Here is a 228,674-nt window from a genome sequence, read left to right as displayed (position 1 = left end):
TCTCCCTGCCCTGAGGGAAGCTCTAGTTTGTTCCACTTCTCTTAGGGAGCATAGTTCATGCACATTTTCTACTTCATGTCTTGCAACAGCAGGCAAACCAACTCCTGCTGAGTTTCTGCAGAAGGTGACATTGATCTGCAACACAAGCATTTGAATCTTTAGCTCTGCTAACTGGTGTTCTGAGTGTACATGAGAGGGAGTTCATTCAGTATGTCTGAAACAAAATTTGCTCAATGGCCTCTGAGAAGAGAAAAATGAAGCTTTTATAGCGTGATGAATTAAAACAGTCTATAATCTTGATTTATAATCAAGAAGTCCAACTATGAAAATGATTGTTAGTCAGAGTTAACCCTCAGTAGCCTTCAAGAGCGCACACTCCATGTGAATGATCCAGCACCTCTTACTAAAATAACCAACTTTCAGGAGTACATGGATGAGTAAACAGAAGCAATAAAAATGCACAGGAGAAAGCCAGGAGTGTCAACACGTGGGTTGTCTACCTTGAAACAGTTTCTTTCCATTCGGTTAACAGGTTATGGCCTTCAGACATGAGATTAAAATAGCGAATCCACTCCTGGCTATTAACTTCAACACTGATACATACTTAACTTCAAATTCACTTGTTTATTTTCCCTCAGTAACTTAACCCAATTAGCAATTTCTGTTATAATCATAAAGCTTGTACTTCATATTCCATCAAATATCCACTACAGTGAACTCTGAAGTCAAAGCCACAGTTCATCCCCACTAACTTTAAAGCTCATAATCCTCCACCAAACTAGCCAGTAAGGATAGTGATGTGCTGATTCTGCCCAGTGGACTCTTGTCTTTTTCTACTGCTTCACAGCAGTGGTACTTCAATTACAAGCACATTCTTGTGGGCTGATAGGATCTCACTGTTAGGTCAGAACAGGTTCCTACAATTCAGGAACCAAATAATGTACTTGGGCAGTAACACAAATGAACTGCCACAGCAGCACTGGAGCCAATGCTTCCCAATTCATCCATCCATCTTCAGCTGAAACTGAGCTTCAGGGGTGAAATAAGGCCAAACCAAAGTAAAGAGTGAAATGGAATCTGTCCAACAATAAGCCAGGTGTCAGGCATACGATTCACAGAGCCTGACCAAGGACAAAACGGTCATTTTCTGTTAGCTACAGTGGGATGTTGGGAATTCTGAGCAGATGTTAATAGGATGAATAAGTATGAGTTGCACAGCCTCAGAATGATAATGCCTCTGAATACCAAAAGCATATTGATCTCCTGAAGTGCATAGTCAGAACACCTAATGGCTCTAGAGAGAGCAGGGAAATACTTCAGGGAGAAGGGGGGGAACAGAGAAAAAGAGAAGATGCTTTAGACTGAAGAGTTTTATCAGTTAAAAAAGCCTTCAGGCACACAGGGAATGTTAAAATGCTCCTGCATAAACAGACATACAGTGAGAGATGCCAAGAATGCACACTTTGTGAATAAGAAAGGGAGAATTAATTTACAGAACTTGTATAATTATAACAGGTCTGAAACACTTCTAGGTAGAAGAATGAGAAAGAACTTAGAGGAAAACAGATCCTTAATGCACTGTCCTGGTGGATCAGAACTGTGGGAAAAGAAGAGCTAATACCCCAGTGACAGCAGAGAAGGCAGACACTGTTCTAAAGAAATTCAAATGGAAATTCTTTTTATTTTAATGACCTCAGCTGTTATTAGTAATGCAGATTAGGTCTTTGTTCTAAAAGGAAATCTCATTTCTAACCTGCAGTGTCTTTTTCAAGTGTGAGACATTCGAAAACTTTTTAAACAAGGGCTGTGTAACTGGGAAATTAAATTCATTCTCTTTGCTTTGACATCTATTTAGTTCAGCACTATATCCACCATCAAAAGCAAGATGTTATCCTCCGCTCTGCACTAGATGGCCAGCGGTCCCATGGCATACACTCTGCTCCAGTACTGATCCAGTGCTGTCACCATCTCTTTGAAGGTGGATGAGACTCCAGAACAAGAAGACTGCAAATTATCAGCTTGTTCAGAGGTGGGTTTGTCTTTTATGAGCTAATCATAAAATCAGACTAAACTACACTAACGGAAAGATCCTTGCAAAATTCACTCTCAGCAGCACATCATAGTTCTACGAACTCTGGTCAATAGTATTATATATCCTCTGAACCACTAAGGACATTAAGAAAACACAGAGAAGAGATGAGAAAAGATTCCAGTTGTCCTGAGCTTCCTACTCTCTGACCACAAAACCACACTCTCGCATCAAATGGGGAATGAAACTCAAGGGACATTTTAATCCTACACCCCTGCTCTAATTAATAATCCTACTTTATCAATATTTGATGGAGCTGTTATTGTGTCTCCTCTGACCATTACACTTTTCATATAATGCTCTGAATTACGCTGCTCTGTAGCAATGTACTCCTTCCAAGGTAATACAGATGGAAAACACAGCACCTCCTCTCCTAATGCAGTGCCTTTCCAGAAGACCCTATTTCAGGACTAATGGAGGAGATTGGCAATTTATTCAGAAAGATATATCGACTCAGCCCTAAATGACCTTTATCCCACCATCTGACCACTATGTCACCATCATCTGGAGAAGAAAATACATACATATCCTGAAAACCAAACAAAAAACCACAGATAACATAGAGCACAACACAGTATGTTAGAGATTGGAAGGGGCCTCAAAAGATCATCTAGTCCAATAATAGTCATTGTGTACACCGGCACAGAGAGTCACACTTAATAAGGTACAAAAGCAATTATGACAAGAAAAGCTTACAATTTTTTGCAATCTGAAGTGCTAAGGAGGATGATGTAGACTACTCCAGGGTAAACATAACAGAACCTTCACTGATGTCATACAAACTCCCGTGGATGAGTAGGTGATTAGGTATGCTGTTGTGGTTGCATTCCCACAGGGTTAAGAGGTTACTGCTGCTACCCAGTTACTCATCAGCACAGCTCCATGCGACTGTACTCCCCCTCTGCTCTGCACGTGTAACTGCAAATGCAGTTACTCCCACAACAGATGTTGTTAACATGATCAAGAATATTAACTCAGCAATTGCAAGTGCTTAAACCAATGTGGATTACTACGGTAAAAAGGCAGCTCAAGAACAATTACATGCAGCTACATGAAAAGTAAAACATTCCACAATCCACATTAGACTCTTTAAGGATTCTCTTTGGAAAACACACTCAAAATTCTCCATCAGTGCAGAATCATTAAGATTAGTCTCTGCTGCTGAAGAACTGAGACACAGGGAAAGGCAGTACAAATTCATGGATAGAGAAAGGGCTTTTGCTGTACATTCCTCAGTCTCTCAGTTTCTGAATACTGCAGCTTTCCTCTGCAAGGGATCTTGTTTAAAACAAACAGGAAAAGTATAAGTAAAACAAACATTTAAGAGAAAAATAACCAGATGACAGAAGAGAAACACTCAGCCTGGGCATTTTCTCTACAGGACAACTGTTCTCAAAGCAGAGGTAGGGGCTGAAGCATGGCAGTACACAGGGAGCCTTATACTTCCTTGTCAGATTGCATATTTTCCCAATTCCAGGCCTTTACTGCATTATACACCGCTGGTATCATAACACTTCAGTATCAATTAATGGAGAATGACAGTGAGGGAGCAGAGAAGCAGATGAATTCATCCCTGTTCAAAAGAAAATAGTACTTAAGAGTCATCCCCAACTTTCAGACACTAAATATTAACCACAGAAGCGTGGGACTCTTCTTCCTTAGCTCCCCAGTAGTGAAGGGGGGTGAAAGGGAAGAAGGAAGTGGGGATGAATGAAAAAGAACACAGTCAAAAGCAGATCTGGGACTCAATAGATGCACAATTTATTTGTGCGTGGGAGGAGGCCAAGCCAGTTCCTTCTTTCAGAGGGCAGAAACCTGTAAATTTCAGCACCTAGAAGGCCCTGAACCTCCAAGCCCAGCCAGGATTTCCCGTGCTCCCATTCTGCAGGGAGCCCAGTGGAGACAGAATTTCTGTGGAGAGCAAGGGAAAGGGTTGGACTGCATAGAAATCACAAAGAGGCTTCTGCAGCTTTAGCTTGTGGGACATAAAGCAGAGATATTAAAATGGGAAGATTAAAAGAAAAGTAACAAGTTCTGAGGTATTCATGGGACAACCAGCAGCAGTCAAAGTGCCAGAGGAAGCCAGAGAGATTGGTAATTACTATGCATCTTCCACACTTCCCATCTGACTCAAAGCCCAGTGAAGTAATTAAAGACAGCCAGCAATTACAGTAGCTTCGGTTCAGGCCCACAGAGAGCAAGCTGCGAGGAAGCTCAGTGCTTCATTTCAACAGATTGTGATGACCCTGAGACTGCCAAAGGTCAGAAGAACTTTGGAGAAAGGGAGTACGTTCTGAGTAACATCTGTCCAGTGAGTTAAAAACACTAGGTGATGCAAGCTTTGAGGGAACTTTTGTGTCATCTGTTCTGTCTTTAGAAAGAAGAAAAGATGTGGTAGCATTTTATTTTTCACAGCAACGATTCAAGCACAGAACAGCAAACAGATGGAGGTGTCATAAGCAGTGTGAAAAAGAAAAACAGGAATAAAGTGAGAGTCCCTCTGCAGGAGATTATCACACTGTGAAATTCTGTTCGCAATGACCTGTCACAAAAATGCCTCAATTACTACAGGTTGGGATAAGCAGGGGTTTTGAACCTCAGAGACTGGTTATCCACACCATAAAGCAAGGCAGGTCATGGAACAGGACAGGCTGACGACTGCACACGGTGTAACAGCAGAGTGATGATTTGGTGTTGGAACCAACCCTGGGATGATGCTGTTTACAGGAGTATTCATGCAGATTCTGAGTAATGGAGCTCTTGAGAGGTATCAAGTGACAGAGTAATGCTTCTGGTTGTTTGTTTCCACTCACAAATGTGTGTGGGGAGAGAAGGAAGCACAGAAGAGAGAACATCCCATAAGTGGAAGGAATTAAATGCTATCAACTTATAATGGAAAAGGCTTAATGCAGACTATCAAAGACTAAATATCCCCACCACAAAACATGCTGGCCAGGCTTAAACGAGCAGTAAGGATTCTGAGGGACACACAGTTTTATCTATAAAAGGAAGGTTTGGAGACGTTAGTTTAGTCCTTTTGCCAGGAGGTGCTGTATTAAAATTGCTGTATACAGTAACTTGTTCAACTAAAGAGGCTCTTTCTGCCATGAACTGTAAAAGGACTTTAGTTTTCAATTCTTTTCTGAAGGATGTTGCAGATACTGATTTCCACCTCATGCTCAACAGATCCTACGTTTTCTTCACAGTCTTGGTGCTCAGAGCAGAGAAGCAGCATTTTCCAGAGTGCTTTCCTGAATTTCTAAACCGATGTTTCTTAACACCATGTTCTCTGGACAGATTTCCCAATACATCTCCATCCCATAACCCAAGCGCCATAACAAACCAAAGGATTTGGCAATACTGAATTGCTCAAACAAATCCAAGACATCTTTCTGTTCATAGGTCTCCCTGAGGGCCCTGAGTGGGTTGCAATAGCAGACAGTTGCTCTAAATAGCTTGTACCCAAACACTCTGCTTGATGGTGATTAAATACATAAAACACATCCAACGTTTGAAACAAAGGCCCAGGGCACCTAAGAAACACTTCCACACAGAGCACACTATAGCACTGGAAATACTATCATGTGACCCACCCACAAACTAGTGCTCTAAAGAAATCCAGAACAGAAAGGAATAGTGAGAAAGTTCAAGATGTAAGACTATTTTTTTGCCTTTTCATTTTTATTCCATGTCTTTGTTGCAGACTTGTATGAGAAAACAGCTGCTACACACACTCATTTGCTACACAGATACTATTCCTAGGAAGTGCACAAGTCTAGACAATTCAAGGCAGAGGTTTTTATCATTACTGTGAGATCTGTATGCTTCAAAAGGAAATCAATTTAAGGGTTTTTTTCCCTTTGAAAAGGCTGTGCTTTCCAAAGGATATTACTTGGCCTTTGTTACATACTTATACTTTTTCCTAATATAACACTAATCCTGACCATCAGTTGGTACTGATCAGCATTTTGGTTGTGGCTCTCAATAGCTTCTGATTGCTCAGACCATGGTCTCCACTGTTCCAACAAACTAGAACAAAAGGCGAAGCAAAAGCACAGACAAGGCAAACACTGTCTCTGCCGCACCAAGTGATTTAAATATATGAAAGTAAGTGTGGCTTTATAGTCCTTTAATTATGTATTGCATCTGAATTATGTATGGCACAAAAGGCATACAGGAATTCTGGTGGAAAGAAGCAGCATTGTGCAATAGTATTTCCTCACTCAGCATAAGATATGAATGTGCCCTACAAGAAGTTTGCTCCAGTTTAATGGAATCATGTAATTCCCAGAGAATCTGCACACCCATTCTCACTGCAAGAAGCTCTCTCATGTGCTTAAGAAATTCCCTGTAGCACACTCAGAAGAATACATTTACATGCTGGTGAGCAGAAACTTTCTCCTATATCCTGCTGTGCTCTTATTTGGCCCAAATATTGCTCAAGAACAACATAATGCAGAGGTACTTTAAACCTGTAAGACCTGACTGAATGTGAAGTGTTTAAATACAGAATATACAGCATGTCTTTCAGATCAGTCAGTGGTTGCGGGATGTATGGCAATTATCTAATCAGTAATTTTACTGTTCTCTTGAAAAGTATGACTGGCATTGCTACTCTAATGCTCTACTTACCCCTCCACCATTTTTGTGAGGGACAGGAATGAATCAACTCTTACAACATCATATAATCTAGCTGTAAGGTAACTTGGAAACAGACAACCTTTTTGCATTGTCACACTAGGGACTGCACACACAGTGGTGACAACACCTACATTACCCATCATAGCAAGTTCTTCCATTGCTACCTACAGTGGATCTATAATGAATGTGTACGTATACAAATGACCCATTAGTATAGCAACTCCCATGTTCTATCCTTAATTCCACCCTCTTATTTCCATTTGCTTTTGTTTTCTATGTTCTTCATTTTAAACACATAGTTGTGTATTATATAGAAATAAAGACAGACTTTTTAGAGAATTGGAAGTAGATAAATGATTAATCCTCCAAGACAGTTTTATACGTTGGTCTGTCCTTATCCATTTCAACAGAGAGACATCAACAACAAACATTCTTCCACCTTCCTCCTCTTTAGATTTGGTCTGTACCCTACACTGGGCAAAATACTAAGTACTGCTCCCCAGAGTTAAGTTTCAAGCATAAAACGTAGCTGTCAACTTCAGCTACAGTCACACATTCAGGCTGACGTCTGTTTTGTGCTGGGAAAACTTCTGAAACTCCAGGTCTAATTTTGCATAAAGAACATTTGTGCTTTTGTCTTTCCCTCAGGCACAATGACCTTCCCTTGCACAGGGCCAGTGCTGGCTGCTGATCAGCAGTGCCGCTTTGCTGCCAAACCTCCACCGGATGGGGCCAAGGATAGGCAGTGAAATCTAACTGCCACTTGGTGGCAGAGGTTAGATACCATAATTACATCTCTGGTTCCCAAGAATGCATCGTGCATGCTCATTCTCTGCCCAAGGTGACTCTCAAGATTATTTCTTGCCTCCTAATTAATTACTATACATATTTATAGATGAATTAAAGATTCAAACTTAAATATTTATTCAATTAATCACTTTGAGTTCTAGTAGAATAAACAATATCAAATCAATTCATTAGCCCAGGGGTTTATGACAATTTAACACATTCATTTTCTGTTCCCTCTCTGTAGTATCATGTCTCACAGAAGAGTTAAAATATCAAACACCAGCAGCTCTCTTTCTAAAAGAAAAGCCTAAGTAGTTCTGAACCATCAAACTGTTTGCTTCAACTCACAATGAATAGAAAATGGATTTGCTGCAATAATCAAATTAGGCTGCTTCTACACCCCTTTTCCAAAGACATCCTTCCTGATCTTTAAGTCTCTAGCTGATAATACAACTACTATTGAGAGCAACTATAAACACAGCATATGCTACTTACTGCAATTTGGTTCACAACATGAATAAACAATATTCTACAATCCAACACTTCGGAATGTCTGCTTCATGAGACCTTGCTTAACATTCCACTTCTGAGGAAGCTGCATATTTTATTCCCTAAAAATGCTGCAGTGGCTATGATCCTATATATTACATTCTATGTATTTTTAGATCACACAAGTCTCAGCAGGTCAACCAAATCCCTCTTCCAGTCTCTGCCACACCATTCATGAAACCCCTTATAATGCAGCACAGCTTAATTCTGCCCTCGGTATTCCAGTCTTGCATTCATGCAGTTTGGACCACTTCCTTTATTCAAACCCTGCAGACTCTTCTGTGTTTCACATATTTAAGCTTTGCTAACTCATCTTTTTATTTACAGTTCTCACATGGTTTTGCTTGAGTAGACACATGCAACATGCTACATAGTTTTAAAAAAGAATGTAAATGTTCTTAGAATGGCTCAACTGGAACAGTGCATCAGCAGCATGTGGCCCTGGAGCAGGGGCCGTGCTCATTGTGCCGCTACCTGCTGAGCACAGCCGCCGGCATTCAGAGCACTGTACAAACAGCATTACTGTAACAATGACAAAGACAGTCAGCCCTACTTGCATGGGGTTTAATGAGCGACACAGACCATGGCATTTGGATACTGACAGCTTAGGTTTGTTTGTTGTTGTGGTTTTATAACCCCAAATTTCCATCACCTTCCAAATGATAGTGCCTGAATTAATCAGAGGCAGCTCTGAGAAAGTAGCATGGATGATTTCAAGCCCTTCTGTAGAACACACACATGGATGCCTTTCAAAACCAGCATGACAAGTCTTCCGCAAAGAAAGAAATTTGAGACGATCAGAAATCATTTTGCCTTTACAGAAGCTGAACTGCAATTGGAATGCTGACGCCCTGTTATAATAGAGACAGTAGCAGTACTACAAAGAGAAAATGGAACAATGTTCAGGATAGGGCGTAACTCTCAAACTGAAGGAAGAGGTCACCATGGACAAACTTCTGGTACCAGTTCCTTCCAAGTTTCAAACTTCTGCAGAAACAAACCAGAAGATCTAACAAGCAAAAATATTTGTGAATTAAAAAAAACCCAAACAAAACAACTCATGTGAGGTATTTCTACTCTTCCCCTTTAAATCTTCCACTCAACACTGTTTCTGTGGCTGCCAATTCCGTGACCTTGCTGGAAGTGACCAAGCCAGAGATCAATTAGTGAGTACAGAATAGAGAAGCAGCACTGACTGCATCCTGCCTGGCCCCTGGGAAGAGCAGCTGTGCTTCAGGGTACAAGCAGCATAACCCTGGAAGATCGTTATCCAGTGGGAGTGCTGATATGCAGGTTGATTACTAACTGCAAGATGCACAATGCAGAACTGAAAGGAAACAAGAAAATCTCCTTTTTCCTTTGACTTCCACACTTAAAATTTTCCAGTAGTTTAAAACCACTTTAATTTTGCACATAATGAATCCTTATTACACTAAATCTACAACAAATACACCATACTGGCTTCAAACATTTAAATTATCAATTTCAGTACTAATTTCATTAGTACTCTTCCTACTTACATGCCCCACAGGAAACCATCCTTTAAAAATATTGTATATTCTTCACATATCCCAGTTAATCACTTATCAAAGTTGGGGAAAGTCTGCCTGTAAAGATGAATTTGGAATACGCAAAATAAATCAAAAGTAACCTTTTCTGACTCTCAGCAACAAATCAAATTAGCCACTTGCCTCTTGTCAAGGAAGGAGGACCTGCCTGCAAGTCACCAGGATCATCCCATCACTTGGTCTCAGTAAAATTTCACAGCACCTTATTAGAGACTTGACAGATGTCATGTAGCACTATGAGGAAAAGCTGATTGATGACATAAACCACAGAACTCCTTGGGACATGGAGCAGGAAAAAACATATATATTTATTTTAAATATGAGCATTTTAAATGCTATCCTGAAAAAGTTAGCAGGAAACATACTGCATGATGATGATCACATGTTACTTCTCTATGCTGCAACACTTCTGTATGTGCTAAATTTCACAGTCTTGTTATCTTTCTCCTTGACTACACCAGCACTCCAATAGAAAGCCAAGGACAGTGACTCAGGCCTCTGTGGTTCCTAGCAAAGGGCCCCAACTGCTGAATGCCTTCAGAACATAATTTGGGGGCTTTACACTAAAAAGATTCAACTGCTGACTGACAAATAGCCGTATTCTCAGTACTGCATGAATTCCAGCTCTTTGGTATTTAAATCAGAACATAAATATTTCACATAGAACTTAGTCTAAAATAAGCCACCTGCCTGGTTACTACAATGTTACAAGAGTCTGTCTGCTTGCCTTAATTTGCAGGCAACTATAATGCTATTTGTGTGATATACTATTCCGTAAGGCCTCCCAGAAGAAACCCGAGAGATCAATAGTCCTTAAATAAGTAATTAGAAGAGCTGAAGTCATTTGGGTCATGAAATAGCAAGGGGGATAAATAAAAAGTCACAGCTCCATGAACACCTGCATTTAATAGAATTTTTACATTTATTTGTTGAGATAAATGATAGGCTGCACACCAAAGCATAAGAAGCAGAACTGCTGCATAGCATCTATAATAGGACGCAAAACAGGATGCTGCACACCTGAATTACAATTATTTGGCAAGTTAATTAAAAAATAAATAATACACAAGATACATCAACAGTCTTCAACTTGCCAGTGCTTATGCAAGCAAACTCAGATCAAAATTTGAAGGGAACCTTCTAATCTAAGACATGAAACAAACATTCCATGTAACGAGGCATTTCCACCCTCATAGACACGTTACACTAAACATGAGAGAATGTATGTAACATATACTCTCTAGAAAATACAGCTACATTTCCACATCTGTGTAGGCACCTGCTTCCTTAAAATGGATTATCAGAATAAAGTTTGGTACCTTTCTTACTGTATTTGGTTGAAAGACTCTTTTAAGAGACAGCTACTTACAGACTCATGAAACTACTGACCTAATCTGACCATTTTGGACTCGCATGTGGAAAGTAAAGCCTGGAAGATTCTTTCCTGGTATACGGGCATCACAAGGATATCTATTCCACCAAACAGATCGCTGTCCAGGAGACCACCTTTACAGACTGGGCTCAATTTTCCCTTAAAAGGGAAATCTGATATACTTCAAAATTGATAGTCAGCATTGCAGTTCACATACCTCATATGACACAGACATCCAACTCTTTCACAGAGTTTCAGCAGTACACACAACTCATATACTAGTCACAGCTTTCTGAAATCTCCAGCCACTAAATAGCCTACATTTAGATAATAGCTTGGCATATCAAAGTTTATGAAATTTTGGGGTATATGCCTAATGTCTAGAATACTACCCGTATCTGTTGCAGATGTTTTTGCAATTTATCACTCCATATGACAAAACTATTTAGTTAAGCAGCAGCACGATGGGTACACAGAGTACAGAGTCTCAAATTCTGAAAGGTTACTCCTTGTTTATGCAATGCAAAGAACACAGCACATTAGCACAGAAGAAACAAAGCAGATTTCAGAAAGCAAGCCTTGTGCTATGATTCTGGTTAGAGGGACGTGTCAACACCTATTTGTCAGATCCAACTTTCAGTGTACTGGATGGTATCTCTTTGCTCTAGAAGTTGTCTAGAGAGAAACAGGCATCAGAATCACAAACTGCTCTGAACACATGTTGAAATACTGGATTAGGGTACCAATGTATTCAGGAAAAACATCAGCTTCAGCAAAGTCAGTATTTGATCCCAAGGGTACAGCTTGTGAACATTTTCCAAATACTACTGAATTCTGCCCATGAGCTCACAAAAATTTTCATGAAATTATAAAACTGCTTCATTATAAGCAAAATTCTACCCATAGCAACATTTTTAGACCACAGTTTGACACAGTTTATTTCTCTCCAACAATTATTATTATTCCTAAGAGCTCTCCACTTAGTTTTTAATTATTATGACTATACTGCCAAGCTGCACTCACACACATACTCTGATTCAGCCATTGCTTCCATCGGAAAAATACAGATCACATAAGACAAAAACAGATATGGGAAGGTGAAAACATGCAGTTAAAAAGCAAAAAACCCCACAACTCAACACCAAAACCACTGAAAACAAAAACTTTTTGTACCAGAAACAGATTGAAAACAGAAAGAAAATTAGCATTTAGGAATGAAAAGGCCTATTCACTGTTGATGGGAAATACAACACCCGCAGAGATGGAAGCTAGGTTTATTTTTGATAGCAGCATAAACATTAAAGATAAGCCAAAAGCATTTAGAAAATATGGGTGCAGTACAAAGGCTCATGTGATGAGAGATATTTTGCTTTTAATCTTGACCTGGAAAACCTCTTGTATGACAGAGCCTCTTTTCAGTGGAGACACAGTCCTGCCTAGTTACTCTGCCTATTAGTGATAAAAAGGCCACCCAAGTTGTTTCTACTTCGGAATGATGACAGGTTTTCAATCCTAAACTTCAAAGGAAAAAAAACCTAACGTATTTAGATAAAGACCTGCACTAAACTCCTGTCTTCCCTTATCTGCTCCAATCACACTCCCTCCTAAAACAGTAACCCTTACAACTGTATTACCTTTTTTCTAGAAAGGACATACATATTTCCCCAAATATTTATCCACTTGCCACTGACTGATATGAAAATACTCGTATTGATAGGCAATAAACAAGCATCACATCCTACCCACACAATGCAAAAACCAGCTAATTGCCAGACTGGTTCACTATGCCTATGATCCCATCAACCACAACCCTTGTGAGTGTTAAGTGATCACAGTAACAAATCTTAAACATGCATCAGAAAATATTAAGATTGAAAACTGTGGACAACTCTGTGAAGTTCAGTCCTGCTTTGGACGTCTGTTCATATAGGCTGGGCTTCTCTAGGGAGGAAAGTTGCAGACCAACACTCAATTTTTGGAACTTGATGTCATTAAGTGAAATGAGAAACCTGCTGGACACTGCCAATCCCACATGCTCAGCTACAACCTGACTGTAGAATCTTCCTTCTGTCACCTTTCCTAGCACAGACCATACAGGGAGAGATGCCCCGTAACCAGCTGCAGTCCCTCATTCCTATGTGCACAACAGGTAAAAGCACTTTCATTCACAAGAAAGAAAAATGTTAAAGCCCAGATGATACATCAACACCCTATTTCCCAAAGGAGAGAGACCTTAAGAATCAGGAGATCTCAGCTGACTATTTAGGGCACCACCTTTATTAGAATTTTTAATTAAATGCTTATTGAAGGTTGGCAATATTTTTTTCCAGGCCTTCCTATTGCATAAGGGATGCTCTGTTGGGTCAGTTCAATGTTCCTGTGCAGTCTGGCATTGTGTGTCTCAAAACAGCAACAGAAGAAACCACTTTAAGAAAGCCCATGAGCCTGGTCCCTTCCCATAGTCTGTTCTGTTTTTCCCCACAGTCCACAACTGCTGTATTACTGATGTTAGCAGGTATGAAGTCAGTAACTACCACTTGTCTCACTTCCTTTTGTTCAGGGACTGCCATCACACCATCAACAAGTTTGTTAAATTACATCAACCTGCAGAAACACTTTGAGAGAGGAATTAAATCTACTTTTTTCCCCTTCATGCTGACAGAGTGCCCTCTCCTGTATCAGTACTGAGCAGTATGGGAGCAGTCCTTTGGAAGAGTTCATTTTCTTTTACCATTTGAGCAATGCAATCCATGCTTCGAAAAAGAAAACCAAAACCAAACATTAAATTAACCACAACATTTTCACTTCTCAGGAAACACTCCTGGGACCCATGCAACAATGAAATAAAGAAAGCATGTCTGCACATGCACACTCACATTTTAAAGACAACTGTTTACTGCAATGAGTTTTGTCATGGCCACTGTGGAAGTTTTAATTATACATTCAGCAGTTGCCAGATGGGTTGAGAATACAACAAGCGGACTGCAGACAGCACAGTCTACAAAACAATTCAGCTGTTAGAACGGCCAAGGCTACCTACACTACACTGTGTCCTGAGAAGCACCCATCAAAACAGAATTAAAGCACTTCTGTTGACAAATGGTTCAGAAAGCTGCTGATCTGCAGGTTCACAATAGACAACTCCACTTGGGCTGGTTCTAGCCAAACAAAGTAAGGAAGAGATGCAGTGAGAGGGTCATACAAACGGGACTGCAATGCCGAGCACCGGTACAGTGTATAGCAATTCAGTAAGGAACACTCTGTACAATGACACTTAGGAAAGCTAGGACACATCAAACAAAAAAGTGAAAACAGAAGCTTAACAAGTAGAGCAGCACATATTGAGATGTGCATTTTTTTTTTAACCTAGACCTTTGCTGGCTTTAATAATTGATATAAAGTAGCAAATGACTCACTAATTGCACTTCAAATTGTAACTCAACCTGGAATCAATCACACATAGCATAACTTCTGTTCTTATTTGAAGCTAAATCTACCACAGTCCATGCAGTAGCCTCTCTAATAATTGCATTAGTCATAATCTGAAAGTATTTCCCACTTACTTGGTTCCAATTTTGCTTGCTTTTCAAGCTGATTCTCAACCCTATCGCTAAAAAGATCTCTGAAATGTTACCCCACAGAGCCTGCTGTGGGACTTGAAGAGCACTGTGGTACATTTCATGGTGTGATTCCTCCTCTTTCAGGGTCTAATTTTGCTCCAGTACCATTTTATCTCCTTTGCTCCAGCTCAAAGTCAAACAACTAGCATTCAGGATTGCACCAGATATTAGCAAGTACTCCATAAAACTCCTAGCAATGGGTTAGATACACAAAGACCTGCCAGGTTTATGTATGTCATCTTTTGTTCTGCAGCACAGAATCCAGGTTTTTAAGTACCCTCCACACTGGATAGTCATCTGCTTGAGTCTCTCCCTTTTATGCCTGAGATACACTTTTCAAAAAAATGAATACAGATCTTGCAAGCATTTTCCAGAATAAAATTGTTTGCTGCATCATGCCACAGATTAACCATCTAATAGCTGTGGGGCAAACAAAAATGAAGACACAATGAAATGAAGTGAAGCAATAAAAACTGGGATCAAGTATACACAAAGCAAGGTAAATTCTGACACCTAGGAACAACACGGGATGCTCGAGAAACATCGAGATGGCGTTTCAGAACTACCACATGTTAACTCAGTTTATCACCTTCTGCAAGATTCTCACTATAAAACAGACATGTTAGAGCCCACATTAAAGTAAACCTCAACAGCATGGCGGAAAGGTTTAAGTTACATCAGTCCCAGCATAAGCAGGTGTATGGAGAGTTGTTTGGTTAAGACTCAGCCATGCTTTCTGAAGACCAAGACGCACACACAGTTACACCTAGCAGACTGCTCTACTGATACCATCTTGTGTTACTTTTCCCCACTGTGAATCTTCTGCCCACATCCTGAAGTGAAACAGATTCAATTAAAATCCGCCAGGTTTTCACCACTGATTTCCCTTTCCATACCCCAAAACTGCTGCCAGCAACTCAGTACTCAGATATTTAGCCTTTGGTTTTAATGCAGATTTGCACAAATACTTTTATTGACTCTAGATTTTAACAATTCCAGAGTCACCCTGTAAAGACAGGAGATTTTTTTAAGAGAAGGTTACCGCTTCTGAATGCAGTGTTAACCTGCTGAGCATCTGTTTCTGCACTGACCCTTTAACTTTCATCTTCCACTATGTTGTTGGGGTTTTTTAATGCAGAAGCCAGATGACATCCTAACTTTCTATTTTGTCTTCTGTATAATTTGGTATTTTACCTCCTTTTCTATTTATTTCTCTCCACACAAGCAAATACAGCAAGACAGAAAAGTGGCTCTGGACACTGTTTTATGTTGCATGGAATTGTTTCCAACTTCATTTTTGCCATTAGAGATGAGCTGCTCTTTCGAACTTCAAGATTTTCTTCAAAATTCTTTACATTTGCAAGCCATCTCCTTAGCTTATCACCCTTTCTAAATCCAAGCCTCCTGGGTGGAAAGTATTCAAAGACTGCCCAACTTCAAAGCACACAAACGGCCACATTGAATGCATGATTAGTCCCACTAAAATTAAAGTTAAGCACATGCAATTATTTGGGTTTATAGATTAAAAAGATGTAAAATCAAACAAGTTCCTTTCCCAATTCTCCAATTTTTTGTTATTTTTAAGTTCTTGTGAAGATTGAGACCGACTTCATGTGTAAAGATAGCTTTTCCTATGAAGATTTTTAAATACCTGCCTCATACAGAGTTATTTTTGTCCAAAGTCTGTCCTCAGACATCTTTGCACAAATCCCATTAACTTTAGTACATGTCTAAAGGCAGAATTTGAAACGTGTAAAGAACTGGGTCACTGGACAATGTTAAGTCTCAAACGGAGATTTCTTTTCCAAGTTATAAGAAGAGAAAAATACCCCTTCCCTCAGGTACTATGCAAACATTCCCCTTTGTGTGTAAGCAATAGCGAACACTTGAAATTTGATAGGTTACATTTCATCCTTGCTCACTTAGGACTTTTCCCCTTACTACAGCTAATAGCCATTTAGTCCTTAACATAGTAGTTGTAGCTGATGCGAGATCATCCAAGTACACCATCTCATGGGTCTGCCTCACTGCACATTTCAGTGCCTTGTTCACTCTCAGCTTAAAGCAGTAGCCAGCAACAACTTTTGGTGAAGGTCTCTTTTTCTGGTTCTCAGGAAAACTGCTTTCACATGCTGGTCACACACACTAGCTCTTGCCTTGCCTCTATTTTGTATTTAATACTGGTAATAACATTTCCTTATCACATTTATAAAATACAATTTAACCAGGTATGTGATCTACAAGGAGGAAATAAGTTCAGGTACAGGTGGGTTTGTTTGGTATTTTCACTAACTAATTCTACAGTTATTGTGTCAGTAAACATCAGTGAAATAATAGTCTAAAAGGCTTCGGTCATCACGACTGTTCTCTGCATTAACACTTCAGATCTGTGTATACTGTTCTCATATAATTGGGTTTATTACATTATATACACTTGTTCCAGCATAAAGCCTGCATAGTACTTAAAATCAGACCATCCTAACCTAATGTGACCAGTCAGGAGATACAAAGGGACAAGCCAACATGCAGCATTCAGAAGTTACTTGTGAGTTCCCTTTCCACAATCACTCTTCCCAGAAAGTTTAGATTTGCTGGAATCAAAAAACCAAAACTAAAGTCCAAGTTACACGCTAACAACATAGACTTTCTAGTATTTCTAGCGATAACATCACCCTTTAGATGTCCTTCTGCTCATGACTATGAGGACAGCCCACCACAATGAGCACAAGGCTTGAAATTCTAATCCAGACTATGCTACTTGTTTGTGTGTGACCTCCAGCCAAGTGTTTCACTGAACTTACTCTCTGCACCTCCAATGCCCTTAGCTCGGGAAAGCCGGTAACGTTCAAGAATACATGACAATGTCTTCAATATCTCTATGACAAGGTCTGCAGGAAACATTATTTCCATCAGAGTCACAGATTAAAATAAAATTCTTTCCATGCCAGTATTTTGTCCCAAGAAAGAGCATAATCATTGTTAATTATTTTAACTTTCATCAAGGTAACTCTAATTCCATGTTGCTGTTGGCACAGTTCAACTCTCCACCTCTCACTGAGTATACTTAGAGACACAAATTAAATTTCCTCCCTTTTTATTCCATGAAGCCTAAAGACAGATGTTAACTTTTTTCCAAACCTCAGATGTTCTTTTCCTTGTTAAATTTATATCCTTGTACTGCAGAGCCAAAGCTCTCCCAATCCCCTGTATTCTAAATTAATCCATCAATCCCCTTTCCTCTCTGTTTTTGCCCTTGGCAAATCATTAGCCCAAGGGAGAACTCAACGGAAAAATTCCAAATTTCACTCAGACCACAGCTGAAAAATATCTTTCTTCTGCCTCTGCAAGGGCTGCACTGAGATGCTATCCCTGGCCGATTTTTCTCTCCTTACTACATCTCCAGCTTCACTGCGCAGCCACTACTCTTCACAGCTGTCCCTTCCCATCCCACTATCTCCTCCAGCTGCCTCCCTCTGGGCTCTATTTGTACCCTTTGCTGTAAAAAGTTTCAAAGAAAAATGTTCTCCCATTAAGTCCTTGGACAAGTCTTTGATTTTCTAACTATTACCTTCTCACCCCTTCTTAAGGTCTGCGCTAGTATTTTAAGGGCGCACACAAGATGCAGCTAAACTCATTTGCTTTGAAATCTCTCGATTCCAGACATGAAAGCAGTAACAGCCTCCTCAGATTTGTTTCTCCCTTCAATCCTTAACCACCATGAGATAAAAGTTTGTTACGAAAGTAGAGCTATGCCCGACTGTTCAAAAGTAAGGGGACACTTTAGCCAGAGGCTTGCAAAGAAGTATACAAAATATAAGTTCAATTTGAATAAGCTGGACCTCTCACTACATATAAAGTTATTAACGCACATGTGTTTTCTACTTCCATCTAATGCTGCAAATCACTCTTTTGAATGAAAGTTATTGTTTCACTTAAGTCCTGCAAATCTCCTGATCCTACCGCCCTTTCCCAAAGTTCCCTCATAGGCTGTTTCAGCACAGCATGTTGTGTACTGCTTGCTTTGGCAAAGAACCGTCCAGTCAACAGCCTTTCATCTTTACAGCCTATATAAAATTATTTCTGAAAAGCGTAAAAAAGTGATATTAAATGATTGCCATGGATTTATACGTTGAAAGGCACTTAACCAAGAAAACCTGGCAGACATTTTGAAGCACTCATGCAAAGATACCAGTCACTTGAATGCTGATGCAAAACCACAAAGGTTCTATGGAACACACATCCAAAGCCAGAAAAACCCACCAGGTTCAACCCACCCTTCTCATACCTAAAGGTTTTGGCTCGCTAGCACTTCTCTGAAGAGTCTAGTGAACAACAAGACCTGAAGTTCACTTCACCGCAGTGCCCATCTGCTCTAGAACAGCCACATGTCTGGGACTAGGAACAATTAACACAACTGAAAGCTAACTGGAACCCTTTTGTCTTCCTTTCTAGAAGATGGAGAACACTGAAAACTGTATTCCTTGTGCAGCCCAACCCACCTAAACACACCACAAAGCTGCCTCGATTTTAATGTCCTCAGCCAACCACTGAGGATTCCATGCGGAGAACAGCTACTCACATGGAAACGCTACTCGTCAGCTCAATTTAGGAGGCTGCCCTCTTTCCATACCGCTTCAGATTGTGCAATGGGATATAAAAACCATCAGGGACGTACGCTGCCTGGGTAGTGGGTGCTCGGGCCTCGCCTCACCTCAGCCTTGCCCCATCTCTCCGCCGGGCCCGGGATTGCACCCCAGGCCCAGTCCCGCTCCTTCGGCCGGCGGGGACGGGTCTGCCTCTGGTGAGCGTTTGCACTCACGGCCCTGGATGCCTGCCAGAGGGACTGGGTGTGGGTGAAAGCACACGAACAGCGTCCGTCGACGTGCCGCGGGGCGGCGGCGGCTCCTCCCCACAAACACACACCTGCTTCCCGCCGCGCCGGCAGGCCCAGCCGCCCCTCAGCCCTACCGCGCCGCTTACGCACTCGGCGCCCGACACGCTAGCACCTACGACTTTTGCGCAACGGGAGCCCTCTCAGGTGCAGCGCCCGCGTTGACGACATTACGGAAAATTCGTAAGAAACACCGACCTCTGTGAGGGGCTTTACGCAAGTGACGTTCCTAGCAGCAAGCCCGGCCGCTCCTAACCCGCGTAGCAGCGGGAGCTCTCTGAACTGCCGCGAGTCCTCGACCGCGAGCGGCGGGTGGGATTACGCAGTTAACGTAAGGAGTAGCGGCCCCAGGTAGGAAACCGGACGGGATGAGCCAAGCAGCCTTACGTCAATTCCGCAAGGCTGCGCTGGCCTGCCGCGAGGAGGGAGGAAACGGTCGGTTCCGCGCCGCTACGGAATTGGCGCGGCGGGCAGGCATCCACCCTACGCAGTTGGCGTAAGGCTCTCTCTCAGGTGCAGGGAGGGGGCGGGCCCACGTTGCCCGGCAGCCCCAGCCTATGGGGGCGCGGGGCGCTGTCACGTGCCCGAGCCCCGCTCGCCGCTGCGGAGCCGGAGGAGCCAGGACGGGGCCGCGGAGCCGGGACGGGGCCGCGCCGGAGGAAGCGCCGGAGCCGGCGGCGGGCGGGGTGAGGCGGGCGAGCGGCGGGGTGAGGAGCGGGGAAGGGCTCGGTGCGGCGTCCCCGAGGGGAGGCGGTCGCCGCTCCTCCCACTGCACCGGGCACTGCGGGCAGGAGGCAAGGGCAGGACACGGGGGGGAGGGGAGGCGCTGCCTGAGGGGCGGCGCGCGGTGGCGGTTGCGGGGGTCTCGGTGCCCGGAGGGGCCGCGCAGCCCCGGGGGTGGGGGGTGTGAGGAGATGGGGGGCTCGGTGCGCGCGTGCGGCCACCGCCCGCCCTTCCGCCGGCTGCGCGGCGCGTACCTGGGCGCGGGGGGCGGAGCCGCGGGCGGTCGGTGCCGCGAGGCGGGGGCCGGGTACCGAGACTGACCCCGGTGCGCGCTGATGGGGGGGGGTTCAGCTCCGTCTCTGACAGCCCGCGGTCCCCCCTCGCCGTGGCCGGGTGCTGCGAGGGGGCACGAAGTTCGCGGGAGGAGCCGTAGCCCCGGTACCTGTGCGGGGTCCCTGGTGCTGCGGGGAGGACTGGCTGTGGCTTGGTCCCGGTTGTCTCCTTCATCGTGAGTTTGCGTTGCGCTGGGGTTTGTTAATCGTTAACCCACTGGTTTTTGTGGAGGTGAGAACTTGAGTAACCGTGGAGTCACAGGCAGGCTGCTGAGAAGAGCGAAACACAAGGTTTGAATCAAAGCAAAAATATGCATTATCTAGCTAAACGTCTTATTATTTATTTAGGAGGCTCTGAAAATGGTGCCATGTGGTTTACAGAAAGTAGAAAGAAGATGTCCTGCTCCAAGCAGCTCACACAGAACACAGCAGTACAGAAACTTATCAAATGGGGGGTCCTGGATGTGTCTGAATTGGGTTTTTTCTTTAGCTGTTTGTTAATGTTTTCAACAAGTTTTATCATACTTTGTCCTGAAAACTTAGGAATTCTAAATGTTGTTAAAGTAAAGGAAAACCTATGTAGGCAGTGGAAGGTGTTCTGCTTGTGGCAGGGGAGTTGGAACCAGATGGTATTTAAGGTCCCTTCCAACCCAGACTATCCTGTGATTCTGTGCTTGCTGTCAGGAACATAAGGTATTTCAAAATCTCCAGCTCCAAAAAACGTTTGTGCAACTTAAACTAAAATAGCTGGGCTATTGAAATGAAAATAGCTAGGAAGTTGAACTTCAATTAAAATAGCTGGGCTATTGAACTTAAATTAAAATAGCTGTGTGTTCTAGTGAGCATCCGAAACCTGGCCTTCTAGGGTAAAGACAGAAAATTAAGATGAATTCCTTCATTCATGGAAGGAATGGAGGAGCAGGGATTGCTCGCAGAACATGCTCTTGTTAAAAATATGGTATCCATTTTTTGAGAGACCCAAAGGAAGCAACAGTGGAGGCAGAGAGAACCTGATGTTTGCAGGAAGGAAGGAAAGAGGATGGAATGGTGCTGTCTGTACTTGAGGGGAGGCCTTGAAAACCAGGCTTTTGGACCAGGAAAGGAGGAAGGCTGGAGAGTGTCTCTCTATAGAGGTTGTATTGCTGTATTCCTTCGTTTGCACAAGGTCATTTCTCGTGGTCTCTGAAAAGCAAAAGTGTTTTCCAAGAATTTCAATGTTCCACCTCCTAGATGGGCCATCCAACATTTGTAAAAGCTGGGTTGTAGTTATTTCCTGCCAGTGTAGGGAGGAAGAAGAAATCTGTGTCAGCAGCTGGCAGCTGGCTGTAGCTTCTACTAAATTCCTGGTCATTTTTAGGGAGTTGGACTTGCCTCTGGAAGTTCTTGGCATGTGTCATTTTCTTCTCTCTGGAATTTTCCAGTTATTTTCCTCCGCTTCATGTTGGTATAGAATGGAAGGAGAGGATGGGGAAAAGAGTGGGTAAGGATTGCTAATAGTTGGGGTTTAATGTTTTCTGTTTCTCAGAATGCTGGCATTGACAGTGCGAGTCTGGTGCTGCTTTGGCATTTCTAGTAGAATCCTTAGTCCTTGCTAATTCTCCTACTCCTGTTTTTATAAAGGGGTTTTATTTGCAAAGGTTGTTCATCCAAACTGATCATTGTTACTGAGCTGCTGATAATATTGTTGGCTCTCCACAAAAAAGGTTCTGATCAGGTGCCAGTTCTTGCTGCGGGTGGTTGACAGGCTAAATGCAAGGTAGAAATCTAGGACTTAATTTCTCTCTAGAAACACGTGTGGAGAGCTGGGGGGAGCCCCAGCTGTGACCTGCTGTGAATGTTGCTGAAGAAGTGACCAAATTCAGCTTCACTGTTTGTCCTGGAAGAAGGAATTTCAGACACAGTTGATTTCATACAAAATGAGTTGTTCGGAAGCAAATGAGAAGAAAGAGTAAGCACAAGAAGTAGTTTAAACTCTGGTGGATATGCAGATTTTGGTGACCCTTGTTTCTGACTTGAAAGCAGGTTTTTTTCCATGGGTAACATGATGCTTAAGGTTGCAGAGATCTCCTTTTGAAGCCCCTCAGTGAGTGTTCATCAAAGGCCTGTGGGTGGACTGAGATACTATTTTTTTTTCTGTTTGAACTGTGAAATCCTGTTTGGAAATTAAGGAAAAGGAATCCAAGTCACTTCACGTTGTGAAAAACCTCACTGTAGAATGGTAAAAGCTGCGCTTTTTTCCACGTTGCTTTGGAAGCAGTTGAACTTTGTAACTTGGCATGTAAATAGAGCTCTTTGAAGAGCACATCCATGGCTGGAAAGAGGAGAGAGGGAAATGCCTGGCTGGTTAACAAGCTTTTGAGTGTGTAAAAAGCCACTGTGAGTGTGTTTGTTGAAGTGTCTGTTAAAACATACAAGAAGTTTGCAGAGCCCTGCTCTGGGTTGTGGTGATGTACATACACCTAGAAGTGACCAACGTGTCCAAGTGTAAATATGGAGTTAAAAAAAGGTGGCAGTTTGTGTGTTTCTACAGCCTGGGCTGGGGAGAGCACTGGGGCAGTTGAGAGGAAGGTACCTGGGAACGTGTCAGTCATCTGAGTAAGAATGCAGAGGTTCAATCTGTACCTGACCAGTCTCAGTTTCAGTTCTTGGTGAGTTAGGATTCATGGTACATCTGGAAATGCCAACGGAGGACTTCAGCACAGCATTTTGATTTGTGTAGCTCACTTTGTATCGAGGTTGGGGGAGGGAAGACTTTTCTGTTCTGACAACATATCCACGAGGAGCACTTGGCTGATGTGGTGTCCTGGATTTGCTATAAACTGAGCACTATTGGCAAGTAAAGATGGCTTTGCCGCTGTATAGGCTGCAGTGCTGAAATCTAAAGGAAAATTCCTGTTTAAAGCAGCATGAAAACCAGTTACAGATTCAAATAGCAGAAAAATACAAGTCTCAAACACGTCTGTAGAAATCCCAGTTTGAATACATTGATTGTCCTTGCAGCATGATTTGAGAAATAGAAACTTTGTACTTCTTATTTAGGGGAACAGAAGCCTTGAGCTGATATTTTGTCTTAGAAGTGATAATTGATACAAGCTACAAGCCCAGAGACAATATTTTTTCAGTTGTGCTTCTGCATTTCTTGGCACTTGTGTAGTTTTTCCTTCTTATGTGCAAGCCTTTCACTGAGCAATGATGACAGAAAGCAGTGGCACATACACTGTGTCAGCTCACAGAGGGATAGTGTTTCTAGTTAGCTTTGCTGAAAACCTTAATTCATGTCCTTTTAAGAAAAAAAGCATGCAGAGGGGTCTTAGGAATGGTATGAGTGGGTTAGCATCAACTTCTTGTGCTTTGGCTTTTTGGGCTTTATTTTGTAGCTAAATTAGCTTATGTTTCTGGTCCTCTCACTCTAAGCACCACAGGTTGGAAGAGGACAGAGAAATCTTGGACCCTGTTCCATGCTGGTCTGTTGTCTTCATACTTTTGCTCCTCAATGCATATACTGACCTTTCTGTTAATTCCCTGTGTGGTATCGGAATGTGGACAAGGTGCTAGGTATAGGAGAAGTGTAAGAAAAGATTCAAGGTATGTCATCAGTTCTGCTGTTACCAAAAGGTATGTGAAGCATGGTACTGGGCTCCTCTCTCCCTCTTTCTCTGCTGCTAAAACCAGGAATGCTGGGACTAACACACTGTGTGGATTTTCCATGCAGCTGTGTGGGGTTGCTGTATTGCTGGGCCCCAGCACCTTTGCTGATGGGCTTTTCAAGTAATGGAGGCCATAGATTATTAAACCCTGTGTCTGTTGTTTTACTTCATTGATTTTTCTGTAACTATACAGAATTTTATAGCTTTTGGAGTAAAATATTTTCATAACATGCTGATAAATTAAAGGTGCAAATGGATTCTTGGCTATGAGGGGGCTGAGGCACTGGCACAAGGTGCCCAGAGAAGCTATGGTTGCCCCATCCTTGGCAGTGTTCAAGGCCAGGTTGGATGAGGCTTGGAGCAAGCTGCTCTAGTGGAAGGTGTCCCTGCCCGTGGCAGGGGTTGTAACTGGATGAGCTTTAAGGTCCCTTCTATGATTCTATGATGTGAAAGAGGAATAATCCTATGAAATCCACCTGCTAACTCATTTTAGGGGATCTCTTTGATTGTGGAAACTCAAGTGGTCCTACTACATGGGTTGCTTTGCATTAGTTCTCTTATGTTGTGGTTTGGCACACTATTTAAGAGCCTCAAGATGCTACTCGTCATTGACTTAACAAAATGTAAATTATATGCTATTTTACTAGGGCCTAATTTATCTGTCCTAAGGTTTGTGTACCAATAGCACTAAGCCCTTCTAACAATAATGTTTCTCTTTCATGTAATGTCTACATAAGGGAATTAAATTACTCTTAATTGCATGCTTAAAAATAAAGTAAGATTGGGGTGTGTCTGGCTATCACAGCAAATTAAATTGTGCTGCTGCTTGTTGGTTTTGTGCATTTACTCTAAATTAACTTTATTGAAAAATTAAATGTTTGAATATTGGTTGGGAGGAACGCTCTTACTAGCAGGTAACCATGAGATATCCCAGAACGAAGAAATCTTGGAAAACAGAACTGATTAACATTTTCAGACCTTAAACTTTGATGTGGTTAGTGCTGGAGAAGTGAAATGATGATTGAAGCAGAACTTGTCATTTGGCTTGACAGTAAATGAACTCAGTGTTGAGAAATTGATGCTGCATCTTAGAAATTGTCCCTTAGTAGGAACAGAAAAGAACATCTCGGTTTTAGAGGCCTTTACTTTGCTATTTCCTCTGATTCTTGGGAGGGGAGGCACTTTCACTAAACACATTTCTTGTTTGACTTGTAATACTGCAAATTCAAGTGCTAGCAGAGTGATTTAAGTATGAAGCCCTAAAGCATCTTTAGTATTGCAGGTATGATGTTACATGTGGATATTCGACTGATTATGACCCTAAACAAAATCTGCCCCTATCCTAGTTCTCAGCTGGCAGTTCCTGCCTTCCTGGAAAAGCACCAACAGGCTGCAGGTGTGGGTGATGCCCAGGCACATGAGCTCTTTGAAGCTGGTTTGGAACAAGTGTTGTGTGTTTTTAGCAATGAGCTTCGGCAAAAAAGCCACGGTAGAGGCTGAGGAGACTCGAGGCTTGAGAGCAGCATCTTTCTGGGCATGCAGTACTGCTGATTTGCTCCAGGAAGATTTTGCCACAAAACGGTTTATCCTGGTGCCAATGATACTGTGAAATTGATAGACCTTTTTTTATTCTAGATTTTAAAGAGTTCTGTAACAGTGGATTGTGGTAAGTCACGGTCAATATTGGAGGGGAGGCATAAGAAAATCATTACTTGTTGCAGGGTATTGAGTGGCTTTGTTTGTTGTTATGGTGTAGCAGCCAAAGCCTTGTTAGTGAGATCCTGTTTAACCCTTTCCATAAACATGCTTTCTCTCTTGAATGTCCTATTTGCTATTTAAAGAGAGTGCACAAAATTCAGTTGGAAACAAGCCACAGGCTGCACCCAGCTGAATTTAGTTGCTATTGCTGAACTAGGTGATGACCTTAAAATTACTAGTGGTACACACCTGGATAAAGAAGGTATCTAAGTTAAATGGTCTTTTTGCAGCCTGCTTAGCAGAACATGGATTGGCTGTAGTAGACATATCACCTGGAGTCTGGGTTAAAGCCCACAGTTAAGACTGTACAAATCAGAGCATTTAAAAAACAAATTACAGGTTGTATTAAAAAAAGGGCATTTGAGTTCTCTGTCCTGTGGGAGGCAGCTGGCAAGAGAGAAGCCAGTGCTGTGCTTCTGTTACAGTATGTAGCATGATCATAAAGGGTCCAATGGTGTAACCTGCTGGAGATAAGGTGAATGGGATTGGGTTGTGGATGCTTTTGTTAACCATAGAAACAAATAACCTATTGTTAGTCAGCACTTTCAGATCCACTGATATTTAGTGGATTTTGGAGCTGGATTTAAATAGCAGCTGTTTATGTGGTGGTAATTACCCTGTCCAAGCCTGGTTGTGGTGCGCTGGTGTAGCTCGGAGCTGGTGGGGAGTGGTAGTAGCAGTAAGCACAGCCAGCACAGCTGGTTTTTCCAGCTATGCTGCAAGATGTTCTGATAGGTGTGTGGCTGATGCTGCATCTGGGTGAGGACATCAGTTTTCCTGTGTGAAGACAAGAAGAAAAATTAGTCATTTATTCTGATTTTTTGATACTTCTGTGCTGAAGGGGCAGCTCTTTGCTCTTTTTCTGTGGTTATGGGGTGCTGTTGTCTGCTCTCTGGCCCTCTGTGTGCTTAGTACTTTTCCCCTGATCTACTTTGCTTGATTTCAGTATGTATAATGCAACAATTTTTTGAGTATTTTGCTTTCATGGAAGGGGCAGCTGTAGATGTACAGCTCTAGGTGTGATGTTGGGGAGTGAAGTACTGGAGAACACATACAGCCACTGGAAAGCTGGGGGCTGTGGAATGATGGGACAAGTAGGGAGCATATTGCTCCAAGTAAGATAGGTGGAACGAAGTCCTGTAGAGAACAATATGGAAGACTACAAAGTGTTTGTAGAGAAAATTGAGGATTGGAAGGTACCCATACAAATTTGGGAAGTGTTTAGCCCCATAGTATCATATACTACGGTAGTTGTGCACCCCAGAGCCAAGCCTGGACTGACTTTAGATTAGTGAGAAATTTCAAGTTGGATTGTACTTTACTGTAGAGATGGATTCCTGAATCTGACTGCCTAATTTTGTTCTTTGTTTCTGTTTATATACAGACATGAAAGTTGTGCCTAGGTAGGGGTCTTTTAATGAGCAATACTTCAGATGGATGGTAGTTATAACTCCTCACCCTGAAACAAGGAGAAAGAAAAGCTTCAGTTCTTGGCTTCTGTAGTTCCTTTCCTGAACAATAAGTACACTGAGAACTGGAGTTCCTCCCCCTGTAGGTAACCTCGACAGAAATCCTACCCGGGAACTTATTCGGAGCTGGGTATCTGCTGGAATTATTTTGTAAATGCATACAGTATAGGGACTTAGATTGGATTTCTACTCCTCTTCCACTGCCAATCCTAATCTCTTTCCCTTCACTCTGATAGCTGGTTTAACTCAGCAGAAGATGAGAGGAAGACATAAATGCCCAAGAACTGATTTCTCCCCATCTCTGCTTTGAGGAACGCCTTTTCCATGTCATAGATTCTTAGTGACTGTCATCTTTCCAGAGAGCTCAAAGTATTTGATAAGCAGCTATTCAAGTGTCCTAATGTTTCATGATCTCTTGATCTGATGTCTAGATAATTGGATTTAACAAATAGATTAGGACTTCTTTGGTTACCCGGTCACGCTGCCCAAGTCTTAAGTTATACTGCGACTTAATTTGTTTCTTTAAATTAATCAGCTGTGCCATTTGGATGACCTTAAAGAGTGTATCACTGGGCTTCGAATGCAGCGCTTATGCATGGCAACTGGGGATGTTATGTCACAGTCAAGCCCAGAATAATTGTGAGCATTCCTTCTAAAACTGGAAACTAGTAAAAAGCCCAGTGGGGGATGTCTTCAATACCAGGCACAGGGTAACACTGCGATCCAGTGGAAAAGGTCTAGTGATTAAACTGAAAGTATTGATTAGGGGAGCATTTGACCTCTCTTCAGACTCTACCACTGATTTACCCCAAAATTCCATTTCTTTCTGTCCAATTTTTCACCTATGAAGGCCTGAAATGCTTTTCTCTGTTACAAGAACTGTTATTTTGAAACCAGTAATAAATGTATTCTGGTAAATATGGTGACAAGTGTTCTAGAAAAGCCAGAAAGAAAGGCAAATACTGGGAAAGTGGGGGGAGAGACAAAGCTGGTAACTTCTCCGCTTCTGGTGGGTGAGGGTGAAATTGGTGACTGCCAAAAATATGAGCTCAGACAAGTAGCTTGTTCTGCTCTGAGCCCACATCTGTACACACCTCCTCATCTCTACAGATGGCCAGGAGGCTGAAGAGAGAACACAGTTGTCTAAATTTGTGTAAGAGAAAAGAATCATGACTCCCACCTATGAGGTGAACAAGAACCTCCTGTAACTGGGGTATTTTTGGCAATTTAGAGAATTTGACTGAATTTTCGGTCTTAGCAAATGATGTGAGACTTGGCACTCTAGTTGTGAAATAAATACATATCTATATTTTTAATGTTACTTTGTATTAGAAGATGGTTGGCTGGAACTGCACTCTTTATTCCTTCAAAGCTGGCCTGCTAAGGAATGAATTTGATGTAGAAGTCTCCTTTGCATGCTTATGCTTTACCAACTTACACGATACTTTTCCACTTCAGATTTCATACTATTCCACGGTTTAGAAAAAACAGCTGTCACTGTCTCAGTAGTGATGGTACTGTTGGAATCAGTTGTGATAAAAGGCATAAAAATAAAATCACAATATTTGTGTCTTTGTGTCTTTTCTACTAACATTCCGTGTGGGAATAAGATTGTCTTTTGCAGGTTGATTATTTCCAGGCAGTCTGCTTTATCTTTCAGTCTTTTTCCTCTTTGTTAGCTCATGAGATAAAGGATATTGTCTAAAGCAGGTAGCTGGGAGTCAGCATTATATAAGTAGTGAACTCTTGACCAGCAATCTTTTTTTGTGGATGTGACCTCATGTAATAAACCATAATAAGAGCAGTTTACAAAGTACATATTTGACAGATCTCTGATTAACCCCTGTTCTTTGCACACTGGGGTTGAATACTGAATGTTCCTGAGTTGGTACTGTGTATATTTGCTTCCCTCTAGACCGAACACTGAAGAACCCGAAACTGGAGACTTCCTGACCCTTTTAAAAACAAACGAGCAGTGTTGTTTAACTTCTTGCTATGGGTCAGGAGCCTGAGCTTCATGCCAAGTTTCAGTGTGAAACGAAGTATGACTGCAGAGCTAAGGAAAAGCTCTTGGAAAGAGCGCTTATATGGGACTACAGATAAAGCTGCAACTGTTGAGGCACCGTGACTTATAAAAGCAGATTCTGAAAAGGGAAATGGGATGTGGCTGCTCCAAACATTCTTCAGTAAGTTCCCATTCTTAGTTGAAGAACTTACCAGTGCATAGGTGCAATGTTTTGTGTTCTTTAATGGAACACAATCCTTAATGGATTCTGTGTTAGTATTAAAATAATCGCATTACAGATGGATCTGCTTTTTCTGTGTAGTTGGGTGGTAGCATGCTTCTGGTTTGGCTCCTGTTGAGATGCTTCCAAGTGTGCTTTTAGTAATGCAACATGAGCACAGTGTCACTGTCATAACAGCATTCCACCCTCAGTGAGAACTTGCAGCAGCACCATACAAAGATGCAGTTGGCCTCTCCTTTACAGGAGAGGTCATCCTTCCAGCACCATGTCTACAAAACTTCTGATGGCTGTGTCAAGTTCCATGACATTTTGGAGGGGAAAAGTGTGCTGAAAGAATATTATGGCTAAAGAGGATTCAGAAGAGTTTGCAGAAAACAGGCAAATACAGAGCTGAGCTAAGCTGACTGGGATCAATTAATTGCCCAGTGAGGTAGAGGGACTCCAGCTGAAACTGTCAAATGTTCCTTCAGCATTTGGAGTATCTATTTACTGATGCTTCTGCAGTTACTGCAGGGTTTGAATATCATTGTACTGGTGCTTCTGCAGTTGCTGTAGAAAGTGTTGGCTCAGGCTATCTCCTTGCAATTCTCCTTCAGAGGAAGAACTGCTCAAGGAGAGCTTGTCTGGGTATGAGACTCAGTGGCATGTTTGTTTTCTTTCATAGTGTGATCTGTAATCTTGAATATAAATCCCTTGGCTAGCTTCTTTTGCTAGTAAATGTCTAATCTTTATGTGCTCCTTGCAGTATTGGAGTTCTCTTGTGCCAGAAGAACAGAGACTTGCTTTCTGTGTGCACTGGGCACTACTGATTTGCAGTAGTCAGCTGGTTTTCTTGCCAGTTTTAGCAGGTGCACCTTGTCTCAATGAGTTCTCTTTACCCTCATCACACAGTACAGTAGCAAGTCTCATGCTCAATATACAAAAGATTGACTTCTGGCTGAGAGTGCAAGGATTTGCTGTACTTCCCCTCACTTGCCTTTGCCTTGCTCCATTTCCATTATCTGTGCTCCTCTTGTGTTGCAGTTGGACTAGATGATCATTGTAGGTCCCTTCAGCTGAAAGTACTCTATTCTAACAAGGCCTGGAATATCTCCTGTTTGCTGTACAGGAGACAAAACTGCTTGCCTGGACATCCAAATACCCAGGATGCATGAAGCCCAAGGGAAGCAGTATGTGTTTGCTAAGAGAAGATTGGGTTAGAAGTAGGAAAAAGTAGCATCAAAAGAGGTAAAAAGTGGCCTTTTGGCAGAGTTGGGCTTGTTGGAGGGATCATCCTATTGAAGTACAGAGTCTGTAGTCTCCTTGATGTCAGATCAAAGTAGCCATCCTGAATGAACTCACAGAAATGATAAACTGCAATTAGATGGCTGAAGCTTAGTGTGAGGCAGATTGAAGAGATACTGTTTGAGGTGCGTGACTGGGGTACAGGCAGGGGAAGTGATGACACATATGTACTCCTGCTCATCCAGGAGTTACCAGTTCATTTTCTGATTTGTAAGAGATGCTGTCCATCCTCTTGGATTGTTTTAGGGTGGTTTAGATAGCTGCCTAGCATCTAGTGTGAAGACTGGGGTTTATGGGTTGACTTTTGTTCAAGAGAGAGAAGAATGAAAACCCCTATCCTCCATAGCTTGCTCCTGTGCTGTGTAGAGCAAGTGGCAAAGAAACACCAAGTGGCAAAGACAACTACCTTTGGTTTCTAATTCAAACCCAAAAAATATGCTACAATTTAGTGTCCAGAGTGAGCTGCTTGATGGTAAGGAGTAGGCTGCTTTATAGAGTGGGGCTGCAAAGCTTCCCCTTATCTTGCAGAATGGTTCAGGTCCTTTGCTGGTGTCCTGAAATGCTCTTATTTTCCTGGCTTCAATTCTTTGAGAGAACAGACTCTGTGTGTGTCCTGCTGCCTAGCAAAAGAGGGACTCCATTGTCCTCTTTGGAAAAAGACACATAAGGATCCTGAGTCCATGTCAGTTTGACTGACAAAAGAGTTGAGTGCTCAGAAAAATTTGATGCCTGAAAATAGGACACATTCTGAATTAGATTCCTGAGTCTCATCACACCATATTCAGATACTGAATTGCTAATTTGAATCTCATGAATCTACAGGTAATTGTTGTTAAGCATTTGCTATGACAGTTTGCCAGGCTGACCTGTGGAGGAGTACTGTTGTCCTGTGAGGGAGAGACTGAATAGCAGAAGCAGGCAGCAGTGCAGTGCCTGTTCAAATTAAATAATCCTAAGGGTGGAAAGCTAGAAAGGAGGGAAGAGGGCATGCTTCACGCTTAGTGTGTACAGTAAATGAAAAATGAACTACTTTTCCAAGTCCTACCACTCCTTGACTATGGCACTGGGCAAGTCTCTTAAGTTATTGGGCAACAGGGTCTCTTCTAAATGCAGACAGCATAACGTTTACTGCTATTACAGCAATTGGAGAATTAATGTTTATGAAGTGTTGTGGAATTCTTCTGCATGTAGCTATGGTCTTATATCTTTTTGCTAATAAAAGCACTTTGAAGCTTGATACTGCAATCAAAATGGAAGAGACTGAGTAATGTATTTAGTCTCTGCTGTTTAGTCCAGCCTGAAGATTGCTATCTCCCGCAGGTCAGCAATGGAACCCTGGGTAGTACTGTCTGCTTATTGGTATACAGTGAAGTAGTTTCCCAGATTTCTCTGCTCTGTAACCTCTGAGCTGGTTCATTCAAGTTGTTGTTCGTGGTATTGCAAAAACCTGTGATCTCTTGAGTAGCTGCAGAGACAACGCTAGTGAACTTGGAGGGACTGCCAGTTGCTTCCACAGAACAGCCTGGTGACACCTGCATGTATTGGTGAGTAGCTGGTTGCAGGATTGAAGAGTGGGATCAGAGAGTCTAGAAATATATTCTCCCCATGGTAAATGGAAAAAAATTACCACAACCACTTTGAATTAATACAGTTATGTAAGTGGTGGTATTAAGCAAACTATACTTATTCTCCAGTGGAGATAACCGATTCCTCTATTAGCTTTTAATTTTCATGGCGGTATTCCAAGGGGAAAAAAACACTACTTAAGTTTTGTTCTTAGCCCAGAGATAAATGGAATGTCTCTGTCACTTGTCTGAAACCATGTGTTGAAAGGCATGATATTTTTTCCTAACAGTTTTGCAGAGTAATAGGGCAGAATATGATTTGGATTGCAGAAGACACATGCTGGGTCAGTTTAGAGTCTGCCAAGTTCTAATTTGCAATTTCTAGAAAATTTAGAACAGAAACATCTGAGTGCCTGCAGAAATCATCATTCTAAATTTAACTTCTGGATTTTGTCTTGGTAAAGCATGAAACTCTCTGGTAGGATTTGCCCACTGAATTTTAGGGACAGTTTTTTTTGTGTTGAGGGTTCTGCACTGGTGGCTCTGAAGTTCTTTCCCTAGTCCTTCAAAGTGTGAGTTCTAAATGCTTTAGAGCAAGATGCTAAGTGAGAAGTGTTAGCCAGGTTTAATTACTTCCTTTTTGTTCCTCTCAAACCAAGCAAAAAGCCTTTGGAAGAATGTTCTTTCACCTTGGTGGTGTTTTCTTTAATGTATTTCTGCAGTTAATTAATGATGAACTAACTTGTCAAGTTAGTTCTGACTGGCCTCTGAACACTGTGGTGCAGCAAGCGTAGGAGCTGGCAAATATCACTGACAAGCCCGAAACAGAGACTTTTGTCTCACAGCAGAGGAGCCATGCAGAGAGAATAGAAGAACTTGTAAAACAGCAGAAGCAAGTGCTTTCAGTGCACAAAGCAACACATCTTGGTACTTATTTTAAGATATTTTTTCTCATTAACACAGAAGTTTCATGGTTTAGAGTTGAATTTTGTTTGAATTGTGGAATAAACCTGATTGACAGCATTATAATCTGACAGTCTTTTACCACTAAAAGTATACGCTTTGAAAAACACGCAGGTTTTTTGTGCTACAAGACCAGAGGTCAATGTTCTCATTCTCTTTGCTGTGGCAGCCTATAATAATGATGTGACATGGACCCATATTTACATACGTGGCCTAAGTAGGCAATAAAAATGTCAAGACTCTAATCTAGTTTCCTCATAAGTTCTCACTGAGGGATGAAAGGTTTTACGTCCTATTGCCCAGTTTAGGAGAACACCATCCGTTCATATAGCAGTTGGCTTTAATTCAGGTTTTGATCCTGCCCTCTGCCTCTTGCACTGTGCACTCTCCTATCCTGACAGGTTTTAGTTTTCCAAATGCACCTTCTTTTGATGGGATTTATTTTATTTTTCCATGATGCTTTTAGGAACAGCAGGTTTCCTGTTATCAGGGGAACTGAAGTGGCTAGACACAAAATGCAGTTAATGGCCCAAAATAAACTAACTTAGATTGTTTTTCTCTAGTCTTTCCCCTGATAGTAATTTCAAGTGTTACTTTTAGCAACTGTAGTGTATGAAGGGAGCTTTGGGGAGAAGGAATTTTGTTGTTGTAAATCAATCTCCCTGCAAAGCTCAGAGCACTTTGAATGCTGCTATTGATTGCACAGTCTGTTTGTTTCCCTCAGACTACACCGGGTATGCACCCTCTTTTACACTGGAGTTGAGCAGTTTGCTGTGTGCTTGTGGCAAGCATGTGGCCTCCAAGACACTGATGTTCATTACAGCCTTGTATTTTGCTGTTCAGAGATGTGTTGCTTAATGCTGACAGGGAGAACAAGGTACAATGTTCATTACCTGATCTAAAGAAAACGGTGTTGAGTGGCAAAAACTGAAGAGCCTTCTATTAAGAGATGAAGAAGCATCTTTCACACTGCTTTGAGTGAAGTGGCACACTAGAGATGACATTGTTATCTGTGAAGAGAAATGAAACTTAATTCAGAGCCCTGTATGAAATGTGAAGAAAAGAGTCATGTCTGTTCTTAAAAATGACCCCCAGGTGAGATTGGCGGATTTGTGCTGTTGGCTTCTTGTTTCCACCAGGTTTTATTTGGAATTCAAAAGATAAAAAACCCAATTGAATGTAACTTCTCAAGTTCAAGATCAATTACTTAAACAGTTGTGTTCTCTAAAGACATTGGAGAATACAGTGCTACAGGCACCTCAACATAATTTTGCTAATCTTTTTCTATTTCAATATCATATTAAAAATAAGCAAACAAAAAAGGTTGTGGAGTTCATTACTTGTCTCAGGAAGTTCCTAAGGATGAGACACAGATATAACCTACACTGAGGAATTAACTTTGCAGCTGAGCTTGTGGTCTTCGAACAGCACTGCCACCTTCAAACACCACCATGATGGCCCCTGCTAGAGTTAGCTTTATTTTATACTTGTATACAGCTCCGCTGTGCTAACTGGGGAGAAGAATAATAGATGAGTTCTGCATCTGAAGTTGGCAGATCTGACAGCACATGTTTGCAGCATAGATCTGCTGAGGCAAGAAGATGCTGGATTAAGCCAATTCAAAATATTTCAAGAGTCTTCTGGTATTCCAGGAAAATGGGATTTTTAAAGTATTAGGTTTTGTAGATCTCTCAATGTGTTTGTGGCTCTTATTCTTCCTCTTGGCCAAGCCAGGGCTTCCTACTACAAAATCTTGTTCAAGACATGAATAGCGGACTTAAATCACTGATGCCAGACTAAGACACTGGTGTGGTGGTGTGTCTTACTTTCCTAAGGATATTGTTGCTAGCTTTCATGCCTAGATAAACTAATTCAAATCTTTTGGTAGGGTTATCGTGCATGTCAAGTAAATAATTGTGTTCTGAGGCTGAAAATTGATGGCAGCCAGGGTACTGTTCCCTGGAGAGATATTCCCTTTGCTTTCTGTTGTACGGGTTCTTGAACTATATTTGAAATCAAACTTGGTAGCTCCTGCCTGGCAGATAGGATTTCTGTCATTCTTCCCACTCGAAATGTTTCCATTACTAACACCGATTCATTGCCGTTCAATACTGGGTTTATGGAACATGTGCTTTTTAAAAACAATTCTACTAAAAATCCTCCTTTCCCCTCTCTTTTGTATGAATGACTTACAAAGTCAGTTCCAAGTCAGTTCATTCATTAAGCTGCAGGTTTGGTTTCACTGTAGCTGAGGGCCGTGGTGAGGCCCTGCAGGTGAGAATGAGGACCCGAGTGGTGCAGCAGCCAAGATGCTGCTCCTCTGGGCTGCTGAGACTGTACAGGTCAGATCTGCAGCATTGCGAAGGAAGGGTGTTTTAAGGGAGGAAGGTTTGGTTTCTGAAACAGCCCAAGACCATAATTACAGATTTAGTTTCAGAGGCTTCTGTGGCATTACATGTTGTCACATTGGGCTTCAGGCTTCCCTGGAAATAATAATCTGGGACACAGGAGAATGAGAGAAACAAACAGAAAATAAGAGGGTTGGACGGATGAGAGGAAAAAACCTTAAAGAAGCTTAAAGTAACCCAGGACCTTTGACAAGATGTTCTTTGACAAAAAAAGCCAATTAAGCAGTAAAAATTAAAGTGGATTTGTTCAGTAGTCAAAGTGGAACTAAAACATGGTGTAAGTCTGGTGATGGAGGAGGTGTACTGGCTGAGAGCACACGAGCTCTTTGCACAGTGCTTGCAGAGCGTAGTGCTCTTCTCTTCCAAATCCTTTGAAATTATCTCCCTTTAATTAAAAAAAAACCAAAAAGGCACTGAAGCAGCAAGAGTGGCAGAGGAGAAAATGCATTTAAGTGCAGAGTTATGAATGTTTAAACTGGCAGTGGAAGGCAGATGTGCACAGTAGCCGGTGTGGATTTGCAATATTGAAAATGCCAGCTTCTTTACATATTGACATGGGAAGAAACTCGAGGGGAGAAAATGTTGCTTAAATTTCAGCATTAAGGCTTGCTGAAGCTTTAGTCAGAAGGACAGCATTTGTTCTTAAAAGCTTCTTAATACTTTGAAATGGAAACTTGATGTAAACAATAGAAAAACATGAATCTCAATTATTCATACTGTGTTACTTATAAGAAAAAATTACTAATTTTGTTTTATTTACAACGCAAGTTTAGGATCCACATTGCTTTCCTCTTTCATCTTACTAATTACCAAGATACGATTTAGCTTGGGATGCAGAACAGGGGACAACTAGTTTTGCTGTTGCCTCATGGAATTAATGAAAAGTGCAAACTGCCAATACCAGTTTTACTTTAGGTCAGTTTGTTCTCCAGTCTCTCTCTCATTTATTACCACCATAGTGAGGGAATGCCATGATTTTTAGCCTTTTCCATGTGTGTGCCTTTGGCCTCTCACAGTTCTGTAGAAGATGGATTCTTCTTGATGGAAGAGTGACATCTTGCTGGCCTTTTCCACATCCTGGTTGTGTGTGTCAAAGGTAGGTAGCTGGTAGGCTGCAGCTCAGGTCAACCTACAGTCTACGGGATATGAATCATAGCAGGGAAGAAACTGGGGCACTGCAGCTATTTCAGTTAAGCAGACGGGTGCTGTGGAAGGAATGTATCCCTGTTCTTAATCCCTTAAACATTGTGGCTGTTTCCCACTATGGTTCTGGAGCAAAGAAAGCCTTGCAGATAAGGAAGTGGACACAAATGACATGGAAAGTATCTAGCAGCTTGAAGGTTTATAAAGCTGTACTGTTGGGATGTGAGTGCAGGACAGGGCTTGTGTGGTGAGAAGCCCAGCATGGCACTGAACTGCTTTGTGTGGTTCTTTTGGAGAACGTGATGTGAGTCACAGATCCAGAATTTTGCTTAAACCAGGTCTGTCTCTGAACGAATGACATTGCAGATGGTGTCATTTCAGTGTAATGTTATGCTTTTTATTAATTTAATTAGTTCTTCAACTGTAGATGAATGTAGTCTGTTAGGAACTTCAGATGATCTTGAGTGTGGATGTCAGATTACAGCTGCTTCACAAATGGGTGTGTGCTGTGAAGTAGCAGCAGGTTTGCACTGTCCAGTTTAGCCAGAAGAGCAGGAATGCCTATGTTAGGATGACAGAAGTCAGTTTAACATTTCACAGAGAATCCACTGGTGGTTTCCGCCTTGTCCCAGATGAATACTTTGCTATTAATTATTTATGTATTATCTAATCTGTGATTATTTTTTTTTAAGACACCTGCCAAGTGCTCCCTTTAACAACTTAGTTTCTGTAGTGCTCGCTTTTACAGGCAATTCAGTTTTGGCTGTTTCTGACTGGTTGAGCAGGAAACTATTAATGTTCATGTGTCAATTTATAATTTAAAACCAGCCACTTTTTAAACCTTTTTTTTTTTCTTTACACTTGTTCTGTCTCTGCTCAGTCTTGCATCCTGACCCATTCCAAGGTTTCATTAGAGACTCTCAGCACTAGCTGGGACTGGTCGTCTGGGCATTGTACAGTTGTTGGGGGACATGAGGCTACATAAAAGTCTGGAGGGAGATAGATATAAGAAATACCTTGAGGACTGTAACTGGTGTGCTGCTCCGAAGAGCACTTGGTGAGTTTGAGCACGTATCTTCCTGTCCTCACTACTGAAGAGTAGCTTGAATCATAAAGGAGAAGGATTTATATTCCTTCCAAAACTATCTTTTTGTTACACGTTATAATTTGCTATCTGTGGTTATTTCTACTAATGCATATTTCTTTCTGAGATTGGATGTGGTTCTATATAAGATACAGCATTTTCTTCTTCAAGTGATTGTATATATGCTCACGCTGTGCCTCCGTGTTCCATTTTTAACCTTCCTGTTAGGCTAGTGATGATTTCCCCTTAGACCATCTTTTCTTCACCCTCTTTCCAGGAGCTAAAAATATGAGCTATGCTGTGCACATCCCTATTTCCTGTTACCTTCATGCGTTAATCTAGATTAACTGATTGTTTGGCTTTATTTCTTCAACTTCTTTAACTACTTCTCCAGTGTGATTTATTTTGGTTGCTTTTTCATTCCTTGCTCTACAATCTGGAGGAGAATCCATGTGTTCTTTACAAGTACTTCCTGGCATCTTTGAACCCAGAGTCCCCAGGTTCTCTCTCCATGCGTGTCCTTGGTACAGCTGAAATCTCTCCAGGAGCTGTTTCTGTAGCTTCTTCCATGCTGACAACTGGGCAGCTGATTCCCTTGTGCTGTGAGCACTGACAGGGCTGTGGACCAAAAGATGACTTTGATTTCTCTGTCCATTATTCCAGATCTGTTTATCAAGTATGTGCCTGCCCTGTCTTTGGTTCTTGTTCAAGCTGCATGTTGGGGCTGCTTGACAGAGGCTGCTCCTAAGAGATTCCTGAGCACAGGAGCCTTTCTGGAAACATTGTGAGAGCTGAACAGGCAGGAGTAAAGCTACATGCAAGTATCTGTTGTATGAAGTGCAGGGATTTGCCAGAGGAAGTACCTTCCCAGCTTTTAACTGTAGTGTTGCTTTGTAATTATTAATTTGGCTGGAAAATTCCAGGCTTCTCAATGCGAACCCAGATGCAATTTTGCCAGGAATTGCATTACCTGGAAAATAATAAAACTCCTATGAATGTACAGTCTCCCGGTGAAACTGAATGCTGAGCGTATTGTTGGAAGCAGGCTGAGTCTCATTAAATATGCATCCCAGTGTTACAATTGCACTTCTTTACAGAATACTTACACGGTGGTGATGAGTGCCAAGGATTTCTCTTCTTATGGTGGAGAAGAATGAAGAAACCAGCTCTGTGCAGTGTACAGGGAGTCTGGATTTTAAATAATACCTGCACAAGTGGAGGGTCAGTCATACTCTGCGGATTTCTCTGCCCTGTGCTTCTCACTGAATCCTCATGAATTGGATTTCTTATCTGCTCCTCTCAGTTTGTTGATACTTTTAACATGAGGGAAAACTATTTTGATATTTCTCTGTCAGTTATTTTGACATTAATCAACACTGCAGATCTTGTTTTGTTTGGTGTCTGGGTACATCATAAAAAGAGTTGCTGAAAGAGTTCAATTACAATATCAGCATCTCTGCCAAATGTATTGAGCTGTTCTGAAAAGCGGCTTGTCTTTTCTGACCCAGATACACAGTTTCCAACTGTGGGAGATGCTGCCAGAAAGACTCTTGGCAGAAGGCCAGCAATAAAATTATCCTGCAGAAAAAACACAACATATTTTCAGCAGCACTTTGGACGGTGTGACGAGAAATTACCTGAATGCAAAGCAGAAGTTAAAATAAGCTTCCAGTTTAAAGTTGCAAACTTCTTAGTCTGCCTCGGTAAAGGTAAGAAAAAGGGATGCAAATTCCAGTTCTGTTACTGTGTCTGATACACCTCTGGCTGTGTTAAATACAGGTTTGTTATTAGCAACCTTAGTTGTCCTTGTTGCTCTGTTAAGATACACTTTGAGTGATCTTAGGGTGGTGTACACTGTAAACTGTAGTTCTCATGGGCAGATACTGGTATCAGGGTAGATTAGGAGGGTGGAGAGTGTTTTTAATGCTTCAGCCTGAATATCATTGGCATGTGCCTTCTTGATGTAGCATTTAAAACCCATTTTCATGGTGTTCTACGTGGCCTGGCCAGGTGCCTAAAGAGCAGCTCACTGAAGCGAGGGTTTGGAGGACTGGAGTCCAGTGACCCTGGTTTCTTCCTTGTCATTCCATGCAACATAGCATTGTGCTGTGAGGGGATATGAGGGTGCCAAAGTTTGTCTCTCCTTTCTAGAAGCTTATAGCTCCCTAGTTCTGATGTTACATTCTAGTCCCCATGGAGTGCAAGTACCTGTTTCTCCTGCTTTTTCACTTTTCACAAGCGCTTGAAGGTACTGAAGCATATTCATTGCTTCTGGCTGTTTAAATGTCTGTCTCTTGGGAACACACTCGCCAGATGCAGGAATATATCCTGCTATAAAGGCCTCATCTGAAATTCTTTTCATTGTTTGTCTTGTGCCAAAGCATAAACTTACGTGAAGGATGGGATGTTTAATGGAAACGCTGTTAGACTGTCATGTTGTTTTAGTAACATTCTGAATGTGTCAAATCCCAGTGACTTTAAACCCCATTGCAGGCTCTACTCAGCTCTTCTGTGACCTGGCTTGGGCAGCAAGTATTTACTCTTGTTTTACACTTTAGGGCCACAGCATGCAGGGGCAAAGTGACTTTCTCAAGGTCACCAAGGTTGTGGTAGCACTAGGAGCTTTTCCTTTCTTGCGAGTGTGGGTGGCAGCCCCGGGGTGAGGCAACCATGTGTTGTAATACTGTGCCTTTTAGTCCAGGCATCAGCTGTTACCTCCCTGAGGATGGAGGGACAAATACCCTGCTATAGCTTGGTAGTAAAATGATACTGTTGGATTTATGGAATTGCTGCTCACTTCACATAATGCTTTCTGATGTGTTTGGTGCTGAGCTATGTTCTGCTGCCTTAGTCCATATGGTTGAGCAGATTTGATTTTAGTTTTCCCTAATTTAATGCTGCATGCTGTCAAGTGTACTTTGTTCTGTATATTGTGTCTACACTTTTGCAGTAAACTCCCTCCTGTTTAGTGCTTTTGTTGAAAAATTTCGCTCAAAGTCTGAACTATATTTGGGTTTCACTCCTGTGCACATTTGTGTGAGATATTCTTAGGATGTTAATGACTTGAAAGGCATCATATATAAGCTTCAACTCAACTTTCAGGATTTTTTCTTTCTAGCTGTCTGAGCTTTATAATAAAGATCCCTTCATAATTCAGCTGGGTATGTACTGTCTCGCCATTCGCTGGTGAGAAACAGGCCAGGTAGAATCAAACTCATGAATGCCTTCAGTAACTCTTCCTTGCCACTGAAAGTTGAGCCCGTCTTGAAAACAAGATGGTTACTACCCACTTAAGGCAGAGCGTTGAAAGGTGTTGGCGGTTTTGCTTCATCTGTCCAGTAGATTAAGCCCTGTCATAGCTATGAAACATGTGTTTTCAGTCTGTTTCAGGCTTTCAAAGAGCACTCAGCAATGAGAACTGCACCCTGAGGTGCGTCTGTTTCCAGAGCCTGTGGGGTAGTTTGCAGACGTGCCCTGAGACAGTCTGCTCAGCAACTGACTGCAGCACCAGAAAGTGCTCAGCCAGTGATCTTTGTCCATCTGCTTTCAATACACTGTACGTGCTGATAAGCAACAGCTTGCAGTAGTCTTCGGATGGAGGCCAGGCTGGAGTGTTGCTCAGAGTCTAGAGACATTGTACTGGGCATATGCTGAAGTCAGCAACACATTTCAGTGCCCTTCTCTCTGCCTGGAATTGCCAAGTTACAGTTACCAGAGAAGATAGCAAACTGAAATGTGAAATGTAGGAGTCTTGGGGAAGAAGAGTATGTGAAGAGAGCTGAAATTTAGTTTGAAGAGAGAACTAATTTGAAATAGATGATCTAGAAACATGTCTCATAAAAGTCTCTCTAGCTTGCCATCTGCTGACTCAAAAGCATATTATTATTATTATTATAGAAAAGCAAACCAAAAAGACCTCATAAAGAGTCTGGTTGCTTCTGGAAATGGTGAAAGGCTATTGAATGTGGAAGAGATTATGACTAGCTCATAGAATAAATAGTGCCAAAGCAGTAATCTTTGCTTATTTTTCCTCCCAGCTGCCTCTGCTTGCCTTTCAAGATCTCTTAAGAGAAGAATCTGGTCCTGTGAGAGACCGTCCCCTTCTTGATGTCTTTTGGGAAGCAATTTGGTAGAGTGTTAATATGCTTTGGTAGGGTATAGCCTTTGTGATCAGAAGTGAGGTCCTTCAGGGTTTTCATTAGCTTGCTTTTCCCAAGTATTTTTAGTATGACTGCATTTAACTCCCTTGGGACTTCTTCCTTGGCAGTCTTCAGCTGCTGGAGCAGACAGGGTCCTGCACAATGTTCTTGTCTGGCTGCTTTATGTTTTACTCAATTCTACATCCTAAATGTGGTGTGAGATACAAACAACTATTAGGCACTTGCTGCCAAAGCTTTTGGTCTTGTAAACCCAATTCATTTCTTAACTAGGAAAATAGTGGAGCAGGATTTGTTGTTCCCTTTCCCTCGGCATGTTCAAATCTCTATGGGATGCACCGTTTTAATTATTCCCTGTCACACCCCTGAGGTTTAAGCATCTACTCAGCTTTCAAGTCAGCTTGCCTATCCCTCTGCTGTTACCAAACATGCTTTTAATCTCTAACAATGTCAGGATTCTCTGACAGACAATAAGCAACATATTGCTAGAGAAGAATCGACATACAGGAGAAAAGGAAAACATTTGAGTGTGTCAGTCTGCAGCAATTTACTGACTGGGTTTCCAATTGCTTCAAAACGTTGCTAAAAAGCTGATGCAACAATATGTGCACTGAAAAGAAAACAGGAATTTTCTGCAAGGACTAGATTGTCTTGCTATGCAATGAGCTTATGCTTTCCTCTCTGTCACATTACCTGCTGTTATCCTGCTCTTCTCTTGTCTTACAGAGCATTTATTTGCAGTTCCTTATGCTGCCAGTGCTGGTGTTTGTTTCCTAGTTTAGTACAAGAGGGCTGCTCCTGTGTGCTGTGAAAAGCACTGCAAGGGCAGGAAAGGCGGTGTGGATGATTTCAGCTGAGCATTCTCACAAGTCATATCTTCAGTTTGCTATAATGCGCTTGTCTCTCTAAATAACCACTTACAGCTCTTGCCACCCGAAGTCTTAGTTTTTCTAATATCAGCATCTGACACGTTCAGGATCAAGGGCTGCACTGGAGACTTGAACAGATAATTTCTTTTAGATAATGAAATACAGTGTGTTTGATTTTTATGTGCATGCAACATAAAAATAGAGACTTCTTGAGCTGGTTTCACATGGAGCATATTTGAGATGTTGGATATCCTGTCTTCCTCATATCAGAAGCTTGGATTGCCAGGTGGCTGACAAACCACACTGAGATAAGCTCTAACTGGCATGGGAAAACCGTTACATACGTGTGGGCACATCACAAAAAGTTGCTTTCCACAGTGACATCTGCTTGTTCAGGAATAAATGGATCAGTGGCTGCCTCCCCATCTTGAAGCTGCTTGCTTTAATGAGCGTTTGACTCCAAATGCTGCAATGCACACTTACTGGAATTAACATGCCATTTCTTCTGGTTTCAAGTTGTTTCTCTCTTTTTACAGGTGAATTGCAGACAGTGACTCCCAGAGCATCTTGGCTGTATGAACTCTTGAGCTGTCAAGGGACTGAGAGGCTTATGAAGAGGTTCTGTCAGGCAAAACAGTGCTTAGCCAAGACACCAAGGAGGAGGGAAAAGGAGAAAGGGAGGGAGAGAGAGCTGAAACACTAACAAACCATGGTAGGTATCTGTCATCTTTCACAGAATATTAAGAATATTCTCTGCTGAGAGTCTTGCATGGGGCATGATGAAACCAGAGTAAGGGGATTTTCTGACCTTGCACTAAACTGGGAATGGAAGTGCATGCTTTGAGCAAAGCAAATGAGGTTTGATACACTCTCGGCCTCTTAAAACCAGAGAGTTGTCTTGTGAGCCTGCATTACATGAATTATTAAATATGAATGAAGGGGTGCTCATAAGGTTTTCTAATAAAACTGGCATTAGCAAGCTGCAGTGAACAGCATGAGTGACCTTGAACTTGCAGATTGCATAACCAAATCCTGATATTCACCTCTTCCTCACAAAAGCAAGTGTTGATTACTCATATTTGTGTGATTGAATTTGGTTCTATGCAGACTTTGTGAATAGTGTAGCTGAAATGTGTGTAGTTGAATACACTTGGTGTATATTATTTAAGTGAAGAGTCATTTCTTATCTGCCTGGGATTGGTTGTGCATTGGGAATGCCTGAGATGTTGAATTCATAAAGCTGTGCAAGTATGAAGTATTGGGATGGTAAGATTCTGAAGATGTGTTCACAAAAGTCAATAAACCCACCCAGTTCCTGAATAATACCTGTGGAGAGCAGTTTAAGCATATTTATGTATCTTTATGTCCTCTAAGATTATTACTGAGAGAATGGAAATGAGAAGAAATGCAATTTTAAATGCAGTTCTCTAACATTTGTGTAGCTGAGGACTGCTGATAGGCTGCGTTTATCTAAGACAAAACTTTTACCTGTTACAAGCACAAAGGGTGGAAGAACTCTTGTCAGAGCAGGGTTGTCAATATACTGTATTTCAAATAGTGTCCCATTTTTGCTGTTCTATTTGGCCTAAATTGTAATGAAGAATTGATCTTTTCAGTCTCCCTTTATGAGAAAACAAATGTCTTCTAATGTAGGAATTACTAATTTATTCCTGTTTTACTGGCTTTCCTAATTGGTATTTTATGAGATAAGAGATGGTGGGGGTGAGTTAATGAATCCAGTTTGTCAGTTTTCACTGCTGAACTGCAGCTTCTTTCTGTATCCATGTTGCAGATAAGCCACAAGAGGGACCTCCTGGAAGCATTTTCCAGCCTATGAAAGTTCTGGGGATAAAACCAGACCCCAGCTGATGAGGTTCTTTTACTACCCAAATTGTCCATTTGGGTAGAAGGCCGAAAGTTAGGAAGGGACTGATGTCATGCTGCCCTTCAATGGAAGGGACACAGTGAATGCAGTAAGCCAGGAAATCCTGACCAGTTCTTTAACAAGGATTCAACCCAGAGGCCTTTGACATCCTTGAAAGGCTCTTTTTGTTGCTAAGAGTGCATACTGTTACAAACCCATGAAGCAGAGGTAGAAATGAAACCTGATCAAGGGTATTTGTGTAGGAGGAAGAGAGGTTTTTGATTCATGATTCCAGGATCTGGGAAGCTTTCCGCAGTAGTCTGTCTGTCTATGAAGAACAAGAGTTAGAGCAGCTTTTGCCAGCGGTCTGTGCTGTGATCACAGCTGGTCGGGGTCACTGTTTAGATCAAAATAGTCTCATCTGGATAGTGTGTAGCAAAGCATAAGCCTCCCAGCACAAGCTAACCAACCACTTAAGTTTACTTTCCTCATCAATATCACTCAGGACTCCAAGTTTCACTGCAGATTATTTTAATTGACACTCTGATCTCTTCCTAATATTTTTATTAAATTTTTTTGTAAGACATTATTTCAGTCTTTCCTTACAAGTTTCTCTCTATCCTCATCTTCATTCATGCCTCTGTAAATCCCTGTGCAGTTTGCCTAGCTGCTCTCAGCAATATGTACTGCCTATGACTTCATCTGCAGCAGGAACAAAACCATAAGGGAATGGTTATTTGATTGCCTTGTTCTAAGACGTGCTGCCATTGTCTCTGGCATAAAGAGGAGAGAGGTGACTGCACTCAGCACTTGGAGAATATGCAAAATTGTATTTGGGGAGTATCAATGCCTTTTACACAATGGGAATCTTGGCCATGTGCTCCCTGCCTGCCCTTTCCATGTGCTTTACCCAGTCAGCACTCACCTAAATTCTAAATGTTTGAATTTCCCTACTTGAAAGAAGTTACCTTTTGGGATAAGGAATGTGGCTCTTCTCTTTGCTCTGAGCCATCCAGCTGCTGAAGGTTGACACAAGCCAACAAAGATTGCTGAAGTTCAGGAACACCTTAATTCCTGCAAGGATTCCAGGGTAGGGAATGCTCTTTCTGACAGTACTGTAGCTCACAGCTTATATCTCCATGTGATGTTGTTCCTTTGGGCAAGCTCAGGGTCTAAGTGATTTCTACTGGCTTTGAAAGCTTAATCTAAATAAAGAAGCTATTCAAAGGAGGAGGGAAGTCAGACACTTAATGATATTGGGAATGAAACTCAGGGTTTTTTGTTCCCTGCTTTTGCACTCTTTAATTAACCAGCCAGACCATGCCCTCTTCTCAAAGAGAAGCTGGGCAGGGAGAAGTGAGAAAAACAGTGAAAATGAGAAAAGGATTGGGGGGAGTCATGAGAGGACAAGCAGCAGAAAGCCCACCTCCTGCCATTGCAAACAGTAGTGCATTCTACAGGTCTTAACCCTGTTTTGTATCCGCCTCTAGATATGTGTGGGTGTAGAGTTCTGTCTAGTCCCACGCCTAAGTTCTCCCTCTTTCTGATCTGTGACTGGCACACGCAGTGTCACAGCCTCCACTGATGATGGAGGTACCAAACAGAAGATGAAATTCAGGTTGCTTCATTTCTAGATGTCTGTAGCAGTTACTGTACTGTGGTTCAGACTTGTATGGTCACGTGGGGGGGTGGGGAAACATCCCTCTAATGCACAATTTATCTCATCCTAACATAAACTCTGCTCCAGATGTGCCTGGTAGACATAAACATGAACTGTACTCCACATGTGCCTGTTCCTTAGTAGCCAATAAAAGGGTTCTAGAAGAGCTGAATTTAGGCATCTACTGTCAGGTGCCATACAACCCACCCAAGGTCTTGGATATTTTACCAGCTTAGTGCTGATCTTTGCACTGGTGTTCGCTTGCTTTCCTTCTTACTCTTTTTAAAATGTATTTAAATAAATGTAAGAAGTCATTCCTGCATGATTATAAGCAATGATCGTCATAAAACACAGTCCTACATCTGTCAGGGAGGATTCCCATTCAGGCAATGTCCTTCTATTGATAATCCAATAACTTTGTTCTTTTCCCCCCCCTGTTTCCCACTTCATAACAGAGATCTATCCGATCTTTTGCTAATGATGACCGCCATGTAATGGTGAAACATTCAACCATTTATCCATCTCCAGAGGAACTTGAAGCTGTCCAGAACATGGTATCAACAGTAGAGTGTGCCCTTAAACATGTCTCTGACTGGATGGATGAAAAGAACAAGTCTACAAAATGTGAGGGTGATGTGGAAGCAAAGGAGGAAGCTGCAGAAAGCAATGCCAAGTGAGTGAGTTGAGCCTCATAATGTGTTACTGTGCTGCTCTGAATGGGTTCCTTTCCCTCTAAATAAGAGTCACAGTGTTACTTGATTCTGTTGCATATGAATGTTCATAGAAGGAAGTGGATATATTTTTGAGATGGAAGCACATAGGGTGAGTGCAGGGCATAGTAATAAGGCCATTGTGGGCAGCAGTTGCTCTCTATTTCACTGCTTATTTTACTGTGATGTTGTGAAGTTGCATTTAGTAGACAAACCTTTCTGCAATTGTAAGCAAATCCATGTCCCTGTAACACCAGTGCAAATCCACACCCATGTAGCTTAGGGGCTCTTTCAGTTTAATACACAAAAAAAAAGATTTTTATAAACTACTGTTTATCCAACAAACTAACTGTTCTAGGGATCCATTTTTGTCATGGTTTAACCCAGTTAAACTCAGCACCACACGGCCACTCGCTCCCTCCCTTTGGTGGGATGGGGGAGAGAATCAGAAGGGAAAGAGTGAGAAAACGTGTTCACTGCGGTAAAGAAATTGAATAGATAAAAGCAAATGTTGTGTGTGCAAGCAAAGCACAATAAGGAATTCTTCAGCAAAATAAGGAATTCTTCACTTCCCATGGTTGAGCAGCCATCTCCAGGACAGCAGGGCTCCATCACACGTAACAGTTACTTGGGAAGATAAACACCATCACTCCGAATGTCCTACCTTCCTTCTTTTTCTCCTAGCTTTATACACTGAGCATGATGTCCTATGATGTCCCTTGGGTCAGTTGGGGTTTGTCTACCTTCCCAACTCCTTGTGCACCCCCAGCCTGCTCACTGGCATCGTAGCTTGAGAAGCAGAAAAGGCTTTGAGGCTGTGTAAGCACTGCTCAGCAGTTCCCAAAACATCCATGGGTTATCAACTGTTTTCAGTACAAATCCAAACTATTGCCCCATACATGTTACTGTGAAGAAATGTAACTGTCCCAGCCAAATCCAGTGCAATTATGTAGTTATCAACTGAGTGAAACATCTGTTTGCTCTGTGTCCCAGTCTTCTCCCTGACATGGTACCAAGTTTTGTTCTAGCATAACTCCAGAAGTGGGGGAAGAAGCAGGAACAACTGGCTCTGTTTAACGTTTATTAGTGTAGAACTTCTTAAGTTGGGCACTTCTGGCTCTTCAGTTCTTTCTGGATGTGTTTCACGTGCTCTCCAGCTCAGGTAAGTATCTGTCCAGGTTACAGATCAGGAAGTGAAGCACCAGGACACCAACAGCTACTTTGTTGGAACTTGAAAAAACGCTTTCCAGTTCTCTTCCTGTAGTACAATATTTCTCCACTGAGCTCCTTGGGACTTCCTGTGGTTCCATCTGCAGCATAACCTGCTCTAGAGATGTAGTCAATGGGCTCTTTGAGTTTCCTTCCCAGCGACGCATGGACTATTAAGAAAGTCTGCTGCTACATGGGCTTTGCCCAGTAAGTTCTGATTTAAAATGACAAAGTGTAATTTTTCATATATGGTCTGTTTTCTGACACATTTTATGGCAGTGAAAGGTTGTGAGGCCTTTTCTAATTGTTGGTGTGCTGCTATATAATCTGAAGTTGTTTACATTTTGGGATGGTGCAATGTGGTTCTTAGTTATTTCCAAGTTTCTTGTAAATGTTGATGGTACTGTTCAAGAAGTAAGGTATGAAGCCCTGCTGTACCTCACTAGCTGGATGTACTTCAGTTTAGGAACAAGTGATGTGCTGTATTAGCTGAGGGAACCTGTGTGGCAGAAAGCATTCACAGCTTAATCTGGTTTCCCAACGAGGTGGTGGATTCTACTGAACATTCCTCGCTTATTAGTAGTGTTTTTCCACAGGTTTCTTTCTTAATATTTAATCTTGTCTTTGATTAACTCTAGGATGAGGTTTTGGGCTTGCGAGCTATTGAAAGAAACTGCTGGCCTTGCATGAAGTTTAAATGCAGCAGTGTGAAGAGCATTGTATGATAGCCTTGGAAAAGTAAATACACAAATGGTCCCTCTTTTTGATGCCTGTGGCTGTCTGTGTTCCCTAATGAATATTTAACAGACACAAGCCTGATCACTGGCTTTTTTTGTGTAAGACCAAGCTGTGATATATCACTGATTTTTTTGGTTTGAAATGCATTCAAATAGAAATAGCAAACCACTTCAAATTATGAATATTTTAACATAAATTAACGTATTAATTAGTTTAAGACAGCGTGATTGTATTGGCACCAGAGGATAATTGTAGTGGGTTGATAGGCTGCTTCTCCAAGGAAGGACAATTAAATTCTGTCATCTTCTCAAGGCAGGTGTTTAAGCTCAGTGTTCTGCTGAAGCACTGTCTCTCTTGATACACAGTGTGCTTTGTGCTTTGTGGTGACTTCCTGGTGTCGTATTTCGATGTCTTCTGATGTGGGTACAGAATGGCGTAGAATGGATTCTTTAAAAGAATAATCTGTATTTTTAAATCCAAGCCTGCAGAAATGCTTTTGTGACAACTGGACAGCATTTGCTTTCACACCTGTGTGCAGGGGTTTTCATGCTTGTGCTGTTACAAATTTAGAGTACGGTTCTTGAACATCTATGTATTATTTATGCATATAGAGTATATATAAATGTCTATTTATGCATTTCTTTAGGACAAATTATTTTACCAGTCACTTTACAAGTTACTTCTAAGTGAAGCTTAGGATGTACGTGACAGCCCTCCATCACAGTGTGACTGGTTGGGGTTTTGCTGGGGCTTGGATTTCTTTTGTTTACATGCAGTCCATCCCTCTGGATGGTACCAGTGATAGGACCAGGGATGCTACCTTGCTGAGGTGGTTTGCCACCTTTCCTGATTCCATGCTTTCTGTGGGGTTGTAGTGGCGATGTGCCACAGGTGTGAGATGCACTCTGTGGCAGCAGCCAGTGTTGAACTATTCAAGACGCGTTTCTTGTATTTTTCTTGGTTTTAAGCAATCCTAGCCTTACTAAACTGTGCTTGTTGCAGTCTTTCAGCACTCAAAACTAAGGTGTTCTTATGTTGCTTTGAAAGCTGTTTGCTGTAGCTCTTAAAACGTTCCCCTAAACTGCAGCTGGAGAGTAAAAACTCGGAGTCAGACCTCTATTCCTCTAGGTTTCAGCTGTAAGATTTGTTGAAGGAATTGTGCTTGGAAGACTTCTGGAAATGAACAGCTTTCCTCAAATGTCAGTTTGTGGTATGGGCTCCAACTTCTAAATCAGTTGAATAATTTTAAATATACAGGTTTGAATGTGTGGATCAGCAAACAAAAGGTTTGTGGCCATGTGTAAAGTTAGAATGTCACTAAAAGACAACTGAGATCACTCTGGAAAGCAGGATTTCTGTCAGAGGGCTCCTCTAGTTTAATTATTGCACTCTTGGTAGATCTGAATTTGGGCTAGGCCACAGTTAATCTTGTGCTCTGCATTTTCTAACTGGTGATACTTTAGCACAGTCATTAGCCCCATCTGTATCTTCTCACTGTGATAGGATAATACAATTATTTTGAATGTGTGAAAATACCATTTTAATTACTCCAGACTGTTCCATTTCCAGGGATCAAGGTGGTCGGACGTTGTGTGGTGTTATGAGAATTGGCTTGGTTGCAAAGGGCTTGCTGATAAAAGATGATATGGATCTGGAGCTGGTGCTCATGTGCAAAGAAAAACCCACAAAGACCTTGTTATGTATAGTTAAAGACAATCTCCCAGCTCAAATTCAGGTGAGTTGATTCAGGGTAGTTCTCTAGCAGTGGTTGTGAGAGCACTGCAAGGTGTATTTGGGTAAAGGCTGGAATTTGTGCCAGGAAAAAAGACAAGTGATAGAGATTAAAATACACTTTGAATCTAGGATGGCATCTACAGTGTGCATGTGGTGACATGAAGTAGTTACAGACAGAATTTAACATCTTACTGCTGTTGTCGTCTACTCCCTGTTTGTGATGTCAGTTTTCCTGTGATGGCAGCTAACTTTCTCTTTGGGAACAAATCCAGCTGATTCTTGCTCTCTGTTCAATCACTAATGTGATCTAAAGTGCAGTCCCAGAAATCCTCAAGCATGTGGACTGGTCTGTATTGTCATTGTCCCCTGCCTGGAGCTGAGGTTCTACACTGCAGCTGCTTTGCTTCGCTTGGGCTGTTCCCACATCAGTGCCTCTGTACTTCTGAAGTGAGAGCAAGTCATTTGAGGTGGTCGCTCATTTTAGCTCTTGTTACTCACGAGCTCATCGTTCTTTTTATTTATGGCTATTTAATTCTGATGCTGGCATCCAGTAAGAGCACTTGCAGCTAATACCAGTCTCTTTAAAGCAGCTGGGGATAATACCTATTTGATAGTGCTGAGTCTGAATAATCACTCCAGCTTCCAGACTGGCACACACACACTGCTGCCGAGAAACCGTGCCCTGGAGTATTCCACTGCAAGTGCCTCTCTCCAAACCATGTCCAAACCTGATCTGCTTCTCTCCTGATCTGCTTTTATGCCTTGTGTTTATTTCCACAGAGACAGTATGTGCTCTGCCATTCCCTTCTCACTATTCATTTGTTCATGTAAAGGCCTGGTTTTAATGAGATGATGTTGTGCCTGCAGATGTGGCCTTATCCATAGCTAAAAATGCTATGAATCTTTTAAGTAGTAAATTTTGTTTGAAAATGATGGGGATGTATCAAGCAGTAAACAGTAATTTTTTTTGTTTGCAGTGAGGTGTGAGATGAGAAGGGTTGAAAGTGAGAAGTTAGCATATGCTTCAGAAAAAGTGAGAATGGCAGGATAGTTGTAATGGCAGGATAGTCGTAATTGCAGGATGTGAAGACTTCAATAAATTCAAGGGACAAGTAGGTAAGATCCTGCGGGGAGAAGTATTGTGAGGGAAGGGATTACAGAAAAGATGACGTAAGAGGCATCTGACTCACGAATCAAGCTTCAACCATCACGGGCATAAGAGACAGGGAAGGTTCTGCAGAAGCAGCGGATCCAGCAGGAGGAGGAAGGTCCAGGCCCATGAGGTACAGAGCTGTTAACAGCTTCTGCGCTGCTTCTTTGAAGGTTAGGAGTGAGGAGATAGGAACAATGAAGGAGTTGGAGGAGTGCAGACTGCAAGAAGGGAAGAAGTTAGAACATACGGCAGACATATTCTAACCCTGTGGTCTTGACGAGACGAACCAAGTTGTCACAGGCAGAAGGAACAGCGACAGGACTCTGACCCATCTGCACGGCTCTTTGCTCTTTTGGAGACTGAGGTCAGTCCCAAAGGACTAATGAAAGACCTGTGGATACAGATCACTTGAGATAACACTGGTACAATGCAAGCTAATGGCACGATTTATAAGGCAGTTGTACTATTATCTGCAAAAGAAATCTAAGCAAGAAATAAAAAGCTTATTGAAAACTATTTTAAAAGCACTCAATTTACTGGTGTGCTGACGAGAGGAAGGTCACATTTTCCAGGCATTGTCAAGGATCTCCTGGGGCAGGTATTAATGAATGAAGTGGGTGCAGTATTGTCCTGAATCCTTCATGTGCTGTGTGGAAAGGGAGCTAGAGAGACAGGAGGACGAACTGGAGAAGATCAAAAGAGTGAGAATGGGCATCTATAAGATTATGTAATTGAAATTATCTGGGTTTGACAAAGTCTAGACTAAATGCAGGTGTAATTTTTTTAAGACATTAATGTTTGTTTATGAAGGGACAGTGATTCAGTATCTCACAGGACTACCAAAGGGAGCATGAGAAGGAATCAGAACTGTAGCAAGGGGTATTTCTACTGCAAAACAGGTCATCTACCTTAGATGTGCAGCTGAGAACCAGCATAGCCCATTTTGAGAGGTGGGGAAACCTCCATTGCTTGGGTATCTGAAGAATATGTTGGGGTTTTAAGAGCTGGGCAAGGTCTGTTTGGTCCAGTTCATGGCAGGTACATAGACTAGGTGAGCTAGTGCAGTTCCTGCACTGGCATCCCTCATCCATTTGCACTGACAATTACGGTTTCATGGGTCACGCTTCTGTGAGAACTTACGCTTTTAGAGGAGCAGTACTGAAGTGTGGACTTACTAAAGTGTGTTCTTACGAAGAACAAAGTTGCTGGTGCTATTTTGCATGCTAGCAAATAAAATAAAAAAGTGGTAATATAGTGGACCTGCTCTATTCTCATTAACCTTGCTGCAGAACTGTTTTTCTTAAGCATGTTATTGGGGATTTCCTGTTTGTTTTTAATGAGGGAGGCAAGGCTTTACTTGTCACTGCAGTGTCTTGCAGGTGTCTCATTAGTTAAGAGGCACATGAATGTACAAAGTTTCTGCAGTTTTTCAGTTGACTGGGAGACTCCTGAAATCTTTCTTGGTGACTTTCAGAAACTTACAGAAGAGAAGTATCTCGTGGAGGAGCATGTAAACGAGGCAGCTATTGTTATTCGTAACACAAAGGAGCCCAAGCTGACTTTGAAGGTGATACTTACATCTCCCCTCATTCGAGATGAAGCAGAGAAGAAAGAAGGAGGTACAGAGAGCATTTTCACCTGGTTTTAAGACTGTTCTATCTAAATGACCTGACTGCGCAGCGCAGGGTGAATTGGGAAGCAGCTTTTTAATTGTACATCATATACTAACTGGATTGGCTACTGCCACCACAAGTTACACTATTTGTGCCTTAAAAAGCCACAGTCACTTTATTTCCATGTAAACATGCATTGTTTTCATTTGCAAGCAATATTGCTCAGTGTTAACCTGGACATATGATTAGATCCGAGTTCTTTCACTCAACCTTGTTGACTCTTGAGCACCCAGAGCTGCACAGTCTCATTTTCAGATTTAAGTCAGTCAAGTGGGATTGGTTCGTAGTATCTTGAAAAACTTATAAAAGTGTTTCTCTTTTTATGTAAAACCTCCTCTCCTGCAAAGTTCACCAGTGTGTCATCCTGGCCCTCAGTTTTATTAGTTGATGATACAATGTGTGTGTTTTGAGCTTTTAAGAATTTCCTCACTGGAATACAACTGAAGTTACAGCGCATTGAATGTTGTACCTCATGTCCTTAGAGCAAAATAGAAATAGAAAACTGCATTGTAGTTTCTTTCTGTTCCTTCTCCCGACCTTTCCACTGTAGTTCCATGCCCCCTGTGTTAAAGGAATGCTGACTGGTAGTACTGATGAGGTTGGAACCAACCGAGAGAAACAGAGGAGAGCAAACGTAGCCAGATTTTGATGTATTTTAAAATCCTTGTCAGTAATTTCTGCTTCCGCTTCCCAAACCTGTCCCTAGAAACTTTGCCACTGGATGATGTCAGACCTTTGACCAACTGGCCACTCTCTGTCATGACAACCAAGGCAGCTGGGCCCGCCTGGGCGAGGGAACTCCCTGTCGCTCCTCTCCCATTTCTAGACTTGCCACAAGTCCTTTGCTTCCTCCTTCTCCCACTGAAATACCGGCACAGTGAGGAACATTGGTCAGTTTCTCTTGGATTCTGTTGGAGGCGATGGCAGGAGGGATCCTCCTCAGTTTAAGCAAACACTCAGTTGGATGCACAAAAACCTGATGAAACAGATGAATGGCAACGATTCCCTAACTGCAATGTCTGCTCCTTCTCAAATTAGTAACCATGCTCTTTTGCGAGACCAGTAAAAATAAACCACATATCACTTGAGTTGTTCTTCAGCTTCTCATAAGATGCTGAGCTCAGCCCTGCAGTAGTTGCAGCTGATTCATGTTACTGGGAAAGAGCACAAAGTGCAGAGCACACTTTAATGGCAAAGGCTTTGTAATTTTCTCCCAAGGGGAAGCACAAAGGCTTCCATCCAAGAATCTTCTTGCAAGAAGTAATTCTGCTGTGGCAGTAACTGTCGGGCCTCCTGAATGGGATTTTTAGGCTTCCTGATGTTTAAAATGTAGGTGGTCTGTTTTCAAAATCTGAAAATATTTTTCAAAACTCTGTCCTAATTTTTCAAAATCTTAAAGTGGTTTCACTACTCTCAGAGCAGTGTCACTGCCATTCTGCACAGCTGCTGAGGACAGCTAATGGATCTGGTTTTAAAGCCCAGGTTCTTTGACATTGATTCATCACAAGTGAAGAGAAACATTTATCATGTTCCCTTTCAGAGGTATGTGCAGTGTGATGTAGATTTCAGTAAACTGAAAGGGGGGGATACCTTTTTCATAGTATTTCCAACCATACGTAGGTCACTTTCACTTAGATCCAAACCACAAAAATTTGATATCTAATATCAAGAGCAAATACTCAGAGAAACTGTATATTGAAAATACACAGATCTCCAAAAGTGTCCTGCCCCTGACTAACGCCAGCCGAATGTAACTATACTTTCTGTATGGGTTTTGAGTGTATTCCATACATTCTTCTGACTGGAGGAGCTCAGAACACTTGCCAGTGGCCTTTCATCTCCCATGGGAAACTGACCAAGGTTTCGAGTTCGGTGTGCCCAGCACTAATCTGTCCTCTAACCAGCGCGGCAAGGTTAGGCGCAACGGACCACGGTACCGGTGCTCCCATGTGTTCTGTAGGAATGCTGTGTGTGCCTTCATGCCCTGATGTCAGAATGTATTGAAAAACATTCCTGGATTTCTCTTCAGTCCCCACCTTTTTGGAAGAGTGTTCATGTTTAAGATGTGGTGTTTGTCCTATTTGGTTTTGCTGCTTGTTAGCAAAAGCAAATAGTGGACCAGTGTGTGTGTGCATCTCGGTGTTCTCACAAATGGCTACCCATAAAGCTCTGCTTTCTCATGTCGACTTGAGAAGTCAAGCACCTAAAATTCCTGCATTTTTGCATCAGTTTAAATTCTAAACTGCTTAAGAAATTGAATTTTAGTCATAGCATCAAATATAAACTGGGTTTTCCAGACGAGAACCTTGTAGCTTGCAAAATCAGTTGTTGTTACCAAGTCTACAGCAACGACAAGCTCATGTAACAATAAACAAGTTCATTTACCAAAGCGGGGCAGAAATCAACTAACAGTCAACAACCAGTCCCTGCTGCAGCCTTTGCTGGGCAGATGGGGCCAGTGAACACTCCAAAGGTGCCTAGTGCCTTTGAAAGGGCAATGAGCCCCAGAGTTATGTTGCCCCCACAGAGAAGACAATGCTCCTCAAGTGGCCAGCAGTGAATGAATGAAGTTAGCAGCTGCTGTGTGAAGAGAACGTGTAAAGCGAGTGGGGAGAGAGCCACTGGTTCTGTGTTGCACAGTGCAAGCTAATGTCAGGGCTTTGTTATTAACTGTTTATTAAACTTCTTGTATCGATGCCCCTGTTAAAACCACAAGGGAAAAAGTAAAGTTTTGCAAACACATTTGAAAAGTTTGATTGGGTCTCACTTTCCTGACTGGCAGAGCATGAAGAAACATGCCATTCTCCCGAGGGGGTCAAAGGGAGCCTGCTGCAAGCTGCTCGCCCTCTCCACTGCCTGTCCTCCTCATCTTTCTGTTTAATGGAATCTTGCACCCCAAAGTTGGCTGACTGCAACATCTGTGCCAGGTGCCCAGGACATCAGCACTGGATCAGTAATTGGCGAAGTTCTCCAAGGGATTTGTAATTTAGACCTTTGGAAATAACCTTAATCTTGTAGGCGAGAGTATGATCCTAACTTCTTGAAACAAATCTTGTGAGTTTTTTCATTCACCTGAATGGCAAATGGCAAATATTCTGTTTATGTTTTGTGGTTTAAAGGAAGAATTAATATACTTTGTCAATGGCTGCAACACACTTTGGGAAAGCCTTGTACTGAGTAAAACTCCCTGGGCAGTTAAAGATACAGTTTATTGCAAAAAATGAATGATTTTGCAATCAGTCACCTTTGCCATTTCTAACGTTTTAAAATAAGATTCTGATCATTCATTGACAGTACTTGTTTTATACAATACATGAGCTTTAAGCAGATGTTTATATTGTCCACCATAAAGTTTTCTTACAGAAATACTCAGACATACTTTCAGTAATTGTGTGCCACAAACCATTGCTCCTGAAAATGATAGAACTGTAAAGGAAATTTAGAAGCAAACCTTGTGTTCCAAAGTGACCTTTTGTGCTCATAGAAATCCAGTGCTTTGGGACTTTGAAGCTTTTGTTTGCAAAACAGGCAAGAGGAGTGATTAATCCCTGTACTGTAACATGGTTGATAAGGGCAACAGGAAACAATGCAAATATCTGCTGCGAAGTTCACTGGGGTTAGAAAATAAGCTTATAGCACTTGAGTCTTCTGCAGCCATGAACTGTCTGACAAGAGACCTGGTTCTGTTCAGCTTTACACTGGTTCTTTTCTTTGTCTTTGGGCTCTTTTATCCATCATAACAGAATTTGCTTTTACCAGAGTAACCTGCCCACTGAGCGGCACAGGAGGTGGAAGCGACTTCCAACATGAAAGATGCAATTGCACATGCAGCCAAATCTATCCAAAGTAACCTACAAAATGTACTTTATTAATGAATTGTACAAACTGTCAGTTTCTCCTAATGTGTCCTAATATTTTAAATGTCTTACTGGAGTCTGCTGATCTATCATGGCCCTCAGTTTGGAATTGGTGTTGTAGTTCATTCAGACCTGTGCAAGGGTCTCAGGGCCTGCAGAACTGTCCATTAAGAATAATGAAAATATTATCTTTCCAAATTACTTATTTTGAAATAAAGAGTAATTCTGCATTCATAGGAAAATAACATATTCAAGGTTTTAGTTGAGCCATGAATTCATTCAGTTCTTCTAATATGTTGTTCTCATGTCAGCTAAAAACTAAAATCTTTTAAATCTGACTTCACAGATGTGCAGGGTTTCCAGAGAATCTGGACACTAGTAACTCCTTAGGATGGAGAATAAATTAGAGAAGAAAGGATGCATAATGTCCCTTGTTATAGAATAGGATGTGACTGCTAAAAGCAGCTTGTTGCATGCTGGATAAAACAATTGAGGGGGAAAAAACAAAAAGAAGAAACCAGTGTAAACCTGCACAGAAGATCTGGGTGTCTTGTCTCTCAGAGCCTCCTTTGCATTTCCTCACTGATTTCAGTTGCTGTTGGGAAGGGAAGGTTTTTACATGAGGAGACCACCTCTCTAATGCATTAAGAATCTGGGAGTTACCAAACTCACTTCTTTCATATGTTCTGGTTATATGAAAGACCGATCAAACTGTAAAATATCTTACCAGCATTTCTTGTGTATTTCTTTCACTGAATTGTACTGGCTGGTACTGTTCATGCAATATTATTTCAAATATAGTCTATGTTTTTCTTTGGAATTCTCAATGAGTTCATGGATGTAACTTCACTTTCTACCTATTACAAAATTTTTAATATCCCCCCAAGAATATTTCCCTCTTGTCAAAAAAAGTTAATTTCTCTGAAATTCTGTGCCACCTTTGTGGAATAAAAGTCACGAAGAAGGGCAAGAAGAGGAAAAAAAAAGCCCAGTACAACCCAACACACACACAAAAAAGAAAGAAAAGTGCTATATAGCTATTTTCTGCCCTGAAATGTGTTCTACATTTTTAATAAGATCCCAGATTGTCTGTAGCAGTGGCCACCTTTATTATTACTATTATTTTACATGGAGTGAATGCCTTTGCTTCTGTTGCACACGTGCACATTTACTACCTTTAATGGCTTGTTTAAATTAAATAACACAGTGCACTTAAATTCTGGGAGTCTTATTATCTCATTGAGATGCTGCCGCTCTTTTTGTATTGTGACAGAAACCCCTTGGTCAAATTGTATCTGTCTCTTTTTATCCCATTTTTACCAGTAGACAATGTTGCGATGAAAGATCCTCCGGACTTATTGGACAGGCAGAAATGCCTGGAGGCCTTGGCGTCTCTGCGGCACGCCAAATGGTTTCAGGTTGGCTATTTGTTCTTACCTTGTTGTTATTGTAGCCTTACGAGGTTTAATTTGAGACAGTTTTAATTTGAATGCCTCTTTAACTTCTCACTAGTCCCTCATAGAGGAAAGGTCTAGAATTCAGAATTCAGTGCTGTACTGTGCAAGGACAAAGGTGACAGGTAGACAGCCACCTGGTTGAGAGGTGTCAGGAGGCTACAAAAGCAATCTTGACATTTTGCTTCCTTTTTTATATGTCTCTCTAAATTGAAGTATTTTATATAACTTTTTATTTTGCATGAAGCTGATTAAGTATTAAGTAATAATGATTAAAGAATCTATCCCAGGACTCTGTGCATTTAAAAAAAAAGCAAAAATGAAGGCCAGGTTTTTGCAGGTGTATTGGAATCATTTTGTTTGTTTTAGGCCAGGGCAAATGGACTAAAATCATGTGTAATTGTCCTTCGTATTCTGCGGGATTTGTGCAACAGAGTCCCCACATGGGCACCACTGAAAGGATGGGTAAGTACAGAAAGAGGTCAGGTCTCAGATCTCCTGAGACCTGTAGCAATGTCTGGACTGGAGAAAACAGTGCACTGTATGAAACTCCTCCTTAACCCCCCTTCTGTTTGCTCCCCACTAACCATAACCTGTGTAGAAAAGTGCTTGTAGGGAGGAAAGAACGTATTTGTTCAGTCTAGGGAGAGACGTAATGTTGTGGGCCTTGTGCATCCTCAAGGATTTGCAGTAGAATCCCACTTGCTGCCTCCCAAATTTAGCTTCTCAGAATACCTTGTGACTGTGACAAGGCTGCTCCTCCTGGAGGTTACTGTTCCACCTTAGTGTGTCTGGGGAGGGCTGAGTGCCCTGCTTACCTGTAGAGGAGGAGCAGTTGGCAGGTCCTGGAGGCAGGATAACTGATGACCCTGTGAGAGCATTGAGGTGATATGGCTTTAAAGGCTCCTACTTTTAGACTTCCTGGGCAGTCAGTGGAGAGCAGTTGGCTTCTGCAAAAGGTTGACTCAAGAGCAGGGAACAAACAGATGTGCCATGAGCTGTCCTCTGGGGATGGCTCTGTCCCCTAGACCTGTACTGGATTACAAATTAAGTAAACTGATGAGAATGTCCTTCCCCTGTGCCCTTCCGTATTTAACTGCAGTTACAGTTACCCTTGTGTCCATACTAATCGTAATTTAATGTTTTCTAGCCACTCGAGCTTATATGTGAAAAATCTATAGGTACTTGTAATAGACCTCTGGGTGCTGGGGAAGCATTGCGACGAGTGATGGAGTGCTTGGCATCTGGAATTCTGCTTCCTGGTAAGGGGCTAAAAATGAACTTCAAGAGCACAGAGGGTTGACCAGACAGCTGTAACATCTGGTGTTGCTGTGAAAAATGCCTGCCCTGAACTCCTAATCTGCCATGGGGCTAAAAAAAAAAAGGAAGTTGCCTGGCTGTAACTGCATGAGTGCTTCCATGCAGTAGAAGTTAATGGGGAATGTTAAATTTGTTTCTGAATTAACCACTATCTTACTAAGGGGTTGCAAACAAATGGTCAGATTTAATGACCATCTGTTTCCTATAGATTCATTGAAATATACATAGCTATCAAAAATATTTGGTTTTTTTTTTAATTCATACTATTACACACAATCAGTGGTAACCCTGGTAAATTCTGTGGCCATTGCTGCAAGGGAGTAAAATCCTGAGGCTAGCGTGCATTGTAGGATGAGAGAATCCCTTGCTTCCCACTCTGCTGAAGGCAGAGTGTTGCAATATCCCTCAGTGCCTATTTTCATATTGCTTCTGTTGCAATATCCCTCAGTCCCCATTTTCATATTGCTTCTCATCTACTGTCAGTAATCAGCTTTGCCTCTCTCTCTCCTAGGAGGCCCTGGTCTGCATGACCCCTGTGAACGGGAGCCAACAGATGCTCTGTCGTATATGACAGTTCAGCAAAAAGAAGCCATTACGCACAGTGCGCAGGTAGAAACCTCGTACATCTGAGGAGCTGGGTATGATAACAGGGAGGATTTCACTTCATTAAGACAATTTATTCCCTGCCAGGACAGCTGATTTTATTGGCAGTCCTGACAGTTCTTCCAGTGCACTACCTGGGAACGATTACATGATAGTTCATGAGTGCAAGAGTTAAATATGTGTTAAATCTAATCCTTACAAAGCGCAGTCTAGTGTCTGTATGCTGCTTCCATCCCACCTCAAGTGCTTACAGTACAGAGCCCTTTTGTAGGCTCCCTTGTCCATGTGCCCTGCACTTTCTATTGCAGAAATTAATGAGTTTTAAATGTTTAGATATTAGTATTTTCTGTAGCTATCACAGAAGATAGGTGGAGAAACTTTCTTCCCATAGCAGAAGTGGTTTTGCGTAGACAAACTTATTTAGAAGCTTAAAACAACCAAGGTAAAGTAGTGCTATAAAGTAACTTACTTTTCTACTGTCACTTTATAGCATGCCCTCAGATTATCAGCCTTTGGTCAGATCTATAAGGTTTTGGAAATGGACCCCCTCCCATCAAATAAGTCCTTTCAGAAATATTCCTGGTCAGTAACTGACAAAGAAGGTAGGTGCTGTTTGCTTCAAAAATCTCTTAAGTGGGCAGTAAACTAGGGGTTGATTTAGAATGGGTGAAATTCCTGGGTTATGAGCTGTGAATGCAAGAGGAAGGCTCTCCTTTCTGTTAAATGTGATTTGGGGTTGGGATTTGGGTGAGGTTTTTTTTGATTTGGGGGGTTGTTTTTTTTTACTATTTAATTATTAGAAGCCAATCTGGAGGAGCAGCAATACAACTATAAAATACAGCTGATAATCTGCTCTAAGCACAAAGGCCCTTGGGGTCTGAAGAGTAAAAGTAGTGTTTATGATTCTTATGCTGGGGAAGCAGAGACCATCAAAAAGTATGGAACGAGTGTCCACAATAAGAGTTACTGAAGAATTCTTCCTAGAAAACAGTATACATGTGATACAAATAAGTTTTCTTGTATATTTTTTGTAAAAACATTATTAATAGAATTCTTGCCTTAGGTTAACTGTAAAAAAAAAAACCAACACTGCAGATTTACACCACTTGTATCACACAGTACTGAAAACAGACATCCTGCATGGCATGGTACAAAGAGCTAATACTGGCTTACATGTAGCAGGAAGAAAGTTTTGACTGATGGCTGAGTTCATTATAAACATGCAAGGAACAACATGGGACTAATCAGATTCCTGCTGTGGAATTTTGTTTTTCAATAGCAAATCCATATTACAAGGAAATTTATACCGTAGGTACAGGCTCCTCTGCTCTTAAGAGGCCATTTGAAGATAGTGTTGGGGATGATAAAGATCCAAATAAAAAGATGAAGCGTAATCTGAGGAAAAGTAAGTGCAATGCTTCTCCGTTCTGTTTCCAAAGATCTATTGTGTGGTGGGAGCTGGTTTAAAAGCTTCTCTGTGTTGGTGTGGAATAGCATGTGAAAAAGTCTTTGAAACAACAAATGTTGTCTCTATCACCCTGCATTTGGAATGTCAAACACATCTCTTATTGTGCATCTGATTTCCCCTGACATGTTTTACTAACTGAATGATTTGCATTTTTAAATGGGATTACCCGTGAAGTTACAGTGAAATTGAAGTTGCCCAAGCAGCCGAGGTGTTTTACTGATAATGTCCCTGTATTGTGGGTGGGTTTTTTTGGTTTGGTTTGGTTTTTTCCCCCCAAATACTGCAGTGACTTTGCTGTGTGGAGATTTGCCTTTTTGCAATCTTCCCCTTTCTGAGTTAGCTGTTGGTCTCTCAACACCTCCCACAAGAACAATAAAATGCTTAATCTACAGAACACTGACACTGCATGTGCACAGACTGAACTCCCTCAGCACTGCTGGGATCTAGCCGGTTCTGGGAGCTATTTTTTATTGGTGCCAGTTCTGGATCTCACTACCTGTAAAACTTGTTACTCCTTTTAGAGCAGCTGGGAAGGCTGTGGCTAGCTGCAAAAGAACTGTGTGAACAGTATTAAAACTTGGGTAATTATAGTTGTTACCCCAAAGTAGAATGGCTTAGTAAAGACTTAACAGCCTTATGACCTCTGAGAGGCTGAGGGGATATTTTGCTCCTTTCTACAAAAGGAAGGCACTGAAATGCAAACTGTTTTCATTTGTTGTTCATCTTGTTTTGTTCATTTTCCTTCCCCCCTCCTTCCCATCCCCTTTCTACTATCTTGTACTAGTACTAGATAGTAAAGCAATAGATCTCATGAATGCTCTGATGAGGCTGAACCAAATCAGGCCAGGGCTTCAGTATAAGCTGCTGTCACAGTCTGGTCCAGTCCATGCCCCAGTCTTCACAATGTCTGTAGATGTTGATGGTACAACATACGAAGCATCAGGACCTTCTAAGAAAACAGCCAAGCTCCATGTGGCAGTGAAGGTAAGGCAGCCTGAAGTAATCTGCTAACCCAGGTCTTGGAACATAGAGTATGAAATATGGTCAGAACTAGTAATATGTGACCTCAAAATTAAAAAGAATATTAGATAAAGCTGAGCTACTACCTGTGTACTGTAAACACAGCTGGGCATGGCTCAAAGAGCATCACTGGTTTATCCTAGCAGTGGGGAGGGAGAACTTCCCAGGGCTCTGCAGGTCAGCCCATGTAAGTTCTGGTCTGGAGGGGTTCAGTTTTGTGCTGTTCTACTCCTTCCTCCTGCTGGTTTGAAAATGGCATGTTGGTGGCTCCCTCTTTCTCCCCTTTCTTCTGTGTGTTTATTCTTGGGTTGTGAGCTCCTGGAAATATGGAGTTGTTTCAGTCTACAGTGTTTGAAGAGTACCTTTATACACTGGGGTAAACAGTGTACACCAATGTAAATTATTGGTCTCCAGGCAGTTTTCTAGTAAGACATTAGTATCATTCGGGTACCAGTCAACCTACTGTTGCTTCTTGTAGGTGCTCTGTGTGACAGAGCTTAGCTCTGTGGAGCAGTGACAAACTGGAGCACCCAACATGAACATCCTTGTGTTGCATGAGGGCAGTTCAGACTGCTAAAGCAGACAGTCTGCTGGTTTTCTGGGAAGGAAGTTTCCTACAGACAGTGCAGGGTACTGAGGGAGCTGGCAAAGTGCTCAGTGATCTACGTCCATTATTTATCAGCAGTCCTCACTCACCGGGGAGCTCCCAGTGGACTGGAAGCTGGCAAATGTGATACCCATCTACAGGCCTTGGCAGTGCTGGGTTAATGGTTGGACTCAATGATCTTAAAGGTCTTTTCCAACCTGAACGACTCTAGGAAAGAAAACCTCTTTTAATACAACTGCACTTATGACAGGAACAAGCCCATCTGTCATTCTGTGCTGTGTTTTGTTTCGAACAAGAATTTCCTTTTTAGAAGCTTCATCTGGCAACTTTCTGCTTTCCTTTGATTTCAGTTTTGAAAATCCCATTGTCCCATGTGCTTTCAAGTTCAAAGTGTCCAGAAATATCTGAGGGAATCTGTTGTTCCTCCAGGAAAAGTAGCTCTCTGCATGTGTGTCCTCCCAGACCTTCTCCTTCAGTCTTTTATTTTGCCTCCCTCCCTGCAGTTATTAAAAAAACCCAAGTAATACAAAACTTGCCCTGAAAAGCTTTGACTCCTCTGCCCTTGAACCCCTCTGCATCAGCCTGATCTGTGCTGGTGCCTGCCCAGCTCTGTTTTCTCTACATTTACACATACACAAATCCTGGGCTACACTTCAAAACAGCCATGATTCAAGCCAAGAGGAAATGGGTGGTGTGGTAGAGACGAGGTTTTTTTTCCCTTTCTTTCTTGTTTTTTTCCTAGCCGATCTGGGCCCCGCTTTCCCAGACCTGTTAAGAGGGAATAATGTGATTGTTTCAGTTTCTAGACCTGACCTTTTTAACATTTAGAAGCCCTGAAAATGCAGCTAAATATACTGCAGCTGTTTCAGGAACAGTGTTCCTCATTGCTATGGTGGTTTTCTCCATTTCAACACAGGAGAAAATGTATTTCTAAGCAATATGCCCTAATTCATTCTTTTGTGTTGTGATCAGCTTTGTGTTTATTTCTGTGCTATTTTACAGTTCATGTCATGTGGCTCTGTTGTAGGTTTTACAAGCCATGGGGTATCCAACTGGTTTTGATGCAGACGTGGAGTGTATGAGTTCCGATGAAAAATCAGATACTGAAGGTAAAAGTGAAACAACGTCTTCAGTCTCAAGCAATAATACTGGAAATTCCACAGCCGACACCTCCGCTACCCTAGAGGTGAGGACTGCATTAGAAAGAAATCTCTGCTCCCATATGAGGATGGCGTTTTGTTTAGGGTTGTGGGTGAGGAATTAATAAGAGTTTCCAGGCTCAAATCTGCCAGTGGCTTTGTGTCACTGTAGACAAATAACCAATCTTTGTGCCTCCTTTCCTCACGTTTAAGGGGGATGTAGCAATCCTGACCTCCTAAAACCAGAAATTCTTGAAGGCAGGTGTTGTCTCTTGTAGTTAGTTTATGTATGTTCTGGTGACTGGGGTGGCTCCATCCTGCCTATTGCCTTTGGGCTGTAGTGATGCAAATGTCACGATTTCCATTTTGCAATAGAGGGGTTGTCAAAAAGGTGTATTTACAGAGTGTTTTAAACTGATACACACGAAGACCAATGAAAGTAGAAAAATTCATTAGGAGGTGTTAAGAAATCTGAGACCTAAGCAGAGGGAAGGTTGTGCTGTAAATACAGGTAATTGTTCTGTTCTTCGAATACTTGTCAAGATGTTAAAACATGAATTTCTTCAGTTGGAAGCCACCTCATTTCCACATGGCGTGCAGTCAATTCACAGACGTATTTGCTTCACTGAGACATATCCAGGGAAAGGAAATGGGGGTATTTTATACTCCACAAACTTCCCTGTTAATTTTCATTTAAAATTCATTTGATTTTATCACAAAAATGGGTAATATTTCAAGATGACTAAGGTATTTCCCATGCTGCATGACTTTGGGTTTCTATGTTTGAGACATTTCACTTTCAAAGGGCAGGTCCTGGCACTAGGACTCTTGCTCTTTATCCAAAATAAGAAGTTGCTTTGGCAAACAGTGCTTTGATCCCTTAATCTTCTTCTTCCTTACTGAGCAGTCATTTGTATCTGTAGCTGAGTGCATTCTAATCCAGGCTGATATGCCAGTGCACTGAGATCGCAGCTTCACCTTCCTCGCTTCCCAAACAGCTACAGATATTTCTGCTGAAAGACGTGACCCAAGAGATGAGACTTCTCCAGTCTGAGCTCAGTAGTGCCAGGACAGAATTAGCTCCAGTAGCAGAGCTGTGTGCAAGGCTGGGAAGGCTGATCTCTCCTTTCAGTGATAAAGCCTTCAATTCCAAGGAACTGTGGCCTCAGCTTCAGCTTTGGATGCTCTCAGGGTTGGAATTCCAAGTGCAGCTGGTGTAACTTTGTGTGGACACCAGACCAGGCCATGAGGACAGTAGCTCAACAGTAGAAATAGAGAGGTGTAGCTTCTTTTGCAGCATTGTCTGTCCCCCTGCCATTGTTTAGAGAAGAGACTCTCCATCTGCTGTTGCAGCACAGATGTTACACTGAAGGCATGGCAGTGTTGCCTTTGATACAGCTCTGTACCTGGGAAGTGGCCTAGGGCTGCGTGTTGGGAAGTACAAACTATCAGAGAGGCTTGTCAGTGATAATGCCGCCTTTCTCCAAGTGGCCGTGTGGCACTGTCAGCCACCAGGCTGTAGATGTTTGTTTGCCCTTCAAGGAGATAAAGGGTCTAAAGCAGCACTGTTAACTGTCTCTCTAGGTAAGAACTCAGGGTCCTATACTCACAGCAAGTGGCAAAAACCCAGTGATGGAGCTCAATGAAAAAAGAAGAGGTCTGAAGTACGAGCTCATCTCCGAGACAGGCGGAAGCCATGACAAGCGCTTTGTGATGGAGGTGAGTGAAGCAGAGTTACAGGGTTGGTGGATTCTGACAGCCCCAAACTACATCATGTCTTGACATGAGGAGGAGGAGGGAAGTAAAATTGCAGCTATCATTTCCAAGTTCCCAATATGTGCGATATAATGGTTCACAGGATCACTTCAGTGTTCTTTATCAGCTTCATCATCTAGAAGCAGTGGAAACTGTCATTTAAAACACTGAGGATATTTTTGTTTTGTTTTTACGAGAGTTCTTTATGGGTGGCACAGGTGGGTGTATCATGATGTTCCCAAGGACAAACACTAGGCGTAAACCCATGTCTTGATTTTCAGGTAGAAGTAGATGGGCAGAAGTTCAGAGGCGCAGGCCCAAATAAGAAAGTAGCAAAAGCAAGTGCTGCATTAGCAGCACTTGAAAAACTGTTTTCTGGGCCTAATGCAGCAAACAACAAGAAAAAGAAGATTATTCCTCAGGTAAGAACTGTAATTTGATTTTGGGACCACTCTGCTATCACAGCTCTGGGTTGTCTGATGATATGGGAACTTCTACAGGAAACAAGTGATTTGTCTCTTGTTTTATGCACATGTGTAAGGTTTCTATTTTTATTCTTCTATAATTATTGTAGAGTAACAATATAATCTGATAGTTAGAACCATATTGTGGGAAACAGAGTTTAAAAGGAGGCCCAAAGAAAGAGAGGTGCTGATTAACTAGGGGAGATACAGTAAGATCAGCAGTTCAGTGAGGATGTGGAAGTCTTTTGTGTTTCAGGCCAGAGTATCTCCTGCATCACATGAGATGCGTAGATTTCAGGGAGGGTCATTTCTAGCCAGGTAAAGGCCTTGTAAGGCAGTGGGAAGACAGCAGAGACAAAACAGAGAAAGGGTCAGAAGCCACCAGTGTTTGTTCATGACCAGGCTGGAGGTAAGCAACACTCATTCTCAGTGAAGTGAATGTGCTGGGCTCAGCGTGCAGGGCTGGGCACTGCAGGCAGGGACCTGCTCACTTGGTTCCTGTCAGTCTGATTCTCAAGACAGTGCTTCTTCTGTCTGCATTCTGCCTTTGGCAAGACTGGTGCATTGAGCATGTTTAAAGAGATGTTTTTAAAGGTGGCGATTTAATGCAGGTGGCTTTTCTATTTCTGGCAACACCTTCACTTTCTGAATTGCTCTTTTTCATTACTCTGAGCAGACTAAAGGGGTTGTCAATACAGCTGTTTCTGCAGCAGTCCAAGCTGTTCGAGGCAGAGGACGAGGTGCTTTAACACGAGGAGCATTTGTTGGAGCAGCTGCTGCTACTGGCTACATAACACCAGGTAAGGCATGACACTGACAGCCAATGAAAAAAGATACACACAAGAAAATGTTAATGAAATGTTCCCTTTGTGGTTCCCCTTACTCTCCAAAGTGTGCATTGCTCTTTGTGACTCTACATGTCTGAGGCTTGTAGGTGACATGTGAAGGGAATCTAGACATTGCATTTACTTGGAATAAGAACCACAGATTTTCTAAGAATGAGATGCTGGAGATTCCTTTGTCAAAGCAACTCCAGTAGCTTCTGAAAACTAAAACTTCATTCCTCATGCTCAGGTTTTTGGGTTACAGCATGAGCTTAATTGTACCCTTTGGCAGTTCACATGCACTGATAGCACAGCCCTGCTGTTCGGTAGACTTGCTTCCTGGCACAGTCGACAGCACGTCGCCTTCATTGTTCCTGTATGTTCATATGATTATAAATATTAAAGCCCAGTAATTCATTTTTAATGGCTGTTAACATTGTTTTTGGAACTGTCTTTCTGCCTGAGGAGTCATTTATGAGACACTTTAACCTGCCAGGGGCATGCTTCTTGCCAGCATGGAATTACTCCAGAAAGAAGTTTAATTTCCCAGTCGCTGGAGTTGTTAAGCTTTTATTGGCCTTGGCCTTCACAGATTATTTCTCTTCATCCCCAGTTTTTCTCAGAAATCTCTTGCTTTCCGTGATGGACACAAGCAATCCCATGAGAAAAAAAACCCTGTAAAGCCTTCAGGAACTACTGAGATACAGTAACCAAGACTCATGCTACCACTCCTGCTTTTTGTCTCACTCCAGTCATGCTTAGCTCTTTGGGAGAAAAGGCTGCTGTGGTTTGCCTCTAAGTATTCAGCTGCCCTTTGTGAAGCTTACTGTTAGAAATGACAATTCACTGGAATTCACAGGAGCTTTCCTGAGGTGCTGTGGTACTGGCCTCAGGCATCGAGCATTTTCTAATGGAAGCTGAGGAAAATGGCTGTTCCCTGCATTTGACTGCATATGTAGTTTAGGGTATTTTTTTATCAGCAAATAGGGGATGTTTGGGTCATGCCAGCTCTGACAGGGCAGACTTGAAGGCTTCAGCTGCAAGACAGTGCTAAGGAAAATACAGCATTTAACTGATGCTGAGGCTTAAGAAGGTCATGAGGAGGAGGCTTGTTCTTCAAGCCACAATGCAGAAGGATTTGAGTGTTCTCAGCAATATTTATATGTATCAGTGCTTGGGTTTTTTGTGGTCCTGCTTCATGTCCCAGTAGGGATCCTTCCCTGTGTGTTGGGTGTGCAAACACTGATCATCTTCGGGTATTGGAGGAAATGAAACCCACCCCTTCTGTGTTTGTGTTGCAGGCTACGGAGCACCATATGGGTACAGTACAGCCGCACCAGCTTACGGTATGTATACCCCAGTAATTAACACATTAGAAATGATACTGAATCTGTTGCGGCAGTCCAAATGTGGCAGTCCAAGGAGAAAGTCCAAGAGATTCAAGCTCTTAAAACCATGACAACAACAACACTTTTATGCCATAACCTTGTGGTTCTTTTTTGGTTGGAGTAGCTTTTCTGCCTATGCTTTGCCTGATTTGTGGAAGGACTGCTTGTTCTAATTGCCTGTTCCCTTTCATACTGAAATTGAAGTAGTTCTCTTACTTTTTACAGCCAATCTGTGCTCCATTCAAAGACTACCGAAGGGCCTATTCCAGCATCTCTGTCCTGTGTTTATCTAAATGGCATTACAGTAGCACTGGCAAAATGTTTGTCCCCAAGTGTAAGTGGCTTGTGGACAAAGCTCCCTTAATGCCGTCAACTCCATAAAGTTTATGTGTATATACCCACCCCAATGCCCCTGCAGGCTAACGCACTGCTGCTTGGGACAAGCAGAATGGGTTCTGTGTAGTTTGTACTGTCAGCCATCAGGTCACAAGGAAGCTAGGATGTGGTTATTCACCACAATGCTTTCTACGAAGCACCACAGCAATATTAGGCTGGCAAAGCACTGGCTTCATCCAGACTGTACCAGAGAGCTATGAGGAAGGGTTTTTCTTAACTCAGCTTCTCCCTCCCCACTGGCTGTTCTTATGCTGGACTAACAATGCACACGTCTAACCGGCCCTTTTGGTTACTTTGAATGAGGTTTATGTGGCAATGGGAGCAAAGCCGTTTGGAGTCAGTGATATGTCCTGGCACACGGAGCAAGCCCTCTCCTGTGCAGGGACTGGGGAAAGCCCAGGACGTTTCCAGGCCTGCGTTTTTCAGATCGGAAACTAAGCCTGCAATTTGCTATCAATTTTCTGGCTTTTGTAGCATTTGGAGTACTGGTTCCTCTCAAATTTGTATAGTTTGGGCAACACCAACTCCCCTGATAGCATTATAAAAGTTAAAAATACTTTGAAACATAGATTTCCTGACTTTATTAGAGGTCTGAGCTATAAACAGGGGAGGAATGCTGCTGCTGTACTGAAAATGTTCACTTTGCTTGTCTAGGACCAATGGGTCCTACTGCACACCGCTGCAGTGGGAAGGGAAGGGCAGCCCCAGGGGCTGCAATCACAGTGGGGAATTCTCCTTTCCAAAGTGAAGTTGACTTGTAGGCCTCCTGCCCTATGGGCTGGGCAAGTGCTGTGACACAACAGCAGCTGACAGCAGGGCTGTCCCACTCAGTATTCTCTTTTGTGTTGCATTACACAATATACGTTTCTCAAGGAAAAATGAAAGGGCTTACTAAAATGAGTAAGATGATTTAGGGCTAAGATGAGGTCTATCTGCATGTGTGTGTTTCTACAAGCAGCTATACAGAGTGATGTAAGAGGAACACAATTGTTACCAACTGTCCTTGTAGCTTTTTGTGCCTTTCTCATTCATTCTGTTCTGTGTTTTTTCTCATGATGCCTATTTTGGGAGCTGGATTTTTATCACCTAGCTGTGTATATGTGACATATCACTGACTTCAAAGCATTGTGGAATTGAATGCCCCCATTTGTCACATAAAGAGTTTCTGTTTTTAATGTCCTATGATTGTGATGCGAAGTCCTGGGATAATGCTTTTTGGCTGTAAGGTAAACATGTCTCTTTGCCTTTGTAAGCTGTTGCATGTTGGGAAACTTCACTTTGATCATCTGGTGCTCTGGAATACCTGCTGTTGCTGCTTTGTGATTTCTAAATGGACACATAGGTTAAATACTAGAATTTAAATAGGCAAGATTTAAAAAACCAAATCACCACTTAATTATGCAGAAGTCTGCGAGGCCACAAGAACTCTCTAATAATCATGAAATCAGGCAGATATTAATCTTTCCAGATTTGCCACTTCAATACAGGAGAGGAAATGCAGAATAATGAAGCAGATGCAGCATTTACTGTAGGTGCTTGATTTCTGGCTGACCTACCTGGATGCTTATCAGAACTGCTGAACAGTTTCCCTGTGAGTTTGCTTTTACACACAGCAGTGCCTGTCTAGATTACCTGCAGTTGTAACTGACCTCTGATATTAGCTCAGAACATAGGAGGAGACAGTAGAGTTTAGTTATCATAACGATTATGAAGCAGAGCTTCAAGTCCAACTGCATGCTCTGCTTTTGAGAGTATTGCGTACTTAAATATTACCAAACACCAGGACAAAAGCAAAGGTTAAGCTAACCATCTGTTTGAAATAGTGCCAGTGTCAAAGTGTTTCTGTTTGTGGGACTCTGCACCCTAAAACCACATTGATTGACTGATCTGGAAAAGGTTAATGAGAACACAATTGTGCACTCTTATCTGACTTTCTTGGATCACTGAACTTATTTGGAGTCCTCTCCCTTTCTTTTCTCTGTAGGTTTACCCAAGAGAATGGTTCTGTTACCAGTTATGAAATTCCCAACTTATCCTGTTCCCCACTACTCATTCTTTTAGCAAATGGCAGAAGCTAATTCCCACTGATTGAACAACACAGTACAGTACAGAATGTTAGAAGAAAAAAAGCCTTTTTATCCTGTTTTCTTTGAACACATACTTGAGCAAAGTCATTTGTAAAGAAACATCTTTTTCCTACTTTTTGATTTTAACAAAATGCAAATTTAGTTCTCTAAAACTTGAAAAAACAATGTTCTGTGAAATGTTACCTCATTTTCAAATAACTTATACCAGCCTTCTGTTATAGGGAAAAACTAGAAGCTTAAATCTTACGTTTTAAATGAAGTATCCGATTATGTAAAATTAAATTTGTGAAGGATGTATAGAATATAAAACACTGATCACAAATAAACTGTTTTGTTGTAACACGAGAGTACTGCCTGTTTCCTCATGCAGTCACACAGATCCAGTTAATGACTGTACTTGTGGTAGGGTTATTAAATGCAGGGCAGAGTTCTTTAAAAAATAAAAATAGAATAAAAAAAACCAAACCAAACCTACACAATAGCAACTTTTCAGTTAACATTTAACTTTGTAAATATTATGGTGTGTAATAAACTTAGTAAAATATGGGCTAAAATATTGTTTTATCTTATTTTTTTATAGTTAAGCATCAGTACCTGAGTTTCCTTTATAATCTTTAAATCAGCAAACTTTAACTGTGATTTCTGGCACAGTCTTAATTATCCTAGAAGGCTTTTCACTTGCACACACTGCAAAACAAGCAGAACAAAGGGAATTAAGCTCAGACTGTCTCTGCATTAGGTCGCATTCTGTGAAACAAGCACTAAACAAAGGAAGTTCCCACAAAAGGACTCTTGTATGTAATTCCAGGGACACACAGTTCAGTCCGTATTGCCCAGAGAAAGGACAACAATAATGTTACAATCAGGTTCTTTAGAGCTCAAAAGCTGCTTTTTTTCCATTCTTTTCTGGTTTTTAAAAAATAAGAAAAAAAAAAAAGAAAAAACAAATTGCACTTGTTCTTGTGGCCTTCTTCACTTTACGATTGTCTGCCCACCCTTGATTTTCCATCCACCATTTCTACAGAAAGCATTTTAGTTGTCAATCTTGTATTAAAACAAAGGCTTCTCCTTTTCCCCCTTACATTTACAAGAATCTAAAGCAGCAACAAGGTCCCCATGAAAACTTGCTATTTAATTGTCCCAGTTCTTGTTGAGTGCTGCTGTGAAAAGTGACACACTTCAGCCATAGGCCAGTACTTTCTAAGAGTTGGTGCTCAAACCGAAAGACTCCGCTTCCCACCAAGGAGTGTGCGTTCCTGTCTGGAATTCCAGGACAGGCGCCAGCTCCGGGCTCTCTCCACCTGTTGTAGAGTTCTGCATAAACTCTGTGGGCTCTAATGAGGGATTTGAGTGGTCTTTATTAAGGTATCACCCCACAACATCAGCAGCGTTGTTGGCTGCACTTCTCAGGCCTCACCCGTTGCTTTTCCGTAGGTTTGCTTTAGTTCATGCTCCTTTAAGGAATGCCTTCACACACTGGTTCTCTAACAGATGCTGCTGCCGAGGCAGAGGGAGCTTTATAGATCAAGAGGGTGTAAGAGCAGTGCTTAAAACAGTGTAAAGTTCCTTCTCCCCTACACCCCCGTCAGAGGGAAAGAAATAGTAGAAAAGCTCATTAAGGGTCGGCTTGTGTAACAAGCTGCTTTTCTGGGAATTAACTGAAGTACTTGTGCAGAGGAACGGGTCTGTATCTGAAATGGGTTTCCTTCTGCCGGAGCTCTCGCTTTCATTTGGTGTTGGTGGTACTTTAATAAAAAACGCAGCTCTATTGGCATGTGGTGGCAGCTGTTGTGCCACCAGCCCCAGGTAGTGCTGACACGGAGCAGGGCTTGGGGGACGCGGTCAAATTGAGCAGTGCTCAGAAATCACCATGTACTTTGCTGGCCTATGGATGAAAGGAAGCCATCACGGAGCAGAAAAAGCATGGCTGATAAGAGCCCATTTTTGTTAATCAAATATTCATTAAAGGAATCTTTCCTGTGCACACATTCTTTTTTCCCCACCCCTCTTCTGGAGTTCCCCTGATTGGCAACCATTTGTAGTTTCTTTTTTCCTTTTTTTTTTAATCCCCAGATTTGTTAAATTTCAAACCAAATCTTCTCTGAACCAATTCTATACAATGAACAGTCATCAGCCAAACGACTTGTTCCAATTTCAGAAACAAGGAGGGCGCTATGCTCTTTTCCAACATGATGGCAGTCATTTCCGATGATTTATAGAAGTCATTCTTTATTTTTTGTCATTTGTTGGGAGTTACTAACCACATTGTAAACTTGCCCCCTTGCTGCATATTTTACATTTCTCTGCTTTACTGAAATATGAATGAGCTGTCAGTTCTTTGTTTAGAAAGTGGTAACCTTGGAAGTGGTAGATGTTTCAATACCTTCAAAGAATTCAAAATGCCCATTTTACAATGAAAATTCCACTTGCAGCTGAAAGAGCAGAGAAATTTAAATGGAGCTTCAGCTTCAGCCAGTCTCTTGGAAATTAACGTGGAGTTTTTGCTTCTCTGCTCTTCTCCCACTGTAGGTGGTTTTTTCATTGACAGTCCCTATTGCCAGCCTCTCAGCATCGCACCTTTTATTATTCACTTGGGCCCTCAAGATTTCTTCTCTGACTTCTAGAACCATCAGGTTGTGTGGCTCGAAATGGCATTTTGTACATGTCTTAAAAGCAAGAACAAACGTGGCTCGTTTTGAGGTTTCTCAACTTCAGACATGGAATCTGAGCTTTTTTCCTTTTTTTTTTAAAGTGTTTTTTCTCACTTCTTGAACTTTGTTCCATTTAATGAAAAGCAATACTTACTCCAAGCCACAGTCCTTTCTTTGGGTACATAGCAATAGATGTGTATATACTGCTGGGTATCTCTTTACACTAGAAGGGAAAGACTGGTGTGTCGGGGGGGAAACCAAACACCAAACCAAGAACAGACCTTGCCGAGTGCCTGCTTGAAGCAGAATCCTGCGTTTGCTTTTGCTACTGAAGTACTTCAGAATTTTAATACTACAACTGTATTTGCATGTTTCCTATAAAAATTGCTACAAGGACTTGCAATGGGCACTCTTCAGCAGTAGTGCTTTGTACCATTGCACATGTCAGCAGACATGAAATGTAGCAAAAAGGCAGGAGAAAAAAGTAGAATATATATTTTTTCCAAAATCGAATTAAAATAATATATTCTCTCTCTCTCTTCCCCACATCATTAATATGAGGCACAAAAAGGGTAGGCCTGAACATGACTTTCAAATGGGTTGCTTTTGTGTCTCTTAAAATCATCACCAAATGATAGGAAAATACAGTATCTGGTAAACAGCCAGTTCAGAAAACTTCTGCTCTAAATTTACTGAGGTTTTTTCCTCTTAAGTATTTGTATGTTGATATTTTGGGACTGTGAATCAGCAATAACTGAAAGGTGAATGTTTTTTAAATGGTATTGGAACATATATATATTGCAGCTTAAGACTTCTAAGCAGTTTTCAGCAGGTTAATACCACTTTATTCTCATTCTCTCCGGACCTTCATAGCCATATGCACTTGTATAAAATAAGCAGAAATGTAGTGACTCTAAGCTGAGATCGTGATATAAAGGTAAGAGATTTTATTTTCAGCTTAAAGAATATTTTTTATTGTTTTTCCTAAAAATCTCCTATACCTGTGACAATCTTGTATATGGCACGTGTTTATTATGTCTTGTTTAACTAAATGTTTGAACAGGTAATACCTAGGTCTGAATGCCAACTTTGTCTTTTTCAAGGCCACTTCAAGTACTCCCACTTAGTTAGAAAAGAAAATATTACTTATTACTTTTAAAAAATTGTTTGATTTTATCAACAGACTGTTCTCCTTCAAGTATTTTTCTCTTGTGTAGCATAAAAAGCTGTATTGATACTGCTGTGTCAGGCACTGCATTCCTTGCATACCTGTGGAAAACACTGGGTAGGTACCAAAGCCATGGCCATGGCCTGCACTGAATCCGCCCCCTGGTTATAGGTATGTGGAATGAAAATGAGAAGCGGCATGTGTGATACTATCTAACTAACAAGGAGAGCAATTAATTCCCTAAACTATTAGAGCTAACCTCCAAATAAAGAATGAAAGACTTTGATGATACTGCACTTAAAATCTGCAGAGATCAAATGACATTAGGCCAAATTAATCCATGAAGCAGCCAGGTTTGCTTTCCTCCTGTGGGCGCAGTGGGAGGAGAGGAAGGCAGGCAGGCGGTGATTGCACTCGGCATGAATCATTTGCTGAGCCGTGGTTCTAAAGCTAGAAATCAGGATACAGCCATCCATAAATAACTGTGTTCAGTTCTGTAATAAATGTTTTAACAAGTATTTTACTTGGATTAAAATGGGTTTGGATTATGACCTATATGGTGCACACTCTATGTGTTTTACAGTAGTTTTAAAATACTGTTTTTTAATTTGCCTTTATATAACCTTCTGTTATGCAAAGTTGCACAGTGCAGTGCTGCACCACTGCAGTACCTGAAGTTGCTGGAAACAACTTTTTTTATATAAAAATGGTTTAATATAAAAGCAAAAGGGAGGGAGTTGGTGATGCTGCATTAGCATTTTAGGGTCTCAGTTCAGAGATGAAAGCACCTGAAACACCCAACTGATCGCAGTTTATACTGATATAAAACAGGAAAACATTTGGTATAAAATACGTAGTAGTTATCAGGCCCAAAGCGTCTTGTTTTGCATCAAAATGTAACAGCAAAAATAAATTGTATTTCATTTCATTATTGAAACATCAGATTCACTAAATAACTGCATGTGTAGGTTATCCATAACTCAGGGTATGTCTGGATAGAATTCATAAGCTGATATAGAAAGTAGCTGTTAAATATTGTTAGCTTTGCTGCTGTGGGCAGAAACCTGACCTTGCAGGTGGCCCATGTGTTGGCACCCATGGGACCACATCACCATTTGGTTACATTTGCAGCTGCAGTTGATGAGCCATCAGAATGTCCTTCCCACTCTGTGGGGCAGGTTTTCATCTGCTGTTATCTTCAAGGTGCAAACCTGGGTCTTGGGCTGAAGCTCACTTAAAATTCAGCCCATTCTTCCAGCCTGTCAGGCTAAGCTGTCCTGATTATGGAGCAGCAGGCTGCTCCAGCTCCTTCAGCAGACAGGAGTTTAGATGCATCAGGGCAATGTTAAGGTGCATTATAATGAACTTCTCTCGAGTATTCCTTTCGTAGCTTAACTGATGTCAGTCTGACAAGCACTGTCCAGTTCAAGGACTGATTATTAAAATGTCTTGCTGGCTCTTATTTGATCTGCTTCTTTGTGGCTTGTACTTGGCAGCTTAATCCATTTGTATTGGTTTCCATCAGAACTGCTTTGACTGTGAATTTCTGTATTTTTCTGTCATCACCCTTTTAGCTCTTACAGTCCAAAGCATTCCGCTCTGCTGCTTTCAAATTCTCACTTTGTTGTATGTTCTCTTGGAATCAGTGATAAGCTCCTAAGGTGCAGGATTTCCTTGGAACCTGTCTCACTGAAAATGGAACTTGAGCAAAACATTCCCATATTGAAGTGTCATGGATGCAGGCTCCACAAGTGCCAAAGAGATTGTTGGCATGGGAGAGAGCAGTTAAATTCTGACAGCAGGTTTTAATCTAACTGAAATACCAAGCTATTATCGGATGAGTAATTTGGGTAACGTCTGCTTGATCAATATTGCAATAAGCACTGTTTTGCTAAGGCAGAACCAGAACTCCTTTCTTTTGCGTAATACTTACAAGTTTCCTTTTTGAAGCCTTCTCACAGAAGCATGGTCTGAAGTGCCTTTTCTGTGAGATGAGAGGTCTGGTTTATGGCTACTAAGCCCTGTATATCTGGATGTACCCAACAGGCAAATATGTAAACCTGGTTCTGTATGCTTGGTGCAGCTGCTAGTGTCACTGCCTATTTTGTAGCACCTTCTCAGTGAAGCAGAAATGCTATTTTATAGTTTGAATTTCTGATTCATGTTAAAGAGTTCTGGAAAAGTTCCTTTCAATTAGTACATATATAAATAGGACAGCAGGGAAAGTCTGTGCCTGTACACTGCCCACCTTAACTCTAGTTTTAGCTAGCCAGATGATAGCATGTATTTTGAGAGATGGTGTCTGGCACTTGAAGGATGAAAAGAAGCCAGAGATGTACAATAAAGAATTGACCTGTTTAATGTATTGTCTGTACTGGAAGTGAATGGCATTTCCACTGACTTTGGAAGAACAATTGTGAGTTTCAGTGGTCTGCTCTGTTAACACTGAGGACAGTGAGGTTGTTTACACAACAGGGAGATGAAATACAGCCTGTTCCACTGTTACGGTAGCATTTGTTTGCCATTAGCCATGCTTGCATAGAAAACCCACAGTCAGGCAGGTACATGGTTTCTCTTTCTACCAGTTTGTGTTTCATGGACCACATGTGTGGAGATGTGTGTAGAACCAGCCTGCTGCACTGTCTGATGGGGTCTGAAGTGCCCCAGCTGGACAGCAGGTCTCACAGGCCCATCTTCCCACCAGAGAATTTAATCCCAGCTGAGTTCTTATATAGTTGTAGCACTGGTGTGAGAGCCGCATTGGTATGACCTTGTTTTGAGGTCATATATTCTAGAAGCAGTCTTTTCCTTTGTTTTGAAATAGGTGAAAGCTAGATAGACGTACTGTTTAGGAATTAGCACATAACTTGAGAAGACACCTAGTGCTATTATACACAGGTTACACGTCAGCTGGTAGCTCCTCTCCAAAAGTGCACAGTTCTGCAAGGAGTTGGCACCTCTATTTCACCAGCTGCAGGGTCAAAACTTGAGTTTTAAACAGCAGTCTTTACAGATGGGAATGCTGAAGTACTGTGTGCTGCTAACCATACCTCAGCAGTTTCCTTCCCAGTGTGTCATCTTCCCAGATGCAACCATGAATTTTGAAGAAATAAGGTACTTGATAAAATAGGACTTTAATCTCACTTTGCCCTACGAGATTTCTCCAGGCACGTTTGTATCTACATAAGGTTTTAAAGGCAACCAGATTGCTTTGGAGAGCTTGGCTAGCTGAAAGCATGGTACGTGATCCTTCCTGCCATCATGCCCTTTCTCTTACTGTCTTAAGCACACATTCAGGAGCTGGAACATGGTGACCCAATTCCTGGGCATTGTGCCAGCTGGATGGAGGGAGGCCAGCCTGTACTCATGAAGGGAATGTATAACATGCAGCCCCTGTTGCCCAAGTGAATTCTGTTGGACACAGTGCACAATCCATCCCTCACAAAGGCAATTTAGTGCCTGGGTAGGTGGCTCCTAATCTGTCTAATTTGCTGTCATGTAGCCAATGTGAGCTAATGAGATGATTCAGCAATTGTCATGGCTCCCACTTAATGTGCTCTAAACCTGCTACTGTGACTTCCACTGCAGCTAAATACCTCTGCTTCTGTGAACACTGTTCTCCTTCACTGCCTTTCTGATCACCTTCTAACACCCCAGTAAATAACTGGTTTTAGATTCTTAAAAACCTTTAATCAAAAGCTTCAGAGAAACAAGTTTTCCTATAAATATTTCAACTTACTCATGTGCCAAGGGACTATTTCTACTCATTTACAAAGATCTGTGAAAACTACTCTGGTATCTCTGATCTCTGGAGACTAGGAGTCTTTCTTTGAGAATACTCGCCTTCTGGCAGGAAAAAAAGATTTAAAGTGTGTCTCACTCAATAAAGACTGTGCCCTCTAGCCACTGAAAGAACTTAATTGGGGGAAAGTGTACAAATTTAACATTATTTGAAGCTTTTTTTTTCTTTCATTGAACTACTGAGAAAAATTGCCCTGACCACAAGTTCCTTTCAGTATTAGGAAACAGAAAATGAAAGAACAGTAGCATGAAGATTTTTCACAGGGTCTAGGAAAAAAAAAAAATCTGTTTGCTGGCTGGTGACTCTGGGACATCAATCTCCTGGCACTTCCAAAACTCTGAGATAGCAATAAATATGAGCAGCTCTAATCTACCATCCCTGATCCAGTCCCAGCAATGTCCTGAGAGAGTGTCCCTTGCTTCACCTGTACCTCTGCATCTGCACTTCTGAGAGCCCCATAGATCATCGTAGTCTAGATGTGGGACTCCCAGACATCTCTCCAGAACTATATAAATGAAGAACAATACTGTATTTCAGTCTTTACTCAGACAAAATTGCAGGCTTCCCTCTGCCTCTTTTGCTTTGTAGGCTAAGATAAAATCATTCTGTGTTAGAACTGCTCTCACTTAGCTAAATTCTCTGTAGACAGTTGCCTGTGACTTAAACAAGGAAAAACTATGTCCCAGCTTCAGATGAGTTCCAAGTCACAGAAGCAGCTTACAGAACTGGCCACTATTTCCAGTGGCTCTGGGAAACAGCACAAGAACTCTGCTGCAGTGGATTCTTTTGGCTACACAATGAGTTCAGATTGTTGTTCACAGTTGTGAAGCTGACTAGGACTTCTCTCTGGCATCAAAAGAATGAAAATGAGCTCTGTGCTGGGCTCACTGAGGAATTCTGTTAAGAACAGTTGTACTGTCTTAAAAAACAGTAACTCAGCTAGAACGCTCAGGACACAGATCCTCTTGGGCTTCCTGCTGAATAAATCTACTGAAAAATGAAATGCTTTATTGACTTGTTTAAAGTAAAGCAAAGGGATACTGTAGTTCCATCTGCTATCTAAGGTATATGACATAGCTTACTGGTTTCATTCTTCCATTATAGCACATCTGCCTGTTCCTCTAGCCTGGGGTCTTTTAGGAGATGGTGCTTTTTCTGCTAGGCCTGTCTGACACTGTGTAGGCAATGCAATGCCTTACTAAAAGTATCTGTGTGAATTATGTAAGAGAAAAGTTCATCATACTGTACAGTTTAAATTCAGTAAAGCGGTTTTTCCCTCCAGTTCCTGTGGCTCCATGAACCATTCAGACCACATGTTTACCTTCATGTTTAAGAGGAGTTGAATGTCCCAGAGTGCTGTGTGGAGATGTGCAGTTCAAAAGCAAATTTCTTACTTTGGATGTTATTTTATCTTGTATTTGGTGCCTTAACTCTCTACAATCTAAGGTCGTATATACTGTACCACAGGTAGTTTAATAGTTAAGTGTGCTTTAAAAGAATCCCCTCAAGCCTAGTCTACAGCACCTGTGCAAAGACTGAAGCCTTCTCAGTAGGAGAGTTCTCTGCCACATTTAATTAATAATCCATTGATAAACAAGTTGCAAGAACCACAGATTAAGACTATTTATCTAATTTCCAACTTTAAAGGTTTGTGGCAATAAGATAATTAAAGGTGCAGTCTCTTCTATGCTCTGTAAATAAACACCAACAAAATGCAAAATAGCAAGCCAGAAGTGCATGTTTGTGAAACAGCCCTCTGGACTGCTATCTCTACTAGAACAAATTACACTAATACTAAAAGGCATTAATTGAATGTAATTGTCCTTCATTCACTGGTACAGGGGAGTTGCAATGAGTGGGAGTTGCAATGAGTAAGAGTTGCAATTAATTTTTAATTCCAAAAGAGCACATGGGCTTAAGCCTCATTCCTGCCTCTTACCTGGATCTCGAAGCTCCAGGTGCCTTACACTTCTTTGCGGTTCATGAGGTGTAGTGCAGCTTCTGCCTGAACACTCACCTCTGAACACGTCTGGTGCTGGTAGAACGGACTGAGGCAAGAGAGAGAGAGAAAAGAATACAAATTAAGCTGGAATACCCTCTCCAGTCTTAAAAGTTGAGCATTAGGGACAGGAAGTTGGAGGAAAAGTTGCACTGCCTTTTCCAAGTCCATTATTAGAGTCTGTGGTAAAACCAGCAGCCTCAATACACTAAGAACAGGGGGTGATGGTATTGTTTTTCACTAATTTATAAGAAACTAGACAAGAGCTCTGACCTATCCACAGACCAGGCTCAGAGCTGTGAGTAATGCTGCTACAGGAGATAAGCTGGGGTTTTTTTCCTGTTCAATAAACAAGTCCAGGATGGAAGCTTTTCCAGAGGAGGAGAAGAAATCCAGTGAAAAACCTTAATTTCCTGATGCAACCCTATCCAAAGCAGGGAAACTGCTCCAGGCAGTGTATGTAGCATGCGACTGAATTCTGGGAGGGAAAGGAATAATAGTAATTTCCTCTAAAGGAGTACTAGTAACTTATTTTTTCTACAGTGCCCACAGTATTCTAGACAACTTGCTTTTACACAGAACAGCACAGCAACAAGGGAAAGCAGATACTGCTTCCACACCTACCTGTTGTAATGTACATACTTCAGGTCACCAACACTGGGGTAACTAGTTATGACAAAGAAGGTTCATCTTTGCAGGAAAGCGTATTTTGACATTCTGTCCACTTCTACTTCTAAGCTAGAGGGGAGTTAATTCTAGCACTCATCTGTTTTGAAGGGAGTAGAGCACAAGGTAAGTTTTAACTTCATACTTTGAAGCTGCTATGAATAAGTTGTTTAACAGTGTTCCATGAGAACAACCTGATGTACTTCTTTATTTTCTTTATGTTCATTTCCACATTCTTAGAAAAGCACAAGCTTGTGTAAGCGTAATCAATACAAAGTTACTCAGGGTACTGTGTCATCTCAGCAGTGGACACGAACTGCATCTTCAGTCAAGAGGCACATATAAATCAAGCTTAAATTAAGAGGAACAGAACATCTTGGCAGGTTTTGCTTTACTACTGGCACTGTTACTATTTAATGATCTATGCATATGGCAATATGTGTATTGCTGCACTCCCAACAGAACTCATAGTTCTGTATGGGCATCCTGTAAACTAAAGAAGTAAAACGTAGTCAGTGTAGGGGAGAGAGTATTCTTCTTTCATTATATCCACAGAGAACTGTTTACAAGCAGACAGAAAGTGATACTGCTCAAAGCAGAAAAATGGTGGGCTGAAGAACAACATTCAGAGCAGTACAGCTTTTGGAAAGCTAGTGATTCTAACTAGATTTTCATTAGTTATGAAAATTCTGATTTGCTGTACAGATTATTTCCTGTGTTTTCAAACTAGTATCACTGCTTCCCTGCTCAAAATAACAGGATAAAGACCAGCGCTACGCTGGTTTCTAGTAACATCTGTTACATGGAAATACAGTGTAAGAAAACAGAAGCTGTACTGCAGAGAGCATATTCAACTACAGAGCCATTCTCTGGGCAATGCTGCATAATTCAAGAGTGGGTAAATTTGCCTTCAAGGACAACACAACACATAACAGATGTTACAAAAAAAAAAATCAACACAGAAAAAAGCCTCAAAGCTTTGTCCAGTCATACATTTATTCTTCCCTGAAAAAGGGGCAAGTACACTCGTATCTGCTTAGTGAGTTATACATCAGACATCACAAAGGTCCTTAAGGACACCTTTTAAAGCTAGTCTCCTTTTGGACAGAAAAGGGAGAAAGTTGACTCTGTCTTCCAGTTCCAAAGTGCGGTGTCTTATTTCTGATCCTAACCGTAAGTCAATATTTATTGATCAAACTGACTAAGCTTTTTAGGTCGACAGGCTCTCCACAAAGCAATTCTGTTCTCTCGAGCCTCTGCAGGGGCCAGCAACTGGTGCTTAACTACTACTTCCACTTCTGTATGTCACCTGTCCTCCGGGTCTCCCAGAGCCAGTCTGGGCCACCTGCACTTCTAAGAGAGCAACACTGCTGGGGGGGGACTGTCAAAAGCACTGAAATACTACAGCGAAGTCTCAGTGGGCTGTATGCTTTTAAAGTCCTGTCCAGTTCTCAGTGACAAAGTTGAGCATGAAACCTGTACTGCCAAATGTACCAGCCCCTTAAATGAGAAGGAAATCTATGGGAAGCAGTCTCGGAAGTGGAGATTTTGAGGAAAGGCTGGTATTTTTCAGGTCCAACTAATGAGATTTTTCTTTTTTAAATGGTTGAGCTTCCACCCACCAAAAATCACCATCAGTCAAATTAATTAAAACTCTTCCTGCTAATCTGAGCTAAAACATCCCCCTATGTAACCCAAACCACCATCACCCATCCATCTAAAGTATTCCCAAGCAAAGAATCCTCAGGAGGCAGAGCCCTGCTGAGTCTGCACACTAGGAGGCAGACAGGCAATGTGGCAGTGCAGTATAATGTGACTTTTCTGATGACAATTAATTCTCAAAACAAGGAAAAGACAGGGGCAGTGTTTCATGCTCAGCAAGTTTGTGGATGGAAGGAATGCAATTCTATAAATCACTTGTACTGTATTTCTGTTTCTAGACTTGAATGAATTTCACTTTTCCTTTGTGGGTCAGCAGAGTAAAACGTTAAAGAAAAGGTCTATTTTTCTAAATCTCTCTCATCAATAGGGGTCTGGCCTGTAACCAACAGATGGATATCTTTATCCACAGAGGACAGAGTGTTTATTTTTACACTAAGATTGGACATGGCATTGAATAAAAAGAAGTATGACCTTTGAACTATCTAAACCTTACGTACTATGAACAAATTCTACAAATGAGTAACATGGTGGACAATTCCATCTTTCTTCCCAATAAATCTCTCAGAAGAAGTTACCTAGAATTAAACTTCCAAACGAGGTACCACAGATCCCTGTGGTCTTAATTTCAGACTACTTTCAAAATATTTTAAGATTTCTCCCAATTTTTAATGTGTAGAGAACAACATTTAAACTATTCCCGACTATAAATAAAGCAACTTCAAATAAAGTAATTTGGCAACAACTGTAGCTATTTATAGCATTAAAAATGTAATCGGAACATTCAAATTGTCTTAATTCGGTAGCAGTTGAGTGGGAAGAAAAATAACTGCACACTGAGTTTTAAATGGAGCTGTATCTACTCACTGGCCAAGAAAGCCTGCAAATGTAAAGAAAATGGAACACTCTTTGTACATGAAGTTGCTTCCTCACGTGATGCTGTACCCTGTACACTCGGCTTCATTTGGCTTCTGTGTTGTGGTTTGTGTGCCAGCCACTGTTATTAACTGTACACAACACTTAGATCTGCACTGTAATCTTGGTTCATTTGCCACTGATTGTAACCCAATGCTACAGATTTCTCTGTATATAAAACCGTAACCATGTCCCATTTGCTTCCAAGAGCATACAATAAAGGCATCTCTCTGTAAACAGGAATTATGGCCTTATGATTGGTTTGGGGTTTTTTGTTTACAGTGAGGAAACTGGCTTTAAGGTTTTTCAAAGCCTGGGAAGCCAAACCACGGAAGTGCATTTGACTTTAGTCAGGTAATAGGTTCAGCACAAAGGGGAGACAGGCTTCCTAAGGCTGCAATTTTATCAGAGATGAGCATTAGCAAAGTGGTGACTCCGAGATGTAAACCTAAAGCAGATTTATGCTGCAACAAGCAGAACACATTCCTTCACAAAGGTGGCGGTGAACAGAGTATATGGGAGTGAAACTGGGCAAGGGCTGCTGCACACAAGTAACCCTGGGGTTTAGCCAATGGAAGCAGTAACAGAGAAGCCCAGAGAAGGCTGTGCTGAGACAGCCAGGAGGCAAGTTTTACTTCAGAATGAAAACTGGACATTTCCTAGGATCTAGCTAATTAGAAAAAAAAGTATGTCTGTTTTCTTATAACATAAATTACATGTATTAAGAATATGTAAGGTACTTTCTCAACCTTTTTTTCTCTCCTGCCCTCTCATTTCACTGTATTTCTTAAACATTAAATTCCTGCCATCCAAGTTTGCCCTCTGAGGTCTGAAGCAAATCTGAGCAATTTCCTTGCCAGAGCCATGAGGGCATGAATTGAGGGTACCATGGAATTGTGTGGCTGTTGTTTGCTTGAGGCTGCAACTCATGGTAAGATTTACTGGAATATACAAGTATGTCCAGCTGCCTGGACTTATGGAACACAGTTTTACTCTAAAAGGGAAGACAGACCAGTCATCATATGCTCTTACCTTTTCTTTGAAGTATTCTTTCTGGTCTTTAATTCTGAATTTAAAGTCTAAGTGCAGAGCTCACTAATTAAATTCAGAGATCAACCCTGAGGAAAGACTGAAAACTGTTGTGAGCTGACTGAAGCTGAGATTGCTCTTAATAAAATGAGTTGTACGGAACCCCACACCTTAGCATATATAACTGGAATTAAGACAGTGAGAGACTTTTACACTCAACAAAACAGTGTGCAGCCAGCTGAGTCTGCTGTTGTGCAGCAAACAAGTCAGTTGTGAAGAGCGAGCTATTGAGGGACCACTGTGCCAAAACCAACTAAACTATGCATCACTTAAAAGTCAGGGCTGCATCAAATATTTAGCAAGTAAGATCCATAAAAGCCTGAATACAGTCAGTTAAGAAAACATCATTAACACTTGGCTGTAACAGAGGTCAATTTTACCCTATGTATCAGCCTAATATCATACCTATGTACACGCTTAATGTTAGTTAGCTTATTAAGAGGTCATTCAGAAAGCTACCTCAGGATTATCATCTCGGAGGTGCTGAGAAGGCTGACAACTCTTCAGCATAGCCTGGCAACTGCTGGTCAGTGACAGCTAGTGAAAAGAGCTGGATCTACTCCAGGAGCCAGCTGACATTCTGTGGCCTCACAGGAATAAGACAAGGGGTAGATAAGGGAGCGGTGCATAGGAGGAGTAACACAATACCCAGTCTAGACTGATAAAGGAGGTTGGCATGTCCTTTTCACTGCCTGACATCTCCCATGTAAGTTTTATTCCTTTCATGCTGTAGCTAACCCAAACTTGTCCAGACTCTTATGCAGTGTCTTGCTTGGGAGAACAGGGAAGCTGCCACGTGTGGCCCCTTGTACTCACTATCGTTACCACCTCTCTCCCTCACCGCCTCCAAACAATTCCTAGTTCTGTCTACTTCTTCTCAGCACACTGCAGCATCGCTCACTATCAACCTGCAGATGAATGCATGCGGTGAAATCTGCAACAGAAAGCCCCTTCATCATTTCCAGGCCCCTCCCAACCCTGCTTGACCACTCCAGCCCCATCCCTCTCTGGCACAGCACTGAAGGGATCCATGCAAAAGGAGCCATCTGCTTACAAAGCAAGATGCCCTGTTCATCTTGCTGCAATCAAAGCACCCTGAAAAAGTTTATTTGTTTAGAGAGGAAGTACGAAAAAAATATTTAGTGAGTGATATTCATGAAACTAACAAGCAGCCTATCACTTCCACATGCAAAGAATTGCTGCATCTCCAAACCTGCCCAAAAACTCAGAGAACTGGCTCTAGTCTCACTTTACAATAAACACACAATACCAAGCAATGGAAATTTCATGTCCTACTTTCTCTTAATTTCAGCAGCCTGATTTATCGAGATGTCAGTTCCTTTTTTTCATGAATAAACAAAAGATCCCAAATGCAAGGTTTTGTAACAGACATCTGGGACAGTGAGGGCGGACAAAAGCTCCTACTTACTCAAAAGCACACTTCTGGCCTGTGTACAGCAAGCAATAAACCATCCCTCACACTGGTCTACTTTGATGCTGGTCTGTTTTAAAAGACTTGCAAAATGGTAAGAAAAAGCAGTTAATGCAGAGGGCAAATAAAGGTCTACTTTCAAAAGAAAAGTAGGATACTTAACAGTATCTCAAAAAAGGACATCTATGTTCCCCAGGCTCACAGACAACCTTCCACAAGACTTATAAATGGTTGATGATTCCAGGCTTTCTTCAAAAAAAAAAAAACTAAATCAGAAGCAGTATGTCAGCATTTAGGTTTGTGAACACTTAGATGCACGACAGACCAAACCACACCCAACTTGCCAGAGGACTGCTAACTGAGTGACAACTGTTAGTTAAAGACTTCAGCATGGGATCAATTCCTATTGTTCCACAAAGAGCAAATCCAGAACCAGATTACAAAACTGACACTGGATGCCAGCTGTGGTGATGCAAATTTCATGCTCAAACTGTGTCCCAGAGACTACTGCACTCTCCTTCAGTCCCCCCCATCAAGTACCTAATACGAGAGTGTCCCCAGTACGAGAGGAATCTCCATCTCTGTTGCACAACTGGCACTTCACACTTACTTGACTATTACCTATCCTTACAGAGCAAGCCTTCAATAAACCAGAAGTGTCCCCTCTGCTAAACTAGCACAAATTCTTCATGAATAGCACCCCTCTTTCTGCAAGAATAGAAGTGTCACCTCTCTTGACTGCTCACAACATAATGCTGACTTCAGTTGTTTGCTGCAGGATTGAGTTCCAGCAAGTCAGCTAGAAAGAATTCTTTTCTTTCCCATTGGCTAAGCTGTAAATTTTCCTTCCCTTTTGTGACCCCAATCCTTGGTACACTCAACTGGAAGAAACGAGCTGCTAACGCTTTCAGGGCCTTGAATTAATCTTCACTTTGGGCTATATATTTCAGCATATTTATTTGTGAAGCCTCTGTGTGCTCTTGTTACAGTAATACAAAAAGGCCCTTTTTGCTCCAGGCACAGAGCAAAAATCTAGAAAGGCCTTTGGATCCCAAAAAAAGGTCACATAGCCCAACACAGATAACACTTCCCTCTCACCTTGTGCTCAGATGCCAACAGATACCAAAGATGGGATCTCCTGCTTGCAGGAAAGGCAAACTCAGCCCTGCTGGTTAGGATTTAGTCAACGAGATATCCATGTGATCTGGGAAGAAAGGTGCTCTTCCAGAGCAAGCCAAGAGTCAGTTTGCAAGCCTCAACCAGCAGACCTCATTCCAGTCAATTCCATTTCATCTTGGCAACAGCACAGGCAGAGCCCTGCCTGCACCCTGCCTGGCTGAGGGGTGTGATCCTCCCTACACAACAGCTTGGTACTTTGAGTTGGAAGCAATAAACCATTCCAGTGATGCCAAGGTTACAAAAAAGGGTCTGTCCCTCACAGCTCTGGCTGACCTGTACAGAAAGAGCACTATCACAGATTCCTTGTCATTACTCCAATCCTTTGTTCTGTAAATTCTGTTCTACATATAGCTGAAGGTAAAAACCACAAAGCTCCTTAAGGGAGGCATCTGGTTTATAGCATCTGATAGAAGCACAACAGAACTGGTCTGCCAAGACCGTGATGCATGTCCGAGCAGCTATCTCAGGATATTTTATACTCTATTTAATTTCTCACCTTGCTTGCTATGTACAAAAGGCACATGGACTATTCAGGGCTGTCTGGGACAATGAACTGGCTTATTTTAATACTGGAACAAATTAAAAATGACACAGCCAATGCAAAAGACAACTCCTTCCCTTGTAAAAAAATAACTAAATTAAAAACACCAAAGAAACCAGTAAGGCCAGATGAGCATATCCCAGATCAGAAACACGCAGCAGTGTCAGGTGAAAGATGACAAACAAACTAAATTCAAGTACATTAAATTATTCTCACTGATTACAAATGAATGAAGCCATGGACATAATTTAGAACTTCCCAGTTACGCTACTTTTACTGGCCTCCTCACTCTGTCCCAACTACAGAAGCGAGCAGCACCTGTAACTGACCTTCACTGATCAGAGCAGGCTGTTGTGCTGCTCGTGGATTCTAAAAACAGCCAGCTACTGTAATGCTGAGACTGAAGGCACCCAGGAGCTCCACAGTTTGCTCTTCATGTCTGTGCTAGCAACAGACATCTCATCCATAATTCATAGCTCTGGCACAGGCTTCCTGAGCCCCTCTGGCACGCTGGGTTTTCTGCCATACCATGCAAAAAAACACCTTAGGGAGACTCAGTTATATCTTAGAAATGCCACCCCTTCCCCACCATACTGGATGAGATCTTCTTCCACAAAAGATTCTTAATGGGATTATGCAGCAGTCTCACCATGCCCTGGGTAGGTGGAGAACGCAGATATACAGTACACAACTGTACGCAACAAGCCTTCATCCTCCGCCTCTTTCTAATCCACTCACAAGTATTAAATTACCATAAAACCATTTCTTTAAACTAACATAAGCCTTCAGGGCACGGAAGCCATTAAGCCACTAAGCCACTTCCCTCTTTTCCTGCAGCCAAGAACAGTACCAAAACCACAGTGGTTTTCTGTGGTATTCTTAAAAGAACTGATACAATCTCTCTGCTCACATCATGAAAGATGACAGTAGCACAGCAAGCAGTCTCATGTCAGCAAGTATTTTACTATCTTTTCTCAGGCACAGAAATTGAATGGAATCTGCACGACAGTGGATAAACTGGCCAGACAGATTAGAAAACCCCATCAGGAGTCATTCTAGTGTCACCTCCCAACATTCATTTATGACTGTGGCTCCAAGGCTACCCTTTACCCTGGATCACACAGGCACCTCTATGCATTAACAGATGCTCACAGCAGGGAGTTTAAACACACAGCTTTTATGTATTCATGATATACTCTGACTGTACACCCTGCATGATGAGGGCTTCTGCTCATATCTGGCAGCCTGCAAATCTCGTAACTTCCGCACCTTCTGGAGTCTGAGAGTCCAGAGTGGCTGTGATTCCATCTGAAGCGCTGCAGAACCTTCCTAAAAATCATTATTTTTGTCACACAGGCTATTGATCATGGTGAACCTCTGCAACATCATAACTAGAACAGTGTGCTCACTTCTATAAAACAAACTGTATTCTGAATAGTCATCCCCTCCAGAGACAGCCATGTATAGATTTAAGCTGCACACTGAAGGCCCATAAGGTGAAACCATGATATAGCAAACAAACAACTAATGTCACATCACCTCCAACTGTCACTCAAGTTAATAAAGCTGATAAAAACCACTTCTGCCCTAACACTTTAAGTAACCCGAAGTTTTCATATTCTGAGAAACTTTTCACTATTATGTGATGAGCTTTTGCTATAAAGTTTGCTACAGATCACATCTCAACCAGTATTAGAAAAGCAAGAGAGTAACTCAAAGACTTATAAGTACTCTAAACCAAGTTCAAGATGTATTATAAAAACATCCCACAGATTTACTTCCAGCATGTTTCAGTTTTACTACACATGCTTTGATTTTACTATACTTCCTCCTAGCAGATCTTTTTTGTACAAGAACATAACACAACTTTCAGAGAAGACTCATAACAGAATTATATGGAATGCTCTAGTCTGGTAACTACTTGTTTAAGCAGTTTTATTGCTGGTCTGAACTAATCACTGCTCAATTTGTAAGAAGAAAATTCTAAGACCCTACCAAGTGCTCTGCTGGCAAGCCAGTGCAAGCCATTATTCTGAAAGCACATGGCAACTGGCAACCGACGGCAAACACCTCTGATGTCGGCACTGCAGCGCCAAGACGGCATCAATCCGGAATGCTGGTATATGCTCCTCTTTCTTCCATCCCAAAGCAAGGGAAAATCATAAAACACAAAATAAACTGTGAGGCATATCTGGAAGACACATTTAGTTCATTGTGTCATGTGTCACCTACATCTAGTTCAGAGTACTTTTTAGGACAGAGCTTATGGCACACCCTTGTCTTAGAAAAAGCTCAATCAGCAATAGTTTACCTCCAAAAAAACCCACACAGCAGCTTTTCTACATCACCTACCTACAGAAAAATCAAGTTCATGACAGAGTTACCACAAAACCTTTTCATTACAAAAAGTGCAAAACAGCATTAAAGTACCAGAGTTCTCTACGGCAAAAAGAAGAGTCATAACAATAGTGCTACAGGATGTTTTTACTGCAAAATTATTTTAAGATGCTCCAGTTAATCCCACTGGACTAAGTAGAGCCTAAAGCGTAAAACTTTACTACTCTGCCCCTACTGCTGCAAACTAAGGCTGTGACTCCAGAGCAACTGACCATCAGGCTGGCTGTAGACCTGCGCCCCCTCACACAAGCACTGGTACAGCTAGATGGATGTTGTCACCAGAAGCCAGTGAGAATGTTCACCTGGGAGAGGACTGACCTCTTAGTGCAGTCTGACCATTAGATCAGTTCTACCACACTGTAAATCTGCACCTAATACAACAGAACACACTCATCAGAGTGTGCCTTTTAGCAAAACCGGAGGCTTAGGCCTTGTAGAGTTAATCATTAGACAAGCAGAAACTCAGCACACATTCAAGTGTCCTGAGGCAAAAAAATGCCAAAGTACAACATGCACCTGCATGAAATGCACCTGCAAGCATTTTCTTTCTTTACCTCTACTCCAGAATATGTAGAATTAATATGACATGCCAAGATGGCTCAATAATACATGTAGGAAGAATAAGACAGAACAAAGAGAAGTATCTTGAAATCTGCATTTCTGGCTGGATGCTATTTGGCATCCTGACAGAGTCTGTCTTTATTAATTCATTGCTTGAATTACCTAATTGCTGAATTTTATTAAAATAGATTTAAGCTCTCTCAAACTATAGAGAACACTTAATTTACCATTAAAAGATCATTCAACAAAGATGATTTCTGCTAAGAACCCTGCTATTTAACATCGCTCTTCAGACATCTTGCAGGGTCCAGGACTTTTACAGTGCCATCTGCAGCAATTCCATCTGTGCCAATTTAGGCCAAACTCTTTAATATAATTACTCAATCAAAAATACAAGACATTTCTCAAAATTGGGTAGAAAACTGCTCCTACCATCCTGAGAGGCAGGTCAGATAACTCATTATCTCCTCATTATCTGAAGATAACTCCTTATCTTCAGGAACAGAAATCTGAGAAGTTCTATTTACAATACTTTTTACCGTACATAAATACATCTGTATGCATTTCACGTGTAAACACATAAGCTATAGTTATTTTTTGTCCAGTAGCTCCATTAGCACACAAATAGCTTCCTTTCACACATCTACACAAGCATTACACCTCAGTGAGTCTAAGATTTATGGAAGCAGATTTAGTTTCATTACTGGAGCTTCTTATACCTTCAGCATCACAATACAACCAATGCTCAGCAGAGCCTACAGCAGGGAGGAGGAAGGCACGGACTGCCCTAACCTGCTCAGCAGTTAGTGATGTGCTCAGTCTCTTGTTGTGCAGGGTCTCCATGGGGGGGGAAAGGTACAAGGCAGCCACTCATCACATTATAGATCAAACTGTTCAAGTGGACAGTGCTTTATTAGTTCTCCCATCTTATTTCAAAGCTTTTCACTTCAGGAGGCCTCAATTCACCTCTCAGCAAAGCTGGTGCAAGAAAGACACAAACCTACCTGTATCTGTAACAAGCTGGCATGAAAATTACCCACTAGAGTAACAGGTACTGATGCTACACAGGAGGAGCACTTGCCACCTTCCTCAACCTGAGGGGCCGACACTGTTGTCTCCAAAGGGCAAACGAGAGACTTTAAATGCCATATAAACTGACAGGAAATTAACATCTTCTCCACAAAGGCAACACACTACCAAGTTCAGCAGAGGTTTTCCTCATTATCAACCGCCAGCAATTAACATTTTCTTCTGAACATTTCAGCGCTCTCCAGACAGCAGCACACCTCAGTGCAGATGCCCGCTGAAGGGATCCCACACAGGTGCCATGGGGGAACCACCACACTGAAACCTTCTGCTCCCCTCTAAACACAGGATCGGGGTGGTGCAGCAGCCCTGAGCAGGCTGCCGCAGCACCACCCATATGCCCACACCCGGCCTCCCATCTCTCCACAGCCCCTTTCCCTCAGCGCCGCGCCCTCACCGTTGTATCGTGCCTCGCCTTCCACGAAGCTCCCAGTAAACAAAATGGCGCCGTGAAGAGGCTGTCGCGAGCGACGCCGAACGCCTGCCGCACGAGCCGTCATCTCTCATAGGCTGTTCCTGCTGTCAATCAGCGCGCCAGCCTATCAGAGAGCTCAGGGGCCTCCGACTCCGCCCCCACGCCTCAGAGAGGCGGGAGCTGTGAGGCGGCCGCGGGCCGGGTCCCTTGTGACGGGCAGAGGTACCCGGGATGGGCGTTGGGGCTGCACGGCCCCTCCTCAGCTACATCAGCCGTAGTGACCCGCATGTTAAACCTCAAAGCCAGCTCGGTTCCATTCATCTCATGTTCACCAAGAACTTAAAACGTGTGAGAAAACACCTCACTTTCAGTGTCACACCCACTAACATGGTTTCTTAACAGGGGCAATCGTGCTCGTCTCGCAGTCCAGGCTTTTCGTTGCCATTCCTGATAAAAGGACTGCAGCTGCGTGGCCAGATTAACCTAAAGGAAAAGCCTTCAGTACAGGATTACGCTTGTCCCATTTCATTAGCATGCAGAAAACACAGCACAATCAAATCCTCGTTCCTCAGAGTCATTATGGACACAGCAGTAAGTTCCAGCAGGATTTGAAGGGGTTTGTATGCAGAGGCCTTGGCTGGTAACACACAAGGAATAATACTGCACAATTAAAAAAGTGTGTGTGGGGGGGGAATTTAATAGAAAACAATCCTCACTGTGCACACATACACCACATTTGAGTTATTTTTTATTAAGAAGGACCTTCAGTTTAGGTGCTTGGCCTGCATTAGGCTCCTTGTTCAATGGGTAAGCCACTGAGGGCTGAAAACCTTGCTGGATTAAGCTCTTACATTAAGCACCTCTGAAGTGTCTAAAGTTAGGCAGGATGAACGCGAGCCAAGCTGTTGAACAGATGGAGATGAAATCCTCCTCTTGATAACAGGAACTTTATAGCACTGCCATGGATAAGAAGGGCAGCTAAAAAAAGTCCGGGAGGCAGTTATATAAATTCCAAGGAGGCTTTACCAGCGATGCTTCATGGTAAAACTTTCCAATAGATCTGGGATATCCACCTCCAGCTGCAGGCCTGAGCAGCCAACAAGTTCTGCAGTAAAAAGGAGATCGTAACGCTAGAAATACCACCCCATGAGGCCACAGGAACTTCGTGATGCAGCACAAACACACAAAGCACTAGGAAGTTGGAGCCTGGAGCACGCGAGACTGAATACTCAGCATCAGCAGAGTGGCACTTGTATTGAGCTCAGTGCACAAAGCCAGCTGGGAAGCATCTCTGAACAGAAAGGTGATTGATGACCAGCAAATAACCATCCTATCAATGCCAGAAATGCTACCAAACACACTCATTCCTTTTTGCTTACAGATCTGTAAAATACTGGTGCTTGTAGCAGCATAGACTCAATGTCTTTTTTCTCTTTTACCTTATTTAGTCTTGCACACCTGCAAATTCATCTCCCTCATCGCAGAAATGACCTGCTTGTGCTTCCCATGTAATTGCGTTTCGAAAGATGTGTGTCTCAGCCCAGGATTCCTTTTCCTTAATTAGCTGTGGATATTTCAGATGCAGACAGATGTGAAATACATTGGTAATATTTATTTTTGAGCATCAAAATCCTTCAGGTAGAGATCTAAAACAATCCATAATGACTGGAACGGGACTATAAAATGTTCTGTATAAAATGCTGTGCAGCCATTACTCATGTATATTCCGTGTCTACATTAAAATGAGGAGTATACGCTGCATGCAATTTTGAGGTGATGCTTACTGAGAGAGTGGAAGAGATGAACAATGAAGCAACTTTTCTCCTCCCTTTAAGTACCTCAGTTTTGAAGGAAAGAGGAAAGTTCACTATTACACTATTTCCTACTCCTTCTGGAGCAGACAAGTGGATGAAGCGCTTTGGCCTTGGGTTGTTTCTTCTTCTCCCTTATTTACCTTCAAACTTCCTCCAGAAGTTGTAATTACTGAGGAATAGCAGAGCTGAAGCTACCAAGGGATGCACCTCTCTGAAAGACAAAGGAACAGAGACTATGCACAACCTTAAAACGCCATTCACTTAGGGCAAAAGTATGGTTGGAGAAGTGACAGCATGAGAACGGCCTCCTGGAGCAGAGCTGCTTAAAGTCACCTTTAGTCATTTTGGTGACAAAAATACATTTTTACTCCTTGTTATCTCTGCAGAACACAGGCAGGCACGGGAGCCTGCGCCGCACTGACCCAGTTAGTGCAGTCACCCCATTGCACCGCTCAACCCCCGGTTCAGCTATGACTACGGAATCGTAGTGAAGATGACGTGAATGATACTTGACCCCACAGAATTTGCTATGGATGATTATAAGTAGAACGAGCCTACATTTGTTTTGCAGATCCAAGCAGAATTTGGAGGGCCATGGGAAAAAGATGTTCTAAATTGGACATTTTTGAGGAATACTGAGTCACAGGCTCAAGCTGCACAAGGTCGTTTCTGCAGTTTCTTCCCTTTTTTTCCCAAAACCAAACCCTAGATTTTATTACATAAAGCAGTGTTGGCAACACTGAGAATATGCAGACTATTTTAGCAAAGCCCTTTGCAGCATGACTGTAGTTTCAAGTCTGAAGAAGCTTGCAGATGCTACTGCTTCTACTTGAAGAAGAGAATTAGTTTTATATTGCAAAATATTTAATGGGTTTCCTGTTAAAATGAAAAGAAACAACAAAATAGTTATACAATTTTACTAGTTTATATTCAATTCATAAAGTATACACACTGCAACTATGCTACCACAATGTCCACGCATCTAATATTGATGGAGTTACAGTAATTCTTTTTTTTTGGTATTAAACAATAGAGATAATGTATACAGTTAAGGAAAAAAGCTTGGACATAGCATGTACTATTCCGTAGTTACAGAGTACATTAGCTAGCATTAGTACAGTAAACAAGAAAAAGGTAGAAATACAAAATAAACCAAATATCTTTATATACAAACCAGTGCCTCTTATTGTTACCAGCTTATACTCACACTGCACACAAAATTTATCCACTGATGCAATAGATACTTCAGCATAACACAAACCATTATAAATTAAAAAAATTACAAGGTGCAAAACTCCATTCTACAGCTTTCTGGTGAGAACTCGATACAATCCAATGAGTAAGAAATCCAAGCACGTTTAGCACCTATTAGTGCAACTGCAGCGAGCGTGAAGAATGACCTACATAACCTCGGAACATGTTACCAGGGAAGCGAGTTGGACAGCTAGAGATGCTCGCAGCTACACTCACGCAGTGATTTTTGCCTCATATATATCTCAGTTTATTGTTTCTTTGTCCCATTCATACCTATGTGCAAAACTAAATCCTGGAAGCTTTCTCAGAGCTTCGCAGAAGGCCTGCTACAGCCGGGTAAAAACAAACAAACAAAGAACAAAAAACCTGACAAAAAACAAACAAAAAGACTCAATTCAATGTCAGACCATCCACATAATCAGTACTTTTCAGCAGTCCTGGTGTTGGGGATTGTAACGCTTGTTGATATGTGGATCAAACAATATGACACAGAAGTGAAACGGAAATCTGCCAAGAATTCAGATTATTCTTGTGTAGCACTTAGACATGTCTCCCAGCCTCAGGTTGCGAATTTGTTTGGCAGCCCATGCCAAAAAAGCCCAGAGTTGCATAGAATTGATAAGTAACAGAAAGAAATGCCAAACACAGAGAGATGGATGCTGCGTCTACTAAAACAAAGTGGGGTTTCTCGACAGGAATGCTGAAATCATCCCCATTCATAAAGCAAAACATGTCACCTCCTACTCTCCATATCCTACCTCTGGGGACTGCTTTCTGGCACTGATGTAGTTCTTGCTAAAGTTGTCTCTTTTTTTGGTGTTTTTTTCCTTTTTTCCTTTTTTTTTTAATTTTTTCTTTTTTTTACTTTGTTAGTGACACTTTTCCTTTCAAATAAAATATTAAAAAAGGTTATAACTGTAAAAAAACCTATCATATGTAAACTTAACAGTTAGGGTTTGGTAAGTTCTCGTACCTAGTCTGTGAAAAGCCTCCAGCCAGACCACAGAATGGAGTGTTTCTCGGAAGAGCTTCAATCTAGCTACAGTTAAATATCAGTAGTATGAAGAGCCCATGTCTAAGAATAAAACCTTTCGTGTATTTCCATCCTCTTTATCACCGACCTATTGAAATCCTGACATGCTGTGTTTGTATTTTATTTACATTCTGGTCCTCTCATGTCACAGAATTAAACATCTGGCCAAGGAAGGCAACAAAAGGTGTTGTGTTAAGAAGGTGTGTTTGACAGAACTGCTTTTCAACAAGTCTCTTTTCCTTGGACTCCAGTCACTGTTTTTATAGAGCTTATTGTTCTGTTGAACCATGTTTTCTTTGCAGCTTGTACTTCATTCAATGCCAGACCCAAATGGTGCTCCAAATCCTGCAAACAGAAGAGCCATTTCAGTAATTTGTGGTGTATTCACAGCATAAGGTTGTACGAGTTAAACTTAGAAGGCTCTAGAACATCAACAGTCTGTTGGCCACTTTAGAAGCTAAATAAGTCTTACAAAAAGAAGCACGACAAACTGATGAGGGGAAAAAACCCCAACCCTCTGAAGAGCAAAACAAGATCTGTGTCATTGCCCCTGGTGAAACATTCAGCTTTCCTCACTACATCCAAACCCTTTAATTCTTTCCTGTCTAAAAGGAGCTATTCCCACAGGAAGTGGACTTTCTACAAACTAATTTGTACCTTTGTTGTGAACAAGCAGCACTGACATGCCAGTTTGAGGCTGAAAGAATGAACAATGTTGTCATATTTTACACAAATACCTCAAATACCTGGAGAGCTTACCACTCATCTTTTCAGAAACATGTCTAACATCTGTGACATGTTACTTCTCCATTTAACACTGACTCCGAGATAAAGAAACGCATGATTCAGTACTTTGTCAGAGCTTGGACTTCTTCCAAGAAGTTGCAGAAGATCAGTCAGTAAGTGCTGCACTGCAGCCAGGCAGATGTCTGGAAGCTGTAGTAGCTGGTAAATACAGCTCATGCAATTTCAATTATTTTGTCTGCATACACCAAGTTTCAGACCCAATGTTTGGTTAAATAACCCATACAGGAAATAGCAGGTTACAGCTTCAACCAACAGGCTCTGTTCCAATCCCTCTCCAACAGACGAGTTTTTCTAGGGAGGCAGACATCCCCTATAGACTACAAAATGAACCTCTGGAGCATTACCTGTATTTTACATTCCGCCTCCACAAGCTGCAACTTGGTCTGGGCCAGCTCAAGCTCCATTTCCCTTAGCTGGTTTTTCAGTGTTTCCTTCTCCTCGTCTGTGTCCTCGTCTGAACCGTCCTTGGCAGAACTGGCAACCTTCACCCGGCCTTCCTTGTTGAAGAACTCGCGGCAGTGCTCGCAGTCATCCACTTTTTGCTAAAGTAAACACCTGACTGTGAACGCCTGCATTGAAGTGCTGGTACTATGATCAAAGCCTTGTCCTGCCTCTGCTCTGGAAGAGCAGCACAACACGAGAGGGACCCCTGATGACTTGCAAACTCAGGAACTTCTGGGGAAGTACAGCCAAGCGGGAACTCCTGCCACTCCCAGACTTATGGGCTCTGGGAACACTGCTGTATTGTTGGTAACACTCTAGTGCTACAGTAACGGGCTCTGTACTACCTATGTGTTACTTCATGGTAAAAGACAGCCAGAGAAATCTCCTCCAGACAAAAAAGACCCCTCACAAAATCAAGTTACCGTTGCCCAGCATTAACATTAGTATGTAGCTGGTACAGCATGGGAGAGAGCTGACAGTTACTCATCTCTCCTCCAAGACAGTCCCCCCCCCCCAAGTCACAAAGGAACTCTCTTTCAACCACCATTTTAGTAATGAAATAAACTGTGTGCTCACTGTTACAATGTTCCTAAGGGATTTAAACACCGAAACTGTGGATCTATCTGGTCTCTTACCCGTATTTTCTCAATTTCAGCTTTATTTGCTGTTTGCTGCTTTTCCAGTCGTTCGCTCAGCTGGGAACAAATCTGACAAGCAAAATTATGTTACCACACCATTTATAAATGTAAATTTCCTCCCAAATGAATGCTAAAGCACAGCTAAATGCTACAGGAATATTAACATGGATAGTCTGAGGGCTCTTAGAAAGCCAGGAAAATTGGGATGCTGCATTACATTGCCTCGTTGCACATATTCTCATTCTCTACATATTCTTCTATGCCCACATGAAAAGGTGCAGTTTCGACATAAATTATTAGCAGTTTAGCTTGCTTAAAGGAGCCAGAAAAGGCTCTTTTTGTTGCCTGTGGGCTAGAATAACCAGGCAAGACAGCCAGAATAGCAAAAAAACCCAGTTCATTCCTCAACACCTGTATGATGCAGACTTCAGAATGTTCTGAAGGTTACAGGCCTGTGGATGATTTTCTGGCAAAGAACAGCCACATACCCAGATCAGCAAGCGCCTACATGGAGTTCGACATGAACCAAGGAACAACAAAAGGTGAAGGAGGATGGCAGCAAGGCACTGGGAGTGAGAATCCCAGCAAGATAAGAAGGAGCTGGAATTTACTGAGTTGCTAAATTGAGGACTGTTGGAAAACTTTGAAGGTCAGGTTCTCCCACCTATGCTTAACCAATTCTGTGTTAGTTGTTAAGGGCCTCACAGATATGTATCCAATCACAATGTGCCAAGTTAGTGAAAACAACTTTAAGAAAGAGTATATGAAGAGTTAGTTTTCCAGAATAAATGGCTTTGTCTGATCACATTGATCTCCGACTGAGTCCATTCCGCGACACAGGCCCACTAAAAAGATGCATGAATTTGCTCCCATACCTAATGCTTGAATTCTGAAGCAAAAACCTTTGAAAGCAAAAAGGCATCTTTTTATTTCCTAAGTGCAGTTATTATTTGATTGAAGGAGGGAAGCTGGAACATTGTTTTGGTGAATGAGGTGAACCTTTGATGTACACCAGCCCATTTGAACAATGTTAGGTTACAACTGAGGTTGTGGTGACTGATGACCTACAAATACATCAGGGCAAAGAGAACAAGCTTCCCATTTATAGAAGCTAAGATATCTCCTCAAATGCATGACGCAGATTACACTTATTTCCAGAAATCTCCTAAAATACCTGAGAAAATCTCTCAGTTTCATAGCAAACCACATCATCATTAAGTTGGACTTACCTGTTTGTAGTCACCAATGATAGAGCTGTTCTTTTTGATCTCTGACTCTGCCTTATCGAGTTCCCTACGACACATTTCCTTCAGCTGGGAAATGAAAAAATAAAGGAAAATGTTTATATATTTGTAAAATACATAAATTTAAAAAATACCCAGGTGTATTTAACTCCTCCTTAACCTCACTGCTGTACCTCTACCCCAGGTAACAATGGTCTAGCTCAGCTCCATGCAGGCAACAAAAAGATTAACTTAGGTGGCCACCATTATTAGAAACGCTGACTAGCTTAGAGAAGAAGGTATAAAAGAAGAGTGCTGACAACTGAAGTCCTGTCCTGCCTCTTTGTGCCGAAATCTCTGGCATAGTTTGTGCTTTCGTGATTTCAAGTTAAAAATTCGCTACCCTATGAAGCCCCTTGCAGGAAGGCGAAGAATCCTGCTTTGGTGACATCCTTTACACTACAGAAGAGGGACAAACATGGCTTAGAATGTTAAGCCCTACCCACACTTGTTATTTGATTTCATTTTTATAAATGTGTACTGCACAGAAATGTGAAAATGACAGAAATGCCCCTGACCTGAGCTGATTCTTCTTCCAGGCGCCTCTTTTCTTCTTCTGCATCAATCAGCTTCTGTTTGGTCATTAGCAGTTCCTTATTCAGAGCATCTGCCTTTTCCTCTGCCTGAAACAAAGAGTGGAGTACAGCACTGAGGGAGGCACTTGCCGTACCAAAGCTGCTGTGCAGCCACAGGCTGAGGCTGCAGTAGGACACAGCCAAGACTGCAGCTCTTTCATTCTTATTAAGGGCCTGTTCATTGTTATTAATAACAATAAAACATTATTCTTAACATTCTTTTTCTAAAACTTACCATCTGCAATGACAAAGCAGCATCAAATCAGAACTAACAGAATTATACCACTACATGCCAGCACTCCAAAACTCCTCCTTGAATTTAGTGCTTAGAGTTAGCAAAACTGGAGTAGGGATTGCTCTAAAGAAATCCAGTAACAGGAATAAGTTTTTCTCATCCAGACTGGAAGTTGACCAATACATTTGGAAGACAAGTCACAGAACAGCTCACAATGTGCAACATCCAGAAAAGACTAGAGCCAGCTTAGACCCAAGTTCAATTTGCAGACATTCAGCCTTGCAATGAAAACAGGATTAATGAAAAATAGAACATTAAAAAAGCCTCCAGAACTCTGTGACACCTACCAAGGGATGTGATACCATCTTTGTTATATTACCCAGGAAATACTGAATGAAAAAGCTTAGCTGCCAAGGCAAATGGAATAGTCAGACCCCTCTCTCCTTTCCTCCTTAAAGAGATGTCTCCCCAGAAACCACACAATCCTTTTGTCCTGGAGGTTTTTCATAGAATAAAGGTGTATTGCTGAAAAATCTCAGGCTCCTTATAAACTAAAAACTCTCTCTGCAAAGTTGAGACACTTTTCCTGTCTATACACAGCAATGCAGCACTTTCCAATAGGTGTATGAATTCTACATAAAAATAGATCAATAACTCAACTGCTATATAAAATCTTCAGAAAGCAGCTGTACCAATTCCCTTCAAAGGGAAGAAAATCAAAAAGTGGATTTTAGTCCCTGAAAGTCCTGCTGATTTTTTAAAACAGATGGCAAAGGCAAAGAGAACATCTTTTCATTATACACTGGTGTTTTAAAGAAAACTGGGATGTGGGAGTCCAACAACAGGAGGAAAATGAAGCCTATTTTCTGGTCTAGTGCAAAGGATATTAAGGAAATTATTTTATTTCCAAATGCTTTGCTTTGATCTGTTAGGTTGCAAGATTTCAGACACGCCATGAAGGTATTAGAAAAGGTGAATTAAACAATGTCCTTTGGTACTTTTCTTTCAGGACATCTGGCTTGCAGAACAAAACTTAGCAGTTCAGGATCCAATTAGAAGAATGAATCAGGGTCCTCAAGTAGATCAAACCTACCTATGTACTCCTGGGGGATAACCCAAAGGCTGCCAACATCATTGACCATCTTTGAAGGCATGACTATTATACCTCCAATGAGGTATCTCAAAGATTTGGCTTAATTTTGTTCCTCTCCCACCTCTCCATTTAAACGAATCAATGTAAAAGCACAACTGTGCCTCATGCAGGCTCAAGCAGCTACAAACAACCGTTAACAGCTGATACAAAAAGCTGCTTTGGTACATTTTTTTGCAGGAGTTCACCCCATGAGTGCAACTGCTGGGCAGCTACATACCCTTCTAGAAATATCTTCAATGAAGTGAGCAAGCACAGGTTACAGGATATGAACATAACCAATGCGCTGTGAAACACTGCTTCTAGAACATACTTCTATGACTCACAGATTTGAACACTAAAAAGCAGTAGATGTAATAAACTTGAAAGTCATAAACCAAACCTCATTAAGAACAACATTCACCCACTGGCATCAACATTTACGATGAGTATTTTTCCAACAGCAAGGTTCCAGGAGGCCGTGGGAAACCTGAAATCCTCTGAAGCAGATAAGCTGAAACATTTTAAAGCCTGTCAACTCCTGCACTGTATGATTTTCAAAAGTCATTCTCCTTTGAGATTTCAGAAATGCACTTATCTTGGTACAGAACAAGAATGGCAAAACATGAGCACTTGAACTCTTCCTCTCCCCAAGCAGACAGACTAAATGTGTTCTACCCGACCACGTGCACTGAAAATGCCAGATATGTCTGTCCCTGCATGTCCTGTTAAAAAAAGCATATCCTAACACAATCTCCCAAACGTAAGTATGCAAAGAAGGGAATGGGACAAAAAATCCTATAACACAAAGCAAACCCAAAGTTCCCTCCTGAGAGCTCTACTGATCTGGGAAACAACCCAGGATGATGAGTTCACATGGGCAGATTTCAACAAGCCAAATGGAAACCACAATAACATTTTCAGAGTTGCCTAAGGTTATCTGAGAACCTGATTCCACTGAGAGCCACACAGACTCAGGCTTTCATGTTTATGAGGCACTTTGCAAAAGTCTGTCTGTGAAATCTTATTCGTAAGAATACCAGTGGAAGGAAAACAGAAAACAGCAACCCCTGTTATTATCTCTGCGACAATTCAAAGATTTGACTTAGCCCCTGCTAGACTTCCTTTTAATACACACAGAGAAGGAAGCAACTACTCAAGGACAGGCTCAGAACCACTCCTCTGCCCCAAGTTTATTTGAATGCTTTTCAGAGTAACTAGTATTTCAGTCACCAGTCCTGTTTCCCATGGACATCAGTCTGCAATGAGGACATGGAGGAAAGAATCCTATTCCACCCAAATAAAGAATACTGTATGTATCTCCTGTCCAATGAAGCCTCCAATAAGGAATCAGCCCTAGTACTTTGTCTCCACTAGACAGAGTAAAGATGTGTCTTACATTGTCCAAATCTTTTCGCAGAGCAATCTTGCTGGTCACCAGCTCATGTGCAAGATCATCATTTTCTTGCTCAAGCCTCATGTTTGCTTCTTGTAGGCGCCGGTTCTCACGCTGTGGGAAACAAACAAACAATTATCAAGAACAAGATCTTCCCAGGTCTTTGTCTTCAAACACAATTCTTCCTGTGCCTAAGCACAAACGCCTACCTTGCATCTTAAGTATGCAAGGAAAACTGTACCTCAGAGAGGACAAAACTAGCCAGCCATATTGTAAATATAAAATGAAAGAACATGAAGTATTTATCCTGAGAAGACACCATGTATAAATAACCCTGGGCAGCTACCTCTTGTTGAGCTCCAGCAATGTTTTTGAAGGCTGCAATAGCAGAGGTATCATTCTGCCATAAATACCTTGCCAGAAGGTTCCTACAAATACTGACTTTTCTTGGCTCAAAATAGAATTTGCATGCTGGAAACAGGTGAGAGAGGAGGATCCAGGCAAAATCACTCTATTTTCTGCCTCCTGTTACAACTCCCAGCACACTGGCATGTAGCAAAGAAAGTTTACATAAAAGTTTTCAGCTTAAGATATATAAATGTATGTATGTGTGTTACTTTGTTCCATATATGCATAATCTTACATATAAGATTTATTCCTGTGTTTATTTTATAAATAAAATATTTATTAATTTATATACTTACTGTAACATCATTTGAAATAAGGGGAGGAGTGAAGGCAGGATCATCATCAGTAGAAGGCAGAGTTATACTCACTAGGCATCTTCTTTCTGTTCACGGCTTTTGGTGCAATCAAGATGCAACCCAAGTGCTAGAAATGGGCTCAAAGGAGTTCAAGTAGGAAACTTCCTGCAGGCACTCTGTGTTAAATCAGGCTGGAGTAAGCCTTACCTCAAATCTTTCTATAGGATCCTCCTGTTGAGCTTGCTGCTCTCTCATAGTATGATACTCCTTCTCATATTTCTTCAGCTTCTTCTGGCTAATCTAAATGAAAGCAGCCCATTAGTTCCTGCCCAGAACATCAATAAGAGAACACGATTCACAAAGGGTTATGGGACAAGCTTTAGGCAACTCTTGCCTTCTACAAAACACAGCCAATATCCTCACTTAGTTTTCAGTATCTGCCCCTTGAGAAGGTAAAAAATTCTATTCCACTCAGTATCATGCCAGAAGCATTCCTTCCTCTGATCCGCTTGTGGAACACAGACAAGGTTTTGAAAGGCACCCACAGGAGCATCCTACTTGAGTTTTCCTTGGTGCTGCACGGGTATGTTTGATGCTCCAAATACCACAGTGGCTTCACAGGACAGATCACCCTGAAACCCACAAGATGTGTTTGAATTCTGAACTAGCACGATGCTGAGGTTACCTCAGCTGCTTTCTCAGCTGTAACATTTATCATCATGCAGAAGTCTTTGGTTTACTTTACATGAGACTGCAAACGCTGAAAGGGCAAGTGCGGGCTCAGCTGACATTTCTGCTAGTGTCACTCAAGCTCAGCAGAGAAGAGTCCAGTCCCAGAGCTGCCAAGGTGTCTCAGCAAGCAGCAGCAGCTCAGAGGCATGTGTGCTCTGTCCCCTGCTGCTCCGGGAAGTCAGGGGCTGGAATTCAGTCCTCGGCTCTGACAGACAACACTGGGAAAGTGCCTCCATCAGGGTCCCAGTTTTCCCTTTTGTGAGCAGGGAGAGAATGGTGGTGTTGAATTTGGCATTTTGTACGCACTGTTCAAGTCCTACAGGGACAGAGAACCTGTATCAGATCCCGACCAGTACCTTTCCTGATGTCACCTGCCAACTGTGCCATATGATACAATGGTTTGGCAGCACAGACCATGCCAAGACCACTGTTGGCATTTCACATGCAAGCTAGCATGCATCTAAATTAAATCTCTAGTATTAAAAACTGCTCCTGGACCTTTATTATTATTTCAGTAAACCAAAGCAATTACAAAGCTATGGCTATGTTCTCCTCTTTAAAAAGGCTCCAAGAAACACGTTAAACAAATTCTACATGCATAAATGACAGGCAGAATGGCAAACATGTTTAGTTTCTCTTATCTTTGGTTTTATCATTAACAACCTTACTTGAAATGAAGGGTACAAAACTGGTAGCCAGGCTCCCTCTAGTGAGGGCTGCACAGAAACATTTCACTCTCCTTCAGCTGACATTTATCTGGAGTCAGTCCAGCCACATTGCAACTGCAGAAGTTACTCTTACTCAGCACTCCAGTATTATTTACTTACAATGAAGCCAGTAACTTGAGTAGGTTGTTTCACTGCTCTGCCCCTGCTCAAACACTGCCCAAATTATGGGGTACAATACACCAAATCTCAACCTATGTAAAGGTTAGATCTTGAGAAGTGAGGCATCCAGCCACCTGAGAGGAAAGAAAGGCAGGCACAGTGCTGTATTTTCATCTTATACCTTCCCAAGTGCATGAAACCAGTTTTGCCTTTGGATACCAATAATGAGGTGATCCTGAGAAGATTTGCTATTGTCACTCATTCTGGCCACTGGAGCCCTAGAGGGAACCATGTCCTGGGGAGTTCATCAAGGCCCTTTGGTTTGCGTGGTGTCAGAAAGCACAAATGAACACTCAAGTCCCACCACAGTTTTTCATGGCACAGGAAGTAGCAGCAACTCTGTTAACATTGACAGCAACGTTCAGGAGTGACTTTAAGAATCCAGTGTTGTCTCAAGCTGATCACTTGCTGACCTCCTTTCCAGCAGAATGCTGTTGTAATCACAATGCCCTAGCCAGGCTAGTTCTCCCTTCCTATAAATGATTTATTTTGACATCAGGCCCTTTTCTGCTCGAAAACACTTCCAGATACAGAGCAGGAGATTTCTACTGACAGCAAAGGACTTGTATTTTAGGTCAAAGAAAGCAATTACATGCAGCACTCACATCAGGGCAACACAAATGGGGATGCATCTGTGCAGAGTCCAGTAGTGCAGTCTGTACTTTCCCCATAACCTCCCATTTAACCCCCAAAAAACCACAAAGTACTCGAGGAAGCAGTGGGCAACCTGCTGTGGACTGCTCAGGGAAGACTGTCTGCTTTAACTTCTTCACACAGCACTGGGAATGCAGGGAACTTGGGCAGAGTGGGAAGAGGAACAAGGTGCTATTTGGGAATGTGAAAGGCAAATGCACCCATTACACATAATCCTAACCAGATGCACGTGAACCATCTGATCTGTGGCTAATGGTAAATGATTGGAGAGCTAAACCAGCTTTTTTCTTGATTATTCCATCATTTCTACAGTAGTTTCATATAAGATATACTTGAACTCTAGGCAGAACACTGTTATGTGTACTGGTACTACACCAGGAGCACCAGATGCTTTGAAGCATACTAGGGAAGTTGTGTACTTATGTACTGATGCTACAAAGAATTCCTCTAAGTGAATCTTAAGGAGAAAGGATACTTCGAACCATACCAGGGTATTTGACTAAAAATTTGTCTACATGAAACTGTAAAGAAAGATCACAGCTTCCTTAAAATACACTAAATAAATTATCAGTGGTCCGTTTTAGAACGCAAATAGTTACATCCATACAGAAGAATCAATAACCTCCTCACTGTAACTTTTCTTGGAAATGTCACTTTAAAGGCTTATTCCCAAGTGCCCACATAAAGCTTTAGTTACTATATCTACTAATTAGAAAAGCAATTGACTTGCAGTCATGAGGTAATGCAGTATTTGCTATATATAACTGGAATCTTAATGTCAGAGGATAAAAATTTTATTACATAGATATATATTTAAGAAATAGGGCTTAGCGGGCAACTGAAACCCCGAATAATCCACAATCAAGCAACAACCCCTGCACAGTTTACCTCAGTAGTTCAAACATACAGGAGAGCTCAAAAGAGTTTATTCAAAGAGCTCTGTAAGAAAACAGGAATTACTGAGATGAATTCATTTATGAGTCAGCATCTCTCTAGTACACAGCAAACTCTAGTTTCTATGATTCCACTCTGTTCAGAAGAAGGCTTCTATAAGAACCAGAGAGCACATTTTGCTGTGATGCATGGTTTCTGTTAAAGAAATCATGTCTTAATTATCAGTATTTCCTAAACATTGACTGTATGAACAGTTAATCAGTGATCTGTGGGAGAAGTCACAGAGCTGTGACAACCCCACTAAAAGACAGTCTAGATGAGCTTGTGAGCCTCAAAGCTCCCTCAGAGAGAGCAGAAGGTACTTACAAAGGTTCACATTCAGAACTACCTGCACATCAAGCACTGTACAGTACCTCAGAGCTTTGCTTCCAACCAGAACTTAACACTTGTTCCCAGTACCCAAACGAAAAGGCAAGAAGGAAGCAAATACTGCATGGGCTGCTCATGAAAAACAATGCTTTTTTGCATTACTAAAGGCTTCAGCTAACTGTGGCAGCCCTAGACAATATACAACTTAGCCAGCACTTTGTTTAATTTCAGATAAAGTAGACCCTCTTTAGACTAGAAAGATCGTAACAGATTAACCTGTCATTTCCAGCTACCTAGAGTACAAGTGAAGTAGTCTTGAACAGGGAATTAACTTAAAATGCTGTTTAAAAAAGCAGGATCCATCCCCCAACATAAACCAGTGACAACTCAAAACTCACACAGGGAATACAGAAACCTCAAGGTCATTTCCTTTGCTTGACTTGTAAGAAATTTTACATGCCATATCCTATTCCTTCATGTCCCTGGAAGATCTGTACATCCATCAGTGCGTTTTTAAAGAGCTCCCTATTGCAGTACATAAACATCACATGCACCCACAATCAAAACCAGCCTAAAAGATCACATTCTGTTTCTCCATTATTGACTCTGTTTTAAATGAAACTTCCCTACTACCTCCTGATGAAAGATACTACCCTGTTTACAGCTACTATTGGAGAAAGATTTCATTAAAGATCTGCAGTTGTCTGCAATTGTTTTATATTAGTACCATTAGTCATTTAAGGTTGTTTTTTTCAGTAGCCTGATTTTAGTAGCACTGACTATTGCTTTCTGAGAGCCACTCTGGTTTCGAGTTCTCTAGGTGGGCCCATATCACTCTTAGACTCTCGGGGCTTTACTGTGTTTCACTAAAGCATCTGCAATGTATTTGCATCTGGACAAGCAAGCTGCATATGGAGACAGACAGCGATGCCCATTAAACATGTTTGCAGTTGCTGTCACCACATCTTTACCTTCATATTACACGCTAACTCCATCAGCTTTTTTGCATTCTCTTCTGAACGGTATCTCTTGGGCAGCTGCACACGGAAGAATTTTAAAGCCCCTTCAAAGTCAGTCAGTAACAAATCATCCTTGGTAGTCTGGGGACAAGGAGAGAAGAAAGAGTCACTGCCAAGCAGGTTTTGTACAGTTACTGAATTCCCAGAGACGATGCAACAACAGCTTCGTAAAGCTCCAGGAACGTAACTGCTTTTTAACCTTCTGCAAACAGGTTGCTTCTGTTTCTGCAACCCCAGCCCAAAAGCACTGTGCTGTACAGGCCATGCCAGACACCAGCACAGGGTATACAGGAAGTTGTTAGCTTTAAAAATAAAACCACAGTATTTCTGTAACAGGCATCTTAACTTTTTATATGGTGCATGACAATGCACAACACAATATAACATCGTATACTCACTTTTAATAATCCCAGTGCAACGTTAAAGATAACACTTATTCCCTGGAGAGAAAAATAATGACAAAACAAATTAATTTCTCAGTATTTGTAAGCCTGGATATTAATTTATGTGGTGGGGTTTGTTGTTTGTCTAGTTTCTGTGATAAGGAGAACCAGGATACAAGTGAAACTAAGGGCTATATTAAATCAAAGGCCCAGAGAATGACTTTGCAAACAATGAGGATAGTATCTTTACTTAAATATGAGTGGAAAAACAATGTTTCATCATAGGTTTTACTATCTCCTTAGTAGTCTGAAACTCTGAGATGCTGAAGGCACTATTGTGCATTTTGTCACTACTTATTAGAAGTGTTTTACTTGTAAAGCCCAGTTGAATACAAACAGTTTGTATAGCCAGTAGCACACACCTTCTTAAGGGGTACCTTTGATAATCGAGGCACGTTGCTTATCTTATTTTAAGATTCTGTCTTTCTTTTCCCACTATTCTTTCACCATTACTTTACAATGATAAAAAGAAAATCCTTAACACTTCACTATGAAAACATTTACGATTTATGAATTGAAAATGTGTTTCTAAACAAACAGAACTGATTTTTTTGATACCATCTGTTGCTTTCTCTTATGTTGGCACATGGACAAAGAAAGCACCAGACAGACACAGAGAAAGGGTAAAACCATTGACCAGGAGGTTTATGAATGCTGAAACCCTTCAGAACAGGAAACGCAGACAAATTGCACTTCACAGGAACAACTGCAGATCCAGTGAAGAATGGATGCATAATGGTAACCAGCGAGTAAAAAAGCAAATCATTCAGTAACTCAAGGATGCTTCAGTACAAAATGTGACTTGTTCACTTATTTTAATAAGCTCTCACTCAAATCACTTACCAGCATACTACCAAATACACTGTTCTAAACATGATTACATACAAAATCTCAGTGTAAAGAATTTTGCTCTCTGAATAGGTGCTGTCAAATATAAAGAGACTTCAAGTTTCCAGAGGAAAGCGCTCCAAGCTTTTTAAATTACCAGCATGAGAGTTAGCTTGGCAATTTCATACACAAAGGCCTCCATGCAATAATACTGTAAATAAATAAGTTATCATTGTGTATAATACAATTTAACAACAGAGGAATCCACGTATTTGTAAATTAACTCTTATCCCATGAGCACTCTACAGAATTTCACAGAGATTCAACAGTGTTATAAGAAATAGGAGATTATAATCTTTTACACAGACATTGACGTCTAATTTGTATGTTTAAAATGCCAAGAACTCTTTTTCATTGCAGAAACATCACACTTCTGCATAAAAATAATTATCACATGCCTAGCTCTGAAAGAACAGATAGTAACAAGGACATGAATCAAGATAGTGAGAAACTGTCACAAGTTGATAGCAGTACAAGTCCCCAATTATAACACATACCTCACATAAGAGCAAGTCAATAATATGGAAGACCATGTAGAGAGGGAATTTTGCAGTGAAGAGGGTAAGGAACCACTGGGAAGCATACATGTGTGCTTCAAGGCTAATGTCCAGAAAGTGGTTATACAGATCAGGAATGTATTCCTAATAGTAAAAAACACACAGAAATACTGGAAGTTAATTTCTACTATTTGGAACTGTAGCTTAAATCCCAAAGTAACAGAAGCCAGTTGGGTAGAGTGACAATCAGTGTAACAAGGCAGGCTTCTGGATCCACACATGCCCTTGTAAGGATGGCAAAGGCTTGTCCCAGTGTGGATGCTCAGAAGGCCACTAGATGATGCTCACCATGAGTCCAATCACCAGACTGGTCTCAAGTCAACATCCTCTAGTCTTAAAAAAACCTCCAATATTGATAGTCCTCACTTTTTATCCTTACTGAGAGGTCACAAACACTATCCACGTGTAAGATAAATAGCTAGTTTTGAATCGCAGGCTCTGATCCATTCACTTCATGCACATTTGAACACCCACCTGCATGAGGCGCTCCAGCTGATAGAACTTGCAGTGCAAGTCTTCAAAGTTTTGTTTGAAAAGTTCCCTGAGTCCATAATCAAACATGATTTTGACCAGAACACTGAAAGCTTGCTCCTCAGGCATCTGAGAGAGAGGAAAGCGAAGTTACCACAAAGCATTTCAGTCTTTCATATTGGTTGCATTTGCCCTTCACTCCCTTCTCCTCTTACAGAGAGGCTAAATTGTCACTACCCTTTAATCTGGCCCTATCCAGTTTAAAAGTAAACAAGAATATTAACACACAAAATGAGGCCGTGTTGCAAATGGCACTTCATTCTTATTCTGTGGAATAAACCACCTCAATCACTCAACTAAAAAGTCATCTTTCAGAAATGAAGACCAAAGCAGTTTCTTGTGTTCCAAATCACGGCACAATCAAAATCTTACAGATTCTGAACAGCCTAACCCTTTGTCACCCAAGTACCAAAGACAAAGGCAGTATTACTAGAGGATGTTAACAGGATCTTTCCCTTATTCTCACTGATACATTTACCTTTTTAAATCACATTATTACATTTGATGTTAATTTATTAAATGGCATGAATAAGAGAGACCAGCAACTGCTAACAGAGGCTCCACACATCACAACTCAGCATTGGTTTGCCCAAGTTCAATACTCATTTCCTGCCAAAAACTGCAGAAACACTCAAAGCTCATCAACGTTTAGACATCAAAATTTCAGGTCAATCACTTGTTCCTGTAGAGAACAGAATATCCATCTCAAGTATTCTGTTATTAATCTGCAGATGCAGATTGTTAAGACTGAAAACTCTGCTGAGACATTCCCCAAACTGTAGTGAAGGACCTGCAGAAACTTCACTTCCTTTTCTGCCACATTTCTTTTTAATATTTATCTTCCCCAGCAGCCACACTCCAAGGGCTGACTTCAAAGAGAATCAAATAAAAAGAACCTTATTTGAAATCTAGCTTTTTTAAATGCATGCATTATTCACAGAAGCAACACCTATTGTTAAAGAACTCCTGAATAAACCTGGTTTATTCCCAACAGTCTCTCTATGCAAAGGATACTAAAAAAATGGACCTATGACAATGAAAAAGCTGTAAGAAAGCACGTATGTCAGTAAAAGTGACCAGTCCTCCTGTCAGAAAGCATCACCCTTCCTGATCTGATTCAGTGGAGTAATAAAAGAATTAACTGCTCATCAAGTAAATCTTTCAGATTACAGCTTCAAAGAACTAAAAGGCTGTCACCATTTATGATTTGGCTTTTGTTTCAAAAGAACAGAGTTTACAATCTCTTCTATATCCTTCACTGCCTTCACAACATTATGGAACATCCTTCACTGAAGACCAGACTTCCTCTTCCACTCAAAACTACCGAGAAGTCTTCAGACTTAGTTCCCTACAGTAGCAACAATCACCCAAAAGCAGCTGGGAAAAAGAAACCTCAAAACATTACCGGCCTTAGAAACTCTGCTCGGTTTCAGCTCCCCATGTTTGAATGGAAACCCTGACAAAGAGCAGATGTTAACCCTGACACAGAACGGTCTACAAATAATTTGCTCAAATTTCTAATCCTTCCCTGTTTCCCAAGTGTGAGCGAATCTAAAAGTTTTGCTTCCAATATAGAGCAACCATAAACCTCTCCTGCTTCCAACACACACCAATCAAAGGATGTTACTCTGATGAGACCACTGCTACCAACAACAATTAGTTTTTAAATACAGAAATTGGTATCTTTTTAAAAATTCAACTATTATTGGATCCTTCACTAACCCCAAGAGCCACAAAAGCTCAGACAAAACAGCTCAGATACACAGCACATTGTTCAAAGCTCTGAGACCTGGTAAACTGACTGCAGAGCTTCAAATGGAAGGGGTCCTGAAACAGGAACACAGTGACATGAACGCTGACTGTGACAGGAGTCACTGGGAATATCGCAGTGTACTCTTCTCGATCTAAAATCACATTATTATTCACCAGCGTATAAATGGATACGTGACCTGCAACCCTCGTAGTTCAGGAGTTACCAACATTTGCTCTAGGCATGTGGAGTAATATTTATTGTTAAGCTTAAACCAAACATGGGGAAAATCCCCACCACTTACATGTAGAAGCAGCACAGCAGCAAGAAATGACTGGCCTTGACAGTAGCCAATCTCTTCATCATAGACAGAGTAGGCCTAAAAGAAAATCAAGAATCACACTGGCTGCATGGAGTTACAAGCACAAAGAAAACAAACCACTGCATTGAATGTTTTCACAGGGTGCATCAGCTGCCATTCTAATGAAAAGAAAACCTGTAAGAAAATCAAACTGTGATATACCATAGCATCATAGAACATGATATTTATACCACCACAATACAGTAGCAGTAGCTGGTTACAGTGATGCACCAAGAAGGCTGCAACGTATTAATCCATCTCTCTGAGTGCTTTTACCTCTGAACAGGTGCTACAGGGACATTAGGAAGAGAGAGAAACACTTGGGACACAGAAGAAAGAGTGCTGGAAGCTTCAAACACATCCCTAACTTCACCAGCGTGACTGAGACAATATTGACAACTAGGGAGCTTGCTGCAGCCAAAGGTGAGCTGCTCTTGATCAGTATGGAATTAGCCCTCACCTCCATCATAGCATATAGTTTGCTCTGTGATTCAGGCTTACATGTCTGGAATCCCTTCAAGTACAACATCTTAGTGCTCAGGAATCCAGAAGGGCTTACTACTTTAGGTCTCCTATCTGAATGACACTATAACTAAATCAACGCCTACAATGAAGAACCAGACTGACTCTAGTGCCAGAGTCTGTCTCCATAGTACTACCAGTACTACATACACACTCTTCTCAGGTAACAGTCACATCTGTTAATGATGTTAAACACAAGTTACCAAAACAAGCCAAGAAGAATTAAACGAATACCTTGCATATTTTGTACAGGGAGTCCTGGCCATCTCCCCCAGTGTCTTTAAAATAATCATGCGCAGGGAACGTTCGATTGATGTCTCTCGTGATAGCACTGTCTTGTGGAGACTCCTATTATGAAAAAACCAAAGAAGTAAATGAAAACACATCAAAAGAATATAAATTACAATATGCTGGGCCTGAGAGTTAAGAGATTGGCGCTGTGCTCTGTGCACTGTTCTGAATTTAACAAAACCCAGTCTATTCAACAAGATACAGGCTGCCTGCAGGCTGGCAGCTCCAGATCTCAATCTTGATAGATCTGGTTACTGAAGCACATCTACAAATGGTCAGTGAGTAGCAGAAAAAGCACACACACAAGTGTTCCAGGACATTGCAATGCAGATAGCAGCCTTCCCTTGGGAGACTCCTGAATGCAAATACTGCCTGGCCCCATTTCTTTTCTCTCACATCTGTGGAGAGGAAGAGTCAATTGCAAGCAGCTCCATGGTGCTGTCCAAATTCTGTCCCTTAGGTTCAGCTGGAGAAACCACTCTTAATCCCCTCCACTGAATTAGACAATAGAAAAGTAGAAAACTGAGTATATGAGCCCAAGAAAGACAATACGGTACAGTAAAACATGATATAATGCAGGGACAGTCGCCTGTATGAGCTGAGCATTTCCGTATGAGGAAGGTGGAACTTCGTTCCCTCCTTTGCTCTGATGCAATCAGTTTCAGATGCCTTTGACATTTGGAGAGCTGAACAATAACAAGCTGCATACAATTAGGAAAAGCAGTAAATGTGAACAATGGACTGAAAAGACCAATTGGAAGAAACACCAAGAAAATGCATCAAGGGCGAGTCCTACACAAAAGGCAGTGAGAACTCCTGGTAGAGATGAAAGAAATTTGACAAAGCAGAACAATTAGATACGGACTTTTAACTGTGTGATTTAAACGCCAAGCCATCTCCATGAAATTACTTGCAATACTGGCCTCAAACAGCCCACTGAGGATGGTGGCTTAGAAGGAATCCTAGCCCTACCCTGGAGAGGTATCCAGAAAAATGGTTTCCAGAACATAGAAGGAAGAGGTTTGTGTCAAGCACAGAACAGAAACCATAAGCATTTGTGAATAAAGTCCAACTTAAACCTAATTTGCCCTCTACAACAGACTCACATTCCTAATGGGATAATCAGTAGATGCCATTCCCACACCAAGGTCTTCTTTGGTCTCTGTCAATATTAGACAAATGACCGAGATGTTCTTGATCCATCTCATTCAGTTCAGATTGAACCTATTTTGAGCTTAGTCACTGAAGTCAGAGCTCACAGCACTGCAAGGAAGGATATCCACTGAAAACAGAAAACTCTCCCACCCCAGTAGCAAAATGAAGCAATTTGCTTATTTCGGAAGCCAAAGGAAACAGCTCATACCCATCACACAGCCTCCTTTAGCACAAAACCCAATAGTACGTAGTATGTATTTTTAAAGCTCACACCTAACAGTGACACAAGTGAAAAACCTACTAAGTGGGCACACAGAAAATAGCTGTCAAAAGAGTTGACGCAGATCCCAAACCTTTCACTTTACAAGAAACATTTATGCAAACTGGAAAATTAAGCAGCTTCTTCCATGTGATGGAAATGGGTTGCTGAAATAGGCTGTAAATCTCCATCATCATATGTGTCCAAGACTCAACTCAAGAGGACTCTGAGCAACCTAATCTGGTAAAGCCTGCTTTGAGCAGGTTGGACTAGATGAGCTCCAGAAGTCCCTTTCAAACCCAAGTTATTCTGTGACTAGCGTACAACAGAAACCACCCCAAGCTGTCTTTAAAACACTTAAGTCACCCAGCACGTGACAGGCAACTTCAGTAGGTCTCTTGAATCTGAAATTGTGCTCACCATGTCAAATGAAAATAACCTGAATTGACCTCTGCCATTTCAGAACTATTCCTACAATTTTATGCCATATTTTGTGCTTCCTGATTAATCCGATTCCAGATTTTGCATGGATGTTTCACTATGTCTTGTACCTTTTGAGACAATCAGGACCCAGCTATTTTCTAGCCCTCTGTTTGTCTGTAGGTATTTACATTTGCCTATGATTGGGTCCTCTTCCCACTATTTCAAAGATGACTTTCCTGAGTAGCTAATGAGAGCAAGAGCTTAGCAGTGGGAATCATCCAAGAAGATGCCATGATAGTTATCAAGCACCATCAAAGGGTCAGAGGTTCCCTCGTGAGGTGGCTTCCCTGGCAGGGACTGAACACACAAAAAAGGCAGTCTTCTTCACACGTGAGATCACCATGCATCAGCGTCCAGGTATGCAAGATGCTCTGTAGAAGCACAACAGAAGAGATTGTTTTTAAGCAAAGGTTCACTATATCCAAATAGCCCATGTTTCTGTTAGACAAATAGAAAACAGCCTAGAAGTAAAACAGATAGCACAGAATTACATGATATAATCAGTGCGAGGATAATTACATGCAGCTTTTAGCTGCTCTTTTTCTTCACAAAATGATATTGCAAACAACAAGAACAGAATTACCACAGTGTGCTTCATTTTCTCTTCTGATTTTAATCCAAGGTTAATGCTCCTCTCTGTGGCTTAATACAGACATTTCATTAGGAAAGCATTACACTGTTGCTAGAATCAAGTTACAGGGCTGTTTTGGAAATTACATCAAAAGTACGGTTAGCATTTCAATTTGATAACAATTAACATGCCAAAGAGGTCCATCTCATTATAAGGAAATCAGAAACAAAATCCAATGCTAAATAAATTTCATCTAAATGGAAGCCTTTCAAGTCAGCAAAGACAAGTACAAGAATGTTTGGCTGTTGGCTTCAGCTGGTTTTGCAAGTAGAGAAAGACAACGTTCAGAAACAATTCTGAGAACTTTAAAGCATGTGAATACAGTCTCAGGGATAACTTTTAGTTTCTTTAAGGTTCACAAAGCTGAATTGAAGCACTCAGCTTTGCAGGAGCAGAGTAACTGTTCACTGCAAATAGCAATTTGTGGTACCAAACAAGCGGGTTTATCTCCGAGTGTTACCTGTGTTCTGCTGCAATGGCAAAACAAGCTTAAATCCACTTGTCTTTTAATCCACTTAGTTAATAGCAGAGACCAAAGCATCTGGCTGGAAACTCTTAGGAGAGGCTTCTCAAACAAATCACTCATTATGACTAAAGAGAACTAATTAGTGGCCTCTCTCTGGCTTTACGTGACTTGTTCAGCACTTGACTCCTGTGTTTCAGTACAATTCCTCAAGTAATCTGTAGCACTGGTTCCTGCAGCTGAAGCACAGCTTGGAGAGAGAAAAATTAACGGAAATGATAAGGTTTAAAATATGTTTTTCAACCCATGGCTTTGAAATCTCCCCATTAGTACAAACTGCTGCAATCCAAGCATTGTGTAACCTTTTCTTTACTCCTATTTTTGTACCTTGCTGTGAGAATTGGCTCAATGGGCAATTTCTCATGCTTTCAGGGGACTGGGAAATGAAGGAAACCCTTCTGAACCCACACCCTTCACAAACTGGGATAGAAAAATAGAAAGCTAAGAATGACAGGAAGAAAAAGAAAGCAATAAAGAAAACAGCGTGGAAAACAGCCATGAGAACTGAGGCAAGTGTAGCAAAGATTACAATTCTCTCAACAGTTTGCAGCTCTGAAGGAAAGCAGGAAAATGTGGATACTCAGACTAATAACATACCCTTCCTCCCCCTCTTTTATGCCCTTTAAAATACTAGAGGAGTTATACTGGAAACCTGCCTTTACAATTGATTCAGAAAGGAGCTATGTGTGTAATTATGGAAACCAGGATGCAGTGCAGCAGATAGAAGCTCATCTGCTGTACCAGCCTGCATGTAAAAGCATACTGGTTCCCACCTTCTGAACTGAAGACAGTTAGAAGACATTTTCCTTGTGTTTTCATGATCTTCCCAGGATCTGCAAACCATACCATGCAGTTAGAAACCTGATCCATGTCAGACGGAGAATGGGTAACTCTAGAAGCTTTTTCTCTAGCTTAAGCCACAATTAAAAGACATGGAAGAGCTGAAGCCCCTAGTACCTCTTAATGGGGCTGATCTGCTTGTAGTTTTCAGCAGCTCAGGTTTATTCCTTCTAATCCCCTCCATAAACCCAAGAGGATGAAAAAGCAGCAGCAAAGAATTGCTGAAAGGACAAGATCTGTGATGAAAAAAAACACTGAGATAAGAAACCTCCAGAGAAGTAAAGGAAGTTGTCTGCTGGAAATGGTTTGACACCCAAAGCCCAACTCCTGTTGCACCAGGCGACTGGAGAAATCCAATGGAGGCACAAAACATAAAAGCCTGCACCTAGACACAGGTTGACATCAAAATCAGCATAAACATGGGAAAACAGTGAGGTCCGAAGGTCAGATTTCCCCCTACCCTAACCCCAGAATGATTCAAATGATTCAAAATATGGAGATTTGCTCACATCGGTGACTTTCCCAACACATCCACCACAACCTGAACTGCTGGATTCCCACTCTTGACACGATGGGATTGATTTTCACCCTACAATTATGTTTCAGGAAGGTCAGAGCAGCACGTGGCATGGTGTTGCAAGGTGTAGACAAGCGAGTCAAGAGGGCATCAAGCCAGCTGACAGCTTCAGCAATTGCAATCATAGAATAGTTAGGGTTGGAAACAGAAAAAAGCCCAGACTCCCTAAACCATTCACGGGCAGCACCAAGGGTAATACTGCACAATGGGAATAAGTTATTCTGAGCAGATCTGTACATTATAAGCAGGTCTGAAAACATGATAAAGGTGTTTCGACAGCTATTTTCAGTGTCAGCAGGATACTGTGTCACCAGGTCTGTTCTGCAGGTTGGTGGCATTCCCAAGATGACTTCATATTTAGACTGACGTTCACACAGAGTGCATTTCCTGCATTTGTCTTCAACCAAAGCACCATGAGGTGTTGCTAAGAAGAGTTACACCTGTTAGTGAGTCCTTCAGGAAATAGCACAAAACCCGCTTTCAAAGCAAGGCAGTTGTAAACTTCTCACAAGAACTGCTGCCCACAGACTGTGTTACCTGGGGTTAGCACTTACCATGCACAAATGGGTAGTATTTGGGGAAACAACCTGAATAATTTAGACCAATTTGGAATGGTTAGCTGCAATTTGATACAATAGTGCATTGATACAGCATACTTTCAGTCCAAATATGGCAATATAGTGCAATTCTAAAAATAAAAGTGAATCCCTTGTGATATCCAGCCCTTTCGCTGTGTTCGTTTCCTTTTAGGGCTCAAGTTTCCCACAGGAAAATTACAGAGAGGAGTTTGCCTACAGTGCCCTACATCATGTATGGATAAAGCATAAACACGGAACGCATGCTGGAAGGTTTTCCTGCTCTGGGCAATTACGTTCAAGCCAGACTATTTAGAGCAATCAAGATAAGAGGAGAAAACCCCACCCACTCCCATAGGAACCCACCTTTATCAGCACAGCTGCACAGAAGTCATCCGAGACAAGACGTGAAAACATGTGACGTATCATTTATTTCTTAAATGTATTTATGATCCATTCAGACCGTTCAAATAAAGTGTACAAGTGCATTTCAGAATAAAAAACTACACTCTTCACACAGCTCTGGAGAACACTACATCTCATCAAGAAACGTGAAGCAAAAAACTTCCTATTAAACCACCCATGCATCCTTTGGCTACAATAATATCACTGATCAACAAGTACTGCTATTCAAAGTCTGAGTTTCCCTTTAAAGAGAAGGAGCATCCCAAAATATGCTACCCCTTCCAGAGACCTCTCTTTAAAGAGAGAATAGTAAATAAATTAGCTAGGCTTTTAGGCAAAACAGTAAGGCTACTTAGTACTGTTGATGCATGATCCATACATTTGGAGAACAGGCAATCCTAGGCTATGTGAAATGGGTCAACAGCCCTTGAAAGTTTAGTAGTATCAAGATTACATCAATCCAGAACAAATGGCAGACAAAAAAAATGGAACCAGTGGAACAATCACTGAAGAATGTGCAGTTTCTCTGAGGATGGGAAGTGCTGATGAGAGAGTCAGAAAAGTGTTTATAAAATCCGCCAAGAACCACATTGACATCCTTAAAATTACATATTGTACAAAGCCCTAAACTGTGTGACTGTACCAGTGCTGCCATGGTGAACTGCCTGGGTTAAAATACATATATATGTGTACTTTGCATATATATGTGTGTATATGTATTTTAAATACCTATATGTATTTTACATATATATGCGTGTATATGTATTTCAAAGCAAGCAATTTAACATGGCAGTAATGGTACAGCCACCAAGTACACATATATATATATAAGTATATACATCTACAGCAATAAGGAAACAAGCCAAGAGACGTATGACACAGCTGGGGTACAGATCATCTCAAAGGGAATAATACATTTCTTCGAGTTTTAACAGCTCATAGCAAAATTACTTCTTGGAAATAATTAGGCAAAGATTGAGAATCAGATATTTACATGCTTCCGATTTATCTCGTTCCATTTAATATTGAAAAATATGCAAGTATTATTTTAAATCAGTAACATTTGTCATTTTTGGCTCAACTGTAGTTTTGCTTATTATTAGTCTGAGTCGAAAAAATCAGCTGCAGAAATGTCTATTAAAATGATGGGGTAGAAGAACCCCTCTCCCCTGTATTTTAACAGCAATTCTGAGTTGGCACAAAATACATCATATTCTGGAACCACCATAACTTTCCCTCAGCTGCCCTGCACCCCAAACCCCCCCCTTCCCCTGCAGAGTTCAGAACAGGGCAAACCCCAGCAGACATGAGGAACATCGAATAACACAGCTCGAGCCCCTGATACTCCCCACTGTGTCAGAATTCAACACAGCATTAGAAAGTCTTAAGGGTCAGATTGGCTCTAATTCACCTGTTTGCTCTTCTAATCTGCTTTGGTGGATTTTTTCCCTAGTTCTTTATAGCAGGGGTTTCATACTCACACCTCTTTCTCATCTTTTAATACGAAACGATTTCCACCATTAAAAGGTGCACAAAGTTCTTACAAACACACACGTACACATCCTTACCTGTGATTTTGTCTATTTTTTGCCTTCTCACTAACACTCAGGAATAAACTACCAGTTGTAACACTACTCGTGTAAGGAGCTGGACTCAAAACTCCTTGTAACAACCCTCTGACAAATGTCAAATCTCCACAGAACACACTGAACTAATCTCACCAGTGGCTTCTGCTGTACCAGTTACCATGAGGGTGTAAGGAGACGGGTGAGACACACGGAAAAGCGAGCATCCTTTAAAGTAAGATTGCTCCACTGTGTTCCATTCAGCGCAGCAACCTAAAAGCACATGCACGCACAGCCTCCCATGCTTGCAGTTCAATTGTAAACAGCATGTGGAAAAAACAAAACAATTAAAAAAGGTACTAAGACAATTCTGAAATCCCTGAAGAAAAGACATACCCACGAGTATTAAGAACAGTAAAAAAGCTCATCATTAGCAATTGCAAACTCGTTTCCATCCTGTTGCATTCATTAGAGGAATACAAAATTGAATCTAGTGTTTACATGCTAGAATTACAATAGAAAGTAGCTTTCAAAGGTTACATATGGAGAGAAATTTATCAGCATAGGACCTTGCAAAACACTGTGCTGTACAGCTTTTCTGAAGACAGAAGTCTGTGAAGACAATGTATGTGATTGCAAATCCTTTCAGACAGTTCAAAAGCGTGGCTGGAGGTAATGCTGCTTCCCGTTATCTGAAAGGATTAACTGCACCATTATTTTTAGTAGGTTTTAATGACAATTTCACCTCAAGAAATCCCTAACCCCTCCAAACCTGAGGTGATCAGAAACACACAGGTACCTTACAGCCCTCTGGGGTTTTATTTCTTTGTACACTAAACATCAATTCATTTGACGGCATCTACAGAAAATGTCTTTAAAAAATGTCTTTATGAAATACTTTCAATACTCAGCAATGCTAATATTTAAAAATACTTCACAGTGTGGTACTAATGGAACTTCATCAAACGAGCAACTCCAGTTAGCTAAAGCTCAAAGCCTTACATTATATTAAAATAGTCCAAAGATTTCACACACACACACACAAAATCACTAGCACTATAAATATACCTAAGCCACTTTAGTGCAAAGTCTGGTTTTGCTTCCCCTGACAAATCCCTCTATATTCCTGCCAGCATATGAAAATGTCATCCTTTACTAATCTAATTATTGATTTTCAAGGATTCATTTACAGTTGAAATCCCAGAAGAACTTTTTTCAATTTACCGTAAAAGCAATGACTTGGTTTATTAAGCATCTGATTGCTCGTATCACATGACTGGTGTTAACATGTAAGAATGACTCACGTATGCACAGCAAGATTTGAGTTCATCTTTACAAGGAGTTACTTCAATTTATTTAGCTTCTTAATGAAACTACTCCAGTAGTGACCACCAGAGAGAAGCCAAAGCTTTGAGTTACAAACCTGCTATCCTCATCTGACAAATCCATAAAAGAAAGGAGTCAGAGCAAGAAGTTTGGACTCCTTTTTGCCTTCCTGACAGCCCAGGGGCACCCTCGTGCTGTACCCCAAGAGCTGCCCAAAATTCCAACTACATCTTAATGCAATGTGCATCCAACTCAGCACTTCTAAAAACTTCTTAAGCAAATAAAGCTGCTGCTTCTCAACAGTCCCACAGTGACCTGGCCTCCTGTCTCCCCCTGGAGCAGCGCCTGCCCCTCCTTCAATCAGCTCCCCCTCAACCTCTTCAGCACAAACCAAAGATGACTTTAACATCTTCTGTTTCTCTGTTTAAGTACCCACAAATTCACTGGCTAGAGAATCAGTTTTGACAGGACAGGTTGCTGAAGTACACCCGAGGCTGTAAATAAACAACCTGGATCAGGATACAGGAATATTAACTTATGTTAACGTTTTCAGTAACTGCTAAAGCTCAAGAGATGCAAATATGATGTGGGTGAAATCCACAAACACTTCAATTTGCAGCCACCACTAAATGTATGTGGCTTGTTTTAAACTCTGCAATGGGAATAAAAACTGAAAGGTGACATAAGTCAATATTGAGTGAAGAATCATCAGAAAGCTGCCTGCAGAGACAGAGCACCTCACCTGTCTAAAGAATGTGTGTCATAGAAATAAAACCAAGTGAGAAGCTGGCTGAACAAATTGCATCACACTAGATTATTTCCCTATTGCTTCAACACTTCAGATGGCCAACCATGACACAGACGGGTATTATTTCATTTTACCTGTACGGAAATGGAGGAGCTGGATCGCCACACCACATCCAAAGGGAACCTTCACTGAATGTATTTCAAGCCCACACTATTATGAAGTCTTATGGGACCCAAAGTAACTAACGGATCTAATAACACTGACCTGAGACTACAGCCACATACAAATGACAGTATCCACAGCATACAGAATATGAAAGTTGAAAAAAGCCCTATGTTACCATGATCTCTAGAGCTCTAGATTTCAACAAAAGGAAAGGAAAGAGAAGAGCAGAAAACAGACTGAAATAAAGATGCCAACTGGACAGGAGGAAGGAAGCGCAGCTTCACCAGGAGAACAAATGGACTCAGCTCAGGTGTTTCTCCACCGTCATGGCCCAGCCTCTCCCCTCCTGGAAGCCTCAGAGCATTTTCAGTGTCCATTCTTTAAGCTGCAGAAGGGAAGATAGTGATTATTCCTGCATTTGAGTATAAAAACCACAGAGGCCTGTAGACCTCTTGGATCTCAGCAGAACATCGCTTACAAACGTGCTTTGCCAACTTCAGATAGTGTTATAGTGAGGTAAAATCCAAGTCTATCTTGAATGACACCACAGAAAGGACGTGTCTTTGTATTCTGCAAAGTCATAAAAAGGGAAGAAAAAGGTACCTAAACTAAACAACAAAATAAGAGCCAGGTCAGGCAAATGGTTCAGCAGGTGCTTCAAGTACACAGAACCAAAAATGTGTTGAAACAACAACAAAAGCCCTCCAAGACCTCTACCTCTTATTAAAATTAACTATACTAGATGAATCAAGTAATGGAAGAATTCTAAATGGGCCTTCTGTTTGTTATGTATAAAGGTAGACTCCTCTGCTCAGGTATTAGTTCCTAAGAAATACGTTTTATAAAGCACCAACCTGAATTAGAAGTTCTGTCAACTTCAAACCCTGATGTAGAGCAAGATCAGACTGAAATGTTTCAGACTTCCTGACTCATGAAGGTTCAGTACATGTTATCATCACAGCATTTGGTAACACCACAAGGAAAACTGTTGATTAAATACTGAATGTTTCCATCTCGCATCACACACAGGCCTTGGAAGCGTCTTTTCCAGAACAGAAACTAATGAAATTTAGGACTTCTTACAGGTAAAACCTTTGTATGAGCAGGAAAAGAACAACGCCATAGAGATGCAGCATGAGGCCGAGATCTGGAAATGCTCGTTCAGGTCTGCTCTAAGACAGACTCTGCACAACCTTGTGCAACTGTTGTGATTCTCAGTGCCTTGGTACCTTGGACCACTTTCCTCTTGTCAAGGATCTGTGACAAATATTCACAACTGCCCCTTGGCACACAGAATTCCCACTAGGAGAAACAGATTTCTGAGTGATAAGAAGCTTAAAAACAAGTACAAACCCCCTAAAAACCATAAAAAATACTGCAGAAGCTGGTAACATTTAATAAAACAAACCTAATGGCAAAACACTTGTTTCACACAAAAGATATTGTTAAGTTAAAAAACCCTGTCACTTGGCGAGTATAAAATAAAATAGTATTTCACAGATTTTCTCCTAATCTCTTTGGAAAATAATAATATAATCATAAACTAAACATCCAGTAAACTTTTCATTGAAAGCAAAAAACCAAGATGAAGCAAATGATCACCTTCTGAGAAGTTGTGCGTCTAGAAATCCTTCCCGTGGTACTAAAAACATGCCACTGAATTGCAAATTGAACCTTCTAGCAGCTTAATTGGAAAGTGAGGCAGACAACCCTAATGAAATAACACAGGAATTATAATCTGAGACAGAACTTCAAAATTAGTTCATTTACATCATATCACAACACACAATTCTTATGAAGATGTGATTTGATTTCTATATTCTCCTAGGTGTGGCATTTCTCTGTGCAATGCTCTTGATACCAATTTTGAAAGCACCAGGCACACTCGGATACAAATATAGCCAAGAAAGGATTAGCTTCATATTTACAGGGATGAAAATGATCCAACTGGAAAGTTTGCTGCCTAAAACAATTCATAGTGCAGACTGTGATGAAAAGGACCTACTGCGCCTCGTGTTAGCTGCATGACAAAGGATGTTGATGGTCTGCTGAGCGAACAAGGTAATGTAGTTCGCAATCGTCTCTTCCACAGTTGGCACAGTGAACAAGATTCACCCTGTGCAATTGCACCGAAGACAACAGACTCAAATGCTGTGAGTATTTAAAACATGTAATCACAGACAAACCTAGATCAACATTAAATTAACTTAGAGAAAAAAGTAATTTAAGGTTTAAAAAAATCAATAAATTAACACAGACAAAAAGAGAAATATTTGACATTAAAACTAAGATGCTGAGGCAAAAGCGTCTATGAACACTGGATGAAACTTGAATGCACTGATTGGCTGCAACTCGTCTTGGAGACTTCCGGATCCTTATTTTCACCTCTCACATCTGAGCTGATGAAGACTCTGAGATGAGTAAGGCAACTGAACAAAAGCCTGGCTGTCAGGAATGTTATAAGCGAACCTTAGCTGCAAAGCAACAACAGCTGCAAGCATGCATCTGCATCTGCAACAACACTACACTTCAAGTACAATTCTAGGCTTATAGCTGAAGCAGCAACTGCTTCGTCTCGAGTTAAATCTCTATGCCATGACTTAGACTCCTTCCTACTTTATAGTATTTTCCATATTCTCAAGAACTAGCACAAAATGCTCCTGTTTAAACCCTCTACTCACGCCATGAAAAAGTAATGTAAAATAAAAAGCAACAATCTTTGCTCTCCAGCTCCCACTGAACCCTGAAACTGCCATTTTTAGTGGTTTAGGCCCTAGCACATGCTTTTCTTCCATTAAATTTAATCAAGTACTATTTCAATTATAAAACATCACTTCAAAGCCTTGGAAATGTTAGATAAGGTGAAGAGTCAGAGAAAAAGCTATTGGGAATTTACCTGAGAGGCTGTTCCAAAAATACCACACACACACACTTTGATATTAGTGACTAAAGCCCTTAAATTGTCCCCCAAAGCCCACCTTTGCCATAATACCTGCGAAACACCCGAGAGCAATTAGCCAGCTGATGTGCTGTGAGCTTATTATACCACTTATAAATGACTCACTACACCCTTACACTCCGTCCCCTTCACGGCTGTCTGTGTCTCTATAACCAAAACCCAGACTGAGAGAGCTCTGCAGAACAGATCAGCTCTCCCATGGCTGTGCAGGGATCACAGCATAAGCCCTGGCTCTAGACACTGCCTTAATTCAAAAAGATAACAAGAAATGTCATGGTGAAGGCACCAGGGTTTAGACAACCTTTGTTCTTAACGTTTCAGATCAACTATAGAGGAAGTTTATCTTGAGAGGTTTGAACTATGGATGAAATATGTTGAAAGCAGACCAAGAGATGACTTAAACCTGCCTTATAAGAGAGCCGTCAAGCCAAAACTAGGCAGCAACAGCAGAGGGTTCTGCACCACGCACACATCCGCAAGAGGAACCCATGTCTATCAGCAATGAGCACTGACAAGTACAAGCCATGCCAGCAGTGCTTCATCCTGCTGCTCTCCTCACTAGCAGCCTCACAAGACCATATCGGAGTAATGTGAATGGGCAGCAAGCAGGATGGTCTGTAGCAATCCATGTGTGACAGGCCAGAGACACAAACTGTTGTCCTCCACAGCAACACACAGAAGATGAGAAGCCAGGGCTCACAGCACACCAGAGAGGAAGATATGTGTATGCTTGCAGGAAGGACAGGGTACTAAGAAGAGGATGATCTGAAACCAAAAATACAGTCTTCCCTTTGGCCAAGAGAATTACCCCGATCCCAAAAACACCCAAATCAGTTTTCCTAGTATTTTTCCATTCCCGCTCTAACAGCACACACCACGTGTAACCCACAAGCTCACAGAATTCCCATGGCTCAGCCCAGTGTACCCACTGGAAGGAAAAGGAAGGGAGCGAACTGCGGATGGTCACGGTGTGTAACCTGCTCTCCAACCAGAGGAGTGGTGGGGGCTATCCCTGTGGCAGGCACAGGGTGAGATAAGACAACACAGACTGTAATCCGTTATTACAGGAGTACTTGGTTCACTTTCACTTTCCAGTATAGCATCAGTAAAAAGACAAGGATATTCCTTAGGATAAACTAACCAATTGGAGGGGCATAGTGCCTTCTTAACAGCATTACAGTACTCACAAACGTTTAACCTCAGCTAGCTTGAAAAAGCTGTGGTCAATGAGGTTTTGTTTCTCAGACATTGACTTTGTTTGACCAGTTAGATATGCCTTTGCCAACAGGATTTAGCTCTTGCTATATTCAAACCATCTTTAATCCCATGAAGGCTAAAGAAAAATGTCTCTGATTTAGCTCTGTGCACTTATGAATAACTCAAATACTACAGTTAAATTTACAGCATAGTTCCCTTAGCTGTTTAGAAGACAATTGTTTTCTTTCCTTTCCCCTTAAGTTCTAGTATGTAAAATATCAGAAGAATTTAGATTAAAAAAAAAAAAAAAAGGGACATGTTATTTTTAAAGTTGTTCTTGAGAAAATTTCCACATACAAAACTGTGGCATTTCTTCACTGGTTTGAGCATAATTTCACATGTTGGCATCATCCTCAAGTGGCTTCCACAACTCTGGTATCATAAAGCAACACGTATTTTCTCTTAGCTTATCCAAACACATTTTATTTAACTGCTAAATTTGGTCTGATCCAAGTTTTTCTTCTTCCTTCCCAGCAAACAGGCAAATGCAGACGCCGTGCTCTGATGGCACACATGCCTCCTACCAGAGAAATGAGGCAGAGAAGCCAGGGCAGTTCTCCTAAGTGTAGGACTTCAGCTCACATCGCTGCCCTCACGGCTCAGTAGGACCCTAAGGTCACACTCAAATGTTCACACTGGTCACTGCTGTTCTATAAGTCCTGTCTAGGTAGCACTGAACAAACAACATTGTTTGGCCCCTTCTGTTACGATGCTGGAACACTGTGTCAATATACTTTGGCATATATTAAAAAATCCCTGTAATATACCATATACTGTGACATTTCCACTTCAGATCTATCATTTACATGTGAAGCACGAATCTTGAAAAGAACCTAGTAAAGCTGTAAGAAAGACTACATTTTGCTGAAGCTCTCAGACACCCACTCCATTCAGTCACACCAGCTGGAGAGGTAAGTGTCAAGATACAGCTTTATTCTTAAAAATGAATATGGAGGTGAAACTCCACAGCCTCCTCCACAGCAATATTTTTTAGCCACACTGATATGTGCTCCTGATTCTTCTATGTCAGCAGCATTTCTCAGAGACCTTTTTGCAAATCTGGACATCTTAAAATCATATTTAACTAGTTTTTGCTATTTATGGAATTGTCCCTGCACTTCCCAGTCCAGCTGATAGGAGTCTTAGACATGACATCCATTGGAAGATCTTTTGCTCCTAGAGGTAGAGGAGTCCTTAGCTACCCTCTGTCTAGCACAAGAGGCACAAATAGCCCCCGAGAGCCGCTTAAGCCCCTTCTGAAAGACACTGTTTGAGAGACTGTAAATAACACAGTTGCAGAAGCTGTTGCTAATGGCAAGCCAAGTGGTCAAGAAGGACGCAACGCGGTTACTATAGACATTGGAGCTCTCCAGCAGAAAATAGATGATGTAGGGCAACCAGAGGATGTAGAAGACACTGGTGATGCGGAAAAGAACCATGGCATAGCGCTTGTCCGGGCAGGGCTGTGCTTCCCCAGCCTCCCCATCCTGAGAGCTGAAGCGCACTCGCCTCTCGTTGATCTCCTTGGTGTGCTGCTGGCAGATGCGGAAGATGTTGAAGTAAGTGAAGCAAACGATGAAAGCAGCCGGGGCGTAGAGCATCACCACAATGAAGAGGGTAAAATAGGGGTCGGTGTTCCAGGAATTGGCACACCACTGAAACACATCCCCATGATATCCAGGCTTTCCCCAGTGAAAGGAAGGTAAGAAGACCAGGCAGGAGTAGAGCCAAATGATCAGTATGCAGATTCGAAGTCTCCATGGGGTCACCAGCGTGTTGTAGGTCAGCGGCTTTGTGATGGCAATGTATCTGTCAATACTAATGCATGCCAAAGAGGCCATGGAGACGCTCTTCAGCACTGATACGACATAACCAAAGATTTGGCAAACCAAGGACTCACTTAAAACAATAGGATAGTGCAGCAGAGACAAAGAAGGCACCAGACAGCTCACGCCCACCAGGAGGTCAGCATACGCCATAGTCTGGATGAAGTAGCTGGTGGTGTGGTGGTTCAGCAGAGGTGCACAGTGAAAGACAAATATCACAATGATGTTGCCTGAAATAATCAGCACCATGAGGAACACAATAATAACCACTTCCAAGAGGCAAAAATTGATGGTCTCCAAATAGCTAATGGCCAGGAGACAGAACGGCCGGCCACTCTGGTTGCCAACCAAAGAGGAGTTCATCTTGAGCACTGCAGTGATCTCTTCACTTCATGCTCCTGCCTGCTGCCTGCAGCCACCCCAGGCAGCTGCTGTCATTGCGGCTGGTGCTGTGTGTGTGTAGCAATGTCAAAACCGGAGCTCCAGTCCCCAGGGCTGCTCCAGATGCTGCTGCTGTGCATTGTCTGCAGCACAACTCCCCGGTAAATCCAGCTCCCCGCCGCTCCCTGTGCGCCGGGACCCAGCAGCGGGCATGGCAGCAACTTCACCCACCACACGGAGAAGACTGATGTTAAAGCCCTCCTGGGCGGGCTGCCTCGCCGAGGAGGGATGAAGGGTTGGGGGAAAGAAGGAGAAAGAACCTTCACCGACCCAGGACGAGAGTGCTCCCGAAGGCTGACAGAAGAGAAGGGCAAAGTCGTTTACAGAACCCCCTTTCCCCCCGTGCTACCACCTCCATCGCCCCGCTTCTTCCCCACGCCCTGCTACAGCGCTTCCCCGCCGCCGCCCGCCCCGCTCCGCTCCCCACCGGGCTCCCGTTCTCTTCCCGGGGCGGCGGGCTCCGGCCGGGGCTTTCGGGGCAGCAGCAGCCTCCCCGCAATTGCTGCCGGCGTCCACGCGGGCGGAGGGATGCGCGGCGGGGAGGGGGCTCCAGCCCTTCTCTCCTGGCTCCATTTTGCACGACGCTTTTGTTCGCCGTCTCTCCCGGGCCGCGCCGCTCCGGCCCCCGCCGCCGCCCGGCCGCCCCCCGCCCGGCCCCGGGGAGCAGCTCCGGTCCCGCCGCCTCGGCCCCTACCTGCCGCGGGGGGACAAAAGCCCGGGAGCATCCTCGGCCGAGCGCCGGCACGGGCGGCGTGGGCTCCGGCCGCGGCGATGCGGAGCCGGGGGGAGGGGACGGCGGGGAGGAAGGGGAGGGAGGCGAGCAGGAGCGCGGCGGAGGGCGCGGCGCCGGCGGGGACCCGCGGAGAGCGCGGCCGCAGCCCCACGGGAAAAGGCAGCGGCGGCCGCAGCCTCGGAAATGCGGATTTAGCCTCAAAAGGCGGTGGGCAAAGCGCTGGGGGCGGCTCACCCTGCGCGACCCGCAGCCTCCGGGGGATCCCCTGCTCCCCGCCACGCACCGCGGCGGCGGGCTCTGCCCCTGCACACCCCAACCTGCAGACACACACACCCCCCCGGTCCTGCAGACAGACAGACACACACCCACCGCACGCCCCTGCTCCTCCTCGCAGCACCTCTCTGCCAGGGAAACGGCAAGCGTCCAAGCAAGGACGTGAATTCAAACCATAACTCGTAATTTAAGGGTTTTCCATCCAAGGCCCCTTGGGGAAATAGTTATTCATAGAATCATAGAATGGTTTGGGTTGGAAAGGAGCTTAAAGATCATCTAGTTCCAACCCCCTGCCACGGGGCTTGGACACCCTCCACTAGACCAGGTTGTTATTAAATGTGTCTTTCCTAGGTGTAGCTTGTGTTGCTTAGGAGACACTTGAAACCAAGGGCAAAGCTGAGAACTGCATCCTACTGCTTATCCAGATGTTGCTCCAGGTAGGGAAGCATCTCCTGCATACATGTACACAGAAGACAAAGGCATCACTACCCCTGACAACCCTGAGGCAAGCTGCACCAGAGTAGACAACCTACACAACTCAGTGCCATTCCAGTGTGTAAACACACAAGAGATTCCCAACACAAGCACTTGTACACACACCATAAGCTAATACCATCACGCATATTTAACCAGAAAAACCTCATTATGGGAGCTGGTCTTTGAATCAATCCAACCAGTAAGGCACTCCTCAGCAATTAAAGTCCCTTTGTCAAAAATGCCGTGTGGAACTGGAATCCTTCCGAGCCACCCTGAATTCCACCAGCATCAATCAACCCAGGAGTTTGGTGAACCTGAGCTAAATGTTTGTCACTGTGCGAAATACCTAATACCAAATGCATTGCAGGCAAGGGGATAGATCTCAAAGCAATCACACTGCAATGCTCGGCGATTTTAGCTGACTTGCAAGTAGATAAAACCATTTTAAGACACACTTGGGCAAAAATCTGGGCTGGACAATAGCATGACTTGGCAGATTGGGAGTTAGTCTTGTGCAAAAGCCTGAAAACAAAAAGTTGGGGTTCCTGCCCCATCTTTACCCCCAAAAAGATCTCTTTACTTTTTCTTGTAATTTATGGCATTTCTACTCATGGCGACTCAAGTACTAGAACTATATAGCTCAGAAACATGAAGTTTGTATTCAATTTAGGCAAAGGTTATTGTGGTTATACAAAAACCAAGCTCTCATTGAATTACTGCTGGAGAAATGATCTATCTTTCCAAAGCAGAGAATGATTTACATACCAATTGACTCAAATACTATTTCTGGATCCTTAGGCATGAATAGACACATTATAAACATCCTTAAGAAAACAACATACATTGAACTTGGTATCTGAGATGTACAAAGACAAGGTAGCATTGGAAATCTTGAGGCTCAACAAAACAACATTTGGTTGCTGATATTTCACAACAAAAGATGCACCACTGAATCAAACCTCCGCAATACTTAGATTTTTATTACAAGTAGAACTGCACTGCTGTAGCTGACAGGTATTTCTGTGGGAGAGCGCTGGTTTTCCCTCTAGCTGACATTCTATTGTTTCCCCAAAGCTGGAAGTAATAACTCTATTCAGAGTTCATGCCAACATACACCTACCTGCTTAACACACCCATGCCCAAACCAGCAATATCTCAAGTTAATTCTCTTAAGCGCCAGAAGCTTAAGCAGCCAACAAAGGATGTAAATGGCTACTGGAAGGTGACTGGGCTGGAGCTACAGCCCTCGGTCAAGTCCCCAACCTACTATGAAGAACTGCTTCTAAAAGAGATCAAAATGTGGTTCTAGTGGCTGAGGTCTGTGAGAGACTGAAAACACTTCCATCTTGTAGAGACTTCTCCCACTCTATGCAGTGATACAAAACAACCTCATCCGAGACTATTAAAAGGTATTCAAGAAATCAGTCAAAGTTATGATGAGAACTCCTGGGAAAACTACTGCTTGTAAAAGATAATTAAACTTTGATCACCACGTGATCAAAACTAATCAAACAAGGGATCTAGAGGTGCAGACATGCTGACAGCAGAGCTACGTCAGACTTACACACCATGACTCACAGGCGTACCTTAGGTTTCATTTCAGCTGACGGTATACAACCTTTGTGCTCCTGAAAATTAAATGTATTCTTCTTAATTTAAATGAACATATGGAAATGTGATTGCCATACAAGTGGAAAATAAGTGTTAACCACCCACAGCTAAATTACTGTTCCATTTTATGCCACTGATGAAGCAACACATACAGTCAAATAACGGTAGTGACATTTGAATCTATTTCTTCACTAAACTCCAGTATCATTTGCACCAAGACAGATGAGTATATTTGGTAGAATTTCTGTGTTCTGTAATTCCTCTGTGCATGGAGATAAAAAAGTGGGAATGTGAGAAACTGGGTAGCAAGAGTCCTGCTATCTCCTATCAGGCCTTGAATTTCCACCAGAAATGGTGACCCTGGGGTATCATTCCAGGTCCCATCACTGGATTATTTTCTGTCATTTTATTTTGTTTGTGCCACAAGATGTCCCTCTCACGTTGTAATTTTCTTAATATAGTGTATTTATCTGGTACAACAGTTCCTAGTTTTTTCCTTTAGACATTATTTCCTCCCACACAGACCTATATCCAAAAGTTTTTCTTTTCTCCTCAATATTGTAAATGTCAAGCTCTTTACATTTTGGTATTATGAAGAACTTCCCCACTAAGAGCTCGACGCTGATCCATGAGGTTCAGTAGTTGTATTAATCCTTCTTTAAAGCCTTGTCTGAGAAGTGGCTATTGCCCATTTTGCTTTGGATCATGCTTTCTTTGTTATTTATAACCTGTGTGGCTCACTTCACAAGTTTTCTACTCCACAACACTTTCCATCCACCTGGGATTGTCAAAAACATGAACTGTTTTCCCTGCAGATGTCCATTAAACCTGGAGCAAGTCCCCACGTCTCTTCTCCTACCTTTCAGTGGCTGGAAACCTGAAGATTAACGTCCAGAACCATGATTGCCAAGGCCCTACCAGGAACAGATGCCTTTCAAAGGGATTGTCTAGATCATTTTACCTAGAGTTTGCTTTCTGTCCTCAGTAGGGACATGACCTTAATTCACTGGGCTGGCTTTTATCCACACTCCCCACCACGAGCATGGCAATCTGGAGTTGCTAAAAGCTTTATTATTGCACACAGATGGTGTGCAAATTCTCAAAAGTAATCTGTGGAAGCACCACAATGGTGAGACTACTGCAGTAACAAAAGCAGAGAGTACAAAACCCAGCTAGTGTTTAGTACAGAACTAAGGGCAAATAATGAATAAATACTGTTGTGATGATTAGAATGCAACAAGCACACCTTGAGGCACAGTTCCAACACCATTTTTAATGTACAACCCAGATTCAAGAAGAGACCTAGACACAGCCTTCACTGGTAGAACACAACAGAAGACATTTCCTTTTCAATCATTGAGCAGCCACAGATCAACAGTAAAGAAAAAAAACACCCTTGCAGCAGTTAATTTGCAAAAGAAGGCAAAAAGAACACAGATTTGCTGAGCACCACGGGCCAGAACTGCACAGGAAAGCAAACACCAGAAGCAATCCTGGGGCGCCTACATCCAACACCCTGTGCACAAGGGGAAAACAAATCCCTGAAAGAGGCCAGAAGGTTTGGAAGCAGCTGTCAACACAGCTCCTTATTAATTTGGGGCTGTGCTGCCGCATGGGGTCATGAAAAGCCTGGCAGAAATCAAACGCAGCAACAGGAATAGAGGTCAGCATTAAGAGAGAAGGGGCACTGGATTACGAGTACTTGAACAGGCTTACAGCATCTCCTGCTCGCACCAAGGAGCAAAGGTTTGTCATCAACTCCATGTGCTCCTGCACTACACCACAGCAGTTGTTCTCAGATAAACCAATCTCAGTGCATGGTAATGCAAATAACTGCATGCTTGCTAGAGAAGAACTTACATAGGTGACGTGCACGACATGGTGCACCATGACAAGGACAGTAAGGCAATATATTACAAGGAACCCTTGCCTTCCCATAATTAACAAATGTATTTTCCCCCCCCAGACACATTTACTTCTGTGCATTGCTGCATATTGACTGTAACCGAGCTGCTATTTTAAGAGCAGTAAGAATTAGTCACACTAGAACTCCAAAATTATCAAATAGTCTGTGAAAGGCATGAAAATAAAAACTTCAGGCCAAAGTGCACTCTAGCATTATTATACTTTTAGTACATACAGTGGGTCTGCAAACATAATCTTCCTGGATCTTGAATTCACGTTCTCATCAGCCTCCCAAACCACCTTTGCATCCTTTGCTAATTCTCATCTTTAGTACTTCCACACAGCCACTAATAACCTTTTCTGAAGCCTTACATTCCTCCCACTGCCTGCAGATTGAAGAAATCACAGTTCCACTGTGAACAGGGCAGACACTGTTGCTCTCACAGCACCAACCTGTGCCCATTCTACAGAAACAGTCTGAGCCATTTTCATATTTAAATCACAACAAGGCAAACTGCCTCGGTGATGGTCTAATATGGCACTTCCAAATTAAAGGAGACTGCTTTTTCACTTGCTTGAGCTGGTTATCGTGGCATGTTGGTAGTAAACTACAGACCTCATATGACTCCATGAGCCTGAAATGGTCATTCTGTACTCATTTACTCCCGTTGTTTGATTTGTTAATTAGCTTCCACATCGAATGACCACTGCAGGTATAGGCAGTCCTTTTGCTGCAGTCAGCCTACACTCCCTTTTGCTTGGACTCTGCAGATGCTTCCAACACATGCGACTCAGGCTATTTCCTTTGTCTCTGCCAAATGCAAATGAGTGGAAAGGTTTCACAGATTTAAAAATGAAATGTTACGCTATTGCTCCTAGCTCACAAAGATAGTAGCAGTACATGTCACCAACTGTGCCACAGAGATCATCTTTTCCATTCTGATACAAAAACATTGAAACAGAGAAACAAGTGACACTGTCAGCTACTCACCAGGCAATTAAAATCACACAACAGGGTAACTGTGATACACTCCTTGCCAGAGCACTCAAACTCCACATTATTTGTATGATTTATTCACCATAAAATCCAAGTTACAGCTCTGCAATGCATGTACCAATATAAGGAATTCAGATCAAGTTTCTTCTATATTCCAGAAGTATGTGAAAGTACTTATGGCAGGACATTTTTAGCTAATCTAACATGATTCATTCAAATCACGTAGGATCCTGCCTGCATGATTCCAGCAGAAACCGAGTTTAATTTCAGAAGCCCTCTTGCCCTCAGAATCAGGTCTTTAACTGCTCCTTGCAAATCTGTGCCATCAGAACATAGATATACAGGGACTGATTCAGTTGTTTTGCTTTTTTAACTGGTAAATAATTAATTTCTGTTATATTTGTACTCCAGTTGCATCATTAATAATTTCTAATTTAGTCCTTCTGGACTTGCATGTTTGATGAAAGCAGTAAAACACCATATATTTATGCAGATTGTGGTCAAATGCAAACTAACACATCGCTTTTCTGGATAAGGAAGTGATGTTTCATATTGTGACCCATTTGTTACTCTAGAACTTTGAGAAACACCAAACGACATCTGTATATTCAATTTTTATTTCTCTACGCCACTGAGCTCAATATTCAAGGTGAGAAGTTTAAAAACTGCTGTCTAGTGCAAAAATGTCCAAACTGTTCTGGTTTTCCTATCAAAAAAAAGGCTGCAATTTCAACTAGTGTTGGATTTTTAGCATAAATATTGAGACAACAGAGCAAAATGCAACCTTCATTCAGGAAAACCAACCAAGCAAAGGAAATGAGCTCCCTGAGTCAATTCTGAAAGCACTTAATAGAGTACGAATTTCTGACAAGCTAACTCAGAACTCATCTGAGTGAAACAGAAATACTAAAAAGAGAGCACTCTAAGTAGAGATAATGCCACAACTGGCACTGCATGTTGGGGTTTTTTGTTGGAGGGAGGACTGCATTACACTCACTAGTTGTTATCCTATATTCAGATACACTCATGAACCTTTTAAGCAAGAGAACACATGCTGAGAAGTCTCTGTACTTCCATTCCTTAAGCTATAAAGTGGGAAAAAAGAAGAAAAAAGACATTCTACCTTTGTGATGAGAATTCGGTACTTCTCCACCAGATGATCGTTGTTATGACACCCTGCCAGCAACTGCCACACTTCGCCTCTTAGGGCCTCAGGGACACCACTTCTCACCAATGCTGACAACGTCTTTGGCCTCACGCTCAAATTGAGGTGCCTGGGTGTAGGTGAATGCATTGTTACTATTACCGAGATACAAATAAATGAGTAGATGAAGGCACTGTTACTCTTATCCAGATACAAATAAACGACTACATGAGCAACAACTGATGTGTTATATCAAACATGTCAAATGACAGGAATTTCAAGACAGTCCATATGTTGCCAGAGTAAGTGAAATTCAAGTTATAAAAAAAACCCCAAAACACATTTGGAGAAGCTCTTTCCAAATTATTTCCTTGATTCCCATTAAATATAATATAAATATATAAATCACTCTACGAACCGAAACACTCCAGCAAAAACTAGAACCAGAGGGCAGATTCCCACACTGTGTAAAATTCTAAGTTCAAACCACATCAGAACAAGAATTAGTTTGCAAATGCAAATGCTGCTCTCTTGGCTTCCTACACCCAGGCAGGGAGGTGACCTTCCAGGTGAGGAGGGAGAGAGGACAGGCAAACAGAGCTGTAAAAAAGACCTCACATGGGTATCTAACTACATGGAATCATAATCCTAGACTGGTTTGGGTTGGAAGGGACCTTAAAGCTCATCCAGTTCCAAATCCCTGCCACAGGCAGGGACACCTTCCACTAGAGCAGCTTGCTCAAAGCCCCGTCCAACCTGACCTTGAACACTGCCAGGGATGGAGCATTTACCACTTCCTTGGACAGCTTGTTCCAGCACCTCAGCACACTCACAGGGAAGAACTTCTGCCTAAGAGCTCATCTCAGTCTCCTCTCTGGCAGGTTAAAGCCATTCCCCTTGGCCTGTCCCTACAGGCCCTTGTCCAAAGCCCCTCTCCAGGTTTCCTGTAGCCCCTTTAGGCACTGGGAACCGTTCTAAAGTCTCATGGAGCCTTCTCTTCTCCAGGCTGAACCAGCCCAGCTTTCTCAGCCTGGCTCCAGAGCAGAGCTGCTCCAGCCCTCGCTGCATCTCCATGGCCTCCTCTGGATTCACTCCAACAGCTCCACGTCCCTCTTGTGCTGCTGCCCCAGAGCTGGACACAGGACTGCAGGGGGGGCCTCCCCACAGTAGAGTAGAGGGGGCGAATCCCCTCCATCGACCTCCTGGCCACGCTCCTCTTGAGTGCATCCTGCATTTAAGCAGCTTCCACTGTACAAGCTGCTCAATCCCATCTAAACAGCTTTTCCAAGAGAGCCCAGTAACAGCTCATAAATTACAGCACTAACTTCTAAAAACTAAACCTACATCTAATTTATGCAGTTACAGAAAGTTGAGCTGAAAAGTCCATTTGTGGCTTATACATAAAATCCCCAGAAGACAGAGGCTTTAAAGAAATCAGTTTTTCTGCAGTTACTAAAACCAAACTTCTAGGTAAAATGATTAAAAGGAGCGATAGACAAAGCAGTCCTATTAATTACGTTATCTTATTAATAACAAACTGGTATTTAATGATTTTTATTAACAACCTAACAGATATGTGGATGATAATTTTACACAGACTGGGACTCCTTGTTGCCTTTCTCCAGTGTACAGTGCTCCAACACAGTAGAAGACTGACAATGTGGGTATTTGAATCAGTATATACAGCACAGAACCTGGCACCATAATGTTTGCCTTCACTTTGCTTTCTCTAAACAAAATAAACTGTAATAGAAATAACATTAGATAATAATTACATTTATATCTATATACATTCATATCTATAAACATATATTAAGAGAGCATTTATTATACCTTTGTAATATATAAATACATAAAAATATTTATATAAACCACTTGTTGCATATAAACAGTTCTTTGTAAGGGTCCATAAAACTGCTTTGCCTTAATCTCAGATGAACATAAGTACATCAGTAATTCCAAGAAATGGGAATTTTTTTGAACCATCAGGCTGTAGACTAAAAGCCACTGGATTCTTCCAAACTATTTTGAAATGAGAAGATTGTGTGACTCAGCAGTTATGAAATGTGAGCCAAATATTATTTAGAAATCCCAAAATACCAATGCACATTTAATTACTAACAAATCTAATTACAGGATTCTGAAAACTAGCATGAAACCACCTGAACTCCAATTTTTATGACTTTCAATCCTCTTATGTTAAAAGCTCAAGGATCATTACTCCCAAATACTCGCTTTTCTTTAAGAAGGAAAGCCCTTTAACGCATATTAAAGTCATTGCCAGCATTAGCACAGAAACACTTCACATCCTCTTAGAGCTGCCAAAACATTTTCAATGGGTGTCAGGTGGCTGAATTATCTTTGAGCCCTTGGAAGGATTACAGAAAAAAATCAAGTTGAGAGAAACTTTCTCACAGCAGCAGATGCACAGAGCTCATCTGGTGAAGATGTTCCTGCAAGTCTAGGAGAGGCAGGGAAAGGCACCATGTAGCAGTTTACCACATTCCCTTTCTGAGGAACGTGTCTATTTCTGATGTCCTCTTTCTTACCAAATTAGTGCAATATATTAGTGCAAAATCAAACTGGAAGTAAAAGTATGTATTCAAACAAGTACTAAGTAACTGCAGAAAATAATGCTAAATTGGTCTAATCTCAATTTAAAGAGAATCCTGGCTGAGTGCTCACGCTAATGCTTTGCTTCATCTAAAGGGCATGACTTATTCTAAGCTATGTGTCCTACTCTTCAGATCTAATATTCTATTCAGATCTTTTATGTGCTGTACAGCCCTTGCCCTGCTCCTCAGTAACATTAGCAAGCAGAAGGCAACAACCAAAGCCAGAGTCAAAACATAGCATATGTCAGCTCAATGTGATGCTGTGTCTGTCATCTCCCTTTGTAAGGGAGAAAAAAAAACCCACATCACAAAACAACCTGAATTTCACAGTAATCAGCACCACTTTCTTAGAACTGCTCAGGCTACTTCAAGATGAATAAAAGATCCTTCATGGAAGAGGACAGGTGTTGCATAAGCAACTTGACTGTCAAGAAACTCTTCTTATAAATTGGCATTTTCTAGGAAAAAAACAGAAGAGCTCATGTACTTCCTTCTTGGCAGGCTCTGGATCCATCTTCCTTTAGATAAGGGAGGAAAAGCATCTTTGCTATCCAAGTACAAATCTCCCATATTCTTAAGCTACAGTTACCACGATGTGACAGCTGCAGGAAAAACTGGCTGTGAACTAAATCAGAATTACAAAGAAATGAAGAAATCAGAAAACACAAAGCCAGAGAATAAGGGGTGTTGTGAGGACGATAGAGGATTAAATCCATACTAATCTCATCTCAGCTGCCTTCTGAAAATAAGAAAAACTCCAAGCAGAAGGAGCCAACAGAATGAGAATATTCAGGATTGCCATTTTCAGAATGTGATTTTGCCACTTACCATTTGGACAGCAGCTCTCCCCACGTCTCAAGGATTTTTTCTGCACACTCTTTGGAAACATCTCCAGAACCACTTAAGAGTGGTTCATCATTGTCTGCCAACAGAACAGAGGAGATGCTATGAGATCAACAGCCATTACTGTACTTCTACGGATTTAAATGCTGCTCTCTTAACTGTGTCAGTGCGTGGCAGGAACAACTCCCCCTCATTTAAGGATGCAGTGGTTGTGTGCTTGACACAAGAGGAGGCAGCAGTAGACTTTTCTCAAAAGCGCACAGTGATGTGACAAGAGGCAGAAGATAAGCAACAACGTGTGAAATTCTGGTTAAAAATCAGGAAAACAATTCACCACGAGGGTGGCCAAAGGCCTGATACAAAGGCCTGATACAAACTGATACAAGGGCCCAGAGAGGTTGTGGAAATGTCATCAGTGGAGATGGCGAAAAGACAACAGCACAAGATGCTGAACAGTGTATCTGGCTGGAGTCATACTGGGTGGGAGGCACAATTACAGACCTCCAGGAGTCCCTTCCCACTGAAGTAATTCTGGTTTTCTACCTCAAACACATAACTTTGTGCATGTGAAAAGCTGCAGTACTATAAAAACAAAAAAGACAATACAATCAACATAGCTCCACTTGAGCAGCCACAGCCCTGCCATGCTGTGGCAGATCCATGGGAGTCCACAGGGTGTTTTACTTCACTGTTCTGTACTTTTACTTTGAAAGCCAGGACTTCTTGGTAACTTCCTTGGCTTAAATTAAATCGCTTTTTGAATGAAATGTGCTCAAAAATGCAGCGGAGGGGGAGGATGAGCATAATCACAGTAACTCTTCTTGAAACTAACACTGTATTCCCGGGTATTTTTAAACATTCATAGCAAGTATCATACACAAAAGCTACATTTCACTGATACAGTCAATACTTGGTTTGCATTATTGACAAATTATATTTTTTCATTAAATCTATGCTTTCTCAACCAACACCTGACCTTGTCAGCAAACTCTTGCAATGCTGCAAGTCATATCAACCGCAAACAAAACGGATGTTCCAGGGCTAGAAAAGAATACCACGGGGGTTTAGTGCAGTGGTTAGAGACTCTTAATGCTTTGCAAAGGAGTTCATTTACAAACCAACTTTCCCTCCTTCTCCTCTCCCCCACCACTGTCCCCCCAGAAACAAGGAAATTAAAAGCACAGAAGTGAAATCATTCACCCCAGGCCACATAGAAGGCCAGCAGAGAAGTGAAAAAGCAGAAACTCAAGTCATCTCCATTTCAGCTCAGAGCTGTGGGGCCAGATGTTTATATACTCAGAACTAGTCCGTAGTTTGGTTTAAGAAAACCTTTAAAAAGCAGAAAAAAAGGTATTGAAAATGCATTCAGTTTCAAGGTGGGCAGGTCCTGGTATAGTTTTACTTATTACAGATGTCTCTACTTTCCTCTTCACTAAAACATGCTGCTTGCTTTTATTCCCAAATAATATCAGCTTCTCATTTTTGCTCTCAAATCCGTGCACAGCTGCTCGGGGAAGGGCAGAAGCTACATGTTAATGTCAAATTTTTAGCAGCCTCTTTTCACATTGTTCCAAATATATCACACTGGAGGCTTCAGGAGGCCTGAGCTGAGAAAAGCAGAGACACAAAAGCATCAGACAAGGGATCCAGGAATGCGGGGGTACTGGTTATTGAATACAGCATTAAAGCAAGGGCAAAAAACCATCAGTAGACCAGATTCCGAGTGGAAACGATTCGACATGCTTCATAACTATGTTATTTACCAACTGCCCTTTCTCTTGAGGTACACAAAGCATAAATCCACTTCTTACCTTCCTCTTCATCATCCTCTGGAGGAGAAGGAATCATGGAGCCCTGTGACCCAGACTGGGGCAGACGGAGAGAAGGGCTGGCTGTAGTTTTTCTTCTCTCCCTTTCTGATTCACTTTCTAAACACACAACCTCATACAGTGTGTCCGAGTTATTCTTTCTGTCCTTTTGCTTTATCTAGGAAAAAAGTTTTATTTTACTGAGAAAAGCTATATAAAAATGCCCAGATTACCTCATATTGCTCTGCCTTCTCTTTCTGGAATAGGGAGCTGAGAAACAATTTTCATCCCATTCTACAGTGAGGAATGTTCAACCCTTGCAGCACATTTAATGCACTGTGCAACCCTGCAGGGGTTGAGCAATGCTTCCAAGTCTCATATCTGTGTATACACTGCTGCAGGAACACAAACTGTTGAGTCCCAAAGTCTATTAAGTGGCCCTATTTTCTCCTTTATTTCCAATGCTTTGATACCTTCCTTTCCTTTAAAGGAAGATCTCTGCGAAGTGGTTCTAAAATTTTAATACATTCTAAGGATTTAGAACTTCTTTTTTCATAAAGGGATAAAAACAGAGTAGAAACGGGAAGGTGAAGAAAAGAGGGAAGTAAGGTCTGTAATTATACTCCATACTACGCTCCCAGTGCTCAATTTTATCATTTGGAGTATGAAAAATGAAAAGAAATGCAGCAAAACTAAAAATGACTGAATCACCAAATGTAATCTGAGCAAATCAAACCCCTTTGCTTCCACCATTTCCGAATAAAGAAACACTGCCAAAGCAAGATAAGCCAATTCTACACAGCTGTATTTTTAATAGGCTAATCATCACTCCACAGAAACAGGTTTCCCTTCCAGGCTTATCAGGCAGTACATTCTATATTTGTTGCTTACACTATGAATTTTGATAATCTTCCATTAGTAAACACTGGAAGTTGGATAACTTGACAGTGCCCGTGGAAAAGAGAATTGGCTGAGATAAGTCACAATGCCTGTGAATTTGGTAAGACAAAAGATACAGAATTAGCTAAGCAAGATAAGCTTCCTTTACACTGCCAAACAGAAAAGGCACCTTCTGGAGGGTGTGGAATATTTATAGCCCAACAGCCTTAACTGTTCAACATCTCCATGCTCCACCTCAAAAATATCCTAAATCTAAAGACTGATCTCATCCCTGAAGAATTTTTCCACCTTAAATCTTGACAGAAAGTTTCAAAAAAGTGTATTTATATTTTACGTAAAAAATAAGACATACACTAGAAAGAATCCTTAGAGAACCACATCGTTGTTACTACCATGATGCCATTATTTGTTAGCACTTTAACCCAGGTGCAGAAAGAACCAAGAAAAGCCTCTTATTTCATTTAAAACCTCTTTAAGAAAAAGCACTTGTCAAGAAATCAGGACTCCAACCTGCTTTTTTGGGCTGCACCCAGTACTATTAAACCTTACATCCACAGTGATATTTGCTTCTAAGTATTGCTATTTCTTTAAACAGGATTTTAATTTCAGAAGAGTAATTTCTAAAGCTGGAGAATGGCAGCTACTGCAAGTACATCATCTCTTTCAGTGACTTTGACCTTCAACTTTTCAGCCTTATTTTAAGACCGAGTTATTGCCTTGTACTGTTATTATGAATATCCTGGACAGAAATAATCCTTTCCTTTTCAGTAGAGAGGGAAGGAAAGTAAGTTGGAAAAAACAGTAAAAGTTTTTAACAAGTTCTAAGGATTTTTTGTGGTTGCTTAGGTTCCCCCCGTCCCCCCCAGGGCAAACTTGGGCTATGGGTGAAATCTCTGCTTCCAACCATGCACAAGGGGGAAACAGACTTGCACAAAAAAAGGGAGGGGGAAGAAAAAAGTTGGACTTTTATGATAAAAATGAACTCAGTGACATATCAGATAGCATGTCACCAGGATTATACTGAAGCCTTTTTTTAGTCTTAGCCCTTAATTCTACATATTTACCCTACTATACCCTTACGCAAGCAACTCTCAGCATAGGTCCAGTTCACAGGTAAATCCCCTGTTCCTTTCATTTCTGTGGTTTGGCTGGAAAATCCATAGGCCTCCCTATAACCTCAGAGCTTCATCAAAGCTACCAAAATCTGCTTTGAAACAAGGACATCCGTCTTTTTATGGGAACTTTTGATAGCAGCAACAATTAGCATAATGAAGGACAGCTTTTCTACAACTGAAGAGCGTTTATTGTACCTCTTTGATTCAGCAGCAAAATGTAGAAATATGAACATTAGTAAAGGTTTTACCAATCATAGGCAGGAACCACCACAGTTCAATTCCCATCTGCCAGCAGGTACTAATAACTACAATTCACCTTCACCTCCAATGCATTTATATTGATGCAGCATTATACCATAAACCTACCTCTCCAGTCTCGAAACAACATAATTGACTGTGCCACAGTTATACTCAGAAAACAACCCTGCAACTCCCATATTAACTGTACATTATTATTTAAGTGTTACCTGTTTCAGTTTTAGGAAGAAATTTTCAGTAGAGCTACGTTTGCTGAAGGGCCAGAACAATCTCTCATTAGGTGAACAAACTCTGACTTTAGTCTCCAGAATGAAGCGAACAGGTTCCTGAACCTCTGTTATCACCAAATCCACAGCAGTAGTCATGAACAGTACTTTATCTAGAGAGAAAAAAAACCCAAAGCAATATTATGAAAAGAAATATTTCAAACAAAATATTCCATAACCTCTCTCCCAGTAACATGAAAGCACAAAAGAAATCTATTTCTGCAGAATTCAGTTTTTTCTGTAATCTAACATCTCAAAACCCTCCAAGTTTCAAAACAGGAAGATGACTCTGCACTGTCCACTACAGAGTAGGGAAACTTAACTCTTTGAGACAAGAAAATGATCTTCTTAAAGCAAGTAAAAATTCTGCTCTGTCAAATCCCACTAAAATGTATCAAGAATTTTCATTAAATCTGTGTACTTGACTCCACTGTGCAGATCTCTTGCCATCTTGTCTAATTCCATTGTAGTTGTTTTCTGGGTTTATAAGTTCTTTAGGTAACACTCAGCTATGAAATTCAGAAAATTGACTCTACAGTATGATGTTCCAAAAGGAGGCAACTGCACCCAGTGACCTGAGATCTCTGCTGGTACTACATGATAAATTGTGTCCTTTAGATAGGATGGCATTCAATCTAGCAGCAGATTGTACCCAGCAGCTGACTTTCATGACTTTGCCCAGTCAATTCCCATTAACTTTCCCAACCTTTGACATGCAGCTGTGATGATAGATTGAAAAGATGGTAATTCAGCTGACACCTTGAAAGAAGTAATGACAGATCTGTTTCAGGACTCAACAGAGCACTGCAGCGTCGGCTATTTTCAGATTACAGTTGGGTTACTTTCATTTTCACAGGTACAAGAATCCTCTTGTAATTAAAAACTTGGATTCAGGAAAGTTTGAACTGACCACAGAAACTAAGCAAGGAAGAAATCTGCCATAGTCATTTAGTGCAATTCTCAGTGGGATTCTTAAGAAGCTCTAATGCTGTGCAGAGCATCCGCATCCTGTGACCACACCTATACAGCCTTCTACTAGGATACAGTCATTCTTACAAGGTATTATTACTGAACACAGGAGATTTCTTCTAGCCTTTTATCTTGTTTAGCTCTTTATGCTACATCTGGCATCCTACTTTCTGAGAATATATCCCATACTATGAAAGTCTTCTTATGGGATTCATCTTAAAAGAAAAGAGACCTGATCCGATGCCTGCTATGTGGGTCATTTCCCCTGGCTAGGGATAATACCTGGCAAACTTCCTACCTTTTGGTGTTTCTTCATTTACAAACTGGAAGTGTGGAGATTTTTGATTCCAGCTCCCAGTGATCACGTATGATTTCCCATCAGAACTTTTACCCATGGACTCCTGGAAACAAGGTAAGTTTATGTATATTTAAATTAAAGAAATCTCTGTATTATGAAGTCTCAGCCCCATAAAGCACCTACTGCACTGGCAAGAGAAAGGCAAGCACCTGCAGTCCACGTGACAGTCCTGTAACAGAGACAAAAGAACAGCCATCTCATGCAATCTTTGGTCTCCTTGCTGATAACACAAAAAGGCCAATTAATATTAATCGTTGTATTTATATGTGGCATGAACACCTGTCTAGCGAGACCTGAAGACCAATAGGAAGTGACCACCTGGCAAGCAGCTTTCAGTTCACAAAGTATATATGAGATCACAGGCAAATACTCTAGAAACAAACACCTTTCCAAGCTTCTTTTAAGTTGTTCTGGAAAATCCAAGGCAACCCAGTCATTCTGGCCTCATTTTGCATCATTCAATCTCTGAATGACAGCTGCTTGAATGGTAAAGTATTTAAATGTACGAGGCTTTAATTATGAACTTACGGGATGTAGGTTATTGCTCTAATACAAGAAAATATTAAAACAGAACACTCTTACAAGCTGCTGAACTTCTAAATCTGGCAGAGGTTTCACATGTAATGAAAGATCCTTACCAAATCTAAAAGGTGCATGTCGCCACTCCGAACATCCTTCCCACGGCTGAGGAGGAGGCCAAAACATCTGCAAAGCCAGCCAAATACAAACCATTAACATTCCTTAGCTAAACATTTGCTGTCATACATCACAAATAGCCCATGAATCCAACAGGAAGTCAACAAACACTGACATCTGAAAGCAGCACAAAGCATGTCAAACAAAACAATGTCAAGCCAGTATTAAAAATGCCAAGCAAGAGTTCATGAAGGTATTGACAATGTGATTTTATTGCCTACAGTAGCCTGGGAAGTTGTTCAATTATCTTTGTTTGCAAGAACAGATAAAACAGACACTGCTAACAAGAGTTCCACATCCCCAGGACAGCTTGGCCTGCATCCTGCTTCCCTTCATTTTTTTTCCTTTGAGGGGAGACACATTTACATAGAAGCTACCCTTTGATACAGACAAGAATCAGATGAAGTGCAAGGACCTGTTCTTCATGGTTTCAATTTGCAAAGACTTTTGGTCCACAGAGGAGTATTCCACTTCATCCTCTGGTTTACCGCAGTCCTGTATTTCATTTCAGACTTCAAAGCCTGGCAGAAGCTGTGTCTCTCCTCTGCAGCATGAGCAGCACTAAACTGTCAGCAGTCAAACCCCACTCATTTCTAAGCACTGAAAGATTTGATCAAAAATGTAAAGAAGTTTTTAAATCAATGAACTTACCTCTCAATAGCAAGTTCTTTATTAGTGGTCTGTTGGACGTAAATCACTATCTTCTTATCGATTCCTTGGCGGAGTTTAAAGCATTGCCTGTCCTTGTCTTTGGGAACCGCACTGTTATTTACCAGGAAAGGAAATAAAACAACTCGGTGTCATTTATCTGTATTCCTTGCATGAACCAAAACCAGCATCAGACCTTTGGTGAAGCCAGCTTCTTACACAAAAGCACTCAAGACCTTTCTTCCTTGCACACTGCAATCAGTAACATGAAAGATAAGCAACAACATAATTAGGTGATGTTATTTTATCATCATTAGGTGAAAACCAAGGACATTTTGCTTTCAAAACGAAACCTGTGATTTTATACTGCCTGGTGTAGTGTTGTGAGACTTCCAGCAGCATTTCAAGAAGTTTCTAAAGATTGATTCCCTATGTATCATACAAGTAGGAGCTGTTAAGCAATTACATGTATTGCTTTCTTCCACCAGGGAGGTAACTGCTGGGAACATAAGCCAACAAACCAGAAGAGTGCACCAACCTTTAGACTATTTCCCTTATTTTTTTCTCTAGAGCCCCTTCTAAACGCTGCAAAAAGAGGGGATAAACCTAATTACACTTAAATGCCAATATATACACTGAAGTTTTAGCATCAGTATTCCTGTTCAGCAGCACAGCTACACTAAATACTGACAAATTGACCTTCTTGGGTTTTGACTTTCTTTATAAGTCAACCGCATGTTCAGTTTTCCCTTGGATATAAAAAATAATCCTTATTTTATTTCAGACTTGCAAACTATGCATTATTGCCCCCAGAAGCTGCAAAATGGACTGTGGAGTACTGCCCATAGTTTAACACTTCCAATAAAATCCGGGTTTATTTTCTGTCAGCAGGTGCTAGTGCAGGCCAGGGAATGGCAGCCTGCCTTGAACTGTCAGCAGGAGTTTTGTCTCCGGGGCCAGGACAGAGGATTTACACACTTAGAGCCAGCACATGAAGTCAGACCTCATTTCCCCAGCATGACAGAAATGTATTAGTAGTGACCCAGGGTGACAAGTGAACGTAGATGAGCCAAGACAGGATCAGGTACTTTAAAGATTGAGATCAGAGCCCGAGTATGTGGAAAGTGTTCTCCCAACTTCCAGGTGAGCACAGGTCTGCACGCGGAAGGTCATACAAGGATTAACGTCAAACTGACAAAGCTTGTTACTTGAACTAAAACCTGTACTATTTAACCAATGTCAGTAGGATCTGCTTAGCTGGAAGCAAGATCCACTTTTCTTTACCTTGTATCGAGCAGGTACATAGTTTTTAAACAAATGCCCTGCTCCACTCCTAATGCAAGTGGATTTTTGTGGCTGAAGAGATCTTTGGATACATCTCCACAGCAAAGGCTGAGGTTGAGCCTACAGTCCAAGCTGGCTAGGATGGAAACAGCTCTTAGCAGCACAAGTTTTGGAAGCCATGTAAGCATCAAACCCTGGGCTGGCTTATACTACCTGCACTGTTGGGGCTGTGCTGGCACTGGTACTAAGCGAGAAAGACTAAACTTCACCAGGTGTATCACAGTGTGCTACTTTTACCTGCTGTGCACCCCAGTGGCCACTGTCACATCCAAGAACTATCAGTATCTTTCAGGACCAAACTCAGGCCTGAGACAAATAATTTTTTCAGTTTCAACACTTAAGTAGTCCTTTGGAGTGCTGAATAAATAGTGGATTATTAAATGGGATTTACTTAATAAGTAAAAATTGAGCTGGATGTAAATCCAAGAAGAGAAAATTCTCTGAAGCTGTGGCTAGGAGCCAACGTGCTCAACAAGTCAGAGTATTTGGCAGACATGCTGTAATGAAATAAAGACACTTCAGCAATTACAGAACACTATAAATGGTCACATAAAACATAAGGGCACTGTGTATAGGCAAAGCAGAAAGAAAAACCAATTTAGCATTAACTATAAAAGGTCTCTTTAGAAACCAATGTTATCCACCACCAGACTTCATGTGAAAACAGCATTAGCTGATACAAGATGAAAAGCTGCTCTAATACTCTCACCCTACACACACCCACTTGCTGGTAACACCTGGTTTGGGGGGAGAGAGGGAAGAGCTGAAAAAATAAATTAAATTGAGAACTCGGTCAGAAAATAGAACCAGTTAGAAACAAGATTTGTCCATAAAGCTTTTCTGACACTGATAAAGGAACTACTTTACAGATCAGAACAGGCAAGTATTTTAAGGAAATAGATCACAGCAAACCCAAGGAGAACTGATACTGATCTTAGATAAATGGAATTCTGCCTTTTCTGCTTTCAGTAACTATTTTTAAGAGTTTTTAATTTTCTCTGTCTTCTTTCATGAGACTTTATTAGAAGATTCATTTAAATTTGACCAGGAATCTTTCAAAAAGGGGACTTAGGGACCACTTCAGACTCACTCCCTCTATTCACTCACTTTCTAACAGAACCAGATGCTGTATGCACAGAAATGAAGAATCTGTACCTGAAATAACCTTTCCCATCATCTTCTTTGATTTCCAGTGACACGGAGAAGGTGAAAATATCACTGTCTGGAGTCTGGGGGGTGGCAATGGCTGAGAGCGGAGTTTGTTTGGCAGAGCGACGGAAGGCAGTGGCAAAGCTGTACAGTATTCGGCTCACCTGTATTTAGACAGCACCAGAGAGAGATCAGAAAGCTACAGACGTACTGGATGCAGCAGTTGAACCTACCTGAATTTTCACTAAACAATAGAATGAGAAGGAATTGTATGAATATAATTCTGTTTTAGCATCTTTAACTGCTTTTCTACACTTCTTAAGAGGATAAACTATTAAATATGCATTACATATCTGAGGTTTCTACAGTTATCTTAACTTAGGGTAGAAAAAAGACAAAAGTGATTAATTATACTACTTCTAAAGTGCCTGAAACACTTTCCTTTCATTTCAGTAATAATGTTTACATGTACATAATCATCATTCCACAGAATTTCAACTTACAGCCTCTTGGATTTCACATCTGAAGACATGGATCCTGAAGAGTTCTGCATTGTAGTGGCTTTCAGTGAAAGCAAAGCAATCACTTTCAGGAGTCCCATCATGCCCTCGTACACAGAAAAGGATTTTATAGATTGGATAATTTGCTATTTCTGTGTTTGTCTGAGGATCTAAAAGTCTGTTAAAAAAGAGAAAGAAAAACACACATACAAAGCTTGCACCTTTAAACGAATTATTTCCACCAGATATTAACTTGCAAGCTTGAACAATTTCATCACTACTGGAGAAAATACATCCCAATGAAACTAACTCTTCTCTGTCATTTACTGTGAAGTTTGAGCAGAATAATTATATTTAAATTGAACAGCATAAAAAAGCACAACACAATAGACATTTGCACCAGTCATTTCCCTGTAGTTTTCAGGGCTTAGCCTTCAAAAAGCTACACCACCATGCAGCAGTGGATAGACTCATCCCTCGTCCCTGCACACAGTCACAGAGTACACCTGAGCAAGCTTCATACCTCACTGTTCCTTCAGAGACATTAGGCACTGACAGGGTCACATCTAGAGAAATCTGACACTGGCTTCGTAAGATGGACATCATTCTGAGGGCTTCCACTTCACTCCGGGGAGCGTTCACAGAGGCACAGCCTAAGTAGGTGAGCTTGCTGAACACCACGCTGTCCTCATCTGTCATAGGTGTAAACGGGCTCAAATCCTCACAGTCTAGGGTGAGACACAAAGTTGAACGTAAGAAGCAAGACAAGATATATGTAAGTAAATTATCAGAGATTGACTCATCACTAAGCAAATGACAAAAGTGTTAAAAAAGGTCAGGTCAGGCCAAAACACTCTAGAAAAACCCTGTCTGAAGGTGAGTTACTGATGGCAAAGAGCAGCTCAGCTATCCCAGCTCTACAACCAGTTTGCTCAGAGGGCCTCATTTAAGAGCACACTGATCTTCATTACAGCAATAAGATACACAGTTGAGCTAAACAGACTGATATTTTATACAACCAGGCAAGTAGGCACAACATTTCTGCAGAAGCAAGTGCTTTCAGAAGACAGGCCAGTTCTGCATATGTTAACTCTTGCATCACATAACCTGGCATTTACTGCACTAGGTGATTACAATGGGAGAAACAAGGAAAGGGTGGTGCACACACCTGTATTTGAATTCTCATTCCTTTCCCCACAAAAAGCTAGCCCACAAGATGCCACCAGGCATTCCCCTTTTGTTTCTAACCTCCCTGGGACGGTTTCACTGGCAAACTCATTTCTGGTTTCTGGAGTCCTGCCACCGACACTGGGTTAATGGTAGAGGATGCTGAAGCTTCAAGGACAACAGGTTCGTCTCCATCTCCATCAGGTCTAACTTCATCTCCATGGTCCCGGTCACTTGACTGATCTTCCATGAGTGGGTCCATCAACACGTCTTCAAGCTCCCTCTGCAGCTGCTGTTCACTTCCATTCCCCACAATCTAAGAGCCACAAAGAGAGTTGGGACACAAAAAAGACTGTTCAAATGAAAAAAACCCAAACCAAACCCAAACAACTTGGGCACAGGGTCACTCAAATGACTTTTTCTGCCAACCAAAGCAGTAGTTAACAAACCAGTTAAAACCGTAAACACAAACTGCAATATGCAAAAGCTCATCAGCACAGGTTAGATCATCCCTGCTTTAACAACTCAACAAGCTCAAAGGAAGAGTTTTCAAGCAATGGAAAAAGTAAGATTACTTTCAAACTAGGCTTTAATCACCAACTACAAAGACTAGCTTGTGACAGAAGAAAGTTACAGGTGTCCACAGTACAGTGGTCTATATAAATTCTCAGAATAGTACCAGAGAGGGCTAAATATGATTAAATATGGTACACAGTTAATGGGAAAGATAGCAAGGTTTCATGGGAAGAGAAGAATCTGGAACAGGATTATGCCATCATGCTGAGGAGAAGAGGCAGTGTTGTTTTATATCCTAACACTCATCTACAGCCTTACTTTGCACGCATTGAAGTCAACATGAAAGGCACAAAGCAACCTAAATGGTGCGAAACGAGGTCCTAAGGTAGAAAGAGAATGAAGACATTAATCTCAGGAAAATCTTGGATACTGTATCTAAGGAAACTCCTTGTCCACTCCTCTGCAATGGGAAGTGACTGATGCTTTACATAGTTCAGAAATCAAGCATGGAAATGGAGTTACAGAAGTATTTTGCCAGATGGCAGTCAGAGACAGGTTCTTGATTCCAACACTTCAGCTGCTGTTGGTTATTATTGTTGGCACCAAACCTCAACCCTAGGAGCAGATATGCATTTCTATATCCTTACGTCCCTGCAAGCTTACTGACTGCAGATGCTACACTCAACTAATAAAATCCAAACTGTGCAACTCCCCCAAGTTCTTAAAAAGAGTGTAAATGAAATCTTACTAAGAAAAATTTCCTTCTTATTTTTAATCTGTAAAATAAGACAGTAAAGAAAGGAAATGGTTAAAAACAGAAGGAAGAATTCTGTCTGCTCTGTAATCTGCCCATAACACAATCTCAGCACTGCAGCAAATTCCATCTGCCTCAAACCCAGCATCTCATAGTAGAAAATTATCTTGAAAGTACCTGAAGCAATGGCCAAGGTTCTAAACAGCAAATAAATCAAGCTGAAGTCTGCTAAGACTGCTGAAATAACGCTGAAGCAGATACAGGACACCTTTATGCACATGGATGAGCTTTGCAATTAAGTATACCATGAGCAAAACATCAGATGTCACTAAAATATGTGTATGTGCATTTCCACAGGCGTGTCTCAGAAGTAATTACAGTGAGATCAGAGGTTTCTCAGCCAAGTCACAATTCTCACATATGGCCGTTTTCATTGCATCCCCAAACTTCTCAGTTCAGAAGGAAAAGGAAGAAACATGAAGTTTACTGTCTTCTTTTTCACACTCAGGCCCACAATCTCCAAATAGTTACCTGTATCTGCAGCCTCTATCTACACTGCATTAAAGACGTAAACTACATACTAGTTTTCCGGTTAATAGACAAGAATATTAACAAAGAACAGAAACTTCTGACCTAGAATTACTCTAGAACAGGGGAGAATACAATTATTTAAGTCCCAGATCCCTGTTCTTCAGAAGAAAGTAGGCAATAAAATTAAATTCACAGGTAATGAAAAAATCACAAGCACAGGAGATCCTTTAGGATCCTTTGGATCCTTTATGTCTCTCCTTTAGGCAGGAGAGACGTAAGGAAAAAAAAGCAATAACCTAGTGACTGTTTTACTGCAGAATCTAAACAACAACAGTAACAAAACTCTGTGAGAGGTTTATGCTCTTAAACCTCATTCTCAAACACAAAGTAGTTTTTCAGTAGAGATTAAAATGTATCCATGTGCTGTATGGGATCATGTGCCAGAGTATCTGCCTTACTCAGCTGTACCTCCACAGAAGTATCAACAACCTGTAACTAGTTACAGGAATCCACAGATTTCCATTTTCCTCCCAATAATTTTAGTATTTATTTGCATGATTCATCATGGAAACAAGGAAAATCTTGCACTACCATCAGTCAGCAGAGGTATAATCCTTTTAAGCATGAAGTTTATTATTCAGGTCTTTGCAGCCATTCATCAGGAAGATGATGATGGAAGATGCACTGTGTTACTTTACTGTACACAGTTTATGTGTTTTGCAACAAAATATGATGAAGCAATTATAATGTCCTGCGAGCCCTGCTAAAGCCTATAGCAGGGCTGGGAGGACATTGTAATATATATATATATGCCAATATTTTATATATATTAAAAACCCCAAAGTAACTTCTAGTTTACAGGACCTGTTTTCTATGAAACTTAAAGTTAAAATTCACTCTGGCAAAAACCTGCATCTCTCAAGCTTTTGCTCACAGAGGAAATGAGGCCTATAAATACAAACTAAGATCTAACTTGATGTCAAAGTCCCTTATGCAACCATGGAAATTCACCACATCTTGGCAATGATGCACATTAAGATATAAATTGAAACGATGCTGCAACCCCCAAGACCAGTAAGAGGCAGAATGACAGAGTGCAGAACTACAGCAGGAGTGAAGACTAAACAAGGTGTACCTAAGAAATGCTTCATGTAGGTTTGCTCGAGACAGAGGAAAGAAACCATTTGCCTTAATCATTGTTTCCCCTACTTCTCACGAACATTAAAACTAATTTTACTTAACCTTTAAATAGGATGTAGCAAACTTCCTTTATAGGCACACGGGGGATTTTAGAACTGTAGTTTATTCCCTTCCCTGATGCATGTGCTGCTGGCCTCTGCTGTGAAAGGTCTTGTACCATGTAGTTCAAGAACTCCTGTCCTACAGTGTGTTCCAGAAGGAAGGCTTTCATAAATCCAGCTCAGTCCCACTGGCAGCGAGCAAAAGCAGACACAGAAACAATACTGGAAAGCAGAGTCAGCCAGCAAACGATATTTCCAGAAAACAATCACTAACAACCTCTTTTGAAACTGAACCAAGTATTTCAGCATGAACAGAAAGCAAAAACACGTTCATGAGTTACGACCGACAGAAGAAAAATACAGTTCCTGATTGTTTTCAGAATAAATATTTCTCTACCTGGACTGGAGAAAGAACAAACAAAAAGTGCATTAATTCAGTCTACAGCACTATTAACTTAAAACTACAGCAGATAAATAAAGCAGAAATGAGAGCCTCAGGTTTGATGTACAAATTTCACAGCCTTTCACCTTCAGCAAACACAAGCCTAAACTTCTAGCACCATCCTCAGACTGCACTTAGCAAATAGAAGAGCCTCAAAACTGCTTTTCTGAAGAAAGAGAACACCACAAAAAGACACCTGAACTTATTTTCTGCTTTTCTTAGTAGGCACATCAAAGCAAATGGGGTTTGACACATGCAAATGAATTAACTTGGTTCTAAATACCAAAGCAATTGCTTCTTCCTGAAAAACTCATCCTATTTGTACCTGTGAAATACGCAACCTCAGTTCTCATGTTGTACTGTTAATTTTACCTACACTACTCAAACACTTAGACATCACAGTGGCAGTTATTTTTTACATACTTCTGACAACCTTCACAACTCCACTTATCCATGCATACAATAAGCAGTCTAATAATATACTAAAACTGGCTACTGATGACTATTTGCAAGCTGAAAAAAGAGATACCAAGAACAAAGCCACATTCTACAGTAGTATGTCTCTTTTCTTGTAAAACACAACCAAAAGAATTTCTGTCCTTAAGAACACCTAAAAAATTTTCCCATTTTCTCTGTTCACAGTTTTTTCACCTCCCTAAACAGAAGGAAGGAGGTTAACAGGAAGATCCCTGCATGGGAGAATTCAGAGTGCACAGTGACTGCTTATCTAAGGTGTAATGTTTCCATGAATCACTGAGATTGCAGCCAATAACCAAAGAGCACATAGTGTCAAAACCAAATACTGAAAGGCTCAAGGTGACTCACTTTGTTCAAGGATTGTAGTCAGGCTCGGCACTAAATTCATAAAGAAGCTTATCTTTAAGACCTGCAAAGCTCTGTGACATTCAGTGTCAAATCAGGGAACAGCATAACTTTATTTTATGGTTGCTGACGATCAGGTGGCAGCAGCGCTGATGTTCTTCCTCCCTCATCAAGAGGAACAACATACCCATAGCCAGCATTTATAAACCACTTTGGAAGTAAACACGTGAAGAAAACTTCAGGAGTGAGTTTGAAACTGATTATGGATACTCTGAAATACTTGCAAGCTTTATGAAGATGACTTTATACACAAGTCTCTTCAATTTCTTAGATTGTATTAAAGATACAGTGTGTCATACAAACACTGCAGGACAGTCACAAGGCCATCATTAGACCAGCAATACAAACAGCTCCCATGCAGAGCAAGAAGTGCTGCAGACTACAGCATTTCACATTTCCACATTTTCTTTGGGAGTAACAGGATGGAAGGGCAAATCTAGTTGACCATGTTCATGTCCGTCTCTTGAGGTCTCAAATGATGCATCACAACTTTGGGAGCTTATTAGGTACACTGCCATATAAGCATTCTCAAGGAACGCACCACTATGGAGACTATTCTGGACTGTTAAGTGCTTGTAGCTGCTGGTATTTGCAGTATGTAGAAAGACAAGTGTGAGATTACAGACTTTCAGTGGGTTTCACAGATCACCAAGCTCATTGTTCAAGAGAATCTCAATTTATTTTTAGATGATCCTATGATATGAAGTGGCAATCTTCTGCAACAGCAATAAAACACCAGTGAACATTCTTGCCAGATGAAGCAAAAATAAGATCTTGAGACCCTTAACAGAACTAGCTTCAAGTCCTGTGTAAAAGAGAACAGCCGCTATAATGGTACATCTCGTCCAGGACTCAAAGGAATGCAAGAAAAACAAAGCACCTGAGAGGTAAAAGCAAGATGAGCAAAAGCATCAAGAAACATTCAGTAAAGTCTCTGTTATAACTGCTGCTAAGGAAAAGAGGAACACTCAGTCCAACAGGCAGAACATGTGATTTCTCATCATCTTTAAAGACATTTTCAAGACATAGATGTGACCATAGACATCAGTCACATGGTGATGTTATGGTGGAGTATCTCTTTCTGTCTCCCACAAACAACATCTTAACTTGACTTACTCCAGCAAAGATCTGGTTTTCAACACATTAAAATGATGGAATTTGGAGTGAGCACCCTACTTGTGTCACTTAGCTTAAAGATTGCTGGAATACAAATTGGGATGAAAGATTTTCTTTTAGTAGCAAAAAAAAAATAAAAGACGAGGAAATAAAAAAAGAGTGACAAGGGTCTCTTTTCAGAACAGCACTTTCAGAAGTGAGATATCAATGCCCTTCCAATTCACACGAGCCTACCACACAGGCTTGTATTCTCAGCTTCTGCCAAGTTGTTAGTTATAACTATGCTTCCACATTTCTTAAAGAGAACATTTCACATTGGGGAAAACTTTAATATATGATTTAATTAACAGCTATGGTCAAATCGAGCGTATGTTAATATTACTTTCTATCTGAAAGCTGTGAGGAAATCACAGTTCCAAGTTCTTGACACTCAGTCTCTTTCATCCTAAGCACTTCATGAAGGATTCTGCAAAGTGGGAAAAACCCCACAGGTAGTGATGGAGAGAGCTCTTACTCAGAACCTAATTACCACCTCTGACTTCAGCCATAGTAATGCAGAAATCATTGGCAAAATTGATTCCTAAATAAGTTCTTCCTTTTGTCAAGTTTTCCACAATAAAGAAGTCCCTCTTTAAGCTCTCTATGGTTAGTTTGATTTAGAAGAACAGGGAACAAACTCAGGTTATTGATTCTTACCTTCAGTCCTGTTTTTTCATCATCACTACCATTATTTGTAGATGGTGTTTCATCCCCTTGCCTGGAAACCAAGACAAAATCTTCACTGTTAAGAGTGGATACCGAGTCTGAGGAGACACTGATTTTTCCAACAGAAGCCTTGTCATCCATGACTTAAAAAGGAAGTTCGATTCATGAATGAGAATAAATATGTTATAAACTCCTGAAAAACAAAAATCATAAAAATACTTATATAAAACTTCATGCTAAAATGCTCAAACGTTTCTTTTCAGAAGCCTGCTGACTAGTTATAAAAGGAACACATCTGACAGCACCACCGAGTTACAACTCTTCTGTCAGCGTACACGCATTGTCCTGCTTTGATTTTGCTAAGAAGCACGCTACTGTCAGAGCACTGGTTTCCACAGCTCACAAAAGGGAAGTTAATAAATCTCTTTGCAGTATTTCATGGTTATGCCAGGCACCATTTTCTACACATAGCACAAAACAGGCCCTTGGAACACACACTATGCCAGCTGACAAAGGACTCGTATTAAAGACAGAACTATGAAGTCTATTTACTCTCTTCAGATAACGTCTGCCTTCACCTATGCTAATGCTAAACTTACTTTCGTAGCTATCAGAGCTTGCTGTATGCTGCAGTCACCCTCTTTTCCCCCAAAACAAGAGTTAGATTCTTAATATTTTGTGGTAAGGATGCTCTAAAACAAGGAGACACCTATGCTGAATCTTCTGTACTATAAGGAACAATAAAAGACTTCCAAGAAGCAGGAAGAACAGCGTTAGCTGGATCAGTACAGAGAAACAGAGCCAACAGAGGGTTTTAAAAAGCTGGAGCTGGCACTGAGAGGCATTTGAAGGAAGGAACAAAAGGTGAAGTTCAGCTGCACACCTTGAACTCTACAGCACAAATTCTCAGAACCCATGGCTCAAAACAGACTGCGTGATAAAAATAGGTGATTAAATTTCCCAGAAACCCAAACATACCCTTATCACAATGGCTCCGATCTTTACATGCTTTCAGGCATGATCAAACCCAAAGTGCTTTTTCAGCCTCAAGTTCTGTCTTCCATTGGTGGAGGCATGTCCCCAACCTGGCTTCCAACAGAGCAGCCAAACAACAGAGGAACCTGGCATAGCCACAAGCATGGCTCATCGCATTCCTCACTGAACCAAGAACAATGCACTCAAAATAGCAAAGCCTGCTTTTATTTCCATCAATACCCTTCTCTGCACAGCCACCAACATGACATGAAATCTGCCAGGAGGACAACAATTCATTTTCCCTCTGGGTTATTTTTAACCTGATTACTTTACCAATCAAGTCGCTCCGTGGTCCTGAAGCATGTTTCACTGAACGATTGAAGCAGTGTGCAAGAGGAAGGAGGATGTGGTTTGTTTGTGGATGTCAACATAGCTGTGATTATTTGGTATCATTTTCAAAAGTATGTGAGCTATTCAGGTATCCTTTGCAAAAAACATTTTATGATCCACTGACTTTCAATGAGAATTTACTGGCTGAGAAACTTAGATATTTTGAAAGGTTTTACTCACTGTATGTGCCTATCAGGTATCACTTGTGTGTATCTTAGAGGTAGGGCAGAGTTGCCGTTTTTAAAGATGCTTTTGTTTATAGAACTCATACTAAAACATTTCTACATAAGTTCCCTAGTGCACCATCTATATAATACACAGATCACCTGAAAATAACTACATCAAATCTACTGAAACACAGATGAAAAATAAGCTTCAAACACTTAACAGCCCTTCGGCTTTACTGTTTTCATTCAAACAGTACAAACTCATCTGCCACACGAAGGCTGGGTAGGAGAGTGGGCTTTGATCACAAGCAGCTGTAAAGATCATCTAGGCAAGGATCAATTTAGCTACTTATTTTGGCATAGCGCATCTGTCTCAAAATGCTAATTTCACCTATTGCCAAAGTCTATCAATCTGACACCTTTCACCAACATTAAGTTCAAATAAAGAAGCAGTATGACATGGTTTGCATACTCTTTTTCAATAGCGTAGTTTAAACAGATGCCACACTTGATTCCAGAGCACAGCCTAACCCCTGCAGTAGTTTCACAATACAGAATTGCAACAGCAGAAGGTCCCAACTTTGCCAACCTTACATTGAGCAAAAATCTCACTGATGTTACACAAGACAAGACAGCACAGGAAAGGGACAATGTAGTAGACTACTGTAAGAAGCTTTTGTTTATTAGTGATATATCAGCAAGCAAGGCTCAATTACCCAACCACTGGAATCAGCCACTGAGGTTCATGGGATTAATGCTCAAATAGTTGAGATGCAAAAGCAGCCTTAAAATACCAAAAATGCCGAAGCACTGCCTGAAGTTAACCAAAATTCCCATCCCTATACTTTGCTTTGCATGCATTTTATTTCCTGTGTTCTTTGCTGTCGCTTTGTTCCATGCAGCTTTCTACAGGATCACTTTATTTGGATCAGAAAACTCACAACGGAAGAATCAACCAGAGAAGGCTTATGAGCTTGTTAAAATATGGGCCAGCCTGGAAGGACACACATCAAAGACCAGCAGAGCAATTAAGCACACAGGCTTATGACCTCCCTGGAATCAAAAAGCAAGAACAGCAGCAGTGACAGTGCTCTTTAGTAATACCTCCAACTTGTTTAAGAGTTGAAGCTTTCTGTTCTCACGGTTCAGAGAGGTAGGAGAGAAGACCCCATCCAAGTGCAGATCTCAGGTTTTAATGGTTCTCAGAAGCCACAAACATCCCTTACAAGGAAAGAGACTTTGGTTTGTTTCAACATAAATAAAATATAGCTTTTGAATTCAACGTAGTTTAGTTCCTGACACAAACGTAGCTCTTTGCCTGCAGGTGTCTTTACACCTTGAAGGGAGACAGAGCGTCTAGGGAAAGCGCATACTAAGTGGCAAAGTTTTAACCACTTATTTCTTTGCTCACCTGTGTCATTAAATGAGTGACCTGGCCTCTCCCCATACAAAAGACCATTAGAAAAAGCTGAAAAATGAGATTAAAATTCTAAGTCTCCATGCAATTCACCTTCACTGCTGTTGATTCACGATGTTACAATGCGAAGCCAAGAAACAAACTAGCTTTGTAAAAGATGTTTTTGTTTAATCTTTAAAGCAAGCATCAACCCACCTTACTCTCTCTGTCCAAGATAATATGCAAAGGAACAGCAAAGACACTATTCACCATGTTAAAATCTCACGCAACTGGAAAACAAAACCTATCAAAGTTCAAGATTAGTTCCTTAGATTTACAGAATATTTATCTTACTTTCCTATCCTCTCCCAAGTATTTGGCATCTGACCTGCAACCTGTGATAGAAATTTTCCTTGCAAGTGCTGCCGGAATGAATTTAAAAGAGCTTAAAGCAAACAGTAGGAAAAAGAAAAACAGAAAAACATCCATTTTATATTATTGTAAGAGACTGAGGCTTGAATGCCACCTTGAGACACGAAGAAGTGAAGCAAGGCACTTGTATCTATGGCGGCTCTCACTCCATCTCCAAAGGGCACCCATTTTCCAGTGTTTAGAATATCCACAGCCACACACAAAAAAAGCCAGAGGGTGAGCTGAAATAGCAGTGTTTCAGCTGTGAACTTCTTGGACTGTTTAAAACAGCAGCTACCTTTAAGTCAACAGCAAATGCAGCACCCTTTGTCTGAATCGAGAGAGGAATACAACACAGAATATACTTCAGTTTTGGGTTTTCAGGGCAGAAAAGAGAATGAAAACAGGTATGCAAACTAGAGAGAAGAGATTTCCCCCCCCCAATCATATCTTTCTCAGCAGTTCTCCAGCTGCAGTATACACTATACCTGATGAAGAATGCACCAGATACAGCAGAACAATACATCAATATTAACTAAATTACTGAGGAATAGCAGTAATAGAAGCTACCTTGAACAGCAAAGTCAAAAAGCTTGGCACACAACATAACTCATATCCTCTAGCCCCTAAAACACAAATACACTAAATATATTGTTATGGAAAACAAGGAAGTGTTACACAGCACTGAGGTGACTGATTCAATGCAAACTGATTCACTGAAAAGAATGTATGTTCTGTTTCTACTCCCCTGGCTTTATGCAGAGCTTAACAATAATATCCAGTACAGTCCAATTTACACACATAAAGTTCTACTTTCCTACTTCTCATCATTAGCATCTTAGTGTGGGTGAAGAATGGAATTTGTAGCCAAGTTCAGAAGCTTTACAATGCACTTTGCAAAGCTGTGGTATGACAAATAAGCCTGCATGCTTTAGGACTCTTAGGTCTTTAGTCTTTGACATCTGGATTTTTTTACCTTGACAATTCACATAGTGCAAGCTGATTGTTTTACAGATACAGCCAGAGTCCTGAAAAAAATCCTGAAAAATGCTACACCATCATTCCAAGTGGTGGTGCCAGGTGCTTCCATCTGAGCAGCATGAGAAATGTCAGAGCAAAAGTGATGTCACACTGAGACACATGGGAAAGGAGCTGTGGTTTCACACTTTCTGAACACATACACATCACCTGTACTTTACTGCAGCTTTGGGGGGATATGGACAAACCATACAAGAAAGATCAATCACTAATAACCCTTTTATTCTCACATATCACATGATCAGTCTGAGCAACCATGTTTGATCTTTACCCACCTTCCCTGTGCAACACAAGGTCTTAAATGCAACGGGAAGTATTCTGCTAACGGGAAGTATTCAAAAGGAAGTGAGAAAGCCAGTGGAATACTGCACACGAAAATAAAGATTCGGATGACTAAAGAGAGTAATGAATTAAAAATAGGAACTACAATACTAACTTTCCTGTTCATTTTAAAACACACTGGCAGCCACGCATGTTCCCACTAACCTCAAAAACCATCCAGACAAAGAGATAGCATTATTTACAGATAATGCTGCCTCAAATTTCAATCCCTTTCTCTTCTCAGGAGGAGTGAAGTGCCGACCTCAGGAAGCTGAGTGAATCACTAGACACTTGCATGCAAAATCAGGCATCAGGCAAAACACCAGAGTTAAGCTAATGCAATCTTTGTTAACCACCCTTAACAATTCATGGTTATTGCCAACGTAACTTTGCTTTTAATCTCCATTTCAACTCTCTGCTCAAAGGACAAAACTCCGGTTTTTAGGCTCTTGGAATAAGCAAATTCCCCAACCCCAGAAACACACAGCAGGTCCTGGGAAACCATGCCTTATAAAAGAAATGCTGACACTGCCTGAGCCAGTCCGTCACTGGAATGTCACTGGAATGAATTAGCTATGAACGGATGGTCTATCCACGCTCAGCGCCTGCTGCTCCATCAGGCACATCTCTGAGCTGTCTGCGCAGGGGAACTGGGACACACAGGGTACAACACAGGCTGGAGGCTGGGATAAAGGCAGTGAGCGCAGCCAGAGGCTGAACAAACTCCTACCACGATGCTCTATATACTTCTGGAGTTCCTCCCTCATTAGGATTCAAAGAGAAACAGTGTTTTGCTCACCAGAGCGCTTTCAAACTACACTGTGAAAGAACTACAAAAGGAGAGTTGCATTGGGTGCATGCTACTAAAAGCTGCCTGCACTGGGATTAGGAGAACAGAAGGAAATCCACTGCCAAGCTCCATTTGTTAATTTGTTTACTCTGTACACAAAAATAAGTTTGTTCAGGCCCTTGACCTTTTAATGGTAAGTACATGCCTTTAAAAAGAATACAGTGTTTCTGTAATTTAATCAGCAATGAGGCAGTCTACACAGTTACACTTTTTCTAATAAACCTGTCCAAAACCTCAAGAAATCTCATCAAGTTTGGCTTTAACACAACCTGCAAGTAGAACAAAACGGGGGATATGCAGCACGCTATAGCTGTATAACAGTACAGGTAAGTACAACTTCATCTCCAACTTGTATTTAATAAATAAATATGGTCTTTTCTCTCTCTCCAAACCTAAGTATTTTTTCTCCTTCTCCTCCTGTCCCACGACATGCCTTGAACAGACAAAACTACACAGGCAAAAGGTCTATTTCTACCAGCTCGACTTTGACTTATTTTTTCCTGATGGGTGATTTTCAGCCAACTTAACACAGCCTGTTTGTTTATACTGAATTTTCACCCCTGACACAATCAGCCCTTAAAAATTATCTTCTAAGGCCGTTTCAAGCGAAGCAAACGTCTCCTTGACAACAGGAAGGAAAAAAAAAAAAACCAGAGAGGAACACCGAGTTTGGGGACACACACCAAATAAAGACCGCTGGAAGCAATGAAATGCCACATTTTAGGATCCACCTGGAAGCAACAGGCATCAACCAACGTAGCCGGGCCACAGGTAGGGAAGCAGGTGCCCAGCCAGTAAAACCAGCGGCGGTCTCGAAGGAGCCCAGCGCAGCCCGGGACCGGACGGTCCCACTGCGCGAGTGAATTCCGGCGGTTCAGGTACGCGCCCAGAGGGGTCCCGGTAGCACTGGTGGCTTCACGGTGGGGAGGGGCTTGGGATCAAGGTGAGTCACCCTTGTCCACCCATACGGAGCCAAGGGAGCTGGAAGAGATGGGCTGGGCCCGGAGCTCCCCATCTGCCCGGGACCCGGCCCGGGGAGCCGGCAGAGCCCGGCCCTGTGCGGGCCGGGGCGGAATCACGGCCGCGCTCCCACTGCCACCCGCGCCGATGCCGCGGCCCCGGCGGGCGGAGAGGACAGGGAGCGAAACGGAGACACGACCCGGGGAGGCAAGGGAAGGGCACGCCGGTAACGAGGTGCAGGAGAGCCCCCACCTCCCGCACGCCGCTCGCCGGCCAGGGGCAGGGAGCGGCGGTGAAGCCCCGGAACGGCGGAGGGACAGCGCCCGCACGCACCTCGCAGGGACCGCAGGGCAGCAGCGGGGAGGGGCGGCCCGAGGGCGGAGGGACCGGGCGGATGAGACCCCGCCAGCAGCACAAGCCCCACCTACCCCGGCTGCCGCCGCCGCCTCCCGGTGCCGGGCCTGGGCCGCCGCCGCCACTGCCGCCCACCACGTGACCGGGCGGAGGGGGCGGTGCCCCGCCGGGCGCTTCCGGGTGCGGGGCGGAGGGCGCCCGAGCGCTTCCGGCGGCCGAACAATGCGGTTCCGAGTCGCCGTCCTGGGCTGCGGTGGCGGCGCTTGTAGGTCCCGGCGGGCTGGCGGGACGCGGGCGGCTGCCCCCGAGCGGGCCCCGGAGCGGGCCGTGGCTCCCGCTGCTCCCGCCGCCGCCGCGGGCCGGGTTCGCAGAGCTGCCCGGCCCGGCCGAGGGCGCGGCGGGACGAGGGGCCGCCCGGGGGGCGCGGCTGGCGGCTGGGCCCGACCCAGCGCTGGGGCAGCGCGGCCGCAGGCCCGGACGGCGGCTCACGGCGGCTCTCCTCCCCTCTCTAGGTCCGTAGCCGGAGGCCGCGGCGTGCGCTGCGGTGGGAGCGGCCGCGGGTGCCAGCGGGGGGACGCGGCCCGGCGCTGCAGGTACCTGCTTCTTTCTCTCTCCTTCCCAAGGGGCCGGGGCTGCTTCGCCTTTGGGCGCGGTTTTGAGCACGGTTTCGAGGAGGGCTTAGGGTCATTTGATCGCTTTTTCCTCCTGGAGATCAGTAGGAGTGGGAACTGAACTTCAGTCGGGAGGCTGGTGGCTCTACTTCATGTAGGCTCAGCAGAACTGATTGTACTGCAGGACCGTGCTGCCCCTGCTTCGAACTCTCTGGGGTCCCTTGGTTCTGAAGGATCCTGGAATCCCGTTGCAATTTTATCATGCTGTACACTGGAAGATACGCTTGATAGGCTTGAGTAGTGAGGAGGTCACATCTCTGACTGATGTCTGATCAGCAATCTGCAACAATCCTCCTTGTCAACAGATAGTCCTAAAAGTATTCCTCTGTGAACCTGTGTCATGTGAATTCATATGTTTTCCTGTTGTATACATGGAGCTGACATCTCAGGCCCCAATACAGCAGCATCTCCTTTCATCTATAAACTTCAAAGCTTCTGCTCAGGCTTTGTGTGGTGTTTGTAAGAGGTTTGAGGTGTCAGTTTTGCTTTGCTTTGTTACTTTTATCTCACCAAATCTTGCATCATTTAGTGTCTGTGATTTCTCCACTTCCTGCAATCCCAGCTCTCTGGCAGGATTGCGTGAGCAGTGTTTCATTGAGAATCAGTGTAGCCTCATAAAAACTCTTAAAAGAACTGTTAAAAGTCAAAAGATTAATACTTTTTTGATGGGAATGCTACCGTTCTTCATTGCAAGTACTGTCAAACAGAGCAAACTTCCTAGAGGAATGATCTGCCAAAGAAGACAAGAAACAAGACTTCCTACATTGTCTTAGTATACAGAACAGGGATTCTAGAAGCACAATTCATGTTAAGAGGGGTGTTTGTATGTCTGGCAAGTGCAAAGTTCTATCTCGCCTTGAATCTATTTGAATCAATAAAAGCTCTTTAGGCATTAAAGGAAATCAGAAACCAAAACCTAAAGGAATTTTGTTATCTAGTTAAGACAAAATCTGAGGAGTTTTAATGTGGAAGTAAAGCTTAACAAGAGCTAAGGCTGCTAAAACTACTGCCATGGCTTCCCTTTAAATTCCAAACAAATAGCGTGGTAAACATCCTAACTCTTTAGGATACAGCTTCAGGAGAATTCCTGCCATAGCACCTCTACTTTATAGCCGAGTGGCATTAAATGAAAAAAAGGTGAAAGCTATTGTAAGGCGACGTGTAAACTTGATTGTCTTTTTCTTCTTTTAACTTGTCACATGCTTTAGTGTTTATTTAGGATGTAATATCTGATGAAACACACACTTTATATTATTGCTTTAGACCTTTCTAAGTTGCATTTTAGAAAAGTAAAGAAGTTCTCACTTGGTGGTTTTTTTTCTTGCTGCTTTTCCTCAGGTGTGCCAAAATGTCAGAAAGATCAGATATTCTTCACTTCAAGTTTGACAACTACGGGGATTCAATGCTACAGAAAATGAACAAACTGAGGGAAGAAAACAAATTTTGTGATGTCGTGGTTCATATAGATGATGTTGAAGTTCATGGGCATAAAATTGTATTTGCTGCTGGCTCTCCCTTTTTACGAGATCAGTTCTTACTGAATGACTCCAGAGAAGTAAAAATCTCTATACTGCAGAGTTCGGAAGTGGGGCGGCAGCTGCTCCTATCCTGTTACAGTGGCACTCTGGAGTTTCCCGAAATGGAGCTGGTAAACTACTTGACGGCTGCAAGCTTCCTGCAGATGAGCCACATTGTTGAACGATGTACGCAGGCCCTCTGGAAGTTTATAAAACCGAAGCAGCCGTTGGAGAGTAAAGAGTGCGAACAGCAAAGCGACTCCTCTGAGCTGAAGGAACATCAAGGAGATGATGACTCCCTGCAGCAAGATTCACCTTGTATCCAACCTTCAGAAGACAGTATGGATATGGAGGATAGCGATATTCAGATCATCAAGGTGGAGTCCATTGGGGAGGTAACAGAAGTCAGAAATAAGAAGGATCAGAACCAGTTTATTTCTTCTGAACAAACTGCGCTGCATTCCTCGGAGCCTCAACACTTTCTTATCAACTCCACTGTTGAAAACAGGGCAAGTGAAATAGAGCAAAACCACCTCCACAACTATGCCCTTTCCTATGCTGGCAGTGATAACATCATTCTGGCCTCTAAAGATATGTTTGGGCCCAACAACCGAGGTATAGACAAAGGTCTCCAGTGGCACCATCAGTGTCCAAAGTGCACAAGAGTATTTCGGCATCTGGAAAACTACGCTAATCATTTAAAGATGCATAAACTATTTATGTGTCTGCTCTGCGGCAAGACATTCACTCAGAAGGGCAATCTCCACCGGCACATGAGAGTGCACGCAGGCATCAAACCCTTCCAATGTAAGATCTGTGGGAAAACGTTCTCTCAGAAATGTTCCTTACAGGACCATCTCAACTTGCACAGTGGGGACAAGCCCCACAAGTGTAACTACTGTGACATGGTGTTTGCGCATAAACCCGTTCTGAGGAAACACCTTAAACAGCTACACGGTAAAAATAGCTTTGACAATGCCAATGAAAGAAACGTTCAAGACATAACAGTGGACTTCGATACATTCACATGTAGCGCTGCTACAGACAGTAAGGTCTGTCAGCAAGCTGATGCAAGCCAGGTACTGGATGCAGGGAAGCTGCCTCAGGCTGTGCTTGGTTTAAGAAATGATAGTACCTGTGTCAACTGAGCAGTTAAAACCAGTCCTTTGCAGAGATCATGACTGAGGAGCAAACAGCTGGTTTGGGCTCTTACCTAAGCTAGTGGTATGCCCTGAAACGCAATGAATGGATGGATGGATGGAAGGATGATGGCAGGTTGGATTGCAAAACCTGGCAGGTCTCCAGCCACCATTCTTAGTCTTACTTGATATTTTCTGTGAATAGCAATCTTCCTTCAGGTTTCTGTCTGTGTCTCTACTGTGGATTACGGGGTTAATTGTTTAATTTCTCACTGATTAGGAGACTCAAGACTAACACATTTTGAAAGACTGTTGCTGTGGGCTGCCAGTAAACCATCTGCTGTACAGTTAGAGGACTTTGTGTCCGGGCAGATGGAGGAGAGAGCAAAGAGGACAAGTCTCTGAGATAACCCAATTATTATTATTTTTGATCACTGGATAACTGAAAGCACTCCATATAGTTAAATTTAAAATTACCTCTCTCTGGTCTTACCTCCAGACCCCTACAGTTGAAATGAAGTATTTTTGTGTCACTCTTTTGCCCTGTCTGAACTATTTCAAGGAAATTCTGCTGCCAGTCAATGCTATTGTAAAAGCTCTCAGGGTTTTTAACCTCAACATGCATTATGAAAAGATAAAACCCTAAATGATTTGGCAGGGTTAGCTGGTCATTGGATAGAACTGTTCAAAATGAGAAGAAATGGCAGCTCTGGAATGTGAGGGGCTGGTGTTTGGAGTGCGAGTGTGACCTATGTCTTACACTCTCATACCTGGGATTTTTAAAGGATACTTACCAGTGTGTGTACTGACTGAGACAAGCTAAACACTTCAAACTAAAAATGATCACTCATCTTCCATAAATTTTTGCATCACATAAACCACAACAGCTGTTAATTTTAGAGCAAAGCTGGAGTGGAGAAATACTGCTTTTTAACACTGTGAAAAGAAACTGTTTTCAAAGCTGCAAATATATAAGAACTCCATGCCTTGCTTTTTTAGTTCTTGTATATCTCTCCTTGATAGCTAATAAGGGCCATATGTCAGTTAACTTGGAAAAAAGGAACAAAAATACCTGCCATAGGAATGTTAACAACAAAGTTATTTTTTTCTAAGTGCCCTGCATAGTTCATGGCCACTAATGTTTTACAGAGCATAAAATGAGGTATAGGTAACACAATTTCCATAGCTTAATATAGCAGCTATAGCTGTACTCAGCAATACCTCTTGTATACCGCCTTAAACATCAAATGTAGCGGGAATGGCATGTTAATTGGGATTCTGGGATTATACCATATTACTTCTCAAAAGTGCCATGGAATTATCCGCATCCCAATCAGGCTGAAAGTAATTTACGAGGGACACCATTCCCAGTAGAACAGCACTCTATTACACTGAAGTGTAGCATAAACTAATAATGAACTGGCTGATCCTCTGTAGAGACTTGCTGTTTGTATTTGGAGTATTTTTTTCCAATGCAGCTCTTTTCTACAAGGTTTGCATGAGGCTGAGATTATGCTTCCTACCTAAAAGTAGTACTGTTTGTGTGTTTGAATGACAGGTTGGGGGTGAAAGGCTGCTATTGTATGGTTAAAAATGCTAAACAGGTATGACCAAAGGTGTGTTAGAGCAAAAAATGGTTTGTATGTAATTATCAAAAGCTGGACTTGATCTTCAGATCCATGTGTGTAAAAGCCAGGATTCCCTTACACAGGCATTACACTGATGGACGTTAATGTTGCAGAACGTTTTCAGAAACCCACATAGGTTCAAGTAGAAAAGCGAGGTGATTCTGTGAATCAGGTTTTGCAGTTGTGTTCTTAAACTACTGTACTTGACTGTTACATGAACTGTTCCATGGACAGCTGTGAAGTAAGCAATGGAAATGGAGTCAGGGCATTACATCTTTCAAGTTGTAGCAAATATGTTTAGTCCTAAAATCTATTTGGAACTTTTAAAAGGTTTAGGTTCCTGGGGCAGAAGGTTTGCATAGGAAGAGAAACTGGTTTTCCTCTTAAAGCCACCTGCTTTCAGAATTGTTTTGAGCTAAAACTGAAGGTGATGGCTGCAGGTGACACTTGCATTTTGTGTTCAGGCAGAATCTTCTGTGTTGTTCAAACATTTTGATAATACATTACTCACTATATGGAAATATGCTATAGCACAAACATCAGAATGAAGATAGACATGGAGAATAAGAGCTTGCAGAGCCAGGTCAACATGCTGTAAGGGATGAGTAAACAATCTAACCAGATATGAATATGGATGTGGTAAAGAAAATGGTCTTCTGCTAGAGAAAGGAGTAAAACTGTACAAATGCTAGAAAAAGTGACAGCAAAATGGATGGTATTGAAAGCTTTGTCTGGGAAGTTTGTTGGGGTTTTTTGTGGAATTACGAAGCTGTAATCCTACTGTAGGGAGAATACAGCTTGTTGAAGCTGATATGAAGAGACAAGGGGGTTTCCCTAAGTAACAAAAAAATGATTTGGTCAAGATACATAAGTTTTCAGTCCACCCTGTGCTGTGGCAGTGTCAACATCTGAGAAGGCTGGGACTGCATTCACTGAAAAGGCTGCTTTGGGGTCCTTTGGTGAGACCATGGCAGAAGTAAATAGGAAAAAGCAGAAATGCAGAAGACTGCTTCTCCGGTGAAAATGGACACATCTGTTGGATGAACAGTGACTTCTTACTAATGTCTGTGCTTTTGGCCTGGCCAAAGGGTGCAGGCTTATAAACCTCAAAAAGGTTTATGCAGGAGATGGTTGCGTGACTCCAGAAACACTGGAGATCTAAGAGGGCAATACACTGATGACATGGTGCAGAGCATGCTGGTGGCAGAGTTCATGTAAAACTTGCCCCTATAAGGAACAGACAAGTGAAGAGTATAGGAGAGGTATTAGAGCAGAAAAATCTGGCTAATGCTTCTCTGACTTGCAGATGAAAATGGAGTGAGAATTATTTTAAATTAAATACACAGAGGCAGCTTGTTTTCTATAGAATAAGATGAACTTAATGGTCCATGTATGTAAAATGTTGTCTTCATTGCAATGTTCCAGTTAGTGAAAGACTAGATCCATTGGTTGTTGCTACTGATACTGCATATTCAGATGAGGACTATGGCAGTTATCATAATCTGTGTGTTAATGTGTAGAATACTATTTGCTGGTAAGTGGATAGTCTCACAAGTTAATGTGCTGTACAACTTCCTGCATATTCTAAAAATAACTGAAGTCTATTGCAAAAATATTTTAATAACTCCTTGAATATATTAGGTTTTGGGTTTCTTTTTATGTTGGCATTTAATTTATTTATTTTATATAGAAGAAGAAAACCTTAGAACTGTTAGGTTTACCAGTGGTTTAGGCTCACCACTTCTCCAAGTGGTGGTAGCTTGTGTAGCATGTGTTCCTGCAGCTTCTGGTGCAGCTGCACAGCCTCCTGTATAGATCAGGGATGAGTATTTATTTTTCTTTTAGAAGACACGTTTTGCAAATTAGTAACTGATAAAATTGAAGTGTCGGTCTTTTTCTAACCTAGCTTTTTGGCAAAACTTAGCTGCCCGCTGGACTTTTGATGGAATAACTTCATTGTGTGGGGCTGATTTTGGTTCTGGAGTCATTGGGAGGAGTAAAGGCAAGGAGGGAGAATCGAGATGTGATACAAACTAAAACTGTTGAGAGAACTGTAAAGTCACGTCTAATCTTGATTTTTAAAGACAAAGGGGGGAACGCGGGTTGCCCTCCTGATGTGGTAAGGGTTGAGAAGGTAGAATGGACGTTTTTCCTTGGAGATTGTATAATTGAAGGACTGAGCATTAGCTACCTCTGCAGTGACTGGGCAAAAGTCTCATTCTACTTGTTGTTACCAAAGCAGGCGGTCGGTGGCTGTCGGTAGCTTCCTCCCTGCTCGGGGGCCGAGGCAAAGCCTGCTGCTCTGCCCGGCGCTGCGCCTTTCCCTCGGCCTGTTCTCGCTGATGGCGCCTGCCCCGGGGCGGGACGGAGCCCCTGGTCCGCTGCTGTCCGAGATGCCTTACAGGGGCGGCGGCCCGCGGCGCCCCGGGCCCGTACGTTGCTACCTCTACCGGACGTTTGGCGAGGCGCGCCCCGGTGTCGGCGCGGTGTCCCCCGGCGGCAGCCGCTGTAGCAGTGCCAACTCTCATAATAAACGTGCTGCTAACTCTGTCTCCCGCCGCCTCTTATTGCTCTACGCGGTAACGGTACCGGGCAGGGGCGGAACAGGAAGAAGGGGCGGGCGGACCGGAGCGCGCTGGAGCCGCTGCCGGAAGGGGCGGGTGGAAGAAGCGCTTCCGGCGTGCTGCGGCACCGGCGGCGGAACACGCACCGGCTCGGAAAGCGGCCGGGCCGCGGCCGGTGAGCGAGAGGGAAGGAGGGTGGGCGGCTCCGCGGAGCCCGTCAGCCGCCGCGGAGGGGAGCGGGGCCGCGGCTGGGTCCTGCTGGCGGGGGTGGCCTGGGCTCGGCGAGATTCTCCGGTGGTTCCCTCTCAGGAGCAGCGCCATGGCAGCGGACTCGGAGGTGCTGCACTTCCAGTTCGAGCAGCAAGGGGATGCCGTCCTGCAGAAGATGAACCTCCTGCGGCAGCAGAACCTCTTCTGCGACGTCTCCATTTACATCAACGACACGGAGTTCCAGGGGCACAAGGTGATCTTCGCCGCCTGCTCCACCTTCATGCGGGATCAGTTCCTGCTCAATCAGTCCAGGCAGGTGCGGATCACCATCCTGCAGAGCGCCGAGGTGGGCAGAAAGCTCCTGCTTTCTTGTTACACCGGCGCTTTGGAAGTCAAAAAGAAGGAGCTGCTGAAATACCTCACTGCTGCCAGCTACCTCCAGATGGTTCACATTGTGGAGAAGTGTACTGAAGCTTTGTCGAAATACTTGGAGGTTGATGCTTCCATGGAGAACCAGGCTGCGGAAAGGTGTCATTCCTCAGATGCTGAACTGAGAAACGGGGATGAGGGTTTAGATAAAGACTGTGAAATAATTGAGATCTCTGAAGACAGCCCAGTGAATGTTGAGTACCCTGTGAAGCAGGAGAATGGGGACACCTTGCAGCCCATAGTGCAGAGCATGGTCTCGGAAAGGAAGGACCCCAAACCCTCGGAAATATCAACAGTTGAGATTGGATACAAGGATGAAGAAATCTGTATCTTCAGAATGGATTCTGTGAGCGTTGCAAATGTAGATAATGATAATTTTCCTCAGCCTTGCACTTCCTCTAAAACAAATTTGTATTTTCCAGAAACCCAGCACTGCTTGATAAATTCTACAGTTGAAAGCAGAAATACAGAAATGCCAGGAAATCACTTTCAGGCTTTAGTCAGTGACAATCCAGAAGGAACTTATGGTGGGACAGATGGCTTCCAGAGCGTGGATGATTCCAGCAATTCATGGCGGCACCAGTGTCCAAAGTGTCCTAGGGGATTTCTGCACCTTGAGAACTATCTCAGACATCTAAAAATGCACAAACTCTTCTTGTGTTTGCAGTGTGGCAAAACATTTACACAGAAAAAGAACCTGAACAGACACATCAGGGGGCACATGGGCATCCGCCCCTTCCAGTGCATGGTGTGCTTGAAGACCTTCACAGCCAAAAGTACACTCCAGGATCACCTGAACATACACAGTGGGGACAGGCCCTACAAGTGTCACTGCTGCGACATGGACTTCAAACACAAGTCTGCTCTTAAAAAGCATTTAACTTCTGTTCATGGAAGGAGTAACAGTGAAAAACCAAACCTGGACACTATTACAGTTAAAATAGACTATGATTAATAGATGGGTGGGATTGACCACAAAAAGCTCCTGCCTAGTGAAATTCTAGGTGAAATTCTAGATACAGATCCCTGGAGAGAAGCACAAACACAAGTGGTGGTCAAAAACATGCCTTGCAAGCAGCAAATTTGCCTGCTGCTTTGAGGTTCCTATTGCTGTAAGTGTGAAAAAGGTGTTTACTAGCCAAAAGCAAACTGCAAACTAGGGGAAATTATTTCATGCTTCTCTTCTATTATTCTAGTTGCATTCTGATTTCCTCCCCCAGTTATTCTTTGCACTCCCCTGTTTCAAGGGCAAGTGCTGACAATTTTCAAGCTATTACCAATATTGCAGTAATCTGAAGCCTGAGTGATGTTTGTGACCCATAATGGCTAAGGAAAGGGGATGTTTGTATTTATTCGGAGTTAGTTGTTCCCACCCAGCTCATGTTATCATTTACAGTGAAATCATCTCCTTCCTTGCCCAGACTTTGCGAGATCCTTCAACAGAAAGAAGGCACGTTTTCATACTCAAGTCTGTGATAATTAAGAAAGAACACACAGCAAACAAGATAATCAAGCTTTCAAATCGCCTCTTGAAAATATTGAATGGGTAAAAGAGAAACAGTGTTGCCTTGCAGTTCATTTTCAACTGAAGAAGGATTTGCTTTCAGTTTTATGAATGAGTTCTGAATTTTTCTAAACAACTTCCGACTTTTTTTTCCTGTCATACTCATTTTGCATCTGTATTTGACTAATTCTTATTAAGTTATTCCTGTTTGTTGAGTTGTAACATTTGCCTTCATTTTTTTACAAGATACATACACTCATATGTAAAGTGAAGCAGTGTGCTGATACGTAATAGCAATTTCTACATTACTTTTGAAAAACAATCCTGTATATCTCATTAGGAATGGCTTAGACATAGAGGTCTTCTCATACCCTTAACTCTGTGATACAGTAAAATGGTAACAGTGTGTGTTTGGGTAGATGTGTTCGTACTTTGTTAAAGGTTATTGCAGTTTTATCACCAGCATCCAAAGCCAGATAATGCAGAATTCTTCATCCTGTACCTGTCTTTGACTGGTATATGTTTCTTCCACTTAATGTGATATGAGTAAAGAAACAATTCAGTTAATATGAGATAATGGTACTTACGTTAGATGCTCTCCAACTAAGAAGCGGTAGTTTGTAATCCTGCCTGTATCACGAGAGTACCTGTTCCTTCAAGTGTTCCTTCCAGTTTCAGAAGGGTGCTTGTGAAGTTCTTGCTCTGAATACAGAAGTCATAACCCAGCTGTTTGTAAAATCCAAGACAATAGTTTTTAATGTCAGTTAACAGGTTTTGGTTACTTTCTTCCCCTGTGTCTGCGAGTGCACCAATTGTTTTGGGGTTTATCAGTTACGTGAGGGGTTCAGTGTGTACCTGTTACGTGTGACAGGCACACTCAGCTGTGCCCTCACTACTACTGTCTTTATCTCTTGGAAATTCCAGCTGAAGAGTCTTAAAAATGTGTTTCATGAGGGTTTTTTTAAGCTCTTCATCTGGTATTATTAACACTTAAAGTACATATTAGTTGGGTTGCAGCAGTATTTGCAGGCCCCAGTTCATAGCAGGCCTTGCTGTGGTAAGCAGCATGTGTCTTCCTCAAAAACCAGGTTGTCTGAACAGGCAAGTCCTGTGTTTTGCTCCAAAAATCCACAAAAATGTCTGACTACATAGATAAAATCACCTGTTGCATCCAGTACTTTAAGCAGAAGGCCCAACCTTTCACAATCTCTGCTATTATTTCATATTAAAAATTGATAATTTACTTCAGTGATTTTCAACTATAGGAATTATCATGACAATTAAAAGGTTTGGGAGTCATTTACAGTGCGACCGCCTAACATTTTGCAATCAAAAATGCATTTTAGCACTGTCTTCTGTTTGCATTTATGAGTCTGTCACTGCTTACAGCCTTTTGACCCTGTGGTTAGTATTTCCTTGCTTTTCACAGAATACCATTAATTTTTGGTTCCTAATTGCATAGAAATTAAGTCTTAATTTTCAAAAGCATCCTAAGACCTGCACTTGCCGTTACTGTATTTACAGATGTTAACTTGGCTATAGGTACAAGTTTGTATGTAGCTTTTCATTTGTGTCTGCAGATTTAGTTACTTAAACTCCTTCATCCTTGGAAGAGGTCATAAAACAAGGAAAAAGTTAACTTCCCTTCCCCCATCCTTTTTACATTGGACTTCTATTACAGTATCACAGTATGCTAGAGATTGGAAGGGACCTCAAAAGATCATCTAGTCCAATCCCCCTGCCAGAGCAGGAACACCTAGATGAGGTTACACAGGAATGTGTCCAGGCGGGTTTTGAATGTCTCCAGAGAAGGAGACTCCACAACCTCCCTGGGCAGCCTGTTCCAGTGTTCCGTCACCCTCACTGAGAAGAAGTTTCTTCTCAAGTTTAAGTGGAACCTCTTGTGTTCCAGTTTGTACCCATTACCCCTTGTCCTATCATAGTTTGCCACTGAGAAGAGCCTGGCTCCATCCTCGTGACACTCCCCCTTCATATATATATTTTACTGTAGTTCAGTAAATAAATGTATTGTACATTCATGGGACAGATTTGGTTCAACTGTGCTGAAATTTGTTCTGTTAATACTTATTTTTGGCATGTGTATGATTATCATTCAGAAGATCATGCCTTGTTTTTTGTTTGACTGGTTTTGATGGGTGCATACATAGGTATTTCCCTGTGTGTCCAAGGAGGAAACAGGCTGATCTTTTGAAGTGCATCTTACATGGGAGCAGGAACATGCATTGTTTTGGTCTGCTGCTGTATTGCATGTAAACACGGGAGGGTTGTGATGTGCGACGGGCCAACAGCATGTTCTGTTCAGTGGCTCAAGTGTCTTGGTGAGCTTTGTGAACAAAACGTGAGTTTGTGCACGTTCCCGTTAAAGGTGTTTCCTCTCCTTGTCCATACATGTAACCACTCATCCTGTCATGGTACAATAAATGAAATACAAACAAGATGCCGTCTCAGAAATACATATGCTGTCTTCTAATCGCAGCTAAATAATTACCTGCGTACCTTGGTGTTTAGAATTTTGTTTGCTGTGGCGAGTTGTAAACAAAATACGTTGTTCAAGTCACAGTCATTTAGTAACATGGTTTTCTGTCCTTCAGAAGAGTCAGGCTGACCTATTTCTTCTTATAGAACGCTTGCTCCTCAGCAGTCACAACTCTGCACCGCCTCGGCTCAGGTTAACGACCCTGGTTTGATCTTTGTGAGTGAGCAGAGGAGCGAGGTGCCTGTTCCTGTGGTGAAGCACCAACCCCGAGCTTTCCCTCATGCTGGTCCTGAGGTGGCCTAACCCCCTGGGGGGCATCAGGGCAGCCGACTTGCGCCAGAGACGTCCCCCAAGTCCCTCATCTCTCTTAGCGCTAATAATAATGAAATTATTAATTAGAATATAAGATAAATGACCGACACCGTCAGTGAAAACCGAGCTCTTCAGCGCTGAGGCGACACTCGGATGAGGCGCGCCACAAGGGGGCGATGACGGCTGCGCTTCCTGCCGCTCTGCCACGCTATCTCTATGGTTTCCGTTTTCCCATGGCGGGGGCGAACGTCCACCGTCGCGTCTGTGCCTCCGTCTCGATGGTTAGTTCCCCCAAGCCCGGCTCCCACAATGCGCCGCGGCGGTCACGCGCGGGGCGGTGGCGGGCGTGGCGCGGCGCAGGCGCTGCGCTCGCTGGGTCTCGCGAGAGGGGGCGTGGCGGCGCTCCCGGCTGTCAGCGCGATGAGGCGGCGCCGCCGAGGCCCCCGCCGCTGCCCTCGCCGCTCCGCACCGCGCTGCCCGCCCCATGGCGTGTGAGAGGCTGGGGCCGCCGCCTGCTCCCGGCCCCGCCGCCCGCGCCTCGCAGGTAGGAGCGGGCTGGGCGGGGGCGGCCGGCGCGGGGGACGCGGTGACCCGGCGGGGCCCCGCCCGCACCCCCCCCTCGCTCCCTCCGTCCCTTCCTCCTTTTTCCCCCGCCTCCCGGTGCCCTGCAGGGTCCCGGCGCTGCGGTATCCGGGGGGGGAGCGGGGCCGGGCCTCGCTCGCTGAGCGCGGCCTGTCAGCGCCGCCGCCCCGCTGCGGCGCGGGGGAGGGGGCTGCCGGCTGCTTTTCCCCCCTCCGCCGCCGCTAGGCCGCTGGGCCAGCCGGGGGCGCGGGGCAGCCATTTGGTGGTGGTGGCTCCGGAATGACGGCGGGCGCAGGTGCGCGGCCGGCGGCTGCTGACAGCGGCCTGGTGGATGGGGGCCAGGGGAGCGGCTGGGCCGCTCTGCGCCCGCACCGGAGGACTTGAGGCCGGGAGGTTCTCGATTACGGCGCCGGCAGCAGCAGGCGGCCTGTGCTGTGGTGTCCTCCGGAGAGCTGCACCGGCGTCCCCAGCGGCCCTGCTCAGGTGGAGCTCTGCTTCGGGGTAATGGTGGAGGAGAGTCACGGTGGAAAACGGGCCTTAGGACTGCGCCTGTCATATCACGTTTGAAGTGTCTTAGAAACCCAAAACAACTGAGCAGGAAGAGCGTGTCTTGGCTCTGCTGGTGCGCTGAGAGCTTTAAGTTAAGCGCAGAAAGCATAAGCGAGGGCAGTAGTGCGGCTGGAGAGTGATGAGCTCTTGGTTACAGGGCTCGGACTGGGGTGACACCCAAGTGAGTGTAAATAATGACAAAGTTTAAGCTGCCAACCAGGGAAATTTCTGATTTAAGTCTGTTTTGCTTTAAGTGCAAACCTAGGGTTTGTCTGGGTTAAGTTATAGTTCCTGTAGCTCCTCCTGTGATTGTTCTTTCATGCCCATTGCAGCTGTATCAGAACGTTGAAGCAAAAATGAAAAGCAGCCCTTCAGATGACAAGCGTGAAAATGTGTAATTGGGGCAGGAAAGATCTTCTCGTCTTAAATGAGAACCAACACATACAACTGTAGCTCTTCTTAACCAAAATACTGTTATTTGACCTTTGCTCTGTGTTAAACATCTGTGGAAATTTTGGAAATTGGAGCTTCTGTTGCTTGTATAAATATTATTCCATGAAACACGGAATGCTTCATTTTTGTAATCAATCACTTCCCAAGACCTGCGTGCCTTTCTAATGAGCTGCTTGGTTCTGCAATGTAAGCAAAGCTTTCCACAAGAACAGGTTTCTGATTAACTTCTGGTCCTGTCTTGTTTGAGGTCATGGCCATTTCTCTCCAAAATATTAAATTCCCACAGTTCTAATGGCAGTGCTTGAGATAACTTGAAATTAAGCCCTCATCTTGAGTATCGATCTCTTTCAGTTAAAGCTTTGTTGGTTTACAGGAGATAGATTGTTTACAGCATCCAGAGGGTAACAGCTACCAGCATTTGTCATGTAAGGTGTACATTACTTTAGGTTTGGTCAGGTTTTGCTTAGCTCTTAATGAGATGCACAGAAGTGGTCTCCTCACTGACTGGGCAGTCCTAGTGAAAGGAAAAATCTATATACACAGGCATGCCGAAGTATTCTGTACAAACTCTAAGAAGGCTTTCTGACTCCTATGGAACTTTGTTTTCTTGCTTATATCTCAAATGGAATAAGTATTTCATTAAAATGATTTGGAAAATGTCAGAATATGGAATATTTCCTTTGCAAAACATAGTTTCAAAAAGAAAAACCTCATTGGTGAGGGTCCTTATTCTCTGAAAATATTAATGGAGAGTAAGGAATCCTTCGCTGATCTCCCCTTGAAGTAATTGTGTCAATATAGATCTGCTTAGAAAATTACTCCTTTTCTCTGCCTTCAGTTTAAGTTCAGCTGATTTTTTTGGTGGCAAAGGAAATGTTTCATTTATTTGCCCTTCAGTTAGTCCTGAAAAGTCAATACTGTTACAGGAGCTGAACTGGTATCAGGCAAGGACAAACTCTCCTTTCAGTGACACCTACGAAACACAAAAAAAGCCCACAGTGGCATTACGTAAGTACACAGGAAACTTAAAATCTAGTAACAGATTCCTGCTGGCAACACTTGGAACAGGAAAGAGCAGGTGTGAGCTGTTGGGGATACACTGACTCTAGTGTTGATCTGGGGGGGGTTTACCTCTGAACCCAGTGAACTTGAATGGTCGCTGAGCCACCATGAACTTCAATTTGTGTTAGTGAACTGTGTCACCATTCATAAGAATTTATTCTTCAGCCACATGTTCTAAGGAGGCAGGGTGGATCTGTGCTTTAATTTTTTAGGAAGCTAGCAAGTGAAGCGTCCTGTAGGTGATTTGGCATGTATTTATATATTTGGCGTATATAAATACATATGTTTGGACAGACATGTATATTTAGGACAGGAGGAAATGGAATGAAGCTGCCTCAGGGAAGTTCAGACTGAACATTAGGAAAAGGCTCTTCACTGGAAGGTGGTTGGTCCATGGAACAGGCTCCCCAGGGAAGTGGTCATGGCACCAAGCCTGTCAGAGTTCAAGGAATGTCTAGATGGTGGTCATGGCACCAAGCCTGTCAGAGTTCAAGGAATGTCTAGATGATGCTCTTGGCCTTATGGTTTAGATTTAGGTAGTCCTGCAAGGAGCAGAGTGTTGGACTCAGTGATCCTTATGAGTCCCTTCCAACTTGAGATATTCTGTGATTCTGGCATGTTACCAAGATTTCTTGATGATAACTTTTCTGTAATTTAAACTGAAATAGTGGATACTCCCGGTAGTATTAATGTTTAGTGAAAATATCACATTGAAATACTCTCTTTAATGGTCATGAAAGATTCTACTTTATATATAGAATTTGCACGTGATATAGAGATTTACATGTGACAGATATTATGGAATGTAGAAATAAGCAAGTCTGCTCTGTAAAGAGGATTTATTTTCATTTCAAGCCGTCATAGCTGAATGATGCAAAGCTATTATGGGGTGGCCCTTTTCTAAGCTTTTAATGAAGCTAGGTTTTTAGATCTGTTGATGGTGGCTGTTGAAGAGAAATGAGTAAAAGATTTTGCCGTTTCAGAGAATAATAGTGATCATTTGATTACATGAACACTAAGTTTTTGACCCAGTCTGGATGTTTCCAGAACTACATAACTTAGGAAGGAAGGTTTGAACAAGCTACCTCCTTGTAGTGCAAACAAATGATTAACCTGCATAAATGGAGATAGCTTAAAAAGAGGGAAAGAAAATACCATGATCTCTGCAGTCAACATTAGGAGCAAGTCAATATCAAGGACTAAAAATCAATTGGATTCTGAGATTTATGTGTAAATCCACAGTGAGATCATACTTGGACTACCTTAATTTGTGAAAATGATGCGTAATTTCACTAGTTTTTCAAGATTTTCCTTCACCTTTAGAGAAGAGTTTCCTTTGTTCGGGGACAGAATTATCCTGTGTCACATTCTAGTACAAGCTCTGCTTATATAGACTTCCCTTTGCCTGTGTCCCACAAGGGACCTGATGGAGTAGGCCTGAGCAGCTCCCCCGTAGGTCTGCAAGAAGGCTGCTTCTGTTCAGACATGACCGCTGGTGGTACTGCTGCTTCTCTTTTTGCCTAGGCTAAGGGGGAAGTGTGTTCAAGTTTTCAACCTTGAAAAGGAATGTAACTTGTGTGCACCACATTTTGTTACATGTCCTGTCTCCAGGCAATGCGGAGCTCTGAAGGGGATTGATCCCTGCCTTGTGTTGAACCTGTTTCCCTTTGAAGAGAAGAAAGTTTTCTTAGCCTGCGCCCCATGCTCACCATGTTACACAGGAACTGGGGCATGTGGCTGGTGAAGAGGCACCAAAATGTTTTGTTCCTTGCTGAAAGAACTATCCCTAGGTTGGGTTGAATAATTGATTAATAAATATGAACAAAAAATCTTTAACAATAAAGCAAAATCCAAGATGTCTGCATAGGTAGCTGAAGATGAGGCTGCAGTTGTCTTTGAATATTCAGTCCTTTCATGGACTAGCTTCAAGGGGAGGGACTGAACTTGCCCCATCTCTAAACATGTGTTTGCATTCTTCTCTGCAAGATGAAAAGATGGGTGAAAAGTATTTAAAAGTAATTGAATTTGTATATCTTAGTGCGAGTGAGAAATGTAACTGATTGAAGATGGAAGGCAACACCAGCATCACTAACTAAAGAAAACCCTTTCTCTATTTTGGTGTAAGGTTGTTGAACTCCTGAGGTTGGTAACTTCTGGTGTGGAGATCTCCTTCTGGTATTAGGCCTCTAAGCCCTGGATAAAAGGAAACTAAGATAAAGCATTGTCATGAGTTGCTAATTAGCCAGTGCAGGCAGTGTTCAGTTCAACGCTGGCTCAGTCTCCTGCTGTGAGGTTCTGAAACCTGTCCTTGCCTTGCTTAATGAATTGGTACCAAATTCAGGAGGCCAAGAGCCAGACATCTGACGCTGCTCTCCACAGATCAAGCCCTTTGTGTTTAAAGGTTTGTTGGAATTCCTGCAGATTTGTGTCATGTCTCTACCTTCCAAATAGCCCTTTATTATATCTGAACAAAATGTGATGTTTGTTGGCTGGTGCTGTGTGCTGATAGATCAGAGAAGCAGACAGACGGTAACTGCTGAGCCTGGTGCTGTAGCCTTTCCTGAGAAGTATGAACTGGAAGTTTTTCCAGATACCAATTTTCATGGAATGTGTGCGCATTTCAGACATGATGTAACTCAAATCACATCTGTTCAAAAGTGGTCCAGGGGTCCTGCGGTTCATGTGGTAGAGGAACAGACTAATAGAACTGCATGGTCACCTAAGCTTGGTTTCTTAAGGAAATCAGGATTAAACAATATTTATTGTCCAAAAGTTGTTGAGTAACAACCATGACTTTAATTAGTTGTAGAGAAAGACATGGGATTAGGTAGCTAAAAGTTAATGTAGAATAAGAACATCTAAATCTTACAACTTCCATCTGTTGTGAATGGTAAGGCTGTTTGAGGAAGGTTTGGGGGCTTCACCTTTCCTTCTTTCTGCCTCACCTTCCGGTTTCATCAAATATTCTTCTGGTCTCAAATCATGCGAAAATCAGTCATTTATCACTGTTACCCCACTCCGCTGCAGCCAGCCCTGCAGTGGGCATACAGTGTTGCTGTATTAGAAACAGAAAATTACTCCACTGCCATACTTTTTATTTATTATGTAATCTCTGAACTTGGGCTCGTGCGTTTTCCAGTTTGTCATCTGAAGTATTGCTTCTAAATGCAATAGTGTAAAATCTATTGTAACTATACTATCTACAGAGCTTTTAAGTAAAAATCACCGTTACCTTGTATGTTTGGCCAGTTTCTGTATCAGCCATTTTCTTGGGGTTTGGGTGGTTTTTTTTTTTGCGGAGTGCTACTACAACTCCAAAATGATTTCTAGTTTACCTTCTTTATTACATTCTCTCCTCCTTGTGGTTGCTCAGTTTAGAGCACTGGATCAATTTGTACTTCAAGAGGACATCCCTGGAATACACTGCTTCTGACGAGGAGCACGCATCTGTGAAACATTGGGCTTATGCTTTTTGGAGAAGTTGACATGATAATTAGGAGATGGGAGGTTGTTTCTTAACACACTGGAGCGCAGGAGTGGCAGGAGAGCTGGCAGGCTTAATAGAGTGTGGAGCCTCCTTTTGCATATGGCTGCTGGAAGTTTTAGGAGTTGAGAGCTCTCCCCAGCTGTTTGCTGATTTAATTAGATTTCTTCCTGTCAAGAAATCTGAAGGACAACACATGCTTAGTGGAATCTGTCATTTATGGGGATGAAATATCCACAGATAGATCTTTAAATTCAGTGGTGCACACTTGAAGAATCTGTTGTGTTAGTTTCTATGCTGGTCCGGAAAACAAACAACTCTATTTTAAAAGCTTGTCAGTAGAAAGGTGGCTGTTTCTTGTGAGTATCTCTGGAAACTGAATGTGAGGACTGTCTGAGAGCAGAGATTCCTGCATTGGAGGTTAATTACTGAGCAGTGTGGAAATAGAGACTGGTTTTTAGCTTGTTAGTGACGTACCAGCAGCTGAACTGGTGTGGACTGGCCTTTCCTTCAACTTTTCGCTGTGCGAGTCACAGCAGTAGCACACTTCCTGAGCTGTCCAGTTTGTGCTGCTACCTGTGTGGCACAGTCAGGTGGAAAGACACCAGTGTGGTTCCTGGGTCAGCAGTAGTATTGGTGTTGTTAGCTTGATGCTGGCAGAAAGCTTTAAGGGAAGTGTTTGCTGCAAGTTCATGCTGCAGTTCTGTGCCTCTTTTGTCCTGCTGTTCTGGTAGGGAAGCTGGAGTAGATGTGCTGAAGGAAATGGTGGGATTCTTCATAGAGGAATTAAAATCTTTCTAGGCATGTTGACTCATTGTTTGCTTTTGCTGTTATTTGTTTTGCTTTTGAATTTCCTTCCTTCCAAGACACGTGTAGTAATAGATTAAAGAGGGCTGCAGTTTTTTCCTCCCTGCAAGAGCTTTGGTTGTGCTTTCCTAGAAGTTGGGTGAAAATCAATTTTGTGTAATGCGTGTGAATATTCTGGCTTATGTTGAAACTGTTACCTCAGCAGTTTGGTTTGGAAGGGATCGGTTCAACTTCCAGTTTGTTGTGTTTTACACTTACTATGGGAATTCATTTTGGGGGGAAAATCACTGCATAATATTGAAAAGCTCACTGAGATAAGGACATCTTGTACAAGTATCGTGTTACTTAAAGGGCACTGAATGTTCATAGTACTGAATAGCGTTTCTAAACAGATGGTTATAATTAACATAAAATACATCCACAGATAGAGTCTATTTGGTGTTCTCGTAATGATTTCAATGGTCCAATACTTTAGCATTCATTAAACTGTGGCACAACCAACAATGGAATTGCAGCAGAGTTACTGGATTCAAACTGGAGAGGAGAGCTCAGCTTCCTCAACGCAATTACCTTTTTTCCATCATTGGAGGAAAAAAATAAGATGTTAAACATGTAATTATAGCATTTGTGTGTTTGCATTTCTAACAAGCTGCTAGGAGAAGCTTGTTCATAGCCTTGAAGTGAACTAACTGGTCTCCAGGTTGCATAGAAAGTCAACATCATTGCACATTGCAGCGAAGGGTGGGGCTGCTCAGCTCTTAGATGGAGCTGTGGATTTCAGTCTGCATGATGTGAACGGTTTCGATGAACTACTTAGGCCTGTTATGTCTACCAAGAACTTATGTAAGGTGGGATGTCCTTCAGAACAGTTCCTATAAATCCATATTTTCTTTGGGGCATGTTTATGTAAACAGTTTTCAAGGCACTACTGCACAGTGTGAGATGCTTCAAGACTTAATAGCAAGCCAGGTGAAATTATTGCTTGCCTTACTGTAAGCTTTGTCCCAAATACCTGGAATTTCAACACATCAGAGATTTTCTCGCTGTGAGTACGTGGAAGCGAAGTTGCATTCCTGTGTAAGGTAGAGATGTGAAAAGCAAAATTGAATACAGCAACCTCTGCCCTTGAGCTCCTCAATGAGTTCTTGGGAGAAAAGGGGAAGTAACACAAGAGAATCATAAAACTAAAACCGAACCTCGTATTCTTTTAGTGTTTTCTTATGGTTCTTAGCTTTTGCGAATTGATTTGTCTTTTACAGAAAGAAAGGCAAAGCTGTGTTTAGTTTGATGTCTGATGAAGTCAGAATAAGCTCTGCAGAAGGGAGGCATTGCTCTATTTCAGATGGAAATAACATTTAACTACCCCTCGCAAAAACATACACAGATTCTGTGTCTTCTCTGTGTAGAATGGCCAGGCCCATTCTACAGCCAGGGAGTGCTGTCAGGGTTTTGAAAACTCAAAGTCAGATGAGATAGTGTGAGATGATTACTGTGATTCATGCTTTTACATGTTCTGTGCCAATGTCTTCCTCTTCCTACACTAAAGGTGTATTTAATCCTGTGAGAAGAACTTTAATGTCATTTGTTGTGAATAGGTTCAACTTGTAGTCTGCATCAGTTCAGTTCATGAGCTCATTTTGGTACAATTATTAAGCTAATGTGAAGCTGGGGTTTTTGATGACTTCAATATAAGGATTTGGGTGTCTTCTGTAAAATACAATGGTGGTTTGTTTATTTCTTAATGAAAAAAATAATTCTAAATTACCAGAAAGCATGTTTTAAATACTCTGTTATTCACTTGCAGCTGCCAAAACATAGGACAGAGAAATAATGGTCTTCTAGCCTGCTAAACAAGCGTCCAGCTTCCACTATGCCTGTGCAGGCAGCTCAGTGGACAGAATTTCTGTCCTGCCCAATCTGCTACAACGAGTTTGATGAGAATGTGCACAAACCCATCAGCTTAGGTTGCTCTCACACTGTCTGTAAGACCTGCCTGAACAAGCTTCATCGCAAGGCATGTCCTTTCGACCAGACTGCCATCAACACGGACATCGATGTTCTTCCTGTAAACTTCGCACTCCTCCAGCTAGTTGGAGCCCAGGTATGATTTAAGCAGCTCTTTGGTTTGCCACTTTGTGTTATTGCCATTTACATGCCAGTTGCAACACGGGTGCTGATCTTTTTCCCTCGTTTTAGTCTTAAAAAATCAGTAAGACACAAACTTTGTTATATTTAGAAGTCCTCAAAGAGGACCAAACCATTTTCAGGACCATCCTCATAAAATGTAACCATTGTAAGGTGAATGCTGGTTTAAAAAGGCTCTTGAACTGTGGCTGGAGAAAAAAATCCATTACAAAATAGTTCTGTCACAACTGTCACTGGAAAAGTGAACCTACAGATTGCATTCATTCATCATATGCTCACAAGGAGTCTGGTTTCTGCATGTCACATGTTTAAAAGTAGCTTGCTCTTTAACCAGCTTTCAGAAGTGTGTTTTGTTGTATTTGGGTTTTTGAAGTATGCACGATGATGGGTTTCCAGTTGTGTTTTCAGACACTGGCTAATCAGGCCGGGAACATTCCCTGCGCTGTCTTGTAGCAGTGGCAAAACAGCGATTATGTAATCAGTACTGTGCCTTACAGAGACTAAATAAGTCTGCTCACCTTCTGCTGGTTCATATGCTTTAAGATATTATTCTTCCTGTAACATCTGGGCATTTTAAGTAACATAAGAAACAGAAGATACTTTTTACATTGCTTTTTAATGGCTTATCACATGCCTCGACACAGCTATTGATAATAACACTATATCAAAGTGGTTTTGTTTCTCCAGTTCACGTGTTCCTTTCATTTTTGTCATTTCTAACTTTGTGTCAGATCACAGCCTTGATCTTACAACAGTTACTTTCCTTGTCTTTTAACTTCTTGCACTGTCTTTCAAACAATTTAATGTTTTGTGACTTATACTCCCTCTGTTCTCGCTGTCTGACCTTGTTACTCTGGGTTTTTTCCAGCAAGTGAAGTTCGCTAGTTCTCCTTGAAGATTTTGTCATGCCCAGATTATGCTTAAATGATTTTTTTAACTTTACTTTTGATTTTTTTCATATTATTTTCTTGCCAGTTTGTTTTATAACTTCCCTTGTGTCTCTGTAGTAAATCATGCTGATCTCATACACTGATCATCCCCTGAAATCTTGTGTTTTTCATTCATCTTTTAAGTTCCTTCTCATTAGACCTTCATTATTGTTTTCTATCCTACTTATGTTCTTAATGTGTTGAATACTAACAAAAATAATGTTTCATCACTCCAACCCTCATCTTGATCCCTTTTTGTTATTCTTTACTGCATTCTACATACCTTTGGTGGGTCCCATCTCTCACTTCTCTAAAAAGCAGTGTAAATCTGCAGTGTTACATATTAATAGTAGCGATGTTGGTGCTGTCGAAGACATATCAGGTAGCCTGGTATGTATAATTCTTCTCTTCTGTCTTCCCCCTTGCATTTTCTTAGGTACCCGATCATCAGACAGTAAAGTTGAGTAATGTAGGCGAGAACAAACATTATGAAGTAGCAAAGAAATGTGTTGAGGATTTGGCACTCTACTTAAAGCCATTAAGTGGAGGGAAAGGTGAGTCTCTGCTGAACAGTGGAATTTTGATGAAGCTCACTTTGAACAGCACTGTGTTTACAGCACTGATTTTAGACATCAAATGGATAACCCTCTCATTTTTGTGATAGTTTCCCATATATCTTTAAAAGCTTGTTCTCACTTGTGACACTTGGGTTTTTTAGAATTTAAGTTTACAAGATACTCCTTTTTTATTTATTTCTACCTCGAGGCTAACTTTGTACTAAAGCTGAACTTTCCTTAAAGGACAGGCTTGATGTCCATGTCAGACTTTAAAATCCTTTTTGATAACACAGAGTTGCTGAAGAGAAGGCAAGATGCCTGGGACTAGTGTCCAAGTCCTAAAGAAAGACACATGTTACTACACTTTTTTGTCTTATACAGATAAATTCATCTGGATAAAAGCAATAGTTCACCTTTTCTCTCTTCCTTTGAAGGTGTTGCAAGCTTGAATCAGAGTGCACTGAGCCGTCCAATGCAAAGGAAGCTTGTGACACTGGTGAACTGTCAGCTGGTGGAGGAAGAGGGTCGGGTCAGAGCTATGAGAGCAGCTCGATCACTGGGAGAGAGAACTGTCACGGAACTGATCTTGCAGCACCAAAATCCTCAGCAGCTTTCTGCCAATCTTTGGGCTGCTGTCAGGGCACGAGGATGCCAGTTTCTAGGACCAGGTAAGATACCTGTAGAGGCTGCAGCAGAGTATATTTAGCTGTACCTTGTTGTAACAAGGTTGCAGCATACTTTAATCTTAAAGTTTATAATGATCATGTTTATATCTTTGATAGAAAAAGCAAATTCTTAGAGTGCTGCTGAAGCAGGCAAAGAAATGAGAAGGAAATTATGTTTAAACTGAAATTAGTCCTCTTTTTATTCCAGTAACTGATGTTAGCATTCCTGCACACTGTCCCTGTATTTATTTTATAGTTCCATGGTGTAGCATTGATAAGACGCTACAGGATGACAAAGGCTGCATGATTGCACGGTGGAATAAAATATAGAACCTGCACTACTGATGTGTTTATTACTGAAAATTAGTCATAGCTTTTTGTTTGCTGTGCTTTGAGTGCTTCTAAATACTACTTCTAAATCAGCAAACTTCTTAAAATGCTTACAAAGCTTTTTTCTTATGATTAGGGAAATAAAAATAATAAGGAATTACATTCAAGATGATTCAGATGCCTACTTATAATGTTAATATATGATAGCCTTGCTGATTTCTGGCAATGTGTTTCATCTTTTACTCTTGTGTGTTAAAGCTATGCAAGAGGAGGCACTGAAACTTGTATTACTGGCACTGGAAGATGGCTCTGCACTCTCAAGAAAAGTTTTGGTACTTTTTGTTGTGCAAAGGCTAGAACCAAGATTTCCTCAGGCCTCTAAAACGAGCATTGGTCATGTTGTGCAGCTACTGTATAGAGCATCTTGCTTTAAGGTAAAATACCAATGTTTGAAGTTTGTTATTGTGAATTAGCGCAGCTCCAGAGAACCTTACCTAGGATTAGTATCTTTCACCTGTGAAATGTTACATAAATTCATTTTCTATGCATTTAAATAGTACAGACTGTAATCAGTTTCTACACATTTAAATAGTACAGACTATAAGATGTTTATCTAGAGCTGTCATGAAATAGTTGTTTGATATTTAAAATTCCCTGCAAAAGGAACAAATGTAGTACTGGGAACTTCCCTAGCCCCAACACTAGGCATGAGAGGGACACCAGACAGAGATTGCTCTCAGCCTGAGCTCCAGCCTTGTGTTCCCACATATTTGTCACTCTCTAGTCTTTCTTTTGTCTGTTATCTGGCCACCTTGCACTGAAGAGGTTCTTTATTTTTGATACATAAGGATGGCTTGTTTAAACTGAATGTTCCCAACTCTTTATATCTGGAGAAGAATGAAAAGTTAATTCCATGGGTCTTCGTTCCTTTTTGAATCACAATTAAAAACATGATTATCACAACATCACTAAACTAAACAGTAACATAATGAGACCTGTTGCTCTCATTTATGACAAATACCTTCTCTAACCTAAGAGTTTTACTTAACTTTTACACTGGGCTTTCAGTTAAATATTCTAGTTTTTAAATTTCAGTATCTTAAAATTGTCCCTTTTAATAAGTTCCTTCTGGAGGCTTTCCTGTTTCTTTAAGTCATCTTTTAATACTGTGTAGCAAAAACTACTGGTAGAATTACTAAATATGTAACTGTGACTTAAGCAATCTGATTACTTTGTAGTTGGAAGTAGCAAGTTGGTGTAGCTTTGCATCAATGATCCTGTAGAAACTTGACGAGCTGGTGTGTCTGCTTGTGCACTGCTGGCTATGAGGGTGAATACGTGGAAAAGAACCGCAGTATATGCTGAATATACAAAACCAATACTTTTGTGATTTGTGCTGTATAACTGTCTTTTTCTAATGGACTTGGAGATTTTTTTTTGTTAAAGGAGGATTGTTTAATTATTCCTGTTTATTAGGTCACTAAAAGGGATGAAGATTCTTCTCTGATGCAGCTTAAAGAAGAGTTTCGGAGTTATGAGGCTTTGCGAAGAGAACATGATGCCCAAATTGTTCACATTGCTATGGAAGCAGGACTTCGAATATCACCAGAACAATGGTCTTCTCTTCTGTATGGTGACTTGGCACATAAATCACACATGCAATCCATTATTGACAAGGTTTGTTGAAGGCATGATTTTAGTATCTTTGTAGGATTAGATAAGACTATTAAATGTTGTACTAACCAAGAAATGCTTGAGTTAACTTCTTGTCTGTAGTTATATAAAATACTAATTAAACTAGGATGAAAGGAGTTTTCCCACTATAGTGTCTTCTTCATATGAAGATGTTCACATTTTGGTGTTCAATAGTTTAAGACTAATTCCCTTTTATGTGTCTTATGATGAAGCTTCATAGGGCAGATTCTGAGATGAGAGATCAAATTTCTCTCCAGTGATACTCTCTATATGCCATCTGAAGACACTACATAACGCATTTAGAAACCAGTGTAATGAAAATCTTTCTCAGATCAGTAGTTCATGGTTGTAAGATGCAGCACACTAATGCTTGCTTTGTTTTCAGCTCCAATCTCCAGAGTCTTTTGCAAAGAGTGTACAAGAATTGACAATTGTCTTGCAGCGCACAGGGGATCCTGCAAACTTAAACAGGCTGAGGCCTCATTTAGAGCTCCTGGCAAACATAGATCCAAATCCAGGTATGCAAGTGAAGCTTTTTGAATGTTCTTTTGATGTTTTTTGTACATAACAAAGAAAATTATTAAGATAACTTACATTCCTTGTTTACGAAATTCCTGTTTATTACTATATAATAAACTCTTCTTCAGGGCTGTCTGAGTTCTGTCCTAGTACTTGGTGTTTTGAAGTACTAGAAAAGTTGCCTCTTCTTACTTATGTTACTACTGGAATTATTGTCAGAATGACAAGCCTGCTTTTAATGATTTTTAGATGCAGCATCTCCAACATGGGAGCAGCTGGAAAATGCAATGGTTGCTGTAAAGACTGTGGTACATGGGCTAGTGGATTTCATTCAGAATTACAGTAGAAAAGGCCATGAAACTCCACAGGTAACTATATATGTTGTAATGTGCGTTTACTGAATGATGTAACTTTGAGAAAGTACTATTGCTTTGAAACATTTATGGCCTTGTCTGTGGAATAATTGATGATACTGTTAACCGCATTCAGGTTTTGAGAACTTAACATTTCTAAATACAGAATGCAGCAGAACTTGCTGTAGTGAGATCCGTATGATGGTGTAGTATTTACCCCATCAACAAGAAATTTCCTTAATTTTCTGATTAAAGATGCAAAATGTAAAAACATTTTGAATGTGGCTTGTGTATTTTAAGTCTGATTTTATGTAAGTTGTCTGCTAGATTGTAAAAGGAATGTCTGGTGGCTTGATTTTTCTTTGCACAGCCACAACCAAATAGCAAATACAAAACAAGTATGTGCCGAGACCTTCGACAGCAAGGGGGATGTCCAAGAGGAACAAACTGTACATTTGCTCATTCTCAGGAAGAGCTCGAAAAGTGAGTCTGGGAGATTTTCTTCTTTTTTTCATTAATATTTTTTTTTCTTATTTTTAATTTAAATCCAAGAATCTCCATAGAATTTTGAAAACAGTTTCTTCTCTACGTTTATTCATTTGGAAGGATTTGTGAATCCCGTGAAGTCATAACTCTATATAAAATTGAAACTACAGTAAAGCAATGCCTGCAAGCTAATTCCAGTTTTATTTTCTGTTTTACCCCACATAAAGTAAAATTTCCTGTCCTGAAACTAAGTCTAGGCTCAGGGTCTGTCAGGAATTGCTTATATCAACTACAAGGTGGAGAATGTTAATTACATTTTAATTGTTTAAGGAATAAAGTGAGTTATTTCTGCGTGTGTGTTCTTGAAACTGTTTTCGCCCAAAACCATATGCAAAGAACTGCAGAAGTGGATCTTCTGAGAGGTGACGTCTGGTTACGGAGGAAGATGTTGATGTTCGGTTTGCAGGTTGTTGAAGATAAGAACCATGTTTTGAAGTCTTGTAATTTTGTTCATACCACATTCCTCTCAATCCTTTCCTTTTGCTAGTTTTACAAATACATTAAAATTCATAATAAGTGCTTTTTAAATCTTCTTTTGTCTGTTTTACATGTGCTTGTTTATAGATACCGCTTGAGGAACAAAAAAATCAGTGCAACAGTGAGAACATTCCCCCTTCTAAATAAAGTTGGAGTAAATAGCACCGTCTCAACCACAACAGGAAACGTAATTTCTGTCATAGGAAGCCCTGAAGCAACAGGGAAGATGGTGCCAAGTACTAATGGAATAGCTAATCTGGAAAGTGGGGTTCCCCAGTTGATCCCTCGCTGTGCAGACACCTCCTTGAGAGCTCTGGAGAACACCAAGAAGGGAGGGAAGACTGGAGCCAATGGCCAGAATGTTTCTGGGTCCCCTACAGAATCACTACCTGAAAAGTAGGTAACCTTTATTCATAAAGATAACCAAGCACAACATTTTGCTTGTGGATTATCATGGAGTTTGTGGTGGCAAACAGTACATGCTGAATTCTGGTCTTGGCTTGCTGTTGTTGGTGCTCACTGACTGCAGACTTGTGTAAGATGTACTGCAGTGCAGGTATAGTTATACACGGTCTGTGGACTCAAGCTGTCAGAGCCAGCATCGATTGTTTTAGCTGTTGAATACTCCCATGCAATAGAGATGAAATGATAAATCTCTCCCTTTAGCTTTTATTCTGTTATTCTCAGGCTTGTATCTTACTTACTTTTGGGTTATCACATCCAAGTAAAACAAAAAAATTGCACTCAAAATTTGGCATTTCCTGAAACCAGGAAGGGTGCACACAGTGCGCCTTAACACTCCCTCAATAATCTTGGAAACCTTCTAGTTCTGGGGTTTGCCTTTAAAACTTTTTAGATACTTCCCTAGGAAGGCCTGAGGCTCTAAACAGCTTTTCAAAGCTTTTGTTTTTACCACAGTACACTTGTAAGTGGTATGTAAGCTTCTGGTTACATACCCAAATGTTTATATCCACTTTTGAGTTCTCTTAGGACGAAGTCTAAGATGTAGGATCTGAAGGATCTAAGATGTAAAATGATCCTAAGATGTAGGATCATTTTGGGGTATGAGAAACAAAATTCCAGAGGAAATTACATAGCCCAAATTTCCACATGACGTGGGAGTGTACATGGTGAGATGACTAACTGAAATAAGTCAAGATCTGCCTAATGATTTCTTGGTAATCCTTTTCAGTAAAATTGGTTCTCCACCCAAGACTCCTGTAAGCCAGGCAGCAGCTACCTCAGCTGGTCCTCCTAATATTGGAACAGAAGTTAATTCTGTGCCTCCAAAATCCAGCCCGTTTGTTCCCAGAGTACCCGTCTACCCTCCACACTCTGATAATGTTCAATATTTCCAAGATCCCCGGACTCAGCTGTCATATGAAGTTCCACAGTACCCACAGGCAGGTGAGTGAGATGAGCACTGAATGACAAACAGCTCTGAACCTTTCTGTAGATAAGCCTGAATACTGAGAAATAACTTTTATCTCAATGTTTTATGTTTGTTTTGTTAATACCAGATGAGTCTTCGCTTAATGGAATACTAATCTGGTCATTTTAGCATCCTGTATTAAGAAGTGTGTAAGATGCTGTCTTTTCAGTTACATATGGTACATACGTTATACTGTAGTACATAGGAGCAATGGCAGAGAAACTCCATTTTCCAAATTGGGTCAATGTGGAAAAGGGGTCAGCGCATCATCTGCAAATACAGTTGTCATATGTGAAATTAGCATTCCACAGGAAAACAATAGGGCCAGTAACAGGTTTGTAAAGTGTGACTCTACATTCTCTAAAGGTACTTATTAACAATATTTACAGTTTTAGAAGGTGTTAAATTCTGGGTCATTTGTGGTTACATTAAATATGCCTTTTTCCAATTTTTAAGGATATTATCCACCACCTCCAACAGTACCAGCTGGTGTGGCTCCCTGTGTTCCTCGCTTTGTGAGGTCCAATAACGTTCCAGAATCCTCCCTCCCACCTGCTTCCGTGCCATATGCCGATCATTACAGTACATTTCCCCCTCGAGATCGACTGAATTCTCCTTACCAACCTCCTCCTCCGCAGCCGTATGGACCAGTTCCTCCTGTCCCTTCTGGAATGTATGCTCCAGTTTATGACAGCAGGCGCATCTGGCGCCCACAGATGTACCCACGAGATGATATTATTAGGAGCAATTCTTTACCTCCCATGGATGTGATGCACTCATCTGTCTATCAGACATCATTACGTGAGAGATACAACTCTTTGGATGGGTATTACTCTGTGGCTTGTCAACCTCCAAACGAACAGAGGACTGTGCCTTTACCAAGGGTAAGTGAGATCCAGAAAGGGAAGGATGTAGCCTTGGCTCTGAAGGCTATTACTGAAAAGTTGGCAAATAATTAGCATAGATGTCTTATCTTTATTTGGGATTACAGTAATCAAGATGTGACCTGGACAAAGTTCTTGGGTTTTTTAACAATGATAAAATGGATTGTAAAATAGACTGATCTGCATTAGGACCAGAGCCCCTCTGCCTCTGTAATTCCCATGCATGTTGCTTGAGTTAATTACATATTTAATATTTGAGTTGCTATACATGGGCAAGGTCCTCCTGCAAATCCTTGTGAAATTCTTCCAGTGATACCAGTGCAAGGTTAAAGACCCAAGGGAATCTGAGGGTCCAAGTGTGTCCTTGGCAAGTATTTGCCTTTTGATTATAGTATGATAAGGTATGCAGTCATATATTTATCGTTGCTAGGAGCCTTGTGGTCATTTGAAGACTGGTTATGAAGAGCAGTTAAGACGGAAGCCAGAGCAATGGGCACAGTACCACACACAGAAAACTCCTCTGGTATCGTCAACCCTTCCTATGGCAACACCGTCTCCAACACCACCTTCTCCTCTCTTCAGCGTAGATTTCAGCACAGAGGTGGGAAGCCAAAGAACTTCTTTATCTTCCCTTCCTGTTTAAGATGTCAGTTAATAGTTCTGGTAAAGGTTTTCCACCTACTACCTGTTGCTCATAAAATTAAACCTTCTAGAAAAAGGAAAGTAATATCTATTAACAAATGCATTCAATTTGATATTAACGTGATGCTGAACATGATTGTGGGGGAAAAAGGTCAAGAAATGAAGTGATTCAATTTACCCTCACTAAAGGAAATGTAATGTTACTGAATTAGCACTGTGAGCCTCCAGGTTTTTGTGTAGGGAACAGTTGTTTTCCGTTAAGAAGGACCTTCCTTTTCATACTCCAAATGGCATTACAACATGATGAATAGACTGAATCAAGCTAGGAATGCATGTCAAGTCCCAGAGAGTACATAACTCTTAAAAGAAGCAAAAGGCATTGGTAGAACGTGGTGTGCTTTATAAGTTCTGTACATGGAACTTAGCAAATAGGAACAGTGTGATTTTGGGCAAAAAAAAATAATCTTGTGATATTTACTTTCTATGTGTACTTTTAATGTGTAAATTAAATGCATCCAAGAAACTAGTTTGAGAACCACTGTGGCAAGCCCTCTCTGCTGTGGTTTGACAGTTCCATTGATGATATTTGAGGTGTTAGACTCTGATTATTCAGAAAAAGTCTTATAAAGTAGGAGTACCTGAAGTCCCCTGTGGGTGTGTTCAAGGTAGATCAGGATATATATAGTCTTTTTCATCCAAGTTGAAGGGTTCAGAGTCATATTTCTATCTGCCACTGGCTTGTATATTAAAGGAAAATGCATGGCTTCCTCTCAGTTTAATTACTGTAGGTGTTTGCCTGAAGCAACCTGCCACTAACACATGAGGCTGAAATCAGTGTCACTGTCTTGGCAGTCCAGGCAGTTATTTGTAGTGGCAAAGCTTGCCCTTCTTTGACAGCTGTCACCTGCGCTGGTTTAAATGAAACAAAAATGGGTTATGTTGTCCCTAAGTCAATTCTTGAATACAGCTAGAACTCCATGATTGACTTCTGAAATAATTTAACAGCAGTAAATGTCTTTTCTTATTTGAAGACTGAATTCCCTGTTTTTATTATTCACTGCTTATTTATTCCCTTTTCCATAGTTCTCAGAAAATGTCAGTGATTTGAGTGGAACTAAATTTGAGGAAGACCATCTCTCTCACTATTCACCGTGGTCTTGTGGCACTATTGGCTCTTGCATAAATGCTATCGACTCAGAGCCCAAGGATGTGATTGCCAATTCAAATGCCGTGTTAATGGTAGGGGTTTTCTGCATGTTACCTCATTAGTGTAATAATACTCACATGCTGAAGTGTCTTCTGCTTGGTTAAACAAGGCTTTTTTTAAAAGTTAGTAGCTTCTACTCTTAGTATTTTGAAGCAGTTCTGCCCATTTGAGATTGTTCAGAGTATCTTCTCCCAGTTTTGTAAATAAACTGTGTGTTTACTTCAGTGACAGAATGTAGTGCCATGAGAGGGGGAAAAAGCTATCTATGAAAATAGGTACAAAAAGTAGGTAGTATGAATCATGGAATGCAGGCCACCACTGGAGGGATAAGAGCTCATGCTCTTTGGAGACTGCTATATAGTGTGGCAGGTTGCCTTTATATTCTATGAAACAGGTGTAATCAACTCTCATCTCAAGCCTTCTTTGATACTGCTTCTTTCAAGTGCAGGAAAGGGTGCTGGTGGATCTTTAAGCATACTGGAACTTTTTCTGCCTGGAAACACAAGCTTGGAAAGGCAAAATTATTTCTTCTAGAAATGGTGGTAGCTTTCTCGTGGTCAGTTTGCCATTAAAGGGCAATAATAGTTAAATCGTGGAGGCCCATCTTGGCTCTCTGGTTGGCCAGATTTTCAGCATTGTATTCAGGAACAATAATCAGAAAGTTATTGGCCAACTGAAGAACCTGAATAAGCTCAAATGAGTCCATGTATCTTTTTATCTCCTTAAATATGTAGGATTTGGACAGCGGGGATGTTAAAAGGAGAGTGCATTTATTTGAAACTCAGAGAAGGGCAAAGGAAGAAGATCCTATTATCCCATTTAGCGATGGACCGATCATCTCCAAGTGGGGTGCAATCTCCAGGTCATCCCGCACAGGTTATCACACGACAGATCCTATTCAGGCCACTGCTTCCCAAGGAAGTGCTACTAAACCCATCAGTGTATCAGGTACAAGTATAAGTTTTGTATGACAATGTAACATACATCATGAGCATTTCATCCTCTTCCTGCTTACTACAGCAGTGAAGATTCAAAGAGCTACAATATCTGTATAACCCATTTGAAGAACAGAGAAGATAATGAATTGTGTCTTCATTTGTTACAGATTATGTCCCTTACGTCAATGCTGTTGACTCAAGATGGAGTGCCTACGGCTCAGATTCTGCTTCATCAGCGCGTTATGCAGAACGGTGTGGACTGTTTTCTGTGTTCTGTTAAAAGAGTTGTCTGTACCTTAGTGTTCTTCAAAATCCTGAATCTGGTGGGGGAAGAAATCTGGAACTATTAATAGATGTTCTTAATTTTAAAGTAGAAATTAAAGTAAAATGTTTTCTGTCAAGCATAAGGCCTTGGAAAAACTAGGTTAAAACTTGTGTAGTCTTTAATACTTAAAGCAGCTAATAATACCCTATTACTAGCAACATATCCGTTGAGAGGCTTCGTCAAAGAATTGGAGTCAGGTACTGCCAAGGTGTCACGTCAAAATCTGCAATCAAACAAATCGATATGCTCTCGAGTTGTTTCTCTCAAGTTTTCTTGCCACGTTTTACCTGTATGTAAAATAAGAATGTTTGTTTCATATAATATCTTGGGGTATTGTGAGCCCCAATGAAGATGAAGAGTGCATTACCTTAGTCATAGAGTTTCTGCCCAAAAATCTAACACTGATAGACAAATGAAGTTTATGGGGCCTTTGATTTAGAGAACTTGTTTTTAATTCCTAGTTTTGCCTTCTTTCTCTTGAAGGGACAGGTTCATAGTTGCAGATTTGTCTGGTCACCGAAAGCATTCCAGCACTGGAGATCTGTTGAGTATTGAATTACAGCAGGTAAGATCAGAAATTATACCGTGTGGTTTTTATAATTAAAACAAAAGTGATTTAGTGAAGTGATTTTAAATTGATTTTCTTAGTGTAGCCTACAGAAAATAGTACAATTGACAGAATGACCAATAAGGGTTAACTAGATGCCAGTCCTGCAGTGCTTGGTATGATGCATAAGGACTGCTAGCATGAGCTGTTCCACTGGCATCAGCAAGGCCATTTTGGGGAGAAACTGATGAGCCTGATACATGTCAGCAAATGCAGAACAAAATAAATGCGTTAAAGGAAAACATAGTTATCCATCTAGCAAGGGAACTGTTCCTTTGGTAGGCTGGTTTATTTTGCCATTTGACAATGCATGGTTGGTAACTGATATGTTTCTTTCCATAGGCCAAAAGTAACTCATTATTACTTCAGAGAGAGGCGAATGCACTGGCCATGCAACAGAAGTGGAATTCTCTAGATGAAGGCAGTCGTCTTACCTTAAACCTTTTAAGCAAGGAAATCGATTTGAGGAATGGTGAGGTAAAGAAAGGGGTAATTGGGATGAAACAAATTTCTGAGGTTTTGTGTATGTACATAAGTGCATGCATTTTAACTAAGAGCTAAAAATAGTTTTATCATTCCCAAATATTTCTAACATGTTCTTTGCAAGTTAAGTCACTGTTGTTGTTGTTGTCCAGTTATTTCCCTGAGATCAGGTAGATGCATCTGCTGTGCTGCTGCTCCAACCAGGCATTTACAAAATGGGAAGAATGTGACAATCCATTTTCATGCAGTCTTTACTTTCCATTCTATTGTACATGTTAGAAACATGAACATTGTGTCAGTGGACTCCTACAGAATTTTCTACCTCAGAATTCATTTTATCTCTCTGTTTCAGTACTTTAATGTGATTAGATTTAGTTTTGTCCCCTATTTTGTCTATGCTCAAAGTTCTATTGGTGTTTGTCTCTTGTGTTTAGAAATGTTGTGTCCTAGAAATGCATCTGATAATACTGTAATACTTGAGTGTTGTGTGGAGCAGGTGGAAAGCCAGCTTGATATTACAGAACATATCCTTTTTTTTCAGACTGATTATACTGAAGACTGTGCAGACACAAAGCCAGATCGAGACATTGAATTGGAGCTGTCAGCCCTGGATACAGATGAACCTGATGGGCAAGGTGAACAAATAGAAGTAAGTACAGACATCTATGCATCTAAAGAGGTCACTGGGTCCTTTCGTTAGTTACTAAGAAACTTTTACAATTTCTTTGTGAATTAATAGATTACTTTGATAGCAGAATCCTGTGTTTCGTCTTTGTAGTGATATCAAACGCTTGCCTTATTTGAACACTAGGGGTCTCGCTGAGATACCTGGCAGTTACTATTACCAAAGTTGCAAACAGCTCAGTGTGTTGTGACAGCTTTCAGCTTTTTGCTCTTTGATAACATTAGTAATGGGGAGTCTGTCCTTTCCCCTTCTCCTCCAGTGTTGAAACTGTAGTTGAGAATGGTTTATGTTTAAGTGTGATCATTTAACTTAAACTTTATGCTCACCTGGGTTCTAACAGTAAAGTCATTTAATTGTAATTCAGTGTTCTTTTGTTTTCACTACTACTTCGTTGTTTGTTTGTAATGTAACTGGTGCATCTGCCCCAGTTTCTTCTATGTAATTTCTTCCTTTTGCTGTGCAGCGTTAAAACATTCTGGAGTTCGTTCCAAACATTAGGATCAACTGTCCTTTTTTTAAAGCATTAAATTAAGGTTCTTATCTGGAACATATCCCATAACACATTCAGTACTGACTTACAGTACTGGTGACAGCTTTTGATTGCTCTGCCTGAGGTTTGTGAAGCAGTAGTATTTTTTATTGTGTATTTTTTGTTAACCATCCTGCCACTTGATTTGTGAATCACCGTTACGTGGATGGAAGGATCTTTCTCTTCAGCCTTACCTCTACCCCTGATTATTGAAATGGCTCTGGCTTCACTGCCTCCTTCCTATCTCACCTGATAAGCCATTTTTTAGCAACTGATGTTTAAACTGATGTTTATTGTCATCATTCACTGCAATCTTTGAAAGATTGTTTTTTCCTTTTCCTTATAGTAAAATAATGTAGACATTCCAAAGTATGAAATAAAAACCAGGAGTCTTCTGCCGAGACACCATTTCTATCAGTTTTATGCAGTGGAACATATTAAGAAAATTTAAAGCTGATTGTGGCAATGTTGATGGATATTTCTCCTTTTCCTCTCTAGGAGATTCTGGATATACAGCTAGGTATTAGTTCTCAAGATGATCAGCTGCTCAATGGGACAACTGTGGAGAATGGACATCTGCTAAAGCAGCACCAGAAAGAATCTATGGAACAGAAGAGACAAAGTTTAGGTGAAGACCTTGTGATTCTGTGAGTGTTAGACAAAACAGCAGTGTCTGCCAGTTTTAGACAAACAACAGCATCAGAATAGGTGCAGCATGGTTGTTTATGGATGAACTATGTACCTACTCAGACTTGGATTAGACATCTGCATTGTGTATACATGGTGAAGTGAGAAGAACCTGTTAAGAAATAGAATTAGGTCACAAATACGAAAGTCACAGGATGGCACCATTGTTCATATGCATTGTTGTAACCATACACACTGAAACATGTCACAGCTGTTAAAAATACCTTTCACATTCAGTAAGCAAAAAAATGCAAAAGTATTTTTATAGTTAACAGAAATTAAGAAAAACTCCAAAAGGTGAAATGTCCTCCTGTTTGCACAAATCTCCGTAGAGAGGTAGTTTTTAAAATACACTATTTTAGGTTTCTATGTTCTGTAGTCTTTACTGTGTAATGCAGCCTTTGAAAATGAGGCAGACTACACCTTGAGCGTACCGTTCCATAGTAAGATGTTTAGCCTGTTGCTAAAAAGGAGTTGATGTCAGTATTTATTTAATGCACACAATTCAGTTGCGGATACTTGTGCATGTACTTGTTTAATATTTGTGTAACTTATTTTTCTCCTCAGGGAGGAGCAGAAAACAATCCTGCCCGTAACTTCTTGCTTCAGTCAGCCGATCACATCTGTTAGCAATGCAAGCTGCCTGCCCATCACCACAGCAGTCAGTGTTGGCAGCCTCATTTTGAAAACTGCTCACATTATGTCTGAGGATAAAAATGACTTTTTAAAGCCTGTTGCAAGTGGCAGGATGGTTAACAGCTGAAAGGCATTCATCTTTCCAGCTTGTGACCACACCATGGAAGCATTTACACTAGCTTTTTATATATATAATATATATTATATAATGTATATTTTTTTTAAAAGAATAATATTGGGGTCATGCATTTCCTGTGGACTCTTTGATACTTCAAGCCCCTCTCGCATTAGCATTCTGAAGAAAAAAATACTTACTTTCCTAGGGTAAGGCGTTCACTTTCCACAAATGAATGGAATTTGGACATTGTTTTACTTAAGCTTAAAGCAGCTTTTTATGAGTTTGTAGCAATCCGGTGCGGTATCTGAGCCATTCTTGTTTAAAATGGCTTCTGTAGAAAACTAACAACTCAGTTATTTAAACTAGCAGGATCCTACGATGATACATCTAGTGAAAGGAAGACTTAACTTATTTGTCTCTATTTTGTTTCATGAGAGAAGAACTCGTGTCTTGTTGCAGCTGCTTTTTCTTTAGTTGTGGAACTTTGCATGGAGTATTGTTTCCTGTTTGAAGACTGAGAGGTGGAGATTCAGACTTGAGACTTTTACAGGGTTAACACACCATTAGCTTTGCACTGCTACGTTATTTGCTGGTCTGTGGTGCAGTGCTTTGCTGCAGCTTTTCTGTTTCCATTCCCCCCCAATTTCTGCTTTAGTAATGTAGATACACATACACAGGCTACTTGTCCAAGTAAAGTTATCAGAAGTAAACCAAGTGCCTAAGTCCTCCAGCTAATGTACTAGGTATTGATTTCCCCAAGTTATACGTGAAACGATTTTCAACCATTTTGAGGGGTTATGCACTAACATAACAGCAATTTTGGTTTTTCTCTTTTTTTTTTTTCTTATTGATAGTTCTCAACTTGGAGATTATAGAATCCAGATGACTTGGCAAAAAGTATCAGGTGCTCTTGGCTTTCCTTTGAAAACCCTGTACGTAGTGTTTGCACTGACTAACAAAGATGGTATTGCTGTTTTTTGTACTGTTTTGTTCTTAATTTAAACTAAGTATTGGGAATTTAAGGCGGTTGTATTACCTTTGTTAAGTGTTGTTAATCATAATTTTGTATTCAGGTTTAATTTTTGCTTGTTCAGTGGCAACTTATTTTCAAAGACCTTGAAAATACAATAATAGAGCATTATCTGACCTTCAGAGTACTGAAAAGCGTATGAATTTATGCCCTGCTAAGGTGTGACTGAGAATCATGTTAGACAAGTCAACTGAAAATTGGTTTTCATAAATACGCATGAAATAGAACCCTGGGCATATATTTTGTTGGTTTGAGAAGCTTAAAAATCCACTCTTTTTTTTCTCTTTTGGGAAAGAAAGCAGGACTCTCCCTCCTGATGGTGGCTCTCTTCTTGTTTGTCCTCTCCATTTTCTTTGTGACAAGTTTTACATTTTATTTTATTTTTCTTTTTTTTTTTTTATGTTTTTTATTAACTTCTGTGAAGTTGTTTACTCTGAAAATTGTACTGGAATATTTTAAGCCAAGCTGATCTTTCACCAGGTGTACTGCATGTAAGGGCTTTTCCTGCTAGCAAAAATGCTTAAAGAGGATCATGTTACTGGTCGTCTGAGTTGTTATTTTACAAAATCACAGCTATGTGGTCGGGTAAGATTTTGATAACTGTTTTGTGCACGCTTCTGGGGGGTGGGGGTTGGCATTTCCCTGAGGGTTACTGATTAGACTAAGTAAATATTGGTGTTTGATATCTCTCCTAATGAACCTGTCCATGAGATAATTATGTTGTAAATATACCTGAAAATCCAAGGGTTAGTTTTGATATTCTGGTGTCAGTATGGAAGATCTTACACGTCTATTTAATACTCCAGTGTAAAGGAATGTATGTAGAAAACCAGTTGAGTAGTCTTTTCTTAGTTTCCTTTGGCTGTTGCTGTACCTTCCTATAGCCAGTGCCACCTCATCGCTAGGATTAGACTGATGCTTTGTTTCACTTGCAACTTGAAGTGAATGGACACAAAAACCAGACCACCTTTGTCACCTTAACTTATTTCCTATCGATGTTAACTTTAACTTAGAATGTTAGACATAAATATGATTGTTGTATATTTTATACCAAGGCCATTATGTAAATATGAATTTATATTACTTTTGAAATGCTTCTGAGATACTATTATTTGCTGTACAATGTAATTCCAAAACAGATATGCAAACAAGTATGTCTCTTTCATGGATATTTAAACAGTGAGATCTTCCATGTTGAAGGTGATGTAATTTTTTTAAAAGATTTTTAAATTTTAAATTGCTATTTTGTTACAAAAATAGAGAAAATATAAAGGTTTGAGAAGTCCTTATTTGCCCTCAGGGAAAGAGCCCTCTGTGCACCAGAACTCCACAGAACATCTTCAGCATGATCTGAGGGTGAATATATACTACATAAATTGATTGTGTATTTACCTTAACTTTTTAATTTTAAACTTGCAACTTTAAAAACTTGGTTGTGCTCTGCTGGAGGGGGGTTGGGATAAGCTGCTTACACACATTTGCCTGTTTGTCCAGTGAAATTACGTAAGCCTGACATATTCCTGCTAACCAGACTGGCATATTTAACAACAGATGTATCTATATACTTTTGTCTGCAGCAGGAGGTCCCATGATAGAGCAGTTCGCTAGGATGACCATACACTTCATATGGAAAGTTGGTTCTTAACTGAGGCTAGGGGGTTTATCTTAGTTGGATTTTTAATGTCTAGAACGACAGGCAAAAGAATTCTTTAGGGATTTCAACAGCATGCGAGCTTTGTCTTAACAGTTTTAGCACCGATTGTGTGGTTTACACCATGAAACTGTGCCCTCCAGTGCCCTGACAAGGAGAAAGCTACAGGTGGTAACCAGGCTCAGGCTTTCTTCTTTGGTGAAGTTTCAGCCTTTGACCCTATACAAACAAGTATGTATTCATTTGTCTAGATGTAAATGAGGTGCCTTTGGGCTACGGAAGGGCTTATTTTCTGATGCTGAGATACAGTGACTTATCTTTGTGTGTGAATAGCAGTGATTCCCATGTAGGTTTTGGCCTAACTTACCTGTGCTGTCAGAAAAAAGGCCCATAGCAGAATGGGGAAAGAGATTGGCTCTTTTGCTTTGCTTGGACAAGCATTTTGGGTTGTTTTGGTTTGGTTTTTGTTTTGGTTTGGTTTTTTTCCCCACTAGGGGTACAGCAGGGATTTCACATGCAAGAGATACAGGAATTATTAGTGTCTAAGTTAATTGTGTTGCCTCACTACCTGGATTCATTCCTTGGTTTGCCTCAGTTCCCACATAGGTCTTAATAGAGACTAATGCTTGTGCTGGGAGAATGCTTGTGTGAGAAAGTAATTATCTGTACATTCTTAACATATACTTAGAGCAGAGTGATTGCCCTGCTACTGATATTTTGTTCCTGTAAACAGGTGACAAGAAATGAATCTTAGTGTTTATGCAGATTTTGCATTGTAGAATGTATACTAGACCCTTCAAAGGAAAGGTTAGACTCTTTGCAAAGCAAACTGGCGTTGGTTCTTGGTAGTCTAGTACAGGGACACTAAAGTTTGACATTTGATTTAGGAAAAAAAAAAAAACCCAAGTTGTACACAGCTGATTATGTTAAATAAGCTCTTAATTGCTCTTCGTAGAAGTCTAATTTGGGAGGTTTTAGTGCTTTGATAACACAATTGAAATCTTACTTTATCCTGTACTCGAGATGAATGCTGTTCTTGTATAATAGTGTACTAGGCTGGATGAGGTACAAAATAATGCACAGAGGTCAGAAACAGCTGAGGAAAGAATGCTTAAAATAACTTAATCTAAACTCAGAATAGTTCCAAACATTGGTTTTGTTTGCTTTTTTAAAGCACAAGTTGTCAAGTTGTACCTGTTGCTGTACATAAACACTGTATGCCAGCAGCTCCTTGATCATATTTGTGAACAGACTTTACATTATTATTAGACTGTTATTAAAGGAAGATGTTGAATTTGAAGAGTGTAACAAAATGAGAAATGATCGGATTATCTATAGTATGTAAAAGTCCATTCTTTATGTTGTAGCTTAATCCCTTTCTTAGGAAATTCCCTCTCATTGAGGGACCTCTTCTGCAAGCAGAACACAATAGATGTGCTTTTTTAAATGACCCCATTTTCCAGTATAAAGGAAGAGCTAACTTTGGCAGTAAGTCGTCACCATGCATCTCTCTGCTGGCAAGGGAGCACGGCAAGAAAAGAAACCAAACCCCCAAACTGTCAGTGATGAGGTGAAACAAATCTGAATCACAAAATGACCAATACCCGAACATAATTATTACACCCTGTTATTTAAGAAGGATGCTTGTGGAAGCTTTTAATCACTCAAGATTTCGCTGTAAAAGCTGAACTACAACAGAGCCTGGCTGCATTTATTACTGCCAAAAGCCAAGGTCATTTGCACATAGCCCATCAGTGTATCCAGAGTAGGTCTCAGTTAATCCAAGGCATGGAAGTGCATGCATTTTCTTAGCTGGGCAAACAAGTACATTATACAGTAGTTGTGATACAACACATGTGGCTTTTATTTGTACTGCACATACCCACTGTACAGCCACTCCGAAGTATCGTGGTTAGCTTGCAGCATCTGCTGTCCGCATTTATACTGTTTACTGCGTATTCTTTTCCCTGGAAGTTTTAAAGAAAATTGGGTTTTTTTCTTTTTTTTTTTTCTCTTGTTGCATTGATTACATTTTATAAATTTGCTTAGCTGGAAAGTTTGGGAAAAGAGGCCTGTTTGTCAATTGTACAACCGATTGTGAAGCTCTAGTGTGAATATTTTTACGTCTGTATTAGACATTTTCTTTGCAAATCTATTGTTCGATTGAAATGTAAATGAAATAAAAGATGGTGTACACCCATCATGTATAAAGCAGGCACCATCGCTACGATGGATTTAATGCTCATTTTTATGGCGCATTCTCAGCTTCTATTTAAAACTATAATTTAAAAAAAAAAAGAAAAAAAAATCTGTAAAATGAAATGGGGTTATATGGGGGAGTAAATTCTATTCCGTTTATCTCGGGTTGAGTTCCCAATGGTCGTTTCCCTTCGTGTTAGAGGTAGGGGCGGGCGGTGCCGTGTGTGTTTGCTGTAGCACTGAAGTGAAGAGGTTGTATAGCTTTGGCTGGTCACGGAGTAGAGCATCCTGGTTTTCAGTGTTTGAGAGACTCGGTGGAAGAAGTTTGCAGTATTGACATGTATTTGCATGCACGAATAAAAATTATTTGTCCACCTTAACCGCCTCTTTGCCTTTACCCGCGGGAAGGAACGGGTGGGAAGGAGAGGAGGAGGAGGGCGGGATGCTCCTCCCCGTTCCCGCCGTTCTCCGCGCAGCCAGAGCCAGCCCCGGAAGGCGGCGGGAGCGGGTGAGGGCCGGAGCGGCGGTGTCGGGCGGCGGGGCGAGCGGCCTTGGGTGAGCTGATGCGGAGGCTCTAAGGGGAGGGGGCCGGGCTGAGGGCGCGGCCGGGGCCGGGCGTTCAGAACATTCCCTTTAGCCCAAGCTCAGCTGTTTCGGTTCCTGCGTTCGCATCGCGCAGCCCCGGCCGAGGGAGGAGGATCCGGCACTGTGCCCCGAGCGCAGCCCCGCCTGGACGCGGGCGCCCCGTTGTGTCGCTCTGCGGAGTAGGCGCGGTGATGCGCGGCCATCTGGGCACCTCCTCTACGAGCTGCTTAATCTGGCTTTAGCTTGCAGAACCTGCTGGCGGGTGGCGTTAGAACCGAAAGCTCTGCTTTATCCATACGCTGCTTCGGGTGGCTTTGTCAGAGACACACACATGAAGGGGGCTGGCTCTCACGCATGAACCCAAATCAGTTGATTTGATTTAAATCGCCTTTTAATTTCTTTGTAATGAAATTTTGTGGACGTTTAAACGTAGTTTGTGCATCCGAAGTCCACAGCCACATACGTGACCTTAGTGGTACTCTTTTTTCTATGCCCCTTGCCCAAGAGAGAAGAATATTCTTGAGCATCTTGCATCTCCATCAGGATGAGATCCGATCAGCTGCTCTTTTAGAGGATTGCGGTGGAAGAAGGTGATGGAGCCATTCTCTATTAATTCTCTATTTGTTATCTATTAGTTTAATTTAGAACAGAATGACTGCTTTGGATGATAAACTGCTTGGTGAGAAGCTCCAGTATTATTACAGCAGCAGTGAGGGTGAGGATGAAGACAGTGACAAAGAAGATAAAGAAGGGGAGAGCACCATTCCTGAGAGCGGTGAGGAGTTGGAGCTCAGCAGCGATGGCAGTGCAGTCAACACAGGTATTGTCATGTCAAACTCATATCTTAAATAAGTGCAAACTTAAGGACACGTAAATGGCAAATTACTTTGTTCATTTTATGTCAACATTTTACACAGTATACAAAAAGCTTATGACAGGGCCACTATTTTACTACTGACCTATGAATTATCACTTGAATTTTAAACATAGTTTACTGCCCTTTTATACAAAATGCCTGCATATTTAATTTCAGGTCCCAAAGGAGTCATTAATGACTGGCGGAGATTTAAACAGCTGGAAACAGAACAGCGGCAGGAGCAGCGCAGGGAAATGGAACGACTCATAAAGAAGTTATCTATGACGTGTAGATCTCACTTAGATGAAGAGACTGAGAAGCAGAAGCAGAAAGAGCTTCAGGAAAAACTCAATGGAAAGGTAGCATGGCACAAAGGAATTAAAATGCCACATAGATGTTTAACATTTTCATTATTTGTGTACATGAAGCAGAGAGGAATCTGTTCTAGCAGGAGATTTGTATCCTATTTCCCTGGTAAATAGGAACACAGCTGCAGCATAAGAAGTGCATTACAACTGTATTTGCCAAGTGTTGTCAAGTTTAAGTATTTTGCATTTTAGTGGTATTTGTGTTTGCTTGTGTTAAGAAATAAGCAATTTAGCTGCTCTACCAAAGAAGTCCAGATCCTATTCCCAGATTTCCCTTAACTGCTTATCAAATAAATCAACTTCAGAGGATTAATGCTGAGATGTGTACAGCAAATCTATGACTGCTGCCTCCTGAGCCAAAAAGAAGAGTTTAGGATTCCTCACTGATTTAGTATTTGGTACGTGGGTGGATGTTGAAATTTAGCGTTGACTTTTTGCTCCAAAGATAGAAGGTATTTGAAGTAGAGAATGGTTTTAATCAGCTGTGAGCTGCATAACTAGCTCTTGCAGTTCTAGTCAGAGAAGTTACTAATTAGTAATGATGAAAGCTGTCTGTGCTGTTCTGTACCTGAAGTGATGCTATCATGTTTAACAAAGCAAGTGAACAGGTACAAAATACCTAAAATCCTGTTAAATTTAGTTCTACAGGCAAGATAATACATTTGGTTGCCACAGAATGTTAACTGAAAAGCTAGATGAAAAAACTACTGAGAAAGAAGCTAGACTTAGGTCAGGCACCATATTCTCATCAGCGCTTGTAGCTTAGTGAAAGCACATAGCCAGCATTAACCTGAATTGAAGTGGGAACATGGAGCAGCCACTTGTGTTACTAATGCAGCTTGTGGAACCTAGGATTCCCAAGGCTGAAATCACTGTTCCCACTGGACATAGCTTCTAATTAGATCAAAATGGAGTGTAGTGCAGAGTGCTTGTGCCTTCATGGGTTGCACTTTGCTGTTGCTAAAGATGAGTGGCCCATATTAAATCCTCTTGACTGGAATTCTCATTATGTAAGTGACCCATATAGCGATGCACATCTCTTTCATTTATCTTTGTGTGTGTTTCTCAGATGACTTTACAAGAATATAACATGATTCACAACGATGAAGACGACGAGGAGTTTTTACAGCGATACAGGAAGCAGCGGATGGAGGAGATGAGGCAGCAGTTGTACAGCGGGCAGCAATTTAAACAGGTTTTTGAGATCACCAGTGGAGAAGCGTTCCTGGACACGGTTGATAAAGAGCATAAGAGCACCCTGATCATGATCCATATTTATGAAGATGATATCCCTGGCACCGAGTCCCTGAACGGCTGTATGATCTGCCTGGCTGCTGAGTATCCAACAGTTAAGTTTTGCAGAGTAAAGAGCTCACTCATTGGGGCTAGTGCTCGCTTCACTAACAACGCGCTGCCCGCTCTGCTCGTCTATAAGGCAGGTGAGCTCATCGGCAATTTCGTGCGCATCACTGACCAGCTTGGGGAGGATTTTTTCGCTGTAGACCTGGAGGCTTTTCTGCAGGAATGCAGTTTGCTTCCAGAAAAAGACCTGGTGCTCCTGACTTCTATACATAATCCAACTGCAACTTACAGTGAAGACAGTGATCTGGAAATAGACTGAACTGCTTGTTCCAAGGGCGAGTAGGTGTAGTTGCACAATGGGGTGTTCATGTGCTAGGTAGGGATTGTTCTGTTTCTTCCGTAGTGCAGGTATGTTTTCTTCCCCTTCATGCACTTCAACTTTTGCTTGTTCAAAATCATGTAAGGAATCCCTAAGATTTTCCTCAATTCAGTGAAGTACACTTAACACAGTCTTGCTTTTATGCAGTTCAAGTGTATTTTACTAAACATGAAGCTCTAACACAATTCAATAAGTTTAGGAGATTGTGTAGGGTCATCTCTGTTCCCCACATCACTTGTGTCCAGTGCTGGGAAATCCACCGCTGCCCTGGGGAGATTATTCCAAGGACTGATTGTTCTCATTGTGAGAGATTTTCCTCTTGTATCCAGTCGGAATTTCCCCAGGAATAACTTGTGCCCATTGCCCTAATTCCATTGCTGCTACCGAATGTGCACTGCCCTCCTGCAGCACCTTTGTCATTACCATTTCTCAGCAATAACGTTTCCATTAAGGCGTGTTTGTTTATTTGGTCTGGCCTCTACTTCCTTCATAAATCAGAGCATAATATGGGGAAGTAGTTTCAAGGTTTCTGTTACCTTAAAGCTCACCCTGCCTCCAGCAATCCTGCTGCTGAGTAGCTGCAAGATAACCTGGGCAGCATGAGAAGCCGTTAGTGATTTATAGCAACTGCAAGCATGAGCACCTTGTAGTTAAGGCTTTACTCAAAGCTTTACTGGCTGGGTTATGGTGTGCCTGAGCTGCTCAAACCATGCACCTCGCACACATCAGCATGCTGAACGGTGTGCTCTGCACTTAGTTGTTACTGAATCCTTTTCTACGCACTTAATTTGACATTACAACGCGTTTGCTTTCTCATGCATTACTTACTGTGCTTGTTATCTTTTAATTTTGAGGAAAGTAGACTTATCATTACCTAAACATGACCCAGCATAATGCCCTGTTTAATGATGAAATGTAATTGCAAGTTTTACATAAGGCAGTTTGGAACACCAGGAAGAAATGCAAATGTCTCCGTGCAAGCACTAGGCTCTTAATAAGAGTGAATCTTAGGATAGACAAGAATTTGTAACTGTGTCTGCTTGAACTGTGTTTCAAAAAGTAGCATTAGGAGAAGAAGAAATAATTTGTAATTAAAAATTACCGAGTTGACACAAATTGTAGCTGTTTTAAGGAAACTGGCAGAAATCCAGATTTTCCAATGTGCTAAGAGATTAGTTCTTTTCATCTCAGAATCACGGAAAAAAAACCCATGAAAGTTATGTGAAATTAGATCAGTGAACATGGATATCAGTGCATTTAAGGGGAAAAAAGCTGTAATTTATATTCAGGAGGAGATTCAATGAAGTCTGTCATGCAGGGAGGGTGCATGTTAGCATCATCATCCAGCCTGGCTTGGAGCGGGGGTCAGGGAGCGCTGGCTGCTTGAGTGGCTTTGAAGTTTTATTTTGTATAAAGTGCTTTATCTTTTTTGCCCTTATGGCAGCAAAACTGTAACAGGATCAAAACCTTTCCTGCTGCTTGGTCAGGTGGCCTGCAGCAAGGTGACTCCTGGTTATTACTCTCCAGTACACAGGTATTTGATGGATGATTTACAGGGCTGGTAGCAAAAAGGAAACAAAAAGAGGTCTGAATGCAATTAATCATGGAATATAATAAGCAGAAGGGAAAGGGGGGCAGAGAGAAGATGTTGGTGTAATGCTGCTTCTCGTTCTTGGCACAGGCATCGTTGCTGCTGCTCCTTTTGGCCATTCTTGCAGTTAAACAGTTCCCAACTGGTAATTGCGTGCCCTAAAATAACAGCACTTTTCATGTGCATTAAACAATAGAACAGAAGTAGTTTAGAATAGGTTAGTGACTAATTTGTGTCTGTCCCCTGTCCATTCAGTACAAATAAAAACTAAAACTCATACCAGTGCTGTGGCTATATGTGGGTTGAAGTGTTAAAGTCTGCTTTATTTCTCTACTTTTCGATGCGATCCTGACCTGCAGATGAAGAATTGGGGTGTATTTGTATATACTTATGGGGGACTAAAGTGAAAATGAAATTGTATGAATATCTACATACAATAATCCTGCTTTGAAACACGCAGCTTGGCATTTGAGCAAGTCAGGTTTGTGGTTTGATGCAGGTGCCTCTCCTTCCACCAAAGCCATTGTACTGTCACCATCAGATCTTCACTTTAATCAGTGCATTCCTAAATGGTTTGGTTTTGAATAAAGGATGCTTTTTAATTTTGCCAAAGATGCTCCATCAATCTTTTCTGGCACAGCAGCTTCCCCAGCACAGAACATGGTTCTTGGCAGAAAGCGGGGAGGCGGTGATGTGGGGGCTGTGGTGCAATGGGTGGTAGAAATTGGTCAACTCTGGTGGCTGACCCCAGGCTTGGGGGGTTCCGGGTGACTTCCTCCAATGGAGGATTGCTTTTCCATTCAGCCTTAGGGCCCTGCTTATCTTTGCCAGCATGGGGTTCAGATAACTTTCCATCATGAATCTTGATTCTGGAGAGGAAAACCCTGCAGCCCGGCTGCAATCTCTGTCCTTCCCTTCCCTCTAACATGAGAAAGCATTGCAGGCAAGTGGTCTTCCTTGCACAGTCTGCTCTGGTCAGCGCTAACCTCCTGCTCGGTGAATCATCAGTGAAGAGGTCACAGAACCACAGCCAGATGTTCTCATTGTTGCTGTTTGCACTGCGCGTCCTGCATCCACGTCGGTCCCTGCGCAGGCAAAGCTGCAGCTGGGCTGCTCGGAGCTGCTTGTTTAAAACTCCGAGGATGTCCCACAAGCTGTGTTTACCAAGAGCTCAAACAGCAGCACTCGCCTCTGCGCCATCCCCAGAGCTCGCAGTGCTGAGGGGCACTAGGAGCCCTTGCCTTGGTTGGGTGATGCTGGTGGATGCAAAAGACTAAACACTGTGTTTAGATGCAGACCATGGATATGCCTGTGCATTGTGGTGGACCAGCTGCTGAGGATGTCAGTGATTTCCAGCAGCTGCCGTGGCTGAAGGACTAGCAAAGAAAAGGCAAGGGCTCAGCAGTGCTGCATGCGCAGTCCTCAGGCTCACAGAGAAGGTTTTGGTAGTGTTAGTCCTACAGTGAAACAATTCCAAAGCTTTTCCCATAGCAGAAGGTTGAGGTGCAGGAGGGAGATGCTTCCCCATCCTGGGCTGTGCCATGTGGGAGCTGGTGGCATGGCTGGAAGGGATTTCAGGTTTGCTGGTGCTGGCTCGGCTGAGCTAGTTCCTGGAGAAACATTACTCCTTGGTGGCAGAGAGCATCTGAGCAGCTCTCTGTGCCTGATGGACTCCCATACCTTATCAGTTGGTACCAAACAGCACTGGCTGCCTTTGATAGCTACAAACAAAAGCAGGATGTTTGTGGTCTAACTGGGCTCAGCCAAGCTTGTGCCTTTATCTGGGTGGTAAAGGATGCTGGAGGCTGGAGCAGCTCAGCGCAGGGAGAGGGTAGTTCGCAGGTTCTGGAAGTGTGCTCTGGTTGGCTGGAGACACGGGGCACAGAGACCCCAGTGTGGATTTGGGACACGCTGACAGAGCGGATGATGTACTGCTCCCCGTGTGCTGCTGGTTGCATCTTTCCTGAGCACTGTGATTTTGGCTGAGTGAGGGGTGCACAGTGAGGGTCATGGTCCTTGGAGGGGCACAGTGCGGGGTACAGCCGGGCAGACCCCTGGGGAGAGACCCCCAGCACTGTCACCTGGGCCAGCACGAACACCTACAGCGTGTCCTGTCCCTCTGCACGCTGCCACCAGCCTCTTCCGCCTCCTTGGGGAGCTCAGCATCTTCACTGGGTGCAGCAGTGGAGGGAGGACTGTGAGGGCTGCCTGGGCTCCTCTGTTCCGAGCTGGGAGTCCCTGTGGAAGAGGGGCTGCGGGTGGCCTGGTGCTGGAAAGGGTGACAGAGCACAGAGGAGTCCAGCGTGTCCCGAGGAGGTGGGTGTCCCGTGGGGAACCCCAAAGTTGGCTTAGTGCAAGCTGTTCACTAGCAAGAGAACTGGGTCTGCTGAGGACGGTGGTGGCAGCTGCAATCCTGTTATGGTTTAAGCCCAGCCGGTAACTCAGAACCGTGCAGCCACTCGCTCACTCTCCTCCTCCCTCCCCCCGTGCTCCTGGAGGGATGGGGAGGAGAATGGAAAGAATGTAATGAGATAAGAACAATTCGGTAACTAAGGTATAATACCAAAAAAATATAATATTTATATATTTAAAATTTTAAAATATTAAAATTTATAAAATTTATATATACTTACTTAGTACTACTAACTAAGATGTAATACAAAACCACTAGTACTAACTAAAGTATAATACAAAACCACTAGGACTAACTAAGGTATAATACAAGACTACCACTACTACCACTAATAATGATAAGGGAAATGGCAAGGGGAGAGAATACAAAACTGAAAGGGAAAATAAACCAATAAACACAAGTGAGGCTCAATACAATTGCTCACCGCCCGCTGACCGATACTCAAGCCTGACCCGAGCAGCGATCTGGCCTTCCAGGTAACTCCCCCCCAGTTTCTATCCTGGACATGATGTGCTATGGCAGGCAATATCCCTTTGGCCAGTTTGGGTCAGGTGTCCTGGCTCTGCTTCTTCCTGGCTTCTTGTGCCCCTCATCACTGCCAGAGCAGGAGAGATTGAAGAGACTGGAGTAAGCATTACTGAGCAACAACTAAAACACCGGTGTTGTCAGCGTTGCTCTCAGGGTAAAACCAAAACACAGCCCTGCACCAGCTACTAAGGAGGAGAAAAACAACTGTTACAGCTGAACCCAGGGCAGCCCCTGAGGCACTCGGGGTTTTCATAGAGCTGGTACAAGCCTCTCCTAAAGGCCTGGTGTGGAGGATGCCCAGGATGGGACCATCTTCTGTCCTGCTGCTCCTCAGCACAGTGGTGGGCATCCCCACTACCTGCAGGAAGGAATGGGATACTCAGCGCCAGGCCTGGAGCGCAGCTTTGCCGGTACCTGGGCAGGCTGTGCTGGTGCTAGAGCTCCGTTGAATGTCCACCACCCTGAGGGCTGCCACTTTCCGCAGCATCCGGCACACGGAACGACACATACGGGCACTTCTTCACGTTGAGGCACACGAGCTTCTTGAGCGATGCTGTCTTAACTATCTCAAAGCCAGTTGCTCCGCCAAAGGTACTGGGTTTCCAGTACTCCGGGGAGCAGATGGGGTTTCCAAGAAGCCCCTTCAGGGAAAACGGAGCTCCGATCTCCACCATGCTTTCCCCAAAGATTCCATTGGGTTGGGGTTTCTCAAGCAGAAGGCCTGGATAGAACTCCAGAGCGTCAATGTCTCCATACAGCTCTTGCAGTTCCGCCGCTTTCTCTTCCTCCCCTGCATCAAGCAAACATCAGAGCGCTTTAGAAAGGGAATGACCCCAGGCAAGGCCTGGCCTTGCTGTGGATAATGGGAACGTGGCAGCTCCCACAACCCAGCCAGCTCCCAGAGGAGCAGCTCATGGTCTTATACCCCAGCGTGGGCACAGAGAATCTGCACTGCCCCAGTGAACCCCGAGAGCTCCCACAGCAGCGCTGCAGCCCTACCTGTGAGCTCCTGAAAGGACTTGTAGGGCTTCATGCCAAACCTCTTCCGATACTCATTGAACGGCTGCAGCCTGAGCTGCCGGGATTCCTTGATGACCCCAATGGCCACTTTCAAGACATTGGCGTGGATGGTTTGTCCCCCACCAATCTGGAGGGTGAGAACACAAGGAGGAGCACACGTGAGGCACAAGAGGCACCAGCATCCATTCCAGAGATACTGCACTGAAGCATTCATGTCCTGGGCACAGTGTCATGGAGAGCAGCACATCAGCACAGCACCAAGAAGAGAGGGAATCACTGCACAGAGCCAGGAAACAGCTATAGAGCAGCTTGGGCTCATCAGTTCCCAAGGCAGGTCAGAGAATGGTGCAGGAGAAGCCCTGGGTGGGTGCTGATCCCATGGCCTGCGTGAAGGGGAGAGATGACAGGGGTTTGGGAGAGCCCAAACACACAACAGCCAGTCTGCACTTTGCACAAGCAAAGAGGGTCAGGAGTGGAGACGCAGTCACTTGGAGGAAAGCATCCATGTGATGGCAGCAAAGAACAGCGCTGCTCCCGTGCCCAGCCTGCTCCACAGCCCGGTTTGGGCTGGAAGATCCCAGCTTACGGCAGGTTCCTGGCATCACTGTTATGTTTAGTACAGCGTCCTGAGAGCAAACCACAGGGGCTGTCAAGGCCTACCCTTGCTACGGTGCTCATGGCCTGCCCATCGACTGCTTCCCTGAGTAGAAGACTCTACGTGTAAGATACGACCCACTGCTGAATGGGAATGGGGATGTTCTAGGGTTCCACAGCCCTGGCACTGGCAGGAAAGGCAGAGAAGACCTTACCCTTCCTGCAATCTGCTTGGAAAAGGACTCCACCAGTGCCTCCACGCCATAGTCCATGAGCATGGAGGTGTTGTAGAGGAACTGCTCGTAGCTGTACTCTTCCCCCTGGATGACGAAGGAGTCGGGCATCAGCCCGTGCCAGTGATAGAGCTGGTTGAATTCCACCGCTATGCGATTCCGGTACTGGAACTGTGTCCCGAACAGCAGCTCGGGGTCAAACTTGAGGCTCAGGTAGTACCCGCTGAGGTGCTGAACATAGTCTTCAATGATGATCTTAATGGTCTCCCCTGGTTAAGAGGCAGGAGAAGCGGCCGTCAGCAGCAGGAGATACCAGCTCTGTACCCCGAGACGTTACCCACATGCTACGGAAGCACCTCCCAGCCCTCATCCACCCCCCAGGACCTTTCTGACTATGGGCTTGTTGTGCTGGTTGGGAATTTGTCAGTGAATCACTTTACAAGCAGCAAAGGTCAGCCTGCCGAAACCGAAATGGTTCCTGAGGAAGCTGACCTCGACACGCTGCTTGCAGATAATGTGATGACAGGGATTTGTCTGGAGTTTGGTCAAGAATGGCTTTCTGTGAGATTACAGTAAATTCATAATGAACTTTAAAACGCAAAAATTCAAAATTGTGACAAAATGACTCAAAATCAATATTTTTGATGGCTCAAAGCCCATTTTTGCTATAGGGACCAAAGCCAATGATCCCCGGAAGGCTGCCAAAGAAACTCCTCCTGCCTCTAAAGCCAGTCTGGCCGACACCTTCAGAGATCAAACTATACTCAGGCCCTTGGGGCTTGCCCAGTGTCCTGGGCTCAGCTGTAGCAGTCATTTTTCTCCTCCTTCGTAGTTGATGCAGTGCGTGTTTTTGACTTTAGCCTGAGAACATCATCATTATTATTGGTGGTAGCAGCAGTGGTTTGTGTTATACCTTAGCTACCGGACTGTTATCTCAACCCATGGGGTTTACATTCTTTCCATTCTCCTCCCCATCCCTCTGGGAGCTGGGAGGGAAGAAGGAAGGGGAGTGAGCGAGCGGCTGCGTGGCTCTGAGTTACCGGCTGGGCTCAGACCACGACACCCAGGGAGATGGACACGGGGCTCTGTGGTGCCCGTGCCCTGCGGCTCCGCTGGTCCTCACCGATGAGGATGAGACGAGCCGTCTGGAAGAGCTGCTCGTCGCTCCAGGTGGGATGCTCCCGTTTCAGTACGTCACAGACACGGTTGTGCTCGCGCAGCCAGAGCGTGGCGTACATGCAGAGCCCCGGCAGCAGCCCGAACACCTCCTGCCCTATCGCCAGCTGCTTCTCCTTGGGGACGGCAGGCGGGTAGACCATGTGAACCGGGGCATCGGTGACCGTGGGGGGGTACACCTCTCCATCCACCACCTTGACGACAAGAACAGGATGACAGAGAGGAGGGGAGAAAACCACCCCGGTGAAAGCCTGTCCAGCCAAGCCCTACAGGCACCAGGGCTGCTTTCCTGCAAGCAGTGAGTAAAACAGAAACACCTCCCTCCTACAGCCCCAACTATGGAATGCCTGCTGCCATCAGAACAGCTACACCCCAGTGCTTGTTCCTCTGATAAGGCGTCTTTGGCTAGCAGCCACAAGGGGCTGGGGTTTCCCTGGAGCTGCCAGAGGGATGTGGCTTGAAACAGCTCTGGATCACAGGGCTGAGACACGTTTGTTTGTGCTGGGTACCTGGAATTTCAGCTTCCCATCCTTGAAGAGTCGCAGCTGGTGCTGCCGCTGCAGGTTGTCCCCATACAAGTGCCCGAGGTCCACCTGCCAAGAGAGCATGGCATCAGTGCTGCTCCAAAGGCCATGCACGCCTTGGTCCCCTCCTCACCGCTGCATGCCCCACGCCCCCAAGCATTCCAGCATCCCTCACCCCGTGCCCCAGCGCCTTGGTGAAGCCGCGTCCCATCTTCCCGGATGTCTTGAAGAACTGATGGGTGAAATGCTGGGCGAAGAAGGCAAACATCAGGTTGGTGCCCTGGGGATCAGCTTCGAACTTCCTCCGCAGCAGGAACCTCTCTGCCAGGAGCTGGGGGTCAGGGAGCTGCTGCTTCCCTGCAAAGGATGGAGGTTGAGGGCAGATGCCCTGCGCCAACCCAGCAGGGTACCAGTGCTGGCCATGGGGCTGTTGGTATTGCTGCTGTGTTTGCTGCAGCACCAGGCACTGGTTCTCTACACAGACTTCTCAGAGCCCTCTTACACAGGCTGTGACATGCCCCAGCAGCTCAACCTGGGCTGTCACAGCAGCTCTTTGAATACCATCAAGCAACTCCTGCCTGCAGGACAGCTTGGGCAGAACAGAGGGAGCATGTGGCACTGCCAGCAGTGCCCTGTAGGTGTATCCATAGCAGTGAAGGCTTGGCACCGGTGGATGGGAAACCAGGTATGGACCCAGGGTGATACTCCAGCAGCTCAGCCCCATTGGTGCTGGGCCAGCCACGTACCTTTGGTCCCCATGGGCTTTGGGCAGTCATCCGGCACGGGCGGGAGAATGCGGGTGTAGTAGCTGACATTGGCATAAGCTTCCCAGCTGATGTAGCCGTAGTCGGAGTTAAAGGTGGGGGGACTGGGGATGAGATTGGCACGAACTGAAAAGAGAGGGGGAGTCACGTACGGCAGCATCCCATGGGCTCTGTCCCCAGCCCCTGCTCACCAACCCAGTGCTTCCAGACACCCTCCCCTTACACCCCATAAAGGTACCAGCAACAGGGGCATGGGGGCATCCCAGGCTTTGCTCCAAGCCTTTTAAAGGCTGCAGTTCCCTGCAGAGGAGGAAGGCTCGTACTAACGCACTAAGTGGATTCTTGGATGATGAATGAGATGACAACCACATAGAAATGGTAAAACCAACAGCCGGAGCCTTGTGAACGTGTTGCTACAGCTCCAAGAGCTGGAACCTAAATATTTATGAATGTGGAGACATGAATAACAAGGGCCATATTTCCTCAGTCTGCTTTTCCGTGCGGCTGCTTAAGAACCCTTTGGCCCCAGGAGCATGGCGTGCCAAGAGCTGCTCGTGTTTTCCAGCAGGCTGGAAGCCTGGTGTGGATGGGGACACACGGACAGCCCGGCCTGCAGACCCCCTGCACCCCATGGGTAGGGTGATGCTGTGACAGGGGCATGGAGTGATGGGGGACAAGCTCCCCGGGTCTCCCAGTGAGGTGACTCAAGCCTGGTACCCACCATGCCCCTGGGAGCCACTCAGTATCCACACCACCCCTACCCACACCTCTGCTGATGCCCAAGGGGTCCCCAAGTGCTGCTGCACTCCAAGACCTGCTCCAGCCCCTCACCTGTGAGTACAAGCCTCATGAGTGTGTCCCTGATGCAGGTGCTGTTGATGATGTCCCACAACCACTTGAAGTGGGTCAGGATGAAGTGGTAGAAGGCAGGACTGGGCTTCAGCAGGTTGTGGAGGCGCGTCCAGAGCTCAGCTGGGGGGACAGACCAGGGGAATCACTCACCCCACTAATGATGCTGCTGACGGCCCCATGCCATGGGGTGCCAGGGGTCCTCTGGGCAAGAGGGACTTACGGGAGGTGCAGTTGTCCCCAGAGTATCCCGTCCGTGTGCAGTCACACTCGTATCCTCCCAGGCCGACCCTCACACACACCCCTTGGTGCTGGCAGGGGAAGTAGCAGCAGGGATTCACTGTGGGCAGAGAAAGGCGTCACCATCCAGCCGCAGCATCACTGCATCCAGCGGCTCCCTGCTCCTCGGGGGGTAGACACAGCCAAGCCGGGTCCTGTCAGGGGGATGCATCCCTGGGGGGGTCCCCTGCAATGAGGTGCTTTGATACCAACCACATCCATGAGCACAGCCCCAAGGCTGGTGTCAAGAAGGTGCTGCAGGAGCCGAGCACTGCCCTGACAACTGCAGTGTCAGTAGATGTTACTGCCCAGCTTCTCTCTCACCTCCCTGGTGAGGTATTTTGGGCAGGAGCATCGCTTCGGCACTGCCCTTTCTTCCCTGTGGAAGCTGGCCTTGTCTGAAACACCCAGGATTGCCAAAGGAACCATCTGCACCCCATGGCCCCACACCAATGGGTGCTGCATGCACTGTCCCCACCTTGGGCTGTTCCTGCCCAGTGCCACCACAGGGCCATGTTACGGTTATGTCCTGCCTCATGCACAGGGGCTGCTGTGCCCCAGAGCCGCAGTGCAGGACACAGCAGCACAAACACAGCTCTGGTGTTAATAACAGCAATTGTCAGGGCTGCAGTTTGCTTTGGCAAACGGCTCCTCCGTCCTCGCCGCTCCGACCGGATGGAAAGGGCCGACTGCTGCGCCCGGTCCCCAGCTCCCACCCAGCCCCTTCCTCTGCCACCTCCGTGCCCCAGCCTGCAGGCATGAGATAAGGGCCCTTTCCTGCTGGCCCCACAGTGGCAGGATCCTGTGGGACAGAGGGAGAACCCCCTGACATAAAGCAGCTCCCAGCTCTGGGGCAGTGCAAGGCCCCCCCACTCACACCAAGCCCCTCTGATCCATCCTGGGGCAGCACTTTGTAACCCCTCAAAGAGCAGCGAAACTCAGGGGAGAAAGAGAACCAAGAGCTGGGATGGCTGGAGATGCCCCTGCCTTTCATCAGCCCAAGGACTGGGCTGGAAATGCAGATGTCCTCTGCCACTGCTGCCTCCCGAAACCATTCTCAGCATCACCAGGCTGGGTCAGTCTCTGCAGACCCGGGACAGAGCCTGTGTACCAGGAGAATAAAGGTGCCAAGAGACAAAACCCCTGCAGCAGCCTTGGCTGAGGGGTTTGGTGCCCATCAGCGGGATGGTGGTCACTGGGAAGCACAGCACTTGGGGACACAGAGGCCACCAACACAGTGCTCTGCTCCAGTGCTACCAGCCTCAGGGGCAAGGATGGATGCGTGCCATGAGCACTAGAAGAGACCAAGAACCATTCCCAGTGTGCCCAATGTCACAGCTGATGGAGGAAGATCTCCTGGGTCCATCGGCTTCTCTGCATGATCCATGAGCTCACCAGACCCGGTTCAGATTCTTCAGGAATGTGGGAGCAGGTTCCAAGGCTGGGGCGGAGGGACGGGCACACGGAATGGGAACCACATTTTTTCCATCAGAAATTGCAGCTCAAAATTAGCATCTTTGGAAAACAAAGTTCATTTTGCAGAGCTGCTCAGTGTCCCAGCCAGCCACACAGCCAGGGCACAGCAGCGGCTTGGCCAGCAGCCGTATGACCCCAAATCCCTCACGTCATGGAGGCCGGCTTGCAAAGACACGTTTGGATCCCAGCCTATCCATCAGACTCCCTTTCATCTCGGATTTATTTATCTCACACAGATTACGGTCAGACCACCCATTTGGGTTTTTCCAAGATGGGAATTTTCACATTGGGGCCCATGCTCCAGTACAGCTGGAGTACCCTCTGGGCTATTCCTGCTTCGGAATCTCTACGCTCAACACCTAACTCGACATCCCTGTGCCATGCTCAGTGTAACGCAGAGGGATGCGGGGCTGCCACAGCCATAGTGTTGGGAAGATGCTCCATGCTGCAGGCTGTGCCACAGCCCCATTTCCAGCTGATGTATGGAGTCAGGAGAAGTTCACCTTGGGCAGCTCTTCTCAGCACGGGGTTCCATGGCACGTCATGGCCAAGCACTGCTCCAAGCCAGGTTTGGCAGCATGCCGGGCTCAGCCGAGCTGCCTCCTCCCGCGGTTCACAGTGGTGTCAGCCCCACAGGGTACCAGAGGTGCGGTGGGAATGGCATGTTCCAGCCAAAAAGGGTGGGAAGAGGCCGGAGCGTGTCCTGGCCCGCGACAGCAACCCCCTTGCATCCTCTCGGAGCCTCCCTCCTGCGGTGCCTCTCCCCACCCCAGCCTGGAATCCCGCACCCGCGCTGCTGGGATGGCTCCAGGTGTGGGAATGCTGCTGCCAGGCTCAGTGCTGGTGAAGGCTCAGTGCTGGTGACGGCAGAGCTGGTGAACACGCTCCATCACTGCCGGAAAACGCCAGATTTCGGGACAACATCCGCTCTGCAAACCGCAGCCAGAGCAACCTGGGGTGAATCACGGCCGGGATGGAGCCAGGCTTGCTCAGTGGGACTCGGCTCTGTGGCTGCAGGCTTTGAAGATGATGAAAGGCTCATGCACTTGTTTTTCTGTTTCCTCGGGCCCAAAAGCTGTTCACGGCAAAGGCAGTGCAGGCAGATTGTCATCTGCAACCACTTCTGGCAGCACCACGAGCAGAGCAGCGCGCCAGGGCTGCAGCTGCGTGCCACATGGGGCTCGGTGATGCTCCTCCCTGCACCTGAACCAGGCTGATGGGCAGAGGATGGGCTGCGGGCGGGGGGCTGGTGCCGGTGATGCAGCCCCAGGGCTCTCAGTGTGGCAACAGGCTCCCTTTGCAGCCCAGTTGAAGCTCCGCGAGCCCCATTGCAGAGGGGCTGTGCTGGGAGGAGGGCTATAGAAACAGGCATGAATCAGAAGTGGCTCTGCCCCTGCCCTTGGGGTCTGTGCCCAACCTGCCCCATGGCTGGGCCTCAGGCTGATGGTGGTGTTTGGGTGCTGCTGCACCTCCTGTTTGCCGGTGGGAGCTGTGGGATGGCTGTGGAGAGGAAAATCAGGTTTATTTTGCAAAAGCCCTTGCACAAAGCTACACCCCTGCAGGCGACAGCAGCCAAGAGCAGGGTCTGCAGCAATAAACAGGAATCCCAGGAGACCAGCTCGGCTCCGCTCGCGGCAAGCAGCGTGTTGTTTGGTCTTCGAAAGCAGATCCAAGGTCTAGGCTGTGGTCCTCCTGGGGCAATGCTGGGGAGGAGCAGGAGCCGGGCTGCTCTGCTGACAGCACCTCAGGGCATGGCACCGTTCCCCTCATTCCTCAATCTGGTATCTCCCTCCCTAATTGGGCTTGGAAGAGCCTTTCATGTGTATCCCAGGTATGTTCTTTTTCCCCACGTAGTGAAATTCACTTTGATCCTGGCGTGCAGCAGTCAGCTCCAGGCGCTGGTCGTGGCTGTGCCATTCCAGGGTGTATCTGACCCAGCTGCTTTGGGCATGTGGGTCGCCAGTGCGTTCCCAGGCCCTGTCCTGTGCACAGCAGGACACATGGATGCTGCTCCTGGGAGCAGGACACATGGATGCAGCTCCTCTCAGCTCTCTGAGAGGTCATGCCAAGGAAGGAACCACACAGAGGTTGTCCCTTGCTTGTCCTCACCACCTATGGTCCAGCGCAGTGGGTGACAGCTGGATCTATCCCATCGGATCTCTCCTCTTGGGCAGACATCCCCATGGGCTTCCCCTACATGGCTGCCTGCTGCATGGCCACAGCCTTGGGGCTTCAAAGCACTGCAAGCCGGGGTTGTGCTCCCCTTTCAGATATGTATGCTCATGTTCTGGGTCTGGGCAGATCAATTCCCACAGCAACAGGTAAACCTGGGCAGAGCCCTGCTGAGGGATGCAGCCCACAGACTTGGTCTGGTTTGAGCTTCACGCTGGGATGGTGTTTTCCTGCAAGGAGGAAGCTCATTTCATGGAATAAGGACTGCAGTCAATGCTCCATTAAGGAGCTGGAGGAGACTGCACCTGAAGAGCTGCGGATGGAGCTGATGGGATTCAAGAAGTGGTTTATTTTGCCAACACATTCCATGGATTCCTGCCTTATGCAGCACTGCTCCTTGACACCCCCAGGTGCAGGGGGAGTCCGAGCCCACTGTGGTTGTACCAGCGTGCAGTGAACTGCTGCAGCACGTGGGCACGGGAGTGAAACCATGGCTCAGGCCACTGGAGCCATCCCTGTTGCTCCTGGCCCTCCATCCTCACCCCCAAACTGCAGTTTCTCCAGTGTCTGCAGGGCCCTGGTGCCAGCATTCATGGATATTGCCATCCTTTCTTCCAGAAGCCTCATCCCAGCCGGGAAGCTGCAGGGAGCAGCGAGTGCCCCTCACCCTGGTGTCAGGGCCACCCCGGAGTGGCTGCGGTCCCCTCCTGCCCCATGGGCAGCGGTGGCGTTGGACGGAGCCCTGTGCTGTGCTGCTGCCGCGGTCACACTCGGGCCATCCACGGCTCCTGCAGCCGCTGCGTGTGGTCCCCCCCCGGCGCAGTGGGGGGTAAAGGGAGGTTTGTTTTTCACGGGTGGTTTTGCTCCCCAGTAAGGCGCGACCGGACAAAACCCGCAGCTCCGGGTCTCCCCACGGCCGCTGCCCGCTCTCCCTGCCCTGCGCTCGGGGCTTTAGATCGCACCCCACTGCCCCATCCGGTAGAGATGGGGCAAGAACCGTTCCGGGGCGATGGGCACGACCTGGCCCCGGGGACCCGTCCCAGCGCTGGGGCAAAGGCTCCGACCTCTCCCCGAGTGCTGGGGCAGCAGCGATCGTCCCTGCGGTCCCCTGCGCCTCCGGAGGACCGGGAGGACCAGATCCCTTCGCATCCCCGGGGCTGGCTCCCCCCTCACTCGATGCCTGATGCCCCCATGGTGCGGGCGTCGCCGCTCTCCCGGTACGGGCTCCCCCGGCTCTGTTTCTTTCTTTCCCTTCTTCCCTCGTTCCCTCCCTGCCGGTGCTGTCCCCGCCCTCGTACCGGAGCCGTCGGTCGCGGCGCTCCCGGTGGTGCAGAGCAGCACGGTGTGGGCCAGGAGCAGCCGCAGCCCCGCGGCCGGCGGGGCCCGGTCCCGGCACCCACCACCCATGGCGAGAGCAGCTCCGCCGCGTCCCGCCGCCGCTCTCGGCCCGGCCCCGCCGCTCCCGTCCCAGACGCGCCTCCTCCCGCCCGCGACGGGACGAGGACGCCTCCGACAGCCCAGAGCGAGCACTGCCGGGAGCCCCGGGGCTACCCCCGGCCCTGCCCTGAGCCACGCGTGCCCCAGCAGCCTCCGACCACCCCCGGGTCCCTCCAGGTCCTGATCCCCCCCCCAGCATCTTCAGACCCACCTTGTGGTCCCCATGAACCACCAGGCTCTCGACACGGTGCCCACATCCCCCTGGTCCTCACATCCCCAGCATCCTCATGCCCACACCCTGGTCCCCCGAGGATTTCCATGCCCATCCCCTGATCCACAAGCCACCTGCCTGGATCCCTATGGCCTGGGCACACTGTTACAGCTCAGGCAGCAGCAGCAGGGCCATGGGCCGTGGGCCTGGCTCAGCTCCCTCTGACCCGCTGCAGGTCGGTGCCAGGAGGCAGGCTGCCCACAGCCACCAACAGCCAGGAAAGCTGAGTTTATCAGTGAAATCATGGCTGGGTGTTTCCTGCCTGGCTACTGACAGCAGGGACAGGATCAGGCCAGCCCAGCCCAGGCACCTGCCACTCCAGGGGAGTGCATGGAGCCTGAAGAGCCTCTGCATGTGGCTGGGCTGGGTAAGAGCATGATGGGATGCAAACCTTGCTGGGACAGCCTCAGGGATGTCCCTGAGCCTGGTGGTACCCAGAGCACAGGGGCTGTGGCTGCTCACCCTCTTCTGCACAGCAGCAGAGACCCTGGCACAGGGCTGGATGTGATTCAAGGTTAAATGGGGTTTTGCTGTCACCTCCTTGCAGAGCAGCACCCAGGGGGTACGCAGTTCCTGCCTGGCTCCTGCACTTGGCTGTGAGGTGGGGACAGGACAGGAGTGGGGCTGTGGGAGAGAGACCGTGGGCCTGAGTCTCATGCTGTGGGGCTTTGCTGGCTTTCAGCAGTGGGGAGGGAGCATCCCTGCAGGCTGAGCAGCCTTTGCAGGTGTCCGACAATGAACCAGGGCCTCAGATCCAGCTTCAGCAGGGAAACGCATCAGCCATGACGCACACATGAGCTCAGCAGGCTCCTGATGCACTCTGGAAGGGTGGGGACAGCGGCTGCCTCCCAGTGATGAGTGTGTGCTGGGAATGAGGGGCAGGTTTAGCTGCACGTGTGCAGTTGGTGCAGTCAGCGTGTCCCGGGGCCAGGGCTGCTCCTGCCTGCAGGCAGCACCGTTCCGCTGGGCACTGCACACCCAGGCTCTCACCCCAGCCTCTGGCCCCTGAGGTGAGGAGAGGCCGAGCTGCCTGTAAGGGCACCAAATACAGAGCAGGGTGCTGGTTCAGCGCAGAGGATGGGTTTTGGCAGGGTGTTGGGATGGTTTCAGCAGGAGCATGGGGGGACGGTGTCAAACACTCACCAAGGCGTTGCCCTGTGCCCTCACCTTGTGCCTGTGCGCTCCAGGTCTGTAGGAGTGGAGCAGCACCAGGTTCCTCACCCACTGCTGCCACCAGCCCCACGGCATCCCAGCCCCACAGGGTGGTTTACCCTGTGGGTGAGCATTTTCCTCTCTGTCCCCACAGGCGGCACCGCCAGCCCCAGCTCTGGCCTTTCCCTCCCACCCCACACTTGATGCCCAGTGCTGCTGACCACAGCACATGGGGTCTGTCAGAGCCTGGCACCTCTCACACCCCCGGGCCAGCCCAGCAGCCTTTAGGGATGTCGCAGCCCCGGCGCTCACTGCCCCGCTCCCTTCCCTCTCGTCAGGTTTTAATAATCCCCCTTTTGCTCAATACAGGAAGCGGCTGCAAGAGCCCAAGGCTGTGGCTGTCGCGCCAGGGCCACCAAGGGGCTGTCCTCAAAGTGCCAGACAAGGGAGGGGGCTGCAGCTGCAGGCTGTGGGGCAGCCCCACTGCTCCTGGCATCTCTCCTGGTACCCAGACCCGTTCCCCTGTGTGATGTCTGTCTCTGTCTGAGCTGCGACCCGGGACGTCTGTGCTCATGTCTCAGGATGGGAGCCAGCTCCGGGTACCCACAGGAGGCCCTGGCCCGGTGCTGCCTGGGCATCGTGGTGAGACCATGGCCTCACAGCCTCCCTTGGCACGAGCACAGGGCTGGGGCCACACAGGACGCAGGAGAGGAACATCTAGAGGTTTGTCATGGGCTTGGCAGTGTGGGCACTGGGTCTGGCCAGCAAACACCCAACACAGCTCTGTAGCAGAAAGGGGAAGCTCTAGGTTGGTGCTGCTGAGCCCCATGTGGATCACCACCGTGGTTTACAGGCAAGGAAAAAGGTTTCCTTCAGCCTGATGAGCACACTCGGGGGAAATGGGTGGCGGCTGCTCCTCTGGGTGCAGGGCAGCAGTGGGGATGTGGCCTTGCCACGGCTCCTGGGAGCGCTCCTCACCAGTGGGACACAGCAGCGGGATGGACGGACGTGTGGCACAGGCAGCCTGAGGTGCTCGGGCTCTGGCTGGATGGTTTCAGCCCTGAGCACTCAAAACCTTCCTGGGGGTGACTGGAGCAGTTCCTGATGCCCAAAGGTCCTCCCCTGTCCTGCTGCTGGTCCTCACTGAGCCTCCTGCTGTGGGTCGGGCCATGGGGGTGAGGAGCTCAGTGCTAACCCAGCCCAGGGCAGCCACCAGGATGCGAAGCTTCCCTCAGCCTGCCCCCAAAGCCCAAAGCCAACTGAAGCCCCCCCAGGTCCAGCACATCCACAGTGGCCCTAAGGATCTCCCCCACCAGATTGAACCCCCCGATGGCTCCTTCCATAGAGTTCTGTGAAGTTTCTTTTGAGGTGCCTTTTGAGTATGTTCCATAGGATGCTTGCAGTGGAT

At 42.8% G+C, this 228,674-nt stretch overlaps 8 protein-coding genes across 25 annotated transcripts; 5 read left to right on the top strand and 3 right to left on the bottom strand.

Annotated features, from left to right (window-relative positions):
* Positions 1 to 20,106: 20,106 nt before the first annotated feature.
* On the top strand, positions 20,107 to 72,635 carry STRBP (spermatid perinuclear RNA binding protein). Of its 4 annotated transcripts, none has more exons than XM_080630533.1 (18): positions 20,107 to 20,205; positions 43,704 to 43,879; positions 47,147 to 47,364; positions 50,918 to 51,083; positions 53,710 to 53,854; positions 59,092 to 59,183; positions 59,589 to 59,684; positions 60,370 to 60,481; positions 61,051 to 61,148; positions 61,633 to 61,744; positions 62,455 to 62,547; positions 63,395 to 63,594; positions 65,265 to 65,423; positions 66,961 to 67,095; positions 67,413 to 67,553; positions 68,272 to 68,395; positions 69,721 to 69,765; positions 72,188 to 72,635. In XM_080630533.1, the coding sequence occupies exons 2-18, from the start codon at positions 43,877 to 43,879 to the stop codon at positions 72,262 to 72,264; spliced, it is 2,016 nt and encodes a 671-aa protein (XP_080486659.1). In that variant the 5' UTR covers positions 20,107 to 20,205; positions 43,704 to 43,876; the 3' UTR covers positions 72,265 to 72,635. The 4 variants fall into 4 exon arrangements, with proteins under 4 accessions (XP_080486659.1, XP_080486658.1, XP_080486660.1 ...); XM_080630532.1 differs by having other exon boundaries at positions 59,089 to 59,183; XM_080630534.1 differs by lacking the exon at positions 59,092 to 59,183 and having other exon boundaries at positions 60,401 to 60,481.
* Positions 72,636 to 96,567: 23,932 nt separating this feature from the next.
* Positions 96,568 to 165,759, bottom strand: RABGAP1 (RAB GTPase activating protein 1). Of its 5 annotated transcripts, none has more exons than XM_080630682.1 (27): positions 165,695 to 165,759; positions 161,395 to 161,511; positions 158,750 to 158,951; positions 152,653 to 152,887; positions 151,928 to 152,132; positions 151,408 to 151,582; positions 150,911 to 151,068; positions 148,415 to 148,525; positions 147,706 to 147,772; positions 147,008 to 147,110; positions 145,684 to 145,853; positions 143,205 to 143,379; positions 141,379 to 141,472; positions 137,915 to 138,065; positions 115,004 to 115,117; positions 114,191 to 114,265; positions 112,080 to 112,205; positions 111,546 to 111,689; positions 110,116 to 110,157; positions 109,670 to 109,798; positions 105,370 to 105,462; positions 104,462 to 104,572; positions 101,642 to 101,746; positions 101,070 to 101,153; positions 99,838 to 99,909; positions 99,103 to 99,300; positions 96,568 to 98,296 (listed from the first exon to the last, which is right to left on the bottom strand). In XM_080630682.1, the coding sequence occupies exons 3-27, from the start codon at positions 158,897 to 158,899 to the stop codon at positions 98,174 to 98,176; spliced, it is 3,210 nt and encodes a 1,069-aa protein (XP_080486808.1). In that variant the 5' UTR covers positions 158,900 to 158,951; positions 161,395 to 161,511; positions 165,695 to 165,759; the 3' UTR covers positions 96,568 to 98,173. The 5 variants fall into 5 exon arrangements, with proteins under 5 accessions (XP_080486808.1, XP_080486809.1, XP_080486810.1 ...); XM_080630683.1 differs by having other exon boundaries at positions 165,600 to 165,723; XM_080630684.1 differs by lacking the exon at positions 161,395 to 161,511 and having other exon boundaries at positions 165,695 to 165,758.
* GPR21 (G protein-coupled receptor 21) lies at positions 129,671 to 130,717 on the bottom strand (the record flags this gene model as incomplete). The annotated part of the gene is made up of 1 exon (XM_080630810.1): positions 129,671 to 130,717. The coding sequence occupies one exon, from the start codon at positions 130,715 to 130,717 to the stop codon at positions 129,671 to 129,673; it is 1,047 nt and encodes a 348-aa protein (XP_080486936.1).
* A 37-nt stretch (positions 165,760 to 165,796) lies between the features above and the next one.
* ZBTB26 (zinc finger and BTB domain containing 26) lies at positions 165,797 to 173,095 on the top strand. 2 transcript variants are annotated; one of them, XM_080630421.1, is made up of 3 exons: positions 165,797 to 165,885; positions 166,133 to 166,213; positions 167,630 to 173,095. In XM_080630421.1, the coding sequence occupies exon 3, from the start codon at positions 167,640 to 167,642 to the stop codon at positions 168,954 to 168,956; it is 1,317 nt and encodes a 438-aa protein (XP_080486547.1). In that variant the 5' UTR covers positions 165,797 to 165,885; positions 166,133 to 166,213; positions 167,630 to 167,639; the 3' UTR covers positions 168,957 to 173,095. The 2 variants fall into 2 exon arrangements, with proteins under 2 accessions (XP_080486547.1, XP_080486546.1); XM_080630420.1 differs by having other exon boundaries at positions 165,827 to 166,213.
* A 178-nt stretch (positions 173,096 to 173,273) lies between these two features.
* Positions 173,274 to 177,700, top strand: ZBTB6 (zinc finger and BTB domain containing 6). Its single transcript, XM_080630724.1, has one exon. It carries the CDS (start codon positions 173,459 to 173,461, stop codon positions 174,731 to 174,733), a length of 1,275 nt encoding a protein of 424 aa, XP_080486850.1. The 5' UTR covers positions 173,274 to 173,458; the 3' UTR covers positions 174,734 to 177,700.
* A 798-nt stretch (positions 177,701 to 178,498) lies between these two features.
* Positions 178,499 to 208,634, top strand: RC3H2 (ring finger and CCCH-type domains 2). 8 transcript variants are annotated; one of them, XM_080630367.1, is made up of 21 exons: positions 178,499 to 178,635; positions 186,833 to 187,129; positions 188,539 to 188,656; positions 189,094 to 189,327; positions 189,913 to 190,088; positions 191,131 to 191,331; positions 191,735 to 191,867; positions 192,118 to 192,236; positions 192,592 to 192,704; positions 193,332 to 193,640; positions 194,437 to 194,651; positions 195,133 to 195,560; positions 195,991 to 196,161; positions 197,286 to 197,441; positions 198,144 to 198,357; positions 198,515 to 198,599; positions 199,156 to 199,237; positions 199,622 to 199,756; positions 200,304 to 200,411; positions 201,475 to 201,604; positions 208,518 to 208,634. In XM_080630367.1, the coding sequence occupies exons 2-21, from the start codon at positions 186,899 to 186,901 to the stop codon at positions 208,520 to 208,522; spliced, it is 3,363 nt and encodes a 1,120-aa protein (XP_080486493.1). In that variant the 5' UTR covers positions 178,499 to 178,635; positions 186,833 to 186,898; the 3' UTR covers positions 208,523 to 208,634. The 8 variants fall into 8 exon arrangements, with proteins under 8 accessions (XP_080486493.1, XP_080486491.1, XP_080486490.1 ...); XM_080630365.1 differs by having other exon boundaries at positions 201,475 to 201,623; positions 208,518 to 208,602; XM_080630364.1 differs by lacking the exon at positions 208,518 to 208,634 and adding an exon at positions 203,272 to 207,686.
* PDCL (phosducin like) lies at positions 201,475 to 212,980 on the top strand. Of its 3 annotated transcripts, none has more exons than XM_080630372.1 (4): positions 201,475 to 201,604; positions 208,518 to 208,702; positions 208,916 to 209,097; positions 210,176 to 212,980. In XM_080630372.1, exons 2-4 carry the CDS (start codon positions 208,534 to 208,536, stop codon positions 210,725 to 210,727), a joined length of 903 nt encoding a protein of 300 aa, XP_080486498.1. In that variant the 5' UTR covers positions 201,475 to 201,604; positions 208,518 to 208,533; the 3' UTR covers positions 210,728 to 212,980. The 3 variants fall into 3 exon arrangements, with proteins under 3 accessions (XP_080486498.1, XP_080486497.1, XP_080486496.1); XM_080630371.1 differs by having other exon boundaries at positions 201,522 to 201,623; XM_080630370.1 differs by lacking the exon at positions 201,475 to 201,604 and adding an exon at positions 207,752 to 207,852.
* Positions 212,981 to 215,202: 2,222 nt separating this feature from the next.
* On the bottom strand, positions 215,203 to 225,828 carry PTGS1 (prostaglandin-endoperoxide synthase 1). Its single transcript, XM_080630624.1, has 10 exons — positions 225,705 to 225,828; positions 220,703 to 220,819; positions 220,462 to 220,602; positions 219,613 to 219,756; positions 219,042 to 219,223; positions 218,852 to 218,935; positions 218,290 to 218,536; positions 217,149 to 217,435; positions 216,319 to 216,466; positions 215,203 to 216,109 (listed from the first exon to the last, which is right to left on the bottom strand). The coding sequence occupies exons 1-10, from the start codon at positions 225,811 to 225,813 to the stop codon at positions 215,754 to 215,756; spliced, it is 1,815 nt and encodes a 604-aa protein (XP_080486750.1). The 5' UTR covers positions 225,814 to 225,828; the 3' UTR covers positions 215,203 to 215,753.
* Positions 225,829 to 228,674: the final 2,846 nt, after the last annotated feature.

The sequence above is a fragment of the Psittacula echo genome, assembly GCF_963264785.1.
Source record: "Psittacula echo genome assembly, chromosome: 16".
Taxonomy (NCBI): domain Eukaryota; kingdom Metazoa; phylum Chordata; class Aves; order Psittaciformes; family Psittacidae; genus Psittacula; species Psittacula echo.
This window is presented reverse-complemented; position numbering and strand designations above follow the sequence as displayed.

Coding starts and splice junctions, on each gene's coding strand:
- STRBP (XM_080630531.1), top strand. Junction 47,365..50,917: donor GCTGCAGAAAGCAATGCCAA/GTGAGTGAGTTG, acceptor TTCCATTTCCAG/GGATCAAGGTGGTCGGACGT. Junction 60,482..61,050: donor ATCTGGAATTCTGCTTCCTG/GTAAGGGGCTAA, acceptor TCTCTCTCCTAG/GAGGCCCTGGTCTGCATGAC.
- RABGAP1 (XM_080630682.1), bottom strand. CDS start 158,899: ATGGATGACAAGGCTTCTGTTGGAAAAATCAGTGTCTCCTCAGACTCG. Junction 152,888..158,749: donor ATGAAAAAACAGGACTGAAG/GTAAGAATCAAT, acceptor TGTGGCTCTTAG/ATTGTGGGGAATGGAAGTGA. Junction 112,206..114,190: donor CTGCTGTGCTGCTTCTACAT/GTAAGTGGTGGG, acceptor CCTCTCTCTCAG/ATGCCTGAGGAGCAAGCTTT.
- ZBTB26 (XM_080630420.1), top strand. CDS start 165,843: ATGCGGTTCCGAGTCGCCGTCCTGGGCTGCGGTGGCGGCGCTTGTAGG. Junction 166,214..167,629: donor GACGCGGCCCGGCGCTGCAG/GTACCTGCTTCT, acceptor GCTTTTCCTCAG/GTGTGCCAAAATGTCAGAAA.
- ZBTB6 (XM_080630724.1), top strand. CDS start 173,459: ATGGCAGCGGACTCGGAGGTGCTGCACTTCCAGTTCGAGCAGCAAGGG.
- RC3H2 (XM_080630360.1), top strand. CDS start 186,899: ATGCCTGTGCAGGCAGCTCAGTGGACAGAATTTCTGTCCTGCCCAATC. Junction 188,657..189,093: donor GCCATTAAGTGGAGGGAAAG/GTGAGTCTCTGC, acceptor CTTCCTTTGAAG/GTGTTGCAAGCTTGAATCAG. Junction 200,412..201,474: donor GGCAAGGTGAACAAATAGAA/GTAAGTACAGAC, acceptor TTTCCTCTCTAG/GAGATTCTGGATATACAGCT.
- PDCL (XM_080630372.1), top strand. CDS start 208,534: ATGACTGCTTTGGATGATAAACTGCTTGGTGAGAAGCTCCAGTATTAT. Junction 208,703..208,915: donor TGGCAGTGCAGTCAACACAG/GTATTGTCATGT, acceptor ATTTAATTTCAG/GTCCCAAAGGAGTCATTAAT. Junction 209,098..210,175: donor AGGAAAAACTCAATGGAAAG/GTAGCATGGCAC, acceptor TGTGTTTCTCAG/ATGACTTTACAAGAATATAA.
- PTGS1 (XM_080630624.1), bottom strand. CDS start 225,813: ATGGGTGGTGGGTGCCGGGACCGGGCCCCGCCGGCCGCGGGGCTGCGG. Junction 220,603..220,702: donor TGGGGACAACTGCACCTCCC/GTAAGTCCCTCT, acceptor CTGTCCCCCCAG/CTGAGCTCTGGACGCGCCTC. Junction 216,467..217,148: donor CCAAGCAGATTGCAGGAAGG/GTAAGGTCTTCT, acceptor CTCACCCTCCAG/ATTGGTGGGGGACAAACCAT.